This window comes from Polypterus senegalus, chromosome 1, assembly GCF_016835505.1.
Source record: "Polypterus senegalus isolate Bchr_013 chromosome 1, ASM1683550v1, whole genome shotgun sequence".
NCBI classification, from domain to species: domain Eukaryota; kingdom Metazoa; phylum Chordata; class Cladistia; order Polypteriformes; family Polypteridae; genus Polypterus; species Polypterus senegalus.
This window is the reverse complement of record NC_053154.1, coordinates 33823619-34111976: the sequence shown is the minus strand read 5'-3', so window position 1 is coordinate 34111976 and position 288358 is coordinate 33823619. Positions and strand designations below refer to the sequence as shown.

Genomic DNA, 288358 nt, shown 5'->3' with positions numbered 1-288358 from the left:
CTGTTTATCTTGGCCAGACTGGTGGTGCTAGTAATGGAATACACCATCAACAGGCTGCACTAGACAGGGCTTGAGAAAGACTTACTGTGTGCATAAGTCAAGGAGCAGCAATGTTACAAAATAAATAGGAATGTGGACAGCTACAGCTTACAGGCCAATTTACACTGTCGAGGATGAAGGTCTAAGGGATGTCATTCAAAGCCCATTAAACGACCCAATGTATGAGTTACCCTTTAGAGCCACCATACTAAGATACATTAAGCGTTTAGAAACGGGGGAACTGGGATAGCAAAAGAGTGGAAACACACAACTGTGGCTTTCACTGGAAAGTGCTGGTTGTCAGGAAGTAACCACATTTCATTAGGGTTACAGTACATTATATTAATGAACCCTGGACCTGCATTAACATATTCAGGCCATACAGAAGAGAGAAGAGAGGCAGTATGCTGAAGTGTGTGCTGAGCATTAAATGAATTTTATAAAGCACTGGAACACTGAAAAGAAAGTTTCTAGACTTACGAAAGGGCCCCCCATCAATATACTGTAGAGGACCGTCCACTAGGGTGGTGATCAGAATATGCAGGAGCACTCAGGCCGGCCTGCATTGCACATAAATGCATGGCAACATCTGCCAAATCAGGACCTTATGAGAGATTGATTTCTCTCTCTGAGAATACTGAACATAAGAAGCGAGTTGCTTTATCACCCGATAATGGCAGTCAGCTTGTTTGTCTTAGCCAACGGCTCAGGTTTACTCAGTGCTGTATAATTCTAAAGAAAAAAAAAATGGAGAGGTCTGTCAGTACTTGTTTTGGGGAAATCTTATGCTACAACAAGCAAAGTAAGACAAGATCAAAAAGGATATTATTAATTTATTCCAGTTGTGTTAATAATACAATAAAGACATCATCAAGATTTGGGGATGCCACCCATATATTGTTTTTTCTGGTTGCACAATGTGCATAGAACAGAGTCCACAACAGAACTGATTACAATAGCCCAAGATGGAGGCTTTAAAGGCCCGTAGAGCAGCGTTTCTCAACCTTTAAGTATTTGCGACCCAAGTTTTCATAACAGTTTTAATCATGCCCCCCTAACGTTTTTTTTGAAACCCTAATAAAATGTATTCCTATATTTTTTTGTGATTTTATAATAGCTACTTAACTTTTATCTACATTTATCTAACTCTATATTTATTTTTCTAGTATCAGAATGTAGTTTAAGTTAATTTGTTTTGGTTTCAATAGATGTATTTTTCATATTTTCAATTCTTGTTTTCTTTTTTTCACATCTTCGCTCTCCCTTTTTTGTAGGGGGCGTGTCCCACAGGTTGAGAACCACCGCCGTAGAGGAAATGATGTCATCAAAAGGGCCGGAACCAGAAGTGACATCAGCAAAGGGGCTGGAACCAGAAGTGACGTCAGCAAAGGGGTCAGCTTTGCAAGTGATGTCAGCAAAGGGGCCGGCTTCAGACATGATGTCAGCAAAGGGGCTGGCTTCGGAAGTGACTTCAGCAAAGGGGCCGGCTTCGGAAGTGACTTCAGCAAAGGGGCCGGCTTTGGAAGTGACTCAGCAAAGGGGCCGGCTTCTGAAGTGACATCAGCAAAGGGGCTGGCTTTGGAAGTGACTTCAGCAAAGGGGCCGGCTTCTGAAGTGACATCAGCAAAGGGGCCAGCTTTGGAAGTGATGTCTTCTGAGGCGCCAGAACTTTGCAGGATTTCCCGGGAAAGGTCTGTAGGGAACTGAGAAAGACAGCCAGCGCACTCCGCCGCCCCCGGTCGGATGTTTTATTACAATTAGTCAGACCCTTTAGCTGCCTCCTACTCGCACGTGTGTGACGCAGTATAACAAATACGTTGTAACAAAGCTTGTTTTGTCCATTCATTTGGCTATAACACAATGCAGTGCATTTTAAATGAACAAAAAAACAATCTATGGTCAAATTTGAGCAAATAAAAAATTACAATTAACCACAAGAACACCATGAGATTAAAGTGATTAATTTTTTAATTGCTTGACAACTCATAAATATAACTGTGCCATACAGTACCCATCAAATAATACAAAGAGTACACGACACGTGTTTTGCTCTAATTGGGGCTCATCAGGCGTAGGCACTTTTGCATCCCCTAATGAGAATCGAACGTCGGATGTCAACGCCTGAGGCGAAGCCTCTAATGTTGTGCCATGGTGGCTGGTTCACTTACTTGACAGAGTGAAGATTGGAGTATTACATCTATAGGTCTGATTATTGGGGTGGTTACCTGCCAGGTAACACTTGTGGATGGCTAGACAATCAGCAAACATCTGCCATGCCCTCTCAGCTGCAAAACTTTAAAAGTCCTGGCAAACCTGAAGCCACATAAGCTCATTAGAATCAATGGTGTAGCTGTTAAATTTTACAAAAGGGGTAGCAGAGGACCAACTTCAAGAAAGATCTGGGGGGCTTTCAAGCTCTCCCTGCAGACAGACACACACCATTGCCCGGGCGTCTCTGACACTGTGACAGTTACAGTAAAACCTCACTAATGAGGCCCTGAAAGTTGTAATTTAAGTCACCTGCAGTTCCTTGTCGCTGAAGGTCGCCATTTCTTTTAATACAGCCTTTATTGATTTGATAACGGATGGCTAGTTTTGTCCTGGGTATTCTTTATCACTTTTGTGCACCTTGGGCGGAATCAGTGCCTTCTAATATCTGTGGTGTGGTGCAAACTCTGACAAAACTTCATTCATTGTTAACCTTGAATACGTCCTAGTTAGCAGCATTTCAAAAACAAGTTTTCAATAGCTTCCTGACTGTTTTCAAACCTCCAGGGATTGTTTTGTATGTTGGCGTGCAAAGCTGGGCGTATGTCACCATGTCTAATTTTAGACTTTTGATTTGTAAGGTCAGAGGAACCAATACAAATAGGCAACTGAAAATGAGCGCCGAGGAGGTTCAGGCCAACCAAAGCTGTTGATCAGAGTGCACCTCCGGCTGTGTAGTAAATAAAAAGTTACAGAGCTACTCTAAAAGTCTTATCTGTTGCATATAAAATATTGAAAACCAATGTAACCTCCTTGGTGTTAACCCCGAGTGTGACACTCAGGGTGACTCTGGGGACAGTATTCCCCAAAAACTGACATGAACTGTAAGGCATAGACTTTGTCGGAAAGGTGCCATTCGAAGGTGCCCTGCTAAATCACACTTATACACAGTCATTATTTTATTCCTTCTTTTTTCAGTTCTGGGTCATGCAGGCAAAAAGCCAATCCTGACAGCACGATATGAAAAGAAGGAACCAACATTAAATGAACTTCAAGTTCATTGCAGGGACCACCCACCCACCCACACCACATTGAGACAATTTAGAATCATCATTTAGCCTAACTGGAGAACCCTGACATGAGAAGCAGGTGCAAACTCCACAAAGACATTGAACCCAGGTCTCTCTTCTGCCAGCTAACAACTCCCAAAATTTGTTCTTGTGTTGTTCAAATATGAAAGTATGGCCAAACGGATAAAAATAACACATGGCATTGTCAGTCAGTCACTGTCCAACCCGCTATATCCTAACACAGGGTCACAGGGGTCTGCTGGAGCCAATCCCAGCCAACACAGTGCGCAAGGCAGGAACAAATCCTGGGCAGGTTGCCAGCCCACCGCAGGGCACACACACACACACACCAAGCACACACTAGGGACAATTTCGAATCGCCAATCCACCTAACGTGCATGTCTTTGGACTGTGGGAGGAAATCCACGCAGACACGGGGAGAACACGCAAACTCAACGCAGGGAAGACCCGGCAAGTGAACCCAGGTCGCCTTACTGTGAGGCAGCAGCGCTAGCCACTGCGCCACCGTGCCGCCCCCATATGGCATTGTCCCTTTTATTTTTAAAGTAACAAATATACAGTGCCTTCCAAAAGCCTTTACATTCTCAGAACTTTTCACATTGCATTGTGTGACATAACATAAAGTGTTTGGTATTTTTAGGCCATTGATCAAATGAAAATGGCATACATAACAAAAAAAGGAAAAGAATAACCAGGGAGCTAAGCATGATAAAAATGTGTTATTATTCAAAATAAATCTTGAAGAAAAGCAAATCTAACTAGATAAACAACTACAATCACTAAAATATACAATATATATATATATATATATATATATATATATATATATAATAAGTGATTGGTAATATGGCGGCCTAGTACATAACTGTGCTCTCATTTAGGTTAATCAGTACTGAAATGTCAAATGTCAATGCGTTTTGAGGAATGAAACTTTATTTTTTGGGCATTACTTAAACTGAAGGAAAGATAATTACTGAAAAAAATATAACATAAGCTGTTCATAACAGATCAGGTTCAGTTGAAATGAAGACAACCATTACTAGTAAGACCTTGTCTAGATGAACTTAAAGTAAATATGACTCAAGTTCCCCTCAGTGTTTTCAAAAAAGTCTTTTGAGACTTTTGCTCTGAAATTGAACATTTATATTTACCTCCATTGTGTGACCTGGATCTTCATTTTTCAATATATATGTGCATGATTATATCTTCAGTCAGTCATTCAGTCATTTTCTAACCCGATATATCCTAACACGGAGTCATGGGTGTCTGCTGGAGTCAATCCCAGCCAACACATGGCGCAAGGCAGGAAAAAACCCGGGCAGGGTGCCAGCCCACCGCAATAATTATATCTTTTTCATGTATATTCTTGTACTTCTTTAGCCGACTCCTTTGTAGCTCAGATTCATGTGAGATACTGTATTATTATACATGAGTGGGAGTCAAGCTAAAGTTAATAAATTAGATTCATTAGAAAATGGAATGAACCTTAACATAACTGACAATGTCATTTCTCAATGTAGTCTCCACCCTTCTCAATGCACTTGCACCACCTGCCTGGCAGCGCCCCTCAGGTAATGTTGCCTAATGGATTGACAGTCTCTCTCCGGCTGCTGTCTCTACTTTTTTGAGTCAACCTTTTTATTTACCTGGAATAAATTTACATAAAAAGATCATGATAAATAGTTGGAGGAAACGAAGGTCATATTTGTAAATAAGACTCATTGAATCTATAAATTTATGAGGACAAAAAAGGGAAACACAAAGGCACGTGTCAAGGTTATGCCAAGGGTTTGTGTTTTCTTTATTTTTTTTATTGCTTTTTAAACATTATTATGTAAATGTTATTAATTTTGTTTTCATTACTTTTTAATGTTGCATGATTTGAAGAATATTAATTTGAATATTGACAATTTTGCATTTATGAATGAGGCTTATTTTGTGGTGCATTGGCTTTAAAGGATGTTTCTTGTAGTCTGAATGTTGAGCCCGGGGAGGCGGGCCCACTGTTATTTGACAAGAAGCAGCTGATAGTAGGACTGCTATGGCATCGAGGAGTTTTTCTGAAATTGTCAACTGTGCTTTTTGTTGTTATTTTTAGATATCCTGGCCTCTGACCTCCTGTTAATGAATTAAAGTACTGTACTTGCCAAATAGGCAAACCTAATTGGTTTCATTGATTTTTACTTCAGTCTTCTTTATCTTTTTAATCATTTAAAATCCTTCAATACATATTTAAATATTTGTCATCTTTATTTATGCTCCTAACCTAACCTTTATTTGCCCGCAGACATTTTATGTTTTTATTTTTCTTCTCTCTCTTTTTGATTTGTGCAAGGAGTCAGGAAGTCAGACCAGTGGAAAACTAAGAAGGGGATATTGACTAACCTCTGGTGAATCTTGGAAAGCAAACTGCTGTGATCATTTCTTCCCTTCAGATGTTAATTGGTAGGCTGCTGGAGTCTCATCGATCCACCCATGCATTCATCCAATTGTCCTCCTGAACCGCTTCAAAAATGTCACAGTACAGATGAATTTTCAAAGGTTTTAATGTTTTCTGTTTATTATTTATGTGACTAGGGGGCTCCGCCCTCTGCTCGCTTCACTCTCCCACCCCCATGTTTAGTTTACCAGATATACAATTTAAAGAGATTGTTATTTTCATGGGAATTGTTACATATGCATTATTTTCACTTTTACTTTAAAACTTTTGCAAAAATAATACTTTATTTCTGGCCCTGGGTGTGGTTACATCTCTTTCTCCTAGGACGTATTACGCTGCTCACATTGTGAAGGGGGTGCGGCTGAACGCACGCTAAGGAGATGATGTTGGATCATCTGCTGTCTTTTTGCTGCTGGCGAGCTGCTTGTTCTGCTTGTCTTTCTGCCTGATCATTTCAAAGCCTGTACAGCAGCTGTCCTTTTGCCACTTCACATGTCTGCCGCTCACATTGTAAAAGCAGGAGAAGGGAGGGGAGGCGGGTGGTTAGGGTGGCTGAACACACGCTAAGAAGAAGTGGTCGGATCATCTGCTGGCTTTCTGCTGCTGGTGAGCTGCATGTTTTGCTTGTCACTTGTCGTTGTTTTAAGAGCTAGGAGCACATGATGCACGTCTGCCAACAGCAATCCAACAACTGCTAGGTTTGATGCCCGTGGACTTGTTTTAAATGATGGCTCACTGCTTTGTCTTTCGTGATATTGTAAAACCAATACTTGCCCTTTATTTCCGGCCCCGGGCGTGGTTAAATCTCTTTCTTGCAGGATGTATAACGCTGCTCGCGCTGTGAAGGAGGGGCGGCTGAACGCACGCTAAGGAGATGCCGTCAGATCATCTGCTGTCTTTCTGTTGCTGCTGCTGCTGTCACACTGCTCATCAATCATTTTAAAGCCAGTACAGCCGCTGTTCTTTTTTGGCACTTTGTGTCTCTGCCAACCGTTAGCGTGGCTGAATGCACACAAGAAGAAGCGGTCGGATCACCTGCTGGCTTTCTACTGCTGGCGAGCTGTGTGTTTTGTCATTGTTTTAAGAGCTGGGAGCAAGTTAAAGTGTCTCTTGCAGGACTTCAAATTGTCTTCCAAGAAGATCACGTCTCGTCTCCCTAGTCTGCCTTCCCAAGATTTTTTTTTTATAATAGAGAGATGTGACTCACTGGTCACATGACTATGGTCATCACATTTGTAACATCTTCAGAACCTGTGGTGTAAATATAGCCACAGTGTGAGTCAAGATTATCCTTAGATGTTTAGATGATAAATAAACAACACTCTCTAGTAGAAGTTAGTTAGTTTTGATTCTGAGCAGGCCAAGTGCTAGGATCACTTCAGCTCCAATCTGTTCTTTGACTTTGATTTGCTTGATGGTTTGTTCCAGTGTATTTTTTGCTCAGTATGTTTTTGATCTCCCAGTTTTAACATTGCCTGCCGCAGACTGTGATTCTGGTTCTCCTGGTCATTTTGTCACTCACAGTAAAGAGTCCATAGGCTGTGTCTCATCACAAAACTCACTTCAATCAAATTCATTGTCTTGGGGGCTGGAGCCTTTACTGGTAGCACTGAGTACAAGGCAGGAACCAATGCTGGAAAAGGTCCCAGTGAACTTGTTTATTAATTGCAGCCAGTTTGAATAAAATGAAGTCTTAAATTTGCTAGAAATCTCAGACTCAGAACTGTCTTTAGTCCATCATAACACATAGTCACTTATTAGATGCAATGGTAGCGCAGCTGCCTCGCAGTAAGTAGATCATGGGTTCTCATCCCAGGTCCTCCTTGCATGGAGAGTGCTTTGAGTAGTGAGAAAAGTGCTAAATAAATGTAAAGACTTATTATTATTATTGTATGGTCCATATTGATCTAAGTAGAACATGTCACACCACCAGAATTTACAAACTGAAAGACTTTTAGCAAACACAGTGATGAAGACAGGCTAGTTAGTTAGTTAGTTTATTTTTACTGTCCACAAGTGGAAATTGGCTTTGATCCAGAATACAACATACAACAACACATTCCTACATGCATGGTATGCAAGAAGATACAAATCAGTGACAGATTTATATACTAAATGCCATGGATTGTCTCTCCTCCCTTGCCAGGAAAGGACTCTGGGGTGGAAGGACAAGAACAGAATACCATTCTGACCAGGTTGTGATTTGATCCCATGCCAGGTAAGAATAATGGAAGGACTGGGAGAGTTAGCCCTTTATGGAGTGTACACTCTCCCATACACTTCTATATTGCTGTGGTCCCAGCTACATATCGTATGGGTGCTACCAGGAATGAACTGTCCAAGCTTTTGAAACCTCTGCCTGACCTGGAAGTAGCTCCTCCAGACCTTGCTCTAACATCAGACCTACTTCCAGGGTCTGGCTTAAAAAGAGTGACACTGCTTGGCGGAAGAGGAGTAGGGAGGAAGAGGAGAAAGAGAAAAGATTCACCATCCCTGTATGTACTGTGCTGTATGGCACAGTTGTAGAGGACCTGTGAAGGTATTTGAAGAAATAAAACCATTGCATTTGAACCCATGACTATGTTTGTGTCAGTTGTGTCCAGGGTTTAGAGCTCAGTGATGCCTCAGTGATGACACCGTAAAACAGAATCTTATATATAAATGTCTACCCATGCAGTGTGTGTGTGTTTGTCTGGCCCGGAAGTGACAGGTGGTGTCGGGTTAGGAGCTTCACCTCCAAAGAGACAGAAACTTCTTTAGCCACTAATAACACAAGCAGGGTCAGCACGTTATTAAAACGAAACCTCAGAAGAAAGACAAAGTTGCTTAGCTGCTAACATCCTCCCTCTGCTAATGTACAAGTGATGCAAGCACATCGGCAAAACAAATCCTCCTAGGAGAGAGATGCCCAGAGTAGTTCCTTTCAAATACCTGACATCTCTACATTTCAAATTTTCTTCTGATGATTTCAATAGTTTCTAGGACCTCTGGCTTTTTACAGCAGGGGCTTACACGTCTAGTTTTACAATAATAGTGATAGGAGCACACACATCACTGACATTCCAGGACTTCCAAAACAGGTGCTGATGGTCTTACCTTGCACCCTTCTGCTCCCCACTCATTCGTTTACTCTTGTTTTAATGTTAGCCTTCACCCCGCTGGAAAGCTCTTTTCTCTTAGTCCCTCTCTAAGACCAATGTGAGTTTGGTAGGAAGCAGACATGAACGACGACCCTGCAGTTGTTTCTGCATTCATTTTTCTTGAGCACCCCAGCAAAATCCTTGGGGCCATCTTTGGTAGCCATGAAGCAGTTTGCTACTTGACTGCCTGACTTTACCAGTATTTAGCAGAGCCCCTTCATGCAGCTCTCAGGATTCCCTGGGGCAATCTAATTATCCATCCATCCATCCATTATCCAACCCGCTATATCCTAACTACAGGGTCACGGGGGTCTGCTGGAGCCAATCCCAGCCAATGCAGACAGGGCGCAAGGCAGGAAACAAACCCCAGGCAGGGTGCCAGCCCACCACAGTCCATCTAATTATGAGATGGAAAATTACATCTATTATTGCAGTGCCTTTGAATAATACCATTCTTGGAAACATTTGCAAGAATGACTTGTGAAGCGCATACAGGACTTTGTCATTTTTGGGTTTGCCCTGTCGTCACTTTTTAAGTTTACAATTGTTTGCTTAGCAGATGCTTTTACCCAAAGCAAGTTTCAAAAGAGGACAACATAACCGAGTAAACATCGACTACAGTCTGGGAGACAGTTTGGGAACAAGCGTTACAGGACAAGGGCACAAAACTGATCATCACAAGTGAAGTGCTCAGAACAAATTACAAACGAGTTAGGTTACAAAACTTAAATTCACCGAACAAGAGAGTCTTCAAAATGAACTCAGGATGGAGGTGGGTAGCTTGTTTCACCAGTTAGCAGCTAAAAATAAAGAAATTTTTCACTAGGATTTTTTTTTTCTTTTTTGTGAATAAGTAAACAGGATGTAAGAAATTACATGATAATGAGATAAAACACCTCACCCCACCACTGCCACCCCGCCAGTGACCAACCACTGCAACCTTGTAAGAAACAAAATAGACCAAAATAAAGAAAGTGACTAGTGGTGTCTACATGACTAATCGGAAAGGGCAGCAAGGCCATCATCATCACGAGCCATTCACCCATAAGCTTGATCCATAAAGCCACTCCGTGATGTTGGATGTTGGAACCTGATGCTCTGTTAATCTTCAGTGGCAAGAGTTCAAGACGAGTTATTAGGTCTTAGAAAAAAGATCTCCAAAAATCAAACAGAACAGGGGGATTTCCACTGAGAGGCTGGAACCAGTTTGGCAGCAATGGATCTGTTTTATCGTGGTAGAGTGATATATTATTCTACTTTCCCCTTTTTGTATTATTAATATGTAGCCTTTGTCAGAATGCCTCACATCTCACAGACTTACCACTGTTTATAAGGTATTGTACCATATAACTTCTCCCCACCTTCCCTTCTACATTTATAACCTCAGGCAATTAGGTGTAGTAAAAGACAAGCAGGCGTGAAGTTACACTTTAACTCTTAAACCACAAGAACCGGCTAAAGTTGGCTCCCAACGCAATTTTGCAGTATGCCGGAGCCAAGTATATTCGGCAAAGTACATTCGTTGAACTCCGCAACTGTCTATAGTCGCTTCCCAGAGCAATTTGCCAGCACACCGGAGCTGATCAGTCAGTCAGTATATTCGCTGAGCAGCCAGCTCATGACCACTGCAGCATCATTGTTCCTGGGATTCAGCCGCTCCACTAGACTAGCCTACAAGCATCAGCGCTTACCTCTGTGTGCTTGCGTGCAGCCAGTTCAAGCGCAGTTGGCTCAGTGATTTACTGAATTTCATCAATGGCGGCAGTTGCACCTTGTATATATAATAATTGATTGTTGCAGTAGTTTTTTTTAATAGTTTTTATAGTTCATTGGCAGTGTGTAAAATGATCAGTGTTGCAGTAATTGTGATGTTCTTTGCATGAAAAAAAATGTGGTCCATTAAAATTTCACATTTTTTTTGTAAATTGTGACATTTACTTAAAAAGTGCAGCAAAAAAGTATTTGGCGTCCAGGGGTGCATTAATCCCCAAGTATGTGGCAGTCGGGCTAAATAATATATTATTGATAATATTCATAAACAATAACTATATGCAAAGTACAAGTGAATACTGGCAACCATACAACCTGGCGTCATTTGTGGACAGCTTTCTTCAGAACAGGCCTCATTCCTGTTTCAATATGGCTGCCGAGCTGTGCTCTCCATTGTGTTGTCCTTTTCAGTTCATGGTGTGAGATGCTCCAGTTTTAAAGCAAGCAAATTTATAGGTTCTCTGTCCAAACTCTACAGCCAATAGGGTGTCATGGTACTTAATGGCTTCAGACAACTTTAGACCAATGGGGTACACAATACCTTTCACACCTGCCCCCAAAACCATTTATTCAGCTGATGCTTACCAGCTAAGCAGTCTGGCTTTCCTGTGGGGGTGACTGAGAGAGCCCTGCAGATAATCACTTGCCAAACTGGTTTGAGGCACTTCCCCCATCCCTGTCATAAAATTACAAAGAGACTCAGTCCTAAAAGGGGGTGGGGGTACTTAACCATACAAATAAAGACATACAAAATATTTATCAACTTACATGCAAAATTTCACACCACAACAGGATCCCAGAGGGACCAACCTCTGCTGGGTTGGCCAGAGAGAAAGTGTGGAAAGGTCCAGGAGAAGAAAAATTTCAGTGAAAAACCTGCGGACTTAGAACATTGAAGAGCGAGAATTCGAAACAGAAAGTGACAGTGGAACAACTCCAAAATGTGGGGTTCCAGGGACATTGAAGAAGTTGAGGTGATAAAGGGGGTCAGTGGATAAACCATAGCAAGATGTTTCCGTGGAGCAAGCTACAAGCAATGAACAAAATTAATCTGAGTATTCTGATGATTAAAGTTCCTGGAAGGCAGAGTGATAGTCTTAGAGGTGGTGTTCCATGACAAGACAACCGAGGATGGGATATTACATTGCCACACAGAATACAAGGATAAGGAGGCTTTGGGCAATACTGCAAGTAAAGTGGCAGCTGGTTTTCAGCGTGATGAGAAAAGACAAAAAGTGGATGAGAAGGAAGATGGGTAGAAAGTGATACACTACACGTCTTAAGGGCTGGCCTCAAAGAAAAAAAAGCAGAGGAGGGGACGGAGAACTTTGACCTTAATGCCGAGAATGTCCAAAGTCCTGAGAGAGAAGCTGAAGAGAGAAGTTCCAAGAGACTGTGGCCTGGATGTGAGGACTCAGTGATGATTTCCTCTGCCTGCTTCATAAAGTGGGAAGACTAACAGCAATATTCTTTTTGGCAGACCTGACTATTCATTGTAGCCTGCTCTGGTCATGGTTAGTTGCTGATCCAAACCACACTCTAATGGAAGAGCTGAGAAAAGACTTGGTGATTGCTGTGTAGAACTAAAAAAGCAACTCCAGGGATTGAGTGAACTCCCTCAGGTGTCACAGGAAGTAAATCCTCTTCTGTGCCTTGTTTCTGATTAAATCTACACTGGTCTTTGATTTCAAGTCCAATGACAATATGACATAAAAGTTTCTAAACTGACACATATGATGGACGGCACATGTGGGTGGGTGTCCAGGCCAGGATGGGCCATGGTACCTTAATTGTGCAGGAGGCCAGCCCAAGGATGCCACAAGAAACTGGGTGAAGATTGTCCTGTTCCACCCAGAAAATAGGCAGAAGATGCCAATGTGACAGTGTGAGTATGTTGGCATCCCGTGGGGTTGGACCCAGGATCAATACCCAGCTGGTAGGACAATTTAATTGAAAGACAGGGGGAGACAACTGGGTAAGACCACAGGCTGTCCCGATTCAATAGGAGGCAGCCTTCCTGGGCAGCTGTACCTGCAGATACCCGTAAGGCACACTGGATGTTATAGTCCTCAACTACAGCCTTGTCAGATTCAGTGATGGTTGCTAGGGAGCACCACAGATATTCCTCATCCCTGTTTTATGGGACTTCCGCTTGACCTGGAAGTGCTCCCGTCGTGCTTTGCCCTAGTACCAGAAGTATTCCCGGGTCCAGGATAAAAGAAACCGCTTCACCCCATCCAGGAGAGTCAGAGTTGGGTGGAAGTGACCAAAGCTTGCCTGAGAGGTGGAGAGGAGGAGAAAAGAAAAGAAAACATGAAGAGAATTGTGTTTATTATACTATTGGAACCTTTGCAGAAGGTAGCTATAAAAATAATTTTTCTTTTATAAACAGGACTTGTCTCTAAGATGTTGTGTCTGGAGTTGGTCGATCTCTGGTGCCCTCTAGTGGTCACACACATTCATATTAAGTATGGTTAGAGGAAATAATACTGGGTGGGCCTTCTTAAAGTCTACTATCATGTCCACAGGTCTGAGTGTGTTTAGCTCCAGATTGTTCTCAGCACACCAAAGAGCCAGCTACTCAACTTCCATTCTGTATGCAGACTCGTCACCCACCATTCCTGATGAGATCAATGATGGTTGCATCATCCCCATATTTGATGACTTTGACAGAGTTTGAAGATCAAATGGTTGCTTAAATATGTTGAAAAAGTCAACAATAGCCATGGGGTCCTCTTACTTTTTCACACGACTGTGCTCAGCTTTGTGCCTTTCTAAACGATGCCCAATTGATTTATTTGGCCACAGGTGGACTCCAAGCACGTTCTGGACACACTTCAAGGAGCATTAAAGCAAACAGGATGCACTGGACCACAATGTGGAGCCTCACAGCAAGGGGTCTGAATGCTTAGAGTATGTGAAAGAGAGATTTCAGTTTATGATTTTTAATACGTTTGCAAACCTTTCTGAAAACACATTTTCACTTTGTCGTTATGGGATATTGACTGCAGATTGATGGACAAATGTGTCCATTTCAAATGAAATCTACAACACAGCAAAGTGTTCACAAAGTGAAGGGGTCTGATTATTTTCTGAGTCCACTGTTTGTATACGCGTTTGCATATACTTTACTTTTTTGGAAGCGTGCTTGCCGACTCCAGATTATTAAGTTTTCCCACACTCTTATCCTTTTCTCCCCAGGATGACTCCATCATCACAAAAGGCTTAATGCTGATGTTACGCATGCCACACAAATGTGTTTAGTTTAAAAGGCGATAAACACACTTAAATGCGCAGGCATGCTTCTGGCTTTACAGAGGGGCCACCCGGTTTTCTGGCTGTCTCTTTATTGTAAAGTATGCATGCCTTTTTTTTAATAGCCTCTTGATGTGCTGATGTCTTTGATGCTCTGCTGCAGTGCGTCAGTATCTCTTTCTACAATTTGCTGTTTCACCATTAAACCGCACTAAAGTCAGATACACAGGAGCTTTTGTTGTAAAGCATTTCCCAGTTGCAGACACTGTCTTTATTTTCCTCTTGATTGCTATCTAAAGGTCACCACTCTCCACTCTGGAAACTCATCCTATTACTGTTCCTCTAAGTGGCAGTAGTTCCTTGATGAATACAGTGCAGTTATCCAGACCATTGACGTAAATGCATAAAGAACCCACTGCTTTACACACCCAACTCTTCACTTGGGCAGCACAGCCACCATTGTAAAAAAAATCTTACTGCTTCCAGTAAGCCATAAACATGTCCATTGAATTATCCCACTCTATCATACAATAATTGAAAATATTTTATTCAATTAATTTGTGATAAATTTTGTGCACATAGGATGCATTTAATAGAAATTGCTGTAATTAATAACACTCACCTTCGTCGTGAGTCTCATTAGAAAAAACAAGAATGAGCCAAAATCGGGCTGAGATGGGAGCAAAAGATCAGACAATGGACAAGCCAAACTCATAGTTAATAACCAGCAAAGATCAGAACCAAAGGTCAAAAATAAACCGAACCTCAAAGCCAGAATGTTAAGTCAAAATCAAAGTCTTAGAAGATATCAAGAGTGCAAAAATGAAAGAGTAACAGAAGAAATAGGCAGAGGTTCTCCCTTTCATGAAGTTATCCACAAACCCAGATAAAACATGGCCTCCAGTGCTAACTTTTAAACACTAGCATATTAACAATGTCAAGGGTCATAAACTTCATGACCACGCCCATGGCAACTGGGAGTAGCATCTTGACAACAGGATTCAGAAAATGGCGGCGCACGCAACAAAAACAAAACTGTGGCCAGACTTTTCAGAACAAGACATTAAATACAGTGAGGTCTCCATACTCCCGTGGGTTATGTGTCAATACCACCCATGAAAACTGAAATCTGCACTCGCAAAGACTTATCTTGCTCAACCGGAAATCAAATTCTTGATTAGAGGATCTGTACAAATCTTTTTGAGAACCTGGCCGGATCTGATAAATAACATTTTAGAATGAGTATTTAAATTGAGGAAGCAGATTCTCTCCCCTCTTTTTTATTGTATTTATTTTGATTCATTTATTTATTTACATATTTTTACTATTATTAAAAGTTTTACTCTGTTGGCCTAGCCTCTCTTTCTCATGGGTGGGGGTGGATTTGTTTCAAACCTAGTTTTGTTAAACTTGACTTGCTTATATAGAATGTTATTTGAATTTAATAAAATTAAAAAAAATGTTAACAGAAACAAAAAAAAGGAAATCTGCAGATATTATAGTTTTCAAATAAATTTGTCAATAATAAACGTTTTTAACATAAGAAATCCAACTAATGTACAGTATTTTAAAAATTAATGAGATCTTTAATATGGTGTAAAAGAGATTTAGAAATGGAATTAATAGATATGTTTGAAATTGTTCAATCCACCTTAATAAAATGATAAATGTCTGAGTGTCTTTATGTCCGTCTTGTTTCTATGCCCCTGTCATTCCAACAATTGCCGCATCACAAACATTTATAGTAATAAAATGTGTTATATATCATTCCAATAAATGGCACATCCTAAGCATTAACACTGCTTTTACAAAACCTATACCAACTGGCATATAACAGACATAAGTATTACATTTATCATTCCAACAGATTGGTCATCACAAAAAATTTATAATAATGCATTTAATGACTTCAAATGTGCATAATGCACTATCTGTTGAAATAAAAAATGCATTGAATTTTATTAATATATGCATTACTTAGATTCGGCGGCACGGTGGCGAAGTGGTAGTGCTGCAGCCTCGCAGTTAGGAGACCCGGGTTCACTTCCCCGTGTTTGCGTGGGTTTCCTCCGGGTGCTCCGGTTTCCTCCCACAGTCCAAAGACATGCAGGTTAGATGGATTGGCGATTACAAATTGGCCCTAGTGTGTGCTTGGTGTGTTTGTGTGTGTCCTGTGGTGGGTTGGCACCCTGCCCAGGATTGGTTCCTGCCTTGTGCCCTGTGTTGGCTGGGATTGGCTCCAGCAGACCCCCGTGACTCTGTGTTCGGATTCAGCGAGTTAAAAATGGATGGATGGATTACTTAGATTTCAACCTGTCTTAGACAGATAGCACAGCTAGTAGGTTTAGAAGTTTACATACTTGTGTACATTTTACAAAACAAGAATCAAAAATGCAACTTAATGCTCCTAACAATTACACATGTATAATTTAAATAAACAGAGAAAAATTATGTATCTGTTAGGATATGTGAAGGATCTCTGTTTCACCTTCCAGCCAGGGTATCAGAAACATGAGAAGATCTGTATAATTTCAGGAAAAGTCTACAATAAATAAACTTTCACTTTCTCTGCTGTAGTTTAGATGAGGTGATGGACTATTTTTCAACAAATAGCCCAGACATGCTTACTGCAATAAACCAAATAATATAATTTATTTATAACATAAGGATAATAGAAGATGGATATATGTAAGTATATATATATATATAAACACATACATTTGTATATACATATATTGTGACGTGTGAGGCACTGTCTTTCACCCCAAAACACGAGGCTGAGTCTCAGTACTTTAGTAAAATCAGCTTTATTCAGCGTGAAACAGGAACAGCATGGTTATTTATTGCAGTGGGATCTGCCACTCTCCTATACACAGACACAGGCAGGGTCGTGGCCAAGTAATACTGTTCCCTGCATTTGCAAATGTTCCTTGCATCACCCATCGATGACAGGCACTAATAGCCCGACTGCGATCGGCTCGGATTTGCTTCTGCGGTGCTCCGCTGCAGCACTGTGAGCCTGCAGTTGCCCCAGCAATGGACAAGCAGCCTTTCACAGCCATGGCAATTGTGCTTCAGGATGCACTTCGGTGTGTAATCCAATTGTGGGGGTTGGTCCCAAAACAGTTCAGAAACCTCACTATATATATATATATCTTTATAAATAATATGCTACTGTGACTGTTTGTTTGTCTGTCCAGGATTTAAAATCACCTGTAGCTCGCAAACCGTTTGACCGACTGACCTGAAATTTGGAACACATATACTATGTGATATCTACTATCTGCGTTTGGTGTGATGATTGACCTCCAAGGTTATTCCTCTTTTTATTTTTATTTTATTGTAGAATCAATTCCCGGCAGCGGCCAGCATGGCAGCCATGCGGTGCATGGGTATGGGCGCCGTTCTCATCCCTACCGCCTTCACAGTCACTTCACCTACCTCTTCATATCTTAAATCATTCTTGAGGCAGATTGAAGACTCAAGTGCCAGCTTAAGTGAAAAATTAAGGAAAAATAATTGCAACACAAACACTGACTTAATCAGTTTTAACGTGAAAAGATGCAGACGAAAGAAGAGAAGAAGCGGGCCGCTAGGGTGCAGAAAAGAAGAGCTGCTCAGGAAGCAGCAAGCACATCAACATCTGAGCAAACGAATGATAAACGTACAGAGAAAGAGAAAACTAGGAATGCTCAAGTGAAGTTTATTCACTTTAAACAACACAAAATATAAATGTATACTAGCTTAGTTACATTTTTTCTCTCCTATAGAAAAAGGCACATAACTCATGAATTCTGATCTTTCAATTCACATGGTCAAGATTGATAAGTTCTTTTGATGAGTTGGGAGGAAGGAGACGAAGCTTGTGAGGAGGGACAGGAGGTCAAGAGAGAGAGAGAGAAAGAAAGAAAAAGAAGAAGATGAAGAAGATAAAGGAAGAGAATTGGTGCTTGAAGACATTGTGGTGCTGAGAATATTAATAAAAGAAGTGTGTTTTGGGCATTCTGGTGTTGGTCTGTGAGTACGGCGATTATCTATTTAAAAAAAACTGGCCTTTTTAATCTGAGCTGTGGACCCGCTATACCACACCTTCACAAAGACAGAAAGAGAGACAGAGAGATGATTAAAAGAGGCCCGCAAGGACTTACTGTCTGCAATATTCCAATGGGAGCTCATGGCATTGTTGTTGGTGAAGCACCTCTCATCATGCTACTCTTCCTTTGTTTGTTTCATACTAAAGGGTGGACACCGGTGGAGGCTGCCTCTGAATGTTTTGTTAACATGATGCACTGTTCATAGTTTTGTATTTTTCAGGACTTCATGAGTGGTTGTCCTTGAACCCAAATGTTGACTAGGATGGCCAAAGAGATAAAAGAAAAGGGATTTTATTAAAACAAGCATGTGAGCATGGGGGCAAGGAAAGGAAGAAAACACAATAGGGGTGCAAATAAAAAATATCCTAATCCTCTAGCCCCCTCAGGCACACGCAGGATACCTAACTACCACATTAGATGGCTGGTCCACTTACCTTCTTAAACTACTTACCTACTAAACCCCCAGCTCTCTCTCTACAAACCTCTGGTCTCGCGTTCCTCATCCTAACTATTGAGCCATCAATAACAGATGCCTCCAACCTCCACGCTGAGAAAGAACATTTAAACCTATGTCCAGGAGCACTTCCACCTGACCCTTTATACTGCAATATTTTGGAAACTAGAAACACACACATACTGCACATGATCACTGTTCCTATTAGCAGCGATACGTCTATGCGCTCACAATTTTGGAGTGGTCCAGATCCACTTGTAAGCTCATAGGCATGTATGGAGACATGTTGAGTTCTTATGTTAAAATCAGTTGTAACTTTCTTATTTCTCATTGTTGGACATGTCAACATATGTATAGCCAGTTTTACAGTTTATGCGGTGTATTATTTGTAAAACTTTTGTAATTATTATCTGAAGAAAGCAGTGATGGTATGAGTCACAATAAGTAAATAATAAATAAATAAATACCTAATATGTTTTCTCCAAAGAAAAAATAAGTAAAGATGTGACTACTTTAGCATACAGAACAGGGAGATCTGATACAATGTACATATTATACATTTACATTTATTTATTTGGTCGCCACCTTTATACAAGGTGACTTACAACATTTATGATACAATTGATTACATTTCTTACAGATTTTCCTATAATAATAATAATAATAATAAGAAGAAGAAGAAGAAGAAGAAGACTTTAAGCTAGCCATACAAGTTATAAACACGAGAAACTGCAGAAAATATTTTCATAACAATGCTAACATTACAGACAACACATGCAGCTACTGCCACAAGGAACAAGAAACAATCCAACGTATCCCATCAGGTTGTAAACTACTGACACAGACAGCCACAATCAGATGAAAAACATTAGACATGTAGAATGTTATGAACTTGGGAGTCTTAAAGCATGGAAGTCCCAAACAATGACTCAGAAATGGGAGGGAAATACCGTCAGACCTCAGGTAGAATGAAGGACAATGAAGAATGTTTATAAATAAAATATGTATTTCCACAACATATTCTTTTGAACAGAAAAGCTCCATAAAGTACAGAAAGGTAAAAAGGTATTGCCTGAAACACAGAAAGCAATCCAAGGCACACCATGTTCCAATAAGAAATTCAAGGCAAAGTCAAAAACAGAGAACTAGACCAGAAAATCCAGTAAATCATAAAAAAGCACAGCAATCAACAAAACTCACCAACTCCAAAGAGCATTTAGTGAACTACAGTACAAAGGACTGTGGGTTGCCCCTGCCTTTATAAGGCTGAGGACGGTCCCTTGATAGTGATGGGCAAGTGGCCCTGTCTCTTGGAGAACAACCCATAAAACACACGGAACAAAGGACAAGATACACAGATGGTAACTGACCAACAAATGTAGCACAAACAAAGGAATCAAAAATTTGCATTTGAACCCCAGCCTTGAGCCTGGCTGAAACATAAAGAACTGGCACTACAACAAAAACTAGTAGACACATACAAACCATACTAGAAGTGCACTGCCACCACAGTACTAGAAAATCCCACCCATAAAGTTTACTGGGCCAGAACTAAACTTACAGACAAAACTATCCACTGTAACAAACGAGACATAAGCCTTGTAGACAAACAAAAGAAATTACAGCTTTTATTGACATTGCTGGACAAAACACACACAACTTAACAAGATACACACAAGTAAATAAGTACAATCAACTGACAGAAGAAATATGCTGCTTGTGGAGAATGAACGGGATGGTCAATGTGCCCAATGTTGTATCCACCACTGGTGTCATTCCATATACACTACACAAAAGCCGACGGATATTACATATACACCAACACACGGACAGAAAACTACAGAAAGCATCCAATTCAAATATATGTGAGGAAAATCTTTTACACAAACTCAGTCCCCTAACACATATATACGTGTACACACACCACACAAAACTACTCTTTTTCTTAGTCTAGGCCTGATATAGGACAAAGCAATGGGACAATCCCAGAAAATACTTTGAATAATAATAATAATAATAATAATAATAATAATAACAGGAAGCTAGGAATAATTCATGAAATAAATACTGTAACAAAAGACACAGACAAGCAGAGTTGGGGCACCAGCAGAGAAACCCTGTATAACTAAAATAAATGTGCTGTATAAATGGGTTTAAAAAGGGAAAAAACTGATCTTCACAGACAGGAGTCTCAAAGTGACTGCTCCAAGATGGAGTCAGTTAAGTACAGGCCAGGAAGGAAGAGGTGGATGGACTAGGAGGATGGACACTGGAAGTGACTTCAGAGGTGTGAGGGCTGTCAATCATCTGGTCTGTAGAGGGAAGAAAAGAAGAGCCATTAGTAAACAGTGCCACCTTGTGGAATGGCAAGCAAGTACAACCACCAGAGCCTTTAAACTGTACCTCAGGCACACATGTGTGACAATGCAGAAATTAATTAAAAAAGGCAACACCCTTCGTAATATCCTGTTTCCTCCATGTGGAGAATAATCTTAACTCAGCCACAACAATGTGCACTAAAGCACAACGTAAATTCTCTGTTTTGCAGGTGTCTGTCACTTTCTGGATTTCAAGCAACTTTATTTATGTATATGTGTTGTAAGCTGGAGGGGTGATCGCACCCCAAGAGGACACAGACGCCCCTGGGAAAACCCCTGAAACAGAGTCTACCTTCACATTGCTCCTTCCCTTCTCATTTATGCTATAACGCGTAATAAAGCCATCGCTAACTAAAATCCTTATGCAGCGCAGCATCTGTCGGTTTTTGGTATTGATTTGTTTTGCTTTCTCTCTCTCTCAGACTGCCCCTGCTCCTGACGCGTACTTCTTTGAAGAAGAAGATACACACGCTTACCTTTAATTGATAGACAAAACTGTCATCTCTGTCAAGGAGCAAGTTTGAAGAGACAAATGTTTGTTCGCAGTGTTTGAATAAAAATCCTAAAAATCCTTCTTGTTTCTACGACCTCCTGTGCCTCGGTGCAAATCTGTGACCCAAGCTTGGCAGTGTATATTTATTTGTTCATTCCATGACCCACCACTAACTTTGCAGCATGATTGTTGTTGTTGTTGTTATTTTATTTGACGTTTACCTGATTTTCAATGGGATTTCACTGTTCATACTGTACATTAACCTGTGGTAGTTTCTCGTGTACAGCTGCTTATTCATTTAGGAGGGTCAGCTAAGCTTAAAATCTAATTCATCTGAAAATCCATGGAACAGTGTCAAGTAACAGGACACATCTTACACATGCTCTTACACAATGGATTTAAATAAAAGTTCAGTATGTACCTAAGCATTAAAATATCACAGTGTCATTAAAGACCTGCTGACAAATTCAAAATGTGTTTATCTTTCTTTTGAAACTTGAGTGTTAGATTGCATGAAAGTGACACAAATTTTAGAAGTAAAGGTACAGGTTGGCGCTGTACACTGAGGGGGTAGGACAACAGGACCACTGGCATGATTATGAAATTTTTAACCTTATAAGAGCCTTAAGCTTTTTTAAGGGTACAAGTCCTGTAACCCTACCGGGTACAGTTTCCATATCCCCTGGCTGCACAACCCCACCGATAACTTGCATCTTTGTTTCCTAGGCAGTGCATAGTGGAAGGTGAAAAGAGCACAGGATGTTCAAGGGGTCAGAGTCTATCCAAGTAATACAGGCAAGGAGAAACAGGGATTACTTCCCTGTTTAGCTTGCCCACCTTCATATACGCTCAGAGGTAAATGTTGGCACACCAGCCGGGTTGCCCTATTTAATCAACAAAAAAGTCGATAGGCAAAATGTAAATACAACTAATTTGGCTCTCAGCCACAGAAATAGGGGTCATTTACAGGAGCTCAGACCAGCAGGTCGTTCTGATCGTAAAAGATGCATACCTCCTGGCAGCCAGATTTCTTATAGCTGGTGAACCGGAAAGGGCGGGGCTAAGTGCCCCCAATGGGCGATTTCTCAGTGCTGTGGTGAGAGAAGGAGAAGGGAATATTAGCAACAGCGCCCCTTTTGGACCAGTTGGTGTATTACATACTGTATGTGCAAGGAGCTCCTTCAACATGTATGCATGACAGCATATATTTGTTTTGTTACATTGTAACAGCTATTATTGAATGACATAACAATGAGCAATATTAATGTCGATTTCAAACTTCAAAGGCATGTATTTTAAATACAACTCAATCCAATCTCATAAGTTTTAATATTCTAATCAATATCATTTTTCAAATATTAAAGATAATAAGGAAATATACATGATAGCCTTAAAACTTACACAATTGTATCAAGACTTGTAAATGCAATGCTATTACTTACAGTATATCCATGCAATAAACAATAAATCTTTAATACTAGTAACAGCGCACTGCATGATAACGTGTTGTGAATACACGTGACTTTCGTCAACATCTTTTCATGTTAAAACCGATCAAGTCAGTGTTTGTGTTGCAAGTACTTAGTACATTTTTGGCACTTAAGCCTTCAATGTGCCTCAAGAATGATTTAAGATATGAAGAGGTAGGGGGATTGACGGCGAAGGTGGTAGGGAATGAGAACGGCGCCCGTACGCATGCGCTACACGGCTGCCCTACTGGCGCTGCCGAGAGTTGATTCTACAATAAAATAAAATAAAAATAAAAAGAGGAATAACCTTGGAGGTCAATTATCACCCTACAAGTGCATAGTAGACATCATGTAGTATGTGTGTACCAAATTTCAGGCCAGTAGGTCAAACAGGTTGTGAGCTACAGGTGATTTAAAATCCTGGACAGACAAACGAACAGCCACAGTAGCGTATTATATATAAAGATTTTGTCATGAATACATTTACACAAATCAAAATATTCTGTAAATACATTGCTATTATTTTGACAAAGCTAACTGCATCTGTAGGGAATACTGGTAATAGAAAATACAAATAGTAATAAAATTAAACCTTGCATTAAAGAATTATGAAAAGTGGTTCTTCCCTGTCTTGTCTCCAGGTTTCTCTTCTGTTTCCATTTGCAGGTTGCACACTTCAGAAAGATTCAATCAAAATCACAGGTACAACTGATACAACAACAACAACATTAATTTATATAGCACATTTTCATACAAAAAGTAGCTCAAAGTGCTTTACATAATGAAGAAAAGAAAAATAAAATACAAAATAAGAAATTAAAATAAGACATTAGTTAACATAGAAAAGGAGTAAGGTCAGATGGCCAGGGTGGACAGAAAAAACAAAAAAGCTCCAGACGGCTGGAGAAAAAAATAAAATCTGCAGGGATTTCAGACCATTAGACTGCCCAGTCCCCTCTGGGCATTCTACCTAACATAAATGAAATAGTCCTCTTTGTAGTCAGGGTTCTCACGGAGTCACTTGATGTTGATGGTCATACAGACTTCTGGCTTTTAATCCATCCATCATTGTTGGAGCATCACGGTGCTTTGAGTAGAAGCGCCACCACCAAAAGGACACCGGAAAAGGAAACAGAAGAAAGAGTAGGGGTTAGTACAGATTTTACAGCCACCATGAACAGTTATTATAATGAGTTGGATATACAGAGTATCACTCCTTCGTTATTTTAGCTGTGTGCTTAGGGTCATTGTCTTGTTGGAAGGTAAACCTTCGGCCCAGTCTGAGGTCCTTAGCACTCTGGAGAAGGTTTTTGTCCAGGATATCCCTGTACTTGGCCGCATTCATCTTTACCTCGATTGCAACCAGTCATCCTGTTCCTGCAGCTGAAAAACACCCCCACAGCATAATGCTGCCACCACCATGCTTCACTGTGGGGACTCTATTGGACAAGTGATGAGCAGTGCCTGGTTGTCTCCACACATACCGCTTAGAATTAAGGCCAAAAGTTCTATCTTGGTCTATATGCCAGCAACACTCATGACAATGACAACACAATAACATTGTCAATCATGTTACATTATTATTAAAATGTTTCCTTTTCTTTTTCATTACTTCTTTAACACACTACTTCTCCTCTGCAAAGCGCGGGTATTTTGCTAGTCTCTAATATAAGTTACCCAGTTTAGCTAGAAAACACTAGCTTGGAATCAGGATGGATAAGTGATTAAAGTTGACTAAAGTGAAATCTTCTAGTGAAGCTACCTGCAGCAAGCCCAACGCGACAGCCAAAAACAGCAGTTCTCCTGGGCCAGAGGAGAGTTTGCCATCGCCTTCCCATCGCATTTGTAAGCAGCAGTGATGATCGGTCAAACACACAACTTAGCGGAAACACTCCTCATTTCTCACTATGTCAGCAAGACAACACGCCTGTCCACCACATTCATTGTGACTAGAATAAGTACAAAATAGTACAGAATAAATTAAGTTAGTGAAGTCAATTTTTAGTTATTGTGTAACGTCTTTATACTCTATGCCAGGGGTGGGCAAATTCAGTCCTGGAGGGCCGCAGTGGTTGCAGGTTTTTGAACCCCTGCTCTATGCCAATATTTGGTACTAAGATGCACCAATTATTCTTAAATGTGGTACGCAGAGAGTCTGTAGATCTGAAAAAGGGGTAGGTACTGAGTCTTGAAAGTTTTGTTGAGTGTACCAAGCTGTCCCCCCAGTATTCTTACCAGTCTAAACCACAGTGTCCTCTAGTGGCCTGGGGAATATTTACAAGGCTGGCAAAAAAGATTGGAATATCAAAAAAAATTCAAAAATGTTGCAAATATGATGCACAGGTGAGGATTTTGCTATTACTATGTTTTCATTAATGTCTTATTTTTATGAATACTGCTTTATTAATAACTTGACACATTACCTGTAGAAGAGAAGTAATAGAAAAAAGTTGATATCTCTTGCCCTACATACACCTTCAGTGCCTCTCCTAAGAAGGGTCTGGCTGCAAGTTGCGTATTAATTACTTTTATGTTAACTAAACTGTGATGATTTCCGTGAAACAATGCCACAATTTAATATGCATAAGATAATTACACATTCAAATGATGTTATAATTTAAATCTTACCTCATTAAATTGGCATATTCATATTTTGTAGACATGCGTTCTAGAAAGACCAGGCAATGAAACTTAATAACAAAGGAGAAGTCACTTCCACCTCCAGTCACAGGCCCCTGAATGACATCACAGAGTCTGGAGGGGTCTGCTGCTGGAGGTCTGCAGCCAGACTCAGTTAACTCATCTTGGTGCCCTTGTGTGTCTGAACTTCTCTTGCTCAATGCTCCCTCTGCTGAACACGTTCCCACAAAGCCTGCTTTTCAGACTCTTCATTCACTCATCATTATTTTTGAGGCACATTGCTTGCCTTTTGTCCATTTTCATACTTACCGACTTTAAATGCAACTTTCAGTGCCTTTAATTGTTCTTGTGTGTCGCACTTTTGCACTTTCCTTTTCAGATCAGATTGTTAGTAGGGACTGGACACATACAAGCAGACATTAGTGCTCTATAAAACAGTAGATGATTTTCACTTAGTCTACTTGTATATTTTTCCACATACAGTGGAACCTCGGTTCATAAACGTCTCGGTACACATACACTCACACAGGCGCGCGAGAGAGGCACACTCACACACACACACAGAGGCACATGCGAGAGAGAGGCACGCACACACACACAGGCACACTCAAAAGAGAGGCACACACACACAGGAGCGTGCGAGAGAGAGAGACACACACAGGCGCTCTAGGCTCGCGAAAGAGAGAGCGAGTGAGAGAGGGAGGGCTGGACGCATAAGGTAGAAAAGGCTTGTTTTTGTTTTCAGTTCTGTTTACAGTGATCGGTTCATAGCGTGCATTCTGGCAATGTTACTTTTCTTGGTGGTTTATTAAATTATGGATTTTTCAAATGTTCATTTTTTTTTCCCTGTCCTTAAAACTCATTAAAAAAAGTGTTTTTAGCGAGCTGTTCCTAGCACTATAGCGCGAACTCTTGCAGTGTTAGTTTTCTCTGTTGTTCAAGGTTTTCTCAGTGTTATTCAATGTTTTTACATTTAGTTTACAATTACGCTGTGCATTCTATGGTTTAATTAACTATATTTGTGCTTGAAAACTAAAAAAACATATATTTACATACAGTTCATACAGTCTGGAACAGATTAATTATATTTACATACAATCCTATGGTGGAAATTGCTTCAGTTCACAACCAAATCGATTTACGACCAGAGTTTTGGAACAAATTATGGTCGTGAACTGAGGTTCCACTGTACACAAAAGTGATGTTTTTTGGCAATGATTCTAATTTCTTTGCATATGATTTGCTGTCATTGTGATTCATGTTGTCAGATTTAAAATGGAGCCACTAGGAGTCGGTACCCTGGCTTTGGATCATTTTTTATGATTAGGAAAATTATATCAGGGTTTAGAACTTTGCTTTGTATATCTTCTCGTACTCACCTAGTCTTTTGTTTTGATCTTAAGAGGATATTAGTTTCCTGCTCCTTAAATCAACTGGATCATACTCTTCCTTTAACTACATGGCATAACAGATAGGCATTTGGTGTTGAGTGTCGTCTTTCATTTTTGTCATTAGAATTTTTGTTTGAATTTAAAAACTATGTTTTTTGGTTTAGCATCTAAAAATATATCACTGCCATTAAAATGTCAGCTATTAAAAATACCAGTTTCATCAAAAGGTCTCAAGTAGCTTTTCCTTCTGGAATGGTTCCCCAGCCTGCTCTGTGATTAAGTTTCCAAGAGTGTTTCTCAGACTTGTTTTTGCACAATTCTCCTAAGGAAATTCCACAATGATCTCTAGCTTGATCCCCTTGGTAGACGCTCATGTACCTGGAGGCATGACATACAAACTTGTATAACAAATTATGACAGACAGGGTATTCACAATTCTGCCATCGCACTCCCTCTGCATGATTTGCAAACTCTCATTTTTAAACTTCACTCGGCTGTTCTGTCAAGAGAATTTTCTGGGTGAAAGCAAGTTCTCGTACTATGTAATTTTGTAAATGTCACCTCTTGCCTTATTGTTTCTGTGTGCTTGCAGACTATTTCTCAAAACGCTGTCATGGCATTAGACATCCCAGCCAACTTACTGTCAACTATCAGCTTAATTAAGACATCAAAGAAAATAAACTGAGAACAGCAATTCATACGCTGGGGATGGATATGCTTTTGGAACAACATAGACAATACAGCTACCATTCAAGGGAGGATTTTTGCTGCACAGTTATATAAATATATTCTACAGTGACATGTGTAGCTTCTAATTTTTCAACAAGAACAATTGAATGCTTTAAAAAAATCTCTCACAAATGTCAGAAAGTTTTTCATCTTACAAAGAATTATAAACACATGGAATTAATTACCAAATAGTACAATGGGGAGTAGTAACTCAGGAACCTTCAGAACATGGCTTGGTGTTATTTTGGAGAATCTTGGAGAATAGTATGAATGAGCATGTTGGGCTGAATAGCCTGTTCTCATCACAATTGTTCTATCTATCTATCTATCTATCTATCTATCTATCTATCTATCTATCTATCTATCTATCTATCTATCTATCTATCTATCTATCAATTGTAGCGTGTGGCCGGGGCTCTTGTCCGGCCAGGACGCCTCCACGCTGGAAGAACTGGGGGAGCAAAGGTGGCCAGAGCGTTACCTTCCCAGGGATGCTAGATGGCAGCCCCCCTGGGTTGCGGAGGTGCCTCGGACTCCTGCATGTCTTCATGGGAGTTGGAGTTTGGTGCAGCCCTGTTGGGATCTGTGGGCGCCACCAGGAGGTGCTGCAGCAGGATCTGCTGAGCCCTTTTGGGTAGTTCTTACACCACACCCAGAAGTGCTGCCGGAAACTAGGATTATTGTATTGTGCTGTGTTGGTGCTTTGGACTGCGCTGGAGTTGTGGGAAATGGGGAATGCATTGTGCCTTGAACTTGTGTCCCATGCTTGTCTATGTCAGGTTAAGCTGGCAGTTCCTGCCTGGCTGGTCCACACTATCTATCTATAATTATAATGCCATCATGCCCATCCACTCACTACTTTACATGTGGCAGTTTTGCTGACTGGCTCACTCTCATCTCTTCGGAATTCATCTGGGGACCGAGAAGACTTTAGAGTGGAGTAAATTCCAATTTTATTGGCCGGGAATAATCAAGGAAGCCTTCCGCTTTTGTGCTTCTTGTCCAGAGTGTCAGCTGCAGCAGATTTTTCTGAAGGACTGCGCTCCTCTAGTGCTCATCCTCTTCATTGACATTCTGTTTGAGTGAATAGGGGTTGATATTGTAGTACCCCTGGAACCCTCTGCACGCGATCGCAAACATATTTTAGTTATCATAGACTACACAACATGATACCCAGAGGCAATTCCCCTGAGACTTGCCAACTCCAAAAACATTGCATGGGAATTGGTACGGGTCTTCACACATGTTGGTATCTCTAAAGAAGTCCTCACGAACCAAGGAACACTCATCAACTTGAAAATATACAGGGAAGTTTCCGAGTTACTCCACATCGAGCACTTCAGAACCTCAGTATGCCATTCTCAAATTGATGGTTTAGTAGAGCGGTTCAATCAAATCCTCAAACAAATGCTTTGCAAGGTGGTCAGTGAGGATGGGAGAAACTGGAACCAGCTACTCCCCCTCATGCTTTTTGCTTATTGAGAGGTTCCACAAGCCTCTCCCCATATGAATAATGGTATGGGCATTAACTCCATGGGCTGTTGGACATTCTGAAAGAAGGATGAGAGGAAGAGGCCATTCCTTCCACTAATATTCTAGATTATATCTCACAATTATGTGATAGATTTAACATTATTAAACCAATACTAAAAGAAAATATGGAGGGTTTGCAATCAGCTTACGCTCGCTATTATGACCATGGTACAACACTGTAGGAATTCAACCCGTTCTAAATAATTGGCACAATTTCAAGGTCATTATGAAATTAAGGAGAGGACAGGGCTGGTCGAAACAACCAAACCTCTCCCAACTGAACAAGTTTACCATGTGACTCTGTTAAAACCATGGAAGGAGAGGGACCCTAATCCCTACTCCGGACAACCTCGTTCTTACATCACTCATAACACCGCCCTTAATTTTAGTCCCAATTTGATGCAAAAAGTAAGAGCTCAAAGCAGCTATTCTGTCCATCCTGGAAATGGTGAATGAGTAACCCGGAGGAACTTCCCTGATTGCCCACAACATCATTACAGTACCAGGGTTCATCGTTCGAGAACACCCATATCATTTCCTGGAAGCAAAAAGAGCTGAAGTGGAACTTCTCTCAAGGAGAATTAAAGCACACAGGAGGCATCTGACCACAGTTTGGAGTGTCACACCAAAGGGCCTGAATACATATATGAATGAAAGAGTTCAGTTTTGATATTTAATAAATATGTAAAGCTTTCTAAAAACATGTTTTTAGTTTGTCAATTTGGGTTATTGAGTGTAGATTTATGGGCTAAAGCATTAAATTAAATCTACAATAAAATAAAGTGTGCAGAAGGTGAAAGGGTCTGAATGCTTCCTGAATCTGATGCTGTATTTAATGGAGACTTGCAGGTATGAATGTCATTGTAATATATTCACCTGGCAATAAACTTGAATATTTTACTAATGAAACAGCCCGTATCCATCACCAAAATATTTTCACACATACACACACACACACACACACACACACACACATTTTCTTCTAGACTCTTTAGAATTATTTCTTTGAGGTCAGAGCCAATTTTAAAATACAAAAAGTTGAGGTAATTGGAGAGTCTCAAAAGCCACTGATCAGCACAGTGATGAAAAACACCGTTGGCTTTGAGGATGAAAAGCCCTCAGCATTCAGATAATAAAACTGTAATGGCTGCCTGAAACAGATTAAAACAAGGAGGCGTGAGAGTCACTTCTACTGTAAAGTAGTGCTGGATAATGCATGTATTTAAGCCATCTGTAGATCTGTTCTGGACAGGATTAAGGGGGCTGACTCTAACGGGAACATAAAACCCACTGGTGTCACTGAAGCACAGTATGTGACCACTATAAGACACATCTCTGGTAACTCAGTCAGGCTTACTTGATCTGACCCTGAGAATCTGACATTTAGAGTATGGTGGGTGTAACTGAAGCACTGTTAAAAGAATCTTACTTCTTTGTAAAGATAGTAAAAGCTTTGTAACCAAAGCCAGGCAGAGGTATTTTAGAGCCTGAGGCAAAAGTTTAAAAGATCACCCCTTTCCACTTACTCAGCAAAATAGTCCCTTTTAAGTAGGTAAGGTATTATAGAAAAAAGAAGAAAAACAAAATGATTAAAGCAATACGAACATTAGAAAGAAAAAAAAACAACAACACATCTTTGGGATCTGATAATGGAAAGCCATCTTAAATTCTGTCTGCTGGTACTTGGTTATAAACTAAGGAGTTCCAAGCGTGAAACTCCCAAAAATACCTAAAAATGCTCACTAGAGGGAGAAATGCTGTCAAACCCTGGCTATAACGAAGAGAGCAAGGAAGAATCTTTATAAATAAAAGATTTATTTATACAGAAATGCTCTTTGGCACAAAAATATGCTCAGAAGAACACAAAGCAAATTCCACAGAAGGCAACATCTTCAAACTAGGCAATCCAAATAACAAACACGGTCTCAATATGAAATCCAAAAGAGGGTCAGAATTCAGAGCACAGAGGTCAAAAATCCAGTAAACCACAAAACATGCACAAAAGGCACAAAATAATCAAAAGAGAACTCACCAGCATTACAATGGCATTCACAATGAACCGCAAGGGACTGTGGACTTTCCTTAGCTTTTATAGGGCTGACAGCAGTCCCTTAATAATGAAAAGCAGCTCTAGGGGGAGGAGAGAGAGAGAGGTTAGGAGCACATGCTGATACAACGCATTGCCACACTCACCACATGACAAACCAACTCAGGATCTGAGATTAGGACCCGAGTGCAGCCATGCGACGGGTGACACCTCAGCACCACACTAGTTCAGATGGAATGGAACCAGTATGAAGTTTTTAATGGTGGCTGGAGGTTTTTCCCTGCAGGTTGGAGGGCCTACTTGCAGGGATGGATGCAGATTAATGTCATATACATGATAGAGCAATTGCAGGTTATGGGCTTTGCTCGGGGCCTCTGGGGGGACCACCCATTAAACTCATAGAGCATAAAAACAGATACATTTGTACATACAAACGAAACAACCATCAACATTAACATAAACAAAGGAATCAAAAATCAAAAAGAACGACACAAAAATTTCATTTGAACCCCAGCCAGGGGAGGTGCCGTGGCCAAAATACCACAAATGTGACATACTGTAGGAGTTACAGGCAGTACAGCAGGGGAGCAACATGCAGATCTGTACTTTAGCATGTGTTTTTAATGTCTTTTGTGAATAATTGGGCTCTGTGGTGCACAAAACATTTTGGAATGAACTTCCTTCCTATTTGATACCCTCTCAGTCTCATGGCATTTTGCAGCTTCTTGTTGATTATTTTGGTTATTTTTATATAATGATTTTTTTTTTTGTTAAATCATGTTATTGGTCATTTTCCTATAATGTGTTTTGCCTTTCAAATTATTGTGATTCTGTTAGTCACTTTTCTTGTACTTTGTGTATACTGAACACTGCTTGCAGGAACCAGAGTGAAGCCCAAGAAGCATTGGGGTACCAACCTGGTAGTCTTGTTTAATTGTAGTAAAAGAAAAGCAAAAGGCTGACTGAGGGCACAATAAAAAAGATACTATCAAAATCAGCCTGTGTTTCTCTTTTGGTCTTGGATCTTGTAAAGGAGCTCATATGTTATTGAGTTCTGGTTGCGAATGAGATGCCACCTTCTGGGGCCATCACTTTTTATGTCGGAGTCTGCTCTGGGTATCGTGGTCAGGGTTGGGTTCCATCACTGGGTGGCAAACAGAAGATCTTGTTAGTGACAGCGTCCCCTCTCACTTCAGTCAAACCCAGTAGGCGATCCTCAGCCACACATGCATAACACTATGTAAAGACCTGAGATGCTTTAAGGTATTTCTGAGGCATTATTTTCTGCTGTTGTTTGACTCACTTCTTCTTGGATTCCCTGTGTGTTCTTGCTTATTCCAAATGCTTGATTTCCTGGTTTTTTTGGACTTTGTGCTCTGGTTTAAGGATTTCATATTGGATTTCAGATTTTGGGTTTTGTTAATTTTGAGATGCCTCATTTGGAGGGAACTTGTTATGTTTCAGTCAGGGTTCCCTCCTGGCTGGGGTTCAAATTCCTCTTTTATGTTCGTTTTGTTCATGTGCGGTTGTTCCAGATTTGTGAATATTTTTGATGATGTCTTTTCTCTGTGTCTTTGTCATGTGTTGTATGTGTGGTCACCCAAGAGACAGTGCCCTTAGCTCTATAAACAGGGAAGAAACCCCACAGCTTGCTCGAGGTGGTTGGTGAGTTCTCCTATGTTTATTGCCATTTTTGATTGCTACTGATTTTTGGACCTTTTTTCTCTGTTTTCTGACTTCTCTCTTGGATTTCGTATTGGGACAATGTTTCCTTTTGGTGTTGCCAGTTCTGAAGACATTGTCTTCTATACCTTTGAAGCTTCTTGTTACAAAGAATTTTTGTTTATAATAAATCTTTTATTTATAAAGATTCTACATTTGCCCTTGTGTGACTAGTCAAGGATTTTGACAGTCTTTCCCTCTTCTATTAGGCATTTGGAGCACCTTTACAATCATTTTGGGACTTTGTGCTGCTTTCTTTGATGCTCCTTCTATTGAAGATCCTACAGCTGACAATGTATCACCAAGCCATGAAGTTGAAGGAATTGCCTGATGAGGTTAAGGAAAGAATTTTACTGTGGCACAGAACTGGGGAATGCTACAAAAATATTGAAGGTTCCCAAGAGCTGGCCACCTGGCAATCCTGGGAGAAGGATCGTGGTAAATGAGTTCATTAAGAAACCGATGATCAATCTGGCTGAGCTCCAGAAAACCTAAATGGAGTTGGAGAAACTTCTAGGTGGAAAACCATCACTGCAACACTCCACCTATCCAGGCTTTATGCAAGAGTGGCCACACTGAAACTACTGCAAAAGACACATGGAAACGGCTTGGAGTTTATAAAAAGATACTTAAAGGACCCCAAAACTGTGAGAAACAAGATTCTTTGTTCTGATGAAGCCAAGAATAGCTCCATGTCTGGAGAAAACCATGCACTGCTCATCACCTGTGCAACATCATTCCAGTGTTGAAGGATCTTGGTGGCAGCATCATGTCCTGTTTTTTTTTTCTGCAACAGGAAGTGGGATACTAGTCAGGATTGAGGAAAAGCTCAATGAAGCAAATCATTAATATATCCTTAAGGCCATCTTAACAGGTTAACTAGAGCACTGGGGCCCCTGTTTTGATAGCAAAACAGAAACATACAGTACATAGGCATCAGATACAGCCAGTGCCCAATACGCCAATACATTAAGACGGCCCTGTTCTGGACCTCAGACTGGGCCAATGGCTCACTTCCAACAGGACAATGACTCTAAGAACAAATAAATATAACATAGGAGTGGTTTAAGGACAACTCCAGGAATGTCCCTGAGTTGCCCACCCAGAGTCTGGACTTGAATCCAATCAAACTCTCCTCTCTGGGGAGACCTGGAAATATCTGTACACCGACAATCTCCATCTCAGAGCTTGAGAGGATTTGCAGAGAAGAATGGCAAGAAACTCAAATCCAGGTTTGTTAAGCTTATTGCCTCATAGCCAAGAAGCCCAATGGGGCTTCAACTAAGTTCTGAATAAAGGGTCTGAATACTTGTGTCAATGTGACATTTCAGGTTTTTAATTTTAAAACTAAAATCTTTAGATTTGTCAAAAATGTCCATCTCTGGTTTTCGATAAATCTTGACGTTTTAGGGTCCCCTCATACCGAATACATTGCTATCTCGATGATGGGCGTGTGTCTGTCTGTGTGTTTGTGTGGCACAGTTTCTTGAGGTCGGTCTAGAGCTAAAACATCCTGATGGAAAAATACCAAACGTGAAATTTAAGCCTGTCATGAGATGACGATGTGCTGATTAGTTTTTGAGCCAAATCATGCAAGACAAAGAGGCACTCTAAAGGAAACCTCAAATGCAGTAACTCTGCAATTTACTATGAATTCTTCTTGTCATATGCTATCCTATTTTATGATCAGAAAGATCAGCATCAGAGCAGTAAATAATTACTGAAATGTTATAAAATTGGTTGGGTAACTTGGTTCCCAGGACACAAAGCCTACTGACGCTCACATCCAAATTTTCTACTATGTTCTAGGATTGCGTGCATATCAAAATATGCAGGAACATCCTGTGATTCCATAAAAGAACTTCAAAGAACAAGCTGTTACATCTTCAAGTAATATATTAAGCCAAACACTTTTTGAGTCTTAACGTTCTTGGCACTGATTCAGACCTACTTTATTTTGCTCAGTATTTAAATTTGAAGTTCAATTGTGCTGTTCAACGTTGTGGATTCTTCTGTTTGTGACTCCCACCATTTTATTTTAGGATCACATTTTTATCTTGCAACCCCCTGGCCCCATTTCCACCACTCATTTTCTATCCTACACACTCAATTTTTGTTGACCCCCTGGGTCTTTACATTTTGCAGTCTTCTGAATTCTTCATAAAGTAACACTGTCAGAAGCCCGACTATATTAAGGGGAACATGAGAGGGGTGAAAGCTAAAGACTCTCTCTATTGTTTCTTCAACTCTCATGCTACAGATCCTGTAGAAGAAGCAGAATCCTTCACCTGCCTATAAAAGGAGTAACTGCTTTGAGAGTTACAGTCTGATGACCTGTGAGGAAGAAGGAAGAGACTCCTCTTCACAAGGGAGAGAAGAGTCCTACCATCAGAAATTCACATTGTATATAGAGCAACTAAAGCACAATGTCCAAAGATGACTTGAAAGACAGTTCATTTCCCAAAACTTTCTGATTGTCTTCTGTGGGTCATTTATAAAACTACCAGTAGCTCTAATCTCCTCATGCCAATATAACACTTCTAATCACTCAATCTCAGTAGTTCTTTAAGATAGTACATAAGAGGTGGTAGAGCCCAAGTGCATGGTAAGCATGTCAGCCGGCTATGGTGTAACAGTTTTTCCAAGAGCAACAAGTCTCTGTGATGGTATGAAGTTACTGAACAACAAGAATAACTGTTTGTCATCTGCCAGAACTCATCAATGCTGCCCTTCACTTTATTTACAGATATGAAGAATTCTAGTTGGAGTGCTATAAAGATATGGATGCAGACTCCAACCACCTAAACTGAGTTACACAAGGGAAGAGGGATAAGCTAAGTGGACACAGTCTGGAGTTGGAGATTGGTTGATGCAGGCAGAAATTGGAATCCAAGGTTGGATTAAGGAAGTAGAAGGCAGAAGTGCACTTTGGATTGACGTACACCAGGCACATGCACATCTGAGATGAGATGCCTTACTCTCCAACTTGCAGGAACTCAACCCGTAATTATTTTAGGCTAGCTGTGTAAGCCTGTGCTGTGAAAAGCCCGGGGTCCTAGAAGCTATTGAAATTGTCAGAAAAAAAATTATATGTAGAGATGTCAGGTAATTGAAAGGTACTGTTCTGGGTGTCTCTCTCCTAGGAGGTTTTGTTTTGCTGACACGCTGGTCTCGCTTGTGCATTAGCGGCTTAGCGACTTTGTCTTTCTTTGGAGGTTTTGTTTGGCCGACGTTTCGCATTGCTTGTGCATTAGTGGCTAGATGACTTGTCTTTCTTCTGAGGTTTCGTTTAGCTGACGTCTCGCTTCGCTTGTGTATTAGCAGCTAAACGAGTTTCTGTTTCCTTCGGTGGTGGAGCCTTTAGCCCGACTCCACCTCTCACTTCCGGGCTGGACAGACAGACACACACTTCCACGCGTAGACGTTTATATATAAGACAACTGCTATTCTTAATTGATGTGTATAGAGTGTTTGGTCAACACTAGGGCATTGTGAGATGGGTGCCACCATCTTACCTAAGTAAAGTGAAGTGACATTATAGGGCCCTGTTGTGTCATGTGACTAACAATGCCACAACTTAGCAATTAGCTAACCAAATAAGCTTCATGTTCCCCCAATATGCTATGGGGCAGAGCTTCTGGACCAGTGTACCCACGTATACTGTATGCCCACCATGCATATTGGGAATCATAGTACAGTCATATGAAAAAGTTTGGGAACCCCTCTTAATTCTTTGGATTTTTGTTTATCATTGGCTGAGCTTTCAAAGTAGCAACTTCCTTTGAATATATGACATGCCTTATGGAAACAGTAGTATTTCAGCATTGACATTAAGTTTATTGGATTAACAGAAAATATGCAATATGCAGCATAACAAAATTAGACAGGTGAATAAATGTGGGCACCCCAACAGAGATATTACATCAATATTTAGTTGAGCCTCCTTTTGCAAGTATAACAGCCTCTAGACGCCTCCTATAGCCTTTGATGAGTGTCTGAATTCTGGATGGAGGCATTTTTGACAATTCTTCCATACAAAATCTGTCCAGTTCAGTTAAATTTGAAGGCTGCTGAGCATGGACAGCCTACTTCAAATCAACCCATAGATTTTCAATGATATTCAAGTCAGGGGACTGTGACGGCCATTCCAGAACATTGTACTTCTCCCTCTGCATGAATGCCTTTGTAGATTTCGAACTGCGTTTTAGGTCGTTGTCGTGTTGGAATGTCCAACCCCTGCGTAACTTCAACTTTGTGACGGATGCTTGAACATTATCCTGAAGAGTTTGTTGATATTGGGTTGAATTTATCTTACCCTCGACTTTAGCAAGTGCCCCAGTCCCTGAACTAGCCACACAGCCCCACAGCATGATGGAACCTCCATCAAATTTGACAGTAGGTAGCAGGTGTTTTTCTTGGAATGTGGTGTTCTTCTTCCGCCATGCAAAGTGCTTTTTGTTATGACCAAATAACTCAATTTTTGTCTTATCAGTCCAAAGCACTTTGTTCCAAAATGAATTTGGCATGTCTAAATAAGCATTTGCATACAACAAGCAACTCGGTTTGTGGCATGAGTGCAGAAAGGGCTTTGAAGTGAGTGAGTGCACTGAATTGTAGAATGATGTTCTTGCAGGTCTTTGGAGGTGATCAGTGGGTTGTCTGTAACCATTCTCACAATCCTGTGCATGTGCCGCTCCTGTATTTTTCTTGGCCTGCCAGACCTGGACTTAACAGCAACTGTGCCTGTGGCCTTCCATTTCCTGATTCCATTCCTTACAGTTGAAACTGACAGCTTAAACCTCTGAGATCGCTTTTTGTAGCCTTTCCCTAAACCATGATACTGAACAATCTTTGTTTTCAGATCTTTTGAGAGTTGCTTTGAGGATCCCATGCTGTCACTCTTCAGAGGAAGGAGGCACAACTTGCAATTGACCACCTTAAATACCTTTTCTCATGATTGGACACACCTGTCTATGAAGTTCAAGGCTTAACGAACTAATCCAACCAATTTGGTGTTGCAAGTAATCAGTATTGAGCAGTGACAGGCATTCAAATCAGCAAAATTACAAGGGGATCCACATTTGTGCACAGCCAGTTTTTCACATTTGATTTAATTTCATACAACTAAATACTGCTTCACTAAAAATCTTTGTTCAGAAAACACCCCAGTACTCAGATGTCCCTAGGAAATGAAAGACACACCACTTTTATCTTTTTTGTTGAAAGTAGACTAAATTATTATGCAGGCTGAGAGAGGTTCCCAAGCTTTTTCATATGACTGTACCTTTGGGAAGCCCCTCTAGGTGCTGCCAGGGTAAGCTCCAGGGAAGGGCCATTGCTACTTTGGTATGTAGAAGTACAAGTATAATTTACATTGTGCTGACTTTGTGGAAGTAGCATGTTTAAAGATACCGCATTTAATAAAAGAAGCCTATCTGAACCCAGACCTTCTGTGTGGTCTGTTCTAGTTGTGTCTGTGGCTTTCCTACACCCCCTACAGGTCACACTATATGTAAATTTACATGTATTTATTTGGCTGATGCCATAATCCAAGGTGACTTACAACATTCGACAGATTTCTGTTTTGCTTTTCCAACTGGAGCACAGGTAGGTGAAGTGACTTACTCCGGGTCTCACAGCATCAGTAGTGGGATATGAACCCATAACCACACATATATAATCAGACACACACACTTGGGGAGCATCTTCAGGATTCTAATGATGTCAGAATAGGGAACAGGGAAACATAACTACTGACCCCACCATTTCTACCTGTACAGAGGAACCGGAACCATCAGAAGAACAATGATGTCAATTTTATTCTGGTCCTGGAAATCCCACCTATTCCACCTCACACCATATTTAAGAAACCAGGAGACATGATGCTGGGGTTCACTTTGAAACCTGTATCTGAAGAAGGCACTTCTCCAACTTCAGGAGTGACATTTTCCTAGGTTGTTTGATTTCCAGAACCGGTTGGTCTCAAATGGACTTATTTTGTTATTTTGCCAGTGTTCATTTTTCTTTAGGCATTAAAGAGGGTGCTAAAAAGGTTCCCAATCCTCAATCTTGTTTTTTTTGTCTCATTACTGTATATACAGTACATCACATTGCAAAAACCAGAGCTACAGTAAGTGCTTTTTGTCTTGTGATAAAAGGAGAGGAGGCTGGCATTACAATGGGTGTAGCGGCCTCTGCTGTCTAAATGTAGAAGTGCATCTTTATCAAAACACTTCATGTTGTTTTTTGGGTTTATGCCACAAAGACAATTAATTTTTTACACTGACTCTCAGCAAAGTGAACAAACACAGTACAACCTGTGCCTTAAGGAAAAATGAACCTCATTTGGATAGCACTAAGACTGTGTCAGGCATAGATAGATATCCTTTCCTTTAGTAGTACGAGGCACCCCAAAGGGTGTCATTTAGGCAGCACATGTGTCACCATGCCTCCTTGGTGGCTATGAGGGCAAAGTTTGATATAACAGACACTATATGATAGATAGATAGATAGATAGATGGATAGATAGATAGATAGATAGATAGATAGATAGATAGATAGATAGATAGATAGATAGATAGATAGATAGATAGATAGATAGATATGAAAGGTGCTATATAATAGAATTTTAGGATAATGAGGGTTAGGGTTATCTTTACCTATTCTAATGTTGGGTTGAGCAAATAATATGCTTTTCTTTGTATATGTCATATTTATTTATTTATACTCTGCAGCAGTGGGTTTTACCTGCCTGTGCTCCAACTGGTAAAACAAGAAATGTAACCAATTGGATCTCAAATGTTGTCAGTCTGCTGGATAAAGGGAAATAAAATAATAATATTATTAGGTCACTGGAGCAGTTTACTCTTGAAGATGCTGTACACAGTTATCTATGAGAAAAACACTCTGTCATTAGATCAATTCCTGCTTTTCCTAGTGACTCAGCTTTTGTTGATGGTCATTACAAAATTCTTTACCAGCATGTCCGGAGAATGGGCAAGGGTAGCAGCTCCTGCAGGAGCCTCATCTGGCTCTGGTGGGAGAGGAACATCATGCGCCCGTTGAGGATCCGTTTGTGCAAGACCCCACTCCTGGTACCATGTGATGCGTGAGTCACTGTCTTGCACCCAAACAAAACAAGCACAGTCAGTGTCTTTATTCAAATGATAGCAACCACTTTAATACACACAGACACAGCAAACAAGCAGTAACGGGGCCAGGCTAGTAGCTGAGATAGACTGTTCCCCGCATCAGCTATTGGCTGACGTGTGGTTGCCTCCCTGCCTGCACTGACAGATTTTGGCACACAGCTAGGGGAGTTTCAGGGTCTCTGAAACCTCACAATATGTATATGGTTTCCCCTTCAAAGTCTACATAAGCAATGTATATATAAAAACTTTTGGAGAGCAAGGAGTGGTCGGCACCCCTGTTCAAAGCTGTGCATGTGAACGTAAACGATTGCAGAGGTTGTGGATAGGAGTCCCCTTTCAAAGTCTGTAGATGCAAATGTATATTATATTGGAGTAGCTTGTGGGGGGACCCATTTAAACTGACCCAGTCTGTCCAAGTGTATTTCTGTATTTTCAGGTATCAAAGCCACCCCCTTGTATGATTGCCCCGTGTGGTCTTATATGTCTTACATGTACATAAAATCGAGGATCAGGGAGGGGCATCCCTTTGGGGTTTCATGCACATTCATAAAATGGTGTAACAAGATGGACTGAGAAGGAGCTCATTTTATTAAGTTGCATTTTAGTCCCAATTTGCAGGAGTTCAGTTTTGTTGCAATTTAATTTTAAAGAGTTCTGCTCCATCCAGGTTTTAATTTCACTAAGGCAGGTTGTGAGCTGAGAAAGCTCTGATGAAGCTCCAATTTTAACATTGAAGTAGACTTGAGTATCATCTGCATAAAAATGATAGCCCAGTCCATAGCTACGAATAATATGGCCAAGGGGAAGCATATAAATACAGAAGAGAAGAGGGCCAAGGACAGAGCCCTGAGGAACTCTTTGTGTGACTGGCACTGAGCTGGATCTGCTGTTGCCAAGACTAACAAACTCTTGCCTATCAGTCAGATAGGACTTGAACCACTGGAGGGCAGTGCCAGAGATACCCAGCATGTTCTCCATTCTGGACAGTAGAATGTCATGTCTGACCTGAGTGTCAAATGCTGCACTGAGGTCTAACAGAATTAATATGCTGGTTTGTCCAGAGTCTGCTGCCATAAGCAAATCATTGGTTACCCATAGCAGAGCAGTTTCACAGCTGTGCTGTGCCCTAAAACCAGATTGAAAGGGTTCCAACAAGTTATTAGAGGTTAAATGGTTGGTGAGTTGGGATCTACAACACGCTCAAGAACGTTTGACAGAAAAGGTAAGTGAGAAATAGGGCGAAAAATGTTAAGAATGTCAGCATCAAGACCAGACTTTTTTAACATTGGGGTTATAGAAGCGATGTTTGCATAAAGCACGTTCTCAAGGCAGTGCAGTGCATGTATGTTAGCATAATATTAATAAATATAAACATGGGTGGGCTAATTTTCTCTTGTTTGTAACAGCACCAGATTTCAGTCAAATTAGTCAAAGCATTTTTGAGATTTTGTGGTATTTAGGTTTTATATTGTAGGTGTGGTTTACCCCAAATAATGATATATTGAAATGAGTTGACTTTGTCTTATATATAGTGTGTCTGGGACACCCTAACAATGGAAGGACAGTGGGAGAGAGCTGTTTCAGGATATTCTCTTCCCCACTGATAGAGGGCAGCCTCCTTGGCTTGCAGTGGGACCATGGGTTTAGAGCATGGAAGCTCAACCCAGCTGGGGCCCATGACCTCCAGCAGGGGGCTCCTGGACATTTGCTGGGCCCTGTTTGTCAGCACTTCCACCACACCAGGAAATGCTGCCAGAAGAAGGTTGTTGGACACCTGATGTCCTTCCAGGTATGCTATAAAAGAGGACTGGTCACCAGTATTCAATGAAGGATTGTGCTGTCATTGTGGACATTATTTGTATACTGCTGGAAATTGGCAGCTGAAGAATAATTGTGTGTGTTGTGTGGTGAGCGTGTGTCCTGCCTGTCTGGGTTGGGTTGGGGTGGCTGTACGTGCCCGGGAATCACAATAGATAGATTGAACTAATTATAGCTATCTACACCACCTAATGATTAAGATCTTCCCCAGTCAGCAGCAGGGCTCGAACATAAATCTTATTTTCTATTCTAGGTTCTTTCCCTCGTTCTACAACAATGGATGAAAAAACTCCATTATTTCGTAAGACTGACTGGTGCAATTTAACATGATAACTTTTCAGTCCAACGGAAAGGAGGAATGGCACCCTAAAGAAGTCTTAAACCACTATATGTGACAAGATTTGTGTAAGACAAAGCCTTTAACCTAATCCGAAAATTTCCAAAATCTCATTTTATTTAACCTCACCACAACCTTCCTCCTTAGCGTGGCATCCAAGCTCCAAACCTCTTGCATAGACCATACACGAGGTTCCTCCTCTTATGCTGCACTGTGCCAGCCAATGTGGCTTTTTTTCCTTAGTCATTGTAAAACAAGAAATTAAAATGACACTGACAACACTTTGCCACTCAAAAAGGAATAGAAAGAACAGCAACATTTTTAAATGACCTGTTTAAAAAAAAAAAAGAAGAAAAACAAAGCATTTCCACAGCCCAGTAGTCCAGTTTTGTGTCTTTTCTCTGCTACTTTTTTACCTCCTTAACTTTAAGCCCCAAGTTTAACCTCACCTTAAAGAGAATCAAGAATCATCAACTCATTGTCAATCAGTTTAGAAATAAAAGTGAAAGAAGAAAGCCCTTAAAAACACAAATATCAATTTCAATACGAAGGTAAATCAAAAACTAAAATGTACACAGTAGCTGCAAGAAGAAGAAGTAGAAGCTAACGAGATACGACACATTTGTGAGGGCTTATGGGTAGTTTGAACACACAGAGCGCAGTGCTCTACTGTTAGTTGAAGCCAAGGTCAAATGAACATGGGTGTTCTTCTGCTGGATTGTACCATTGTTAAACAACGTGCTGTAGTGAGATTTCATTGAGCTGAGGGAGTGAAACCTGCTGACGGATATTGATTTTTGCAGATCAGTAAGCTGTTTGGGTCATCACCAATTATGGCATGCGCAGAGCCATAGATGATATCCAGATGTGCAGTAACAGTGGTTGACTGCTGTTGATGGTTGACCTGATCAAGCTTTGTCAGTTACACTTGTTCTTCCCACTTTAAACCTGTCTACAAATTCACACACTCTTTGTTGAGTTGTGTGGTTTTCACTTCTGTACTGAGCCAACATCCTTTGGTGAATTTCAGCAGGTTTCACTTGCTCTGACCAAAGAAATCTTACTATAGCATATTGTTCAACATTGGTGCAATCCTGCAGTGGAGCATCCATGCTCATTTGACCTTGGCTTCAAGTAGACTAACAGTAGAGCACGGAGAGGTACATGTTCAGACTACCCACAAGCCATTGAGAATGTGTTATATTGCATCAGCTTCTATCCATTGTGGTTACTGTGTAATTATCAAATTGCCTTCACTTTTTGATTTACACTTGTACATAGTAATTAAATCAGTAAGAAGCAAAAATAAACCACCTGATTAAATTGAAGTAAATTCAAATCATAATTAACAAATGGCAAACCTTTATAATTTCTAAGAATTAGAATGTAGCAGGGCTAGAAAAAGAAAAAACAAAACACCTAAATTGATCAGCAGGTGACTCTACATGCTATTTAAATTGAGTTGCACTTGCAGCCACCTGATTGGCTGTTCGCATTACTGAGCAGGTGAGCCTAACGAAGTGGCCACAGAATGTACAGGCACAAATGAAAGTGGAAACACAGTAAACCTGCAGGAAAATCTTCAGTACAATTTGGGCTTAGACAACTCTCATCACATTTTCTTATTTGCTTCAGTCCAGACAACATACCTGGCACTGCCATGGAAAATTTGTATAATAGTCTGCGGTAAGAAAACAAATATTTATGTCTTTTTTAAATGCTGACCTTTTTATCTTTGCCGGATTAAATGAAAGTGTCCTTTCATTATCTGAACTATCTGCTCTATCAATGTCTTTGCTCTCATGGGCTGAGAATTTGTGCTTTTTGCATCTGATTGGATTCCATAATTGCAGTAACTCCTTGTTGGGTTAGAACCATGCAGTGTACTTTTTGTATTTCCTGATTTTGTGGTTTTACAAATAAAAGTTTAATCCCATAATAATAAACTGGATCACATCCTAACTCACATCCCAGAAGTAACCACCCACATATTGTCTCTCTTGATTCATACCACCAAGCTATCTCTATGGCTTCTGTCAAGGCTCTTATGACTCTCCTCTTTGCAGACCCCATTATCTCCTGCAACCACCCTGCAAAGCCCTAATGGTCCACCTCAGAAAGTCCTCCAACCACTAATCCAGAACTTCTCCATGAGCTCCTGGTATTTTGCTTTCTTTCTTTCATTTGCCTCTGTTTCCCCAAACACTGTAAGTTCAATTGCAATCGACTGCTTGGTGGTTTAAGAGCTGTTTGTGTGACGTGGTCTGGAAAATTAAACTGCTTACTCAGATCAACTCTAGTTAGAGGTGATGGTGAGGAAACCAATCCAAATTTTTGCTGACCGTGTGGTTTCTCTCCTGCTTTGATGAAGAAGATAATCTTTGTTGGTGAATGATGTTGTCTGTTGGTGCTGATTCCTGTGGCTACACTGTTGACACCTGCCTTCATCTCCTACTCATGGCACCAACAGTAACAGTTTTCAATAAATGCTGTTTGGCAGCTACTAAGGAGGAGTTCCTATCACCCTTACCAAGCACGATGAGGACAAGCAGCTATCTTGCTCTTCCCCCATACAGTATTTGCAGATTTGTAGGACTTGGGAAGGCATCATAAACAGCTTTGGCAAGGATGTGAATGTGATGAGGGTCTGTCTACCAGATGTTCTCTCGAGTTCTCATGCATTGGAGTGCGTCCTCCCACCCAATCCATTCTTCCTGCAGGAAGTCTCACCATCAAACGTGCTCATTTTTACTCCACAACTGCTCAGACTTTCACCCAAAGAAGGTGCTGTCTTTCATCTCCTTTGGCCTCTCTGTGAAGTAACTGTATTATTACAAGAGGCAGCATCAGTGATGGTATTCTATAATGTTATAAAGGTGATTCAAAGTTGTTTCATCCATCCATCCATTATCCAATCCGCTATATCCTAACACAGGGTCACGGGGGTCTGCTGGAGCCAGTCCCAGCCAACACAGGGCGCAAGGCAGGAACAAACACCGGGCAGGGTGCCAGCCCACCGTAGGGCACACACACACACACACACACACACACACCAAACATACACCAGGGACAATTTAGGATCGCCAAAATGCACCTAACCTGCATGTCTTTGGACTGTGGGAGGAAACCCATGCAGACACGGGGAGAACATGTAAACTCCACGCAGGGAGGACCTGGGAAGCAAACTCAGGTCTCCTTACTGCGAGGCAGCAGCGCTACCACTGTGCCACCGTGCCGTCCCAAAGTTGTTTCAGTGTTTCAGTTTATATTCAGTGTCAATATAAAATTTTACCTACAAACCGTAGAAGTTTGAAGGTACAAGCAGTGGTAACAGTAATCAGAACGTGGTCAGAAATCTTGGTGTGACTCTGAACTCATTGCTTTAATTCATATATCTTCAATGACCCAGTACTGTTGCTTCTTTCTTCCTAATTTCGAGAGGATTTGACCCTATCACAAACTTGACAAAAAGACACAAAATGGTTTGGGGCATCCATCTGTATATTGTTTTCCTGGCTGCAAAATTGGTTGAATAGTGGTAGTACAGGTTAGAGTCCAGAAGAGAACTGATTTGCTGGCACAAAGATGGCAGCTTTAAAGGAGAGCAGAGGAAGTGACATCATCACTGGGGTCAGAAACGGACGTGGAGTCACTGGGGCCGTGACCAGAAGCGACATCATCAGTAGACCCAGAAAAACAGAAGTGACGTCATCGGGGCCAGGTGGAATTTCCCATAACTGGTCTGCAGAGAAGTGAGAGAAAGAGTTAGTGCACTCTGCCACCTCTTGGTTTGGCATGGAATCACTCTCATTCAGTCCCTTTAGCTGCCTCCCATGTGCACATGTGCGACAACCCTTTCTCACCAATTATTCCATGCAATGCCCTTGTTCAGACACTTGTTCTCTGTCTTGGCTGGACTATTGCTACTTACTTTAACTGTTATCAGACCCTTCTGCTCCTCCAGAAAGCAGCTGCTCAACTAGTGTTCTTGTACTACTCCTCTGCTTCAGTCTGTCCACTGGCATCCTGTTGTTGCAAGGATCGAATTCAAAACGCTTGTCTCTTCCTGCAATCAGTTCTGCTCTTGAATATGTCCAATCCTTGGTCTCTCCGTTCATCCCTTCAAGAAGTCTCTATTCTGCCTCATCATGTCTACTGACCATCCCTCCTCTTCCCAGATGTGCCCAGACTGGACAAAGTTTCTTCATTCTTGCTCCAAAGCTGTGGAATGATCTCCCTTTATGTATTTGTACTGCAGCCAATTTACTTGAGTTTAGGCATTTTTTGAAAACATACACTTTTTAAAAAATATTTTGGATCTTTTTGGCTTCGCTCCTAACAGGATAGCTGCTGTTATCCGACAAAGAGTTTAGAATACTGATGTGAGTCATAGTGAAGGTGTAGGTATAATTACTGCATTTTCTAGTTCTCCTTTGTGTTCGTTTTTTTCATCGTGTTCATTCTTGTATTTTAATTTGTTAACTTGCTTTGTAAGTCATCTTAGGTAAAGCATCTGTTAAATAATAATAATAATACTAATAATAATTTATATTATTATTATTATTAATTTATTAATCAATTATTATTAACCAACACGCAAACCCTGGTCTCCTTACTGCAAGACGGTGCCACTGTGCCACCCTTTGTAGTAAGTCTGTAGTACTAATTTGACTATTTACACAGTTTTCTACTGATTTTGATGAATTACTGCTGGTTTAAGTTTTAATCAGGATATACACATCAGATTACAGCTAACCTTTCAGGACCCTTGATCAACAAATGCCAATATTTTTGGAAATATGCATTTGCTAGAAGTAAGGTGGCTTTGCTTTAGTAATTAAAATTGCACACCTGTTTTCCAGGAAGAGCTTGATGATAATGTCTCAGAATATAATCACAAGACAGGAATTCACACAGAGTCAGGAGCTGTTGGCTTCTGTGACTTTATTAACACATAATAAGGCTGCACTCTGTCCACAGAGAAAGCCGCTATTCCTGGGCTCAAAGACATTTTTATACACGGCTTAACATAGATAAGATAGTTTGACACTGCTGCTTATGCTAAAGGACAACTCCTGATGGCATTTTGCCACCTTTGTCCGATCACTTTCAGTGGGGCCCACTTTCCATTCGGTTATGCTTATCCATGCCCAATATTCTTTATATAAATGATCCACCCAGTGTTTGGCATCGACTTCCAGGGTGTTATTTTACATTGGTGGAGTGGTTACATGTAAGACTCCGCTCTGTGTGTGAATCACTATGTGCTTCTTAAATGGGCTTTCTCTTCCTCCGACAAGTCACAGAAGCCATTACATTTGTAATATTACAGCTCTTTTAACGTGTATAATCAGTGTCTGGTTGTCAAGTTTGAGGAGCAATAGTGCTCACTATCTATCTATCTATCTATCTATCTATCTATCTATCTATCTATCTATCTATCTATCTATCTATCTATCTATCTATCTATTACATAGTGTCATCTATCTATCTATCTATCTATCTATCTATCTATCTATCTATCTATCTATTTATCTATCTATCTATCTATCTATAGAAGTTTTGCAAATACTTCCACCTTCTTTGTTACTCTGAAATAATAATGTTTAAATCCTACTGAGAAATACAGGTATTTGTCTATAAGCTTTTTTGAGATTCCTGAGTAAAGTCCTCTTGTATAATATTCTTCATTTTATTGATATATATTTACTTCACATAATAAACATTTTAATAAGATCATATAACATTACCAAGATTAATAAACTGTTAAATGTATAGACATACTCTAATGTTGTCATTTCAAACGGAAGATATGCTTCATCTTTTGGTGCATCCCAGTTCCACCAGTGCCCCATCATTTACATGCTGGCCTAAATTACTGTTTTGTATTCAACCTAGACTCTCCCTTCTGTTTACTGTTGACAGGACTGATTAATGCTGAGAACACTTTTTTCCATACTTATGTCTGATTGTCTGAGTGCACCTTGTGCTCCGAGAACTCCAAGCATAGTAAGAGTAGGGGCGTCAAAAGCAATTTGGCCACAGTGGTCGATATTTGGTTAGTGGGCAGTGTAACAGAGATCTAGTTGGGGAAGGCTGCTGCATAAAAAGTTTCCTTTGATGTCAAAATGCCTACTTAGTCACAGGCGCTAACAAAATTCTGCATTGGCACAGCTGGCTAAATGGAAGCCAATCAGAACTGAGGGCAATACCCACATTCATTTTAATACCCTGTTTGGCTGTATTTGACCATTTTGACCCTCTTTAAAGCAGCTCGTTTTCAGTATGAAGCCGTCTGGCTCCCCTTTTGATGTTGTCCCTCCTCGACTTCTTAAGGAGGTCTTTTCTACCTTGGGTCCTTCTGTTCTTACAATAATTAATAGTAGTTTAACCTCTAGTGTGGTGCCTAAAAGTTTTAAACATGCTATTGTGCAACCACTGCTGAAAAAAATGGGTCTGGACCACTCTGTTATGTCTAACTTTAGGCCTATTTCCAAACTACCTTTTTTGTCCAAACTCTTGGAAAAAGTCATCTATACCCAACTGAAGTCCTTTCTGGACGAACATGCAATTCTGGAAGTGTTCCAGTCTGGGTTTAAAACTCACCACAGCACTGAGTCCTCTCTGTTAAGGGTTTTTAATGATATTCTTTTAACAGTGGACTCTGGTGACTGTGTACTAGTTATGCTTTTGGCTTTAACAGAAGCCTTTGACACGATAGACCATGAGAGCCTCATCTCCAGGCTGGAGCAGTGGGCGGGCATCACAGGTTCAGCTCTCCAATGGTTTAGGTCCTATAGAAGCTTCTCAGATAGAAGCTTTTGTGTCATTATTGATGATTTTACTTCCACCTCTGTTGCCCTCACCTGGGGGGTACCACAGGGCTCCACCCTGGGACCTCTTCTGTTCTCCTTATACCTTCTGCCACTTGGCGCTATTTTTCGGAAACACGGTATTTCCTTTCATCTTTATGCAGTTGATTGTCAGGTTTATTTCCCTCTGAAGCGCCATGGCCTATGTACTGTCCAGCCCCTGCTTTACTGCCTTATTGACATAAGGGGTTGGATGGAATTAAATTTTCTTAATTTTAATGAGAACAAAACAGAAGTCATGCTATTTAGATCTAATAGCACCAGCGGGACCCCCTGCATCGACCTTTCCACTGTGGATCAATTTGAGAAAACCACAATCACAAATTTAGGTGTGAAAATGGATCCAACTTTGAAACTTGATAGCCATGTGACTGCAGTGGTAAAATCTTGCTTTTTCCAGCTGAGGCGGCTGTCACAAATCAAGCCTGTCTTGTCTAAGCGCAACCTTGAAACAGTGATACATGCTTTTATAATATCTCGTCTAGATTACTGCAATGCGCTTCTTTTTGGAATTAGCCAGGCCTCCATTGCTCGCCTACAGTTGGTGCAAAATGCTGCTGCTCGATTTTTAACTGGCACAAGAAAGCATGAGCATTTTACCCCGATTTTGGCTTCCCTTCACTGGCTTCCAATTTGCGTTCGAATTCATTTTAGGATCCTTGTATTTGTTTTTAAATCCTTTAATGGTTGTGCCCCTCTTTATCTGTCGGAACTGCTGCACCCTTATGTACCGTCTCGCTCTCTCAGGTCAGCAGACCACATGCTTTTACGTGTTCCCAAGTCACGATGCAAACTCCGAGGTGAACAAGCCTTTTCAGTTGCAACCCCAAATCTCTGGAACAATTTGCCGCTGCACGTTAGGCAGGCTCCTTCGCTAGCTGCATTTAAATCATTTTTAAAAACACATTTTTACTCTCTGGCTTTTAACTGAGTGAGTATGGGATGTTGGCTAACTGTATATTTTTTATTAAGAATCTCTTCAGTTCTTATGTGCTTATTTGTGTATGTGTTTATGTGTTTCTGTTTCATTTACCCTTTGCTTTTGTGTGTCTGATATGCTGTGTTTTTATTGTACAGCACTTTGGTCAGCCTTGACGTTGTTTTTAAAGTGCTTTATAAATAAATAAATAAATAAATGAATGAATGAATGAATTAATTAATTCATTCATGGGCCACTGATATCAGCCAGTACAAATAGACCCCTGGTTGAAGCAAAGTATACTGAAAATGTAAATTCAGAACTTCTGTAGACTTACTGATGTAATACTTTATAGTCAGTAACTTGTCTCAATATGTGCGTCTTGGGAACTGCAGGTCTGACATCGTGTGCAGCAATACAGGGGCGCCGCAGGGGACTGTACTTTCTCCGGTCCTGTTCAGCCTATATACATCAGACTTCCAATATGACTCGGAGTCCTGCCACGTGCAAAAGTTCGCTGATGACACTGCTATTGTGGGCTGCATCAGGAGTGGGCAGGAGGAGGAGTACAGAAAGTTAATCAAAGACTTTGTTAAATGGTGCGACTCAAACCACTTACACCTTAACACCAGCAAGACCAAGGAGCTGGTGGTGGATTTTAGGAGGCCCAGGCCCCTCATGGACCCTGTGATCATCAGAGATGACTGTGTGCAGAGGGTGCATACCTATAAATATCTGGGAGTGCAGCTGGATGACAAATTGGACTGGACTGCCAATACTGATGCTCTATGTAAGAAAGGTCAAAGCAGAATATACTTTCTGAGAAGGTTGGCATCCTTCAACATCTGCAGTAAGATGCTGCAGATGTTCTACCAGACGGTTGTGGCGAGTGCCCTCTTCTACGCGGTGGTGTGTTGGGGTGTCAGCATAAAGATGAAAGACGCCTCACGCCTGGACAAACTTGTTAAGAAGTCAGGCTCTATTGTAGGATTAAAGTTGGACAGTTTAACATCTGTGGCAGAGCGACGGGCACTAAGCAAACTCCTGTCAATCATGAAGAATCCACTGCATCCACTGAACAGTGTCATCTCCAGACAGAGGAGTAGTTTCAGTGACAGACTTTTGTCACTGTCCTGCTCCACTGACAGACTAAAGAGATCGTTCCTCTCCCACACTATGTAACTCTTCAATTCCACCCGGGGGAGTAAATGCGAACATTAATTTTATTTTAATTCTTTTCATTTTTATTACTATTTAATTTAATATTGTTTCTTTGTATCAGTATACTGCTGCTGGATTATGTGAATTTCCCCTTGGGATTAATAAAGTATCTATCTATCTATCTATCTATCTATCTTGTCTATTAAAATGTCAAAACTCACCTCACATAAGTGTGACCAGTTCTACAGTACTGAAGACTGTTTCCTACCACTACACCCTTTTTGAATGACAAACTTGTATAGTAAGTCATAATTTCGAGATACTAACTCGAAATGAGATACTAAATCATAGTTATGAGATGTTAAGCTGGAATAATGTGATAAGTAAAAAAAATTAGATATATACGGTATATGTATTTGAATTACTTTTTTCAACAGAAACAGAAACCTCCCAGATACACCATGTAGCCAATACTTAAAGCTGGACCAACGACAACTCAGATTAAAATTTGTGCAAAAATTGGTTTGATCATTTTGTGTGATTCACAAACAAACATATAGCTTACTATTTTATTTATATAGATGTCAATGAGTGAGTAGCATGCTCAGGAGTAGTGTTAGCAGACCGTTCTTAAATATTTCTTAACCCTGGCCAATGTTGTTGAGTACCTTTCTATTACTGTGGTACTTATAAAAAATGTTTCTGCTGATTTGAGGGTAATTCTTTAAAAACATAAATAAATAGCAAAAATGATAAATATAGCACAATTATAAATAAATAGCATAAATGATAGCATAAATGGTTCAAGTGGCTAAGTAAAAGACAGTCAGCATTGAGGGCTGTTCCCACTGTTTTGGGGGATAGGCTTTAAAAATAAACAGCATAAATGATAAATATACTGTAGCCTAATGATAAAAAATAGCATGAATGATAAATACAGTACGTTGTATATTCAGTAACAGGGCACCAAAACACAGGTTTTACAAAAATAATATGCAAAAGTATACTGCATCTCTTATTTCTGCAATAATATAAAAACTGTACAACTGAACATTTTAATGCAATCTTATAAAGTTAGATTAAAAATGAATAACTGCATAAACTTACTCCAGGTTAATTCAGGCAGTGACTCAGAAGCGGTATGAAAGTATGGTAGCTGCTCTGGATTATACGAGTTAGAAAATGACACGACATGTTATAAATGACCCCTTTTTTTCATGTATTGCACTTTTACAGTATTGCACTCGAGACAAATCCCCGCTTTTCAATCCTGTGCTTGATTAGCATACAGACACGCCCCCCTCGCCAGAGCTGTGACGCTTGGTCCCGCCCCCATTCAAGGTTCCGCAATACCACAGAGTTGCTAACGCCGTTTTAAATGGATTTGCATTCTCAAAAATTTAAAACATTTATGTATCAACACTTCTAGCAAAATTCGTGGCGTGCTGCCGATTTCGGACGGACTCGGACACTTCTTTCGGCTTCTTTTGTGAGTACCTGGGGACCTTGTTTTAGAGCCCTCCTGTTTGGGAAGTCTAGGGGTTAGTTTCGCTTCCGCCTTACAACACCGGCTGGAAATTCCGAATTGTTATGCTGATGTGGGGTTCGGTCAGGGTTTAGATGATAAGACGGTAAACTTCAGGATACACGACTGACAAACTTTCCTCGCCTTGCCACTAACCTCTCCCTGGAGTCGAAAGAAAAGTCTCACAACTTTCGTAGTGTTTCGTGGCCATGCCGGGTAAGTTGTTTTTGTTTGTGTTTCGTTTTCTGTTTATTGCTCTCCTAGGAATTGGTCGTTTCATTCATTTTCGTGGAAATTCTCTGCCTATATGTGGTTTAGTCGGTCTAGTTTGAATGTGTGTATGCAAGTGTTTGTTTAGTATACAAGACGAATTTTATTAAAATCTGTTTTTCCCGACGCTTCCCAAGCGGCCAGCTCATTTTGGAGAGAGCTTTAAAACCAGCCGACGAGACTTACAAGAAACAATTAAAATAAAAAAAGCGAAAAATACTGTTAAAATCATAGTCCAAGTAGGCTAGGAACCGTATTGTAATTTTTTATGACAACGCCAGCAACGTTAGAATGTATTTATATAAAACACTTTACAGTAACGAGCGCTTAAACAGAGTTGCCAAAGAATATGAAAACTGAAGAACCGGACAGACGAAGTTGTCACAGACTATTTTGCTGCTGCTTCTTAACTTCTTATCATTAGACTTGGGCAAAGGTTAATTGCAAACTATTTATTTTATCTGGTAGTTCTGAGTCCTTGACAGGATAATCAAACACTTTTATATATTCTTTAACGAATTGTGTTTTAACAGAAAGAGTAAAGTGGTTTCTCAGTTTGGGAACATGCCAGACTAAGAGGCTAAAATTAGCGACTTATTTACAGTTTATTCCTGTTTTTTGTTGCACCTTAAATGTTGCTGCATTTTGAGTATGTAGACCGTAGGTGGTGAAAAATGCCTGTTCTTGAACATACAATATTTGGGTTAGTGGAGAATGAGCGTCAACAAGGGACAAATGCCACGGGTACACATACCCCGTAAATTAAATTTTTTATTTACCAACCTTTTTTCGTTATTGAAATCCACACACAGCAGGGCAAAATTAGCCCCCCCTAGCCGCATAATAATGTGCAAGAAAAGGCAAAAATAAGAATCACCGATAGAAGTAAAAGATTAAAGAGAATTACAAAACTGGGCAGGTGTCAAACAGCATAGGTGGAGGGCGCAGAAATTCTAACCAGGCAGATCAGGACAATGACCCAGAGTTGCAGCTGTTGAGAAACTGGGTGGAAAAAGAAGCTTGTCCAGTGTTAGATGATGTTATATTGGAGGCCACAACTATTAAAGGTCATTTGTCCCAATAGCCCAGTTTAGTGATAATTAATGGAGTGCTGAAGCAAATGTGGTGGGATCCTGTGATGGGGGAATCGAGGTAGCAGATTGTAGTTGTTAGGGAACTCATAGAGAAGGTGGTGCAGTGCCTGCATGATACTGTACTTCTGGTTGCAGATATGTAGGGGATACAGAAACGATGCCGTCACCTTGGGCCTCAAGCATAACGCTGTAGGTAGAATTCACTTTAAAACATGGCGTAAGGGCAAAAGCGGAAATGTTTGTATGCACAAAAAAATTCAGATGCATAAATCAGTTGGTTTGCCAACTTCCACGTTCTTCTGCTCCATAAATCCCGGTCAGCGTGAAAAGTAGTGCATGTGCATGCGCCTGCTGCCCCTTCCCAACTCCTCCCAGAGTTAGGCCTCTTTGAATATGCAAATCAATATAAATAGCCCTTAAGCAATGGCAAAAGCATGGGGGGGGGAAAGAAGAATTTCAGTGAATACCAAGTGGAGGCAAGGATAAACGTATTGGTTGTTGGTTTAAACAGTGGAATAAACAACAAAAGGAAGTTCATCGAGTGACATAGAGTGTTAGAGAAACTTGAAAGCTCCCGTTCAAAAAGTCACACAGTGCCTGAAATAAAAAAAAAAAGAAGCTGTCAGATATCAAAGTCGCCGTGAAAAGGCAAGTTGTAGCCCCCTGTGTGAGTGTCATATGAAAAAAAAAAAATAGGGACACAGTGGGGGGAAAAAAGCACGAAATGTCAACTTTAATCTCAAAATTTCACTTTAATCACATAGTTTATTTTGTCATTAAAGTAGAACATCAAACTTTATCATAAAATCATCTAATTTATTAGTTTCTCAAATCCCATTGTAACTAAAGTAGCACGTTAAATGCTTTGTATCTGTTCTATGTGCTCTGTGTGTGAATCACTACGTGCTTCTTAAACGGGCTTTCTCTTCCTCCGACAAGACACAGAAGCCATTACATTCATAATATTACAGCTCTGAATAATTAAAATACTGAGATGTATACTTGATATCATTTTCATAATACGAGTTAAAGCATGTTATTAAACATGGGAACACAGTGGCTCAGTGATTGTTCATGCCTCACGCTAGATGATTGCTGTGCCGTGCGCGTCCGTCGATGAAATCATTTATTGCAGTAGTATTGTCTTTTTCAAACGTACTAACCCCGAATTCCTGTCCTTGCTTTTCTTTTTCCAAATACTCAATCACCACACAATCGGCTCTGTTAAACATGTTAAGCCATCTGTAAGCTTAGAACACCGATTCTTCAAAACTTTTAAGGAACATTTAAATATCTTCGTAGTACATGTTTAACTATTCTATCCTTCCAGTGTCACACCAGCCCCAGCAAGAATACGGCGCGAGGCAGGAACAATCTGTGAACGGAGCACCAGCTTCTTGCTAGCGCTGTGACACCGTGTCCTCACATGTTTAATTATTAACAATATAGATTATTTAAATGAAGTTAAGTTTTATCTGTATAATATAATAAACATTTTGCTGCATTTCATCTTAAAAACGATATCGTCATCATATGTAAATACGCGCTTTATAAAGTGGCTCAGGTTGTGCAATATTATAACTGTATCGCAAGTTTACAGTGAGGTAATTGTACCAATAAGTACAAACAGTTCTACAAGGAGCACTTGATGGACTGATTGAGTGTGTTTATAGTTCTTGGGATGAAACTGTTTCTGAACCGCGAGGTCCCTACAGGAAAGGCTCTGAAGTGTTTGTTGTATGGGAGCAGTTCAATAGACAGCATGGCTGAGGCAGCGTGTGCTTGATTCTGTATACCGATAATTCTCTTTCCAATTAGCTGCTGTAGAGCTGGGATTCCCCACTCAGATGCAGTGATATTAATACTCTGAGTGGTGCAGTGAGAGTAATATGGAAAAAGATGATCCGCTGTGGCAACCCCTAATGGGAGCAGCTGAAAGAAGGTGCAGTGAGAGTAACAACGCTAAAGCAGCTATGGTATTTGGGATAGTTTGGCCATTCCATGTACCATTATATTGTTAAAGATTAATTACAATCGGATGCATTAAACTAATAAACAATATGCAGTTAATTTCAGTGTATTTATAAAGCCACGTCAGGGATGTGGATCTAAAAAAGAAAGGGAAACCACACTGGAACAGTAGCACTGCTTTGATGCTGGGTGCTGAGCGGAGAACTTGTGTACGCCAGGGTTTTAGCTACCGTGAAAATGTGTGTGGCTTTACGTCAAGTTTAGGTTTTATACATCATGATTTGAGCGTAGAAATGGGCTTACACAGCATTTTTGTGCGTATGCGCTGTTTATACATTAGGCCCCAGGTGTTTTACTGGGGATGGTGCTCTCAGAATGTGGAGGACTGTTGCCAGTTCTGTGCCATTGCAACAGTACCAGGTGACAGGCCCCACTGGTCCTTTTCCTAAGTCCAGGCAAGGAAGCAAATATGTCCAGGTGGCATTGGACTATTTTACAAAATGCTCTGAGGCTTAAGCATTGCCAGACCATAAGACAGTGGTGTTGACTGATGCCTTAATTCATGGTCTTATCCGCAGGTTTGGGGTGCCGACTGAGCTACATTATGATTGGGGTGGAACTTTGAGAGCCATGTGTTCCAGCGGTTATGTGAGTGGCTCAATAGAAAGAACACCAGGACTACACCCTTGCCACCCACAGTTATGGGCTTGCTAAGTGGTTTATTTGGACCCTCACCACCCAACTAACTCTAGTCACCAACCGGCATCAGAAAGACTGACACCAGCACCTAATGATGATAGTGATGGCTTTCCATTCTGCAGTGCAAGAGTCAACAGGGTGTGCTGCTGCTCTGTTAATGTTAGGACATGAAGTTAGAATTCTGCCAGACCTTGTTTTTGGGCTTCCTTCTGCTGCCCCCAACAACCATCTCGGGTCCAGAATATGCCTGCCAGCCAGGGATCAATTTCAGCCTGCAGAGAATTAACATAAATGACACTGTGATGTCTATGCCAAGGGAAGTAGGGGAATTGGGTATGCATCTATGAACAAAGAGGAGAGGAGGCTGGTGCCCAAAATTAGACAGTCCCTGCATTGGAGCTTGCCGAGTCTTTGATTGTGTGGGGGAAGTTGTTTATTGGATTCAGATGCCTTCCTTAGGCTGAAGAGTCTTTTTACATCAGGACCATACTGAGGTAATGTAGTATCTGGGCCAATGTTGTTGGGTACCTTTCTATTACTGTGGTTGATTTGGGGGTAATGCTTTAAAAACAAATGAATAGCAAAAATGATAAATATAGCACAATTATAAATAAATGGCAAAAATGGTTCAGGTGGCTAAGTAAAGGACAGTCAGGGTTGAGGGCTGTTCCCAATGTTCCCAATAAACAGCATAAATGATAAATATATTGTAGCCTAATGATAAAAAAATAGCATAAATGATAAATACAGTACGTTGTATATTCAGTAACAGGGCACCAAAACACAGGTTTTACAAAAATAATATGCAATACTATATCTGTGGACAAAGAGGAGAAGAGGCTGGTGCCCAAAATTAGACAGTCCCCGTGTTGGAGCTTGCAGAGTCTATGATTTTTTTGGGGGAAGTTGTTTATTGGTTTCAAATGCCTTAACTGGGCTGAAGAGTCTTTTTACATCGGGACCATACTGAGGTAATGCAGTATGTACCCCTGCTTCTAATTCAGAGGGAGCTATAGATTCCCCTTTCCTCATGACTGTCCATTGCTTTGCCCACCAACCAGGATCTGTTGCCCTCACTGTTCCCCTGCCCTTGCTGCTGAACCATCATCAATTACAGAAAGTCCTCTTGGCAGTTGACACTTGGCAGCTGGCAGAAGGTGATTATAGAAATTATAACTGGGTAGATACTTCCATTGCCTCCACTCATGATTACATCAATACAGGGTGGTCCAGATCGTCTTGATAGACTTTGATTTATGCGGGAACGATTCCAGTTCGGCGTGAAGACAATTCTTTATGTCGTCAGTTCGCACACTTCTCGATGGCCCCAGATTTTTCGGGTGATTTGCTATGTAATAAACTTAATAAGTTATGCATAATGAAAATTGCATAATTAGATCTGGACCACCCTATAGAGGACTTGAATAGGAACTGCTGAACAGAAATAATCTGAATGAGGTGAGATAGGAGAGCAGTAAACTGATAAGGGCAGAAAGCAGTACTTGGTGTTTGTAGCGGGGTGTTATAATTAGCAGGTCGATAGAGAGAGAGCAGGAGGACGTTGACTGAATTAGTGGAGGGAGTGAGAAACAGGAGGACATTGCCTTACTGCTATTTTAGTGGATTCTCAAGGCTGCAAGATCGGGGAGTCAGCGGTGACGCATCGGTTGCAACATGGCACAAAATTGATGGGAGAGTACAGTAACCTGAGCTGAGGCTACTTCTCACATTCTTGCATATGAGTCATTACAGTATTAACAGACTAGCACTGTATTATCCAGTCCATTGTGGGGTGAAGGTGGTCTCTGATAATGTTGTTGGCTGTGTTGTGGCAGCGTATGAGAGGGAGAATTGTCCCAATTATTTTGTCAGCTGCTCTCTCCACTCTCTGCAGGGTAATCCAGTCTAAGGCAGTACAGTCCCCATACTAGACAAAGATACAGGTGGTCAATAGGGGTGCAGCAATGGAGAGACAATTCTAAGGTTCTGTGACTGAAAGGAGGCCTCAAAAATTTAGAAAATAATTTTAGCAATTTTTAATAGCTAGATTTTAAAAATACATTTAAAAGAATAACTTGTGTGAGATTTAGAAACATGTGTGTTTTTTTTTTTGCCAACAGTAGCAGTTCATACTCCAACACCAGAATGGATCAGGCTAGTTTTCACGAACTTAAACTGGAGCTTACAATCCACATGCTTGTTAGCCAGTGTTAGGTGCGTCTTCGTTTTGCTTAATTGAAATGTCGTTTAGATTCTGTGTTCTAGAAAAAGAAAGAAAAGCTTGAATAAGAGAGCAGGGGGCGACAGTTAGTCCACCCAATTTTTTTCTCAAAGAAAGGTCAGTTTACTCACGTTAGTCCATTCTCCGTATGTGATGCAAATAAACTGTTTACCAGCTCATCCAATCAAACCAATTAACCAAAAACAAGCTAATCTGAATATTCCTTGCAGGCATATGCTTGTTATTAAGTAATCCACAAGGAATGTGCTGTTTGTCTTGATAATGATTTTAATGCTAGACAGCTTTTTACTAAGAGTCTGTTAGCTAATGCTGTTCATGAACCAGAAGACATTGTTATCTGTGAAGTAGAAAAAAGACCAGAATTGGTTAAATTATGGCTGTTCTTCATTGACTGCTGGCTCCACTCACAGAATCCAGTTGGTATTCAGTGTTACAAAATAATTGGGTTGGGGTCTCTCTACTTTTCACCAGCTACATTTTTTTTTTCTAACCGCATTCTGTCCTCCTTAAGATCAGCTTTAAAATGTTGATCTATATTCTTTATTAACTTTATATTTTCCTGGTAGACACTCAAAATCATTTTACATAATTTCGGTTGGTTTGAAAATGTCTGCTAAATAAAAATTATAATAAGGATAAAGCACTTAAAGATCATTATGATGCAATATTTATTATGTTGAGCCACTTCATTTGTGAGACAATAACACAGGCATCATCTTATTCCATTGAGTCACAGTGCCTCATTTTATATAAAAGTCATTGTCTTTTAGCCTCAAAGAGACAAAATCTGCTTAGCTGGAAAAAAATAAAATAAAAAAAGGTCTGAATTTGCATAAACTCTAATTCCGAGTGTTCATAAGAAATATAATTAACTTCAGGAGGTACAAATCCATAACAAACCAGAATAGTTATGTTAAATATCTGAAATATTAAAATGTATGCTCCAGTTTAAAGTCCAAATATTCTCAATCATGGTACAAATTTGCCATTTTTCACCCTCGGATAAATGCCTGTAGCGGGCTAGATCCTAAAAGTAACATCATGCTTGTAATCACTGACCTTGAAATGGTCTAAAACAATACCCACCATGGAAATGTTAGAAATTTGTCATTTTTAGCCTACTGGCAGTGGCTTTCTGGAGGGCTTTTAAGTGTCCCTGGGGGGGTAGGGAAACATCTGGCAGCTATGCTTGACCAAATTTTATGGCCCAGGCCAGTATGTAATCTGAGCTGTGAGGCAGCAATGCTAACCACTATGCCACTTGTGCCTCAAACAGCAAACAATACAAATGGAACAAATACCACAAACAAAGCTAGCAATAAGAAAATAAAACATATCTCATTGCGTTCACAGAGTTCCAATCTTGGGACGGCAGACTTTGGGTATGCCACGAAGTGGCTATGTGGGACTGGCTTGTTACATTGTTTGATGTCGTGGGTGTAGTGGGATCGATCGGGATTGGTTGGTGTGGCATGATAATTTTTTGCTGAAGACATCTATTGGTTTACTATTTATCACAATGGTGTATTTTTCTGTGCAAAATATGGTTTAAAAATGACTTAATAACTAGACATCACGATGTGTTGAACGGTGTATCATATGTCGGGGTTTTCTCATACTGGAGAGCCAGGAGCTGCTGGATTAAAAAAAAAAAAAAAACAAGTGATTTCACAGTGTTCATAAGTAATTCTTATGAACACAGTAGCGACTACCAATAATAATAATAATATATTTTATTTATATACTGCATTTAGTTTGTAGCAATCCTAGGTGATTCCAGTTGGGCTTCATATTTATGGAATATAGTTTGAGCTAAAATGAATTAAATAAAATGGCAATTATGAATTAATCACATGCAAAGTACAGCAATATTTATATACTAGTAGTGCTACGTGTCTAAAATGGATTGAAATCTAAGTAATCAACGTAGGTCATTAAGGTTTGCAGTGTACCATGCAGTGCTGTCTCTGTTATAATATGCCATTCGGTATGGGACTCGTTAAAGCAGTGTTAATATTTGTGATGCTCCATCAATTGGAATGACAAATGCAATGTCTTTTGAAATGATAGAGACCCAGAGACGCAGTCACTTTTCCTTTTTTTAGGCCAATGTGGTAACCTCCCTTCTACAATCAGGCAAAAGTAATTGACAGCAAAGGATTAACCAATAGCAACAGGTTCAGCCTGTTAGTTTTAATTGACAAGTGACTAAGCCATCATGGAAAGAGGTATTCTAAAATAAAGAGCACTGGCATTAAAAGAGTCATTTGGAAATGTGCCGTTCAGAAATAAGTCTTTAAAAATAGAGGGAGTGGAAGCAGGGGACGTGACATTTTTTTTTCTAGAAGAAAGCACATTGATGAGCAGCAGTGGATTAGGTGCAGAGTTCTTTCTTTTATTTTCCATATTGTACTTCAATCACAAAGAAACACCTGAGACAAACAGTTAGGACTGCCAGAATGAATGTCATGATTTGACTTTTAAATCCAAAGTCTAAAAAACCAAGTTTTTTGAAAGCAAAACTGACATTTGAATGAAACAGAATGGCTGTTTTAAATTGCACTAATTTTAATGGTGTTTTACGGATGCCTTTTGGCACACCACTTCCATTATTTCTTCTGACAGGGCCTAATTGTAGTTTTGATTGGTTAGCGTGCATCAGTTTTCATGAGAAAAATGGATAAGGTTAGCGCACCCTTCACAATGCATTTTTGGACATATTTTTCTACTCCACTTTCTGCTTTTGGTTCTAAAATTACATTAAGAATAGTTTTTTTTTTAATTATTATTATTTTTAATCACTTCTCTGGTTCCCAACAGGTACCTTTCTGCTTCTCAGTCCGGTTCATTCTTAAACCTGAGGTCCCTCATTTACTGCTACTTTATATTGCAACTGTTAAGTTGTCTATTGTAGCAAACAAAAGATGGATTTCTTTCTAGTGAAAGACAATGGAAAACCATTCTTATTTTTGATTTTTCCTTTTGTTGTAACATTTAAAATCACATTTTTTTCAGCCTTTACAATATTACTAAATCTTATTTTAGCCACCTCGAACTAACACTCACTTCCATAGCCACTCTGGATCATAGGTGAATGCTGTATTGGAAAAACAATGCATAAAACAAAGGGGGCATGGAAAATCCAATATTCAGACAATATTCAATATTATTTACATTTTTGCTGCATGTACATAGGGGGGATAAATTTAGTTTAGTTCTGTATGTTATTCAGTAGGCCAGCTACTTTATTAAATTTAATGAGTGTTCCTGTGGAGCAAAGTATCAAATTATGTCCTGCACTCCCAATCTATCTTCCACTGACAGCATATTTTTGTTTTGTTTTTGACTGTCAGAAAAGTGAGGAATTGATTAATTACTCCATTTAACATCTTTGAGCAATAATGAGTGATACTTTTCATGGTTTCTTATAAGTGTTACAGGCAGCATGAGGTGCCAGCAGATCTGCTTTCTCTTTAATTAGGTTTATGCATGCTTTTTATGAAAAGCTGAGCTTTCAAGTGTCAAATGTTTTAGTGAATATTTGAAACGCCCTTGCAACTTTGACTGGTTTTAAGGTTTGGTGACTTCAGCAAGGGTCAATGGCATTTTCAGTCCTCTTGTGATTGCTTTGATTAAAATTACTGTGCGTCTTCATGCGTTTGTGTGTGTGTGTGAGATAGCCATTGTATAAAAAGTCCCTAAATATCACTCTTTATGAGGATACAGAGATGCCAGCTAACACTGACATTTTGTTTTTTAATTAAAATTGATGCTTTTTTCACTAGCGAAGCAAATAGTACTAAACTCTGTGTTTTTCAGAGCTGTGGAGTTAGTACAAACAACCTTCAACTCTGACTCCAAATCCACAATTTATGGTGGTACTCTATTTGTAATTTAAACCAAAATACAGTATCAGCCAAAAGTTTGGGGTCACCCAGAAATTTTCATATTTCTGATAGAAATGTATGCCTTTTTCCCCAAGATACCATTAAGAAGATTTAACAATATAGTCAAGGCATTAACTAGTGTTTGTAAAGGCTATTACTGCTTAAAATGACTGATTTTTAAATTATTATTCACATATGGCTACAAAACCATTTTCAAGAGCATTCCTTCCACATCCTAATGGTCAATTCCCTTAGTTTATGCTTAATTAGTCATGGTGGTAATGCTAATTATTTATTAGAGAAACCTTTCTAATTGCATTAGCATCTCTGAAACCCATGGTCTTGTTTATTTGTTACTTTCCCGTTTACGAAGTATAGGGGAAGTATTGTAATCCTCCTAAAATTCCATTTCGAGATTTTGATGAATCTCGATGTTTTAGACCTCCCTGAGTCCAAAAATACAATTTTTGGAATTATGTCTGTGTATGTATATATTTAAACACAATAACCTGAGTATTTTTTCACTTGGGTCAAGCAAATTTTACATACAAGTATTAGGTACAAAACATAGATTTCTATTAACTTTTGGGCTATTTCTGTTAACCGTAAGTCATACATTACCTTTTATTCATGCAGCTGCAGAGTCCGATTATTAATCTTTACTTTTGTAATAATTGTTCAATATATTATTGATTTAATTTGTTGTTGATGGTTCTTTTAATGTACATAATGTAAAAATATATAATCATTGCCTTGTGGTTTAGTCCTCAAATATCCATCCCCATATCTTGAGTATATGAGAAGGTCTAGAGGAGACAACTCCCAATTTTTGTGTTATGGTACTAGCATTCCTAAAGTTCAGTTCTGAGTTCAGAAATGGCCAAAATGAATCAGTTTTCTCAAGAAACGTGTCCATCTATTGTTTTTTTGTAGAATAAAGGTTATTCCATGAGACAGATTGCCAAGAAACTGAAGATTTCATACTGTACAAAGGTGTCTATTACTGTCTTGAGGGATGAAGACAAACTGGATCTAACTAGGTAGAAAAAGAAAGGGTCGGCACAGATACACAAATGAATAAGAGGAGAAGGACATCAGAGTCTGTAGTTTAAGAAATAAATGACTTACAGGGCCTCAGTTGTCATACTCACTAAATACATGTCAGATGCCAGTGTCATCTGCAACAGAGAAAAGGTGACTGCGGGGTACTGAGCATAATATACTTTTCCAGTCATCTTCTGTCCAAGGCATTTGTTCTTTTATCCATTTTAACCATTTCCTTACTATTTGCTAGTTTCTCATATGGCTTTTTCTTTGAAACTCTGCCTCTAAGGCAGGCATCATCTTTTCCCTGTTGCAGATAACACCAGATTTTGGCACGCGATTAAAGAAGTTGTCAACTGAAGGCAACTCGGTCTTGTCACTGAGACAAGCAGATATTCTAGCCATTTCAGCTTTGATGAAGGAGTACCATCTTCATCTCAACCTGTTGAAAACTGAGCCACTTATAATTTCAGAAACTCCTTTAATTCTGCATAGCATCTCAGAAAAGCTCAGCACATTATCATCTTCATATGTGTTAATAATAATTGTGTATGTGACCGATGACCAACTAACTCTAAAATCCGTAAGGTCACACAGTATATGATGGAGTATTGAACTAAAATTCTTTTAAAGGAAGTAATAGCAATGCTACTTGAATACTGCAGCTACAGTATTTACTGGCATGTGCGCTGGCAAGTAATGTAAAGCCACAGCAGAAGAGATACACCTCCATGTGGAATTAAATCCCAATCCAGACTCTTCATGTGTAGCTCCTAGCTGGTGAAATGAGATGCCCACATTCATCTGAAAATTTTCCTAGTTGCTAATGGTTTTGATGCTTGATTCTTTTTGTAGCTGAGATAATGTTAAGTATTCTTGTGCTTAGGTTGGTTTAAGGGGTATACTTCCAAGACCTACAGTATTTTTCAAGTGGTTTGGTCAATTTTTGTAAATTAGTCTTTTAACATTTGTTTTACAATATTCTTACTTCATGTTGATTTGTTTGTTGCTTTATATAAAATTATTTGTTAAATGTTAAATTAATAAATCCAATGACAATGTTAATTTGAGCTTAATGACCATTTTTATTTCAAAGGTTTGTTGTGTGTGTTTGTGTAACAGTACTTAATTCAAAGTTTTCCTTTCTATCCATTCTTTTATTGGAAAGCAGCATGGAGGCCTGGAATGAACTTGAACTGAACCAGAAACACTTGCTTTATTTAACCTCATATCTTTGAAGGGACCATCATCTTCAACTCTTAGACGTTCACATTTCAGAGGTGAGTGACAAATTAATGCCTTAGTAAAATTGGTCAAAAGTAGTACCGGTAGTTCACTGTTATTGCTTATTCAGCTTTTATTTTGAACAATTTTGATTCCCATTTTTACAAGAATCTCAATCTTGCTATGTGAAAAAGGGTGTAAACAATGATCCTGTTATTTCTGCCAAAGGTGGCTTCCTAATACTAACCGTATGTTTGGATTATTTAGAGAATCTGTAATTCAATTTTTTTTAGTTTAGAAGTTATGGCATAGGTCTGTCTTTACTTTGAATGTATTTTTAGTGATATATTTAGTGATGTAACTGGCAAGACAAAATGTAAAAAAGTGAAGGAAACAAATGACATTAAAAATTCTTTTGTACATTAGTGGCCTTTGAGATAATTAAGCAACATTATGTGTACAGTGAGGTAAAATATTCCTGGCAATCAAGTTTCTTATTCATGCAGGTAACTAGGGCTGTGCAATGTCTTAAAGAAAATCACTTCTAAAATCATTTAGAAAAGTAAATGAAAGTTGCGTTATACATATCTAAAACATAGTTACACAATCATCTGAATAAACTAGTATTGGCATTTGTAAATATGAAAATACAATGCAGCATTTGAATTTTAATATGAAACAACAAAGTGGGGGGGGGGGGGTAAATAATGTTGGGGTGGATTTCCACACAAGTTTTATAAAGAAAAATATCATGGACTATCAGCTTTATCCTTCTGTCAACTGTGCGTCTCAACAATTTTGCATTTTTTGCTAACATGGTACATATTGTATTAATAGGGAGATTGGCTTTATGGTTCAAATCATTTAAACATTAAATTACTTTTATTTTGGTATTAAGAAATGGAGCAGCTAATTTAACCTCTGGTGTAAACAAGTCAAATACCCGCTCCATTTGGTACTACAAGCTAAACCATAACTGTGATCTGATTGGTCTCATGATTGCATTCTCAAAGCACACACTAATCTATTTTTGAACTAACTCCATTATGAGATAAAAATGCCAGTAACAAAAGCCTGTATGTGTGTGTGTGTATATATATAAAATGCCAGTAACAAAAGCCTGTATGTGTGTGTGTGTATATATATACAGTATATGTGTGTGTGTGTGTGTGTGTGTGTATATATACTAGCAAAATACCCGTGCTTAAGTACTGCCTTAAAAGTTTTATTAAGAAGAAAATTAAGCCTTTTAAAACTGTTGGAAAATATACCAATAATTATTTGTTAAGGATCTCTTTGTATTTGAGTTCGGCCCTCCGGTTGTAATATGACCAAGCTGTGTGCTGAGCTTACTCTTAAGCATGCAATGTACAGTTGGCCATGTGAAAAGCAATCTTGTCTCAAATCTCACAGCTTGGATTGCTGCTGTAATAATCGGTTTGAGTTTCATTGTTTGTTTCAATTACGACAGTATTTGTAGGACTTGTGTTGAAGTGACATTCAGCATCTGTCAAGCATTGTAAGTATACAGTACAACCAGTTTCATCGATAACTTAACATCCAGCTTTTGAGAATTTAAACATTCATAAACATCAAAGTGTCCACTACTGAAATCGTCACCTGTGAATCTAAGATGTTTAAGAGGCATTGGCGGTTGTCCAAAGGTGTAAAATATTTGGCCATTTCGGTACACTTGAAAGCGATAACCGAACAATTCAGCGACAGCCATCAACTCACATGCAGATGCATAGGTGAAGGGCTTAAGCATTTCACTCTTATAGTGCTCCTGTGTAGTATAATTATCTCCTGTACCATCAGTCCACACCTTGAACCTGTCCCAGTCATTCAATACATAAGACACAATGTTTCTCCAGATATCAAGAGTGAGCCTGATATGGCCATGCAATATGTACCAAAGAGAATGGAAAAGGTAGGTGCCATCTCCGGGCATGGAAACCACTCAGTAAGTGACAGTTGTTTGATCGATGGTGATCACCTCGATAGACATGTTAATGCGGGTACGGTTGGAATGATAAAGGAAATGGGTATCTGAACAATGTAAAGTAAGTCTAAAATACCTACACAATAACTATAATCGTAATAAATTAACAATAAAACAGTGGAGAAGCCGTGGAATAAATAAAAAGGCTGTAGTTATCAGCAGGGAGACATGAATCCCATGGAGAAGCAAGGAAGGGAATGAAGAGACTGGAGCGATGGACGTCCTTATATAGGAAGGCAGGCAACAACATGGGAGGCGTTGGGATGGGGGACCCAACACCACCTCACACGGTGACCGAGCTGCAGGCTATTGACGTATATATGTACGTAAGTAGGATTCAGTTAGCGTTGGGAACCCGCATACCAGATATCTTGAAGATGGGCCCATAAGTAATAAAGACTGTTAAAAAGTTCAATTTGGCAGCCGACAGTGGCATCATACCACGGAAATAAGTACCAAATTTCAGCCTTCTACCTACATGGGAAGTTGGAGAATTAGTGACGTTGGAAAATTCAATATGGCGGCTGACAGTGGTGTCATACCACTGAAATAAGTATGTACATTGGTTTCGGTTAGCGCAGGGAAGCCGCCTACCAAATTTCGTGAAGATGAGGCCTTGAATAAGAAAGTTCAACATGGCGGACGTTGTTGACCGTTACGCGTTGAATTTCGAAATGAAACCTGCTTATCTTTTGTAAGTAAGCTGTAAGGAATGAGCCTGCCAAATTTCAGCCTTCTACCTACACGGCAAGTTGGAAAGTCAGTCAGTCCGTCCGTCCATCGCCTTTTATTAGTATAGATAGATATATGGACAGTTCCCATAATTGCTTGCAGAAATTCTTCTGCCTCACCCACACAAAAGTTCCAGACATGACTTCTGGAGCTTTTCGTTTTTGATGTATTGATGCGATGTTGTATCATAACCACTGTGAGCCATTTTTATATGTACAGTAGTTTTTACTCACATTAATATTGTGCTTTCTGAAGTAATTCATTTGCTTGTAGTTCTGCATGAACTGCAATTTCACTTGGTACTCTTGGTGTTTTTTTTTTATTTTTTTTTTATAAAAAAAAAAAATAGTACTGTTACATTTTTGGAATTTTGGCATGGGTGCCTCAAGAGGAGCTGTGGTATTGTATAAGGAAGTTGGGAGTGGCAGAGAAGTATGTAAGAGTTGTACAGGAGATGTACGAGGGAAGTGTGACTGTGGTGAGGTCTGTGGTAGAAGTGACTGGTGCATTCAACGTGGAGGTGGGATTTCATCAGGGATCAGCTCTGAGTCCTTTCTTATTTGCAGTGGTGATGGACAGGTTGACAGATGAGATTAGACAGGAGTCCCCATGGAATATGATGTTTGCTGATAACATTGTGATCTGTAGCAAGAGTAGGGAGCAGTTTGGGGAGACCCTGGAGAGGTGGAGATATGCTCTAGAGAGGAGAATAATGAAGGTCAGTAGGAACAAGACAGAATACGTGTGTGTGAATGAGAGGGAGGTCAGTGGAATGGTGAGGATGCAAGGAGTAGAGTTGGCAAAGGTGGATGAGTTTAAATACTTGGGATCAACAGTACAGAGTAATGGGGATTATGGAAGAGAGGTGAAAAAGAGCGTGCAGGCAGAGTGGAGAAGAAGGTCAGGAGTGATTTGTGTATCAGCAAGAGTGAAAGGGAAGGTCTACAGGACGGTAGTGAGACCAGCTATGTTGTATGGGTTGGAGACGCTGGCGCTGACCAGAAATCAGGAGACAGAGCTGGAGGTGGCAGAGTTAAGGATGCTAAGATTTGCACTGGGTGTGATGAGGATGGATAGGATTAGAAATGAGTACATTAGAGGGTCAGGTTGGATGGTTGAGAGACAAAGTCAGAGAGGCGAGATTGCGTTGGTTTGGACATGTGCAGAGGAGAGATGCTGAGTATATTGGGAGAAGGATGTTAAGGATAGAGCTGCCAGGGAAGAGGAAAAGAGGAAGGCCTAAGAGAGAGTTTATGGATGTGGTGAGAGAGGACATGCAGATGATGGGTATAACAGAACAAGATGCAGAGGACAGAAAGATATGGAAAAAGATGATCCACTGTGGCAACTCCTAACTGGAGCAGCTAAATGAAGAAGGCATTGACTTGATATCAAAGTACTGAGTCTTATGACATTCCTAAACACTAGAATATAGCACACCAGTTTTTAATAGCCTGAAGGACTAGTAGGATGAAAAATGCTTATGCTAATCTTTGGACTTCCATTCATTCATTTCCATTACAGGGTGCCAAAAAGCCGGAAGCTTGTTTCTGATATTGCTGAGTTCCATTACAAATTGTATGAACAATCCAGAATCTTCTCTAAAACTGTAGCAAGAAGATGGCTCTATCCAGACGCATCCCTGATATTCCAGCCGAAGATCTGGAGATAGAAAAAAAAATTGGCTCCGGGGGCTTTGGCATGGTTTATAAAGCCCGTCATAAAAACTGGGATTTTACTGTTGCATTGAAGATACTACATACACATGGGTAAGTCAAAAGAAGTTTCAAAAACTTTCATAAAGTACTTTGTAATATGCAGTTTAGTAAACTGGCAAGAACTCTATTTTAACTTCTAAGTATCAAATACACTCACCTAAAGGATTATTAGGAACACCTGTTCAATTTCTCATTAATGCAATTATCTAATCAACCAATCACATGGCAGTTGCTTCAATGCATTTAGGGGTGTGGTCCTGGTCAAGATAATCTCCTGAACTCCAAACTGAATGTCAGAATGGGAAAGATAGGTGATTTAAGCAATTTTGAGCGTGGCATGGTTGTTGGTGCCAGATGGGCCGGTCTGAGTATTTCACAATCTGCTCAGTTACTGGGATTTTCACGCACAACCATTTCTAGGGTTTACAAAGAATGGTGTGAAAAGGGAAAAACATCCAGTATGTGGCAGTCCTGTGGGCGAAAATGCCTTGTTGATGCTAGAGGTCAGAGGAGAATGTTACAACCAAGGTATGCAGCAAAGCATTTGTGAAGCCACAACACGCACAACCTTGAGGCGGATGGGCTACAACAGCAGAAGACCCCACCGGGTACCACTCATCTCCACTACAAATAGGAAAAAGAGGCTACAATTTGCACAAGCTCACCAAAATTGGACAGTTGAAGACTGGAAAAATGTTGCCTGGTCTGATGAGTCTCGATTTCTGTTGAGACATTCAAATGGTAGAGTCAGAATTTGGCGTAAACAGAATGAGAACATGGATCCATCATGCCTTGTTACCACTGTGCAGGCTGGTGGTGGTGGTGTAATGGTGTGGGGGATGTTTTCTTGGCACACTTTAGGCCCCTTAGTGCCAATTGGGCATCGTTTAAATGCCACGGGCTACCTGAGCATTGTTTCTGACCATGTCCATCCCTTCATGACCACCATGTACCCATCCTCTGATGGCTACTTCCAGCAGGATAATGCACCATGTCACAAAGCTCGAATCATTTCAAATTGGTTTCTTGAACATGATAATGAGTTCACTGTACTAAAATGGCCCCCACAGTCACCAGATCTCAACCCAATAGAGCATCTTTGGGATGTGGTGGAACGGTAGCTTCGTGCCCTGGTTGTGCATCCCACAAATCTCCATCAACTGCAAGATGCTATCCTATCAATATTGGCCATCATTTCTAAAGAATGCTTTCAGCACCTTGTTGAATCAATGCCACGTAGAATTAAGACAGTTCTGAAGGCGAAAGGGGGTCAAACACCGTATTAGTATGGTGTTCCTAATAATCCTTTAGGTGAGTGTATATTAAAGTGTAACACTCCCTTTGTGTCATTCTTGCTTTCCCTCCAGAGCACTGTGCTCAATTTTTCAAACACACCCATCATTTTCATAGCAAATTAGAATTAGATGACAAACCTATTCCTGCTTCGACATGCCTGCCTGCTGCACCTACTCTAGTTACAGTGGGCCAGCTGCAGTGTCAATAACTGGGAACCACGGGGAGGAGAAGTTGGAGCCGTGGTTCAAGGAGAATGTCTCCCCGCCAGTATCCACAAAAGCCATTCATAAGGTCTCAACCCCCAAACTCTCTATCCTTACTCAATTATCACTACCAGTAGCTTGGTTTGTTTGGTTGTGCTACTTGTCCTGCAGCCCTTCATATTTTTACCTGGTCATGTCAGTGGGTTGAAAAAGTTGGATGGTTGCAATGCTGACAAAACCCCTGCATTCAACTTCCATTGAGTGAATGACCAGCCCCTTGGCACTCTATTGCCAGATTCAAGAGCTTTAGCCTTTTCTGCTCATGTGCCAGTGACATTTCTTTCTCTTAGGTTATGGTTAGTTCTCTGATGAGAACTTTCTTTGCAGTTTTCAAAGACACCACAATGTCCGGCCTGAGTCTGGTGGCTGTGATCACAGTTGGAAAAACAGCTCTCTGCTAGGGTCTTTTCCAATGCTTTGCAAGGGGTGAAGAGAGATATTGACTTTCTTAACGCAGACTGTTGTACATTCTCATTTGGGTTTTGCAGCATCTGATGTTTACTGTCCATATTGCTGACTGCTGATATTGGATTTTACAAGTCTTCAGTAGCCAAATCATCCATTGGTATAATGTGAGCTGGTAGAGATGGCTGTGATCGACATTATAGGCTGCACCTTTGTGTAGTGATATACAGTATATCCATGAACTACTTGTACCCTGTTGAATGACTTGGCTGACATATAGTGGATGATGCCCAATAAGATGGGAAGCAGCCAGTGCAAAATTTTAACTGCTGATGCAGTTGATAGTGGACAATCCACTAGTTCACACTTGCTTTTAAAGCTAAACTGGTCATTTGTCCATTTCAGATGTACATTGTCTTAACTTCTTAATGCTAGCATTAACTTATGGGTATTCACCATTTTTAGTTAAAGTGAGTGAAGAATCCCTTTAAAAGTTGTCAAATACTCTTAGGAAGTGAAACTGAGTATTTGTAAATGATATGTACAGTAAAACAGGGATTCAAATTTTGGTAACATTTTTCAACTCCTCCTTTGACTAATTAATAACCATTTATTGTTAAAAAGAGACCACTGCTTAATAACTCGTAAAATACAATAACTGATTTCCTGACATTCAACTGCATAGGCTGGCTGTTACCTGCCATTAGGTTGATATTCAGAGTATACTCGGGTAGCCTCATGCCTATGGGAATGTAGTTTTTGTTAAGCATTATAACTATAGATATGTTTTCGTTTTATAAGTCAATTCTACAGCACTTACCTTGGGTGGGTATATAAAGTGCAGATGAGAAGGCTCCAAACTGCTGGGCAGCTTCGCAAAGTCCTGTTCCTGGTGTAGGTACAGTTGGCCGGTCTTGCAGTTTCAGGAAGGCCTACTGAACTGCATGCATCCCAAGTGGAAAAGTACAGCATTACTCTATGGCAGCAGGAGAAAGTGTCCATTTAGTCTGCTTAAATGGTATGAATGCTGGCCTGGAGAGGGTACATTTGCCAGTTGTATATGGAAGTGTTAGTAACTTAGGGGCTCAAGAGAAGTTCAGCAATAAGTTACCTGAGAGAAGGACTCTTTCCTATGTACACACATGCAAAAGAGGGCACAAAGATATAAAAGGTTATGTGAAATGAACGTCCTGTCGTCTTAGATGGGTGTCTATGATCAACAGACTCTTGCTGGGATATACCAGGTTAAAGTTGCCCAGCCTATAAAACTAAACATCTGCCAGAAGAGGTGGACTTTTGAGCGTCTGGTGAGAAGAACGAAGGTGCAGAGCAAGTTTAGTGTAGTGACATCTGTTATGCTTTGTTGTAAACATTCATTGTTTTTTGTGTATTTTGTGGAGGATTCCTGAGTTTTGGATGTAGTATTATTGTTGTGCTTGTTTCCTTTCACTTTTTAATTGTTTTTCTGTCTATCCTTGGACAGATTTTGTTTGGTTTTCATTTTTTTTATACTATTTGATTTTGAGCCCCTGTGAATACTGTACAGAATCACTTACACTTGTTTTGGTCTGTTTTTGCATATTCCTGTGTCATTGTAGTGAACTCCATTTTAACATTTGCATGACACTAAAGTGTTATGTTTTAGGCACCGTTTTAAAAACAACACTTTTTAATTTTACTATAACATTTTTGGTTTGTGTCTTAATTCTCTTTACCACTGATCCCCAGGTGTCTGGGGTCTGGGTGTGTAAGGGTGCCAGCACATGGGGCAACACAGCAAGGTGCACGTTACACTTGTCATGGACTATGAGTTGCAGTGCATGAGCAAAACATGCTCTTGAGGTCTGGTTCATTGGGGTGGACGAATTAGCTGGCATAATATTTTGTGCGTTATCATGAAAAAATTATTTTGCTTCTTAATCTCCATGTTTTATATATTATTAAGAAATATCCTGAGTTGTCAATATAGTCCAAAAATCTAGTGGAAACTCATTCTGCATTCACATACCCTGGGATGGATGGGAAATATGAACTAGAAAATTCTTGTGAAAGGTCTTCAGAGAAATTGCTGTTAATGGGGAAAATCAAAGAAAACTCTGCACCCCAAGTTAGTATGCACTGATAAAAAAAAAAAAAGTCAGACATGGAAATTATATTTTTGTAGCCTCATTTTATTTGGAGCAATGCCATACTGCAAGCTTTCATTTAGTTTTGCTTTGTTTTCACAAAAAGTAAATTCAAATTTATTTTTATTCATTTTTCTGTAGTTTGAGTACCAAATCAATAGCATTAGTCACTTTTCTCCTAAAGCACTAATTGGTAGTTCATATGATCACAATAAAGCTGGAAGGTTAGATGTCACAAGTCAGTCTTGAGGGCTCAGACAGCATTTCTGTAATATAAAACCATTTTACAGTCCCTCCCTTTCAAAGATCCAAGAGGACATTGAGAAAAGGACCTCTCACTCGATATTTCAGAAAAGGGGTGGAAAGTAGCAATGCAGAGAATCCACTCAAGCTCCATATGTGCAAAGCATGCAATTATTCAACTGAAAATTATATATTGAGCACATCTGTCTCGCTTAAAATTATCCAAAATGTTTCCAGGGCAAGATCTAACCTGCAAACGTCGCAGTCAAGTTCCAGCCTCACTGGGCCACATGTTTTGGGCCTGCACCAAATTAATGTCATTCTGGACCAAAATCTTGAAATGCCTCTCAGACATCCTTGGTGTCACAATCCCTCCTAACCCATTAACAGCTGTGTTTGGTGGGCTTACAGAGGGGCTTAAAGTGGAGAAGGACAAACAAACTGTGATCGCCTTTACTTCACTATTGGCACGAAGACTTATTTTGCTCAACTGGAAGAATCCTAACTATCCTATTCTAAGTCGGTGGGTAACTGATGTTTTATACTATTTGAAACTGGAAAAAATCTAATTCTCACTTAGAGGATCTGTGCAGAACTTTTCCAAAACATGAAAGGATGTAATCCGTAACATTTTAGAATAAGCTTTTAAAGTACTGAGGAAGCAGATTCTCTCCCCTTTTTTCAACCCCCCCATTTATCATTATTTACTTATTAATTTATTTAACTACTTATTTTTACTAGCTTTATGTTTTACTCTGCTGGCTTAACTCTCTTTCTCGGGGGTTGGGGTTCATTTGTTTTCGATCTTATGTTTGTAGAAATTGGTTTATTTGTATGGAATGTTGTGTGATTTTAATAAAATCAATAAAATAAAAAAACAAACAAACTGGCAATTTTGAAAATTTCCATTGCACGTGAATGAATCATTACTGGCTAACTGGGTTTTTAGCTCTTGCATTATCTTGGTAAAATGTTTCATCCTTTTTTTTAATTTGGCATATGTGTTGTGTTACTCTCATATGGTAGAAATCAACATCTTAATTAAAGAAAGAAACTTACCCTCTTACAAACGTTTGAGTCGGTAATCAGGCAGGAAAAAAGCTGTTCATTGCGTCATTTATTCTTTTGAAGCACCATGCTGAAGAGGGAGCAACCTTCACAACCGTCTGTTGCAGAATAAAAGCAGAAGCTGATACTTATTGATAACTGAATTTACATAACAGTGCTGACAAATGCTTACATATCATACTCTGATTGGTTAAAAGACACAAGGTGTTTAGCAAAGACCACAACCAGCCTAAATAAAAGTATTTCTTCATCATGTCCATGTTCTTCGGTATCTCCTAGTTTAGATAGCACCCTTGAAATCTCCAAGAATGTGATAACTGTTGAGTTTTATTGTTTACAGGATATCTGCTGATCTCTTAATCATATATTTGGTGTATGACATTAACAAGCTCCTGGTACATTCTTGTCTTTGTTGCTCACTTGACTTTTATTTAGTTTCCCAATATGCCTAAACAGGTTTCTGACATTTATTACCCCTTTTATACTTCTAATATGGATGCTACATTTTAATATGGAAAGCATATCAAAACACTTTATCCTAAATGACTATGTGATCCCTAAGTCTCATTTTTTTTTCCCCACGCTCTGTTAAGATGACTCATTAGCTGCTGAAAGCCACATTGGTCTTGTGACATGTTGTGTTCTACCATGGTGTTGTAATACTTTTTTTGATTTGTCTGATGTTCACTTTCCTTGCAAGTACTGACGGTTGGGGGAGCATGCACTTATTTTTGCAGTGCATTGCTGCACCCACCACACAACAAACCACCCGGATTGGGACCCGGGTGCAGCCATGCAACAGATAATACCTCAGCACCACACTGGAACAGTGTGAGTTTTTTTTACAGTGGCTGGAGTGCCAATTCTACTACCAGCCCCAACGGAGTAGAGTCACTTCTGGTATTTACAGGATTCGAAACCGGCTACCATGGCAGGTTGCTGCAGTCCGACCTTTCAAGGGGTATGCTTGTTTTTGTACATTTTGCATTGGTACTTCAGCACCATATTGCACCCTTTCGCTTGAAATGCTCCTCAACATGCTATGTTATCATGCTTCATTTTGATGAAGGCTTTGTTTCTGTTACTAATATAAAATGATCGGATGTGTAACTTACAGTAAATAGCATAGTCATTTGGCCACTTGAAGAAACATGTCTCAAAGTAGATCTGCTTCAAGTCACTTATTTGTAAATTAATGTAAGACAATTAATAGTTAGTTGTTAACGTCATTAGTTTAAAGGCGATGAGTGGCTGGCATCATAGACCATATTCCACCTTCTCAGACTGAGTAGGGCAAGCGGTTTAGTGTTGCATTATTTTTTTGACAATTTCTGATAAATACCCTGAAGGCCAGTGTTAGAATGTTTCCCATTAATGATTTTTTTTTTAAATTAATTTTGAAACTTGCATAATATAACACATTTCTTCCACAATCCCTTGAACTTTCTACTGACCCCTTTCATCTCCCTTGTGATAACAGAAATATCCTCTTAATTTTATTTTTGTAAGATGAACAATGGCAACTGGCAACGCAAGTGTAGCTGCAGACATTCTGACACAAATCCACTGCCCATGTTTATATCATGCTTTTTAATTTATTTTGGATATCACTGTGTTAAAGTCGAGAATGAATATGGTTTTATTTGAAATGTGCAAGATTAAAGATTTGTAATTTGAAAGTAAAGAAATCTACACTACAAGTTAGGGCTGTCATACTGTGTACATACAAAATGCATGTTGCAATTTCAACTGAGTGTCTGAGGTCCACATAGTATTGTAAAATTGAATTCCTATATTTTAATATTACAAAACATAAGGAAATATTATTGCACTTGCTGCATTACTCGCCTAAGATGGGTTGAAATCCAAGTAATCGACGTAGACCATGGCATTGAAATCTGCATTCCACCATCTCTTGAAAAGTATTTTGTAATGCATGCAGTAATTAAATGCATTACTACAAATGTCTGTGATGCACCATGTGTTGGAATGACAAGTGCAATGAACTTTATTACTATAAATGTTTGAGAATCGCCATGTTTTGGAATGACAGAAGCCTTGCAACTGGGCAAACACTTATCCTTTTATTAAGGTGAATAATGTCCCAAATATTGTGGAGTTATCTGGTCCTTCTGCTCAAAGGTGCATTATATGTTTTCTTGTTGTATCTGAAGCAAAGACCTACATAAGGCTCATCCTAATAAAACCTGCTCAAGATCACACTGAAAGTCCAGTCAGGTACAGACACTATAAGCTTGATTAAGATCACACGATGTGTAAGTGATGAGATTTGATAGCAATGACCTTTCAGTGTTACATCAAGTGTTCTTTCTAATAGTGGTGTTTTAAAACAAAGTAAGCTTTCCAAAACACTGACAGTTAACCTAGTAGTAGTTAACCTACCTAGTTTTAAAGATACATTTTCCATAAATGAAGTATCATTTGGGAAGAGGCTTCCATAACTTAGTTGTTTGGTGAACAAGGACTTCTGGGCTGTTGCCACTGCCAAGTTTTGTGATTCAGAATTTCTACTGCAACTGCCTTACCACTTCTGAAAATTGTCCTTGCTAAATTCATGGTGTTGTCTAATAACAACAGCTTTTTTGAACATATGCATTTAAGTTAAAAATTGCAATGACATCTTTCTTTTTTTATTTTAACACTTAACAGGACTGACTCCTTGGAGCATGAAGCCAGCATGATGCTTAAAGGAAGCTGCCAGTATGTTTTAAGCCTGATTGGGATATACAAGAACCCAGAACGTAGTGAGCATGGTTTGGTTATGCATTTCATGGAAAATGGTTCTCTGGAAAACTTGCTTACCCGTCAAAGCCAACTTCCCTGGCCCCTCAAGTTCCAAATTATCCATCAAGTAGCGTTGGGTATGAACTTCCTACATACCCAACTTCCCAAGCCAATTCTGCATCTCGACCTGAAGCCCAGCAATGTGCTCTTGAATGAGAGCTTTACTGTGCAGGTGCAGTACATTTTAAATCACAATCCTGTAAGAATTGTAATAACATAAAATATTTAATTAAATTGTACAATCTAAAATGTGATCCGATGCTTGGTGTGGTTCCCAAAATTGGTGTTGGGTTGTATTGCTGAGTTCTCTTTACCTCATGGAAGTTTCTAAGTTTGTGACTCAATTAAGCAAGTCCAAAGCGACTTACAACATTGGAGGTATGAGGGACGTTCAAAAAGTTTCCGCACTTTTATATTTTGTTGGAAACGATGAAGGCGGGAGGAGTAGTAATTGGTCGTGTCAGAGAGTGTCATGTGACTAGTTCTGTCTGGCAAGCCAGCTGCCCTTGTAATTTAGTATAAGAGTTGTCACCCTGTGGTGAAAATGGCTGCAAAACTTATAAATTGCACCAAAGAGGATCAGCATTCTGTCATACACTTCTTGTGGGCAGAAGGTGTGCCAGGAGCACAAATTAATCTCCGCCTGTGTGCTCAGTATGGGGATAAAGTTCTCACTCCTAGAGTCGTCTATGAGTGGATTGAAATATTTGAAAATGGCTGTACTATTGTGATGGATGCAGAGTGCGCCGAACGTTCAGCTACAGCCACGACCACGAGGAATGATGTGAAAGCAGCAGTGCATCAGCGGCTACACACTCGACCAAAAACTTTTTTTTGCTGATGGCATTAAAATGTTGGCATGATACTGGGAAAATTGCATCGCAAAGGAAGGTGACTATGATGAAAAGTGATGCAATTTCTTTTTGAAATTCTTAATAAATAGTTAAAACAAACTGTGGAAACTTTTCGAATGTCCCTTGTGCAATTGGTTACATTTCTTTTGTTTTTTCCAATTGAAGCACAGGCAGGTCAGGTGACTTACTTGCTCATGGTCACACAGTGTCAGTAGTGGGGTTTGGGGAGTCCAAAGCCTCATCCCACTACACTACACTGTTGCCACATGCTTTCTTCTATATGGCTATTTTTTCATGCCATTGTTAAAATTTTCTATTAATGAATGTACTCTTTGTACGTGATAACCTCTTTAAGCCACATTTATCCTGTATACAAAAATTAAAATAGGATGGATTTTTCTCATTTATTACCAAAACAAATTGTCTTATTGCTACTAGCTATTCACATTTAAATTATCTATTGATTGAAATCTCCATAAAACTGCATTTAAAGTTACATAATCTAGACGGATCGAATGGCAGTCCATAAATAAACACACGCACAATAATAATAGTAGTAAGTCAGTTTTCAGAATTGTTAACTACTTTTTATTTATTTATTTTTGAACCTGGGCATATTACTGTTCATTATAAATAAGTTATAGCTATGTTTGTGTATTTATTAAAGAAATAGGAATTTATGTAAATCTGAATGCACTAGAACTTCTCCTAATTAATATCAGGTGAAAATGAGACCAGATAGTAAGATACAAATCACACACACACCCCAGTTCTGGGCTTGAATGAAGTCATTTGATCATTTTTAAACCCACTCAGTCCTGAACAGGGTTTCAGAATTAGGGGACGGTGAATAGTGGAGTGGGAGGAGGTTCTGCAGCCTATCCCAGCTAGAATAAGGTACAAAAAAGAAACAGTCCATCACAGGGCGAACCAAAGTCCCTGGAGGAAACCCTCATTTTAACTGGAAATATACCTATGCTTAAATTAATCTTAGACCCTTTAATTTAATGGATTTACTCCATTGCTTTAATTGGGATCATTTTTGTAAAGCACCTTCTCATCATCTCTGAAGAGATACTTTTTGTTCACAGTTGAATGCACAAGAGGCTCCAATGCAGCAATGAAAGAACTGAAACAGGTCATCCTTAATTCTCATTCCTCATGTGAAAGGTTGAAAAGGTCTGAGTTTATATAAGGTTCCAGGCTTATAGCTTCAGCCATGTGCTGGGTGTAAACCTACAACATGTAATGTGTAGGTAATTACATTCCACTCTGTTGGATGCTTTTTCAGGATTTAGGGTAACAGCACCCAAGACTTTCTGATGTAGAGACATATGCATTTAAGGATAAGTTTGTTATTTTTCAAGTCAACGTTGTTCTCTCACAAACATGCTTGCTATATGTGCATTATGCACATGAAATTGTGTTCTAAAGTTAATTGCTTTCTGTAACATTAAAGAAAATATTTTGCCTGCAAAGGTGCTTATATTGTAATCTAACTGGCATGGAGGAAAATCTTAACTTGACAAATATATCAATTTTCCAAGCGAAGACTGTTGACAAGTAATAATCCAAGTCTTTCAATTACACAAAAATTAAAAATAGTTTATACATGTCATTTCTGAAGAAAAAAACCCCAATATTATAAGATTTAGCTGTGTGCGATATTGCAGCACTCTGTCTCCCTACACAGCAACCTTTAACCCACCGGGGGGTGATTTCCTCCCAGCAGACCAAATCACAGTAGACTTTTTGTGCAATGTACCATATATACTCATGTATAAGTGGGGTCTTGAAACCCAAAAAATCGATCATAAAATCAGACCCCGATTTATTTGCCCGTTCAAAAATGCGACACTTAAATTTTTTTTTTTTAACATCCTCTTGCCTCCTCCAATCTCGCATCAGTTTCTCAGATGTTTCTCGAATTTTCTTGCAGCAGCGCAGTTACCAGTTTCTTTTGCTACTTCAACAACGTTTAATTTAAAACCAGCTTCATATTTTCTTTTGCTTGAAGGCGCCATCGTAGATATGGGACGCTCTTACGATAAAGGTGTATGAGGGTGTGAGATCCATAAAACACAAATTGGTGCAAACGTTTTGGAATATTTTGTGTATAACCGTGTGGTCACGTAGGCGAGAGAGAGATGTTAGGAGCACACGCTGATACATCGCATTTCCACGCCCCCATATAGAAAAATAAATGGCAGTGTGCTCCACTGTTATACGGTTAAATCAAGTCCTGACTTATCTGCAGGAGAACTTATCCGTGAGTGTATACGGTAGTTGTGTGTTTTTTTTTTTAATTCTGTATTTATATGAGACTTCGCACAAGAGAATAGAAAATATATCCTTCAAGAAAAATTAATACCAGGCATATGCAGTAAAACGAGAATTTTAGGTCCATTTTGCTGTCACAAATGTGTCAAACATGGAGGGAGTGGATCATCGCAGGGTGAACCGGAATACTTGGGTTGGATTATCAGAAGTGGCACATGGCTGATCTTCAATTTGGAGTGAAAATGAAGGGGGCGCATTGAGCTACAAGCCACTCGACAACTGTCTTGGCTTGAAAAATGGATGTATGGTAAGTTTTTAAGCTTTTCCTCTGTGCCCCGTACCCTCCATTGTAAAGAGCCTCAGCAGGCAATGATTTTTCTTTTTTTAATTTATAGGATTTGCCCGATTTTAGAACAGAATTTTGGATAGCAAATACATACATACCATGTTTGTGAACAGATAACTTGGACATCTTTGAAAATTGTGAATTCCACAGCTAATGTTACCGTTGACCTTAACAGTACTTTAACCTTGATATCTAAAAATGAAATGGTTAGTATTCATAGGTTAAAGGGGATTTTATTATTTTTTTTCCAAGAAAGACTGATAAAGATGTCTGATGTAGCTTTTAGGTAAGGATTCATTTTCAGTGTCTTCACGGAACAACGGATTGCAACATGGGAATAAAACCAGAGTTGATATCTATTAAAGTAGTCGTTTGCAGCATTGAAATGAAGATGAAATATTTAAATGCTAGAGCAAAAATTGAAATGGCATGCTATAATTTTATTCTGTATTTTAAGTTTGATTTATGAAGTATAGAGTTTCAGCAATGCTGAGTGTATCCAATTAAATTGGATCTTGGGATTGTAGTAGGCCTAAGTCCCTTGATGAAAAACAAGACAGCCGAGCAAAGAATTGTCAGGGCAGAGCAATACACAGTCGTATAGATGTTGATGCCGTAAATCAAATGGAACAAAACCAAAGTTGGAATTGCATACTTTAGTTTTCACATTGCCTGTAAACCTGTTTAAAATGTTACAAGTATTAGATATAAAAAACAAACAAGCACTGCAATGCTCTCTTTGTGTGGGATCATTGCCAGCATTCTGAATTAAGAACTGCTTTGTAAAGACCAGAAAATCATGCTAACTGTAAAATGGATGTTCCCATTTGCTTGTTTGCCTGTGAACTGTGTCACAAAGGTAAGGGGCAGGGAACCTCTTCTGCTGATGCCAGATGCCCTGGTTGACTTTTGTATTTTTGTGTCAGATGACTTATATAATTTCTTTTGTTAACTTTTTATTTTTTTTTTTTTATTTTTCAGCTGACTGATTTTGGATTGTCAGAAGTGGCACATAGCTGTTCCTCATTTCAGAGTGAACATGAAGGGGGCACGTTGAGTTACATGCCTCCAGAGGCTTTGGTCAGCAAAAAGTACAGACCGATGAAAGCATTTGATGTCTATAGGTTAGCTTTTAGCCTTTCTCATGCTAGGGGAAAATCCATCATTATTTTTTTTTTTATTTAATGAAAAAACTGGTATATAATCTACTAATTTTAAATTGATTCTGTAATGTCCTGGAAAAATGAAGTGCTTTATGTTCTCATGTATCTCATTTTATTATACAGTCATAAATGTCTTTTAGTGTGACATGCATTTCAATTAGTTGTTGTTCTTATTCTTGTCCATTTGGACAAAGTCAAGTAAATAATTTGTGATTTGCTGTGGATTAGTATAGCTAAAGCCTTTAATATTTTTATGTTTTCTGTTTTTTAATGGTTACTTTATGATGAACACAGTAGAAAATTTAATATTCTGTTGGTGTCCTCCTTTGTGCTTCATCGATAAATGGCCTGATTAAAAAAAGTAAAAGGTCTTAAAGTCTCAAATAAGCAAACTGAAATAAACCTAAAAGACAGACTTGGTTCTTATAACTGTTAACTCTGACAGTAGTAAGCATCTTCTGAACACACTGACATTTTCCTCAGACTGCAGGTTGTCTAATTTGGGAAAAAAAGAAAAAAGTTTAATCAAAAGAAGTTAAAACTATTTTTTGAAACTGCTTGGGACAAAATTCAGCAGCCACTCAAGCCCTCTAATAACTGAGACTGAATCCTTTGATACACTGTAGATAAATAGTATTTATTTTTACACTGTATATGAAATGTGCTTATTTTTTTATCCTGATTTCCATTTCAGTTTTGCAATTCTTATGTCTTTTGTCATTACTGGGAGCACACCATACAAAGGTAAGTCTGTCAACTATCAGCAATGAAGTTGATTTTGTAGATATCTGATAGTGATCTGTAATCAGAATTACATTTGTGGTGTTATTGTATGTCTCTTTGCTTTTTTTTTTTTTAACTGTTGTACCTTTCTAGTAGGTTTTTAAGTAGGTGTGTCCACTATAAGAAAAAATTGATGTAAAATGACCATCTAGTCCTCAGGTTTATATTTGGAATGTCGGTTATACTTTGGCCTTATATTTGCATATTCACAAATGACAGTTTACTTATTATTACTGTTTATGCTTTAAAAACATAGTTTATAGTCTATGCTAGGGATGTTGCCATTCCAGAATTTCTGTATTTGATACCAAAGCCAGTGAAAATTGTCAATATTGAATGCCTTTCTGTGCCATGGCAAAAGCAGAAATCCCACTCAGTGGCTTTTTATTAAAATACCTTTGTTAATAAAGTAAAACAAAATATTTTCCTTTTTTATTTAATACAATATTAAAATATATAAATATAGTAAAACTCCTTTAATATGCTGGTGTACCCATCAATTAGACTTCCAACTGTTTAAGTAAACAAGTATTGGCATTCATAACTACAGTACATACAATGTCAGACTTTAAAAGTATAGCAGAGATGGACACCCCCCAGTGTAACAACTAATTTCAGCATAGGCTTTAAAAAAATCTTATCATAGAGTAACAGGTTTATCTTACAATGTGCACATTTTAAATTTGTTCTGTGACATTTTTCTCTAGTAACTGAAAAATACTGCTTAAAATCAATTTTAAAAATAAAAAGTCTATTATATCGGTACTATTGAATTATTTTTTATTATTTTATTATTTCAAAATAAATTCTTATTTAAACAAGCACTTTAAAGCTGTATTTGTAACAGCAAATGTTTAAAATCTGCCTTGTCAAAGAATCTGTTATTTTTGTAACATTTGGATTTGAAAGAATTGTGTTTTCATTATTAGGTTAAAAACGTGCTATAAAAGTGGTATTTAACAGATGAGTCAAACTTGATTAAAATTTCAATTGTCACAATCCCCTGGTACGTTCATTTTCCAAATTTCTCCCTCTCATTTTTTCCTTCATTCTCCTTTAAAGCTTCATGTGTGAAATCAAAGTTATCAGTTTTCCATTAACCTATTTTAGAACTCCTGTAAAGCAGCCTTTGTTTTGCTGTTTCGAAGGTTTCTTAAATGAGTGGTCAGACTTTGTTATTGCTTATGCCTGTGTACAAATCCATAACTAGAAAACATACTGGACTATTGTTTCTTCTTCTTCTTTCAGCTGCTCCCGTTAGGGGTAGCCACAGCGGATCATCTTCTTCCATATCTTTCTGTCCTCTGCATATAACATAGCTGGTCTCACTACCGTCCTGTAGACCTTCCCTTTCACTCTTGCTGATACCCGTCTGTCACAAATTACTCCTGACACTCTTCTCCACCCATTCTACCCTGCCTGCACTCTCTTTTTCTCTTCTCTTACTCAGTCCCTGTTACTCTGAATTGTTGACCCCAAGTATTTAAACTCATCCACCTTAACCAACTGTACTCCCTGCATCCTCACCATTCCACTGACCTCCCTCTCATTCACACACATGTATTCTGTCTTGTTCCAACTGACCTTCATTCCTCTCGTCTCTAGAGCATATCCCCACCTCCCTACTTTTGCTACAGATCACAATGTCATCAGCAAACATAGTCCACGGGGACTGCTGCCTAATCTCATCTGTCAATCTGTCCATCATTATTGCAAATAACAAAGGGCTCAGAGCCCTAGAACTATTGTTACATGTAGCCAATGAATTTACAACTGTGAGGCAGCATTACATTCTCCAACATACCTTTTAAATATATGTGTACTTTCACTTATGGTTTATACTATTGGACATTGGTTTGCTTTGACCATAGAAACCACTTGTGCTTTCCTTCTTATATTATTTTGGATCAGTAAACATATTTTAAAACTCTTGTGAACTTGTGTTGCAACGTCTTTGGGTATTCATAAAGTACAAGAGACATAAGACAAGCTGGCAAAGTAGCACGTCAGAAGGATAATGCCTTTAGGTAGTAGATCAAGTCTAAGATCCAAAAAAAAAAACATAAGTTAGCCTAGGTTCCTTTCATTTACTTTCTGATTATTCATTGTTTCATTGGAAAAATATACTTTTTTTTATATCATGCAGACTAAATTGAAATTTCTGCTCTATTAACCTTGCCAGCTTCAGTATCATGCATTGTATTTTTGTTTGAAGTTTATCTTACTGCAAACCTCTCAAAAGATTTCCAAGTAAAGGGAGAACAGACCCAAGTTTCAGGTTTGCTTTTTCTGTACAATGTTTTGAAAGATGTAAAATAAAACCCAAATATCAAACAGGAGATTTTATTATTTATTTATTTATTTTTTAATCAATCTTAATGCTACAAACTTGATTAAAAATCTTCAAATTAATTGGAGCACTGCTGGTGGAATTTGTATTCAACTTAGATTAGGATTTTAGAGATTTACAGTATGACAACTGAACAGAATTGTAATGACGATAGTATAGTAACATGGGGGTTATGCTGTTTATAACCTTTGGCATGGGCTACGACTTTTCCTGTAGTATTTTTAGTTTTCTGTAATCTGTATAGTGGTAGATTTGTTAAGAGTACAAGGCTAGAGTATGAACATCATATGTTTGCTATTACAGTGGAACCTCTAGATACGATCACCTCTGTATATGAGAAATTCAAGATAAGAGGAAAGTATGAGCGAAAAATTCGGCTCTAAATACGAGCATAGGCTCTCGTAACGAGCCACGAGCCAGGCTGTGGTTATGCGTGATGCGTTTCCCAATCCGCCTGGACTCGGGGATTCACCCAAGCTGACCCTGCCAGTCCGTCAGCTCACTCAGTGTTCCTTGTTCTCCCGTAGCGTGAGGATCTACGCGTTTGTGTGCTTGTGATTTCATTGTTTTGCTGTAGCAGTTCGCCGTATAAGCGTATCCAAGAATATTGCGGACATGCAGATGGAGAATAGTAGACGATTGCCCTCAAGAGGAGTACTAGGGTGTTGTACCGTGTTACCCATTATGAATGTAGAGAAAAGCCAAGCAAAATGACACCTTTTATTGGCTAACTAAAAAGATTACAATATGCCAGCTTGGATTACATCTTGCTTGAATAACTGGCCTGAGTTGCCTCGAAAGCTTGCATATTGTAATCTTTTTAGTTAGCCAATAAAAGGTGTCATTTTGCTTGGCTTTTCTCTACCCGAGAGAGAGAGAGACGGACGCGCACGAGAGAAAAGAACCATCAGCTCAGTTATGATCACATGACGCTCAGCAGACAAAGTGTATCCACACTTATTTAGCAGTGTTATTTGTTAGGAAAATTGATTTTTATGTTGATATTTTTGGGAGTGTGGAACGGATTAACTAGATTTCCATTATTTTCAATGGGGAAGTTTAGTTCTAGATACAAGAAATTCCATATACAAGCTCAGTGCTGGAACGAATTAAACTCGTATCTAGAGGTTCCACTCTATTTAGAAAATGCTCAACAAGATATATGAAATCTATCTGTTTTTATACTGCAGATGCATTTTCAACGATAGTGAAGTTTCGTATTCCGAGAGGGGATCGCCCAGATATTTCTGGGGTAAATCCATCTGATGCAGAAGGATTGAAAGACATGTTGGAGCTTATGCAGAATTGTTGGCATAAGGATTCAGAGCAGAGGCCTGAATTTAAAGGTTAGTTATGAATATGATTATACAGTGTCATCTTATAATGTGGGATCAATTCATGTTCAGGGGTAAGATTTGTAGTATGGATTAGGCCTTAAGCCTTTTGCACATTACATGACTTCTAGTTCGGATAGTATGACAGACTTGATAGCTCATTGCCTGAGGATGTCAGATTACACAACTGCATAGACTACTTTTGGTTTCACATTTCCAAAGTATTGTGAGCTTTTTCTGACAGCCAATAATGTGCTGTCTGATAGCTTTGGTGCTGGATCGCTCATAGCTGCATTATATAAATTGTACTTTTAGTTGAGTGCTCATTTGCTTTCAATTCTCACACAAACAGAGCTCGCCCCTACTGTATACCATAAGGCAAAATCAGCCAGGCAGAATTGGAATTTATGTTCTAGTTCTAGTTTTTTAGTCACAGTAGACATAGGCATATATTTGCATGACATATTAGAAACATTAATAAGTATATTCTAACAATTATGCCTGTCCTAAATGAGAAATTCATTATAGTCCACTGTCTTGTACAGGAGTGGAAAGTGTTCACCACATATCCCTGTAACAGATAAACACTGCTTTATTTTTCAGTTTAACATATAACTACAATAATATTACACTTCCCAAACAAACACACACTCCTTCTACTTTTACAAAATAGAACCTTAAATAACGACACTATGTACACTACAGAAACAAACAGTGAATGGATAAACACCGACTACAAAATGGTTAATGGAAAAAAATGCAGTCATTTGGAGAGAAGATCACCATATGCCAAAAAAGAGTTCTTGGTCACCCAATTATTGTGGATTCTTCTTGGTCTAAGTGTCACCTACTTTTACAGTCCCTTGTTTCAGACAAGCATGGTCCAATGTGAGCAAGAAAATGTGAAACCAAAGGAGCGACCTCAACATTTGTAATCCACAGCTAAATGTATATATGGCTGTGCAGATTGTTTTTCCAAAGTCTCTGTTTTTGGGGCTGGGTAGTGTGGATGAAAACATAAATGGAGAGTAATGCCCGTATTTATAAACAAAAACTTAGTAGTGTGGGCATAGTCTAAAATGAAACTAAAAAAGCTGGTTAACTCAATCTTTGTATATTGATTTCCACTGTGAATATTTTACCTGCCATTACTTTCTTCTCAGTGCTTACATATTTGACACAGTTGTTTCAAACCTAACTTGTTAGCTACAAGGCCAAACTAAAAGCAGGGTGTAAAGTTTGCAAGACATAGAACAAAATAATTCATACAAAAGATATATAATAAATATATCTCTAAAACTGTAATCTTTATTTATCCCTTTTTGATTGAGAAACGTTGTCTTCTCTTTTTTCTCCAAGTATGTTTCTGCCCTCTCATTTCAGATTGTATCCCTGTGACCAAAAAAGTTTTCAATATTCACAAATCGGGAGTTTCAGAAGCCATTCACAGATTGCAGCATATTTTGGTAATTATGTTTTTTTGATTCCTACTATTGCATATAATATCTATTAGACCAAGTAGACATGATATCACATGGAAAAGAATAAGATCATGGATGAAGATTAGGAATCCAATGTACAACTGTGCTAGAGGGATTTGAGCAGTGGCAGACCTACAGACCCTTGAAGCTTGAACTGTTATGGGGGATCCCTTTACAAAAGGCAGTGAAGCCTGGATAACCACTGTTCATAAAAACAACAGTCAAACACTGCTTCATCTTTATTACTTACCTTACTTTTCTAAATATAACATTTATTTTTTAGTAGAGGTAATTAAAATATTGTACCCTTGTGAACACTTTTATATAAAAAAAAAAAGCTATCACGAGTGCCATCACGTTGAATAGATAATCACAATAGTGACATCATTCATTTTATTATTGTGACTGCATTTTCAATGGCTCCCCACTTATTTATTTATTTATTTTTGTTATGAAAAGTCATCTACTGTTTATCTACCCAAGAAGATATTTTTTATTACCTTTTAATTTTTTACTGTATTTTAATTGTATATAGGTAAAATTGTTTTTAATGGTATATAGGTTTTATAGGATTATTTGTGTAAATAAAAAGTTATCAAAATATTGTCTTTGAAAATGATTGCAAGCAATGAACTGTACCGTACTTTTATTTTTTCAGTTACAGCTAGCCTAAGATAAATAATTTTAATGATTTTAATTTCTGCCATAAATATTAATATTGTTTTTAAATTATTATACTAAATATATTTCAAAGCGAAACACCCATAATTTGAACATTTTTTTAGTTTATGGATGGCCTATATAATACTTTAATAACCTTTTAATTTTTATTTTAACTATTATTTTGTATTGAATTACAGAATATTTTTTTTTAAACCCTTCTCATGCATTAGACACCCAACATGTTTAAGCAATATGGAACAAAGTCACTCTTGTGGTCCCTCTGGGATTAGGAACCCTGAAACTTAAGCTTCATAGGAGATCGGCCCCTGAATTTGAGGTGTATAAAATTAAAGAATTTAAAATGAACAGACTGAGTTACAACATTGTGAGGACAAAATTAAATTCTTAGACCTTTGGTGGCTGATTCCATTTGTTGTTGTTCCATTTTTTGTTATAAAATTTTGGGGCATGTCCTCTTATAACTCTTTACAAAGTAGTTAGAAGTGAAACGACAACACTGCCTTGTGTTCATCCCTGGTTCACTTGTTGTGTTTTTTTATTTTACAGAGTCGAATGGTATCTGGTGAGACCTGTGAAGATTTACACTCAGAGTTAAAAAATATAAGTATTGAAAGCTCTCCAGGTACTGGTATCTCTCCTGACAAAACCTAAAAGCAAAGTTTTAATTTAATTTTCATGCCTAAATAAAAGTGCTTGCTTTTCTTTAAAGCCAAACCACTGGATGAACATAAACCTCAGGTACCAGTCTCTACAGGACCACCACCACAGCAGGTGATACTTTCTTTTTTTGAACATTTCAATATTAGACCTTTATTATGTATATTTTCGGTCTAATGGTTCTCAGCTCTATTTATAATTCTCTCAAGTACCATTGTGATGTAATATGTTAACGTTAAATCTGGTGTAGCTAAACGCACTCAGAGATGTCACAATGTAAAGAATCAATTTTTGTTTTGAGTAACAGAATGCCTAGAGGGGGCTGGGCGGTCTCATGGCCTGGAACCCCTGCAGATTTTTTTTTTCTCCAGCCGTCTGGAGTTTTTTTTTTGCTTTTTCTGTCCTCCCTGGCCGTCGGATCTTACTTTTATTCTATGTTAATTAGTGTTCCCTTTTTTTAATTATTTATTTTGTCTTTTTTCTCTTTCTTCATCATGTAAAGCACTTTGAGCTACATTGTTTGTATGAAAATGTGCTATAGAAATAAATGTTGTTGTAGTGTTATTCATAGTTTGTGCTGTGTTGTATGTGCTATACAATCTTTTAAATAATAGACAATGTAGATACAGTGGTGTGAAAAACTATTTGCCCCCTTCCTGATTTCTTATTCTTTTGCATGTTTGTCACACAAAATGTTTCTGATCATCAAACACATTTAACCATTAGTCAAATATAACACAAGTAAACACAAAATGCAGTTTTTAAATGATGGTTTTTATTATTTAGGGAGAAAAAAAATCCAAACCTACATGGCCCAGCAATAACTGCAATCAAGCGTTTGCGATAACTTGCATTGAGTCTTTTTCAGCGCTCTGGAGGAATTTTGGCCCACTCATCTTTGCAGAATTGTTGTAATTCAGCTTTATTTGAGGGTTTTCTAGCATGAACCACCTTTTTAAGGTCATGCCATAGCATCTCAATTGGATTCAGGTCAGGACTTTGACTAGGCCACTCCAAAGTCTTCATTTTGTTTTTCTTCAGCCATTCAGAGGTGGATTTGCTGGTGTGTTTTGGGTCATTGTCCTGTTGCAGCACCCAAGATCGCTTCAGCTTGAGTTGATGAACAGATGGCCGGACATTCTCCTTCAGGATTCTTTGGTAGACAGTAGAATTCATGGTTCCATCTATCACAGCAAGCCTTCCAGGTCCTGAAGCAGCAAAACAACCCCAGAACATCACACTACCACCACCATATTTTACTGTTGGTATGATGTTCTTTTTCTGAAATGCTGTGTTCCTTTTACGCCAGATGTAACGGGACATTTGCCTTCCAAAAGTTCAACTTTTGTCTCATCAGTCCACAAGGTATTTTCCCAAAAGTCTTGGCAATCATTGAGATGTTTCTTAGCAAAATTGAGATGAGCCCTAATGTTCTTTTTGCTTAACAGTGGTTTGCGTCTTGGAAATCTGCCATGCAGGCCGTTTTTGCCCAGTCTCTTTCTTATGGTGGAGTCGTGAACACTGACCTTAATTGAGGCAAGTGAGGCCTGCAGTTCTTTAGACGTTGTCCTGGGGTCTTTTGTGACCTCTCGGATGAGTCGTCTCTGCGCTCTTGGGGTAATTTTGGTCGGCCGGCCACTCCTGGGAAGGTTCACCACTGTCCCATGTTTTTGCCATTTGTGGATAATGGCTCTCACTGTGGTTCGCTGGAGTCCCAAAGCTTTAGAAATGGCTTTATAACCTTTACCAGACTGATAGATCTCAATTACTTCTGTTCTCATTTGTTCCTGAATTTCTTTGGATCTTGGCATGATGTCTAGCTTTTGAGGTGCTTTTGGTCTACTTCTCTGTGTCAGGCAGCTCCTATTTAAGTGATTTCTTGATTGAAACAGGTGTGGCAGTAATCAGGCCTGGGGTGGCTATGGAAATTGAACTCAGGTGTGATACACCACAGTGGGGTTATTTTTTAACAAGGGGGCAATTACTTTTTCACACAGGGCCATGTAGGTTTGGATTTTTTTTCTCCCTAAATAATAAAAACCATCATTTAAAAACTGCATTTTGTGTTTACTTGTGTTATATTTGACTAATGACTAAATGTGTTTGGTGATCAGAAACATTTTGTGTGACAAACATGCAAAAGAATAAGAAATCAGGAAGGGGGCAAATAGTTTTTCACACCACTGTATACAGGTAACTGAAATGTGGTGTCCCAAGCTGTTTTATTAATAGTCTTTTCTCGGTTGTGACTATGTTGCTTCAATCAAGTCTTTTCATGCTTTTGCACTTGCTACAGAAATGTTATTGTTTAATTATTTTTTTTTTTTAATAGGAAATATCGGAACATCTTAAGCCTCCAGTTATGGACACAGGTAAGAAATATGTTTCTTTAGTTTGACTGTTGAAGTGTTAAACATAGGAGCTTGTAAGTTAAGAAGTAGTTAACAGTCCTGGAAGTAAATCACCCGAAAAACATGTCTAAATTTATATATTTTTATTTAACCACCTGATACTTTGCAGTCCAGTTCTAATTCTATTGAATCATTTTATTTTTCATGCACTCTTTGCATCTTTTTCCTTGTAGCTGCATGTCTCATTTTCCTAATTTGTCCTTCAGCTTCATTTGGTATATGGATGATTGTTTAAACTTTTGTCCATAATTCATTTTTGTAGTGCGCTAGAAATGGCTGTGCCTCCTCCCCCTTTACTTAATAATGGTAGGTCCAGATTTTTGTGGGGATATCTGCACCACTTATGTGTTCCTAGGGGAAGAGGGTCCTTTGCATCTCTTTTTTCCAGCTTTCTTGCTGGGCCCAAAACATCATGGAAACTGGGGCGGGCTTTAAGGCAGATTTCCAGTATCCACCTTTCTACACTGCCAGACCTATTCTGAACGTTAGCATGTCTTAACATCAAAACCTTGCTTATATCCGTCCATTTAGAGCGGCGTCTAGTGTTCGCTGGCATCAGTAGCCCTGTTTATACTGTCATTATAAGTGTTGTAAAGAATGAGACGATAAGCTTCGGAAATTTCACAGATGTTCTGATGATTTTATTTTTGTCCTAGAACTTCAACATTTAATGAGCAAAACTCCAGTGTCCACATCCAGTAACTTATTTGTTCCTCAACAGGTAATGTAACTTGATGTTTTTTCGGGAGTTTTTTCTTGTTGTCTTAGTTGGACAGGTTGGGCATATATCAAAAAACAGGTCCTTTTAATTGCTATTTTTGATGTGAGACGGTGGCAATTTGTGGGTATTTTGAAACTGCCACTTTTTCCTTTCAAAACATCTTTCTTGGCAGCATAATCTCATTGCTGCAGACTGGCATACTGCCATTTTTTACTACAGCTCGGGCTAATTTAATTTCAAATACTCCACATACAGAGGAACAGCTACTAGTGTTACTTTTCAGTGGGGAGAGGGTGACACATTTTTAATTAATCATACTTTTCAGGTTGCTCTGGTGGATGTGTCACTTTTGCTGCCTTTTCAGGATTTGTTGATTTTAATCATTAATTGTAGTTGTATTCCACGCTTTTTGATAACAAACTTCCAATAAGTTTATTAATAGTTTCCAAAATGTGCGGCTGCTGTTCTTGTTTTCACCATGTTGTTAAATGGAGATTTCAATTTCCTGAACGCTTTAGCAGTTAAGAAAACTAAGAGAGCCCAGTCTGCTTAGATTTGATTTGTGACACATACTGTACATATTAAATGGCATGCACAAAATTCTTGCTATGTTATACACTTCATACAGTTTTTAATATCCATTAACACTCCTGTAAAGTGTAGTTTTTTGCCAAGTGGCCCTAAGTTGTGCATTGTTTTTTTTTTTTTTGTTTTTTTCAGCATAAAGAACAGCACACATAAATTTTTGGGCAAGTAAATAAATATGTAATATCAGGCAAAGTATCAAATCAACCTTTCAAAATCGCAGGCAAGGGGTAATGGCTCACTAAACCCCCAGTTTCTTGTCCCCCACAAACCTTTCCACTGGCTGTCAGTTTCTCCAATTAGTGTTTACATTGCCACTTGTCTGCTGTCAAGTAAGTTATCTACAGTTATTGCCTTTATTTGCTATATCAGATTTTCAGTAGGTTAAAAGTTTATGTACACCAAGATAAATTTTTAAACAACCTGGAAGATTACAGAAACTGATGCCTTGACTTTACCATTGATTGGCAAATTGCCTCAATGGAATTAATTTGTAGTGCACCTGTGGCTATGCTTAAGGGTCTATCTTTAGAGGGAGTGCCTTGTTGGCATTCAGAAAATTCAGAAAAAAAAATAGTCTACCTCCTCAAGTCCACTTCTACTTTTGGAGAAAGGTCCAAATAACTGAAGGCACCAAAAGCTTCTTTATAAAAAACTATAAACAAATGTAAATATTTAGGGACCACACAGATACTTCATTGTTCAGGAAGGAGGCACAAACTAATTCCTGAAGATACATGCATTTTGTTGCAAAAGGTTCAACTGAACCCCAGAACAACATCGAAGCAACTAGCGAAGAACTTGGAGACACCAGCTACCAAAGTATCTACATCCACCATTAAAAGAGTCCTCCTTCACCATGGCCTGAAAAGCTGTTACTGAAAAAAGAAGCCCTTTCTCCAGGAAGAACATAAAAAAGCTATAATGAAGTTTGTAGGTGGTCACCAAGACAAAGACCTGGCATTTAAAGAGAGTGTTCTGTAGTCAGATGAATAAAAAATACAACTGTTTGGCCATAATGATCACTGCATTGTATGGCAGAAGAAGGGTGAGGCTTTTATGCCAAAGAGCACTCTACCAAGTGTGAAGCATGGCTGTGACAACATCATATTGTCGGGGAGTTTTGCTGGTGACGGAACTAGGACACATCATGAGGAAGGAGGATTATCTAGAAATTCTGAAGCAACATCTCGACATCAGCCAGAAAGTTAAATCTTGGTCAAAATTTGTCTTCCAGCCGTACAATGATACTTGGCATGCTTCCAAAGTAGTAATACAAAAGGTTAAAGATTATAAGGCGAAGGTATAAGTTCGATATGATAATAACTGGCAGAGTTTGTTTCTTTGCACAACATTCTTCACAAACACTTGTAACACACTCCCAATTCTAATATTTTAGTCATTTCTAATGTTTATTTTACAATCAGGCTTGGCCTTTTTTTGTCCATGGTGTGTTGATTAGAAAAATAAATGAAATTTGTGTTTTGCTGTTCTATGGAATGATTTGTATGCTTGGATACACCTGACGTTTACAGCATGAGTCTTGAAGTACATACATGCTGATATATAAAACCAGACGATTATAGGGAGATACAGCAAGAAAAAAACAGGCAGGTACCAATATAGAAAAAGTACAGTTAAAATCGAAATTCCATTAAATTGACATCAATTAAAGGTAACATTTGTTAAATTGTTGTTTATATCTTCTTGTTCTAAAAAAGATAACATTTAAGAATGAAGATTTTTCTTCTTGAACACTTTTGGGTGTATCTTATGGATGTTAGCCTCCTGACCACAAAAATCTCCTTTACATTTTCTTATCATGTACCGTTTTATTACATTCATCTATTTTTGTGATTTTTCTTCTCTTATTGTAAGTAGACATATACAGTCCAACTACAGCTGGTACATCTGTGGTGGTCTAAAAGTACTGGCACTGCTACTAGGAGTGAAGCTCAGGTAGACCAAGTCCTGTGAATGGGACAGCCATGCTGAAGTTTCATTACATTAAACAGAACTGGCCACTCCGTAATCAGAAAGGTGTGACACATAAACCACTTGTTGACCCAACAAAGACTTTTTTTTACCTCCTCTTCATATAAAATGTATGCTGATGAAACGTTTTGTGCAAGTAGTGAACAAGGAAGGTAAGGAAGTGGTTGAGACAGATGTTTTCATGAATAACTGATGCCAAGACTAAAGAAGGCATGTTTGTTTGTCCACAAACCAAACACGTCATTAATGAGAGCGCTTTGAAGATCTGTTTGTGGGACTAGAGGAAGACGATTGGAAGACATTCAGGGGTATTTTTGAGAATGTTCTTGGCAATTACAGACCACCAAACTATGTCCATCTGGTTGACAACATGCTTCAAACATTCAAAACCATGAACATGTTGCTGAAGATTTATTTTCCTACGTCACATTTAGACTTCTTCCCCTGCTAAACTTGTTAAAGTCAATGGCACACATGGTGAAAGTTTCACTAGAACATTGTAACAACAGTGGTATCCAGATAAGTGCAGTCTAACAGTGCTGCTATTGTTGGACACTGAACCCATCAGTTGCTGATCATATATGAAAATCCTCTTTAGCTCAACTGAAGTGATGCAATGTGTCGGCTTCATTAAGTGATTAAACACACTAAAGTCAATAAAAGTTAATTTTCTTTTCCTATGTTATAGAATCAATCTGAAATTACAGTATATTTGTGTTTAACTAGATGTGTGTCATAATCATACAATAACATTTCCAGAAAGAAAAACCTTTGGGGTGGGGGGGAAATGTGTTGTCCAGCATAATTGATGCTAAATATTTAAAAAACAAATGTAAAACCATGCAGAGAGATGTTTGTATATTTAGGATATAAATGTTAACTTTAGGGTATGGTTGCTTGTTAAATTTGTTTTGCCTAATCATCACACAACGGTAGCAAAGCAGAGCTGAGTATTCGGTCATTTGTGGTTGTGGTTTTGTCTGGCAGGTATTTTGAAGTTAAAGCTACACATTAGTGGCACATTTGACAGAGTTGGTCAGCACTGCTGCAGTTCCGTCTATAAAACGTCTTTTTAGCTTAAGAATAATTTCGCCTCCTTCTGTAATTTCACTTTCTCTTCCCATGTTGCAGGCAAGCCCAGGTCCTACACATATTGGAATTGCCCCTCCAGAGTACAGAAGAGTAAACGTGCAATATCCAGGTGAGTAACAATACTTATCTGAAAATCAATACAGGTATTGCTAGTAATATTAATATTTAATAGCAGTGGTAGTTTATATTGTCACATATAGATAGATAGATACTTTATTAATCCCAATGAAGAGCATAATAAAATTCTTAATTCCAATATGAACAATTACCACTCTCTGAGACCAATAATGCATTAAAAATACTTTTAACTGTGTGAATAAAGGAAAATGGAGGACGATAAAGGATTAGGGACCAGCCAGGTGCCACATTTAATTCGAAGAACTGAAATGGAAACAAAAATTAAGGTTCAAAGAAATAGACGTCTTACATTCTGTGTGCTTTCCATATGGAGAAACAGTTTTCTCTTATCATGGAGTTCCTTTGGCTATGCAAATGTGATCTAAATGGACACCAATTTCTGGTGATTTTGCTCTTTAAATGGCTCCAACGGTGGAAGAGCCAAGATATCCAGGGCTGTACTGTGATTGAAAATGATTGACGCATTTAAGTTGAACAAGCTGATAAATTGGTTTTTAGAGGAGTCAGAGTTGTTCAGTACACCTTTTCATGAGATTTGGGTGGGGTGTGGGGTTGCACATTAAGGTGGGGATCTGGCAGACGCCTCATAACAAGGACAAAAAGAAACGAGAAGATAGCAGAGAGACTACTAGGCACTTTAAGTACCGATTTGAGTTGAAAAGGGTAGGACAAAAGACATGGAATGTTTGAAGCCCCGCAGTCATGTTAGATGTCACCAACTGTTGAAACTCGCAGTACAGTCGACCCTTGATATACGACCGGCCTGACATGTGAACAACTTGATTTACGACCAAAATTTTTGTTTTCATTTACGACCAACATCTGGCTTAAGGCTCAAAGCTGATGCAGAACTGTGTGCCACTGAACTATTTTGTTTTAATTCAAAAGTAATTTTTAAACTGGTTTGTTGCTTTTTCTATTATTTCCACAAATAAACAACTTGCCAAGAGTCACTTACGGAGCTTTCTGGTTTATAGTCTTGTCTTCTCTGTTACCATAATCCATGTTTCTGCTCGTGCAGCAGCGGTCAAGTGTATTGGCAATGGGGACTGTAGATGATAAAATCAGAAATAACGCAAAAGAAGCAGGCAGCTTTGACTCATGACAGCTAAGTGTAACCTGTTCAAGTCGGCCAACGTCTGTAAATGACAATGGAAGAAATGTTTGAGGGGTCCTGTAGCTGGGGAGATGATCCTTTTGAGATGTGATTCAGAAATGTAAACAAAAGGATGAGGCATCAAAAATAAAGGGAAGAAAGTCCACAGGAACAGCATGACTGTGCTTAACAGCTGGCACTTGCAAATGAAAAAAAATCCTCTTTTACAAGCATTAAAGCTGTTGCATTGTTGAACAATTTCAAGTTGAAACACTGCATATTCTGTAAAGTCGTTTAAAAGGCTGAGACCAAAGCAAAACTGAAATGGTGTAACAGTGCCAAATTAGGGTGGCATGTAGCTTTGGAGTTACCACACACACTAACGTTGGCCAGAGAGAAGAGCCAACAGCCAGCTTGCTCTGTCAGCTTGGACAGAGACAAAAGTTTAGGCAGATGGTCTGACGCCCGCTGGTGTCAATGGATCAGTGCGTTGTTCTCAAAGCCTTGTTGACTTTCACGTTTGCTCTGTCAATTTGAAATCTGCTTCAGTTGATGTGGGGTTCTGCTAAGTTCTTCAGGAATGTCAATGGACAGAATAGGGCATCTGTTGGAGAACAGGCAGACTGCGGGTGGAGGGGCCGGTATTTTCATCACAGCAAATCTGCTGGTTGGAATTTAATGTTGCCATTTCTTCACTCTTTCAAAAATAAAGGAGTCCAATTATTCTTGTGATGGTCAGTTATAGTCAAATCCCACCTCCCCTGCATTGATTTTTAAGTGGAGTAAGCTTGCCATCAAGAAGGGGCGGAAGCCAGTTTAGTCGTCTGAGGTGAACTTGCGAAGGGTGGGTTCCTCCACACTCTGCCCAGATGGTGACATTTTGTATGAGTTAAAGTTTAGGTCAGACCTCTTCTTACAGATTTTCTTCAAATAATTAAATATGTGAGGCGATGACACTGTGTAACTGACAGTGTTTTGTGCCCATCATTTGCCCAATTTAAAATCATATATAGTGAATCCAGAAAGTATTCACAGGGCATCACTTTTTCCACATTTTGTTATGTTACAGCCTTATTCCAAAATGGATTAAATTCATTTTTTTTCCTCAGAATTCTACACACAACACCCCATAATGACAACGTGAAAAAAGTTTACTTGAGGGTGTGTCAAGCTTGTGGCATCATATTCAAAAAGACTTGAGGCTGTAATTGCTGCCAAAGGTGCATCGACAAAGTATTGAGCAAAGGCTGTGAATACTTATGTACATGTGATTTCTCTATTTTTTTATTTTTAATAAATTTGCAAAAACCTCAAGTAAACTTTTATCAAGTTGTCATTATGGGGTGTTGTGTGTAGAATTCTGAGGAAAAAAATGAATTTAATCCATTTTGGAATAAGGCTGTAACATAACAAAATGTGGAAAAAGTGATGCGCTGTGAATACTTTCCGGATGCACTGTATACTAGGGGGCTTTGTCCCCTACTCGTTTTGTTCGACCACCACCCATTCCCATGGACCCGCTTCATGCTCGCCACTTCACGTCTCTGCCGCTCGCATTGTGAATGGGGGCTGAACACGTGCTAAGGAGATGCGGACGGATCAACTGCTGCTGCAGTGCTGCGTGTTCTGTATGTCACGCTGCTCGTCGATTAATTAAAAGCCTGTACAGCAGCTGTCCTTTTGTCTCACTACCTTGTCTTGTGGGACGTTAGTGTCTCCGAGAAATTGTTTGTAAGTAGGGTGACACGTGCAAGTCTTGCAGAACTTCAAAGTGTCTCTCTGAAATGATCATTCATAATATACATCCAGCCCCACCTGACGGTCACTACGCATGGTTCACATCACAGAAGTGTTACCCATGAATTGGAACAGATTGGCCAGCATGGTTTTAATTTTATTTGGTCTCTGAAAAATCATTTCTTTAAATAGTTTATCACTGCAGCAGAAATGCAGGTAGGTTTCAAAATTGTTTCTCAAAGGGTGGGGTCCCAATTTCTAATATTGTGCTAGACCAGAACGATCTCAACCACAACACAAAACACCAACCCAGTGCAGGACTAGCTCAACATGGTGGAGGATCAGTTAGGCAGGGCATATTGTAGCAGACTCCAGGGCAGAGAACAGCCACCGCAGAGGTTCACGTAATACGGCAAAGAAGTCAAAATGCAAGTCTTTGAATGTCCCCACCACTGCCACCTTACACAACATTGGTGTTGTCCCCCACTGCCCCGACTCCCTCCTATTTACGTATGTTTGTATGTATTCAGTTTGGAGTAATTTGCCTTTTTCTGCTTTTTCATTAGGTATCAGCATTCATGCTTCTTACATCAATGGACTTCAAATTGGAAACAACAGCCAAATGATAATCACAAAATCACCAGGAAGAAAAACTATCAAGAAGTGAAGTTCAAGTCCTGCTTTGAAGACTCTTCCTTGCTTCAGTTGGAATGCCAGTACCTCAGCAATCGCCATTCCCGTTTACCAGAGGGGCTAAGTGGGGTGTGTGTTTGTGTTTATCTGTGTCCTGTGGACTTCTGTCTTCACCTCAGTGTTAGCTGTCCATCATGTGGCCTGAATGGTGCCAGCCTGATCCAAAGCCCTGTTCACTCATTCAGTCTTTTACTGAAGCATTTCTAGTAGAGACACTTCATTGAGTTTCAGGGGGTACAATGGCTGACAGATACGGATGTGATTTATCCTGGTGCCAGTACCAGCAAGTCATGTGCCAAGGATAAACCAGTGGGAAAGCTGACAAAGAACACCAGGGTGACATCTCGCCTGCATGTCTCAAAGATGTGCTGGCTGCACAGAGACAAATGAGTAGCGTTTCTGTGAATTTGGGAGGACATTCATGGACCCCCTGAAGCACAGGGCTGGATTTTGCCAGATCAATGTGGTTCACATCTCCAAGGTTTACTTTTTGTTTTGTCAGGCACGTTAAGGTCATCTGTTGTGGACTAATCTGATCTTGGTGGGTTTATACAAGTTTCAAAGACCCCTCTCCATGTCTCCGTTCTGCCTCATTAACTACTTCAAACAGTTGGAGATTTTTAAAAATGAAAGTCTTTATAAAAAAACTTTCACCTTTGTTAGAAGAACATTAGAAACCATTAAGCCTGTTTGTTTAGCTCATAGCCCAGCTGTTCTGATATCTTATCCTGATTCTTCTTCAAGCTTGTCAAAGTTTCTTCTTCAGCTCCGTGCCTAGTTTGTTTCCTGTTCCCACAACTTTCTATGTGTAAAGAAGTGTTTCCTGGCTTCAACCGTCCATGCACTTCCTCTTCGTTTCCACGGATATCCTCCAGTGTGGGACTCGCTGTTCGGTTGAAATTCTGCTGAATCTTCTTCCTCTGTGCCTGTGAGGAGTTTGCAGACCTGCAGCTGAGTTCTCTGACATGGCAGGGTCTGAAACGAGGCATCTGCAAGTCTGAGTGCTCTACCACGAGTGAGTCAAGGAAAATGTGGGCAAAGGGGGTGCCAACGGACCATAGTTTTGCTTTTCGTACCATTTTATTTTGCGATTTTACGCTTTGTAGTTTGGTATTCATAAATAATCCAAGTCTATTGAGGTTTTTTTTTTTTTTGGGTACAGTGAATGAAGCAGAGGCTGCCATGGCTGCCTCAGAGCATTCTGGGTTTGAATTCTGTGCCTGGTGTCTGGCCCCACATCAATGCCCATTTCCTACATTGTGCCCTGTACTGTCAACAGTGGCTCCAGACCCCCAGCCCAATGAACCTGAATTGATTTAAGCAGGATCCAGGATTATGTTACAATTTAACAGAGGGTCTCAAATTCCGGGGAAAGCTTTTAAACGTCTTTGGTCAGCATTGTGTCTCAAATGAAATGAGTCACTCAGGGGTCCTTTATGGAGTCATTTCTGGAGGAAGATCTGATGAGGGTTTGCACATTCAGGGGAGTGATAATTACTGCTGCCATCATGCTTGACAGTTGTGTTGCTGGATCTTTGCTGATGCTGCCTCTTGTAACTGCTGTTGTGGAAACGGTGTCAGAAATATGTTAAAAAATGAAAACAAAAGTATTTTTTTTACGGAATTCTTGTGTTTTTTTTTTCTTCTCCAATGTGTTTGTGCACACCGGACCACCTCGCCCAGCGTGATCTGTAATGGGATGGACTGAATCCGCCTGACCAGATCAGGGGCAGCTGCAATAAATATAGTGGTGTTTTATTTAATTAAAAATACATCAATTTACACATTTCAACAATTATACAGCAATTCACACTAAAGTACAGCTTTCTTTTAAAACTGCTTGTAAAAATGAAGATCATCACAGTTTTACAAAAGTGTAAGAACATGTCAGGTTTTCATCGAAGTCTGCTATTCATTTTGAATAATGTCGTCCCAGCACAAAATACAAACCCTACAGTTGCAACGTGCCGATTTACACTGAAAACGTGCGCCCGCCCTGCCTGTGAATCGAAATTTCAGAAAACAGGAGAAATGTAAAGCCGGTGACTTTCTATTCACACATCTTCATCTCGAGGAGGACCTTGAAGTTCTTCCCTTTATCAGCTGTCATCGGTGACAAGGAGCTGACATTTGTCACTGAAGGCCACTGGCACTTGTGGATGTGCCACTAATGACAGCTAAAGGACGGCTGACCTTGTGTGTTGTAATCGGCACTGGAGTTATCAGGTGACTTTGCAGCTTCTTTTGCTAAAACGCCTGCATTGTGGCACAAAGACACGACGAACGTCTTGCTTTCTCAAATGAGATTCAGCCGTTTCTACTACTTGTGGATGCCTGGAAGTTCAGGATCATTTCCGACAGCTTGTTAATGTCATTGAGAGTGGGGTTGCAGTTCAGTACAATGTCCAGCATGTCCTCCTGGTCTTGGAAAATCTCCAGCAACTGTGACTTCAAGGCCCCGGTCTGCTGGGGGGTCCGGTGTTCTTCCCCCTTTTCCCTTTTGAAGACCTGCTGCTTTTTGTGGTGCTGACCGAATCCTTGAGGGCCAAGTCCAGATGGCGGATGGCGGCTTTGAGGCTGATAAACTTCAGTGTGTGATCTCCGTTGACTCGGCTGGTGTGGAGATGGCCGTCCAGCAAATGAGTGACTGCTGATAATTGCTTTCCTAAAATAAAAGAGAAAAGGACATGAAAAAGGGAATAGAAAGACTAGGGCACCATCGATGTGTAAATGCAAGTTCTGGGCCGTATTTATCAGAAGGGGCTGCACTAAAAGTCGCTCTAGGATAAGACGGGTATTTACGACGCATCTTCGTCTCGGCCCCAGCTAACAGCAGTAATTAATGTCCGAGAATGAATGACGATGTGATTTTCTGTCAAATTGACACGTTTTGTAGTTTTCTGATACGAATGCTGAAGCTCCACCACAAAGATGATGATAATGAAGATCAAATAAAAAGAGAAAAATGTGATAAGGTAGGCTACTGCACTTATCTGCAATTTAACTGTTGTCAACATCATGAATAACACCGAGATGGAAAGAGCGCACGAGTGCAACGTCTGATAAATGGGCCTGTTTGTTTAGAGTTAGTGACTCACATACAGCATGTGTGCCCATCCACACGTGGGGGCGATGATCTTTACCTGCGTGCCGATTTGCATGAATGCAGCTTGCTGTAACGCAAACTAATGTGGAATGCTGGGTAAATGTATACATCTTCGTTATTTCCACCCACGTTGTAAGGGTGTTTATAAAGTTTCGAGAAATGTTTGTGACATACTCAAATCACTGATATCGCAAAGCCACATTTTACATGTTATGTTCCACTGCCATGTTGGCTGACAGCACTTGGCTTCTCCATGTAGATGGCGCGATCTCATGAAATACAATAATGTGATAATGTTATGACTATCACTCCATCACTGTCAAACTGATATCCTTTTACGAGTTCATGGTGGTCCAACATTTCCAACACATTTAGCCTTTTCTGGGACACCAACACCATCATCTGGCAGCTCCTACCACGCTCTCCTAAATCGTGCCGAGGTCAGGAGTCGTTCCCTAAAATAGAATGTTTTTACTTTTACTTCTATCACTCTTCCTAAGAGTGTACCCAAATGGCATCTGGTTAGGACACTTCTCCTACTCTTAATACGGTTGATAAATATGGGCCCTTAAAGCAAGTCCGCCGGTAGCATCTGGGCACATCTCTGAAAGTCAATACAATGTCATGGCATGTAGGACCGGACGACCAAAGGCCTGAACTAGAAAAACACAAAGCTCTGCATTCAGATCTACACTGACCACCTGAGTGACCTCAAGGGTGTCAAGTCTGGACAGAACTCTGCTCTTTGGGTGCGTGGAGGACAGAATCTTCTCCCAAGAACATGCAGTTTGGGGCCTACAGATACTCCTGCTGGCCCCAGAGAGGTGGCGTATGAGTGTGATGGCTTTACTCTGAATCCACTAGTCGGAGTTTGTGTCGAGCAGGTCCAAGTGACAGCATGCAACTGAGAGAGGTGATCCGCCCGAATGAAATTCTTGTGTCACAAATACAAAGATTAAATGAACGGACATACTGACGTGTGTCATGTTAAACTGCTGTCACACTGAATGAATTCTAGTCCGAGGGGGATATCAGATTGACGACTGCAGTTGCTGATGTTGTCGCCAGTGCATGGCAGTTTACACGAATCATAGGATACATCACGTTAGATGACTGCACTGACTTTCCAGCACAGTTTCATATTTCCAAAGTATCGTAAGCTCACCCCTTTTTTTTGACAGCCTGGTAAAGAAGATGTCCATGTGAAGGCTTTACTGGTATTGTGACTTCAGCTGTAATCCCTGCCCTTTGTTCATTTTTTACCCCCAATCAGTTGTACAGCAGTACATAAAACACAAGTTATGACGTCCAAAACACCCACCTTCCTTATTCCTCGTTGCCTCATTATATGCATCACACTTTTGGGTGAGCTCTCATTGGTTGTCAGCTCTCATATGCAGACAAACCCACCAACACGACTAAAGACAAAACCAAAACCTGGCTGGACGGAGTCACTGGGTATGTCGGACTACATGACTGAGTATGACAGAGCGCGCCATCACTGCCGTGACTCACAAGCAAGTTAAATCTACAACCGAAAATTACAGGAAAAGTTGGATCAAGTAACACGACTTTAAGGAGCAGAAAAGGTGACCAGCGAGTGACCAGTGGAGTGGACACCACAGCAAATGACACCAAATTAAGTTACTGAGATACTGTATCTCATTGTACACTTGTTTGAAAATTCAGAAACTCCCATTTAAAAAAAAAAAAAAACTTGCAAAAACATTCTGTGCACATTCAGTTACTGATTAGATAGATATAGATATTATCTATCTAACTTTATTAACCCCAAGGGGGAAATTCACATTAATTAATGAAGGTGGGAGCAGAGGATGCCATCATTTATATGCTACACTGATTCCCCCCCCCACTTGGACAGAGGCAGTGGTGCTGTAAGAATTATGTTTCTGGACTTCTCTAGCGCCTTCAACACCATCCAGCCTCTGCTCCTTAGGGACAAGCTGACAGAGATGGGAGTAGATTCATACCTGGTGGCATGGACCGTGGACTCTATTACAGACAGACCTCAGTATGTGCGTCTCGGGAACTGCAGGTCTGACATTGTGGTCTCCGGTCCTGTTTAGCCTATATACATCAGACATCCAATACAATTTGGAGTCCTGCCACGTGCAAAAGTTCACTGACGGCACTGCTATCGTGGGCTGCATCAGGAGTGGGCAGGAGGAGGAGTATAGGAACCTAATCAATTTGTTAAATGGTGCAACTCAAACCACCTACACCTGAACACCAGCAAAACCAAGGAGCTGGTGGTGGATTTTAGGAGGTCCAGGCCCCTCATGGACCCTGTGATCATCAGAGGTGACTGCGTGCAGAGGGTGCAGGCCTATAAATACCTGGGAGTGCAGCTGGATCATAAATGGGACTGGACTGCCAATGCTGATACCTGTGCAAGAGAGGACAGAGCCGACTATACTTCCTTAGAAGGCTGATATCCTTCAACATCTGCAATAAGATGGTGCAGATGTTCTATCAGACAGTTGTGGCGAGTGGAATGAGCTACGAAGTAGTGTGGTAGACTGTTAGACATTTAGGGACTTTGAAAACTAGATTTGTTTTGGAAGAATTGGATGGACAGGACCAGCGAGCTTTGTCGGGCTGAATGGCCTGTTCTCATCGAGATTGCCAGCAGAGTCGGGAGGGAACTCATACAGGCACATCAGCTTCTTACATACACACAATTGAACATTCACTTAAACTCTCCATCAGTTGCTACTTTCAAACATGTGATGGTTATAACGGAAGAAACATGAACTATAAGTTGCTTTGACCCCTCAGAGTACACAAATTGACCGAATTTTCACCTCACTTGAGTCAGAATCTTCCGTTTGTGAAAGCAGATTCAGCCAGCACAGGCCTACCACAGCTCCATTTCTAATCACGATTTTACAAAATAACTTTAGAAACATTTTACATACTCTTTTAATACACGTTACTACATTTCATTTTTCCTGTTATGCGTGGCATGGTGAAACAGTGGTAGTACTGCTGCCTCACAGTAAGGAGACCAGGGTTTGCGTCTCAGGTCTCCCCAATGTCTGCGTGGGTTTCCTCTCATAGTCCAAAGAGGTTCAGTGGATTGGCAACACTAATTTGGATCTAGGGTGTGGGGTGGGTGTATGTGTGTTCCCCTGTGATGGACTGGCATCCTATCCAGGTATTGTTCCTGCCTTTGTGCCCTACACATTTACTCTTATTTGCCTGGCAGACACTTTTATCCAAAGCACCACACAAAAGAGGTGAACATCAAGCAACATTAGGCTGCGGCCTGTTCGTTCAAGCTTGCTGGGATTGGCTCTTGCACCCCACAGCCCTGCTCAGGATTGGTGCGGTATTACTGTTATTTTATGTTGAATAAGTAAAGTGTGAGATTTACTTCTCTGATAAAGTAGGTGAGCACAACAGGGTCATTCCTGGACATGTGGTGTAACCCTTACGTTGTCTTACCAGTTTATTTCCAGGACAAACCAATAATTCATGGTGGAGATTCAGTGAGTGGAGTCAAAATGTAAGAAGCAGAAATGTCAAGTGGCTCTGTCTGGAAAGCTGTAGTCTGTGCATTGGCTGCTTGGTACCCCTTACAGAACCCTAGAGCGGCCCACTTCGGCTTCTGTGATTTACTGCTGCACACGTTATTTACATGCAGGCCGCCTGTGTGAATGTGTGATTTAGCACACAGCGCTGTCTCGGTAAATCGTTTACCATAAGCTTCTTAAATCTCATTTTTAAGGGCTGCTTGTACCTATTTGTCAGTGTGGTGTCTACACCTCCTGTTCAAATGTCACAATCTCTGAATTTTTCAGAACTGACATCCATTTTCTGTGTGTAATGAGCCTCAACATTGTTTTATTATTTCTGAAGTTTACTCACAAAATGTTAATTTTTCCCAAATGTTTATACTATACATAATTATATACAAGAACTGTAAATACTAGACATAATTTGACACTCAACACTTCACACCTTGCACATAGGAAAAACAAACACACATTTAATTGGCATAAACAGTTAGTTAAACATTTAAACTTATCAACGTGACTTACTCAAGCTTCCGACTGACGCGCATTTGATATTTTCGAGAAAACCTGACACTCTTCATATGCAGTGTGGAGTCACTTCACGTGGCAAAGGCGCATACACACTTGTGTATTTGTGCAAGTCTGAGCAGAGAACCGCCTACAAGTTACAAGTTTATTTAGTGTATTAGGCACAGCAGTGCACTTAAAATGTCGACTTGGATGCCACCTCACATAACAAGAAAAAAAAAATGTATTTGTTGAAATCACAGCAATAAACAAGACCTTTACTGAGACTTTGGAAAAGCACCAGATTATCACCTTGTTTCCCTGGATGAAGGCATCAGCCAAATATTCAATAATTATGTGAGATGATTTAATCCATGATGCCGTGTACCTAAATGGAAGGCAACCTTGGTATTGTTATTAATAAAAAAACAATTAATCGCTCCGAGGATGTTGATGGAGAAGGATAGAGAAGGCCAGAAGGAGTTTGTGGACCTGGAGAAAGCATATGACCGGGTGCCTCGAGAGGAGCTGTGGTATTGTATGAGGAAGTTGGGAGTGGCAGAGAAGTATGTAAGAGTTGTACAGGATATGTATGAGGGAAGTGTGACCGTGGTGAGGTCTGTGGTAGGAGTGATGGATGCATTCAAGGTGGAGGTGGGATTACATCAGGGATCGGCTCTGAGCCCTTTCTTATTTGTAATGGTGATGGACAGGCTGACAGACGAGATTAGACAGGAGTCCCCGTGGACTATGATGTTGGCTGATGACATTGTGATCTGTAGCGATAGTAGGGAGCAGGTTGAGGAGACCCTGGAGAGGTGGAGATATGCTGTAGAGAGGAGAGGAATGAAGGTCAATAGGAACAAGACAGAATACATGTGTGTGAAAGAGAGGGAAGTCAGTGGAATGGTGAGGATGCAGGGAGTAGAGTTGGCGAAGGTGGATGAGTTTAAATACTTGGGATCAACATTACAGAGTAACACAGAGGGTGGAAGAGAGGTGAAAAAGAGAGTGGAGGCAGGGTGGAATGGGTGGAGAAGAATGTCAGGAGTAATTTGTGACAGACGGGTATCAGTAAGAGTGAAAGGGAAGGTCTACAGGACGGTAGTAGGACCAGCTTTGTTATATGGTTGGAGACAGTGGCACTGACCAGAAAGCAGGAGACAGAGCTGGAGGTGGTAAAGTTAAAGGTGCTAAGGGTGTGACGAGGATGGACTGGATTAGAAATGAGTACATTAGAGGGTCAGCTCAAGATGTACAGTTGGGAGACAAAATCAGAGAGGCGAGATTGTGTTGGTTTGGACATGTGCAGAGGAGAGATGCTGGGTACATTGGGAGAAGGATGTTAAGGATAGAGCTGCCAGGGAGAGGAAAAGAGGAAGGCCTAAGAGAAGGTTTATGGATGTGGTGAGAGAGGACATGCAGGTGATGGGTGTGACAGAACAAGACGCAGAGGACAGAAAGATATGGAAGAAGATGATCTGCTATGGCGACCCCTAACAGGAGCAGCCAAAAGAAGAAGAATCAAAACCTTGTGACTTAGGTAAAAAAAAAAAAAAATTCTGCGTTGGGGCCTTTTGCTGCTCTGCTAGAGAACAATGCACTGGAATACACAATGGGGGTCAGAAACACGAAAGGTCTGCTTATTAGAAGGACATACGTATCATAGTGGACTTGACACCGTTTTACTCCAGGCAGTGTTCAGAAGCCATTAAGGAGGATAACAGAATATTCAGTTATATAGCAGCCTGATGTGTGGAGTACAAGTCACAGGAGGCTCTGCTCAAGCTTTATAACACACTGGTGAAGCCTCTTCTGGAGTACTGTGTGCAGTTTTAGGTACAAAAAAAGAAAAAGTCCAGAGAAGGCTGATTATTCCAAGACCGCAAGGGGGAAGACTGAAGGAGTGAAGCAAATGGAGATTAAGAGGATACATGACTGAAGTGTTTAAAAATTATAAGAACACGGGGACACAGTTGGAAACTTGTTAAGGGTTCATTTCACATGGAGAACCACAGACACATAGAACAAGTGACCACATAGTGTGGTAGGTCGTAGGACATTTTAGAGATCTTAGAAGAACTTCAGCTGTTCAGATGAATGGCCTGTTCTCACCAACAGGTTTCTAATATTCTAATGTATGAAATGATTGTGGCCCTTGGCAAAATTTCCTTGCTTCCTGCAGCAGAATGCTGTAAAAACAATAAGGACAGCCGTCTTAAATCTTTTCCAAGACAACGATCCTGCCTGTCAGTGGAGAGTAGCAGGTTCTCATGAATAACTAACAAGTTGTAAAGCAGGAGTATTTGTGGGCTTTCTTAATGACTGCACTTCCAACATAATATGCTGAGGCTCTGAAAAGCCCTCAATTACGTACTGCAACCATTATTTATCCTCATGTTGTTTTCACAGATAAAGTCATCTGTCAAATATACAATAAAATAAATTACTTTTATTACGGCATATAATTAAATCATTGATGCCCTTTGAGTCTTCACAAGGTGAAAAATTAATGCTTTTCATGTAATAGACTAGAATATTACTGTCAAATAAGAGGAGCAGAAATTGAACAGGACGGTGCCATTTAGACATTGTGACAAGTCAAGAATACACCAACACACTGCCTCTCGTCTCTGTTTCCTGGAGAAGCCTTCTGCCTCATGTGATAAAAATATATTTGGTTAAAAGGCCCAGACAGGGAATGTATGTCTGGACACCCCAATATCTCAATGAATCAAAGACACAGTGGTCCCTCATATTCCACTGCTGGACTAACTTTCACATGAATTCCATGACTTTCTTAATAAGAAGTGGACGATTGTCGAGAGTTATCCCAGGTAGTAGGCCGCAGTCTCCACAGCTTTTGAAGGCCTCTTTTTCTGTGCTCATTGTCATTGTCCATACAAGTCAGGTGAACAGCAAACATGGAAGGACAGTCCTAATAGAGTCAAGGTAATACAATTTAGGCCACATTTAATATAATGTCAAAACTTTCCTGTCCTGTGATATTAGTGCAGGAGACAGCAGGGCAAAGAGCATGAACTACAACAGGTCCACACGTAAAATGACATAAAACCAAGAAGCAAAGTGTGACATGATCCCTGTCTGGTGCCATGAGAACATCTCAGACAGTTTGATAAGAGTATTCTTCTTGAAACGTGTAAACATTTAATATTTTTTAAAGATGCTCTGGAATTGTATTTCTCAACCACAGGGGTGTGTGTGGGCTGTCAGCTCTGGAGGTGAGAGTGGGTCGTGGTCAGGTAGCTAAACCAGTGACTCTAAGCATTCAGTCATCAGGACCCTCTGTGGCAGGAGGTTTTTGACACAATCAATTTCTTCTCATAATTGGACTCATAACTTAAATAATCTGTTATTTTACAGTTTCTATGCTTTTTACAATCATCTGTGTTTCACGAAAGGCACCTTAGCCTCTACGGTTCTTTTTAGATCTGTGAACAAGTTAATATTGGAAATACCAAAACGATTATCCTTGATTTAATGTACACTCCACATTACGTACCTACAGTATATGACATCCACACACATCTCAAACACACAAGCGATATGATGTGGCCAGGGCTGGTGGCCTTAGCTTCAAAACCAGACAAGAAAGAACTCCTTGTCAGGGGCGCAGGGGTCACTGCCACTTGGGTACCCCACCTGAAAGGACTACACTTTAGAATACCTTAGCAAAGACCAGGGGCCACCACAGCTACTCCTGTCGGCTACACAAACTAACAGAAGCCAAGGGCTAATCACCTCCCTGACAGCACAGAGCCTAAATGGACACAGTTGGCTTCATTGACAGTCCGTCAGTCAGTCATCGGTCATTGCTAAATGACCGTAAACAACAGGACAACTTCAGCAAAGCAATACCTGAAACCATTTCAGTCACCACTTGTGTGGATTGGAAGCAGGAACAGGGAGTGAATATTAAATATGAAAGCATTCAACCTGAATGATTCAAGTCAGGGTCTCACAGTAACCTTCATATCAGGTGGCAGTAACTTTAGTTATCGCAGTCTTTGTGTTTTTATAGTTCTTAGAGTGGAGAGGGCGGTTTGTAGATGGTGATATCTGACCAAGTTGTCTTCTCTCTGGTAGTTGTTTCTCTCCCCCAAGTGCTTTGTAACATCCTTTTAATTTAAGAGCGTCTTGCCGACTGCCATCTGTAGGATATTACATCAGTCAAAAAAACTGGGCCAACTGATAAGTAAGTTCCCAATGGTCTGGTTGAGCGCTCATTAACGTATTTTTGACACGTTCATTTGAGAGTCCCAAGACTCCATTTCAAACAGACACACACTGGTGACTTTATCTAAGCCTAAACATACACACTCTATTAAACAATGACTCTTTAACAATGTTTTACTGATTTCCCAGAATTCCTGCCCATATCCATTTTGCACACATCCCAGAGTTTTCTCTTTATGAATGTTCACAATCTAATGAGGTCATTTGCACATTCCTGCTACTTCAGTTTCAGAACATTTCGATTACAGAAATGGCACCTTTCCCATATCAGCTCTGAGCCCACAAGTTAAGAGCCATTATCTAAATAATTCTAGAGCAAAAATATGATAAAATAAAATATATGAACTATTACAAGTTATACTTAGCATACCGTAAAAGCACTGCAGTATTTTTAACAACATTACAAACTGGTTAGGCTGCGTTTTTATGGAATGAAGCAGGAATTTGTGTTACATGAGTAAGTATTCGTTCTTTTTTCCTTTTAATTTATTTAAATTATTTTTTAATGTTATAAGTATTTGCTAACAAGTAGAAAAGTGGCTAACACTGAAGTTGCTGCTTCTTTCAAAGACATTTGTGCAGATCATTTTTCATGAACTGTCTGTATTCAGATACAATTAAGAAAACAAACTCCACAGACAACACCAACTAAACAAATTAAATATCTCCGGCCCAGCCCAGTACAATTCTACAAAGCCAGAACTGAAAGTGTGCTCACATTCTCCATTGTTGGCCGGTTTGGTTCACCAACCGTCCACATCAAAAATAAACGACAGCGTGTTGTGTGGTTTGCCGAGAAAATAACTGGCTGTGCTCTTCCATCTGTAGCAGAACTGCAGGCACCTGGTGGTCTTAAACCAGGTCTAAAGAATCATCACTGCCTCATGTCACCCAGGTCATCACGTGTTCCACAACCTCCTCTCTGGTTAACACTTTAGGTCAATTAAAACTAAAAACTAATAAGACGTCGAAACGGTTTCTTTCCCGAAGCCATAGCCCCGACAAACCGGTAATTGAGCCCCTCTTCCTCTCTTGTACACTGTGTGACGGTGTGTGTACTCAATGTGCGGTATATGGGCGTGTGTGTGCATATTCACTATTGATACACACACTTTCACTCTACACGGCCTCAACCACCTCTCAAAACCCGCTGACGCAGAACTTTACACATGTGAGCGACTGTCCTGCAAAGACGAGTGCGCAGGTAGAAGAGAACTGAAAATCTCATACTGACCTTCAGGGATTTTACACTCTGCACTTTGACATCCTTCTGCTGTGAAACATTCTGACCTGTCACTGTTTACACGTCTTAAACATCTACTATCATACACTGATCATTTCTGTATTATCTATATCTTTTATTTAGTTGTTTATTCTATTACATATCTATCGACTATATTTATGTATGTAGATTGCACAATAATACCATACACTGCATCAATGTCCATACTGCTAACTACACGTCAATATTGCTGCTATTTCTTTGTCTGGTCTGGTCTGTGTTTTTATTTCAATTCTATTTTTAATGTATTATTTGCACTTCATGTTGTATACACTGTATATGATTGAGATGACCAAGTTTGCTTTGACATTTATATTATTGCACTATTCTGCAGCTACTTGCTATCCGGATGTTGTATAACTTCTCTCATTTATGTTATTTGTATGTGATGTTGTGTAATGTTACAAGCAGCTCCAAAGCTCGCCACTTAAATTCCTTTACATTAACTACTGGTGAGAAAAAGTGATTTCGAATAAGATTCCGAATTTAAAAAAATAAAAAAAGAGTACCCATTTAAAAATAAGACAAAAAATATAAATGTTTCAATTTCCTGACAATACCACACGTTTCTAAATACAAAATAAAAAAAAGAAACAGGTCAGTTATTTAAACAATGACATCAATTAAAGGTAACAGTGACAGACTGACTGAGAAACTGGTTGGAACAAAACCCTGCAGCCACAGGGGTCTCTGAGGACTGAACGTTGAGAGCCACTGGCCTAAGTGATTGTTAGCGCCACTTGGTATTTATGCCCATTTGTCTCGGATCGTCTCAAATGGGATCCCCCAGGCACCGTTTAAACAGGCCCACTTGATTCACCCAGGGGGCTCTGACATTCACTCTCATTTCACCAAGGGGTTGTTCAAGTGTGCTAAATTCACCAAGGATGATTCCAACCCTCATTTTAAAGGCTGAGAAACACCAAGTTGTGTTTGTCTTTAGCATTTCATTCCAGAAAGTTTTTAAAAAAAAACCACACACGCCTTATTTCCACAGGTTCAGTGCTTCATATCTAAGACCGTGGCTTCTAAGGGTGTACTCACACTAGGCCCATTTGTTCCGTACTGTACCAAAGTGCGATTAATGTCGCGTCCCCCCCTCCCTACTCCCCTGCACTCACACTGTGCTTACGTTCTGGGCCTGGGCAGGCTTTCGTCATGACCACGTGACTCTGTGCAAAGGCAAAACCAGTTCTGAACACAGTCTGACAACATGCATGTCAAAACGGTTTTACTTATTTTGTGGTTGTGTTGGAATCATGTAGGGCAGGACAACGCTCTACCCTCTTACAGGCTTACTGAGTGGCCAACGCAGTGTTTTGCTGTTAATCGTGCTGCACGTCCAAGAAGATCTTCAAGGTGACAAATTATGTTAAAGGAGGGGAATATGCAACTTTCCTTGACTACTACAATTCACACTTATATGTAAGCAGGTGAGAATAAAAACCTGCTTTTAACCAAAAGTGGGCCAGGGCATGGAGCAACCACACTAGTCAAACGAACTAGACTTTGAGGGGACAAACGTTTTGGGCACGGAACGAATTGCCACTGTGAGAGGACCTAAAGGGTTTCTGGATCAAGGAAACACGAGTTTAAACCAGGAGTATAAACCCTTCTAAAAAGTGAGGCTGGTAAAACACAACCAGATTGTACAGAATATTTTGATAAAGGTCTGTTAAAATGGGTTTCTGTTATTAGTTTACAGGATGAAGATAACATATTTTTGATTTTGGGTCAACTTCTGTTTAAGCTTTTTATAAGAAAGGTATAATTTTGTGACTGCTGCGCAAAAGGGAATTTCGGCATCATTACCAGTCAGGACGTCATGATCGTGTCCCGTCTACTCGTGTGATTACAACATGGGGGTGCAATTTTGAAGAAACGGGTTTAGCCTTAAAAAAAAAAAAAAAGAAGTCCTCAGGTGGACCCACTTGGTGTACTGCCCGACAATCGATGGCAGCAATTCAACGATTGTTTGGAAGGTGCGTCCTTTCACGTAATGGTGACATTCCATGGCCTCCCCACAACTTACTGTATATGATTTTTTTTTCTGTGAGGATATCTTAAAAGCCAAGTGTACCGCACAAAAAAGGAGGATTGAAGAGGAAATTGCTGGCATTCATCTTGACATGTTAAGTCGAATAATGGAGAATTTCCACAACAGGTTGTCAGAATGTGTACGGAGAAATGGACAACACCTTCATGATGTGTTCTTCAAAACATAAAATGAATATTGATTACCATCATTAATTGCGTATCCTGTACAATACATTTCATCATTAAATGTATTTTGTAATGTGTTGATTTGTGCATTGAATGTCAACTGAAAATTTCCCGTTTCCCTGTGCCACTCTGAATAACGTTGAGATACATACATTTTTCACCCGTGTCTTACAGGAACAGTCTTATTATATTATTTTTCTTATTTTTTTTAGGCGGAGTGGTGGCTCTGAGGCGAGGGATCTGCACTGGCATTCGGAAGGTTTTCAGATCAAATCCCGTAAATGCCAAAAGGGACTCTGCTCTGTTGGGCCCTTAACATGCAATCGCTGAGCGCTTTGAGTAGTGAGAAAAGTGCTATATAAATGCAAAGAATTATTATTTTCTCAGTTCTCTTACTGATCTAACGCTAGCTCCCCCATTTTAAATTCAGACATAACTACCGTGCAGCTTATGGACATGTGACCTAAGATGGAGCTGCTATGTGGAAAACTTGAACTTGAACAGCCACAAGTTGTAACCAAAATGTTTTGGTGGCAGGTCTGTATATTTTACATTTGGTTGTGTTGTAAAACAGCAGTGATCATTTTGTCTGATTGACAGCATATTCTTTAAGTTATGGCTTTTCATGTAGAAAAAGAACTTTAATTTTAATTTAGTTTAATTTTAGTTTAACTTTAATTAGAATTTTCATTTTTGCTGACACTCATCAGGCCTGAAAAATATGTTGGTTATTCTTACTTGTCCAATCCTGTCGGTGCTAACAGTCCCTTTTAACTAGTCGCTCAGAAAGAAACAACATCCTCGAGCTGAGGACAAAATGATACTCGTTAAAGTGATGCGGTGTGTTTACTGTGAAATGACAACTTATCGATGATGAAGGAACATTAACTTTTAAATGGGATTTCAAGACAGCCCACTCAACTTCAACACCAGCTTGCCACCGGGTTTGCACGCTTGCTGTCAGAAACATTAGAGGCTATTCAGGAGATACAATCTATTTCAAGGAGCCATGCACCATTTATTTAAACAATGTTCAGCTCAACATACAGTATACAGTGTGAGTCTGACTTAACTGTTACATCAATCAAATGTAATTACATCTGTTTCACTTGTCACCTAATGAGGCAAACAAGATGTGTTCTGTTAGGCAGAAGAATGACTGGTGTGCGAGGATATGCAGTGGCACCTGAACATGGAAAGGACTCCTGTTTTGACAGTGTCACACGTACAGTCCATGCCGTTATGTGTGTTTATATTGTAATATATAAGAAACATATGACTTACTGAATAACTTAATATGAGGGTAAATCAAAAAAGTAAAGACAATTTGAAAATGATGGCGTAAGTGCAACACACAGAAGCTGATGCAAAACAACACGTTTGCGATGGCTTATAGGTGGTCTGCCATTAGTCTTGTTGAACCCAAGGTCAAATGAACTTTGATTTTCCTCTCCAGGATTGTTCCATTGCTGTACAATGAACCACAGTGAGATTTCATTTGGCAGAGGGAGTGAAACCTGCACTGGTCACTACCGCTACTCCTTCACTCAGCGGGAGCGACCACTAATACAACTCCTGGGTGTCGGCCTAACACCCAGGCTTCCGTACAGCTGCCTGCGAGCATACTCAGTCTCTCTCTCACGCGTCCTGCTTTCTTTCCTTGTTCTACCCCTTTTTCCTAGGCGGCTCGCACTTCTATATAGGTCGAGAGGCCATAGCAGCTGCGACAAATTAGCAGCCCCAGGAACAATCACAGATGCGGTCAGTCTCTGACCTGTGAGAAACGCCCACATCGCAAATCGCCCTGAGAACTGCTGCAGCCACAACCACCATGTCCCCTCGCTAAGCCACGAGCGTGGTGATTATTTATTTAAAACGGGCTTTTGCCGAGAGCTGTGGAGCTGCTATACCACAGATGGACTTTGGAAGGTTTACACTTGTTCTTTGCGTTTGAAACCTTTCCATCAAACCTTTTGTTGTGTCGTGCGATCTTCACTCCTGTACTGAGCCACCAGACTGTACTTCAGTGAATTTCAGCAGGTTTCACTCCCTCTGCCCAAAGAAATTCCACTACATTGTGTTGTTCAACAATAGTGCAATCCTGCAGCGGAGTGTCCATGTTCATTTGACTTTGGCTTCAACTAGACTAACGGCAGAGTGCTGTGCTGGTAAGTGTTCGATTTACCCATAAGCCATCTTAAACTTGTTGAACTGCATCAGCTTCTCTCTGTTGTGCTTGCCGTGTAACTTTTCAAATTGCCTTTACTTTTGAGTTACCCTTGTAGATGGCATAATGATAAACAATATCGAACACCACTGTACAATAATATCAAGTAACTCATTATGTATATTAAAATGTTATGTAAGCAAGCTGCTCACCCGTTTATAGTAATAAGAAAATCTTGAGCTTTTGTAATATCCGATGATGGAGCTCATTTCCTCCAGGGACATGTAGACAATAAGTGTAATGTGAAAACATGTAAACAGGTTAAAAGTAAGAGGAGGATATGACAGATTTGCCAATGTGTGAATGTTTAGCTTGCATATGCAACAAGTCTTTGGTTGGCAGTTTACTGTGCAACTTGCTTTGTCTTAACATAAACAGCAGTCACAGGCAATACATGGACTACGTTCCTAAAAAGTAAATATGACCACAACAGTCTTTTTGTTATTTCTTTCAAACTCAAGAGTATATTTTCTTGTATCCACTTCTGCAAAGTCTGCCCCTTTCATTAAAAACTATATAAAACAAAACAACCAACTGAGCTAGTAGCAGGACTGGAAAATGGCTTAAATTAAAGTATTAACCACCTTTTATAGCTAAAGATCAAGAAATAATGCATCCTCTTCGAAGGGTCTTTCTGCCATGTAGTATTAACTACACTATAAATCTTTGGCAGTAATCTTTAAATCCATATTGAACAACAAATGAGTCTGGCCATATAACATTTAGAAGAATGTTACCCAGATTTAAAAATGACTTGCTTCTCTGTCACTAACATGATAATGCGAGGTGATAAAATGTGTTTTAAAGTGCGCTCTCGTTGTTGATGTGGCTGTGCTATCTGAGAGCTAATGTATGCTCTATGCTGGTTAAATTTAATCAGCACAGAGAGTACATTACTGGCAATGGCTGCTTGTATCTTATTGTATTAATCGCAGAGCCAGCGATCATGCTAAGCAGATGACAGAGGGCTGTCCACCTTCCTGCAGTGCCAACATGTTGATGTGGATTCAGCACCAGCCTCCTGCCTGGGTTGATTATGAAATATTCAGCAGAGGGAAAAGGAAAAAAAAAAAAAAAAAAAACAGAGGCCATAATGATGAAATCAGCAGTAAAAGATTAAAACACAACAGTTCTCTTCAAAAGATGGCATAAATCAAAGTAGTGAAAGCAAAATCAGTTTTTGTTTTTTTTCTGACAACACAAAAGATAACAGTCATAAAAAGCTGGCTTACTAGACCATGCCAGAGAGGAGGAAAAAAATGATATTTAACTCTTAAGATCAATACAAACAGTAAAATGTTCTGAAGAAACGTACAGAACAGCACACACATTTTTACGAGTCCCAAGTTGTTTTCTTCTTTAAAACAAATCTTGAAGATTTTTGTACTCAACTAATGTTGTATAAAGAGATCATTCTTCCATTTACTGTGGACTCCTGTTTATTATTAGTTCAAATCGTTTAAATATGTAATGAAGCTTCTTTAAAAAACTGTGTTGCTGCCACGTTGGCTCATACAAACCAACAGTGCTCTACAATATGCCCTGCTACCACAAAATCTAAGAGATGTGTTCATTTTTAAGAGATTAGGATTTAATACGGAATTTTGAAATCATGTTTTAAACAGAAAGACTGCCAGAAAATACACCGATTTAACCATTTCCTTCTTTCGTTTACATAGAGGGTGATGTTACAAATGTATTTCAGTATTGTGGCTGAAACCTCGCCTGAGTATCGATGTTATCTGCTCGAATATTCTATCATCTTTTATCATGCATCTTCTCACGTTTGCTTCCTGATCTTGTCTCATGACGAACTCCTGCACTAAAGACATAACTTCTCTGTTTAATTCCTGGTCTTCATCTGTTTTGATAGCCTTTTTAAGGATACTGCTTGTTATTTGAGCATATTTCAAGAAGGTGCTGTCTTTCCAATCCAAAACTATGCTGAAAACTTGAATAAATACTATCACGAAGATGGCAGGCCTTGTCCTTACCATACCATTAAACGGGTTGCTGAGACGTAAGGTAAGGTATTATCAAACAGCCTACGATAAGAGAGGTTTGTAGCGAAGTTATACAGATAACTTATTAAAGAAATTAGGGTTTCAGAGGTATAGGTGTGTCTTGTTAATATGGTGGAGCAGCTCTGGAACTATTAATATGGGTGATCGACTGGTCATGCATTCACAGCCAGGTCTGTGTAGTTCAGTCGATTGCCTCATTAATGATCCGAGGTCCATCATCAGCACACATGAAGTCTGAACAGGAAATGGGGAGGGACTGATGGAGAAGTGAAAGATGGAGGTTAAAAGGAGAGAGAAAATTAAAGTGAAGGGCAACAGTAAGCCAGAGCCGGTATCAGTTTAGAGGGAAGGCAAGCAGTCATGAAGAGAAGCGCGTGGCCAAAGCTCAATGAGGGAGTCGAGGTCGTTCCCGTTGAGCGTAATAGGGGCAGGAGTGACACCGCTATAAGACGTTGCCCAGCTTCAGACCGAAGATGGGAGTGAGGCTTGTGTGGTCCCTACAGGTACCGAGGGAAGGCAGCAAGGTACATGGCTTGGGTTCGGGGCACCCAGGTGCTGACCGGCTGGGATGGTTGGGGTGCAAGCACGTGTGTTGGTTGACTGTGCTTTTCTGAGGGCATATCAAGTTACTGAGAAGATCTGTTTCAGGTGAGGGGCAGAGGCACAGTTTTTAGAGAGAAGCACCAAGACTTGTGGTTTTGAATGGAAGGAATCTGCCCATGATTTTCACATTATATTTTTATGGATATATTTAATCATTTTAACTTTTTTTTGTTTGTATTTATCTATATATTCATTCTACAAAGATAATGCTCTGCATTTTTTTAACTTTGGTATTGTTGTTGCTTTAAATGCAGGATTTGTTAACAAACCACTTCATGTTGACTGTGTGTGTCCTCGTTTGCCCAGATCATCCTCGGATACGTTATAGTCAGTTCCGGGTTCAAGTGGCTGCCAGAAGCTGACAATAAGTGTGGGACCAACACATAGCTTGGATCAAGAAGGTGAGATATGCTTTTAGGATGGTTCATCTAACAGCCCAGCTGATTGTTCGGTTAATAAGGGTCTCTTATACAATGCAGCTCCTTATTGCTCGTGTCAGTTTTACCCTCTTAGGTAGTTTTGATAGAAGAGGAGAAATAATTTGTTTCTTGACTGGATAAAGAATGATTTAACTAATCCTAGACTTCTTTTGTATCTAGCCTCCTGTTAAGGAGTGGATAATCATCATTTTGGAGCTGCAGGCACTATATTTAAAACAGAATGTAATTTGTTTCATTTACAAATTTACACAGACTGTAATGGTCTATACAAGAACTCAGTGCAATAAAATTCTGTGAAGATCAATGCTGGGAGCGGCACTGTAAAAGACACTTGTAATTACAGCAGGACTCCAATTATCTAAGGTAATGTAGACCAGAGCTACCTCAGAAAAGGATGGCTGCGCCCATTTTGGATCGAAAAGTATGGATTTAAAGATTTTGCCAGTGTATATGGTACAGTTTGGATTTTAAGCAGTGAATTTAATATTCCTCGTTTCTTTGACACATTTTTCCTCAGTCACCTCAGTATCTCTATATTTGCAAGTGTAGTGTCTTTCCGCTATTTAATATAAAAAAGTGCTGTTTTGACATCATTTAGACCGTCTCTATGAGAAATCTTTGAGATTTTCTGTGTAGTCCTAATCATCGTATACACATAAAAATGGTAAGTAAACAAAACAGTACAGCATGTGCACACAGTCAATGCTTGCAACACACTGACAAGAGCCGAGGGGTACAGTCTTTTGTGCGAGTCCACGACTGCTGAAGGCCTGTGCGCTGGAGCTGGGGAGTCCTCTACAGCACATCTTCAACCTGAGATTGGAACAGGGGAGAGTCCAGAGGCTTTGGAAAACATCTTGCATCACCCCAGTCCCAAAGGTATCACGTCCTAGTGAGCCGAATGACTTCCGGCCTGTCGCTCTGACGTCACATATGATGAAGACCATGGAACGGCTGCTGCTTCACTACCTGAGGCCACAGGTTCACCAGGCCCTCGACCCTCTGCAGTTCGCATACCAGGAGAAGGTGGGAGCGGAGGATGCCATCATCTATATGCTACACCGATCCCTCTCCCACATGGACAGAGGCAGTGGTGCTGTAAGAATTATGTTTCTGGACTTCTCTAGTGCCTTCAACACCATGCAACCTCTGCTCCTTAGAGACAAGCTGACTGAGATGGGAGTAGACTCACACCTGGTGGCATGGATCGTGGACTATCTTACAGACAGACCTCAATATGTGCGTCTCGGGAACTGCAGGTCCGACATTGTGGTCAGCAATATAGGAGCGCCGCAGGAGACTGTACTTTCTTTGGTCCTGTTCAATCTATATACATCAGACTTCATATATGACTCGGAGTCCTGCCACATGCAAACGTTTGCAGACAACACTGCTATTGTGGGCTGCATCAGGAGTGGGCAGGAGGAGGAGTACAGGAAGCTACTCAAAGACTTTGTTAAATGGTGTGACTCAAACCACCTACACCTGAACACCAGCAAAACCAAGGAGCTGGTGGTGGATTTTAGGAGACCCAGGCCCCTCCTGGACCCCATGATCATCAGAGGTGACTGTGTGCAGAGGGTGCAGACCTATAAATACCTGGGAGTGCAGCTGGAGGATAAATTGGACTGGACTGCCAATATTGATGCTCTATGTAAGAAAGGTCAGAGCAGACTAGATCTATCTATCTACATTTCCACAGTCACCAGCTCCTCGACCATTTACTTGGTACAATTGAGGTTAATACTATAATATTTACATGTTCAGTATAGTATTCACAGCAAAGCAGTTATGAATTAAATTAAGAATGATTATTCAGGGTGTGGATAACTGGGGTTCTACTTTATTTATTTTGTATATTGTCCTTTTAAAGTTAATGCACATTTTCTTTCATTATTATCTATATTATAATCTGAGATTGGAACAGACAGATATTCCATAACTCAAATATTAAATGGTAGAAATTGTATTCCCTAGGGAGCTGGGCCAAAAAAAAAAAAACAACGGACAAAACACCCTTGACAAGATAGTTTGTAATCAAATTGTTTAGGCAGATCTGGCCATCACTACAGCAGGTAGCACTATTTGGTGCACTTTGTTGAGAAGCAATGACAGAATATGAATTTACAGCACCTTCGTGTTTTTACTTCATATGTTTCTGCTTTGTATTTTATCTTGATGACTTATACTGCTCTGGCTATTGCATACACCAACTAATAACACCAAGTGTATTGTAAATACTAAAACAAGCCTGTCCTTCAATAGTTAGGGTAAAGAATAAAATATACCTGGTCTTCTTTGAAAGAAAGTCTGCTAAATGAGGTCCTTCACGACCCAGAGGATCATCTGGCACCATGAAGTGGTCACCAGCAAATGTATATGGGAGAAGTCTGTAGGAAACACAATTCAGACCTGAATACTCAATCAAACAATACACACGTCAATGCAACAATAAAAACAAAGCTGTGTTTAACTAATGTGGAAGAAAAATGAGATTGAGAGGTCACATAGTCATTCAAGGGTAATATAGTTATTGAGCATAATGTGTTTTGGTATGCTTTCCACATTAATATAGAATCTATTTTAGAACTAGCATAAAGGGTTAATAAATATAGTCTAAGCTAATTCAAGAATATCAGGAAAGCAGAGAACGATCAAGTGAACAACAAGGAAGAACTAGATGATGCTTTGAAGAAGTGGCTGACTATCAGGAACCCAGTAAGACTTGGCAATTATTCTTTTATAGAATTTCTGTGTATGTGACAAGTGTTGAACTCAAGAAGTACTGGAAAGTATGTGCAAAAACTAGTACAAATAAACATATTCCTGTCAGACTTGACTTATGTACTGTAACATTAATATACTCTGTGTGTGTATATAATTTATTTCTCAAAACACCACGAGCCAAAATTGCAAAATATGCTTATTTTGGAATGAATTAAATCAAAATTTACATACTTATTACTGAAGCACTCCAAATAATATACTGGATCAAGTAGTCTTAATGGGAGATTTTAATGTTCATGTTGTTGCAAAAATGCACACCAGTAGCAAACATTATCTATACTTGCACGATTCTGCTAATTTGTAAGATTTCCGTTTTTTCACAATCATATGTCAATTATATATTTTAGTATTTATATTAAAAGTCTCCCCCCAAGTTAAATAATTTTGATATTCTCTTCACAGCTTACACCAGCCACAAAAAAAAGATTTTTTTTATTGGCTGAAGATTTTGGAGAATGTCATGTAATGTCATTATCTACCTCGGTTAATCCAGACCAGGGCTGCAGGGAGGCTGCAGCCTATCCAGCCAACATAGGGCACACGGCAGGGGCAAACCCTGGGCAGAGTGGCAGTGTGTTGGAAGGCGAACACACACACACACACACACACACACACACACACACACCACATACCAAGCAAACACTACGGCCAATTTAGCATTGCAAATTCAGCCAACCTGCATCTCCTTGTACATTTGGAGGAAATCCATACAGACATGGGGAGAGCGTACTAACTCCACGCAGGTAAGCCTCAGCATGGAAAGCCTGGTTTCCTTACTACAAGGCAGCAGCTCTACCACTGTAACACCATGCCAGAAAGCATAATGATACTCTCAAATTATAAGTCAATATGGCCTGAAATGTTCTGCAGAATCGGTGCACAGTTCTAGTGTTGCTATCACAGTTGCTTGTCCTTTAGTACTCACGGGCTTCTTTTTTCCCCAATAATGAAAAATGAATGCATGCATTTATTTTGAAGACAAACTACTACAACACTGTAATAACCAATATATAATTAATAAAGAATTAGAACCATATAACTGTTTTTGTTATGTCTTTATTTATACAGTAATTAGGCTTAATGTTAAGTTCAAACTTTTTTTTCTTTTACAAAATTGTAAGCGTCAATCTTTACCTACATGAATATATATTAATAGATAAATATACCTAGTGTAAGAGTTGAGGCATTTAGTTACAAGGACTCTGACCTTTAGAATGGTCTTCATGTTAGTGGAAGAGATCAGCTTCATCAGTGTGGAACTCAGAGCCGCATTTACTCTGAGAAAGTTCTCTCCCCTGTTCTCTCCCCGCTTCACTGGTTACCGGTTCCATCAAGGATTAAATTCAAGATTCTGCTTCTCACCTTCAATGCCCTACATAACCTTGCCCCCCTCTACCTCACTCAGTCCTTGAGCAGTAATCTCCTTACTGTCCCACGCACCAGACTCTCCACCTTAAGAGGCAGGTCCTTCAGTGTTATGGCACCTCAACTCTGGAACTCTCTTCCTCAGTCTCTCCGTGATTGCTCCTCTTTCTGCACCTTTAAATCTCAGCTGGAAACTTTCCTCTTCTACGAACTTTTGTCATCTGTGTAACTTTTTTTTTTTTACTCTGTATGTAAAGCGACCCTGAGTTTGTGAAAGTCGCTCAATAAATATAACTTCATATTATTATTGAGAGAACTCGGGCGGCACAGTGGTAGCGCTGCTGCCTCACAGTACAGAGACTCAGGTTCGCTTCCCGGGTCCTCCCTGCGTGGAGTTTGCTTGTTCTCCCCGTGTCTGCGTGAGTTTCCTCCGAAAGTCCAAAGACATGCAGGTTAGGTGGATTCTAAATTGACTCTGGTGTGTGCTTGGTGTGTGTGTGTGTGCCCTGCGGTAAGCTAGCGCCCTGCCCGGGGTTCGATTCCTGCCTTGCACCCTGTGATTGGCTGGGCTTGGCTCTAGCAGACCTCCGTGGCCCTGTAGTTAGGATATAGCGGCTTGGATAATGGATGAAGTTACTAAAATGGAGACATTTTTCCTCCTCTTGTAACAGAAATTACACTAGAAGATCCAGCTCTTGCATTTTAGCCAAAATGATCTGAAGTCATTCAAACTAGTTTTTTTTTTTTTAGAAAAGTGTGGGTTTGCACTCATAAATGTAACTGTTTTTGCTTAGGCTTAGCGCTTTGTATTTTCAGCACTATGGAAGCACTTTATGTATTTAATGAAGACTACTAAACAAGAATACAATTAATAGAATTTGAATACATCTTAATTTTAGGTAGAAGTTTTAGATACCTGTCTTTTATAATGCTGATCCACTCAGGTGATTCATCCATGAAATCACGGAAGTTGTCATTGGTAACGATAACTCCATTCTTCTCCTGAGCTAGCTGTAACATAAATCTGAGATGGAAACAAAAGGAATGAAAATAAAACAGTCTTATTATATATAATCTTTTGACTTCAAAGCAAAATTTGACAGAAAAATGATTGAATGGTTAGAACAAACAGAGAACAAGATGATAATAAACAAAGAAATTTTCTTGACGTACCTGTCATCATAGGAACTGATCCGCTTGCCTTCTATCTCCCGGGAAGGAGTGTAAGACAGTAACCCAAGTTTATGTAACTCTGTGAGAAATTTCTGTTCTGCAAATAAATAATGTTTATATTCCAACCAACACTTAGGGAAAAGTAATACAGTACAATGTATCTGTCCGATAGTTTGTTAGAGACACTCCAATATTTACAGTTCTTACCTTTTACTTTAGCGTCCTTTTTTTGTCTATGCTGGGGTACAAATACTGTCACGTCCCTATGTCCTCGGTCCCAGAAGTACTGCACAGCTAATGCAATTCCTCGGCAAGAGAAGTACTGTCCCAGGCCATGCCTACATATAAAGAGAGAAGACATTACGCAACACAAACACCAAAGGAGGAAAGAAAAATGAATCCTATCAGAATTACTAAATGTTATCAAACCAGTAATTTCAGTGTTATGTTTAAAACAAAAGAGCTTCTAAGACTAAGGGTGCAGTATACCCAGTGCACAGGCAAACCCCACTAAAGATTTGCCTGTTAATTCCAGTTATTAAAGGAATAAAAAAATATTTACATTATTTCTCATGCACACTTTCTATACTCTGTCTAAACTGCCATTTTATCATTAACAGTACAGTGGAACCTTGGGTCACAACCATAATTCATTCCAAAACTCTGGTCGTAAGCTGACCTTGTCGTGACCCAAAGCAGTTTTCCCCACAGGATTGTATGTAAATACAATTAATCCGTTCCAGACAGTACAAACTGTATGTAAATATATATATATTTTTAAAGATTTTTAAGCACAAATATAATTAATTAAACCATTGAATGCACAGCATAATAGTAAACTAAATGTAAAAACATTGACTAACACTGAGAAAACCTTGAACAACAGAGAAAACTAACACTGCAAGAGTTTGCCCTATACCACTACGATCTGCTCGCTAAAAACACTTTTTTTTTTTTTTAATGACTTTTAAGCACAGGGAAAAAAATGAACATTTGAAAAATCCGTAATTTAATAAAATGTAATAAACAAGAAAAGTAACATTGCAACAATGCACGCTACGAACTGATCTCTATAAAAAGAAGTGAAGTGGAGGTTAAAATCCAATAGAAAAAGTCTTCATTAAATTCGAGGTTAAAACAATGCTCGAATCGGTCTCTTTAAAAACAAGCCCGGTGCATTCTTTAACTGCCTTCTCTGCCTTATGCGGCCAGTCCTCTCTCTCTCTCTCTCTCTCTCTCTCTCGTGTGTGTGTGTGTCTCTCACTCTCTCGCTGCACAGGGAATGCAAGGAGAGACTGAACACGTGCGGAAATCATCGGCGCGCACAAACTGAAAGGGAAACTGGCTTGTTCGTATACCGAGTGTGTGGTCGTGAACAGATGCAAAAGTTTGGCAAACTTTTTGGTCGTAAACCGATCTGTACATGTTCAGAGACGTTCGTGAACCGAGGTTCCACTGTATATTTTTATTTCTTCTTGCCTTGTCAGTTTAGTGCGTCAAGGTTTCATCTGTAGTTCCAGCTGTTGGGAGACCAAACCATACATCCATTTTCCAAACTTGTTTATCCAGAGCAGGGAACAAGGAAGAAAGCAGAAACAAGCCCTGGACACGGCACCAGCCCAACACAATTTGAGTCCACACATTCGGTCTAAATGAGCCTTGACAACTTTGCTAAGCTGCATGTCTTTGGACTGTGAGGAGAAACTGTAGCACCCAGAGAAACCTCCTGCAGACACTGGGAGAACATGCAAACTCCACACAGGGAGCACCGAGGACTTTAGCCCTGTGCTATCACTGTACCACCATGCCACTCTGGAGGGCTAGCCATCTTGGTTATTTTAAATTACAGGCAGACGGAGTAGAATCTAACAAATGCCCACACTGAAAAATTCAATCCATTATTCTATTTTCTTTTACCACATTTCATATTCTGTGCTTTTGGGAACAGGAGATCTTAATCCAGGTCCAAATAAATGCAAGATACAAATTCTTCAGTGAACACAAGTAAACACAGCCATATATTCCCAGACCCAAACACAAGGGTATTTCAGAGTCATCACTCTGACGACATATTTTTAAATTTTTAGAGGAAACTGGAGTTTCCAGAAGAAACCCAGACAATCTCAAGGAGAAGGTGGAAATTCCATATAGGACGCTCCCCTACTTCAAAAACTCATGTGTAGTGAAAAAGTCCTAATAACAGAAAGCCACAACGCATTCAACCGTTCATCTTTAAATGTAAAAAATAAATAAATAATACTATAAGTTATGAATGGGACATTTTAGCTGAAGCAAATTTCAGGAACACTGCAGGACTCTCTTGTCTATAACCCAAAGTTTGAAACAAATTCAAATAAGCAAGGCAATACTTTCAGTTGCTCAAAAAGGCTTTCATTTCAAACATATCAATAAAGTGCTGCTCTCTTTAGCAGACGTTTGCTTATAGTGGCACTGGCAGTTTGTGTTAATCTCACTCAGTTGCACACTTCCTGGAAAAGTATGGACAAATGAACAGTCAAAGCAGCAAAATATGAGCAGATCTACCGAATCCTCACACTTCGAGTAGTTCCAGTCCTGTGGAGACCCAAGTCTATGTAAAAATACCCCGGAGACAAACACTACAAACCAACAGATATTTTCACACACATCTAGATGTAACCATGTCATCCTGATGATCTCGCTGTATCAGTGCATGGACACTGACCAGTTGACCACAAATCTGTATTATCATAAAGCATATCAAATACAATTTCTTAAATTCTTATAATATGAATTCAAAAATATTTTAACATTAATTGTCACACGGGCAAGTAAAAATATCATATTACGGTCACAACGCTAAATATGCTTATGAACTAAAATTTAAAGTACACAAAGATACTAAAAACAGGTGTGCAAAGTTGGCTGTGCGCTTGGTAGTCAAAGTCAATAGAAAATTACAGTAACAGGTTAACGTGCAATTCACCATACGTACACCATTTAAAACTTTAATGATATTAGACAATAGAATACTGTATGTAAAAATCACCAATATGAATTAGACACTTAATGTGAGGTAAATAAAATGTAATATATAAATGTCAGATACTATATATAAAGCAATTCTAGTAAAATAAAACAATTACATGTTTGTATTTGGCCACTGTACACAAACTAAAGAATGACAAGCTGATAAAAGTTCCAATAGAATAAAAAATACTTCAATAAATATGTACTGTAGTTGGGTGACAAGGTGTACTAGTAAAGGACTTGGCTAATAAGACAACTACTGGACCTCACACCGGCTGCAGCATTTGCACCTCAAACATTTACGCAGTTTACAGGCAAGGCCTCCATTTCCCAACACACACAAAAATCCTTGTCTGTCATTGTCTCTTGGGCCGTTATTTTAACAAATTAGCAGCGATGTAAATGTTTCCATCTAAAAAAAGTATAAATAATTTTATTTTAAGAGCAACTGTTAAGATTTCAAGCTTTCTGTTTCCGCACATGATTTTATTTTGTTTTCCAATTCCAGCTGACGTGAAAACACACACAGATAAAAGAAAACCAACCAAGTTTAATGTCGAAAATTTACTATAAAATAAAATGTTTTTACTATCAATGAAAATAAAATGCCAAGTTTGTAAGGTGTCAATACCATGGAGTGTAATTTGGGAAGCAAAGCATTACATTTACCAGCCTATACTTTCAAGTAGATCTTTTTGACAAAGATACATTCATAAACAGGAGTGTCACTAACAGATACTCAAATTGTCAGATGTGGAACTGGGAAGTCATTAAGAACAATGGGCAGCCAGCAAAATCCTGTACAGCAACTGAAAGATTTGAGCTTAAATCTCAGTTTGCATCTCTGTATAATTTAACTGACTGAATAAGTGAATAATGTTCATAAAACATACTATTTATTAAACTCTAACTCTGACTCCACACAAAACACAGATATTTGTCCCAAGAAGAAATGTACCTTTTTACAGCAGTTTATGAAATATTATAACAAGCACCACCACTACTCTCAACAGGTTTACAAAAAAAGAATAAATAAATAAAAAAACCTTGCAATTTTACTAAATATAAGAGAGTAGCCCAGAGAGGTATTACACCTGAACACGATGGTGGATTTTAGGAGGCCCAAGCCCCTCATGGACCCCGTGATCATCAGAGGTGACTGTGCAGAGGGTGCAGACCTATAAATACCTGGAAGTGCAGCTGGAGGATAACTTGGACTGGTCTGCCAATACTGATGGTCTATGTAAGAGAGGACAGAGCCGACTATACTTCCTTAGAAAACTGGCATCCAAAATCTGCAATAAGATGCTGCAGATGTTCTATCAGACGGTTGTGGCGAGTGCCCTCTTCTACGCGGTGGTGTGCTGGGGAGGCAACAGAAAGAAGATGGACGCCTCACACCTGAACAAACTGGTGAGGAAGGCAGGCTCTATTGTAGTCATGGAGCTGGGCAGTTTGACATTCGTGGCAGAGTGACGGGCACTGAGCAGGCTTCTGTCAATCATGGAGACTCCACTGAACCGGATCATCTCCAGACAGAAGAGTAGCTTCAGCGACAGACTGCTGTCACCGTTCCTGCTTCACTGACAGACTGAGGAGATCGTTCCTCCCCCACACTATGCGACTCTTCAATTCCACCCAAGGCGATAAACATTAATATTATATAAAGTGAATTGTCTGTTATACCTGCATTTTTATCACTCTTTAATTTAATACAATATTGTTTTTTTATCAGTATGCTGCTTCTGGAGTATGTGAATTTCCCCTTGGGATTAATAAAGTATCTATCTATCTAGAGGTGCATGCCAAAGGTATAAAGCAGCCCTAAGAAACATTTCTTGGCATACTTCTGCTGAATGGTATGTTGGCTAAAAGCACTTAATGCTAGTGCATCAGACGGAGGATGTGGAGCTATGTTCATAATCACCATCGGTTTTGTCTTCACTGTCTCCTCCGCCACTACCTTACCTCTCAATTAGCTCTTTGATTTGATTGATAATACTGGCTCAGCACACTACAGTGTAGACTATCACTACCCATATCACAATCTTCTAAAGTCTGCTATGCCCATTCTTATATATTTCCCCTGTGTTTCTAGACCCGCCAGCCTATCATTGATGTGGACCCCATCTACATTCACTCCTTGAATAGTGACCGGGCGCACAGGCACTCTTTGGTGCAGCAAAACTCAATAACCAGTTCCTTGGATTTGGTGATGTTAAGTTGTAGCCAATTCTCTGCACCAAGAAACAAAGTTCACCACCTGACCCCCGTACTCTGTCTTATCTCCACCTTACCAAATCACCCCAGGAGTGTAGAATCATCAGGATTTCTGCAAGTGACATGACCTGCTGTTCCGTTTATAGTCAGAGGTTTACAGAGTGAACAGAAAAGGAGACAGGACTGTTCTTTATGATGCTCCAGTGTTGCTCACATCCACATCAGAGACAAATTCCTTGAGCCTCATAGTTTTTTTTTTGGGCAGAACTTTGTTAGCCAGAAGAAAAACGGCCTTAACATTCAGTACACACAGGCAGTGAACAGAGGTTTCAGGCTTTAACTGATAGTTTAAGAAAATAAAAACCCTGTTTCTTTGTTTTTATGCTTTCAATTTACTTTATACAAAAAAAACAAAAAAAAAAAAAATCAGATTTGCCTCGGGGATTTAAAACAAATATATATTGACTTAAAGCACAGGATGTTGTGAGGAGTGTATGGTGTATCTAATAAATTAATTGATTAGTTATTGGAGTTGCTTTTTGGCAAAGCCAGTAACAACAGAGGCTTTCTGTAAGACTCGAGTTTGACTTTTCCTTAACTTTCTTTGTCATTGACTATTGCCAGCTGAAAGAGGTCCGATAACTGCTTTTCTATTTTATTTATATTGTGTACACACACACACACACACACACACACACACACACACACACGTGCATCTTACAGTGCAGTCAGATTATCATCAGACCCATTCACTTTTTTCTCATTTTTAGTATGTTGTTCTGCAGCCTTGGGCAAAAATAATTTAAAATTCATTTCCCCCCCCACATCAAGCAACACACAATGCCCAGAAATTTACAAAGCAAAAACAAGATTTTAGACTTTATTGCAAATTTATTAAAAACAAAAAGCTGAAATATTACATTGGCACATTTATTCAGACCCTTTACTCAGTACTTCGTTGAAACCTCTTTGGCAGTGATTACATTCCAGAGTCGCCGTCGATAAAACACGACAAACATCGCACACCTAGGTTTGGAGATTTTTCTGCCATTCTTCTCTGGAGATCCTCTCAGACTCTGTCAGGTTGGATGGAGACCATCAGGGACAACTACTTTCAGGTCTCTCCAGAGAACTTTAGCACAGCCTATGATCCAGAGCTCTCGGGAACAAGTTTTCAGTTTCTTCTCATCCCTGTCTAGTCTCCACGCCTCCGTTGCTGAAGAATAGCTCCAAAGCATGTGCTGCCACCACCATGCTTCATGTTTGGAATGGTATTGCACAGGTGATGAGCGTTTCCACATGACATGACACTTTGAACTGAAGCCTCACTTTTCAATCTTGATTTTATCAGACCACAGAAATTTGTTTCAGAGAGTCCTTTAGGTGTCTTTTTGCAAACTGCATGCAGGATTTTCATGTGTGTTTTCCTGAGGAAAGCTTCCATCTGGCCACTCTGCCATAAAGCCCAAATGACAGGAGTGGTGCAGTGATGGTTGCCCTTCTGAAAGTTTCTTCCATTTCTACATAGGTTCCCTGGAGGTCTGTCAGAGTGGCCATTGAGCTCGTGGTCGCCTCTCTTACCAAGAACCTTTTCTTTTGATTGCTTAGTTTGGCCTGGTAGCCAGCTATGGGAAGATGTGTGGTTGCTCCAAATTTCTTCCATTTCAGAATTATGAAGGCTCTTGGGAACTTTCAATGATGCAAACATTTTTTGCAGCCTTTCTCAGATTTGTGCCTCACCACAATTCTGTCTTTAAACACAGTAGACAATTCCTTCAGCCTCATGGCCAATCAATTGAATTTACCATGAGTGGACTCCAAACAAGGTGTAGAAACACCTCAGTGATGATCAACAGAATGTGATGCACCTGAGCTAAATTTCAAATGTCATAGCAAAGACTCTGAATACTTGTGTCAGTGTGAGGTTTTACTTTTTAATTTGAACAAATTTGCAAAAATTTCCAATATCCAGTTTTTGCTTTGTCATTCTAGGGTAACGGAGTGTTAGGTGATGTGAGGAAAAAATTAAGTAAAAGGCTGCAACATAAATTTTGAAAAACATGGAGTCTTAATACTTTCTAAATGCACTGTACATACGCACACACACTACCATGACAACATATTTGCACCTCTTTCCTGATTCCATGTATTATTGTACATTTTTCAGACTTAATGTGTTCAGTTCTCCAAAATCCAACATTAAACAATCTTAATAAAGGTGGACAAATAAGACATGGTTCAACTGGTTTATGTAACGAACAAAGTTATTCAACTCCAGACAATGTCTGAAAAACAGCTCCTCAGTTAAATCAAGCCCATTAAAAGGGATAATTAGGATTGATCCATGCCCCCAAAGTCAAGTTTCAAAAAGCAAAAAGATTCAACAAGCAAATAACACCATAACCAGGATAGGATAGGATAGGATATATTACAGATTTTTAGATATCAAAAAGTTGTTCTGATCTCATGGAAGGACTAAAACAATTCTAGGCTTCAAGAACTCTACTGAACCACAGAGTCAATCTCCAAACAGTAAAAATTTAGAACAATAGTACATTTTCCTTAGGAAATGCCAGCCTGATAAAATTACATCATACACAATCATGTCTAGTCTGAGCAATTTTGGACAATCAAAGTCACTGGAAGAAATGGGTGTCACTGGAAAGCAGCAAGGCAGAAACCAGCTGTAATGATGCACTTGGATGACCCTTAAACCACCTGAGAGAACGACTTATGGACAACAAAGGCAAATGGGGGATTTTTGTTTTTTTTGTTCTGGAATTAAAAAAAAACAAAAAAAAAAAACAACACAATTCCACAGTAAAGGCTTCACACTAACAGTTAAACCAGCCAGTGAGAGCAATGATGGTGTATTTTCTGCCTCAGGTCCTGAATAACTTTCCACAATTGAGGGAATCAAGAATTGTCTTCTGTATTCGAAAATTCTCCAGTCATTAGTCTGTGAGCTAAAGCAAGCTGAGACACAAAACACAAAAATAAATCCACATCAGAAAAACTGAAATAAAATCAAACTGATGCGTTGAACTGGGCCATTTAAAGCCCAGGGCCACACCCAATAGTGATGCTGTGGCACACACAGATTGAAAAGCTGCAACAGTGTCTGAATTAAAATATTTCTGCTTGCAAGAGTGTGCTAGAACCTCGCCACAGTAATGTGACAGAGTGATACTGAATGAAGAGTATTGCAGGTAAAGGAGGCACATCCTGTTATTTTAGTATACTTAACTTTTCACACTGTGCCAGCTGTTGCTAGATAACTTTTTATATTCAATAAATAGCACATGTAAAAAATAAATAAATATGCTATTTGCTAATTCAGGTCCCCTTTATCTACTATTAGGGTTTGGTTAAAGAAATCAAAACATCAAGTGTCAAAATTTGAGGTAATGGAGGAAATTGGGAAGAAGGGGGTTACTTTTTCATGTCACTATACAAAATATGTACACAAAAACACATACAAATGTACAGGTATATGTATAGAGAATAAACAGCAGCTGAAGACCTTCATCTCTTAGCAGAGATAAAACTCTACAGGAATACAAGATACTACTACTGTATTCAGTGTTTATTATTTAAGTTGGACAGCCTGGTGTTGATGTTGCTGCCTTACAGTTTCAGGACCAAAGTGAAATATCTGCTCAGGCCCTTCTTGTATGGAGTTCTCACGATCTGTACAACATCAGATATTTATCAGATATACTGTAAATGAGAAAACACCTGCTCAGTGCTGACAGCCATTGTATAGTTTTACAACCTGTAAATAACTTCTTGAATCTACTTGTGCAACCTGTAATGGTTCTGTACTATTTGCCAGAATGGAGGAGGTAGAAAAGAGACCCTGTAGGATATCTGAGGACTTTAATAATACAGTTTTCCTTTTCAAGAAAAGGTGTGGTTGGCATTTCTGGACAGGGAAGATCTGGAGTGATATTCAAACTGAACTAAATAAATAACTAAAAAAAAAAATTAAAAAAAATTCCATGGCAATGGTTTTGTGTACAGTAAACCCTCGTTTATCGTGGATAATCCGTTCCAGACTCTACTGCAATAAATGAATTTCCGCGAAGTAGGATTCTTTATTTATAAATCTAATATTTTCACAGTTAGAGCATAGAAAACCTGTTTACGACCTTCTAAATGTTTTTTAACATTATTAAAGCCCTCTAGACATGACATAACACCCTTTAGTGAAAAGTTTAAACTGTGCTCCATGACGAGACAGAGATGGCAGTTCTTTCTCACAATTAAAAGAATGCAAACATATCTTCCTCATCAAAGAATGCGTGTCAGGAGCAGAGAATGTCAGAGAGAGAGAGAAAAGTAAACAATCAAAAATCAATAGGGCTGTTGGGCTTTTAAGTGGAAGCACCGCGATAAAGCAGCCGCAAGCAAGGGATCAATGTGAAGGTAGTCTTTCAGCATTTTTTGGAGGAGCGTCCGTATCTTCTAAGCAAACAGCCACTGTGCAAACAGCCCCTCTGCTCACGTCCCCTCCATCAGGAGCAGAGAATGTCAGAGAGAGTGAGAGACAGAGAAAAGCAAACAATCAAAAATCAATACGTGCTGTTAGAGCTTTTAAGTGTGCGAAGAACACCGCGAGGGAAGCATATCGTATATCATTGAGGAGTTTTATTTAATACGTAATACGTGCTCTGATTGGGTAGCTTCTCAGCCACCCGCAAATAGCGTCCCTTGTATGAAATCAACTGGGCAAACAAACTGAGGAAGCATGTACCATAAATTAAAAGACCCATTGTCCGCAGAAATCCGCGAACCAGCAAAAAATCCATGATATATATTTAGATATGCTTACATATAAATTCTGCGATGGAGTGAAGCCGCGAAAGTCGAAGCGCGATATAACGAGGGATCACTGTACTTCACTTTAAGCAGAATTGCAGAAAGAAAGCAAGCATGCATCTGGGGATGTCACAATAGCACAATTTTTGTATTCGATACCAATACCAATGAAATTTCATGGTGGTCAATACGTACTCAATACAAAGGCAAAACAAACTTCCTTTTCACCAACTTTAAAATAAAAAGCACTTTATTCATTCAAGAGGACAATATTTTGCCTTTTTTGAAACAGAATATAAAATATATAAATATTAACAGGAACAGCAAATTTAAAATAGTGGAAAAATAAAATATCAATCAAGTAGTTGCCCACCTGTAAATTTAGGTCAACCAGTATTGGCATTTATCAAATTACAATGAAACACTTTAATTTGGGATAGACATGGGGAATTCCTCCAATGTAACAGCACATTGAGAGGATGTTATAATCTGGGGTTTGGAATTCATCCCGGATATCATCATTTGCAAGACATTTTATTACACAGGTTTGTCAGGAGAGGTGTATAGCCCAGCTGCACTGCACGGCAGGAACAAACCTTGAAAGATGCACCAGGCTCTTATGCATCTACACTTGTCCATTTAAAAAACTTAGAGGGCAAAGGAAAATATTATGAATTATGTACATCAATTATATGAAATCTGGTTGATTTTAAGCAGTATGTATTTTTCAGTTACTTGCCAGGAAATGGAACTGAATAAATTTAGCATGATAACATGGTAAGTCACCCAAATCAATCCTCCTCCAAAAAAATTGTTGTTACATCAGGGAAAATACCCCTCTCTACCACAGTACCACAAATTAAATTTAAACCTGCCTATGATATTTATTATGTGTAAAGCAAACTGCTATCTAATATAAGGTAAAATAAGACATTTACTAAGTATACCTAATGAGTAAAGGACAATGCTAACCACTGCATTACAGCGTACAGGTGCCGGTCATAAAATTAGAATATCATGACAAAGTTGATTTATTTCAGTAATTCCATTCAAAAAGTGAAACTTGTATATTAGATTCATTCATTACATACAGACTGATGTATTTCAAATGTTTATTTCTTTTAATTTTGATGATTATAACTGACAACTAATGAAAGTCCCAAATTCAGTATCTCGGAAAATTAGAGTATCAATTAAGACCAATGCAAAAAAAGGATTTTTAGAAATGTTGGCCAACTGAAAGGTATGAACATGAAAAGTATGAGCATGTACAGCACTCAATATTTAGTTGGGGCTCCTTTGGCCTGGATTACTGCAGCAATGTGGCGTGACATGGAGTCGATCAGTCTGTGGCACTGCTCAGGTGTTAGGAGAGCCCATGTTGCTCTGATAGTGACCTTCAGCTCTTCTAAATTGTTGGGTCTGGTGTATTGCATCTTCCTCTTCACAATACCCCGTAGATTTTCTATGGGGTTAAGGTCAGGCGAGTTTGCTGGCCAATCAAGAACAGGGATACCATGGTCCTTAAACCAGGTACTGGTAGTTTTGGCACTTAGTGCAGGTGCCAGGTCCTGTTAGAAAATGAAATCTGCATCTCCATAAAGTTCATCAGCAGCAGGAAGCATGAAGTGCTCTAAAACTTCATGGTAGATGGCTGTGTTGACCTTGGACCTCAGAAAACACAATGAACCAACACCAGCAGATGACATGGCACCCCAAACCATCACTGACTGTGGAAACTTTACACTGGACCTCAAGCAACGTGGATTCTGTGCCTCTCCTCTCTTTCTCCAGACTCTGGGACCTTGATTTCCAAAGAAAATGCAGAATTTACTTTCATCAGAAAACATAACTTTGGACCACTCAGCAGTTTTGTCTTTAGCCCAGGCGAGATGCTTCTGACGCTGTCTCTTGTTCAAGAGTGGCTTGACACAAGGAATGCGACAGCTGAAACCCATGTCTTGCATACGTCTGTGCGTGGTGGTTCTTGAAGCACTGACTCCAGCTGCAGTCCACTCTTTGTGAATCTCCCCCACAGTTTTGAAAGGGTTTTGTTTCACAATCCTCTCCAGGGTGCGGTTATCCCTATTGCTTGTACACTTTTTTCTACCACATCTTGTCCTTCCCTTCGCCTCTCTATTAATGTACTTGGACACAGAACTCTGTGAACAGCCAGCCTCTTTAGCAATGGCCTTTTGTGTCTTGGCCTCCTTGTGCAAGGTGTCAATGGTCGTCTTATGGACAACTGTCACGTCAGCAGTCTTCCCCATGATTGTGTAGCCTACAGAACTCGACTGAGAGACCATTTAAAGGCTTTTGCAGGTGTTTTGAGTTAATTATCTGATTAGAGTGTGGCACCAGGTGTCTTCAATATTGAACCTTCTCACAATATTCTAATTTTCCGAGATACTGAATTTGGGACTTTCATTAGTTGTCAGTTATAATCATCAAAATTAAAAGAAATAAACATTTGAAATACATCAGTCTGTGTGTAATGAATGAATCTAATATTAGAAGTTTCACTTTTTGAATGGAATTACTGAAATAAATCAACTTTGTCATGATATTCTAATTTTATGACCGGCACCTGTATATTACATTTAAAACACGGTTTTCATTTCATGGAGCACCTCTTTGGCTAGGTGTTGTATTGGAACATAAGCCTAGTGTTTCTCCTGCATAGACAATTTAAAATTACATAAGTAATGAAAATGATGTCCTGTTTAGTGTTTAATGATTTAAATTACATCATGGCTTCGTGTTTTGACAGCAACACAACTGAAACTTTGCCATGGTATGTGGTTTCATCAAGCAATTCAAAAATTGCAACTATACCATTTTAAGTTGCTGCTAACATTCTTTTCACACAACTTCAGGTTTACAGCCTACTGTGTTTTTTCTTTTTTTAAACAGAACCCCAAGCAACTTTATTTCATTGTTTCATCCAAACATTGCTCCTGCGATGCCTACTAAACAGGCAGGAATATACTCATTGTACATGACCTGTGTTCATAAGAAAGAAAGAAAAAAAACAAAACACTGCTACAGTATTTTATTAAACTAACTTACATCGCATAGGCTTTTCAGTCTTTCAGCTTTATTAAAATAAATTTAAAGAGTATACCTTGGGTTTACAAATCTGCTCACCTGCAAAAAAATAAAAATGAATGCTTTTTGAAAAATGCAGCTACATTTAGCTGTTACTCGACTCTTGAGCATCTTCATAGCTACAATTTTAATTTGAAAAACTTTTTTTTTATTGTAAATGAGTTTTTTGGCTTTACTGTAATGCATCACCTTTTAAGTTATTTATTTTATTAAATTGTGTTTTCTTAATGTTACAAATTGATAGAGTTTAGATTATAATGGAAACAAACAGTCATGTGAGAAATATTTTCCAACAGAACTCACTAGAATATTAATTTGTAAGGAATCATGTTCAAATACAGATATTGCATCCGTGGTCGTATAAGGTTATAACAGAGTTCAGAAATCCCATTTGGAGAACTAGACGTAGCAAACGTAACCAGACACAGCGAATGCAACAGCTTTCTGCACGCTACATACTGTATGTATGACTCTTGTATACACAGCGATTGTGCTGCCAGGTGTATAATGGCACAGTACATACATAACATATAATACAATAGAGAGAATATAAGTACTATTTCTACACTATGCCCCTCTATTACAAAATGTTCCTTCTTAGGTGATTTGAGGACATGTTGGGAAAGGAAATCAGCCACTGGCAAGATAAACTTTTCATCAATCTGCACAAAGCAATTCAGGTATAAACCGCCCACAGCGGGCATGTGGCTAGTAGTTTATCTAAAATGTACCCAAATCAAGAATCTAATTGTCAACAGGCATCTGTCTCACTCGGCCTCATGTTTTACAACTATAACACACTCAGAACATACTGGGGGAAACATCTTTTGGAACCACTATTACACCCACCCGACACAATCCACTTTCAGCACTGTTACTAAATAGGATAATAATGTATGGTGAAAAAGTCTGATGTGATACCTTACACTGTACAGCTTTATTATCGCCTCGCCTTAGTCAACTGGAAAAATCCCAAACTACACAATTATAACTTAGTAGGAATGAATGTCATGGTCTGTGTAAAAATTGAAAAAAAAAAAAAATCAAATTGTCCATTTGAGGAACTGACCAGTACTTCTTTAGAATCTGGCCAGAGTCTTTAAACAAGCATCATGAGAGTTAATTTAACCTTGTAGATGCTTAAATATCTTTCAGCAAAAATCACATAATGGGTTATCCAGTTTTACAGTGAGATGGATATAGGCTTGAAGCGGATTATAAATTTGATATGAAATACTAGATCACCTTTTATATGGTCACTTGTTCTGTATCATAAATATGGTGATGTATTGGTATAAAACAAATAAAAGAGAAACATTAAAAAGAACAAACAATCCATCTTAACTGAGAGGCAAGTAAAGCATCAGGTGAAAAGGAAGAAGCTTTTCTACAAGTGTAAATATGCAATGAAGATTTCTGACAGGATGTCACTAAACTCAGCACTGGATGAGCAGTGTAGCACGCGCTGATGTTGCTGCCACTGCATGTCTTCACAAGTGTCTTAAGGAGGCTATAGGAATCCCTGCATTGATCATTGTCTACTTGGACAACTTGGAAAGCAGCTCTGTGCATGTAACCCCTACAAACTTATTTGCAACATTTCAAAAACACATTTGATGCTAACAAACACTTAAAATAAAGATGATGGATCCTGGAGGCCATTACACAGATTAATTTAACCTAAGGCATGAGAGACTTAAATAATTGAGGAACAGACTTGAGTTCTGTTTTTACTTGGTGGTTTTTAACGATTCACATTGTTTTGTGCCCACACAGTTATTTCTACCACATATTATTTGCAAGCTATTCTGCAGAATTCTAAAGAAAAAAAAAATGCCACATCATATGTCTCAGGGGCAACGGTAAATATTACTTGTCTGCCTGACAGTTTCAAGAATTTGGTAGACAGAAAACCCTTACACGCCCAACAAACCCTTACACTTCAAGAGTTTCGACTCACTCATCCAAATCACCAGGAAATAAGACAGTTTCCCGTTACCCATTTCTAAAAACCTGTACTTTCTACAGCTACGCTTGACATTACTCAAAAGGAAAGAGTCAAAGGGGGCTTTACAGGTTAACTTGGGTGCTTCTCTGCAGGTGGTGGTGGAAACACAGGGAAGGGGATTCCACAAGGCAGACTAATAGAAGAGTTGTGAATATGTTCCCTTATGCTTACAACAAGCACATAAATTAATACCAAACTATTCAAAATGTCTGTTAAAAATATGACCACGTAGTAGTGAAACAGGACAAGCTTTAAAAATCAATCAAAAAAATGTACTTTGTATTAAGAAGAATTTATATTGATATTTTGTAATCAGAAGGCCTCTTGATTTACAATATTTTTTGGTTTTGCTATCGGGGTAAAGACATATAGGTTTCTTGAGGAACTAACCCGGGAGAAAGCAATGTAAAGCTGACCTTGCAAGAACCATGGCGAGCTAAGATGAACCCTCGCCAACTTGAGTGTCTGTCCCTGGGCCTTGTTAATTAACATTGCAAAGTGAATCTTCACCGGGAATTGTAATCTCTTGAATTGAAAGAGCATGTCCATCGCGATTAGAGGAATGCACTTCACTGGCTCCCTGTGTCTTACAGAATAGAATATAGAATCCTACTAATAACCTACAAAGCCTTAAATAACCTTGCGCCAAACTACATCAGTGCCCTTCTCCATCACTATGTGCCTGTCCGCCCACTAAGGCCCTCTGATTCTGGCAATCTTGTTGTGCCCCACACTAATCTACACTCCATGGGTGACAGGGCTTCAGCTGTATAGCGCCCAGACTCTGGAATGACATACCGAAATTAATCAGGTCAGCCGACTCCAAAAAAACAACTCAAAACTCATCTGTTCAGGAAGGCTTTTAGCTCTACTTGACTTTATTACCCTTCTCTCAGTTTACCTCTCGTCAAGATGCTTATGTAACCTGTGCGCGTGTGTTAGACCATAAATTATGTTGTCTGTTAGGCTCTTTTTTTTTCTTCTCTGAATTCACTGTCGTAATCTTCTTTATTTATTAATGTGGTTCGTACAATGCTATATACTGTATACCCTACCTTTCTTATATTCTGTAAGTGCCTGGAGCATGGGAAAGGCGCTATATAAATAAAATGTATTATTATTATCATCAAAACCCTCCCACCAATGCCACATCAGACCGACTCGAACAGAAGCTGGCGCATTAGTGAGGAAGATCCCATCTGCTTCGCCCTCCTCTTGGCCCGCAGCCTCTTTCTTGGATTTGTGTGAATAAATCTCTGTCGCAAGCAAACTATGATACTTCTTGCGATGAGAGAAGTCACAAAATCAACCGGAATGTTCAAGCAAATTATAGAAAACAACTTCATCTAAATCCATTAAGCAGTTCTCTCGTTAAAAGCGGACAGACAGACAGACGTTGGACTTTATACAGTATATAGAGAGACTGTACAAAGTTAAATGCATACATTTGAAAGGTACTAATTATGATGTAAGACAAATAGCAGGGTGTTATACCAAGTTAGCCATTATAGATGCAAAGAGAAGTCAAGCAAAATGACACCTTTTGTTGGCTAACTGAACAGAATACAATATGCAAGCTTTCGAGGCACCTCAGGCCCCTTCTTCAGGCAGGCTGTAACACAGAAAGTGGAGTTCCCTGTGTTTTGTATATACACACTAGGGCAGTGAGAGCATTGGAAAACCTTTAAGTGGCTCATCTTCAATGTAAACATTTAACAGACCTCCCTAAGATTAATTTAGCAGGAGAGGAGGACAATGCACAGTCAAGATCTTTTGATACGATATCTGTCTAACTGGTAGGTTCCAAACTCTTTGGAGGATATTTTATTGGTGGTTGTTATGATACATGAGACTTATTATTGTTACCCTTCAAAAATGGTTGACCAGTGTTTATATATTATAAAAAATAAAAATAAGAAACAAACATGCACTTAAATGTTTCATCTTTGAATGGCAAAACTAAAACCCACCTTTAACAAGTGATAAATCTGCAGTTTCACTTTGAGCCTTGGTGTGAACTTACAGTCACACTAATACAAAAAACAGGAAGGTATGCTCAGTTTGCTGTGTAAAAAATATAAGTGGAGCAATTGTGCTATATGCAAAAATGCACAGAGCCCTATCATGTACCTTTGTCAAAGCAAAGAGGGAAAGCCCCATAAAAATCCAGAGATTCAAAAAAGAAAACAAAACACAAATAGTGCAACAGCCAGAATTCTGTATGTGCTCTCTGGTGTTGCATGCAGGAAAGTCAGGCTGGGCATCTGTTCATGCAAAAATCAATCTAATTAATTATCTTAATTTGTATTCTTTCACACACTGGAGGCAGAAGAGTTTCTACCAATAGTACAGCTCTGCTAGAAAAAAAATTAGTACCATCTCATAAATTCTTTACTGTTGTGATTTTTGCATCATGTCCCTTAAAATTTTATTAAATAACTGGACAATGGGAGCTCTTGTCCCATTGACTGGATGCACTTCTTTATCAACGTAATTCACCCTGACATCAATTTTTCATAAAAAAACCATTGCTTGAAATGTTTCTGTGGCAAGTCTGTGTATCTCCTTCTGTCCCCTCATTAGCTGAGTGAATGTTTTTGTTTGTTTTGTGTTTTTTTTTTTTTTTTTCAAAAGAGGAAGAAATTTAAAAAGAAAGGACAACTTATAAAAATCAGCCACATCATTAAAACCATTGACAGATGAACTGAGTAACATTAATTATACTGTTGCAATGGTACCTGTCAAGGGGTGGAATATATTAGGCAGCAAGTGAAGGTGACATGTTGGAAGTAGGAAAAATGGGCAAGTGTAAGGAACTATGTGACTTAAGAAAAGGTCCAAATTATGACGGCTAGATGACTGGGGAAACAGGGTTATGGGTGTTCAAGGCTAACCGATGCATGCAGGGGGCAAAGGCTAGCTCATCCGATAAGAGCCCACAAAAGATCTACTGTAGCACAAACTGCCAAAAAAAATAATGCTGGCCATGAGAGAAAGGAGTCCGAACACACAGTGCATTATAGCTTGCTGCCTAATGGGCTACGCAGCAGCAGACTCATTAGAGTGCCAATGCTGAACCCTGTTCACTGGCGAATGTTCACATAATGAGCATATGACCATCCACACTGGACCATGAAGCCATGGAAAAAGGTTGCCTCGTCTGATGAATCACATTTTCTTTTAGATTATGTGCATTGCAAAGTGCATGTGTGGAGTTTTAAGATGTTTAACTGGGAAACACTGAACATTCTGGTTGATTTTGTGACTTCTCCCATCACACTAAGCATTATAGTTCGGTTGCAGCACCGTTTTTTTTTTGCGCAAATGCGAGAGACAGGCTGTGGGCTGAGGGGAGGGGGTGGCTGGACCTCAGGAGTAGGCAGCTGGGCAGGGCCACCCTCACTCACATGCCAGCCTCCGTTCGAGTCGCTCTAACTCTTGCCACAGTGGGCTTAAAAGTGGAGAAGGACAAACAAACTGTGACTGCCTTCACTACACTATTGGCACGCAGACTTATTTTGCTAAACTGGAAGAATCCGAACTCTTCTCTTTTAAGTCAGTGGGTAACTGATGTTCTACAGTATATTATTTGAAATTGGAAAAAATCAAATTCTCACTTAGAGGATCTGTGCAGAACTTTTTCAAAACCTGGCAGGATCTAATCAATAATATTTTAGAATAAGCTCTTAAAGCACTGAGGAAGTAGATTCTCTTCCCATTTCTTTTTCTTCTCCATTTATCTGTATCCAACTAATAAACACATCAATTTATTCATTTTTACTATTTTTAAGGTTTAGTCCGTTGGCCACGCTCTCTTTCTCAGGGGTGGGGGTTAATTTGTTTTCAATCCTATTTTTTTGTAAAAAAAATTATCTATTTGTATGGAATGATTACAATAAAATAAATAGAATTTGGAAAAAAAAAAAACCTCTTGCCATAGTGTTCGAGCATACCTTGCCGCCGCTTAGCTCGTGATACTCGTTTGTTCAGCAGACATTATTATCTAGAGACTGATAAAGAGTAACGTCTAACTGAGGGCAACCGTAGGCTCCCAGCTCTGTAGCGGCTTGCAGCAAAAGCAAATCCAAGCTGATCGCATTTGCACTATAAGTGCCTGTCGTCAATGGGTAATGCAAGAAACATTATAAATGTAGGGAAGAATATTACTTGGCCATGACCCTGCCAGGTGGCTGTGTCTATGTATAGAAGAATGGTAGATCCCACTACAATAAATAACCGTGCAGTTCCTGTGTCAAGCTGAATAAAGCTGGTTTTGCTAAAGTACCGAGACTCAGCCTCGTGTTTTGGGGTGCAAGACAGGGACTCGCATGCCACTAATAAATATTTAATTATTTAATATAATTGCTGTGGCAAAACAGGAGAAGCGGTGCATTTGAATGTCCCTCTCACTAAACCATTAACAACGACAAATATCAAAGAAAAAAAAAAGTATGTTGGCTAATTTTCATTTTTCAATAACATCACCAAATTTCAAACAAATCCATAAAGGCATTTTTGAGAAAATAAGTATGGTATTGTGGCTGAGGTCGCCAGTGATTTGCAGTATCTAACAGAAGCGGCGCAAGGACAGTTGGTTTGCTGCGTCTGGTAAATAGCAAACCAAGGTAAAAGTAATTGATTGTCCTCTACAGGTGAAGGCTAACCATGTAACATTGTTGTCGCACAATGCTTACAACATTTAACATCGAGCTTTGACCTGCTCTTCCTCAAACTCTCCTGATCTCTCCTCTCTAGAACACATCAGCCACAGCAGTGATTGATTCCAATCTGCTAGTGTTCTTCTAATCTAAAAATGGGAGCTAATGCAGGATGCTTGGCCATTGCGGCGGCTCCTATTTCGTGTGCTGAGTGCTCATATTTTGAATGAAGTCTTCAGACTGTACCTGCCTTCTCTAATAAAGTACCTATATTTTCCTTGAAAACCTGGACTCAAGTTCCTGTTTGACACGCAACTCTGTGACCCAAGCTTGACAATACCTGTATATAATAATAATAAAAAAAGTGCTTCTTAAAGTGCAAAAAATCTTTTATTTGTAAATGAGACGCTAGATGTAACTTTTTTGCTTAATAGAAATACAGGTATGATAATACAGAATGAAAACAAAATGTTAGATGTTATTTTTAATGTTATGTTATGTTTTTAAATAGAAACACAGGTATGAACACAGAATAATAATGAGATGTTAGATGTAACTTTTTAAAATAGAAATAAAGGTGTGAATACAGAATGAAAATGAGACGTGAGAAATACAGGTATGAAAATACAGAATGAAAACAAGATGTTAGACGAAGGCACGATTCCGAATGCTTTTGCCATGTTATTTTTCTTCAATTCAGAATCAACTTTTTAGTCTTTGCATTATTTGACAGTAAAACTTTGGAACATTCTATGATCTGCTTCTCGCAACTGAAAGAGGGCAATGTGGCTGATGTTTGCCGATTTGCAGACCAACCACAAGCGTTACCTGGTAGGTAACCACCTATACAATCAGACTGTGATTCGGATTACGAATGCCATGAATGTAATTACCCCGATCTACATGCTGTCAAATAAACGAACCACACGCCATGGCGCAACGTAAGAGGCTACGCCTCTGACGTCCGAGGTTTGATTCCTAAGAGGGGGTGCAGTGAGTGTGTACGCCTGATGAGCCCAGAATTAGGGCGAAACACGTGTTGCGTACTCTTATTATTATTTGATAGGTAAACTTTACAATTATATATATATATTATATATATACACACACACACACACACACACATATATATATATATAGTCACACACGTGCACATGGGAGACAGCTAAAGGGCTTGAGTAAGGGCAATTCAGAGTCATACCGGGATGTGGCAGAGTGCACTGACCCTTCTTCTCCCTTTCCTGTAGACCATTCACGGGAGATCCAACCTGGCCTTCTTGACATCACTTCCGGGACCGAGCCTATAGAAGGAGACCTTGCCAGCTCCGGCCCCTGTAATATCAGGTCCGGGCTCGAACCTATGGCTGAAGACCTTCCTGAGCCCGGCCCCTTTGATCTCACTTCCTGTCTCCCCCTTTTTCTTATTCCCTCAGTTCTGTTTTGGACTCGGTTTTATGCACATCAGTGCTGTATTCATTTGAGCAACTTTGCACCCCAAACCTTTCTATGAGTCGGAGTCAAGTTTGCCATAATCTATATATGGCAATTGCCTGTGGCCCCCATCTGCAAATCCATATCCTTTTTTGGGGGTTGGCTTGCTCATAGCTCTCCGGTGTACATGTTGTCACTTTCATTTCACCAAATCAAGTGAAGTTGATTCACAATCACTTAGGCTTATTAAAATGGACAGACTGACCTGGTGTTAGACTGTTGATTAAGTGAACCCTTAATTTGAGCAGTGTTTCTCAAAAAAAACGAAAATTAATTTGCTGTCCCAGGTTTCAAAGCTTTGACAGCCGTTATAAAAATAAAAAAACCTGCTAACAGCAGCTCAATTGACAAACCTACTTAAACAAGATAGGCTTAGGGAGACTTAAGGCTATTCAAGCAACATCAAATGTAAGGCAGAAGTAACCGTGGATCAGGTACCAGTCCATCAACATGGCACTCTCAAAGAAACACTAACACCCACATTGTTTCCATTTAAGCTCAATGGCATGTCTTTAAGGGTGTAGGAGGAAAACACACATGTATACACAGGGTGAAAATGCAATCTCCACACAAAGGCTAGGCGCAGGGTTCACGAGGCAGCAGCACTAACCATATTACCAAGTACCCTATGTAAGAACATATTTTATTATTTGTTCCCATATTACTAATTTTATACACTAAATGTATTAACATATTCTAATGTATCATGTGATCATTAAACTATAGCCCCAGTTAAGCAAATCTGAAAGTACCGTATTTGTATATTTTGTTTGTTTAATTTGTACTTTTTTTCATGTGATTGTTTTTAATTTTTGTGGTAAAAATGAAACTTTTTTGAATCAACTTTTTACATTAAATTGTGATGGTATGATACTGTTAGACAACATGATGAACAGAGCATAACAAAAATGTCCATTTACCCTAGTATAGAATTGCTACTTGTGTCTATGATGTTTCTAGGTTGGAAGCATTATTTTTGTAAATCACTTACATTTCTTAATGATGTACTTTATTACATTGTATTATATTTTGGCAGCCAATTCAATTATAAAAAAAAATCTTATTTCTTTAAATTTACATTTAATATTTCAGTTTACATAAACAAAAATCAGAGAAACTGACCTCCATAGCATATTGTTTATTAATTTTTTTAATTTCATTTCTTTCCCAAATATCTCATGTAGTTTGAATAAATAACAGTGTATTTATCATCACTATTTTCAGTGCAAGCAATAAACAAACAAAGGAAAATATACTCACGTCATTGCCACATTGCTGCCATCAATAATGATGTGTCGAAGGTCAGGAATTCCCGGAGAATTTGTCAGCTGAAGTTCAAATGGGGTCTGAATAAACTCAAGGTACCTTTGCTGACCAGTCACCACTGCAGTCTCCCTCTGGCTCATGGTCTCTTTGGTATCCTCCCTCTTCCTGTCCTTGCGTTTCACAGAGTTATTGGAAGGGCTTTTCCCATGAATGCTTGGAAACTCCTGTTCTATATGCGGGAACAGCCTGGGACTATTTTTTTCTGAAGCACTTTTAGTGGGTGAAGAATGGTACACATTTTGGGGGGGTCCTTTGATAGTGGGAGCCAAAGCAAGGCAATTTGCTTTCTGTAAATCTAACCTAGATTTGTAAGCAAAAGAGTCATTTTGTGTCCAGGTCCCAAAATTATCCCCTGGCACAAGATTATATTGGAGTACCTGCTGTTCCTGGGTAGCTTCATTCAGGCTATGCTTTCTTGTCAAAGAGTTTGTGATGCGATTTCCAGAATTTAAATCATAAAATATTTGTTGATCATCTGGAACTTCTTCTGCATTACCGTATGGCTTGGTTAGAGGGAGTTCAGAGTATGTCACCTTTCCACGAGTAACTTGATTAGTGTTTTCATAAAACATCTTGCTATTGTAATCGGTCCATTCTCTAGTTCTTTCAGGAATAACCCCTTTGGAGTGTATCATTCCAGAAGTCAAAGAGTCGCAAGTATTAAAAACCAGTGGTTTTTGTACAGGCACCTGATAACAAGTACCTGGAGATGGATTGGTTAAGAGCATGTGCTCTGTAGTTTTGGATGAAGGACTTTCTTTTCCTTTATCTGCATGCAGCAGTACAAGCAACTCATTAGTGGATTTTCCTTTTCCATAGACTTCTAAAAGCTCTTGTTCAGAGTAGCCACAGCTCTTAGCCGCAGTCTTAATAACACTTAGAATGAAGTCCTCACTGACAGATGTGCAAGAGTTCGGTACATTTAAACTGCTTTCAGATGAATTCTCTCTTTCTAATGCTAAATTTTCAACATTTTCTGAAGAAATCCCCAGGTCAGAATTTTTATCTTGTTCTTGTTGGATCATGTCTAAAATTTGTGAGACCTCCAGTTTACTAGCTCTGGATAAAACCTTTCCTACTACTTCTTCTTGGTAACCCATGGTTGTAAAGAAAGTTAAAAGAATTTTTGTCTCATTGTCACTTCCTGATGATGGATGGCTATCTTTATTGTCATGGATCTTTTCTGGACTTTTCTGAGGTGTGGAATAAGCAACAGTATCTTTTAAACCTGTCAAACAAGGGTACACATTTGTTATGGGATTTGACTTATGTTGTACATTTTCGGAAGAATGTGAAAAATCTTTAGCTGCTCCTGCACATGGGAAACACATGGGGTCAATACTTTCAGTAGGAATACGATCATTAGACATTTCAGAATTATTTACATTTTTATCAAGAGTCAAGTGTGCAAAGTGGTCTAGATTTGCATGTTGAATAAACTCCACAGTACCCCGATTTTCACATGGCAAGTCCTCTACATTTGACTGACGATATTTTGGTGCAGATGCACGATTACAAAGAATCTGGATTGACGACTCTTTCAGATTTGACATCTGATTTGCTGCTTCCTCGTGTATCTTGTAAAATCTTTCAACCAGCTCAAGAAGATCTTCCTTTACTGAACTGGGAAGCAAAAGAAGATCAATGGAGTGTTTGTCATCATATTTTTCTATCAAGGTTTTAAACTTCTTTTTAATAAGTATCTCACGATCATCTGGTAGACGCTGATTTTGACTATACTTTTCTTTAAGGCTTGTAATCCAACTCCGAGCCATCACCACTGGTTCTATTAGGCCAGAAACCAAGAGGCATCCATGAGACCCAACCTAAAGCATCAAACAGAGAATATTTTAATGTTTAGAACTTCATGAAAACAGCATGTAACATCAGCACCTTTTTGCTTTGATGCCCAGCTCTGAACTGTGGTAGATTTTAATAAACTCATAGTTGTGAGACTGGCAATTGACACACTATGGGACCATGTCACTTTTGGGCTTTTTTTTTTCTATCATGTGCTTACAACCCAGTGAGATGAGAAGTGTGATACAGTTTCATTTGATCTGGGGATGGTGTGGAGTCCTCATGTGAAACTTTCAGAGGTGCAGGTACAGCATAACGGTACTCGCCATTACATTAGGAAATGTTGCTGGTACTCGAAGTTAAAATGGAAAGTGCACTGCTCAGGAAACTAACACAGGTAGAATGTGCAGCAGGTGGTGTCCCGGTGTGGTAATAGAACCTATGGAGCTTGAACAGATTCACTTGTCTATGAAACACTACTAGCCTCAGCATATACTTGTGCAAACTGCATATTTTGTTTATGAAAGAGAGCTGACAACATGGAAACATATGATTTATTTGAAAGAGACACTCTTCCGTAAGTAAAAATACCATTACTGCTTTTGATTGACTTATTGGGCTTATTTGCAACACACACAAACAACTTTAAAATATGTGCATAAGTGGCTAAACTGGATGCAAGTCTTTCTTCCTTTGAAGTTTCACATCCCAGCAATTTGGTAAACACAGCCCTTCTGAAGTAGGACCTAAGCATGGAGCTGTTAGAAAGTGACAATTAAATGATCAACTGAGTGGGTTTGCGAGACAGAAAAAGAGGATAAACTGCTACTTCAGCCATGAACACTCACCACTAGACTGCATTAAACTGCTGTCCAGACATGAGCATTGCAGTTTTCATGTAGTCTCAGCCACAGTGCCCCACAGCTGTAACGGCCAACTAATGTCACTCCTTCATATCACAAATATGAAGAGTAAAGATCCAGCAACCTGAAATGCAAAGGTCATCTGCGGTGCAGACAGTTTGTATAAAATTGATTCAAATGTGGAGGCGAAGTTAAATTTGCATTGAGGGTACTTCCCATGTTGTCTGCCCTGTACCATGCAGAATTTAGATTTTTCTGCTGAAATTAGAAATAGTTTTGTCTAATCAAAAATGATTGATTAATTGGCAAGAAAGAGACAATCACTAAAAGAGTTCAGTAGCTATTAGTTACAACATAAAATTAATCTGTTTAAATAATTTGCCCACTTCTGATTTAGCCCAAGTCTTTCCATGCATGGCCAAAATGAACAACCTATTTCAAAATACAAGGCATTTTTGCAACAGTAAAACAGAGAAAAAAGTCAAACGTTTGACCCTCAGCACTCAGGCCATCAGTTCAAACTCAGAACAGATATTACGTACTTGACAGACAGACAGATAGACAGCACTTTTACTGGTCCTCAAGGGGAAATCCAGCTTTTTAATAAAGTTCAACAAATAAATAAATGAATGAGATTATATTATGACAAACAACTCATACATACTAGAATGAAAGAAAGGAAAAAAATAAAAGCTTCAGACTTTGCTAATGATATAAACAGCAGTCACTATCACAGTGAGGCATTATAAAGACATATTGCCATAGCCATAAAAAAGTCCCAGTAAAGCTTTTTGACATATTTTCTGAATTGTTCACTGTCTGAAAGTCCTCAGCGCCAGTGTGGGGGAGATAGGATGCAAAACATTTTCATAATAGCACTTCCTTTTGTTTTAAATCTCTCCTTCGCTACTACCTCCATGAGGTTAGGAGTACTTAGCAGCACATTTATTGATACCAATATAATAAATAAAGTGTTTATCATTAACGATTCTTAAGTGCAAAATGATATTCTTAGCAATCTTTTATAAAAGGTAGAAAAACTACATCAATATGCGCTCTAGGAAAAAGAAAATATTAGAAGGTGTGCCTAGTTTCTTACCAAGATTATATAGAGATGATGAAGTCCGTAATTGACTGTTTTTTCTTAACAGCTGGACAATGACTTGGTGTGCAAGGAAAATCATAGTCTTCCAAAATGATTGGAGTGTTTTTTAGGGAAAGGACATCCATACTGTAGAGGTTCTTACATTGTATCCCAAAATATAGCAGCAACATTACTTGGCAGACCGATTAAAGCACCATCTAGAATGTAGCCCTGTGATTTTAGATTGCAGGTTGTATTTTTTTTTCACCTTTAGCATTTCAATGGATTCTACCCAAACTCTCTGCATTGGTACTTTTCATAAATTGATTTCTATAACTTAAGCCAAATAAACTATGAATAAAAATAAAAGCTAACCTATAACACACATAATCAGACATAGAATTAAAATTGGGTCCTCCTCCAGAGTCTACTAGCAACTCACCTTACACTTCATAAATGTAAAACCAAGTCCAGAAACATAACTGCAGTTTAAACATGCTGTTTGCTACAAATTCTCTCATTTGAAAATAAAGTTGTTTATTATACTTAGTATGTCAGTTCTTCTTCTTTCGGCTGCTCCTGTTAGGGGTCGCCACAACAGATCATCTTCTTCCATATCTTTCTGTCCTCTACATATTCCTCTGTTATACCCACCACCTGCATGTCCTCTCTCACCACATCCATAAACCTTCTCTTAGGCCTTCCTTTATTCCTCTTGCCTGGCAGCTCTATCATTAACATCCTTTTACCAATATACCCAACATCTCTCCTCTGCACATGTCCAAACCAACGTAATCTTGCCTCTCTGACTTTGTCTCCCAACCGTCCAACTTGTCCCTCTGATGTCCTCATTTCTAATCCTGTCCATCCTTGTCTCACCCAGTGCAAATCTTAACATCTTTAACTCTGCCACCTCCAGTTCGGTCTTCTGCTTTCTGGTCAGTGCCACCGTCTCCAACCCATATAACATAGCTGGTCTCGCTACCATCCTGTAGACCTTCCCTTTCACTCTTGCCGATACCCGTCTGTCACAAATTATTCCTGACACTCTTCTCCACCCATTTCACCCTGCCTGCACTCTCTTTTTTACCTCTCTTCCACAATCCCTGTTATTCTGAATTGTTGACCCCAAGGATTTTAAACTCATCCACCTTCGCCAACTCTACTCCCTGCATCCTCACGATTCCACTGACCTCCCTCTCATTCACACACATATATTCTGTCTTGTTCCTTCTAACCTTCATTCCTCTCTTCTCTAGAGCAAACCTCCAACTCTCCAGGGTCTCCTCGACCTGCTCCCTACTATTGCTACAGATCACAATGTCATCAAACACGTTAGTCCACGGGGACTCCTGTCTAATCTCGTCTGTCAACCTGTCCATTACCATTGCAAATAAGAAAGGGCTCATAGCCGATCCAGAACATAAATACCACTTTCTTAGACAAGACTATTCCAGATGATTTTATCTTCTTCCAAATCATTACAATTCAAATGATTTTCTATGATAAATTATAGGACTTCAAAAATGTAGATGATTAATACTTTTATGAGGTAATATTAAATAATACACTACTCCAACACAGTAGGTGTAATAGAAGGCTCTCAAATAACTGCAGCCCAATTGACAACAACACACAATAGCTGTAATTGCCAATTAGTTTTCATTTTTACAGTCAGGAAACGTAATAGAAAGTAAAGGACTAGGACAAATTTACAAATATAAGGGGAAAAAAAAAAAAACATTTTTTTTTTTTGGTTTGATATACTTTATTAATCCCTGAGGGGAAATTGTCTTTTTGCATGACTTTAGTGGGTCAGAATCCGGAATAAGGGAGGCTAGGAAAACAAAAATTCAATAAAAATGCAAAAAAGAGGTGCAACACACAGCATAGATTTCAACACCATTTTATCATAATTATCTATTAAATTCAGATATTACTTATGTTTTCAATATCAACAACACAAATACCACTGCATTAAATTAAACTTTTTCATATTACCACCAGGCTATATCTGCTTTTCTGAAAACTGTCAACCCAGTCATAGCTTAAAACGACAAAAGGCAAATACGTAGATCACAGGTTTGCAAAACTGTGGGTGGCCAAAGTGTGCTGCTGGTAAAGTTGAAGTTCTTCCAAAAAAAAAAAAAAAAAAAAAAAAAAAACAGAAATTGTCTTTAAATTGTATCCCATAGCTTTTAATTTAACATAGTTCAAAATGTTCTGTAATCATCGCATAAAAGTTGACCAGGTCACAATATCATCAACTACATGCAACTGCCTATCGTACCACATGAGTCACCTTTGTGTTTTTCTTGCGGATTCTTAAATGAGTCAACAATAAATTGTCCAGTCTGGATGGAATTTCACAGCACATTTTAAACTCTGTAATGACCAATTAGCTGGTGTTTTTACATATTTCACAGAAAGAATGTGTGTTAACTACCTGACATCTACGGGCACTGTGCAAGCAGCAGCCTTTTATAAAAGCTCTGTATTCCTCACTGTTTTTGTTTCTGAACTTATTTACTAGATAATAGTCTTATGATTGGAATTGATCTGGTTTCTGGCTTGTCACTGACAGTAGCCACTAGAAATTGGATAAATTATTTTCCCCCCCATTTATTGACGAATTGCAATGTATGAAAATTTAGGCGCAGATTCTTCTCAACTGAACTTCAAATGGGCTGCGAACTTGGATGGAGTTGAAGAGGACCCAAAGGCTGCCTTATGTCTGCAACACCTGGAAATGTAAGAGACACTGAGAAAATAAAACCTGGGTGTATTCAATAATCCTGCAATCTTCTACTTGGACTGCGATCACAAGTGCCCATGTAGCTCAGTTTTACTTTACCACAGGGGCAGTTTATCCACAGACGGAGAGAGCGATGCACGAGCAGAAAACTAAAAGCAAGGCAAAAAGGCTTTAGAGCTGGTCAACCATCTATTGTAATACGAAATGTTCAATCACTGTCAAGTAAGATGGATAAACTGCTCTTACAGAGCATCATGGTGCATACAAGGACAGTGGCATTTTGCATTTTACGGAGAGCTGGCTTAAACCCAAACTATACTTGACACTGCTTTAATGCCGGATGTATTTCAAATTATTCGAGCAGTGAGAGACCCAGTGCGGTGTGGAAAAAAAGACAGGAGGGGGACTGGTCATCTATGTGAATGAAGAATGATGTAAAAGGGAACATATTACAATTAAAACTACAGTTTGTAATTCAGACATTAAAATTCTGGCTGTCTATTTTATCCACATTATTTGCACGGGGAGATTAATTGCATCATCCCTATTAATGTTTATATTCCTCACTTGGCAAATGCCGATGTAGCAACGGAAATTATTCACTCTATTACCAGTACTTTAATGATGACTCATTCTGACCCTGCAGTTATAATATACGGTGACTTCAACCATGTGACTTTGGAAGAAACAGTGACAAATTTCTATAAAATTCAAGGAAATAAAAATCTGGACCTGCTCTATAAACTACTTGCACCTTTGCACAGATCTGACCACATCCCGATTCATCTTATTACCAGCTACAAAGCCTGTTAACAGACAGCAACATGTTTCTACCAGGATGTTTAGCTTAGAGGCTAAAATGGTTCTGAATTAAGGTTTCCAAATGGCAGACTGGGAAATGATTTACAAGTCACATGGGAATGATATAGAGGGAGTCAGTCACTACATCACAGACCATATTAACTTTTGTGGCCACATTGTGGTACCCACAAAGACCATGTGTTGCTTTCCAAAGAACTAGCACTGGATTAATAATGAACAAAGAGGTCTCCTGAATGAGAAAGAAAGTGCGTTCAAATCAGGTGATTAAGAGGCTCTAAAGGACACAAAGCACACTAGCCCACACAATTAAGCTATTAACATACATATTAAAATTTCTACCCCACCACCACAAAGTTTACTTCCTGTTCTTTGGAATTGTTTCCCATCACTAGTCTAGTGCCACCAAATGTCTCACACATTTTCATTTTAGAAACATATTCATTATTTAAAAAAAAAAAAAAAACACTTGCTAGGTGGGCTACCCAAAATCTGATTGTCCAGCAGTCCCCCACAAGCTACTCTACTGTAATATACATTCACCTCGGCAGACTTTGGAATGGAACCCCACCATGGCTTCTGACAATCGTTTATATTTACATGTGCATCTGCTTACTTTGAACAGGGATGCCCAAAATCCTTCCACGCTTGAAAATTCTTTACATATCATTTGTTTAACACTAGAATTGCCAGAGCCTACGAGAAAACTCGTAAACCCAGCCCACCTTAAATCCATTCACACCTCTCCATCAGTGTCTTTTGTCCTGTAAATGTGCTGATTAAGACAAGCAGCATGCTATTCCATCCCCCCACCGTCGCAGAACGTTCACAAAATTCTCCCAGCTCATGCCTTGTTTGATTATCTGGGAGTGAAGTGCTGGAGTTTTAGAGTGGAAATAATAGATCAGTATTTGGAACAAATGCATTTCCGTTTCTACAGTAATCTGTGTAAACACATTGTTAAAACAGAAACTTTTTCATATTTTAGTAATAAATGTTACAAAATGTAGGCATAAACTATAGAATGTGTGAAGCCTGAAGTCCAAAAATCAAATAAACACTTGGTTCAAGGATGATACAACAGCTTCCGTGGCGTAGCGATAAGATTTGCTGACTTATAATCAAGAGTCCCTGACTCGATCCTGACTGTCTCCTATGTTTACCATTTTCAGTAGTGAGCTGCTCTTATTGTTAATATTATACAGTACACACATACATTTGGTTTGCGTCTGTAACAGAACATATACATTTATAGTACTGTAGTAAAAGTTACCGTTTTTTTTTTTTCACTTTTATTCTCTCAGTCACGATCACGATACATACTACCGCCCTAGGAATCTGACGCTGTTAGTTTTTATTTGAAACTGGGAGCAACTGTAGATGTGAGTAGTAACACACAAACACTGGTGAATCTGCCTTCTTCGTATCTCACCGTCACTTTATTTTTTTTTTTTATTCAGTTTTATTGCGTGTTCCTGCTCACGCAGAATTAGTATGCACCTTATGGTTTATGATGTCAAAAAAAAAGCAGAGACATAGGTACAGTGAACCCTCGTTTATCACGGTTAATCCGTTCCAGACTCTACCGTGATAAATGAATTTTCGAGAAGTAGGATTCTTTATTTATAAATCGAATATTTTCGCAGTTAAGAGTATAGAAAACCGGTTTACGGCCTTCTAAATATGTTTTTTAACATTATTAGGGTCCTCTAGACATGAAATAACACCCTTTAGTCACCATTACACTCGTATTACCCAATATATTAGACAAAATAAGAGAAGACATATTAGACGTTACAAATATCATATTACTAGGCGCACTCGCCTTTTAAGGCGACCGACTTTTATCCTCAATGTCAGCCCGAATCTGTACCGCTAAAGACGGAGTTTCATGCACTAAATAAGCTATAGATGAGAATAAACAAGCACCATCTCCCTGATATTTACTACGCGGTGAGGCATTTGTACTCCATCAACATTAATTATTTCCAGAGGCATAATTTTGTCTATTTTTCCAGCGCATCGCACACAAAAGCAAAGGAACGATGACAGCACTAGAACTCTGCTCACATCGCGTTGCTTCGTACATCAAGCCGCAAGTAGTAAGTCTGTAATAAGCAGACAATCCCGAATGCGCTTTTATATAGTAGATTATTGTACTGTACATTTAATTGCACACAACCACTAACCTATGAAGGCACGACCTCAGTAGGAGAGTCTTCAGAGGTGGTGCAGTATCTTCAGCAGGTGCGTTGTTTTCTTCAGTGAAGAAGTACTAGGAGTAGGCAGTGGGTGTCTGGGTGCGCGGCTGAAGAACATCTTGATAGGCAGTTGCTGGCGCTGTCTTTTCATATGCGTGAGGAGGCTTTTGTAGGGTATTGCCATCTTTAATCATACCCAAGAGTTTCACCTTCTCCTGGATAGTAAGCATCTTCTCCGGCGCTTAGTTTTATTGTCAGAAGGCTTAGAAAAAGCAGCATGTTTAGGAGCCATCGTAGGGCTTAGATAAAAGTTCTCAGAAAGTGCATGCGTAGTGACGTAAGCGTGTAGGAGAAAAAAATCGCGATAGAGTGAAGCCACGAAAGTCGAAGTGTGATATAGCGAGGGATCACTGTATATATATTTGGAATTATTCATTTTATGACCTTTTATGAGGTCAGTTCAGTGATGTATGCAATCATCAAATTTAAATGTTAACAGTTCACATACACGCAAGGACAGTCCTTCCTACATTTATGACATGTGTACCTGATGCAATGCGCACACTTCTGTCTATGCTGTGGTTTCTATTACACACCTGAATGAAAGAGACAATATATGTGACATTTTGAAGAAATCATTTTATGACCTGAATATTACCAATCAGAAAACAACATTGCACTGATGCAATATTATTTGAAAACGAACAGCGTCAGATCGGGTGTGAATTTACACTGGCCCTGTTAGTGTTAAGAAGCCTCCAAAACACAGTACCAGCAGTTATTTTGTTCCACTTCAAGCACTAGAAAAACCAACATCAAAAGTAGGGATGCTCTCATCAGGTTTTTATAAGGCCGATACCAATCACTGAATTCAGGTTACTTGATCAGATACCATTTCTTTTCCCTTCCTTTGTTCCTTTAAAAAACTTTTTACTCTAAGCTCCTGCATAATCAGATACATAGAAGCCTTATGTCATATATTAAAGTGTATTTTTATTATTAAACAATAAACCACAGGTGTTTACAGTTTATTTTTTATTAACAAAATTAAATTATGTAAGCTTATTGTTCAGTGACCATAAAAATTCTAAAATAAGCTTTCCTTAAAATATATACTTTAATAAAATCTGTTCAAAAATATGTACCCATAGTACATACGCCATAAAAGAAAATAAAGTTCTTCTCAATAATTACATGCTGTCATATGGTTTCATTTTTTTTTCCTGTAAAGTACCTACCTGAAGCAAAGCTTAACTTCCAAAAAAAAAAAAAAAAAAGTAGTTTTCACAATTTCTCTCCCTATATATTTTTTCACACAATCAATTAATTAATTGGCCTTGGCAATTAAGCACTGCTTAAATGTAAATATATATGCACTTATAGATTTTAATCATTTTAAATCGCTAATTACACTACAGCTTTTTGCTGTTAAAATATAATTTACTATATTTATACAGGTGTATCAGCAAAACATTAATTCTTGAGGTGTTATTATAAATATGGATTACCAGTTTAATTATGTAGTACTTGTTTCTTACCAAAAAAGCCTATGTTGTATGACACACAGCAACAAATAAACACAGTACAACTCTTTACAAAAGCCATAAATGTATCAAATGTTCATAAGTTGTTTATCAAAAAGACACTAAGCTAACATGCTTAACAGGCTTATAAGTAAATGATATAGTTGTTGTTAAGCTAACAACCCTTTTGTTTACTAAGCAGCAGTTTCAATTTATTTATTTGTATTCTCACCTTACACATGAATGCGAATTGTAGTTGAAAACCTGAAAATTCCTCCCTTAACATTATTTGTCGCTGTAAAATCCTCTCTGATGTGCAGCATTATTAACAGTGAGATGCTGCGCTGCACACTCAATAAATCTGTAAGAAGGAACAGCGTTATCCTGCCCTACTCAAATCCAAAACCACCACAAAATAAGTAAAATCATTTTGACATGCATGCTGTTTGGATCTTGTTTCGGATTTACATGAAGTCATGACAAGTGTGCCAGGGCCCAGAACGTTAGGCACAGTGTGAGTGCAGGCCAGCCGGGAAGTAAGGAGCGGGACAATCTCGCTTGGGCATGGTACGGAACAAACGTGTCTAGTGTGAGTACACCATTAGTTTCACATGTCATTGTAAACAAATATCTAAACTGAAAGTTGGCAATAGCAATAAGACAGATGAGTTAGTGGTTACAAGGTTATTATTTAATTTTTCTATACATAATTTAAAGTTCTCCTCCATCCCAATTTTCATTTTGGCTTTTAAAACTAAATAATCAGGAGTGCGCTGCCCTAGACTTTCTAGTATACTGAGATAGAGGAAAAGGTCATCAAAACCACTACCAGTTGTGCAATATTTCTAAAATATCATATCTCTATGTTTCTCATCATAACTAACTGATATCAATACGCAATCATTTATCTCTATTTACAATGAAACTTTAAAATATTTTCGCACTTAGGAAAGCCGAAAACAGTGGTGGAATTTTTTCATGATTACATATGCATTACCTAGATTACTTGCAAAGTAGAAAGAGTTACAGTCACTTAAACAGAAAAAGTGTTAGTATTATATAATACTAGCTGAAATATCCAGCGTTGCCTGGGAGGAAAATAAGGTGCTTTTTTTTTTTTCTTAAATTGAGAAAAATATAATTAAAAAAAACTTTAAAAATAAAAAAATTAACAAACAATGGAGACTCACTAATGTGTTTGTCTTGCGGTTTTGTATGTATGCTATCATCTAGTTGACGCTCAGAACCAGCCAACTCTATTTAACACTAGAATTACCAGAGCCTACGAAAAAACTCGTAATTCCGTCCCACCTTAAACTGCTTCTTAAATCCCTTCACACCTCTCCGCCAGCGCCCTTTGTCTTCTAAATGTGCTGATAAAGAGAAGCCGGCTATTCCATCCCCCCACCAATTTAGAACGTGCACGAACTTCTCTCAGCTCATGCCTTGATTGAGTATCTGGGAGTGAAGTGGAGTTTTAGAGTGAAATAATAGATCGTTGTTTGGAACACACGCATTTCATGTCTGTTCCGTTTCTACAGTAATCTGTGTCAACACATTGTTAAAACAGAAACTTTTTTATATTCTAGTAGTAGATGACAAAATGTAGGCATAAACTATATAATGTATGAAGCCTGAAGTCCAAATAGCAAAGAAACATTTTCACAAGAATAAAACAGTGGCACTTTTATTCAAACATATAACTGCAGAAACAAAAAGCCGCCTTAACATGCGACATTGACACCAGTTTACTGTAACTGACTCCGTAGCTCAATAGACTCAGCCCCCGCTTGAGAATCAAGGGGTCGCGGGTTCGATCCTGCGCCCCTCCGTTTTGAGAAATAAACTGCTCTTGTCTTACTGTTTTAGAATAAAAGCATACTTTTGATTTCAGTCTGTAACAGCCGGTGCAGTTTATGATCCTTGTAAAGGTTAGCTTTTTTTTTTTATTCACTTTTCACTCTCTCAGTCGCGTTCAGAATCAATCCATACAACCCCATCTGACACGGCTGTTTTCACTAAAGACGCTATAGCTCTGCAGTGTACCACGATGCATACTAACGCACAATCACCCCCCCTACCCGGGTTCTGACACACAAACGCTGGCGAAGCTGCCTTCTTCGTATCTCACCGTCACTTGCTTTTCGTTTTATTGAGTGTTCCTGCCAGTCCCGCATGTTGCTGTATGCTTTTCTTTTGTACTACAGGACATGCAGAGGAAAGAATGGTAAAGACCAGTAACCGGCTATATGCAATCATCAGACACTCCCCATCTGCCCGTTGTTTTGTTATACTTTTCAATACTTTTTATACTGCTCAAACTGGCATGCTCAAAAAATACACGTGTAATGCCACGAAAAGTGCACGCAGACACTTCATTTCGCAAACAAAACAAGTGCACTTTTATTCAAAACTACCTGTATAACCGAAGAAAAAAGAAAGCAAGTTACAGTAGGCGATTGATACGACACCTTGCATGGTGCAATGCTAAGAAGTGCTGATTTTCATTCCGTGCTATATGAAATCATCACATTCAAATATTAACAGTTTCCCACACACCCAAGGACCGTACTTCCTACATTTACGACACGTGTACTTGTTGCAGTGTACACACCTCTCTGTGCTATGGTTTCTATTACACTGAATGAGCACCTGACACTGTACTTTCTTCCCTGGGGAAGGTCCGCATCAGAGAATTTCCAGTTCCTGCATAAATTCACACCCGATCTGGCGCTGTTCGTTTCAAATAATATTGCATTAGTGCGATTATATTTTCACATATATTGTCTCTTTCTTTCAGGTGTGTAATAGAAACCACAGCATAGAGAGAAGTGTGTACACTGCTTCTTACAGGAAAAGGCGATGGAAAAAGTGCACTTGAATAAAAGTGCACTTTTGTTATACTTTACACTAATATATGTTCCTGTGCTTGAGCGACACGGGCAGATGGGGAGTGTCTGATGATTGCATATAGCGCCGAACTTACTGCTCTTTACTATTCTCTCCTCTGCGTGCCCTCGAGTACAAAAGAAACAGAATACAGACGCGCTATACTGTAGCTCTGCGTTGTATCACGATGCATACTAACGCCCCCACCTGGTTCTGACACACAGACGCTGGCGAAGCTGCCTTCTTCGTATCTCACCGTCACTTGATTTTCTTTTTATTCATTTTTATTGAGTTTTCCTGCCAGTCCCCGCATGTTGCTGTATGCTGGATAGAGAGAAGTGTGTACACTGCTTCTTACAGGAAAAGGCGATGGAAAAAGTGCACTTTTGTTATACTTTTACACCAATATATGTTCCTGTGCTTGAACGACATGGGCAGATGGGGAGTGTCTGATGATTGCATATAGCGCCGAAGTTACAGGTCTTTACCATTCTTTCCTCTGAATGTCCTGTAGTACAAAAGAAAAAGCATACAGCAACATGCGGGGACTGGCAGGAACACTCAATAAAACGAAAAGCAAGTGACGGTGAGATCTGAAGAAGGCAGCCGCCAGCGTTTGTGTGTCAGAACCTTGGGGTGATTGTGCGTTAGTATGCATCGTGGTACACTGCAGAGCTATAGCGCGTCTTTAGTGAAAACAGCCGTGTCAGATGGGGTTGTATGGATTGATTCTGAACGCGACTGAGAGAGTGAAAAGTGAATAAAAAAAAAAGCTAACCTTTACAAGGATCATAAACTGCACCGGCTGTTACAGACTGAAATCAAAAGTATGCTTTTATTCTAAAACAGTAAGACAAGAGCAGTTTATTTCTCAAAACGGAGGGGCGCAGGATCGAACCCGCGACCCCTTGATTCCAAGCGGGGGCTGAGTCTATTGAGCCACGGAGTCAGTTACAGTAAACTGGTGTCAATGTCGCATGTTAAGGCGGCTTTTTGTTTCTGCAGTTATATGTTTGAATAAAAGTGCAATTGTGTTATTCTTGTGAAAATGTTTCTTTGCTATTTGGACTTCAGGCTTCATACATTATATAGTTTATGCCTACATTTTGTCATCTACTACTAGAATATAAAAAAGTTTCTGTTTTAACAATGTGTTGACACAGATTACTGTAGAAACGGAACAGACATGAAATGCGTGTGTTCCAAACAACGATCTATTATTTCCGCTCTAAAACTCCACTTCACTCCCAGATACTCAATCAAGGCATGAGCTGAGAGAAGTTCGTGCACGTTCTAAATTGGTGGGGGGATGGAATAGCCGGCTTCTCTTTATCAGCACATTTAGAAGACAAAGGGCGCTGGCGGAGAGGTGTGAAGGGATTTAAGAAGCAGTTTAAGGTGGGACGGAATTACGAGTTTTTTCGTAGGCTCTGGTAATTCTAGTGTTAATTTCAAGAGCAACAGGGCTGCGGTGCTGCTCAAACAAAGAATGCTGGTGGTCACCTCCAGTTTGCCCTCTGGTGGTCGTTCTGAGTGTCAACTGGATGATAACATGCATACAAGACCGCAAGATCACCCCCTAACTCAAACTTTAGGACTTATTTCACCCTACAGTATTTTTAGTCGACCAATAAGGAACATGTGTACCAAGGTTACCAGTCGTTCGGTGTGATGCAGGAACATACATACATACATACATACATACATACACACATTGACTTTTATATACAGTATATATATTTGTTGCTATAAATTGCTAAAGGTATTCAATATAACATATTCTTTCAATAATTACTATTCATTTTATTTTAATTTATACATCAGTTTAACAGTAACATGTACACATTTAACATGCCCTGTAAATATAAAGACAGGTAAAACTGCATTTAGCTAATTTAATTATAATAATGACGGAGGAAATAGAAAGAAAAAAAATAATAAATGTATTACCAGGAACATGTCTTTATATTTACAGGGCATGTTAAATGTTTACATGTTACTGTTAAACTGATATATAAATTAAAATAAAATTAATAATTATTGAAAGAATGTTATGTTGAATACAGTTTTTAATATCGTGTACACATTTATATTTCCATGTTACACAAAATATGGATGGTTGTTTAAATAAAATGCTACTTCTGGTTGAGTAATTTTGCTCAAATTTCATATCTGTTCACTTATTATTATAAATATCTACAAAAAATATGAATCATCAATCTGTAATTATAACCACAGTTTACTTGGAAATTCCTTATTTTTGATAAAAAAACAGGTGTACAAAATCTCATTGACCTAGGTCAAAGCGTTGGAGTTATCATGTTTACATGCAGACAGACAATTTCAAAAATGGTATTTTCGGACTCAGGAAAGTCTAAAATATCAATATTCATCAAAGTCTCGAAATGGAATTTTTTCATAATTCCTATACTTTATACATGGTATTTTCAGATTCAAGAAGGTCTAAAAATGTCAAGATTCATCAAAATCTCGAGGTCGAATTATTTCACGACTCCTGCACTTTCTCTATACTATGTATACAAGAAAGAAAAATGATGTTTAAAATGTAAAAACTTGACCAAATTTTTTTGTCTTTGCAAAAGTAATTTTTCTTCGCCTAAAATTTTAATCAAACATTCCATACACTTTCTGTTGTTTAATCCAGTGAGCTGGAGCTGTGCTGCAGATGAGCTACTGTGCAACCAACTTGAAACATAAATCCATCTCCACAGATTAATGTTTGAACAATCAAATCACTTTTGTTGTATGAAAACACTCTTGTGATTTAAAAGTATTTCACCTTAACAAGCCATCTCAATAAACAGACAGAAGCATGAATGTGTACAAGCAAGTCCAAACAGGTATAAGGGCTCGTTTTATTTATTTTCTTTTCATGGTTTAATTGCCACTCCCCAAAGTGTGTTAATGAACATCTGCCCCCATGTTTTCTGATGGCCATCTCCTCACAGAACATTCTTATACGCACACATAAGCTGATAAGCTTTTCATTCCAAAATCAAGAAGGGAAGTACCACCAATACAGTGTCCGAAAGAGAGTTTGGAGGCATAGTGGGCTTGTCACTATCTACATTCAGAGAGCATAGAAAAGTGATGAGGAAGGCTAATACGATGTTAGAATATAATGCAACGTGTAGAGAACAAGTCAAGGGAGGCTATGCTTCAGCAATATGATCCACTAGTGAGGCCTCATCTCATACTCATTTGATCTCATATTACAAAAAAGGTAAAGCAATGCTAGAGAACGTCCAGGGAAGAGCGATTAGGCCGATTCTGGAAATGAGAGATATAAGCTATGAGGAAAGACTAAATGAGATTAAGATTTTTGGTTTAAGGAAAAGGAGAGTAAGAAAACAATAAAGGAAATTGGTACAGTAGATCCCTGCTTTTATTTTTAAAATAATGTATACGGAGAATAAGATGAAAACTTGTTAAAGGCAAAATTAACAAAATGTTAAAAAGTTTACTCACACAAAAGATAATAGACATATGGCATACATTACAAAGTGTAGACAGTAGGCCTTTATAGGCCCTTCAAGTCTTAACTTGATGTTATTTTGGAAAAACTTGCTGAACAGGATTAGTGAGCTTAATGTAGTACTGAATGCTTGACTTCTAAAAACTGATCTAATGCATGCATAGTAAATTAATTCAATATTCCATTCACCTTAATCTGACTCAAGGTTAAATACAAGTGACCTTTAGATTTTAAATTTGAATCCTGGCATATTCATTTTGTTTTACCTCTGAATGTCTCATTTCGCATTCAGATATTTAAGAACGTAAAAGGAACATTGGTTGAAATGGTATGGACATGTAATGAGAGACTATGAATATGTGAACAAAAGAATGGTTCAAATAGTAGGGCAGGGGAAGAGAAAGCAAAAGTGAATGGATAAAGTAAAGGAAGATCTAAAAGAAAAGGATCTGACTGGGAAGGAGATGCACGACAGATCTGTTTGAAGATGGCTGATAAGACAAATCAACCCCATGCAGAAATGGGAAGAGATGATGGGCATATTAATTTTACTTTTTTGCAATATTCTTTTACATAACAAATGACCATTAATGTATATATCAAAGTTCCAGAGTCTGTGGTTCAAATTCTAGTCTAAGCACTGTCTATGCAGAGATTATATACGGCCTGTACATCTGTGAGAGACTCCTCTGGAAAAAGTGTTTTACCCCAATTTGAAAAAAGTGTTAAGTTAGGTTGATAGTTGCTCAAAACTGGCCTTGTATGAGTGACTGACAGTGCATGTCTGTAAACTATGTACCCTTTCTTTGGCTTGCATCCCATTCAGAGTTTCTGCTTACCTTACTAGAATAGGCTCCAGCTCCCTTTGACACCGATACGGAAATAAACGTATTCATGAAATAAATAAATTAATTAAACCTTTATAAAACAAAGTGCACCCTCCTCCATACAATTCAGAGACACAGGGAACTAGAGTCTATTCTGGCAGTATTAGGTAGAAGGCAGCATTCAACCCTGGACAGGGCTTAGTCCATCACAGAGACCAATCACACTTACACATAACCACATTCACACTGCACTTATTTAGAATTGCAAAATAGCATAATTCACACCTGTCTGGGATGTGGATTTAATTGAGAATGACCAGAAAGAAAAGGCACACAGGCACGTAGCAAGCAAACCCCAGAGAACGTTTGAATACTAACTATGACTCAACCGTGCCACCCCATTCTCATTAATACAGTAGCACCCAATTAGGTGGGTTTTACAAAATGAGGATAGATCACCAATAGTTTGGGAAGGTACTGTATTGTTTTAATTACATTTTAACCATATACATATACATATACACACACACACAGTGGGATGCAAACGTTTGGGCAACCTTGTTAATAGTCATTATTTTCCTGTATAAATCGTTGGTTGTTACAATAAAAAATGTCAGTTAAATATATCATATAGAAGACACACACAGTGATATTTGAGAAGTGAAATGAAGTTTATTGGATTTACAGAAAGTGTGCAATAATTGTTCAAACAAAATCAGGCAGGTGCATAAATTTGGGCACCACAAAAAGAAATTAAATCAATATTTAGTAGATGCGCCTTTTGCAGAAATTACAGCCTCTAAACGCTTCCTGTAGGTTCCAATGAGAGTCTGGATTGTGGTTGAAGGTATTTTGGGCCATTCCTCTTTACAAAACATCTCGAGTTCATTCAGGTTTGATGGCTTCCGAGCATGGACAGCTCACTTTAACTCACACCACAGATTTTCAATTATATTCAGGTCTGGGGACTGAGATGGCCATTCCAGAACGTTGTACTTGTTCCTCTGCATGAATGCCTTAGTGGATTTTGAGCAGTGTTTCGGGTCGTTGTCTTGTTGAAAGATCCAGCCCCGGCGCAGCTTCAGCTTTGTCACGGATTCCTGGACATTGGTCTCCAGAATCTGCTGATACTGGGTGGAATCCATGCGTCCCTCAACTTTGAGCCGGTGGTCTTCCATTTCCTCAATATGTTCCTAACTGTGGAAACAGACAGCTTAAATCTCTGGGACAGCTTTCTGTATCCTTCCCTGGCCTAAACCATGATGGTGAACAATCTTTGTCTTCAGGTCATTTGACAGTTGTTTTGTGACCCCCATGTTGCTACTCTTCAGAGAAAATCAGAGGAGGGAAACTTATAATTGACCCCCTTAAATACTCTTTCTCATTATAGGATTCACCTGTGTATGTAGGTCAGGGGTCACAGAGCTTACCAAGCCAATTTGAGTTCCAATAATTAGTTCTAAAAGTTTTGGAATCAATAAAATGACAACGGTGCCCAAATTTATGCACCGGCCCCAATTTTGTTTGAACAATTATTGCACACTTTCTGTAAATCCAATAAACTTCATTTCGCTTCTCAAATATCACTGTGTGTGTCTCCTATATGATATATTTAACTGACATTTTTTATTGTAACAACCAACGATTTATACAGGAAAATAATGACTATTAACAAGGTTGCCCAAACTTTTGCATCCCACTGTGTGTGTGTGTGTATATATATATATATATATATATATATATATATATATATATATTTATTTTCTGGTATTATAACATGGGGACCTGGGGATTATTTTTATTTTTTTTTATTTTATTGCAATCATTCCATACAAATCAATTAATTTTTACAAAAAGTAAAATTGAGTTAAAAACAAGTAGATTCCCATCCCTGAGAGAGAGAGCAAGGCAAACAGCGTAAAACTTAAGGCTTGTAAACATACCTAATTTAATAAGTTTGATAAGCCAATAGAGATGAATGCAGAAGACAAAGAAATAAAGAAATAATTGCTACCTCTGTGCTTTAAGAGCTTATTTTAAAATATTACTAATTAGATCCTGCCATGTTTTGAAAAAACAAGGCTGGCTGAAAGGTAATTAATAATTTTGGTCCAGAATAATGTTAATTTGGTGCAGGCCCAGAACATGTGACCCAGTGAGGCTGGGACTTGGTTGCAGCATTCGCAGGATGGATCTTGCCCTGGAAACATTTTGGAGAGTTTTAGACAAGACAGATGTGCTCGATATATAATTTTGAGTTGTATAATTGTATGCTTTGCGCATATGGAGCTCGAGTGAATTCTCTGCATTGCTACTTTCCACTCCTTTTCTGATATATTAATTGAGAGATCTTTTTCCCAGTGTCCTCTTGGATCTTTGAAAGGAAGGGATTGTAAAATGATTTTATATATTGTAGAGATGGTGTCTGAGTCCTTGAGATTGAGCAATATTTTTTCCAGCATGGATGAGGGTGCAAGATGAGGAAAATCAGGAAGGTTCTGTTTAACAAAGTTCCTAATTTGAACATAATGAAAGAAATGTGTAGCTGGAATGTTAAATTTGGAATGTAATTGTTCATAGGATGCAAAGACGTCTATATAAAGATCTCTAAGCAAGTTAATCCCAAATTTTTTCCAGATATTAAAAACTGCATATGTTCGCGAAGGTTGAAAGAGGTGGTTCTCTTGCAGAGGTGCCACAGATAAAAGCTTCTCCGTCTTAAAATGCTTTCTACATTGGTTCCATATTCTAAGTGAGTGAAGCACAATTGGGTTATTAGTATATTGCTGATAACTTGCGTTTATTGGGGCACAGAGCAGGGGATATAAAGAAGTACTGCAGGATTTTACTTCTGTTGCGGACCAAGCCTGTGTATGTTCTTCTATTTGTGTCCAGGTTTTTATCGATTGTATATTTGCTGCCCAGTAATAAACCTGGAAGTTAGGTAGACCCATGCCGCCTTCTGCCTTTTGTCTTTGTAGGGTCGCTCTTTAGATACGTGGATGTTTTGAGTTCCAAATAAATGAGGTTATTGTTGAATCTAATTGTTTAAAAATGATTTATTGATGTATATTGGGATGTTTTGAAATAAAAAAGGAGCTTAGGAAGAATATTCATCTTAACAGTGTTAATTCTTTCAGCTAGAGTGAGATGAGGGGTTGACCATCAATGCAAGTCTTGCTTAATATTTTCCATGCAGAAGGTGAAATTTTGTTGATAAAGAGCTTTGTTTTTACTTATGATGTTTACCCCTAGGTATTTAAACTGTTCTGCAATGATAAAAGGTAGGGTATCTAATCTAATATTATATACTTGAGAATTCACTGGAAAGAGTACACTTTTATTCAGTTTAATTCTGAGACCAGAGATCTTTTGAAATTCTGTGAGTGCTGTTAAGACTGCAGGCACAGAATTTTGTGGGTCTGATATACAGTGGTGTGAAAAACTATTTGCCCCCTTCCTGATTTCTTATTCTTTTGCATGTTTATTATTTAGGGAGAAAAAAAACCTACATGGCCCTGTGTGAAAAAGTAATTGCCCCCGGAACCTAATAACTGGTTGGGCCACCCTTAGCAGCAATAACTGCAATCAAGCGTTTGCGATAACTTGCAATGAGTCTTTTACAGCGCTCTGGAGGAATTTTGGCCCACTCATCTTTGCAGAATTGTTGTAATTCAGCTTTATTTGAGGGTTTTCTAGCATGAACCGCCTTTTTAAGGTCATGCCATAGCATCTCAATTAGATTCAGGTCAGGACTTTGACTAGGCCACTCCAAAGTCTTCATTTTGTTTTTCTTCAGCCATTCACAGGTGGATTTGCTGGTGTGTTTTGGGTCATTATCCTGTTGCAGCACCCAAGATTGCTTCAGCTTGAGTTGACGAACAGATGGCCGGACATTCTCCTTCAGGATTTTTTGGTAGACAGTAGAATTCATGGTTCCATCTATCACAGCAAGTCTTCCAGGTCCTAAAGCAGCAAAACAACCCCAGACCATCACACTACCACCACCATATTTTACTGTTGGTATGATGTTCTTTTTCTGAAATGCTATGTTCCTTTTACACCAGATGTAACGGGACATTTGCCTTCCAAAAAGTTCAACTTTTGTCTCATCAGTCCACAAGGTATTTTCCCAAAAGTCTTGGCATTGAGATATTTCTTAGCAAAATTGAGACGAGCCCTAATGTTCTTTTTGCTTAACAGTGGTTTGCGTCTTGGAAATCTGCCATGCAGGCCGTTTTTGCCCAGTCTCTTTCTTATGGTGGAGTCGTGAACACTGACCTTAATTGAGGCAAGTGAGGCCTGCAGTTCTTTAGACGTTGTCCTGGGGTCTTTTGTGACCTCTCGGATGAGTCGTCTCTGTGCTCTTGGGGTAATTTTGGTCGGCCGGCCACTCTTGGGAAGGTTCACCACTGTTCCATGTTTTTGCCATTTGTGGATAATGGCTCTCACTGTGGTTCGCTGGAGTCCCAAAGCTTTAGAAATGGCTTTATAACCTTTACCAGACTGAGAGATCTCAATTACTTCTGTTCTCATTTGTTCCTGAATTTCTTTGGATCTTGGCATGATGTCTAGCTTTTGAGGTGCTTTTGGTCTACTTCTCTGTGTCAGGCAGCTCCTATTTAAGGGATTTCTTGATTGAAACAGCTGTGGCAGTAATCAGGCCTGGGGGTGGCTATGGAAATTGAACTCAGGTGTGATACACCACAGTTAGGTTATTTTTAACAAGAGGGGAATTACTTTTTCACACAGGGCCATGTAGGTTTGGATTTTTTTCTCCCTAAATAATAAAAATCATCATTTAAAAACTGCATTTTGTGTTTACTTGTGTTATATTTGACTAATGGTTAAATGTGTTTGATGATCAGAAACATTTTGTGTGACAAACATGCAAAAGAATAAGAAATCAGGAAGGGGTCAAATAGTTATTCACACCACTGTATACAGTACCATGTCATCTGCATATAGAGAAATTTTCTGTTCTAGTCCTTCTCTGATAATCCCCTTTATCTGATCAGTATTTCGACAGTGTATTGCTAGTGGTTCAATGGCGATTGCAAACAGTAGCAGTGACAAGGGGCATCCTTGTCTAGTTTAAAGTAGTCTGAACAATTGTTGTTGATACAAACTGAAGCTTCTGGATTGGTTACAGTAATCAGATCCATGCACAAATGTTCGGGTCAAACCCAAATTTCTCCAATGTAGTAAAAAGGTATTTCCATTCAATCATGTCAAATGCTTTTCTGCATCCAATGATAATAATATTTCTGGGGTGTTTGATTTAGTTGGTGAGTATATTACATTAAACAGGCGTCGAAGATTTGAAGATAAGTGTCGGCCCCTGATAAATCCAGTTTGATCTTGTGATATTACCGAGGGGAGCACTTTCTCCATCCTTCTAGCTATGATTTTGGAGAGTATTTTAACGTCATTATTCAGAAGTGAAATTGGTCTGTATGATGCACATTGTAATAAGTCCTTATTTTGTTTTGGAAAAACGGTGATTAGTGCTTGGCGAAAAGTTTGAGGAAGAGTTTGGTTGTCTCTGGCTTCTGTAAATGTTGCTAATAGGAGGGGAGCTAGCTGAGCAGAGAATTTCTTATAAAATTCTGCAGGGTAGCCATCAGGGCCTGCTGCTTTCCCACCTTGAAGTGACTTTATAGCATCTAGTAATTCTGATAACGCCAGAGGTTTATCGAGTTCCTCCGCACTAAAAGTGTCTATTTGTGGTATCTGTAATGTATCCAGAAATGCATTAGATTGTGTATTGTCTTCTTTAAACTCAGTAGTATATAGGGATTTATAGTAGTCTCTGAAAGTGTGCATTATATTTTTGTGTTCGATGATTTTGTCTCCGTTCGTGTTGGTGATTACTGAGATTGTGTTGCACTTCTTGCTTGTGAATTTGTTGAGCTAAAAGCTTATTAGCTTTCTCTCCATGTTCATAGTAATGATGTCTGGATTTATAAATTAGTTGTTCAGTTTCTTTAGTTGTCAAGAGGTTTAGTTCTGAATGCAGAGCCTGCCTTTTCCTATGTAGAGCCTTGCTTGGTAGTCTGGCATGTTCTTCATCTATTCTAGTAATTTCGCTTTTTATCTCTGCTACTTTCTTGGTTTCTAATTTATTTCTGTGGGAAAGATATGAGATAATCTGTCCTCTTAAGAAGGCCTTAAGAGTTTCCCCAGAGTATTCCTGCAGAAATCTCTGAGGATGTATTTGTCTCTAGAAAGAAACTGATTTGTTTGGATATAAATTCTGTACAATCCTCTTCTGCTAATAGAAGCAGGTTGAGATGCCATCTGCAAGGTGAGTTTGTGGGGCATAGTAACTTTAGCTCCAAGATCAGTGGTGCATGGTCAGAAATAACAATAGCATCGTATTTGCAAGATTTAATCATAGGCAAGAAGTTATTATCTATAAAGAAATAACCAGTATTTGAGTAGCAATGATGTACTGGTAGTAGAAAGAATATATTCTTGAGATTGGGTTTAAAAACCTCCAAGGGTCTGATAAGTTGTGATCAGTTATAAACTTTGTAATTATCTTTGCGGTGTTAGATGTTGTTCCCCCTGTGGTAGAAGTCCTATCTAAGAGTGGATTTAAAACACAATTAAAGTCTCCAGCCATTATAATTTTATGAGTATTCAGATTGGGAATGAATGCAAATAAATTTTGTATAAATTCCTTATCATCAACATTAGGTGCATAAGCATTTATCAAAATAATTTTTCAGTTAGATAAGTCACCCATGACCATTACATATCTCCCTTAAAATTTAATCATTAACAAACAGTGCACTTAGAATATATATAATCTTCAGCAATCGTAGTGTATTAAGATAATGGTGTTAGAAAGTGGTCCAGAATAAGCATAATAGACCTGGGGATTAAAATAAGGTTTTTGTCCCTAATGAAAGGCAAGATTCCTGGGGTAACAGGCTGTTTGGAACATACAGGTGTCGTCACTCAGCTCACCCGCGTAGCCTGGGAGACAAAGTGAGATCTGGCCATTTTGTGGTTGGATCTGACTAATGCCTACGGTTCCATACCACACAGCTTAGTGGAAGTCACCCTGCAGAGACACCATGTGCTCATTAACCCTGGATTACTATAACATCTACAGGATGAGAGTTGCTTCTGGGACCGAAACATCAAACTGCTATCAGCTAGAAAAGGGAATTATAGCAGGGTGTACCATTTCCTTTACCCTTTTCGCCCTGGCTATGAATATGGTTGCTAAATCAGAAGAGGTTGAATATCGAGGCCTAAAGACAAAACCTGGCATGAGACAACCCTCTATCAGGGCTTTCATGGATGATCTTTCGATTACCACATCCTTGGTGCCAGGAACCAGTGGATTCTTCAAGGTCTAGAAAACCTCATTGCATGAGCAAGGATGAGCTTCAAGAAGAAGGGGTGTGTAGTGAACAAGTTCTGCTTTTCACTAGCTGGGGTCACCATACCGTCCATTACTGAGCTGCCAGTGAGGAGTTTGAGGAAGATCTTTGATGTCAGCCTTAAGGGCACTAATTCTATCAAAAAAGACCACCAAAAACCTCGAAGAGTGGCTTAGAAAGGCAGACAAATAAGGTCTACGAGGGAGATTTCAGGGCCTGGATTTACCAGCATGCCATCCTGTCCAGGATCCTGTGGCCACTGCTGGTCTACGAGGTCCCAATGACAACGGTAGAGTCAATGGAGAGGCTAATCAGCAGCTATCTTTGCAGGTGGCTTGGCCTTCCACGCATCCTCAGCAGCGCAGCTCTATATGGAAGTAGTACCATCTTGCAACTCCCTTTTAGTGATTTAAAAGAAGAGTTCATAGTGTCAAGGACAAGGAAAACACTCTTGTACAGGGACTCAAGGGATCCAAAGGTGTCAGCAGCGGTAACTGAGGTCAGACCAAGGAGGAAATGGAAAGCAAGTGAGGCACTGGAGGTGGCGGAGGCCCAGCTGTGGCAGAGGGAGATTGTGGGGAACGTGGCTAGAGGTCACGCTGTTCTTGGTTACTTTCCTGTGACCCAGCTTTGCAGACCAACAGGTAAAAAGCCGTGTTCTTCTCCAGGAGGAGGTACGAACAGGCATGGAGGAAGAAAAAGAGTAAGCAGGACGGTGTGTCAAAGACAGTAGGGAGCATGAGTAGGTCTACGATGGCCTACCAAGCCCGGCAAATCTCCACATCTGGGGCAAGACTGAAACATCATCTTATGCTCTGTGCTCCAGTAGGCGAACCCTTGAGCACATCCTTAGCAGCTGTCCAAAGGCACTTGCAGACAGCCGCTACCGCTGGTGGCATAACCAAGTGCTCAAGGCAGTCGCTGAGAGAGTAGCCTTGGCAATGGCAACCAGCAAGCAATGCCACCCAAAGAAGATAAACTTTGTTAAGCCTGGAGAGAAACACACCCCAGAACTAAGAGTAATCGGCCTCTGAGCCTCAGCAGCTGATATTTGATCTGGGCAAGCAGTTGCACTTTCCAGAGCAAATCGCCTCAACAACACTGCATCTAGACAAGGTCATCTTTTACAATTCTACCAAATGGACGATTATGGTGGAACTCCCGGTAACCTGAGAAGAACGCTTTGAAGAAGTTGAAGAGTGGAAATGTGCCAGGTACCAGGAGTTGACAGAGGAGTGCAGGAGGCTGAGCTGGATCACCCACTGTGGGCCAATAGAGGTGGAATGTCGGGTCTTTGCAGGCCAGACTATTTGTAGAGTCTTGATGAAGCTGGGAATAGTGGGTTTAGCTAAAAAGAGGGCTGTCAAATCAATTTGTGATGCTGCAGAGAGAGCCACAGGTGGCTCCGGTTGAAGGGGGAGGCACAGTGGTCAATTGCTGCTGGGATGCAAACTGGGGTCTGATCACCCCCCGCTGGGTTACCTGGGTGAGGGTGTATGAGGTTTTAACAGATACCCGTTGACCCCAGGATACATCACTGATGATGCACCCCAGCGCTTCTGGGGAATTCCTTTTGAAAGCAGTGTTCTCCTTAGCGTCTTTTAGCTGGGCGCTCTACCCGGCTAATTAAGTTGAGCACCCGGCTGTCATCTCGCATGACATTGCGAGATCAGCAATCAGTAGGCAGCGATCGCCGCATAGAGAACATTCACTTAATGATATTCCTGCTCTATGAACATTTAGAATGCTAAGCTAAATACTTCATTTTCATGATGAAATGCATTAAAGCACAAATATTAAACATGCCCGGTGGTGTGACGGTAGTGCTGTTCCCTTGCAGTAAGTGGTCCCCAGGTGAACGTTCAGTGTAGAGACCTTTATGGCAGGCGTGACAAGGCTCCAAAAAACTGGATGTATGAATGGGTATCGTATCGCACAGGTTTAACTTAAATATTGTGTAAATGTTGGGTTTGTAATCTGGTGGTCAGAGACACGAACACAGAATTTAATGGATGTTCTTCTGTGCAGGCTTTCTTTATTGCATACGTGCTGTCTCTACCAGACGTACCAACACCCCAGTTCATATCCTTCCTTTTTCCTTCTCCACATAACCAATCACCACACGATAAACGTCTTTGTGAAATTTAAACTAGTTATAAACTTAGACCACGCTTCGTTGTACATTTTTAATTATGCCATCCATTCACGGTTGTGCCTATCCCAGAAAGCATCGTGTGTGAGGCAGGAACAAATCCTGAATGGGGAGCCAGCTCATCGCAGGGTGAATACGAGTACACACATACGCACTAGCAGGGTCAATATAGCATAACAAAACCCCACATCCTACATGACTTTGAAAGGAAACTGAAGCACGCCAAGTAAATCCAAAAGAAAAACATGCAAAGTCAAGGCTGGGAACACCCGGGACCCCCTTTGCAGTAGGCAGCAGTACAAACTTCACGCCACCGTGCCTACCACATGATTAGTACATGCTATAATGGATTTCATCATGAAAATTATATCAAGTATTTATCTTAAAATTGTAAATGTTCAGGGAGAAGGAATATCATGAAATTAATGTATTCTGTGTGGTGATCGCTGCCTGCGCCTCCTCTTGGTGCAAGAGAAAGTCAGTTTAAGAAGCACGTAGCGATTAACATAGGTCAAGGGAATACTTAAAACAAAGCATTTCATGCGCTACATAACTTATGACGGGGTGTGGCAGTTGGGGGCACTATCGCTCCTTGAACTCTCAGGTACCATGCCAAACACCAGGTAAAAATACACTAATTATTATTTATTATAATAATAAAGTGCACAAAGCACCACCACTCCACTATTCTCAATAAACAATACTCGATCAATAAATCACAATCCTCCACTGCCCTCCTATCACCCAGCTCAGCTCGCCGTCTGGGAGCTCCCACAGTCCTTTTATAGTACACGACCCGGAAGTGCTCCTTAACCTGCAGTCCATGTGACTTCCTAGCACTTCCGGGTCAAATCAAAGTTCTTCTTTCTTCTTCAGCCCGGAAGCACTCTGTGCCTCCCTGCCGCATCCCCTGTCAGCCCCGACATTATCCAGCAGGGCTGTGTATTACAACTCCAAAGTCCATGATGCCCTGCTGGAATTCGGGGCATCTCCACATTGCAGACAGGGCTCCATCTGGCGGCTTGGGGGTCTTGGCCGGGATAAACTGCCGGGCACAGTCCACAGGGGTTTGAGAAAATCAAGTAAATTAAATATTCATTTTAAGATGAAGTTTAGTTTACGATGTTCTACTTTAATGACAAACTACGAGAATAAAGTCAACATGTCGACTTTAATCTCAAGATAAATGTCAAGAATAAAGTGGAAATGTTGAGAATAAAGTGGAAATGTTGACTTTATTCTCGACATAATTTTTTCCAAACGTTTTACCAACATGAGCAAAAATAGTGTTCAGAAAACAACACTGCTCAGTTATTTCAGAAAAGAGATGCTACAAACTAACGAAGGTGTGGCGTCAACTCCTGATGTGGCAATTTTAGACAAAGACATTGCAGAGGCTGGTCCGTCAGGGGAAATCTCTTCAGCACACACGCTGCCAATTGATAAACCTATGCACCGCTTATCTGGCATAAACAAACAATGGCTTAAAGATTATAATTGGCTAATGGTCAAAGAAAATGGTATGTGGTGCTTATTGTGCATGAAATATTCAAACACACCCCAAGGAGGGCGTTACCTTGGGTAAACGTGCCATACACAAAAATTCGAAAAGAAAGCTTGCTGGACCATAAAAAAAGTAACATTAAGTCTTCTGCTGACCTTTTAGGAAAGCGTGTACTAGAGCAAACTGGAATCGGTCAAATGGAAAGATCTGTATTTGTGTTAAATAACTTACAGAGAGATGCCTTTGTGGGAGCTTTAAGATCCAAGCATTGGTTGACAAAAAATGAGTTGCCACATACAACGTTGTTTGAAAATCTGTTGGAACACTGTAAAGAAATGGGTTGTTCCTTTTTACATCTCAATGTTTGTAAAAATGCACATTACACCTCTGGAAGAATAATGCAAGAGCTGCTGGATGTCTTAGTATCAGAAATAAAATCTAACATACTGAAAAATATAAAACACAGAAATTTTTTTCAGTATTCTATATGATGAAACCACAGACATCTCAGTTGTAAAACAATTATTTACATTAAATATTTTTGCCAGGTCACTACAGAGGTCAGAATTAGTTTTGTATCAATCCGCAATATGATCGATGGCAAAGTGGAGACAATAACCAACACACTGAGTGAGACTATGGACACTCTAGGCTTGAAAACTGCTAATCTGGTTGGACTAGGGTCAGATGGAGCGGCTGTTATGATTGGGAAACAAAAAAGTCTGGCAAAACTGCTTAAAGGTAAAACATCTGGACTCTTGGTCAACTGCCACTGTGTAAACCACTGATTGCCCCTTGCAAGTGCCCAAGCAGCAGCTGCTGTACCTTATTTAACAAAACTGAATGACATCTTAAGGCAGCTGTTCTAATCATCTATCCATTATCCAACCCACTATATCCCACCTACAGGGTCACAGAGGTCTGCTGGAGCCAATCCCAACCAACACAGGACACAAGGCAGGAAACAAACTCCAGTCAGGGTGCCAGCCCACCGCAGGCAGCTGTTCTATATCTTCCAAAATTCTTCAGTTAGGAGGCTGATTTAACGGAAATCCAAAATATTCTGAACATCCCCCAGATTAAGCTGAAAATGGCCAGTGACACTAGATGGCTGTCTCATGACTTTGCAGTACAATCACTACAACAGTGTATGATAAGTGTCATAACTGCTCTGGAAAGAGAGGCCACTGAACGAAATGACATCACAGCTGAAGGATTAAGCAGATGTACTAAAACATACAATTTTATTTCCTCTCTGATGATGCTTTCAGACGTATTACCTTTGTTGTCCAACTCATCTAAGGCTTGGCAAAGGGAAGATGTCAATCTTACCGAAATTGAGCCAATTTTGCTCGCCACCAAATTGTCCATGGAGATGAAAGACACTCCTGGGAGATATTTTCAAAGCCTTCATCATTATCTGACAGAAGAATGGTCAGGTCTCCGCATTGTTTATACACAGAGTGATGTAATGTCATTCAAAACTGCAATATACTGTATGATAAATACCTAGAGACAGTTGTCAAGCACCTAGATGCAAGATTCCCTGACATGCCAATTATTTCCAGCTTTTCAAAAGTTTTTAATGCACAAACTCACGATTCAAGTGAGTCTGCTGAAATTCTTTTCAATCACTACTCCTAAAATGGCAGGCCTCCAATTTTAAAATATGAAAGTAGCAGGCAAGAATGGACAGTTGCGTCAAAAATGATCAGAAGTCAATCATACAAAGACTTCAGTCCAAAACAGATTTTTACTAAAAATGGCAATGACATCAGAGTCGTTTCCAAATTTAGCCAGACTACCTCATATTGGGCTAGTGATCCCAGTGAGCACTGCTGAATGTGAAAGGGGGTTTTCTGCCCATAAAAGGATCAAGACATGTTTGAGAAATCGTATGAATCAAAGCACCCTAAATAATCTCATGCTGATCTCCTTGGAGGGCGCAGATCCTGGGGACTTTGATTATGGGAACGCTGCAGACAACTGGGCTTCTTGGAAGAAATGAAGAATAAATATTTAATTGAAGGCACCTTCTGCATAAGCAAGCTGGCGTTGAAGAATATTTTTAAATTTTTCTTCATTTGGTTTCCCATACTTTTTTTCATTGTTTTCACTTTTATTCCCGACAGCAACAATACTTGTGCCTCTTGGTTTATGTCATAACAATTGTTATGTAAAATTAGGGTTAGGGTTGCAGGATCCTGAATTGGATACTTCTAAAATTTAATAAAAAATATTCTGGCACAAGTGTCAAACCTTAAAAAAGGAAGTCATATTGAGCATCATGTTAATAATAATTAACTAATAAAAATAGTGCACATTTAATTCCCTCTCCGCCAAACACCCCCCTCAACCCTAAATCTGAAGTCTGATTGCAAGAAATTATTCTTAGGAAAAAAGACCGAGGCTGCTGTCTGACACAGCAGGTCGGACTTCTTTCTAAATCATTTGCGATAATAAACAATGAGTTAGGGCTGCCACGATTCAATAATTTTACTACTTCATTTTGAAAATGTTATTCACACAGTTTATGTTCTTAAAGCTAAGTACTCCAGACCATGTAAACTCAAATGTGACAATAGATTTGACAACAGACTTAGAAAAGTCTCATTACAGTTTTGTCCTCTTCAAAAAAAAAAAACAAAAAAAAAAACACAACATGTGTTTCCTCAAAAATAATACAGATTTGTTCCGTATAAACATCAAAGGCTAGCCTATTATCAGTGATTGTTCCTAGACATTTGTATTGTTCTACCATGTGCCCCTATCTGTGATGGTTTCAGCAAAAGTTGCAGAAGAGATCACATAAAAGATGTCATGGTGTGAAGGGTTGCTTTCAGACAGCAAGTGCAACTTTTGTTTGCAGAAAATATGCGAGTGGCTGCCAAGCACAGACAAGGAAAATACTAATTTACATGTTAGCAATGGAGTTGTTTTGGAAAAAGTAGGTAGGTTACACTATTTAGGTGACGTATTAAGTAATGATAGAGATGAAGGACAGCAGCGATAGCCAGGGTGAACGAGGCCAAGAGAAAAGGCCAAAGAATGCACAGGATCAGAATTTGGGAGGAACTGGTTAACATTGGTAAACCTAGAAAATTTCAGTGATGATGATAATAATTATAAGATCTGAACCTTTATTAAGGCTATGGACTACTGCAGCATTGCATAATATTTCAAACAGCATTTCAAATAAAAAAACACTGTCAGACATATAAACAGAAAAAATACATACTGAAAAAGTCAGTCAGTCAGTCAGACAGTCATTTTCTAACCCGCTATAACCTAACACAGGGTCACGAGGGTCTGCTGGATCCAATCCCAGCCAACACAGGGCACAAGGCAGGAAAAAATCCCGGGCTGGGCGCCAGCCCACCACAGATATTGGAAAAGGGTATTTTGTAAATGTTATCATGTTTTCCACCACTATACAACCTGAATACCTAAATGAGATGCATATTTTTACCTGTTGTTTAATTGTACTCTATATATCCTTTCCCCACAAACTGTGTTATGTTTTAATTTTATGGAGAATTTCACTTACCATGATAAAAGCAGATGTTGCCCTAATCAAACAGTTCATAAATAAACTCTGAGCACCAATAAATACACAATGAAGATCTCTGGGGTAGTTGACTTCTTCTTGCAGCTCTGTAGTACACAGACCCTTGATGAATCCCTAAGGAAAAAGAAAAAAAAAGTTATGAAGTAGTTAAAAGAATAATGGGCTCCTACAACAATGCTAAAGCTAAAAAAAAGGCAGTGTACTTTAAATCTGCAAGACTCTAGTATTAATGGCTCCCTAGTAACTACTCATGCATTGTAAACTTTCAAGATATTCATTCCTACCTAATAAAGTGTTTCAGGCTTTTAACTTTTGCGATCTTATTAATATTTTACATAAACCATATATTCTATTCTGCTGAAAACACTTTTAGATGATTAAAAATCAAACCTAAAAAAAAACTATCACATATTTACCTTGTTAAGCATTTGTCAGTCTTGTCACCCAGACTGCTGCAATTGCCTCATGATCAGGTCTTAAAATTCATTACTTCAAGAACCATACTGTTGTTAGCTACTTTAATTTCACAAAAGTGTACTAGTTATAATTAAATACTAGAAATTCACAGGTATGCTTATGACAGGACTGTTCCACTGATTCTCCGACATGTTCTAGAAGTCTTAACCGTACGTTACTATTGTTTCCCTCCACCCGCAACTCAAAAGGGTATCTTAATTAGATGTCCATTCCTTCATTTAATGATGTGCTCAATTAGATTACCTTCTTCTACTGTATACAGTAGGCCTGCACAAAATATTGTTTTAGCATTGTCATTGTGATGTGTACATGTACGATAGTTGCACCACAGGATGTGCAATGTTATTTATTTATTGCAAAGTCAGTTCACAACAATAACTTGTACGAACAAGTGACACATAAATTACAAAATGCTTAGTGGATTAGATATATAAACAGAACTGAATGAATAAAAGGTACACCACATACATATACTTATATCAGGATGTGTGTTATCAAGTAAAGCAATATTAAATAAAAAATAAAAAAAAAATAAAAAAATCAGGTTATAGCCTTTTTTCATTGCTTAGGTGCTACCCTGGTTCAAAACCCCATACACTGTAATTATATAATGACAAGTTAACAGTTTATTTAAACAAAAGACAGCCAAAAGAAACTCGTTCCAAAATGTAGAATAATGTAATATTTAGTGCTTACAAAGCATTTTATGAATTGATCATTTTGAGAGGAAAATGAATAAGTGCTTTGGCAGATTGAGTAAATCTCCCCACAGCATCAAACAGGATGGGATGGGGCAACAAACTTCAAGCTGCTCATATCTAATTATGCCAACACAGTTAATGGCACATGGGCAAGTCTGAAATCCTAATCCCACCCATTGTATGTACTCGCCCATCTGAGCTCTGTCTCTGCCCCATCCTGCATCCCACAGTTAGGACCTTCTCATCACAATTGTTCTCTAAGCAAAAGCAGGCCCCGCTAGTCATTGATCACAATTCATAAAAGGACCGGAACTTAAATGATGAAGAGAAGAAAAACATTGGAAAGGGAGATTTGGTTGCAAAATCAAATGCAACGTCCGTATACGGAATTATTTTGGCTACAGAAACGATTATGTAGACCAAAAATAGGTACTTTGTTGACCGTGCCTTGCAATTGTTGCCACAACATGAGACAACACAAAAGTGTGCAGTCACACTAGAAATTTGTTCCATGCCTCAGCACAACTGTCCGCATGTAACCCCAAAGTCTAGTTTGTTTTACTAGTGTAGTCATACTGTACCATGCCCTGCTTGGAAGGTGTGTGCCTGGGCATGGTTCAGTAGGATTCGGATCGCCAAAACGTGCTTAAGCCTAGAAAACAGACATAAGGTCAATGATGTGACAAATCAATTCTTATTTCATTCGATACCATCCAAGTTTAAAAAAAAAAACATTTTTTATTTTCACCTTACAGATGGACGTGAAATGTAGTTGGCAAGAAAAGCTGCAAATCTGTCCCTTAACATAATATATCTCTGTAAAAATCTTTTCATACGTGCAGAACGTTTAACAGCTAAACACTTTGCTGCACACTTGTCAAGTCAAGTTGGGGAGCATGAACTGGTATAGTGTATTGCCGCACCCACTACACGACGAAACAACTCGTTTGCAACCCCCCAGGCAGACACGCGGTCCAGTCCCACCCTCCGGAAATGACCATGTGCCTGCCGATGCCAGGCGTTATGTAGGCGACCCCTTGGCCTGGTCCAGCCACTCGGGTCCCCAACAATGAGGATCTTACGTGCAGGATCACCCTCGGGGAAACGCGCCACATGGCCGTAGTAATGTGCCTCATTCGGGACTGCATAAGTAACAGCTCATTCGACACAAATTCGAACCAACAGTGCCCAAGGATTTTTCGGAGAGATACAGTACCAAAGGAGTCCAGTCTTCGCCTCAGGTCACTGGTTAGTGTCTGTGTCTCTCAACCATATAGCAAGACAAGAAGCACCAGGAATCTAAAGACTTGGACCTTTGTCCTTTTGCATAGATATCAGGAGCGCCACACACCACTTTCCAGCGACCTCATGACCCCCCATGCTCTCCCAATCCATCTACTGACTTCACAGGAGTCACCAGAGACATGAATGTCACTGCCAAGGTAAGTACACCTCTCGACAAGGTCGACACTCTCTCCGCAGACACAATGCTAATGGCAGTGCCCAAGAGGTCATTAAAGGCCTGGATCTTGGTTTTTATTCAGGACACTCACAAACCCAGGCACTCAGAGTCCTCGCTCAGTCTCTCGAGCACCCCGATCAAAACTTCCATTGACACCGCGAAGATCACAGCATCGTCAGCAAAGTCAAGATCCGTGAATCCTTCTTCATCAACAGATGCCCCATAGCCGCTGGACCCCATGACCTTGTCCAAAACCCAGTCCATACAAACATTGAACAGAGTAGGAGCATGAACACACTCCTGACAACCCCGCAAATCAACTGGGAAAAACGCAGAGGTCTTGCCTCCACTCTGCACAGCACTCACAGTACCAGTGTACAGGCCGGCCATGATATCCAGCAACCTGAAAACCCTTAAAATGTCCCACAGGAAAGTTCGATCAACTGTGTCAAAAGCTTTGCGAATATCGACAAAGGCTGCAAAGAAACTCTGCCGATATTCGCATTTGCGGTCCAGGAGGACCCTCAGTGCTAGGATGCGGTCGATAGTAGACTTAGGCATAAAACCAGACTCTTCCAGTCACTGGTTGGCGAGTAAGAGATCAAGGATCCTACTGAGGACGACCATAGCAAGGACCTTACCCGGCACTGAGAGCAGTGTTATCCCCTTTAGTTGCTGTAATCCAGGCAATCGCCCTTCCTTTTCCAGTCAGTTGGAATGATGCCAGTCTCCCAAATGGAAGAAAAGATTGCAATGCAAGGATGACAGCCATAGCATCAGCCTGGAAAAGATCACCCCGGATACCACAGATTCCTGTAGCCTAACAACCACCCCCAAGCTGGTTCACCACCTGTGCAATCTCAGTGAGATTGGGTGGTTCACAACTGATTGGAGGATCATCTTCAAGAACTGTGGACCCAGAGATATCCAACATCCTAGCGGGAGGATCAGCTTTGAACAACTGCTCAGAGTAGCCACTTGCACACTCAATAAATCTATAACAGGGTAGAGCGTTATCCTGCCATACTCAACTACCAAAAAAAAATAAATATATGTTTATTGTATATATATTAAGCGCAGTGTGTATGCAGACCAGCGGGGAGGTACAGAGGGAGGAAGTTCGTGCTCGGGCATGGTAAAGAACAAAAGTGCTTTGTATGAGTACACCCTAATTTGTTTGATCATTTAAATCGCACCAAAGAACCAGGTATGATGAGTGAAAAGCCAGATCAGAATGCTGTTCAAAGCAAAACTATTATGGGCACATTTGCCAGCGTTACACCATACGAGAGGTGTTCCAAAAATCTTCTTGATGAAGAGATACAAAGAGGTTCTCACTGATGCAAGAACATTTCACCTCACTGAAGAAATGGTACCAATTAGCACAGTTAAAGAAAGCTTTAAAACAATCCATTTGCTTCACAAGAGGTATATTAAACCATCACAGAATTATTTTTCTCATGTCCCTATCCCAGAGTTGTATGTGAATTGCAAGGCACACATTCAATCAGAGTTATCCAAAGTGGAATATTTTGCAACAACAACAAATCTGTGGTCCAGCCAGACAGTGGAGCCCCAAATAAGTCCGACGTCCACTTTATTAATGAGGACTTCCATGTAAAACGTCGCTATCTCCAAAAAGCATTTTTCCTGCAGGATCTCACAAGCAAAACAAAGCAACAGGTTTAGAGAAGCATTGGCTGCTTGGGGTGAAAAGAAATACATTTAATCTGCATAACAACATTCAACGCAGCGAGCACGGTGAAAGTTGCATCCATTAACAAGCAGACCAGGCTGCAGTGCTTTGGCCACAGACTGACTCTCACACTTGGTAAGTATGTTACTAAGCTGTTCTACTAAGTCACTGGTCCTAAAATTAAACAAAGTAAAATTGTTGTATCATACCACTATTGTTATAACATTCATATATGTACAGTATTATGATTCAACTACTGCTAATTGTGCATATTCCTTATCTAACCCATATTGTCCAAACTGTGGAAAAAAAAAAAAAAAGGAAAAAAAAAAAACAATATTTTTTCACAATGCCACCGTCTTCTACCTTAATGTTTAATAGTTAGATTATTTTAATATAACTCCCCTTTTTGTTAGTCCTCTCTTTTAATTAACACAATCTGGGGATAGTCTGACTTGCATTTCACTGCATGTTCCATCTGTAAGTCTGTGGATGAAAATTTTTTAGCCTTGAACTTGAAACTTATTTTCATGAAAATGTTTAAATACGCATTCAACTGACACTGGAGAGCACACCAGTAATGTAAAACTCATAAGACAGTAATATTGCTTGACAGTGATTGGGTTTTCATAGATTTTTAAAACATGTAAAGAAAGCAGGCAGAAACTATACTCAGCAAAAAAAGAAATGTCCCTTTTTCAGGACTGTGTATTTCAACAATAATGTTTTAAAAATCCAAATAACTTTACAGATCTTCATTGTAAAGGGTTTAAACAATGTTTTCCTTGCATGTTCAATTAACCATAATCAATTAATTAACATGCACCTGTGGAATGCGTCGTTAAGACCTTAACAGCTTACAGAAAGTAGGCATTTAAGGTTACAGTTCTAAAAACGCAGGGAGACAGGAAGGACAGCTGATCATCCTCGCAGTGGAAGACCACGTGTAACAACACCTGCACAGGATCAGTACATCCGAATATCACACCTGCATGACAGGTACAGGATGGCCAAAACAACTGCCCGAGTCACACCAGGAACACACAATCCCTCCATCAGTGCTCAGACTGTCCGCAATAGGCTGAGAGAGGCTGGACTGAGTGCTTGTAGGCCTGTCGTAAGGCAGGTCCTTACCAGACATCACCAGCAACAACGCCGCCTATGGGCACAAACCCACCTTCGCTGGACCAGACAGGAGTGGCAAAAAGTGCTCTTCACTGATGAGTCACGGTTTTGTCTCACCAGGGGTGATGGACGGATTCGTGTTTATCGTCGAAGGAATTGAGCACGTCTGGGACCAGTTGGATCGCAGGGCGAGGGCTAGGGCCATTCCCCCCAGAAATGTCCAGGAACTTGCAGGTGCCTTGGTGGAAGAGTGGGGTAACATCTCACAGCAAGAACTGACAAATCTGGTCCAGTCCATGAGGAGGAGAAGCAGCTGGTGGCCACACCAGATACTGACTGGTACTTTTGATTTTGAGCCTCCCTTCATTCAGGGACACATTGTGAAACATTTTTAGTTTATGTCTTATGGTGTTGACTCTTTTAGTGTTCATACAAATATTTACACATTAAGTTTACTGAAAGTAAAAACAGTTGAAAGTCAGAGGACGTTTCTTTTTTTGCTGAGTATATATGTTTCATCTTTTAATAGACCTGTAAATATTCAATTGCAGGAATAGTTTTTGTACATATAAGCACTTTATTATTTAAATTGTGAAATTTGACTTTTTATTTCCTTGGAAAATGCACTGAAAAAGGATTAAGGCACCAAATGTGTAACTGGGGTCTGCAAGAAGCTGGTGGGTCACTTCTCTTACAGAAGGCCAGAATTTCTTTGGCCCAGATGGAACTCAATCTACCATTGCATTCCCTCATATTAGAATGCCAGACAGATGATGATCAGCAGGATATTAGAGCAACAGAAAGCATTAACTCAGGTCCTGCCTGCAGACAAGAAGGAGTGACGTCTAATTCCAACCTGGCAAGATATAGATGTCTTGGAGTCTATCAACAAGTCACTAGGTCTACTTTCATGAGACGACTATGTTAAGGTCACCTATGTGAAGCCAGTTCTTCACCTCTTAAACACTTCAATGGTACTGATGCAATAGGAAGTCACATACCTGACCAAGAAGTTGAATAGCAACATGTTGGGCTACCATAACGAGAAATATAAAGATAAAGTTACTCGGGAGCTGCTAGACATGGCATCTTGTTTGAACCCCTGGTTCAAAATGGATATCATCAGTTCAGACAGCAAGATCAAAGTCAAGGTCAGACTGACATCAGAAATGACTGAATGCTTAGAGACCTCAAGCTGCAGCACTGAAATTGAGCCCAGAGTTGCTGACACATCCCAGGCAAAGAAAGCCAAGAGGTCCATGGGATATTTCTTTAAACAACACAGAGCAAGCAAACGGCGACTCCCTCTGACCCTTAGGGAAGCCGTGGAGGCTGAATTACATTACACAACTTCCTACTAACACCTTCCACAGAAAAAGAAGGTGGTCCACTTTCATGGTGAAAGTCACACAAGGTGAAGTTTCCACAACTTGCCTACAAGTATCTTAGTATTCAGGATACAAGCTCACCATCAGAAAGGATCTTCGGTGCAAGTGGCCATATTACAAATTGTCAACTTTCTTGTCTTAAGCCAGCAATGATAGATAGACTGGTATTCTTGGCTAGAAACCTCTACGCTGAACGGTCTGTTAAGAAAGAAACCAGTTGTTTTACAATTGAGAACTTTCCTTTTATCCTGTTTAGCCATGATGACCAACACTTTATTTACGCTGGCACTGTTGCCAACAGAAGTGTTGAAATTGTTTGTATGAGAAAATGGTTCAGTGTTAATGTGTGTTATTTAGTACAAATTCATATTTATTAGTTCAGTTTAATCTTTTAAAAATTCTATTTAAGTTGCAGTTTTGAAAATGGCTCAGGGTATAGCTGCTATTGTATTTTTATAATTTTGTTTAAATATGTTTACCATTTTGATGCTTGACAAAAACGAGGCTTAATTTTGAAAGAAAATGTTTTAATGGCATATTTTGATGCTCATATTAATTTGCTATGTGAAAATAAAGCTTCCTTACTCCTTAGTTTAATGCTCTGTTTTAACCAGGAGTACAGATATACAGCCTCCTGTAAATCTTCTTTATTCCTTCTAGACAACATCCTGCTTCATTGACAGATGGGTAGTGATGGGCAAATGAAGCTTCATGAAGCATTTGCTGTATTTTCTGACTCCACTAAAAATATACAGGTCAAATAGCATTAGAGATAAAGACTGGTAGGACACACACTCAAAAGGTTATAAGAGTTGATTTTCATTTTTTAAAATTCTTTTTATTTTCTATACAGCAGATGCACTCACCGTCTAAGATCACTACAAACACTCTAGAATGATTTATTCTTTGAAAATTAAGCTATTCAGGTCATCTGGTAAAAATTCCCAGATTTTTTAATATCACAATATATATCACAGAAAAGGGAATATTGCAATGTCAGTTTTTCTAATATAGTGCAGCCCTAGTGCGCAGTCTTCATAAAGTAAAATGTAACAAACTTTTTTCACTACTTTTTTGTTTTCATATTTCTGTTTCATAATGACCACTTACATGTGCAAACTAGGACTGCAACAAATGATTAATTTTGGTAGTCGACTAATCATTCAATTTATTTTTCGATTAGTCACGATTGTTTCATGCCTGACTATTTTGATGCCTGCGACCTGTGGTTGCACATCCTGTTCTGGGCTCCAGTGCATGTCTTACCTAATATCTGCTCATGTCTATCAACCTGTGAATGTCACCCTGAGGTCTCTGCATTGACACGATTAAAATTAATAATAATCAAATTAAAATAACCAGTGAAACATATGAATTTGAAAATAATCAGATGTTTTTATATTAGTGTGACCATCACAATGAAAAAGAAATACATTAAACAACAATACAAACTAAAGTACACGCAGTCTTTAAACAAAAAAGTGCACTTAACTTAACCAATAAACACATTGTTTAAACTGAAACCTTTTTCATATTTTAGTAATAAATGACAAAATGTAGACAAACTATATAATGTGTAAAACCTGAAGTGCAAAGATCAAATAAACACTTTCACAAAAGGTTCAAGGATGATACAATAGCTTCCATGGTGCAGCGATAGGAATTGCTGACTTATAATCAAGAGTCCCCCAGTTCAATCCTGACTGCCTTGTATATTTACCGTTTTGAGCAGCAAGTTGCTCTTATTGTTAATATTATACGTACAATTAACACATACATTTGATTTGCGTCTGTAACAGCAAGTGTATTAAATGTATAGTACTTATAAAAGTTACCGTTTTTTTTTCCACTTTTATTCTGTCAGTCATGATCACGATACATACTACCGCCCCCAGGGATCTGACGCTGTTACTTTTTATCTGAAACTGGGAATAACGGTAGATGTGAGTGGTGTTTTGAGACTCTGATCTGGATGGATAAAAGCTGACACACAAACGCTGGCAAATCTGCCTTATTTGTATCTCATTGTCACTTGATTTTGTTTTATTCAATTTTATTGAGTGTTTGTGCTTAGGCTGAATTAGTATGCGCCTTAAGGCCCGTGATGTCAAAGCCACACTGACAAAAAACAGACACACAGGTATATATGATATTTGGAATTATTCATTTTATGACCTTATAATACATTTCGGAAAACGTTGTGGCACGGATGCAACGTTATTCATATTCATTCGCGTACCTTCTTGTGGTTGTAATCAATGGCCACGTTTCCCCCCCATGCCCCACTGATCTTGCCCAGTCTGCACAAGATTCATGGACATGCAGAGGAAAAAATATTCCTCTGCAAAGTGTGCCATGAACGCTCTTCCTTTCTCAGTGGACCGCGTACATGCCTTGCACAGTACATGTGCTTTGATTGCCACCAGGTCAACTTGTTATAACACAAGCAACCGGCCACCTCCATGGTGCTGCTAGCACTGAATAAGCTCACGACTTCTGGTGTCAGCACGCAGCACTGGGGGAAGGAAAAAAAAAAAGAAACAGACAAATATATATGTGACATTTTGAAGAAATAATTGTATGACCTGAATAGTACCAATCAGAAAACATCATCGCACTAATGCAATATTATTTGAAAACGAACAAATCGGGTGTAAATTTGTTACTTGTAGAAGTTTTTTTTTTAACTTTTATTTTCTCAGTCTCATTCACACTCTCCCTCCCCTCCTGATCTGACCCTAACTAACAAACAGCATACGTTCTCAAGAGACAGCGGCATCACAGCTCCAGGATGCTTGCGTTTCAAATGCGCATGCATTGCACTGGTGCTGCCGTGAAAAGAAAGTTCCGCTTTACATAATCTGCATTCTACTTTTTTTTTCTTTTTCGATGAAGTGCTCCTTCACTTTAGAAAGTTTCTGTCTCAGTTCCCCCCACCCCATCTCCTTCCCCCTTCTCTATCCCAACACGCCATTGCAACCAAGTTTATTTTCCTTTACATTCTTCTTCTCCTCAGACGTTCTTCATTGTTGGTAGGACTGTGTGCAGTCTTGACAAACAATAACAGGCGATACTGCCCCCAGACGTTCATGTAGTGCATTGCAGTTACAAAAACCAATGTGGTTCTTTGTGACTGGAGCCTCTATTTAAGGTTCTGTTCATGATGCGTCGACAATAAAAAATTCGTGTTGACAAATTTTTGTAGTTGACAATTATGGCGACTAATCGTTGCAGCCCCAGTGCCAGCTACATTAAACTAATCGGCATACTGCCATCACTATTGTTATTTAAATCCATGCCTTGTAATTTGTAATTTGCTAAAAAATAAAAAAAAAATCAAACTTCACACATTAATCAAACATTTAAGTATGGGAGGTCTTAAAGCAAGTAAAAGAAAATGTAAAACAAATAAATTAAATAAACCACTCTGATAAGTAGAAAGAAATGGCCACTATTCATTAAAATTTACAGACATCAAAATAAAAAACAAGCAAAATTTAAAAGCCTAACAATGTGAAATCCTAAATGAACATAACAGATGGCGAGTTCCATACTATCACTAAAGTACAAATGTGAAGATGTCTGTATAAATGTGAAACTGCTAATTTTTAATGTAGATACATTAAATTTAAATCAATAACAAATATACTAACAATTATTTACATTTTTCTAAAACTGGAGTAAAATGCCACGGACACCAGGGTACGCTGCTTGTAAATTTAGGGAAAAAAAATAAAATAATATACAGCTAGCACTCAGTCAGCTTAGCGTGCAACACAGTAGCAAAGCACGTAATGCTACCAGCTTACGGAGTTTAGGTCTCCAGTTTAACTGCAGGCTGGGCAGTGCATGTGTAGTTTTTATGATTTGCCACTCTTCACACAGGATTTTGCTAAACACTACAATCAACTATCAGAAGTGCTCACGGATTCAGTTTTGGGTCCAGTGTTGCTCACAATCAGTATTGATGATATTGTTTCATTAGTAACAATCTGCACAGTACATCTGTATGTGGATGACACTACTCTTTACTGTTCAACTTGCTCTGTACTATTTGCTGTTGAAAACCTACAGCATTCCATTGGTGTTTTTACAGTTGCTATGGGTAATCATAATCATAAATATACTCTGAAAGCTGATGGAAACAAAATTAATTGATGTATACACAACCTTGCTTTATTGACTATGCTATTGCATTTTTTTCGCCATAACAAAGAACCCAGCATTGAAAGAGGCATTTAGCTTGATGAGAACTGTACTTTTAAATCTTGTGTCAGTACTCTGCTAAAGAAACCGAGTCAAAACTTTGTTTCCTCTACAGAAGCAGAACTTGCTTCCCTATGTGTAGTAAGATAAAAATTGCTAAAGGGACATTTGTTTTAGTTTAAAGGGATGCGTTGTATAAGCCTGCTTTAGGTACCACCCTTAAGCCTGTGAACTCAGTCCATCACTATGCCATTAGATTTATAATATTCATGACCATTATAGTACCCATCATTGTATGCTGTATGGTAAAGTTGCATGACCCTCTCTATTTGGAAGACATAAACAATGCCTTTTCTTTATTTCTAAGGTCCTTATTGGTCGTTGTGATAAGTGGTCCATGGAGTTGAACAGGTTGGCAAATAAATAATGAAGTCGTGCAGGCATCGTGTGTGCATGATGAAGTTGCTCTGGGATTGACTGTGGTGTTTGGCTGATCACCCTGTCACATGCACATGCGAGTGGATCAGGCAGGTGCTACATGGTCACATCTGTGCCCAATCAAACCAATATAAGAGGAGCCTGCACAGCGGAGAGGGACAGAGAGAAAGAGACAAGGAACAAAAGAAAAGAGCAAAAGGAACAAAGTCGGAGGTTAACAAGGGAAAAAGATTATGGAGACAGCAGGAACAGAAGCCACCTGGGTGTGGATGAAAGGTGGCAGGCAGCCTGGACAAGAGCCCCTAGAAGCAGAGTAGAGCCAGTGATCAAGGGGGCTGAAGATGGTCACTCCAGATGAACATTTCTTGGGATGCTTGCTCCTACCTAAGGCAGAGGAGTGGCAGTAGAAGTTGAAGGAGCAAGGAAAGGCTTGGCGCAAGCACACTGCTGGGGGCCCAGGGTGACAGCAGTGACCCAAGCCTGTGAAAGAAGGTTAGCTGTGACTGTCGGGAGGACATTTCCTCTGGCTGCAGGATCCCGTTCAGGGTAAGCAGAGGAAACATCGGTTTTAGAAAGGATGCACAGAGGACCGCGTTTTTAGAAACGTTTCCTGTCTTGGAATGTTAACCTCATTTTTTTAAAGGATATTTATTTATGGATTGGTTTAAGTTTTTTTATAGATAGATTTATTGGATTATTTATTTATGTAGTCCATGACTACTGACAGTTTCAGCTGGAAAGGCTCCTGGTAGCAACAAGGGAGTGTGGAGCTGACCCGGACCATCCCAGTCGTATGATATCAAACTCTATCCAGTGACTGGATAATGCGTCATGTTGCACATATTTTTACTGAATTTAGAAAACCTGCTTTTAGTTGTTATGCACAGGTAACTTGGAATCATCTATGTGAGGCTTTAATGCTCCGCTATACTGTATGAACTTAAATTTAAATGTATAATTTCAAATAACAAAACTCTACTCTGCCTGAGAAACATTCTTCCTATTGCATGGCACTATGCCAGTTTACTGCGACTACGCACAATCATTACAACTCTATGTGCTATTTCAAATGAATGATGGACAGCGCAATCTATAAAGAAAGTTCTTGGATTTTAACGTGGATTACATTGAGAGACAACGTAAAATATTGGATAAGACTTTGAAATTTAAAAGAGAAGGTGGCTAGTACTACTCCAAACTCGATGCTACTCTGAGCAAAAACACTTCTCAGTGCTACAAATGTAAAATAATAATTGCTGTACAATTGTAAAGCAATGTGCTAAAAGAAATGTGTAAATGGCAAAACACCTCTCTTACATAAACACATATGAACACCATGTAAAAGAAATTGTAATCTTAATGGGAAATCACTTTGAGATATACAGCATGTAAGCAGCTTTTACTTAACCAGTAGGCATAACAAAAATAATTTATCAATCTCAGAATTAATTAAAAAAAAAAAACAGCAAAACTTTAGTTCACATTGCCAAAAGCTACCACAAGGGTAGATTGGGTCCTTTCACATATGAGACTACAGATGGCAAAGCCTCTCTATATGAAGAATAAAAATCTGACCTTGGCAGAGTCTACATCAGCTCTTTCTCCTTGCAGCTGCAGCCAGATTGGCTCTCTGCTTTTTCTGTAAGGACTGGAGGGCATGACACCCACCAACTGCTCCTCCTCTGGATCCTCATCAACAGTTTGTCTTTGGTGGATGTTCAAAGTGACCGAGAAGACCGACTCCACCTGAGGCTTGTAAGTGAAGATGGTCTGCTGGGATGCAGCGGGAGCTGTAAAATCATCAGTGATGCATTGCAGCCTCGGATCAGGTGTAAATCGATCCGGGTTTTGTAAAAAGTTGTTGCCATCCTGGTTAAAATATTCGTTCATTATTCCAAAAGTATTTCCAGCCGTCAACAGCAAGGCTTAGGGCAGATACATCCATATAGTGCAGCGCACAGTTCAATAGAGGCGGATATGAAAGTGAACTGCATCCATTTGAAATGTTTAAATACTGTCAGGTTCAGCCGTATTTATGAAACTGAAGGCACATGGGCATCAAAGCCTACATGAGCGTAAATTAGAATAAAGATGTCCGGTAAATCCTCACCAAAATTATAAATCCATCCAGGGCTGAAGTTTTAATCCGGTTCGTATGACGAGACAAGCAAAACTGAAAACCTTGATGAGGAAACGAGTTCCGATTTAAGAAACCAGACGGAAGCATAAAGGTTAAAAGGTAAAAAGATCAGGTTTAAAACAACTACAACCAATTATTTAAAACTGTGTTTAAAACACCGTTAAGAACTTAGTGAGTTTTTACTACACACAGAACATGAAAACACACTTCAATGCACAGGGAAAACTGAAAAAAGCGGCAGGTTGGGCTAAGCTTATCCGAGGGTCGCGGGTCGTTCAAAGTGCGCACCTGGTTGGCGAGTGAGGCCGCCGAGAGGCGCCAGTCACGCAGGCTCTTCCCTTAGCCGTTCAGCGACGAACAGAGCCTTGGAAGATAACCGGAATTAAGAATAACAAAACGAATTAAAAAGTGATTCCTATAAAGTAACTTACAAATACTAAGTGTGGACCACGATACCGAAAGAAAGAAGCGTCCTGAACGTGCATGTGCTGCCGAGTTCAACAGAACTGAAATACAGCCAGACAGAGCTTACCTTTTCGGTTACGGCCAGAATACGGAAAGGGTTAGCGCGCTGCAAATGGACTTTAAAGACGCTCAAAACGGGGCCAATAAACTTAATTCGTCAATTACATAAAAGGCATAAAACGAAAAAGAAAGCGAGTCGGAGGCGAGCACTGGCCCTTTGCACTGCAGTGCCCTGTGCGATCCCTCGGTTACAATGGAAGCACCCAGTCCTCGAAGCGACTTCGCATTGTGTTTGTTGTTCTTATCGTAACCAATGCAGCCAGCACAGCTATACGCCAGTGTACTCCTTCTACAGTACGTTTCCTTACGGAGTAGACGCCACCGAAAGTAAATAAAGCTCCTTGAAACGAGTCCAACTCTGGCCCTCTTGTTTTCGTTTTTTCTTTCTCGTTTACTTAAGAATACGCGGAAACTTGCAGCCCCTGACTTAACCATTCGCGTTAGTCACTTTGAGGGGAATTCCAGTGACGTCACGGTGAGGGCAGGGTTGGAAGTTCCTGACTCTCGAAATGTTGTTGCTGCCGCCGAGCTAACCACAGAGCTTGCCACACTTCTCGAGCAGCCGCAGTAGTACGAGTGATATCAATCACATTTTGGCCGTCACGTACTCCTGTGAGTGCTTTTGGCATCGGAGCTTCTGTATCACTATGACATTTTATTGTAAGCAATGTAGCGAAAGTACTTTACTCGATGAGTGGGCCCATCATGTGGTGAGGGGAGTTTGATCTCATGGAATGTGAACATTCTGAACAGAAGGCCATAACGATACATACTGTAGTTTCCATGTATGCCCTTTAAATTATAATTTAAGCTTTCTTTCTAGATTTCATCCAATCTTTTAATTGAGTGCTTTTTCATTATATAGTTGTGAGGAACTGAAGACAGTCTTAGATGATATTCCTGCCTTGCAAGATGCACATTATAGCTAGGCCATCAAAATATACACTCACTCACATTCGATCAGTCTAGCTCCACCAATCATGCTGATATCTTTCCTCAGAGATGAAACCTGAGTAAACCCATATTAACATGGAGAGCATGCACACCTCACAGAGACGGTACTTGAGTTGTCATTTAAACCCAGGACCCTGGAGCTGTGAGTAGTGCCGGTGCTCGGTTATTAGTGTGCCAACCGATTGTCAGGTAGTTAACCTGTGCAGCCGGGTCCTCCCACCTTATACCCTAGATCAGGGGTGTCAAACTCCAGTCCTGGAGGGCCGCAATGGCTGCAGGTTTTCATTCTAACCATCTTCTTAATTAGTGACCAGTTTTTGCTGCTAATTACTTCTTTTAATTAACTTGACTCAGGCCCTTTAGTTGTTTCTTTTTCCTTAATTAGCAGCCAAACAATAATGAGACACAAAACAACCTGCCACATCACACAACATCTGAAAATAAAGAAAGGGGAAGGTCTCAATAAGGTTGATCTCTCAACTCACCAAAACACTTTGATGATGTTCTTATGAAAAACAGAAAATGAACAGTTTTGGAAATGTCAGCTATGGCAGAATGAGAGCAACAAGAAGCCGCAGAATCGAATAACAAGTTTAGTTAATGGCAAGAATTGACTTCTCATTAAGAAACTGGTTGGAGTTTGAAGCCCCAGTTTAGCTGGTCATCTGTTGGCTCGTTTCACGTCTCATTTTAATGAGGAAACGAATCATTTCAGAGGACTGAACCCTTAAAAACCGGGCTATTAAAATGTGAATTAGCAGTGAAAACAGGTCACTGATTAGGAAAAAGGTTGGAATGAAAACCTGTAGCCTCTGTGGCCCTCCAGGCCTGGAGTTTGACACCCATGCCCTAGATCAGGGGTTCTCAAACTCGGTCCTGGGCGACCCGTGTGGCTGCAGGTTTTTGTTCCAACCAGCCCTGTTTTTAATTTGACTCCTATGCTAATTAAGTGAACTGTTGTTTCCCAGATTCCCTGTTTTGGGAATAATATACAAATTAGAAAACTAAGTTTGTTTAAAAAAAAAAAAGGTATTAAAATGTACTAAACAGTTATATGTATTTTTTTCTTTTTAACAGTATTTTCATCTTGTCATTCTACTTTTCTAGGTGTTCTAATTGTTTAATTAATCTGTTATTTACTACTTTGTGGGGCTGACGCTAAAGTAGTTGCAGCCTTTCACGATTTAGTGTTGTTTGCTTGGGTTTCTGCTCTGCTTGTTTTTAATTGTCATTGTTAAGATTCAATGAAGGAAGCAAACTGCACAGAAAAAGGGCGAAATGTAATAAAAAGAGAGTTAAGCATTTAAATCCATAGCAAAAACAGAAATATTTCTTGTAAATGTAAAAATCATGCTGCTCTGGTTTTCTGAATGTAGAATAAAAAATAAATAATACCCGCTAATTAAATGAGATCAGTGCTATCAGGTGTTGTCACTGATTAGGAATCTGGTTGGAACAAAAACCTGCAGCCACAGTGGGCCCCCAGGACCGAGCTTGAGAACCCCTGCCCTACTGTAGATGAATGCCTAATTCACCATAATGGTGGTGGTGCCAGCCCTGGGTGTGAATGTGAGTAACCTAATGTATACCCCCGGGGTGACAAGCTCCAATCTTGGAGGGCCACGGTAGCTGCAGGTTTTTCTTCCTGCAACTTTATTAATCATTCACCAGTTTCTGCTATTAATTGACTTGTTTTCCTTTCATTTTAACTACCTTGTTTTTCAGCACACAGTTCTCTGAATTCTTTTTTTCTTAAAAGGTAGGTAAAAAATTGAGACGTGAAGTGAGCTAGCAGGAGACCAGTTAAGTCAGGGTCTCAAACTCTAAGCAGTTTCACTCCAACCTGGTTCTTAATTGGAATCTGATTCTTGTTGTTCATTAAACCCGTTATTTAATTCCATGGCTTGTTGGTGCTCTCACTGTCACAGCAGACATTTCCAAAACTGTTCATTTTCTTTTTCAAAATGTTTTATGGACCTTGGCAGATCATTACTGAGATGTTTACCTTTCTTTATTTTTACATATTGTGTGATGGGCCCACAGAGGTTACCTGGTCTTGTGTTGGCCCATTTTATATCTCATTGTTTGGCTGCCAGGGAAAATGATTTAATTAGCAGAAAATAATTATCTCTAATTAAGAAAATGGTTGGAATGAAAACTTACAGACACTTCGGCCCATCAGAATCGAAGTTAGCTACATCAGCACAGCCCATTTAAGGTATCAGACATTATTTTTTCAAAAGAGGAACATCACTCATCCTCCTGAAACCATAAAGTGTCACCATACTATGTCCGAGTTTCACTTAAATAATGTCGGGCTTTTCACTAGACTTGGCTATTGTAAATCAGTACTACAGAGTGTCTGCGCCTATCACAGCAGCACTGGGCACTGGCACATCCATCATTCCATTTTCAAACACATGTAATCAAATTCAGGGTCACAGGTTACACATGCACAGTGATTCATGATGGATAATTTTAGATTCTCCACTTATCCTAACATAAACATCTTTGGAATTCAGAGAATCAAGAGAAAAAATGTATATAGATACAAGGAAATTATATAACATATAGACAGACAGGTACTTGATTTCCAAAAACTGAAATTGGTTGACTGAATTGGTTTGCCTCCCTGTGGGACAAAGACTGAGTCCCCATTCTTTACTTCAGTAAATTATTTTTATTCTTTTATGTTAAAAATTACTTTTAGATATATTTTCCGAAGTCCCTTGGAAATGGAGGGTGATACATAAGGAGAGGTATGGACTAGGCAGAGCCTGGAGTTCAGAAGGGAGTCCACACTGGCAGGAATATATTACATCATACTAGCATGGAAGTGTAGGGGGGCACTGAGAGAAGCAGAAAGTCGCACTAGGGCCGTGGAAATAATGGAATGGTATTGAGGGACTGTTGTGGATTCAATGTAAATACATTTTCTGAAGTCACTCATCAAATAATTCATTGCTTATATTTTTATTTATTCAGCAATTCTATTGAAACGCAGGCAAGTGAACTCTCCAGTTTACCACTCTAACTAGGCCAAAAGATTCTTAGGCATATATAGACATAGATAAGAAAGACAGTTAACAAGTAGTAAATCATCCTGTAGACTGTGGAATAATACCGGAAGAGTTATTCAAGATATGCTATGCTTTAAGACTAAAGGAAATCCTTTGTTCTATTAATAGTTGAATGGATTTGAAATAAAGCAATCATTATGTAACTGAAGTGTAGACTTTAAGCTTTAATTTAAATGGTTTACCAAAAATATCGTATGAACTGTTTAGGAAAGACAGCCACTTTCATACATTGTCCCCCTATTTTTAGGGGCTCAAAAGTATTTGAACATTTGACTAACAAGGTGCTCCATAGCCAGGTGGGAGCAGGTCCCTTATTATTTTATTAACTATTAAGCAGGTAAAAGGTTTGGAATTGATTCCAAGTGTGGAATTTGCATTTGGAAGCTGTCACCGTGAACTCTTAATATGAGGTCCAAAAAGCTGTCCATGCAAGTTAAAAACAGTCCATCTTTAGGCAGACAAGAAAAAACAAACCTTTGACAGAGACAGCAGAAAATCCAGCAATGGTCAAATCAACCATTTGTTACATTCTTAAAATGTAACACACTGGTGAACTCGGCAACACCAGCAGGTCTAGAAAACCTCATAAGACAGCTGTTCTGGATGATTGCAGAATTCTATCCTTGGAGAAGAAGAAAGGTGCCATCCACTGGTAAACTTCAAGCACAGGAAGTGCAGATTAGGCCTTGCCAAAAACATTTTTTTAAAGCCTGTCAATTTATGGAGCTATTTTCTTTGGACCAAGGAAAATAAGATCAATTTATATCAGAATGTTGGAAGGAGAAGAATATGAAGAACAGAAGGAATGGCTCATGATCTAATGAATACTGCATCATCTGTGAAGCATGCTGGAGGCAGTTTTATGACTTGTCTGACTTGACCATGCATGACTGCCAAGGAAAGTATGTCACTGGTGTTTATTGATGATATGACTGCTGATAGAAGTAGCAGGGTGAATTCTGAAGTGTACAGAGCTATACTATGCTGCAAAACTGAATGGATGATGCTTCACAATACAGATGGACAATGAGCCAAATATACTGCAAAAGCAAACCAAGTGCTTTTCAATGCAAAGTAGTGGAATATTCTTCAAAGACCAAGTCAATCAACTGACTTCAACCCAATTGGACTAGCATTTCACTTGCTGAAGACAAAACTGATGGCAAAAAGTCCAATGAACAAGCAGCAATAGAAGACAGCTGCAGTAAAGGCCAGGCAAAGCATCAATACCGTGGAAACACAGCATTTAAAGATGGCCATGGATTCCAGTCTTCAGGCAGTCATTGACTGTAAAGGATTTTCAACCAAATATCGAAAATGTATATTATATGTATGATTATGTTAGATTCTCAAAATACTTTTGAGCCCCTGGAAATAGGGGGATTTGCAGAAAAATGCCTGTCATTCCTGAATGGCTAATACAATATTTTTGGTAAATCCCTTAAATTAAAGCTAAAAGTCTACACTTCAATCATATATTGGTTGCTTTATTTCAAATACATTGTTGTGATGTACAGAGCTAAAATTATGAACATTTTGTCACTTTCCAAATACTTATGGACCGGACTATATACATACAGTATATACATATATATATATATATATATATATCAAAAGGTTTACAACACCTCAGTTTTACCAGGTTTTCTTCCAATTTAATCAGTTAACATGCAATGAATTATCTGTGTAAGAACAGGAACGGAAAACGGTGAGAAAGGAATTCAGTATAACAAAGGCTTAGGAAACCACCGTCGCAGTATAATGAAAATAGCAAGGAGCGAAACCAATGCCAATGGTCGAGAGAGTACCTTCCTGTAGCAGGCTACGGAAAACATAGACATATATAGATATACGCCGCAGTCACTGTGTTGCCCAGTTGACACGATAAGTCAGCGCGTCCGCCCTATTGTGAGTGGTAAAAGTGCCATTTAAACTAATACAGGTAGAAGTGGAAACCGGGTTTTCTGATGAAAAAACGATAATGTTTTAAACAGTATTGTTTACATACAACAGACTTTGGCGAATCTTTTACATTATATACTAAATGCGTGCGTTTCCCATGGTCTTAGAGTTGGCGGGCAGGGCTCTGTGAGTTGGCGATTGTGGCTCTCTGTCTTGCGTGTGGTGTAAAGTGAACGTGGCTCATAGGTGCATATGGACTTTTGCACAGACAAAAGCGACTGAGGCTGTGTTTGGTGAGTTGTTGCGTTCCTCGAGAGCGACGCTGGACTTGGGAGGACGGTTACAGTTGGCGTATGTGGCTCTGTCGTGCGTATCCCATGACGCGGTAAGACGGTTAGAGTTTGCGGGCGGGGCTCTGTCTTGCTTGCGCTCACTGTCTTGCGTGCCCTCAGTGTCTTGTGTGCCCTTAGTGAATTATATATATAGATGGTGAAAAGGTAAACAGTAAATTGACAGAGGTTTAAATGTTGCTAAAAAGTTTAGGCTTGCAAAAACTGAAACAGGAAATATAAGAATGCTAGCTGCATATGGTGTTCAGGACAAAAAACAACTCAAACACTTCCTAGCAGTTTTACTATATTGATGAACTTGTAGGGGCATCAGCTAAGTGGGTGGGGACAGGTATCTTCTCCGAGACGGACGTGTATTCGAGTGCAGCTGTGGCACAAACTGAATGGGACAGGCTGGTATCTGTCTCAGGCAAACATATAGGAAAAAATTTAAGTCACACTTGTATAAGCTTCTGCTTCTTCCGTAGATTTCACACCAGCTCCCATGCCTGTGGTTGAGCGTGAGCATAGCAGACTGCTCCATACACAAACGTCTTTCGTAGTGAAAATTGAGATGCGTGCAAGTGCCGAAAAAATGTAAAAGTGCATACTTGCGCCATCTAGTGGCTGTGGTTGAGTGTGAGCAGAATGTACTGCTCAATGCACACATACAGGTATTTCATTTATATATGTCTAACTACAAATGGGCCTTCTTCAGGGAACAACTAATAGGTTTTAATTTACAGATGTTCTGCAGCAATTAAAGTAAATTAAGCCTTGCAAGTTGAAGCCAACAATTTGCACAGGTGCCCCAACTTCTGTTGATTACTTAAAAACCCTCTGTCCATCTTAAAGCAGAGTGGGAACAGACTGTGTTACTATACCCTCTACACCTTACAAAGTTGTAAATTTCAGTGATAATCGCATGAAACTGGCAAATAGCAAATAAAATGAGACAGAGCATTATTATTACCCTTAGAAGTGTGGGCCTTTCATTTAGAGAAGTTGCAAAAAAAAAAACCAAAGTGTCAGTGAGTACAGTGGTGTCCTAACCAATCCAAAGGAAACTGGAAAAAACTCTGATAGGAAGAAATCCGGCTGACCCCTTGTCACAACCCAGTCAGAAGACAAGTTTCTGAAGGTCACCACCTGATCACAGGTGCCTCTCAGCACAGCTTAACAGTGGTCAACAAAAGCAAGTCTCAGTTTCAACTGTGAAGAGGAGACATTGTCCAGTCTGCAGTAGTGTCTGAGCTAGTATTTCAAGACCCTATTTTGTCCTTTAAGCAATGACTTTCTTTCTTCCACTCACCCTGTCAAACCTGCATTACAATGTTTGTAATTTAGAAACAGTTTTACTTTTAATTCAATGCACTGTTTAATTATATGGTGTGTTAGAGCTGTCATTTTGCCACCTAAGCCATTCGGAATATTGTACTTTTTGTGACAATATCATCTAAACATTTTGGGAACCGGAGTACACGTAGATAGTTACTTCTCATGACTTCTCTTTTTTTCTTATTATTTTTTCAATGTATCTTATTGAAACAAATTCTTAATGATGAGCATATATGGATGAGAATGGGCCAAATAATTCCAAATACTGACAAGCAAATGTATTGAATAAATTCTCCATTTGCCAAAATTTTGCAGTATTTAACTTAAATTTAGGAAAAAAACAAGCAAAAAAGTGAAGTAGCTTCATATTGTGAATTTCCCCTTGGGATTAATAAAGTATCTATCTATCTATCTATCTATCTATCTATCTATCTATCTATCTATCTATCTATCTATCTATCTATCTATTGGTTTGGTTTAATAAAAAATGCAATCCTACAAACTGTTGAAAGACCACATAAGAAATAATAAACTTGATAGTAAGGGTAACTAAATTATTGGAAATATTTTAATATGTTCACAATGCAGAACTGTTTAATGTGTTTCGGGTTATACAACATCAGCTGGATTAATGACAACTTTTAAGAGTGAAAGTTTGTATAAAATATAATTGTGTACTGTTTGCACCACATTAGACATATATAAACGAAAGACCTGTGTGTGTTTGGAGCAGTCAATGCTGCTCACACTCAACCACAGCTACTAGGTGGTGCATGCATGCACCTCACTTCTCACTACGAAAGACCTATGTATAGCAAACGCGGCCACACAACAACGACATCATGCTAATGACGCAGATGAAGAGACATAATGTAGAAAGGAAGCAAACGCTGCGGCTCATCAGTGTTCAAGTGAAACACCTCAGCAACAGAGGGCAAAGCTTGATGTTTTCACTAAAAACAATGCCTATCTGGAGGTATTTTCTCAAGGCAAAGATTAAAAGGACTCATGTGCCAGTGATACGGCTAAGATATGGTATCGCCAGTGTCTTCTTACAAAAGCCAGTGCGGCAGCAAGAACAGGTGGGTCCATGTCCTCTGCACTGGGTAATTCTTAAGAGTTAGCTGACACCTCTCCAAGTTTATGAATATATTAAAACTGCTAAGGAGTCTTTGGGTTGTTTTTTCCCGAAGACCACATGCAGCTAGTAAATTTATATCTTGTTTTACTTACCAGACATTTTCTCAACTGAATTGAATTTTTTTTTTCACTTCTTTTAGTGTTCAGGTCCTTTCCCCTAGAGTTGCATTTACAATTTATTTAAAAGAGGCTTTACAATTTGCATCGGTTATATTAGTATAATCAAACAATATTGTCTGCATAACTTCTGAGCAAAAAAAAATAAATGTACAAGTGACTCTGCAGTACTGCAGAAGTTGTTGTTCAGACCACAGACTTAGCCTTACAAGCCCATCTTTAAAATGTGAGGGAAACAAACGGAGTGCCTGGAGAACACCCACACAGACACATTTATTTATCTGCCAGTTATCTGTTTATTGCGGACTTTATACTGTGCTTTCATGAATGAATGTGGATGTTTGCATTAGTGTGTGCTGTGACATATGACATATTGCTTTTTATTTTTAATGCCTGCCTTATTCCCAGTACTACTCATGCTGTATAGTGCTGGCTTTGCAAGATCGTGTACTGTATAGTAAATGAATTGATGCATTAATCAACAATTACAACTAAGAAACTTCAAGGCTCTTAACGTTACACTTAACTTGCCCTTAGTTGTAAGTTTATGTACAAATATCATTTAATTGTTTTTTTCTCATTTGGCAATTTCAAATGTCTTCAACATAGATAGATAGATAGATAGATACTTAATTAATCCCAAGGGGAAATTCACATATTCCAGCAGCAACATACTGATAAAAAACAATATTAATTAAAGAGTGATAAAAATGCTGGTATGACAGACAATAACTTTGTATAATATTAACGTTTAAAGGGGTGGAACAGAAAAGTCGCATAGTGTGGAGGAGGAACGACCTCCTCAGTCTGTTCCTGAAGCTGCTCCTCTGTCTGGAGATGATCCTGTTTAGTGGATGCAGTGGATTCTCCATGATTGACAGGAGCCTGCTCAGTGTCCATCGCTCCGCCACGGATGTCAAACTGTCCAGCTCCTGCCTTCCTCACCAGTTTGTCCAGGCGCTTGCCACAACCGTCTGATAGAACATCTGCAGCATCTTATTGCAGATGTTGAAGGACGCCAGCCTTCTAAGGAAGTATAGTCGGCTCTGTCCTCTCCTGCACAGAGCATCAGTATTGGCAGTCCAGTCCAATTTATCATCCAGCTGCACTCCCAGGTGTTTATAGCTCTGTACCCTCTGCACACAGTCACCTCTGATGATCACGGGGTCGAGGAGGGGCCTGGATCTCCTGAAATCCACCACCAGCTCCTTGGTTTTGCTGGTGTTCAGTTGTAGGTGGTTTGAGGCACACCATTTAACAAAGTCCTTGATTAGGTTCTTATACTCCTCCTCCTGCCCACTCCTGATGCAGCCCACAATAGCAGTGTCGTCAGCAAACTTTTGCACGTGGCAGGATGTGAGCAACAATATGAAAAGTAAGCAATACTTCAAAAAAGAGAAGTTAAAACACTTTACATAAGAGGCAGCAAAATAAAAATAAGAAATTTTGTCTTCCAAGGCTCATGGAAGCCTTCAAGAACTTGTGCAGGCGCCGTAATCACATCTTCCTCATGCCCAGCGTGCACTCTAGAACAGTGTGTTTGATTTGGTGTGTGGTGTTCTACCTCTTCTCAGCCTCAGTTTGTGGATTCAACCCTGGAGTTATTAGGTGTTTACTAAGAGGACACCCACTGTCCCCCAGTAACCAGCCAGCAGCAAATGCACCATCCATTGCCATCTGACACACTCGAGAGTTGAAACAGTTATAAGCATCATGTATACTCCTAGGCCACTTGGCCAAAATGTCTAAAAAAACCCTGAAGGGTGGTTACATATCACCTGGACATTTAGCATCGAGATTCCTGTACTGGTGTAGATGGAATTCAAAAGGCTGGGAGCATCAAGAGGGATGAATGTTCTATCCACTGCACCTACTATGCCAGGTACGCCTGCAATGGTATTAAATCTAAATTAGTGTCATGCAAGCCATTGTATTATTATTATTATTATTATTATTTACTTATTTGGCTGACACCTTTATGAAAGGTGACTTATAATATTTGAGATACATTTGGTTGCATTTCTTTTGTTTTTCCAATTGGAGCAGAGGCAGGTGAAGTGACTTGCTCATGGTTATACTGTGTTAGCAGCAGAATATGATCCTACAACCTCAGGGTTTATTTCATGTACAGTATTGCGTATTATTAATGTGGACACTCCATGAACAGATTTAGACACAGCAGACTTAATGAGGCCTTGTGCGTCACCGACAGGCAGCAGGACATCCAGTGGTGGTGTAGAAATGGAGAGCTGTCAGCAGCTGCACAATGAGACCGTTTGCCAAATTCCAGTGTGTTCTTCTTTCCCATTCTTCCTGCACCAGATCATGAAGGGTTATTATTTCACCCCTGAGCAGCCATTACTTCCCTTTTCGTTGATGAATACTGAGATGTTCCTAGGAATTCAATTTCCCCCCTGAAAAAAAAGCATTTAGACCAGTGACTTGACTTCTTCGACAGCACTCTCTCAAAAGGTGTCTCAGGGTCAGGTGCAAAATTCATTGGATGGCTGCCATTGTCATGACCTATACTAAGAGGTAAATCACCTTCTGAATTGTGAAGGATGTGACTTGATGAGTTAGCGAGTTTGATTAGTTAACTCATGATGTTCTCAAATTGTCTATAGGTGTTAAAGTTGTAAAGAGCCCATTTTGCACTAATCTATATTTATATTGCAATTATATTATATTATTGTTATTGTTGTTTCTGTTATTATTACATTGTCCAGATAAGAGAAACACTGTGGTTTTGTGATCTGTTTAAGGCAATCACTGTAACAGAATCACAGGCAAATAAAAAACATCACTGCAAATAATGAATGGGTCAGTTCAGATGACTTTAAGTACTTACTTCAGTTATAAAGGGTTTTGGGACATACTCAGTAGCAAACAAACAATCTTAAGCACAAGATAATGAACTACTTAATGTCCAAATCATTAAAAAGCTTTTGGGAAACACACCCCTGATCGACAATAGCTTACCAGCTTACCAATAGCTCATGCTTTGGCATCACCTTTTTCTTCTATTTGCACCAATATTTTGTGTCTTGTTGTCCTTTGGCATCTTAAAATTGGTTTATGGCAACAGTGCCCATTGCTTACCCAAGTCATAGAAGTCACAAGACATTAATCTGCAACTATAAAACATGCCAGCTCCCGCATGAAAGAATCTAAACTTTGACTAATCCTCAAAGGAAATCCTAGCACTGGGAAGGGCTAGAAGAGTTTCTAAGCACTCATTTATCAAGTAGGATTTGGGTTTGACTTGCTTTGTTCCTTTCTTTGTATTTTATAATTTTTTTGGTTTAATATTTCTGACCCTTGTTACTGACCCTTATTTGTTTGCCTTTTCAAAACCATTTTCTCTTATCAGTTTTTTAGAATCCTTGACACTCAAGATAAAAATTCTGTTCTTGACACCTAGCTTTAGTATCCTACAGTACATGACTTGTTCCAGTCTTGCACTGGATAATTAGAGACAGGGTTAATAAGCAGATTCAGGGAAAAGATGAATATTTGTATCCAGCTGTTGTGTTTTCTGCGTCTCGAGCCACAAGAGACTGTGAACTGGTGGCCACAGCACCCAGCAACTGATATTTTAGGTTGATTTATGTGTGAGATCCTTGCTTTGGGTGCTTTTCGGAAAGCTGCATGTTTTAGAAAAAATATTCAGCCCTCAAAGAGTTAATAAACAATATATATTAGTGGTAGCAATAGTAATAGTGGTAGTAGTATGGTAACAAGTGCAAAGTACAGTGAAATTCTTACTTGCTTGTCTGACCAGAATGCAACATGCTGCCACCATCTGACAGTAATTAAAATCCAGATCTTCATTTAAAATAGCAGAAAGCACAAATCAACTTACCTGATAGACTCCTTACTAGTGATGCACCAAAAGGAAAATTCTTAACTGAAGTAAGGCTTCTTCTACTAGGTTGGGTTCAGTCATTGGCACAATGGATCTTAGAGCTTTGTGACCCCCTAGGCCACTCAGAAGGATTCCAGAGTATGTCCTGCTCAAAGGCTTTTGGAGTGTGACATACAGGCCTAGTGAGGGTGGAAAGAGAAAAGGGGAGAGACAGGTGGGTTCATTTTTACATTAAAATTCACTTCCAGGTATAGTATTGGTCAAAGCCTGTTCACAAGTGCCTGAATGTACATACCAGAGAAACTTATTAAGGGTACATTTCGCACAAACATTAAGAAGTTTTTCTTTACACAAAGAACACGGGGACTCGGTTGGAAACGCGTTAAGGGTACATTTCTTACAAAAATAGGACATTTTTCTTTCCACAGACAATCGTAGACACATTAAATAAGCTACCAAGTAGTGTGATAGAGAGTAAGACTTTAGGGACTTTCAAAACTCGACTTGATGTTGTTTTGGAAGAAATAAGAGGTGATAGGACTGGCGAGCTTTGTTGGGCTGAATCCCCTGTTCTCATCTAGATTGTGCTAATGTTCAGAGTAGTCAGGAGTTTATTTTGGGATTACAAAGATTAAGATTAAAGTCCATCTAGGTACTACTTGTTATGTCAGATTTTGCAGAGTTGTCACCTGGTTAATTCAGTTCAACTCAGATGTTAGTTCAACTCAGCAACTCCAGTGCTGTAACTGTCCTGCTAAAATGAAAAAGGATGACTGGTTTTCTGCTACAACAGGACCAGCATTTCCATCTTTCTTAACTCTAATTTAAGGGTTAGAAGGCCACTGAAGGATTTGCAAAAAATGCCTTTATCTTAAAATGAATATGTGCATCACTGCACACAAATGTAGTGTGTGAATATCATCTTGTTGAAGTAGCTGAGCCCTTCATTGATGTGGGAACTTGTGTGACTACCAAAAGCAAAGATGAAAGGCTCCTCCTCAAATATTGAGTGATACACCATGGAGAATACTTTGGAAGGAATAACATTCTGTAAAAACAAATATCTGGTACCTGTCTGTTACAACTGTGGAACATTAAGACACCTTGACTTCATTACCTTCTTTGTATACCCGTCTACCTGTCAGTGGTCTGAGCAAATGATGGATAGGTTTGGCTTCCCTATAATATTGTCCACACTTTTGGAATGCAGAGTCGACATGTGTTTGTCTGACTGTTGTCACTGCCATTATTAGAAAGTTAGTTTTAATGAAACCCATTTTGACTACACAATAGAAGTGCTTTATAATCGCCAAGAGAGCATACCAGTTTCAACTTTCAGTGCTCTGCCCCATTACATTTGACATGCTTACATATAAAAGTTTTTCTGTAATGTAGTATCCATCTAAAGCTGCACATAATTCAATACCAGTGGCTGTTCTGATAGGGCAAGTACCTGCGTAGCAACTGGTCAAATGAACCGCACTGAACCCCTCATCTGCCAGTGGTAGTGTTTGTTTATGGTACTTTTAAGTGACTACTCTCTAGGTCAATGTCCTCTTCATGTTTTAGGCTTGTCAAAGAAATCTACAATTTAATGGTTTCTTTTTTTTTTAAAAGTAGGCAGATTAAAGAGTGCTGTGATGGCCTGTTTGGGTACAATAGAATATACAGTGTATGCTACACACAGTGAGTCAGTTGATCTATCTTTAGGTTCACAATCCTGACATCAAACTCCAAAACTCCACCCATCACTTTTTGGTAGAGATCAGCTGTGGAGCAAGCAATTTGTCTGGTTGTACTTAAGGAGATTTTTTTAGCCTTGTGCAGCTAGCATAGCAGTTGTCTGCAGGGATGGTTTGCCTGTTGAACAGAGCTTGTTGGTAGCAGAGGAACACAGAATTAAAACTATCTTGGGACAGCCATGTGTCCAGCTTAAACTGGGTATAATGCACACGGTCATCAAAACTTTCATCACACACATTTGTCTATCTATCCATCCATGTTTCTCACCTTTGCTGCATTGTGGCATTCCATCTGAAATACCCATTTGACAAGAAAATACTGTAAATAAATTGGCACTGAGTATACTGAGTTTGTGTGGTCTCCTGTGATGGGCTTGTTCCCCATCTGGAGTTGATTGCTGACTTGCGCTCAGGCCAGAAAAGGGGGGTATTGTATCCCCCAAACACGTTATTCGACTAAGCGGGTCCAATTCTGTGTTATAAATAATGACAATACCATTGTATTTTATGATTTAAATTGTGTTATGTATTGTTATGGAGTGTATAATCATCACTATGGGACTGCAAGCATAAGATTTCAAAGCAAACTGCAATCTGCCTTATCTGCGGGGTGCTCAGGCATGCTGTGTATTTAAACTTGCATTTTTACTTTGCTATTTTTACAGGCAGAATATTTTACTCATTAAGTACTGCTCAGCATACTTCTTGATTTATACATTGGCATGCATGTATATCAGGGGATCACCTTCTGGGTACGCAATGCCACACTGGGACAACAGGGGGCACTGTCACTAACAGTCCAGTCTACTTTTGTTTACCTCACAGCGCTCAACGAAGTTAATTGTAACAGAGAAGCTCCACCCCTTGTGGCCCAGACTGTAGAGCCACGACCTATAAGGAGCTCCCCCAAAGCCTGACTAAACATTTAAAGAGCTGCTTCCAGGCTGATTCCGAGTTGATTACCTATATTTCAGTTCTGAACACAGTTTTGGCTCTGAAAACTATTTTTTTTATTGTGCACTAAACAGGGCAGCCTGGTTGGCACCCCAACTTTTCTTTGGGATTCAGTCAGAACTGTCCGACAGCCGATAATATGCATCATACTGACCAGTTTAGTCTATAATCATGAGCCAGAGAAGATGCAGGTATGCCTCAAAAGAATTTGAAGTGTAAGAACAAGGCGGCGCCAGAGAGCCCAAAACCCCAGACGCAGCAGTACACCACACATTAACAGAATAAAATAAAGGATTTTTATTCTTCTCCCAGGTACTTTCCACAATCCTCCCCAAAAAACAAGCCACAATTACACAATAATATATATATTTCTCATGTGGTTCGTCCTGCTTCCTCTTCAGAACCGGTCCCGCCCACACACAGCCCACACGGCATTTCTCGATTCCTATTCGTCCTTTTCCAAACCCTTCCCCATGCTGCCTGCCGCCTCACATACACCCCCATGCCACTTTTGCCTTTGTTATAAAATGAACGACAGTATCTTCTCTGTCAACGGGTTTTTGTAAAACGTCATCTGTATTCCGGGATCCGGCAACTGCCTGTTCCTATCACCGAGTTATTTCTTGACACAAACGGTTGACGAAGGCAATGCACTCTCACTACGACATAGGGCAGTAGATTTCGTTGCATCAAATTGGGACAGATTTGGAGACGTTCTTCCTGTTGTTCTTTCCAACGCAAGTTGAGTTATCACAACAAGTCAGGAGTACTATCAATACATGCCAACATCTGAAGTTGGTGATGGTGAAGCTAAAATTCAAGTTCTTTCTGAGATTCTCCATGCTACCATTGTCATGTACATCAAACACAACCCCAACATCCCGCCTTGCATTACGTTAACAATGATTTGCGTTAATCTACAACAACCAGTCTTCAGCCACGGCCAGTTGTACGTTGCTTTTTCTACGGTTAGATCTTTCGACTCATTATCTGTCATCTCCAGCAAAGCACCTATTCACAACTGCGTCTTTCAAGAATTATTTCTTCTTGATTTCTGAATTCCTTTCTCACCGTTTTCCGTTCCTATTCTTACCCCGCCATATGCTGTGGCGGGCGTCGGCTAGTTACACAATAAATGATTAATAACCAACAATTCTTCCTCCTTCTCCACTGCCGCTGAGTTTTACCTGCTGCCTCCCGACTTTGACTTTCCATGTTTGGCAGCAGGTTTCCTTTTAGAATGGACCCATGAGTGCTTCAGGGATCATGCCATGTCTTCCGGGATGCACTTCTGGGCAATAAAGAAAGTAGGTAGATTCCCCCTGACAGCCCCGACAGGGCTGCACTTTTGGACTCCAATTGCCACGTACCCCTGCGGTGTCCCAAATGGGTTGCCATATGTTGACCACTGCCACCTGGAGTATGGAGAATGGAACCTCTCCCGGATCTTAGCCGCTCATAAAGTTATTTCATTGTCCAGCTGGCCATCCCATTTGTCCTTCCATTTTGGCCTCCTGTCCGGGTAATAACCCATCTTCATTCTGTTCTTCTCTTACAGAGGACATAAATAGATTTTGTGACTGACAAGAATAAGACACATTATGCAAAATCATTTTTTTAGCAAAGTTATTAGTCATTATAAAGATTAGCCAAATATCACTAAGTAACAGAGCAACATCACGGGTCTGAAACCTCCTGTGGGCATATTGGCATAAAAGACAGATGTTGATGGGTGATATTTTGTAAGTGCTATGAAGACCACAAGAAGCCTTTGTTGAGGTCTTGTTACATAAGAGTAAATAAGTAATAGATGCATTTTTGCAGTAACTACACCAAAGTGTTCCAAATAAGATAACAGAATGAACAGCTAACACACTTTGCTCACTGGCAATCTGTTCATAACATCTGATTGATGGGTTGCTGGAATTTGTGAAGCTGTCTGTCCTTTGGGTCTTTTCTTCTGACTTAGTCAAGTAAACTGAGAAGACAATAAAAGAGCCTGCATTTTCATTATTACTGTTGTAGCAGATGATGTGCTCTCTTTTTGTGTATTAGCAGCTGTTTGATTGAAAAATGTACGCAGAATTAAAAGCCAATCTCAGTGCTTTTTTCTCAGATATTTGGGTATTTTGCTCTTCTCTGCCAATGTCAAGCTTGCCATACTGAGTCTGGACTTCTGCTTGTGCTAGAGAATATTGCTTTTTTAGGTTTTAATAAAAACTATAGGAGAACGAACGAAAAATAATTATTGTGCTTGATGTGATTGTGTATGTTGGCTTTAGGCCTTCGTAGGGATAGGCCCCCTCATACAAGGAATGCTAATTGTTTGGCGTGCGCTTCAAAATGAGGCCTTTTATATCATAGTTTGTGCATTTGTCTACGGCCTTGAGCCTGGCTCTCCTTTTCTTTGCATAGCATGTTGTTTGTTTTGTCTTTCTGGCCATGAAATTTGTTTTTGGAATCAAACCTTTTTCCAGCTTATCCGGTACTTAATCTATGCTCTCAAGAGAAAAATAAAATAAGCAGTTTATAAAGAATAAACAAATTGTTTTGCTACAAATTAAGTCTGCAAAATTTTTTAACAAATAATAAAAAATTTAACTAATTGTCAGGAGTACCGGTGAAGTTGTTTTCAAAAACTGATCAGCTGAAAGTAAAGTTAAAAATGTATTAATCCTGGCATATGAACTGGGCAAACACACCCTTATACAGTGTAGGGAGAAGCTGAGTGATGTTGTCCACAATTTGACAGTATAACCACAGTAACTGCGCACATTAGAATCTTTCTGTCAAAAAAAGATAAAGAGAGCACTTCTTCTTTGTGGTGACTGGCACGTAGGCTATGGCTATCAGAGGTTTTAACATAAGCAGATGTCACTACACCAAAAGATGAACGAGCAACACCAAAACTAAAGGACAAATCACACTCAGAGTCAGCAGGCAAGCAGAGAAACAAATCTTCTCCCCTGATGAGTCTTTCCTTTTATTACGATGCCCACCAAGACCACATTACATCTTAACATGCACACAGGCCTTTTGATGAGGAGCATCATAGCAACTAAGCGTCCAATCAATGATACTTGATGACATTGTAACTGTGCAACTCTACAAAAAGAAAAACAACAACAACAAAATAATAGTAATTTTCCTTTTAATTCCAGAAAAGAGGTGCAATCAGAAAATGACATAAGAGTGTGCAGAAACTGTTTCATTCAAACAACTACAATGGATGATTTTACATGGCTAATATTCACAAAACTTCAATTAGGAATATGAGGAACGTAATGACGGCTGCATGGTGGCTGACAGGCACTTCATTAAATCTTTAGTTCATTAAATAGATTTGACCTGGGGCAAAATTCTTGCAGACCAGATAAGTTTTGGTCCAGACACCACTGTGAACACACACATACACACACATATACACATATCACACATTTTAACAGACAAAATTCTTCATCCTCTGCTGGCCACTGTACTCCATTTCCCTTTTCATTCTTATCACATACATGTTAAGTCAGTGTTGTCAAATACTTGCCATACTTGTCAAATTAATATCTATGTGAGATCAGGAATCTTCAAGTGTTTGTTGCACTGAAATTGGTCTCGATGTTATTGTTGCATTCATTTAAATTATTATTGTGTATGAAAATCCACAATGGTTGTACCAAATCGTGTAACATTTTTGGAGTGGCTAGTAAGTGATATTCAGAATTCACATTGCAACTTAACTAACTTCAGCTAGCAAATGTCTGTCAGAAATTCTTAAGAGGAGTATGAATACCAGAAATCATCATTTCAGTGATGAATGGACAGAAAAGTTTATCTTTCTATTGTCATCACTTGGAAATGCTCACCTGGCCTGTCTCATCTGCAATGAAACAATCACCAGCATAAAAGAGCACAACGTGAGGTGCCGCTATCCTCAGAAGCATGGCACTTTCAATAAAACTTATACACAACATTGAGGACCGACACAGGGCTAAACTTCATTTTTGTGTGTGATGGGGCTGTTTCACCCAATGTAACAACAAATGGAGGTATTGTATTGGTAAGAACATTAGAACAATCTAGCAGTGAACAGGCCATTCAGCCCAAAAAAAGCTTGCCAGTCCTATCTACTTAATTCTTCTAGAAAACATCAAGTCTAGTTTTGAAAGTCCCCAAAGTCCTACTGTCTACCACAATACTTGGCAGCTTATTTCATGTGCCTAAAATTGTGTGTGTAAAGAAAAAGTCCTATTTTTGTGAGAAAGTTACCCTTAGCAAGTTTCCAACTGTGTCCCCGTGTTCTTGATGAACTAATTTTAAAGTAACAGTCTTGATCCACTGGACTAATTCACTTCATCATTTTAAACACTTCAATCAGGTCTCCTCTTAATCTTCTTTTGCTTAAACTGAAAAGGCTCAACTCTTTTTATCTTTCCATATAATTCATCCACTGTAGCCCTGGACTCAGCCTAGTCACTCTTCTCTGGAACTTTTCTAGTGCTGCTATGTCATTTTCGTAGCCTGGAGACCAAAACTGCACCCAGTACTCCAGATGAGGCATAACCAGAGTGCTAAAAAGCTTGAGCAGAACCTCCTTGGACTTGTACTCCACACATCAGGGTGCTTTATAACCTAACATTCTGTTAGCCTTCTTAATGGCTTCTGAACACTGTCAGAGATTGATAGTGATGAGTCCACTATGACTCCTAAATACTTCTTGTAAGGTGTACTTTTGATTTTCAGACCTCCCATTGTGTATTCGAACCTGACATTTTTACTTCCTTTGTGTAATACTTTACATTTACTGACATTAAATTCCATCTGACACAAATCTGTCCAAGCATGTATGCTGCCCAAGTCCCTCTGTGATGACTCAATGGATTACAGATTATCTGATAATCCACCTACTTCTTGTTATTTGTATTCTTATCCAAATCATTCATATTTATTAAAAATAATGATGGCCCCAGGACTGACCCCTGCTGGACACCACTCTTAACGTTAGTTAATTCTGATCAGGTTCCTTACACCTTAACCCTCTGCTTCTTGTGTCTGAGCCAGTTTTGCACCCATTTACTCACCACACCATGAACTCAAACTTCTTTTAGTTTGATGCCAACCTCTCATGTGGGAACCTGTCAAATGCTTTCTGAAAGTCAGGGGGATATCTAGGGTGGATCTAGTCAGGAGGAAACTTAGGGGGATATCTGCATAGCATTTAATAAATGATACAATTATCATAGACCACATTACCTTACCATGTGCAGGTATTAAATTTATTCACTGGTATTTTCTGTTAAGTAACCAAAAAAAATTAAAATACATCTAGGATGCAAAAGTTTGGGCAACCTTGTTAATAGTCATTATTTTCCTGTATAAATCATTGGTTGTTACGATAAAAAATGTCAGTTAAATATATCATATAGGAGACACACACAGTGATAATTTGAGAAGTGAAATGAAGTTTATTGGATTTACAGAAAGTGTGCAATAATTGTTCAAACAAAATCAGGCAGGTGCATAAATTTGGGCACCGTTGTCATTTTATTGATTCCAAAACTTTTAGAACTAATTATTGGAACTCAAATTGGCTTGGTAAGCTCAGTGACCTCTGACCTACATACACAGGTGAATCCTATAATGAGAAAGAGTATTTAAGGGGGTCAATTGTAAGTTTCCCTCCTCCTTTAATTTTCTCTGAAGAGTAGCAACATGGTGGTCACAAAACAACTCTCAAATGACCTGAAGACAAAGATTGTTCACCATCATGGTTTAGGGGAAGGATACAGAAAGCTGTCCCAGAGATTTAAGCTGTCTGTTTCCACAGTTAGGAACATATTGAGGAAATGGAAGACCACAGGCTCAGTTCAAGTTAAAGCTCGAAGTGGCAGACCAAGAAAGATTTCGGATAGACAGAAGTGACGAATGGTGAGAACAGTCAGAGTCAACCCACAGACCAGCACCAAAGACCTACAACATCATCTTGCAGCAGATGGAGTCACTGTGCATCGTTCAACCATTCGGTGCACTTTACACAAGGAGATGCTGTATACGAGAGTGATGCAGAGGAAGCCTTTTCTCCACCCACAGCACAAACAGAGCCGCTTGAGGTATGCTCAAGCACATTTGGACAAGCCAGCTTCATTTTGGAATAAGGTGCTGTGGACTGATGAAACTAAAATTGAGTTATTTGGGCATAACACGGGGTGTTATGCATGGAGGAAAAAGAACACAGCATTCCAAGAAAAACACCTGCTACCTACAGTAAAATATGGTGGTGGTTCCATCATGCTGTGGGGCTGTGTGGCCAGTGCAGGGACTGGGAATCTTGTCAAAGTTGAGGGACGCATGGATTCCACTCAGTATCAGCAGATTCTGGAGACCAATGTCCAGGAATCAGTGACAAAGCTAAAGCTGCGTCGGGGCTGGATCTTTCAACAAGACAACGACCCGAAACACTGCTCAAAATCCACTAAGGCATTCATGTAGACGAACAAGTACAGTGTTCTGGAATGGCCATCTCAGTCCCCAGACCTGAATATAATTGAAAATCTGTAGTGTGAGTTAAAGAGAGCTGTCCATGCTTGGAAGCCATCAAACCTGAATGAATTAGAGATGTTTTGTAAAGAGGAATGGTCCAAAATACCTTCAGCCACAATCCAGACTCTCATTGGAACCTACAGGAAGCGTTTAGAGGCTGTAATTTCCGCAAAAGGCAGATCTACTAAATATTGATTTCATTTTTTTTGTGGTGCCCAAATTTATGCACCTGCCTAATTTTGTTTGAACAATTATTGCACACTTTCTGTAAATCCAATAAACTTCATTTCACTTCTCAAATATCACTGTGTGTGTCTCCTATATGATATATTTAACTGACATTTTTTATCGTAACAACCAACGATTTATACAGGAAAATAATGACTATTAACAAGTTTGCCCAAACTTTTGCATCCCACTGTATTTATCACATAAATTCACGAAAACAAATTTATTAAATATTTCATATATTTTCAATTGCACAGACTCTTTAGAGGTGCTTTTGCAACCAATCAATTCTGTGAGACAATCACGTTATCAGATTTGTGACATTTCTTGAAGTGAGATTTATGATTGTTTCAGTTTATGGAAGAGAGTTTACTTGCTCAACAATTCCCACTAATGTTATCCCACTAAAGGATAACTTTGGTATTTTTCAGGTTGAAGTTATTTCTTCACAAATATGCTATGTATGTATTTACCATGAGAAACTGTGTTCCAAAATTAATTGCTTTCTACAAATTTTAAAATTGGCACTTTACATTGTAGTCTATGGGGCACCGATGAAAAGCTTAAAAACTGTCTTGGCTTGAAAAATTTACATATTTGGTAAGTTTTTAAGCTTTTCCTCCATGCCCGATGCCCTCCAATGTAAAGCACCAGAGAGGGCAAGATGTTTTTTTAGAACTATAAATTTATATAGAACACAATTATGAGTGGCAAATACATATGAGGTGAGGCACAAAAATAACCGGATTGTAAAAAAATATATATTTATTGACGAATTACAGCATTCTAAACATTGTCACCTTCTATACACTCCCCCTCCTAATCTCTACACCGGTCCATATGTATCTTCCATTGATTGAAACAGTACTGGAAGTCTTCTTGCTTGAGGATCTTCAACAGGCTTGACACTTCTGTCTTCACTTTATCCATTGAAGAAAAATGTGTTCCCTTCAGGTCACTTTTGATTTTCGAGAACAAGTAAAAATCACAGGGACTAAATCGGGTGAATAGGGAAATAGGGATCAAGGACAGGAATGTTTTTGTCAGTCAAAAACTGCTTTACGGAAAAAGCATTGCATGCGGGAGCATTGTACTGTCTTGTCTCGCTGTTCAATTTTTTTCTCCCAACATTGTCACGCCAACTCGTGTAGTGATTGTTGTGCAAATACTGAATGGGCTCTTCACAGGATATACCTAGATGGTCAGCGTTTTGAGAGGGCATGTAGGAGGGAATAGAGTTCTATGATTCATGTCCGGCTGACCTCCAGATGGTTTTCCAGGAAAGCCCCAAACTCAAGCCGGTTATTTTTGTGTCTCACCTCATATACACCATATTTCTGAAGAAACAATTTCAACATGGCAAATATCAAACATATCCATTGATATTTAATGGACAAGTTCAATTATTTCATGTTTTAAATGCCACAAACTCCTGATGTTTTTATATTGCAAATCTCCCCTTTACATTTGTTCCAAACTCAAGGCTATTTCTGTTAATTTGGACTTCTCAGTTAAAACAGAATATGTTATTTCTAAATGCCTTTGTTGTGCTGCTTTCAAGGTTCTACACATAAGCGATCACACTTTGTTATTGCTTTGCCATTGGACTGGACTGATAATATCTCTGTTTATTACTCATAGCTGGAGATAATACCCCATCTCTCCCATACTAATATAAATATGTGTTTTGCAATCATGTGCTTTCACTACATTTGTCACATTTTAATTGTTATACTAATGAACATGCATTTTTCTTCAAAAACCCATCAAACAATACAAATTTAGTGTTTGCTGATTGATGTATATTATTTTAACAACACTGCAAATTTCACATGCCAGCAATTATGTGTTTCGTTCGACATTGAAGATCACATCATCAGAGTGGTCTGCCTTGTGCTTTAAAGCTTTCTGTGAAAACACATTACTTTAACATGGCTTTCTCATAATTTTACTGTAATCAAAATCCTGATACTCTGTATCTCCAACTCATTATAATAACTATTCATGGTGGTTCTAAAATCTGTACTAACCCCCTACTCTCTTTTCTGTTTCCTTTTCCGGTATCCTTTTGGTGGTGGCTTGCACCACCACCATCTACTCAAAGCACTGTGATGTTCCAACAATGATGGATGGATTAAAAGCCAGAAGTCTGTATGACCATCAACATCAAGTGATTCCATGAGAACCGTACCTACAAAGAGGACTGTTTCATTTTTGTGAGGTAGAATGCCCAGAGGGGACTGGGTGGTCCCGTGGCCTGGTACCCCTGCAGATTTTTTTTTCTCCAGCCGTCTGGAGTTTTTTTGTTTTTTCTGTCCACCCTGGCCATCGGACCTTACTCCTTTTTCTATGTTAACTAATGTTGTCTTATTTTAATTTGTTATTTTGTCTTTTATTTTTCTTTTCTTTAGTATGTAAAGCACTTTGAGCTACTTTTTGTATGAAAATGTGCTATATAAATAAATGTTGTTGTCGTCGTTGTTGTTGTTCTAAGCTGAGCCACGTGAATGTCTGCCCAGTAGGTGTGATGTTTTGAAACAATAAATTAATATATTTATTTTGGAATGAGCATATGAAGCCTATCATTTCATCACTTTTGCCAGAGCCACAGAGAAGTCAGTTAGAAAATGGGTGGATACTCGAATGGTCAAGTGTAGCATGTCCATTAAATTGAAATGAATGCAAAGCCACCATTCCTACATTTGGCTATGCATAATTCAAAACCAATTCATTAAGCTGTCATTTGTAACTCATTCATTCAAATGTGTTACACAAGTTAAAGTGATTACAATTCTAATCGCTCACAAACTCCCCTCATCATGCAATCAAAGCAAATTCAAATTATGTAATTTTAGTTACAAACAAATTTATAATGCAATAAATGTGGCCAAAACAAAAACATATTTACTTTGAAACAGCAGTATGATTTTAACTTTATTTAGTTAAACCTAAGTGGTGTTTTGGTTTTGCATTCACTGAACTCAAGTTGCTTTCCCAGAAGACCACCACATAGAAAAACACGCTGGCAACAACAACTGGCAAAACACTTCCAGCAGTTTACTGCACACATTAAAAGACCTGAGTCTCCGCAGGAAGTACAGTCTACTCAGACCCTTCTTATTGTGTTTTCAGACAAGTCCAGTTTGCTGTTCATATGGACCCGCTACATACTTGTAGCTTAACACCACCTCCACTTCCTCAAACTGGATGGTAAATATTTTTAAGTGCCCTATAACACTCCATAAAACCACTTACAACTCTTTTGTCTTGTTGATTTAGTTCTGCAGGGGGTTTTCCCAGGACCACAAAACAAAGTCCTCCCTCAGCATCTTGTACGCTGACTCATCAACATTATCAGTACAACATATGATGGAGGAGTCATCTAAGAACTTCTGTAGACGGCAACAGCTAGCTTTATACAGGAAGTCCAATGTGTAGAGGGTAAACAGAAAGGGAGACAGGAGAGTTCCTTAAGATGCCTTAGTATTATACACCAATATCTCTGACACACAGCCCTTAAATCTGACAAACTGTCATCTGTTCAGCTAACATCACATTATAATGTGACCTTGAGAGATGCTCTGGACACAGTGCCCCCCCCCCCTTAAAACAAAAGTGATCAAAGCACATAGAAACTCTCCCTGGTTTAATGAAAACGAGCTCTCAAATTATAGTGTCAAAAACTGGAGTGCAGATGAAGAACAACAAAGCTACATGTGTTTCAAATTGCATGGCCACAGAGTGTTAATAAATATAAAAAAGCCAGCTTTTAAAGCTTGCTCATAATACTATTCTACACTAATAGATAGCAATAATAAAAATCCTTGGGTACTTTTTAGAACAGTGGCTAAATTAATGGAAATTCAGATCAACAGTGCAAAATACCAACAGATATTAGCAGTACAGACTTTATGAACTTCTTCAATGAGAAAATTAAAAATATAAGATCCCAGATCTCAGCATCACAGTACAAACCAAATACTAGCTTAGCAGACCCTGTCTCACATTGCATTCAGCACTTTAATAATTTTAATCCTGTAACTGAGCAGGAAGTCTTAACTTTAATTACTAAAATGAAGCCCACTACTTGTTTCCTAGATCCAGTTCCAACAAAACTAGTAAAAAGTGCAATGGATGTTCTTGCAGCGCTATTGTAAACATTATCAAATAGTTCATTATTGCATGGCACAGTACCTGATGCACTAAAAGTGTCAGTCATTAAACCATTACTTAAAAAGTCAGACCTAGACCCACACATACTAAATAATTATAGGCCTATTTCAAATTTACCTTTCTCTCTAAAATACTAGAAAAAGTAGTCACCAGTCAGCTTCAGTCACACCTTACGCATTACAATTTATTTGAGAAATTCCAGTCTGGTTTTCGCACTGGTCATAGTACAGAAACGGCACTAACACGGGTTGTAAATGACATTCTGATATCCTCTGATGAAGGAAACTCCACTGTAATTATGTTGTTGGACTTAAGTGCAGCATTTGACACCATTGACCATTCTATTTTACTGCACAGGCTAGAAAATGATGTTGGGCTTACAGGCCACGTGCTCTCTTGGTTTAGTTCTTATTTATCAAATCGATTCCAATATGTACAGAAATGTGCTGACAGTATTCCATCATTATACACAGAAGTTCAATATGGTGTCCCGCAGGGCTCAGTACTGGGACCTTTACTGTTTAGATGCTTCCACTGGGATCTCTCATTAGGAAACATAATGTTAATTTTCACTCGTATGCAGATGACACCCAGTTATACCTTTCATTTAAATCAAATGAAGTTTCTCCGATGTTGTCTTTAATTAGTTGTGTTAGTGAATTAAAGGAGTGGATGAATGAGAACTACTTGTCTTTAAATACAGATAAAACAGAGATGTTAATTGTTGAGGGAATGACGCTGATCACAGCAATATTTTGTCATCATTTAACTCAGTTGGAATCCCAATTAATTTTACTGAATCAGCCCAATCTAGGAGTTATCTTTGACTCTAGCATGTCATTTAAAGCATATTACAAAGTTGTCCAAAACATGTTTCTTCCATCTTAAAAATGTTAGGAAATTAAGGCGCTTTCTAAATAAACAGGATTCTGAGAAATTAATTCATGCATTTATCTCTAGTAGGATTGACTACTGCAATGCGGTGTTCACTGGCTGTTCAAACTGTTTCTATACAGCCTCCAGTTAATCCAAAATGTGCTGCAAGAATTATTACAAGAACAAGAAAATATGAACACATAACTCCAGTTCTTAAATCCTTACACTGGCTCCTGGTTAAGTTTAGGGCAGATTTCAAAATCCTCCTTTTAACATATAAAGCATTAAATGGCCAAGGTCCGGCTTACTTGTCTGAACTTATCATGACTTACAAACCTGAGCACATTAAGATCTCAAGATGCGGTCTGCTTATGATTCCAAGGATTAATAAAATAACAGTGGGAGGTCGAGCTTTTAGTTACAGGGCCCCTAAACTGTGGAATGGTCTTCCTGCTTCTATAAGAGATGCCCCTTCAGTCTCAGCCTTTAAATCCCGGCTGAAGACTCACTACTTCAGTTTAGCATATCCTGACTAGAGCTGCTGATTAACTGTACAGACTGCATCTCTGTTGTTAGTCATTAGCACTAAAACATAAGTAACATGATAGTTATAATTTGAATACTAACCTCACCTATTCTGTTTCTTCTCGGTACTCAAATGTGGCATTGGTGCCACGCCCACCTGCCACGTTGTTTGCCTGCCTATGGTAAAGTCATCCCTGATGGAGGATCACAGGAATCATGGGAAAGAGGGGTCCTTTCAATGAATTGGCTGGCCCAGCACTGTTTTAGCCATGGAATGGCCAAATGGGGGAGGCAGCTTGATGGATCTAAAAATATCCAAATCTTATTATGTGATATCATCTACTGTTAAATTCTGCTCCGTACTTCCAAAATTTTAATTTTTATACTGTATTGAGGATTTGTTCTGTTCTGTGTATTGTATTGTATTGTATTGACTTCCTTCTTTTGACACCCACTGCACGCCCAACCTACCTGGAAAGGGGTCTCTCTTTGAACTTCCTTTCCAAGGTTTCTTCCATTTTCCCTACAAGGTTTTTTGGGAGTTTTTCCTTGTCTTCTTAGAGAGTCAAGGCTGGGGGGCTGTCAAGAGGCAGGGCCTGTTAAAGCCCATTGCGGCACTTCCTGTGTGATTTTGGGCTATGCAAAAATAAACTGTATTGTATTGTATTGTATTGTATTGTTGGTCAAAGAGTCCATGAACCAGGAGACTGTGGGGTTATCAAGATTCATAGCTCTTAGTGTGTTCCCTAGTCTGTGAGGCAAGAAGGTGTCAAAGGTGCTGGAGTTATCAAAGAACATGATCCTGGCTGTGGTGCTAGCTTGTCCATGTTGAGCGTATAAATCAGAGCTGTAGAGGATCAAGATGGTACAACCAGGGCTTGGAGCTGTTTCAGGACCAGTCTCTCAAAGGTTTTCATAATGTATGAAGTGAGAGCAACTGGGGGCTGTCTGCAGTGTCCCTTCGTTGGTACTGGGAACACATACAGTAAGTAGGGGAATCTTCTGCAAATGCAGGGAACAGGTACTGAAAAACCCCACAGAGAGTCTGGCACCCTCGGGGTGATTTCATCCCAAAACAAAATATTATTTTTGGCTTTTGTTAAGTAGAATTTTTAATGATTAATTGAACAATACGAAAACACTGGACATAATTATATTAATGAACTAGTATGTGTAAAAAGTGTAAATTAGCCACATTACATAGAGGTGTGTGTTGTGCTCTAAATGGTCCCAGTGCAGACGTGTGAGTATACACTGATAGGTACTGGTGCTCTGTCTAAGGCTGGGATCAAGAATAGGCATTTTCATCTGCCACCCTAAACTGGAAAAGCCAGGCACAATATGAGAGAATAAATTTAAGTCCTCATCATCTTTTATTTGTGTTTCTCACTTACTCCTTCTGGCCTTGTTAGGTTCTTTAGCTTTTTTCCTATGAGCTTTTACAGATAGAAGTGAAGAAAAGAATGAAAACAAATCCCACATCCTATATCTGACAATCGAGCATTAAGGACTTTCAGCCAATGAATTATTCAGCAGAAGTGTGTCAAGAAATAACAACAGGGCTCCTTCATACCTACTGCAGTACCGGTGCATGATGTCTCAGTGCAATTGTAACGGCCATGTTCAATATTTTCTTCATTTTTCTTTATATTTAGTTATCCTGGTGTATATTTGAGAGGGGTTTGTTCTTTGCCATAATGTAATAGCATTATTTATTTATTGAGCTTCTGTAAAAGGACAGATTTCACCTAAGTCCTTCCTATCTATCTATCTATCTATCTATCTATCTATCTATCTATCTATCTATCTATCTATCTATCTATCTATCTATCTAAAACCTGCATCTTATCTAAATAATCCTAAACTCATATATTAACATATCACACAGATTAATTATAGCTCTTACTACCGCATAATGTATAAAGCATTGTTTTAACCCCAATAGAGCTTGTTAGTGCTTTGAATGGTAATTTCTTATATTGTACACTTTTATTTTCTGAAAACAACATTCAAAATATTTGCATTTTGGTTCAAATTAGCAATTCTCAATTCTTCACATTTTCTCTTCCATTTCCCTCCAGATAGTTTACTAACACACATTCTTCATGACAAACACACATACTGCTGTAATAAGGATAAAGTGAAATAATGAGCTCTTGTATAATGCTGTGCATAGAATTCACACTAAAACATGGCATACAGACAAAAGCATAAATGTGCGTATGCACAAAAAAGTCAGATGCATAAAACTGCGTAAGCAAAGTTATGCACAATTCCCTTTTATAAATCTTAATCAACGTGAATTTTAATGCACATGCACACGCCTACAGCCCCACCTCGTCTTCGCCCAGAATTTTTCACATTTGGATATGCAAATTAATATAAATAACCCCTTCCATTCAATGTTTTATTAAAAAAAATAGTAAAAACACATGAAGAATTTCAAAAAAGAAATGGTCAGATGTCAAAGTTGGCATGAAAAGGCAAATGTCCGAGTGTCATACAGAAGCATATTAGGGTCACAGAGAGGAAAACAAAAATAGGGACAACTGTGAAGAAAAAAAGGTGTTTGTCGAGAATAAAGTCGAAATGTCGAATTTAATCTAGAAATTTTCTCTTTAATCTGATATTTTATTTTGCCATTAAAGTAGAACGTCATAAACTTCATCTTAAAATTGATGCTTAATTTACTAGAGTTTCTCAAACCCCATTGTAAATAAAGTAGCACATTACATGCTTCGTATTCTAAAAGTTCCCCAACCCAGTCATTAATTGTTGCGTGCATCTTAAACAGGCTTTCTCTTACACTGACAGGAACGTGCAGGCATTGATCACCACACAGAATACATTACATTTATGATATTACAGCTCTCTGAAAATTTTAAAAGACTAAGATGCATACTTGATTTCTATTGTTTTCATGAAGAAATGCATTAAAACATGTATTAAAAATGTGGGGGCACAGTAGCACAGAGGTAGCGATGAGCTGGAGCCCCATTCCTGCCCCCTATACATTATTTAGATAAAGTAAACAATTTATTTGTAAAATGTAATACACATACTTTGCCTTTCATCATAAAAATGATATCAAGTATACATCCTAGTATTCTAACAGCACACAGCTCCAAGAGGACAAAAAATCTAAATTGACTAAGAAGCCAGTCATCATCATCTGTAAATATTTGCTCCCTTCTATTGAATTGAATTGAATTGAATTTCTTTATTGTCATTGTATGGTACAATGAGATTCAATATGCAACTTCTCCATACACTTATTTTCGTTTAAAATGATAAAATATTATTATTACTATTATCCATCATCCAACCCGCTATATCCTAACTGCAGGGTCACAGGAGCCAATCTCAGGGCGCAAGGCAGGAAACAAACCCCAAGCAGGGCGCCAGCACACCGCAGGGCACACACACACAAACGAGGATAGCCAATGAACCCAACCTGCATGTCTTTGGACGGAAACCGGAGTACCCCCATGCAGACCCGGGGAGAACATGCAAACTCCATGCAGGGAGGACCCGGGAAGTGAACCTGGGTCTCCTAACTGCGAGGCAGCAGCGCTACCCACTGTGCCACCGTGCTGCCCTATTATTGTTATTATTAATAATGCAAAATGAAAGCATAAGTACAATAAACATGTAAATACAGTGTGAATAGTGCAAATGGTTCATAAAGTGGCTGAGGTTGTGCAATATTATAGTTGTACTGCATGTTTACAGTGAGGTAATTGTAATTCTAGGTACAATCAGTTCTACCAGGAGCACTTGATAGGACTGAGTGAGGCGTTTATAGCTCTTGGGATGATGCCCTTTCTGAGCCTCGACGTCCATGCAGGAAAAGCTCAGAAACGTTTGCTGGATGGGAGAAGTTCAAATAGTCTGGCATGGCTGAGTGGAATCCATGCAGATGCTGGCGGCTTTCCTGAGGCATTGTGTTCTATAAATGTCCTACAGGGCTGAAAGCTGTATCCGCTGCTGTAAACTGTAATCCTCAGTGCTCTCGACACAACCTGTGCAGCTGTGATACCACACACAGATACAATAAACAGGTTTAAATACTCTCCGACAACTATGGCTATGGTATTTGGAACAGTTTGGCCATTCTGTGCACCATCATATTGTTACAGAATGATTACAATCAAGTGCCTTAAATTTGTACATGACATGCAGTTCATTTTGGTGTATTTGATACAGCCTACATCATGGATGTCAATCTTAAAAAGAAAGGGAGACCACAGAAGCAGTACACTGAGTGCTGCCAGTTTGTAAAACCAAGCAGAAATGTGCGTACACATGGTGTGAGGCTGCCATGGAAATGTGGGTGACTTTATGCCAAGTTTAGTTTTTACACATCTTGAAGTGAACATGAAAAAGTGTGTACACAACTTTTTTGTGCATATACACTGTTAATACATGAGGTCCCTAGTGTCGTTGTTATCTGCACCTCATTTTTAATTGACATTCGGTTAGTACTGATGTCACATTATACAACTTTTTGTCTTGGGGTATGTCAGATTTGCTAACTACAGTCATTAATATCATCATCTCTTTATTTCAGATAACACAAATGAAAGTCACAGTTCATGACACATTTATCAAATGTGAGCTGAACTTCCAGCAGTGTCATATTCACCCCTTTATCCGATGGCTAATGACATGCTAGCTGGTGAGTGCAAGCCGCTGTGAATTCAGCTGTAAACTTTCTCAAAAGACACATTAATTTAGCAGTTTGCTCAGTTTTGGTCTTGTAGCTCTAGAAAGGTGAAGTGAGACCTTATGGGTTTGTCCATAAAGCTTAGATGTGTTCTCCATTGCCCTTTTCTTGAACAAAATATTCAGCCCTGGGATAAAAGGAAAAAAAAATAATTAGTCCTAAAACAGTTAAAGATAGATCTGCAAAATAATAAAGTGTACAGAAAGTGAAGATGCCTGAATGATTTCTAATGCTGTGAAGGTTGTCATGCATGCACATTTGAGGACCTCCTTGCAGGATTAGTTGAGGTATGTAATAACCCACCAAGACAAAAGGGGGCACTGCTGCTAACCATGTCATCTCTCTTTTTCCCCTCAGTGCTGAGACGCTGCCCAGTGAAAGCATTTAGCCCCGCCCATTCCAGTCTCGTCACCATAAAATCCCGGGTGTCCTGGACAAGATGCGGCACTTTTGGCCTGAGCAACCTGTAAAACTGAACTCTGTTAAAGACAGATGGAACTTTTTTATGATCCTTTCTTTAAATTTCCACACAAGGGACACATGCGACCAAGTTGTTTTCAGTTCTTTTTTCTTTATTTCTTTGTCTTCAGACAAATAAAAGGGACGACCCAGTTGGCTCCCCAAAATTTCTTGCTGCTGTCCTAAGCTGTCATTAACTCACCCAGCCACAAGGTGTAGAACTAACCATTGCATCACTGTATGCCCAGGCTTTTCAAATCCATTATTATGTTTTCAGCTGAACCCTGGCACTGCCAGGTTGGGACCAAATACAGAGAAACAGCTCAAAAAAGAGTTTAAAAGTTAGCAGGCATCCCTCATGATGACCATAAGTGAAAAGAGACCAAGCAGTATCCAGGTCGGAATAAAGACTGAGCTGTTTTGGGTTTAAGTTTAAAAAGAAATACTCCTTTTTTTCTGATTTAAGGTGTTGCTTTTAAAATATGTGAATTTAATGCCAGTCTCTAGTCCTCACAATTTTTCTTTGTTCCTAAACTCAGTAACACTCTCATTATGACAGAAGGTCACAGCCCCAGCGCCTGTGAAAACTCACAGACTGAGTCTGTCACGTCACTCAGAGCTGAGCTGTCAGAGAGAAGGATTTAACAAAATAGTGGATGTGTAATGGTGCGAGCAGCATCATTAGGAATAATTCTCACTTTGAGCTGTGGTCTATCTTACAATTACACCCTGGCAAAAGATAATCTCAGTCCCTGCAGTATGCCTGTTAAGAGTGGATCGAGGTGAGCAAAAACAAGGGCCAAACAAATATGGAGTCAGCAGGCAGGAATCGATGAACAGCAAGAAAGACTAAATGGGGATCCAAAAATCAAAGTAAGGAAGGAATACTATAAAGTTAAAAATACGTTTTAGCAAAAACACACACATAGTCACGAAAATGAGCTGGGAACTTAGGCTCAAATTAAAGCAAGTCAAGTCAAGACAGAGTTTATTTATAAAGCACACTTGTAACAGCTGAAACTGATCCAAAGTACTGTACAAGAAAGGGTAAAAGAGGCAGTAAAAAACAAAAAAATATATGTAATGGAAGGACCAGGGAGAGCACAAGCACAGGGCATTATTTCCTCCAGAAACTTAGATGGCAGCCCCCCTGGGTTACAGTGGTGCCTCAGACTCACACAGGGCAACATGGGAGTTGAAGTTCTACACATCCCTGTTGGGTTCTGTGGGCACTGCCAGGGGGTGCAGCAGAGACTGTGGAGTTGTACTTCATTGGGCTTCCGCCACACCTGGAAGTGCTTCCGGACCACACTAACAGGCCATTGGAGGTACTCCCTGGCGCAGGCTAAAAGAAGCCCACTGCCACAACTCCAGGAGCCAGAGTCAGGAGAAGGTGGACAAGGCTTGCTGGAGGAGGAGTGGAGGTGGATGAAGAAGAGAGAAGAAAAGGACATTGATTGTGAATATTGGACTGTGCTTTGTGCTGAGCAGGTGGGAAACAACAGAAAAAGGCTTTTCACAAGAAAAATAAAAATGTGTGCTGCTGAACTTGAGTCCTGCATCTGCTTGTGTTGGGTTTGGGGAGCTGAGTACCCCCCGCTGGCCGCAATATACAGTATGAATATATGTATTGTGAAAGACCAGCCCGGACACAGACAGACACTGAGGCTGCCAGAAGTCCAAAGACACACGTTTATTTTTACAGCACAACACAGCCACAATAAATTCACAGGGTTCTGTCATTTTCCTTCTCTTCTCTTCTGCCTCCTCCACTCCTCTCCTCTCCTCTCTACTCTTCTCCTCTCCTCTCCTCGCCTCTCCTCTCCTCTCCTGCAAGCTTTGTCCACTACCGCCCGTCTCTGTCTCCCTGAATGGAGTGAGGCGGCCCCTTTTATAATGCACCCGGATGTGCTCCAGGTGCTCCCCGATGATCTCCCTGCAGCACTTCCTGGTGTGGCGGAAGTGCTGCATGGGCACCCAGAAGCACTCCGGATGTACCTGCTTCCTGGTTCAGCAGCACTTCAGCAGCACAACCAGACGTTGAAAAGTAGTTGGTGCCCTGTTCAAACCAAAAGTAAGGACCCTGTATTGCCAATGTCCACTGGGTGTACTAAAAGCGTTTTTTTCTTTAGCGGAATCCGTTAAGGGAATTTGCCAATACCCTTTTGTCATGTCAAGAGTAGTTAGGAATTAAGCGTTCCCCAGCCGATCGAGTAAATCATCCACTCGAGGCATGGGATACACATCAAATTTAGAGACCTGATTAAGTTGACAAAAGTCATTACAGAACCTCCATGACCCATAAGGTTTAGAAACTAAGACAATTAGACTAGACCAAGGGCTATAACTCTCTTCAATAATCCCTAATTCTAGCATTCATCTAATCTCTGACTTTATTTCTGCTTTCTTTGCTTCCGGGAGCCTATAGGGTCTCTCTCTGACAATCACCCCAGGGTCAGTAATGATATCATGAACAATCAGTGCAGTTCGTCCTGGTACTTCATCCACAACTTTGGGTACAGACAAGATAGCCATTTTGAAAACTTGTCATTGTTCATATGTCAAATTAGGACCAAAATTAAGATGGGCACATGACTAGCGAACTAGGCTGTCCGGAGGAGGGATCAAGATCTCTTTCCTTCCAAGGTTTAATATGATAAACTCATTCACTCGGTCAACGATTAGGTTGTTTAACCAAATAGTCAATGTGTCCTTTCCTTTCCTTAATTTCATAAGGGCCTTGTCAATATGCTAACAACTTTGAATGAGAAGTTGGGACTAATACCATAACACGATCACCCTGGACAAACTCCCGAATGGTGGTATTTCTATTGTAATAACATGACTGTGCTGCTTGTGCTTTCTCCAAATTCTCTTTTAGAATGGGTCTAATTTTCTCCAATCTATCACGTAATTGCGTGATATATTCAAGAATGTTTGAAGTAGGGAGGACCTCCTCTTCCCATCCTTCTTTTAGCATATCCAAAAGCCCTCTGGGTTGTCTTACATACAACAATTCAAAAGGAGAAAACCCCATTGAGGTCTGAGGAACTTCCCAATAAGCAAACAAAACGAGAGGAAGCAACAGATCCAAGTTTCTTCCATCCTTGTTAATTACTTTGCGTAACTCTGTTTTAACATTTGATTAAAACGTTCTACCAGCCCATCAGTTTGAGGATGGTAGACAGACATTTTCAGATGTTTTATTCTGAGTAATTTGGCAATTTCCCTGAATGTTTCCAAAGTGAAGGGAGTCCCTTGGTCCGTTAAAACCTCTTTGGGGATCCCAACATGAGCGAATATCACTACTAACTCCTGTGTGATATTTCTAGTATTAGCTGAGCGCAAAGGAACAGCTTCAGGGAAGCAAGTGGCATAGTCCACTAGGACTAAAGTATATTTAAAGTCTTTTAACGAGGGTTCTAGGGGTCCTACGAGATAAATTCCTACTCGCTCAAAAGGGATATCAATAAGGGGAAGAGGAACAAGAGGAGCTCTAGTCCTTCTTGGAATCTGGTGAAGTTGGCACTCGGAACAGGAAGTGAAAAATCGCCGGACCTCCTCATTAACTCCCGGCCAATAAAATCGGAGCTTTATTCTCTCTAATGTTTTATCAGAGCCTGAATGGGCTCCTAGAAGGTGAGCATGTGCCAATTCACACACTTTTCGCTGAAAAGTGCATGGAATCAGCAGTAACACTTGCACTTTACCCCCGTGATCTGCCACTTTATATAATACATTCATTTTTAATTACAAAGAACGGCATCGGTTGCATGGGATCTAGATTTATATAATCCTCGGTAGATACTACTGCATTCCTAGCAAATTTTAAGGAGTCATCGTTCCATTGCTCTCCTTTAAAAGATGATAGTGTTAATAGGAATTGGGCAGTTATATCTTGAATAGGGTCTCGTTAAACCTCAATGGGAGGGGCTTCTGCCTCCACGTCCTCCACGTTAGCTGTACTAGCTCCTGCAGAGGACAATGGGACATCGATTTCTTTGCATTGGGTACCCGTATTGGTCCGTGCTACTGTGGGACACGGCGTGGAGTCAGTCGGAGCAGTATTCTCCATTACTAAGCCCAGATGCTTCTTAGGTACAGTTACGTTGTTACTGCTGGTTATTTTATTCCAATCTCTTCGTAAAATTACTTGTTAAATTCTGATTCACCGTCACCACACATCTGGCTGTTTTATAATAACGGATATCCCCATGAATACATTTTAGACTAGTTTTAATTTTAGTCCACTGTTGCGGTAAAATGAAACGGGCAGCAAAAATAGAAATGTTGCTCCTGGAATCAAACATTGCCCTTACCGTCCTGCCATTTATAATAACTGCACCTGTATATGGAAGAGACAAAGGGTTAGTCACTGTGGCACAATACCTTTCTCCCCTTACTAATGAACAATCCATGGGTTCGTAGGTACAGATGGGAGACAGATGTCCGATCTCCACACACTTGAAACAACAGGGAAGACTGGCTGGTCTGTCTCTTTTACGGAAGGCGGGTTTGAGAGTTTGCCTCGGCTTCCGCTAGTTGGGTCTGCGTTTAGCCCATCTTTATTTTCAAGGTGCGGTGATCGCCCATAATAGTATTCAAGACTGTGTTGAGGTCCTGTTCTTCTGACATCTTTTATATGTTGAAAAAACAATCCTGCTGACTACGCCAATTGTGAGAAATCAATCTGGAAGAAAATAACTCCAAACAAAACAGATAAAGATTTGGGAATCATCCCCGTATATTGTCGCCCAGACAATAATAAAGAAACAGATTCTAAAGATCTTTTCAGTACATAGAATGTTTTACTGAAGACAAAATATTGTTTTTATAGTACAAGGAATGATGGGACAGGAAATGGTTGGCAGGAAGTGACGATTGGAGACAGGAGGCGGAATCAATATCATCAGAAGTCGACAGAAGTGAAAGATTGTGGAATCGGAAGTGACGTCATCATAATTGACTGGATGTGACGTCATTGCGACCATTTTGAACCTGGAAAAGGAGATCTTTACTTTTCTTCTGATTTTCTGTAGAGGTAAAGAGATTCAGGTAAGTACCACTTGATGATCCTCTGTCTCGTGATAATTCACTCACCTTTAGGCTCTTGGTGCAGATCTAATATAAGAAGGCAAGCCATTCCAAAGAAAAGGAGCAGCCACCACAAAAGCCCAATCTCCCCTCAGTGCTTCGGCCTCAGCCTCGGCACAACTAAGAGCATCTGGCTAGAAGACTGCAGTGCTCTTGTTGGCACACACAAGTGATGAAGTTCTGAGAGGTTGGACAGAACTGTTCCATTCAAACATTTAAAGTCAAGTAATAGAATTTTAAAATTAATTTTGAAGCAGACTGGAAGCCAAAGGAACAAGGTCAGTATTGGTGAAATATGATTACAGTTAATACGTTAGCAGCAGCATTCTTGATTAATTGTAGGTGTCATAACAAGGCCTGATTGACACCTACATACAAAGAATAGCAAAAATGAGGTGCTATAAAAGTATGGATGGCATTTTCAAGATCAATAAAAGAAAGAAAAGCCTTTCTGTTAGCTAAAAGTCTCTGTTGGAAGAAGCTGCATGTATTTGTTGAGTTTGAATGAACTGCCAGAATCACGCCTAAGTTCCAAGAGCAGTATTAGGGACACTCAAGGTTTCTGAGCTTTTGAACATCACAATTTCAGTTTTATTACCATTTAGTTTAAGAAAATTCATTGCCATCCAGGTTTTAATATAATTAAAGGATGCATGGAGGGTCTGTATTGTCACGCTCAACTTTGATTTTAGTGGCAAATAGATTGGAGTATCATCAGTATAGCAGTGAAAGGAGAAGCCAAACTTCTTGAAAATCAAGCCTAAAGGTAACATGTATAACAAATAGAGAACTGGTCCAAGGATAGAACCCTGCAGAACCTCATAAGTAAGAGGGGCCACAGAGGATGAGAAAAACTCCTATTACTTGGATAAGATTTAAACAATTTAAGGCCATTTAAAGCAACACCTTGGTTTGGTGCACTTCCTTTTTTCCCATTGGTATCATCAGAAATGATCAGGACCTAACATTGGTAGCAGTACAGAAACAGCAGTTCAATTCTGATGGTACCTGAGAAGAAGTTTGGTCTTCCACTGTTATATTTTACAATATTAATAAAAAAGCAGCATATTTTTTTTACTTACAGTCATTTGATAAAATAAGTACATCTCACGACATGTTTTTTTGTGCTTTAACATATGTGGACATATCAAGATTTGGTCTTTATTTAAACAGTGTCCTTAAATAAAGGTGACGCAACATAACAAGCATCATGCAACATTTACTTTTTCTAATCCATTGTTTAACTTAAACAAACAAAAATGTAACATGTGGAAAAAGTAAGTCCACCCCAATATTTATCACTAAATCAAACACTTAAGATTACAATTGGGTGTACCTGATCAGATGCAAATAATAAGAACATTAGAGAGCGTTTGGTCTGATCCTATCTCATTTAAGCCTCACACATTTAGTTTGGTTTGCTCTTTGTTGCTACTAAAAATACTAAAAATATCACACGGGAGTTACAACAAAGGCCCTCAGAAAGGAGATCTCCAAACAATTGGAAATCAATCATTCCACTGTCTCAGGTGACCACTTAAAATCATAACTTGTCCATGCCAGGCAACCCCAGAAAATTCAGCCTGAAAGAAGAACGCTAGATGCTAAAAGAAGTCTCCAAGAACCCTAGGATTTCATTGCATGACCTACAGGTAGCCTTTTGGTAATGTTGATGTAAAAGTACAGCAGTTTACCGTTTGAAAGACTCTGCACATTGTCAATGCCAGACTATAAAGGAGTCAAGAAAAAAAAAGGTTTGTGGCAGCCACTCGTATAATATTCCTGGCTGCAAATGGATGAATTAGTTGTACAGATGTGTACAGCTTCGAGTCCAACACAGAACTGATTTGAGATTGTCAAGATGGAGGTTTTAAAGACAAGTAGAGGAAGTGATGTCATCAGTGGGGACAGAAAAAAAATGGAAGTGCCAGGTGGAATTTCCCATAACCGGTCTGTAGAGAAGTGAGATAAAGAGTCAGTGTACTCTGCCATTCTCTGGTCTGGAGTGTAATTACTCTCGTTCAGTCCCTTTAACTGCCTCCCATGTTCACATGTGTGACAACATATTAGACCTACATGAGTGATGTGTCATGAGGAAACCTTTTCCTTCTAGAATGAACATTAGGGCAAGTCTAATTTGCCCATGAACAAATAGCAAAATCTAGGGTTGCTCTGATGCATCTTGCCCTTGGTCGCTCACCATCATAGAATTCCACTATGAATCCTTCATTGCAGCAGAGGGTGCTTGAGGAAAATGTGAGAACATCTGTCATCTGACCAAAGCTCAACCAAAAACAGACTTTACAGGATGACAATGACCCTGACAATGACCCTACACATACTAGTAAATCCACAAAGGAATTGCTAAAAGGAAAGAATTGGAAGGTTTTTGAATGTCCAAGTCAAAGCCCAGATCTGAATCCCATCGAGAAGTTGTGAGGGGATTTGGAACGAGCTGCACACACAAGTCACCACTCAAAACACCACAATTCAGTATGTAGGAGTGGAAAAACAGTTGCTCGATAGTTATAGGAAACACCTACTTGAGGTTGTTTCTACCAAAGGGTGCAATACCAGCTATTAGTATTGCCAGGGGTGGACTTACTTTATCTGACACCTGTTTATCTCCCTTTGAATAAATTATTACAAAATTGAAATCTTCATTTTTTTTTATTACATCACCTTTACCTAAAAATACAGTTTAAATGGAGATCAAGCAAGAAAGAAACATTTCCTGGGGTGCACTTTTTCACATGACTTTATTTGTTTTCGCACTTCGCTTCTTCATTTATCTGTACAACATTTACACTTTCCAGTCTGTGTTTTGAACTTAGCTTGTTTGATATGCTTGTGTCTTTACTATCATCAAGGGACCAAGCAAACTGACAAAGTTATTTCATTCAATTGATTTAATGAATTTTGGCTCCTGTGGAAGATAATTAGTGCCCATTTCCAACAAAGACAGTAAACCAACAGTATAGTTTTATTACAGAAAAACAATAACAGGGTGAGATGAATGCATGGAGTAAGCACATTACAACACTTTGGACCTTTCTGAGCTTAACTAACCAATGAGCCCTGCTGTCTACTCGCCGACCCTTTACCCACATCAGTATTATACCAAACACTCCCATCAGTACCTATGAATCTTTCTTCCTCTAAATCCAGTCTTCTTCTACCTCCCACCAGTCAAGGCTTTGCCCTGACTAACCTCCAGACTCCACTCTCCCTAGAGGTCTAGTTGGAAAGAGCTGTTTAAGCCCTAGCCAGAGATTGACTTCTGGGGTGAATTCCCAACTCACTTCCTGGGTCAGACCAGGCTCATGAAACCCTGCTAACCCAGTTATCATTTAAAAGGGCACAAAACCAAATTATTCAGCAAATATAATATGAAAAGCCCTCTTGTTACCCTGTTAGCCATAACTAGACGGCCGATCCCTGTCACTATTGCATCCTTTACTCTGGTATGGCAATAAGCACTAATGTTGTCAGTGTCTAATTTTTACTTATTATCATGCTCTCTTGTGGCGGTCTCTTTATCCTACATTTCCAGTCAATAGTTACCCATGCATCATTGACTATTGTAATGAAATGTGCCAGTCTCTAAAATAGCTGCATTAATGGCTTGAATGATTAATATTCAGTTTGGTAGAATGCTCATTCATTCATTCATATTCCACCGCTTATTCCAAGACCAACAATCTTAGCAGCAAGGTCCACATGTCCCTTTCCCCAACCACATTTGCCAACTCATACTGTGGGATCCCAAGCCTTTCCCAGCCATCTAAGAGATATAATCTTCCCAGTGTACCCTGGGTTTTCCCTGGGGTCTCCTCCCAGCTAGTTAAACCTTCTCAGGGAGGCATCTGGGAGGCATGCCCGAAACACCTTAGTTGGCTCCTCTCAATGTGGAGGGTTAACGACTCTAATCCAAGCCTCTCCCAGATGTCCTGTCTCTAAGGGAGAGCCCTGCCACCATGTGGCTGCTTGCATCCACAATCTCATTTTTTCAGTCATTACACAAAATTCACGACCATAGGTGAGGGTAAGGACATACTAAGGACATACTGTAAATTACAACTAGTAAATTGAGAGCTTCACCTTCTGACTCAGTAGCTTATTCACCACTACATACCAGTACAGCACATTACTGCGCTCGCCATTCCTATCCATCAGTTGATCTCACCATTCCTTTTCCACTCACTCATGAGCAAAACCATAAAGTCCAACACCTCAGGCAGTAACTCACCTTCCACTCAAAAAGGAGACTCCAACTTTTTCCTACAAAGGACCATGTCCTCCGATTTGGAGTTGCTGATTCTCATCCCTGCTGCTTTATACTTGATTGCACACTGTTTGCAATGCATGCTGGAGTTCTCAGCCCAATGAAGCCAACAGGACCATATCATCTTATCTTATTAACAATGTTAATAGCAAGGTGGAAAATGTTTATGCTAAGGTAAGAGCTTCAGCTGACATAGCTGCTCCTGAAAAGGCAGTTAAGAAATCCTCTAGTATTATTATAACATCGAAAACCCAGATTGTCTGATTTATGGAGAATATGTCGGAGAGCTAAGTGTAAATGGAGAAAAACTAAATTGATAGTCCATTATGAAATATTGAAAGTTGAAATAACTGAATATAACAACACAATCCACCTTGAGAGGCAGTCCTATTTCTCTAAAATTATAAATGAGAATACTGGTAATCCAAGAGTTTTATTCTCAACTATTAATCACCTTTTAAACTCAACTCACTCAATGTAATGCCTCCTAAAAACTACTAGCGAGGTAAATTATTTTACCAGAATAGATCAACCTGAACTACGTTGAATAATTTCTCAAATGAAACCCTCCACCCGCGTCCTTGACCGAATACCAGTAGGCTTTTTCAGAGAAGTCTCTGATGTCCTTACTTCTTGTATACTTGATACCGTGAACTTAACGTTAGATATGGGGGTCTACTCTGACTGTCTTAAGACTGTAGTTGTCAAACCCCTTCTTAAGAAAAATAATCTCAAATCCTAAATCTATTTTTTGACAATTTTATACTAATATCTAACCTGCATGCTTCCATTAGGTAAGATTATCTGAAAGCACAAGGTGAGCAACCACAGTTATGCAGGTGACACACAGTCGTATTTATGGATAGCGCCTCATGATCCTGATGCTCTTGGCTCCCTGATGCTGTGTCTTTCTTGTATTGCCAAATGGGTGAGCAGTAAGTTTCTCAAACTAAATAAGGAGAAAACAGAAATCTTAGTTGTTGGCAAAAATGGATATAATGAGCATTACGCACATCTGAATCTGTTCCTCGGAGAGTCGCAGTCAGGGCAGCTGATTGAATGGTCCTTACGGATGACACCGTAGTTGTGACCCACTGAGCTGGCTACTTTGAGCAGCTGTTCAAAGCTGATCCTCCGGCTAGGACGTTGGATATCTCTTGGTCCACGGTTCTTGAGGTTGATCCTACAATTAGCTGTGAAGCTCCTACTCTCACTGAGATTGTACAGGTGGTGAACCAGCTGAGGGCGGAAAGGCTGCAGGGATCTGTGTTATCCGGGGTGAACTTCTCCAGGCTGGTGGTAAGGCTGTCCTCCTGGCATTGCAAGCAATCTTAAACTCCATATGGGAGACTGGCCTAATCCCAACTGACTGGAAAATGGGAGTTGTCATCCCTATCTGGAAAGTGAAGGGTGTTCGCCTGGATTTCAGCAACTACAGGGGGATAACACTGCTCTCGATGCTGGGTAAGGTCCTTGCTAGGGTCGTCCTCAATAGGATCCATGATCACTTGCTCACCTGCCAGCGACCGGAAGAGTCGGTTTTACGTGTAACAAGTCTACCATCGACCACATCATGGCACTGAGGGTTCTCATGGAGTGCAAACGCGAATATCGGCAGTTTCTTTGTAGCCTTTGTCAATTTTCACAAAGCGTTCGACTCAGTTGATCGAGATGCCCTGTGGGACATCCTGAGGGTTTGCAGGATTCCCTCGAGTTTGCTGGTTATCATGGCTGACCTGTACACTGGTACTGTGAATGCTGTGCAGAGTGGAGGCAGAATCTCTGCGTTTTTCCCAGATTCTGGTGTTTGTCAGGGGTGTGTTCTGCTTCTTCTCTGTTCAATGCTTCTGTGGACTGGGTGTTGGGCAACGTCGTGGGGATCAGCGGCTGTGGAGCATCTGTTGGTGAAGAAAGATTCACAGATCTTGACTTTGCTGACGATGCTGTGATCTTCGCGGAGTCAATGGAGGCTCTGATCGGGGCGCTCGAGAGACTGAGTGAGGAGTCTGAGTGTCTGGGCTTGTGAGTGTCCTGAATAAAAACCAAGATCCAGGCCTTTAATGACCTCTTGGGCACAGCCATTAGCAGTGTGTCTGTTTGTGAAGAGAGTGTCAACCTCATCGAGAGGTTCACTTACATTGGCAGTGACATTCATGTCTCTGGTGACTCTTCCTCGTGAAGTCAGTAGATGGATTGGGAGAGCATGGGGGGTCATGAGGTTGCTGGAAAGAGGTGTGTGGCGCTCCCGATATCTATGCAAAAGGACGAAGGTCCAAATCTTTAGAGTCCTGGTGCTTCCTGTCTTGCTATATGGTTGTGAGACATGGACGCTATCCAGTGACCTCAGATGAAGAATGGACTCCTTTGGAATTATGTCTCGCCAGAAAAATCCTTGGGTACCGTTGGTTTGACATTGCGTCGAATGAGCGGTTGCTCATGGAGTCCCGAATGAGGCACATTACCTGCATTGTGAGGGAGCGTCAGTTACGGCACTACGGCCATGTGGTGCATTTCCCCGAGGGTGATCCAGCTCATAAGATCCTCATTGTTGGGGACCCGAGTGGCTGGACCAGGCCAAGGGGTCACCCACGTTAACACCTGGCTGTGGCAGATAGAGGGTCATTTCCGGAGGGTAGGACTGGTCTGTCTGGGGGGTTGCCAACTGAGATCCCGAGTTGTTTCGCCGTGTAGTGGGTGCGGCAACGCACTGTACCAGTGCATGCTCCCCAACTTGACTTGATTAGAAATAAACTTGATCCATTAGGATTAAAAGTCAAATCAGTAAAGAATTTAGGAATAACTATTGACTTTGACCTAAATTTTAAATCACATATTAATCAGATTACTAGGACTGCATTTTTTCACTTAAGGAATATAGCAAAAGTTAGACCTGTCATAACTTTACAAGATGCTAAAAAATTAATTCACGCTTTTGTTTCCAGTTAACTAGATTACTGTAATGCACTCCTTACAGGAATACCTAAGAAAGATGTCAATCACTTACAGCTAGTGCGGAAGGCAGCAGCAAGAATCTTAACTAGGAAAAGAAAATCCCAGCACATCTCACCAGTTCTGATGTCATTACATTGGTTACATGTGTCATTCAGAATTGACTTTAAAATACTGCTAATGGTTTACAAAGCCTTAAATAATCTCGCCCCGTCCTCTGTTTTGGAATGTCTGCCCCCTTACATTCCAGATCATAACCTCAGATCTTCAAATGAAGGTCTGTTTATCATCTTAAGAGCCAACCTGAAAAGAAGTGGTGAGGCAGCCTTTTGCCATTATGCACCTAAAATTTGGAATAGCTTACCATTAGAAATTCACCAGGCTTATACTCTAGAGCAGGGATTCCCAAACTTGGTCCTGGGGACCCCCTGTGACTTGTGGGCTTTTGTTCCAACCAGCTTCAGTTTTTAATTGGACTTCTGGTCTAACTAAGTGAACTGTTATTTACCAGATTCTGTGTTTTGGGAACAATATAGAAATTAGAAAACTAAGTTTGGTAAAAAAAAAATATATACAGGTATATAATAAAATGTAGGCTCTTGTTCAGAAAGCAGATGCCACTTTGCCAAAAGTGGATGCCACTTGTTTTTTAAGATTAGGAACCTTACACTATTTTAAGATTAGGCACCTACTCTAAATGTTTAAGATTAGGGACCCTGGTGTACCTGGCCTTACTCCTACAAACCTTAAGTTCAGGGTTTGTAGTAGTGGTAGGTCGGTCTAAAACAAATAACAAGAAGGAGATGGTGTCCACTTTCTGAAGAAGACCCAAAATGTACTATGGAGTTATACGGGAATAATGTATTTTTATTCTTTTCAACAATATCTTGATTTTCATTCAAATTTTCCGGGTGTTCTAATTGTTTAATGAATCCATTATTTTCTAATTAGTGGGTCTAACACTAAAGTAGTTGCAGCCTTCCATGATTCAGTGTTGTTCGCCAGCATGTTTGCTCTGCTTGTTTTTAAATTGTCATTATTAAGACACAATGAAGGGAGCAAACTACACAAAGAAAGGGAGAAATTTAATGAAAGCAACAAAAGTGAGCTAAGCATTTAAATCTATAGCAAAAGTGGAAATATTCCTAAATGTCTTATAAATGTAAAAAAAAATGTCTCTGTGCTTTCTTAATATGGAATAAGAGAAGAGAAAAAAACATCTAAGAGATGAGATCAGTGTTATCAGTTGTCACTGATTATGAATCTGCGTGGAGCAAAAACCTAAAGGCACAGTGGGCTCCCAGGACCAACAGTGAGAACCCCTGGATTAGTACATTTTATATATATATATATATATATATATATATATATATATACAGTTGTGCTTGAAAGTTTGTGAACCCTTTAGAATTTTCTATATTTCTGCGTAAATATGACTAAAACATCATCAGATTTTCACTCAAGTCCTAAAAGTAGATAAAGAGAAACCAGTTAAACAAATGAGACAAAAATATTATACTTGGTCATTTATTTATTGAGGAAAGTGATCGAATATTACATATTTGTGATATGATGGCTGACCCAAACCTTTTCGTGTTGTCTTGTCAAGTTTGTGACAATAGATAGATAGATTCATTTGTCCTCATATTATGTAATGGAAGTGGATATGCTATAGTAGGAATTGCAATTCATTTGTAAGTGAAAATGCAATTGTTGTGAGCTTTGAATAAGAAAAAGTTGCTTTGTGCATTTTATTTTGTACTGTGTAAATGAAAAGGTATATGGTGTCTAATTAAGATAATCTGCACCTCTTGTGGGATTTGGAATAAAGACTGGAATACTTTGGAAAAACCCACACAGACAGAAGAACATGCAAACTCCAAATAAGAAGTGTTAAGTGAGGATTTAAATGGACTTATGCAGAGTTAACCGCTGTGCCACTGTGCTGCCCAAAAATATTCCAGCTACTGCTTATTAGTTCACAAATTGAATATGAGAATACAAAAAAAGCACTTGTTTCAAATTTCAGAAACTGGAAAATGCAAGTGTTGATACAAATGATAAGTACAGCAGAGCTCAGAGACAAGAATAATAAAGACTTCATTGTGTCGCTCCTGAACTTGTACTTAAAATATAATTCTCAAGGACTTGTACTTATTTTGCCCACAAATCTTTTGACGCCAGAAAAATGTTTCATTAGATAAGCTGACTGCAGCTGCGTTCCATGATGATTTGTAACCGCTTCAAAAATTGTTGCTATTCTATAAATTCAATTCAGTTCAACACAATGTTTTCTTTTATTGTTCTGCTCACCTCAGACAGGAATAGAAGAACACTGTGCCATTTAGAAAGATAAAATGTTTAAAATGAAGCACGAAGCCTCAGGCAAAATAGAAATACAAAACCATTGCACATATTGTGGTAGGGACACGTGTGATAGTAGGGGACTCTCGTTTCAGCCCCCTTTGCCCAGCATAGAGAGAAAAATGAACAAAATGGTGAATTTATTAAACAAAATAAAGTCAAGGAGGATAAATGCACAAAAACAACTAAGCAACTTCAAGTATGTTGTTCTCCTGTCTGTCTGGAGGGATGTCATATCTCAGCCAGGGTTCCTTCTCTGGCTGGAGTTCAGGTACATGTTTTATGTCTCTTTTGTTCATGTTTGATTCTTTCATTGGTTATGTGTATCATTCTTTATTTGTGGTTTTGTCTATGTACAGTATATAAGCAGCCTGTGTTGTGTTCCATGTGTTTTGTTGGTGGTGCCTCAAGAGGCAGGGCCACCTGCCAATCACCTGTCTTATAAATTCGGAGGGTCTTCCACAGATCTTGGTAGTCCATTGTGAATGTGCTCTGGAGTCTGTGCTTTTCTGTTCTTTTGCTCTTTGTATATTTTGAAATTTGACCTTCTCGCTCTGTGTTGAACTACGTTTGTGGACTACGTACTGTATTGGGACTTTGCATTGGATTGCCTTAATGTTTTTGGGCAATTCCTTTGCTTTTTGTGCTCCACAGAGCTTCACTGCTATTAAAGAGTATTTTGTGAGAATAAACGTTTTATTTTATAAAGATTCGGCACGTGCCCTTATTACTAGCTGGGGTTTGAGAGTGATATCTCTCCTCTAGTGGGCATATTGGGAAGTGCTTGGGACGCCTAGTTAATGACATGGGGGAGCTCATCCCCTTGCTCACCACTTCAGTTACGCTGACTTGCTCTAATTCCATTTCTCTGTGTCTCACTCTTCCTTCCAATGAAGTTCTCCATAGGGCTCAGCCAGCCATTTCCTTACAGCATTCACAGGCTCTGGCTCCCCACAACCTTGTCATGAAAATAACGGGTTCTAGTCCTGTGTGTGTGTTTATATACTGTATATGTATATATACTGATATGTACAGTGTGATAATAATGCAACACAGACATTATAAAGATTTGGGGTTGCCAGCCATATATTGTTTTCCCGGCTGAAAAAATTAAGTTTATGAAGCATGATGTGCATAGAACAGAGTCCAAAACAGAACTGATAATTACAGACAAAGATGGAGGCTTTAAAGGCCCATAACGGAAGTGATATCATCAAAAGGGCCGGAATCAGAAATGATGTCTTCTGGTCCAGAAGTGACGTCAGCAAAGGAGCCGGCACCGGAAGTGATGTCTTCTGGTCCAGAAGTGATGTCAGCAAAGGGGCCGGCACCGGGAGTGATGTCTTCTGGTCCAAAAGTGACATCAGCAAAAGGGCCGGCACTGGAAGTGATGTCTTCTGAGACACCGGAACTTTGCAGGATTTCCTGGAAAAGGTCTGTAGGGAACGGAGAAAGACAGTCAGTGCACTCCACCGCCCACTGGTTGGATGTTTTATTACAATTACTCAGGCCCTTTAACTGCCTCCTACTCGCACGTGAGTGACAAGGCCCCCCCCCACGAGAGGTCATGGGCACGAGAGAGGGCATCATTGTTAGCATGGAGAGAACCCTTACGATGAATAAGCAAAAACTTGTATGGTTGGAGGTCAAGAAACCACCTAGCGACCCGAGGATTCAAGTCTTTGTGAAGGGCCATCCACTGAAGGGGAGCATAATCCATCAACAGAGTGAACTCCTGGCCCAAGAGGTAGTACCTCAACTGCGTAATCGCTCATTTAATCTCAAGGACTTCCCTTTCCACCACTGCATACCTGGTCTCCCGATCCAACAGTTTCCGGCTCAGGTACATGACGGGGTGTTCAACACCAGCGACGCTTTGGCTCAGCATGGCCCCCAGGCCTGTGTCCGAAGCATCCGTCTGGAGAATAAAAGGGAGAGAAAAATTAGGAACTTTTAATATTGATGCTGAAGTAAGAGCCTGTTTTAAGTCACAGAATGGAGTGTCAGTCATATCATTCCATACCACATGATTAGGGGCCCTCTTCTTTGTCAGGTCAGTCAAGGGCGCCGCTCACTCTGAAAACCGTGGTACGAACAGGCAGTAGTACCCGGCCAATCCGAGAAATGCCTGGACCTGCCGCTTGGTTCGCAGATGGGGTCATTTTAAAATGCCATCTATTTTTGAACACTGTGGTTTCATGGTACCCCGACCCACCAGGTAGCCCAAATATTTAGCCTCTTTTAGTCCAAAGAAACATTTCTTTGGATTGATACGAAGCCCAGCTTCTCCTAGTGCCTGCAATACTACTGTGACCTGCTGTATGTGTTCCTTCCATGTGCTGGAATAGATGACGATGTCATCCAGATAGGCAGCACTATACACATTATGGGGTCAAAGCACTTTGTCCACCAGATGCTGGAAGGTCGTAGGAGCCCCGTGTAACCAGAATGGAAGGACACGATACTGCCAGTGTTCGCTAGGGATGCTAAACGCCGTCTTGACCTTCTCGGAGTCCGTTAAAGAAATCTGTCACTACCCCTTTGTCATGTCAAGTGTGCTCAAAAATTCTGCTTGGCCAAGCCTCTCGAGGAGGTCATCCACGAGGCTTGGGATAAGCATCAAATAGGGAGTCCTGGTTAAGCCGACGGAAGACATTGAAAAACCTCCAACTGCCATCAGGCTTACTAACCAATATGATTGGGCTGGACCAGGGACTATAACTTTCCTCTATCACTCCTAGTTCCAGCATTCGCTTGATTTCCAGCTCCACTTCTGCTTTCTTTGCCTCAGAAAGTCTATTGGGGCACTCTCGGACGTTAACCCCTGGTTCAGTCACTATGTTGTGCACAATCAGAAAGGTCCTTCTGGGTTTTTCACTCACCACCTCAGAGACGGACAGGATAGCTGATTCCAGCTCCCGTCTTTGTCTATAAGTTAATTCCTCACCGAAATTAAGGGTGTCTAGGTGAGCAAAGAATGAGGGGGCTGAGCGGAGGAGGAATCTGGTTCCCTCTCCTTCCACGGCTTCAGCAAGTTCACATAATAAACCCGTTCGCTTGGTCTACGATTGGGTTGTTTCACCGAATAGTCGACTAATCCTTTTCTCTCTCCTTAATTTCATAAGGGCCTTGCTAAAGGGCGAGTAATTTAGAATGGGAGGTAGGAACTAATACCATGATATGATCCCCTGGACGGAATTCTCGGACTGTCGTGCCATGGTCATAAGGGGCCTGTGCTGCTTGTGCCTCATCCATATGAATTTTTAGAATAGGTCGGATTTTGCCAAATCTATTCCGTAATTGCGCGATATATTCCAAAATATTTGTAGAAGGAAGAGCCTTTCCTTCCCAGCCTTCTTTTAAAAATATCCAATATATTCGTCCATATAATAATTCAAAAGGTGAGAACCCTGTAGAGGCTTGTAGGACTTCCCGATAGGCAAAGAGAACGAGGGGGAGGAGTTGAGTCCAACTCCTCCCATGACCACCTTGAGAAGCATCTGCTTGAGAGTCTAATTAAACCTCTCCACTAGACTGTCGGTTTGAGGATGATACACCGCGGGCTTTAACTGCTTTATTTTCAGTAACTTGAAGAAGCACGGCCCCTCCTAGGAATCTGCTGTAACTGACATTTCGGACAAGAAATACAAAAATGGCGAACCTTCTCGTTAATTCCCAGCCAATAAAATCTGAGCTTGATCTGCTCTAAAGTTTTTTCGGAGCATAAATGGCCTCCAAGGAGGTGGTCGTGTGCTAATTCACAAACCTGCCGTTGGTAGGTTTGTGGGATTAACAACAGTTTCCAGACCTCCTCCCCATGTTCTGCGACCCGATATAATAGATAATTTTCTATTAAAAAGTGAAGTCAATTGTGGCATGGGCTGGTGTGTGTGTTGGCTGTTGACAAGGACTACTGCATTTTTTGCAAATTTTAGGGGGTCATCATTCCACTGCTCCCTTTTAAAAGAAGCCGGTGTTTTTCTAATTTGAACGTGTATATCGGAGAGAGGGTCCGGTCTGACCTGAACGGGTGGGGATTCCTCCCGACTTGTTGAGGCGCGGGTGGATGATGTATTTGCCTGTGACGATCCAGGAATCTCCCTGTCCTTCTAGTGGGCTTCCGTATCTCTCTCCGCCGGCTGTGTACATGACGTGGAGACAGCTTGAGACGAGTTATCCCCATCTATAACGAGGTCTAGGTTTTTATTGGGAGTAGTCAATAGTTTACTGCATTTATTTTCACACCAGTCCTGCCCCAGAATCGCTGGAAAAGGTGGATTAGGGTGGATAGCCATGGGGAATTTTTTAAGCGATCCTCCCTGACTCATGAAACATAGGGCAGTATTGTACATATGGATGTCTCTGTGAATACATTTAATACTGGTCGTTTTGTTAAATTCTTTGGTAAGGCATATCGGCAATCAACAATGGAAATGTTGCTGCCAGAATCAAATAAAGCATCAAGTTTGTAACCATTAATGACTATGGGTCCTGTATTCGATAATGTCAAGGGGTTGGCAATAGCACACAAACCGTCTCCTCCCCTCCACCTACATCACGCCTCGTTCCCAGGTAGGTCACATGCCTGGCAGCCAGGGAAATCAGAAACAGGCTCCAATTTATGTGGAAGAGACTTATTTTGTAGGACGTAATCTCTAGGAAATCCACTAGAGGACTGTTCTGCTCTCCCACATTTCAAGACCAGCATGGGTGATTTTATGAGCTTTATAAGCTCTTCCATAGAATGGAAATCTCCCCAGTCCGGCTGGGCAAAATTTTTGGGAAGGCTCTTTAGAAAAATAAAGCAGGCTACCTGCTGCACTATTTGGCAGGTGGTCAGTTCAAATGGCCTTAGCCATAAAGCCACCTGCTCCCAGAGGGTCATAGCCTGCCCCTGGATTGATCTCTCTGGATCAAATTCCCAATTCTTGCCTGTTCGACTGGGGATAGCCCATATTTAACTGGGACCTCAGCCTCAATGGGCGGCTCAGCTCTCTTCTCCGAGAGAGCATAATAAGCCCTATTTGTTTCATCCCCGGAAACCAGCCTACGTCTGTGTGTCCCTTTCACACTCTCCATTTGGTAAGTTACAAAATGTGGGTCCCCTTGTAATTTTGCTGATTTGAATGCATGTAACTTCTCAATACTGATTACTTGCAACACCAAATTGGATGGATTACCTCGCTAAGCCTTGAACTTCATAGACAGGTGTGTCCAATCATGAGAAAAGGTATTTAAGGTGGTCAGTTTCAAGTTGTGCTACCCTTTGACTGTCCTCTGAAGAGTAACAGCATGGGATCCTCAAAGCAACTCTCAAAAGATCTGAAAACAAAGATTGTTAAGTCTCATGGTTTAGGGGAAGGATACAAAAAGCTCTCTCAGAGGTTTAAACTGTCAGTTTCAACTGTAAGGAATGGAATCAGGAAAAGCCACAGGCGCAGTTGGCTGTTAAACCCAGCAGGTCTGGCAGGCCAAGAAAAATACAGGAGTGGCATATGCGCAGGATTGTGAGAATGGTTACAGACAACCCACAGATCACCTGCAAAAACATCTTGCTGCAGATGGTGTATCTGTACATCGTTCTACAATTCAGCGCAATTTGCACAAAGAACATCTGTATGGCAGGGTGATGAGAAAGAAGCCCTTTCTGCACTCACGCCACAAACAGTCGCTTGTTGTATGCAAATGCTCATTTAGACAAGCCAGATTCATTTTGGAACAAAGTGCTTTGGACTGATGAGACAAAAATTGAGTTATTTGGTCATAACAAAAAGTGCTTTGCATGGAGGAAGAGGAACACCACATTACAAGAAAAACACCTGCTACCTACTGTCAAATTTGGTGGAGGTTCCATCATGCTATGAGGCTGTGTGGCTAGTTCAGGGACTGGGGCCCTTGTTAAAGTCGAGGGTCGGATGAATTCAACCCAATATGAACAAATTCTTCAGGATAATGTTCAAGCATCAGTCACATATATACCCTACCTGGACCATCACTTCTGGGTGCAACTCTTTCTGTCACATTTTCTGCATTTTTATTTTTTATAATGGCAGGCCAGAGTTAATAAGAGCATTGTGGGATTGACAGTAAACAAGCATGGGGCCAAGTAAGGAAAAACTTTGAGAAAGGTGGTGACAGGGGACAATGTGAGTTGTACTGTTAGCAGTGGTTGAAGGGTATCTTTCAAGGGGCCGGCATGGCAGTAGCAGGAGAAGGAGAACACTGCAGAGCCATGCAATTCTCCCCCAGGATGCTAGTGGGCAGAAAGCCCGGCTGCTGGCAGGAAAGCCTGACTCTCTCCTTAAAGAAAATCCAAGAAAGAAATGCCAAAAGCTGACATTGACCTCTGGTTGCTAGAGCACACGGTTTTCGAAGAGAAGTTGTCAGATAACTCAGGTAACTGGGGTGCAGCCCTGGAAACCTGGTCCTTTATAGTAGGCTCAGGGATTCAAGGAGAATTAAATGGGGAATGCTTCTTTAACTAAATGTGTATCCTGTCAAGTTAAAACAGTGGTACCATTAGTACAAATAGAAGCTGTCATGGGTCAAGTGTTCTTGAGATTTGAGTGAATTGACAGTGTGTGCTGTCTTAATCGCTGTACATTTTATTCCATCTGTTTTGCCGTTCTGACCGGTTTCTTCTGCCATAATGCTGAAAGAACCATTTACATTAGTGACGATATGCTTGTCCAGCCACTTTGGACATGTCTAATTTCTCACACAGTTTATGACTTAACACTTTCAGCCTAGTATGAGACAAATATTGGGTTATATTAGAAAGCAGAATTAATTATGTTACAATCTGTTATAGTCTGTATGTGCCTGTCTAAACAGTAATGTGATAGTAGCAACTTACTCAACCTTTACCTGTTAACAGAGGGGCAGCTTGGCTCACTTTCCTACCTTTCAGAGTCACCGTTCATCCTCCTCTGTCTCTAGGTTGCTAGATTAGAAAATTAGAAATACGGGCCACTCTTAAAATCTCTCTCTATATTACTGTATATATAAATTTATACATGCCCCCTACACACCTAGATCAATATCTATATATATAAAATTCTTTTCGCGTTTGAAACGGAAATTACGTATGACCACACGAAACGGATATTACATATGACCACAGAACATATAATACAGGATTTATATCATCTTTATGAATTGTTATTATTTGTGTGAGAGTTACTTTACTAATATTGAAAAGAAGTAAACACAAACACGCTGATCTATCCCATAGAAGTGCGCCCCGCATTGCCCTCTCCCAGCCCTCCTCTCTGGACTCCAACGCCGAGCCGTTCGCCGCCATGCACATTCTGACAGAGAAGTTTGATTTATTCATCCACATGACTGTCACGGAAACTGACACATTATAACCTTTTTTTAATTGGCAGTACTTGATAGTAGAAGAGATGAGGAAAACAGCTTTGCATCTTTGTACTTTTTAACTGTACTGAGCTGTAAACAATGTGTAGACGACACTGCCTTCAGTGGTGAGGGGTCGTGAGAACAAAGTGGACGCTCAGAGGCACGGAATGTCGGGCTGCTCCGCCAGGTCAAGTGCTTCACAGTTTCAGGCAGCGTCCTCTCTTCTCGCACAGTTTTTGACACTTCGAGTGCCCCGTCGGCTCCTGGGAGAGTGGAAATCATTGTGAATGAGTGTGATCGGCGCCATCGAAGCAAGACTTTCTTTGTAAATTGCGCTTCACAACTACTTACTGTCCCTTAAGGCGAGTTCAGGTCACTAAAACCCTGCAACATTCAAGGTTGCTTTTGTGATTAATTCTTTTAAGAAGATGGAGGGTTTTCATCTAAGAAGATGTACCGACCTCTTCAAGTTAAGTTTTGGACTTGGGAATTGTTTGGACCTTCCGCCTGTTAAGCACGGAAAGGCAGCGTCCACATTTCTCAGAATAATATTTCTCTTAAATCACAGGCACGTAGTGCAAGGTTGTCAGGCAGAAATTTGCAGGATTGCATAGAAAATGTAATTTCTATACCACAGCGGTTGTGTAGAGCCTTTCACAAGGGATCTGCTACAGAGAGATGATCCAAATACATTTAAGCTGCTGTGAGTGCTACTTACCTGTTGTGTTATAGTGCCTTTAAAATGTACTTTACCCAAAAGCACTCCAGTACTGCTCAGTGTATCTTTACTTCTTGCATGTTAATGTTTAACTGTTTAATAATTTATGTACTACATTTTATTTTTTTCCCTTGCACTCAGTGAGCGAAGCCACTGGGTAATCAGCTAGTATTATATAAAAGTAGAGACATAATTTAAAAACATAAAGCAAGGATTTTAATGGGTTATGAGGAAAATAAAAGTAAAATCATTTTAAAATTATTCAATACAAGCTAAAAAAAATTCTGTAAAAGTGAAATCATTTGAAAATATTTATTTAATACAGGCAACAGAGAAATATTTTTATTTGATACAGACAGTTAGAAAAAAAGTGGGCCGTGGCAAGTAGTAAGAGCACACTTTGTTGACAGTCACTGTATGTTGCAATGCTGATACAGAACTGCGCAGCTGGAGAGCAAAACGGTAAGAGTGTCACTGTCCTCAGCCAACCATAGCAACTGAACAAGTTACAAACAGGCGGCAAACACTAGTTTCCTCGTTACATTTGGGTTATTTTCATCAAGAGAATCTGAGAAAAGAAAGTATAATCTATACTAATAAAAAGCAAAGCCCTCACTCACTCACTCACTCACTCACTCACTCACTCACTCATCACTAATTCTCCAACTTCCCGTGTGGGTGGAAGGCTGAAATTTGGCAGGTTCATTCCTTACAGCTTCCTTACAAAAGTTGGGCAGGTTTCATTTCGAAATTCTACGCGTAATGGTCATAACTGGAAGCTGTTTTCTCCCTTTACTGTAATGGAGATGAGCTTGAACGCCGTGGGGGCGGAGTTTCGTGTGACATCATCACGCCTCCCACGTAATCACGCAGTACATAGAAAACCAGGAAGACCTCCAAAAAGCGCTGAAGAAAACATGCATTATATAATTGAGAAGGCAGCGAAACAATAAGAAGCGAGCGAGTGACATATACAACCATATTCATGAGTTCTGCTACTTCGGAAACAAAGCAGGATTTAAACCTCCACTTTAAATTAAGTTCATAGACAGGCTGCCGCTGGCGTTTGTAATTTAGTGCCTGCCCATATAAGGCCGTCCGTCAGTGGCAATCCAATAGCAAACTCCCACTAAATATTCACGGGTGAAGGACTGTGCTTATGGAGAGGAAGATGAGATGGTCAGGGTGGTGTTTGACACAAACTCAGCGAAACTGCGAGAGAAAGTTTTAAGTGCCAGGACTAAGGTAACATTAAATACAGCCATGGACATAGCACGAGATGGCACCAGCACAGCTGGGAACCTTCGATGCATGTACACCGAGCGGCTCACGTGAACTGACGCGGTGCACAGATAAAAAGCAACAGTTCCAAAGAGCTGAACAAAACCGAATTACACAATTGAAAAGGCAGCAAAAATATGAAGCGTCTGATACATACAAGCATATTCATAAATCCAACTACTGCGGAAACAAAGCACACGTTGGAAAAAGTCAATGTCCCGCTAAAGGAAGACAGTGTAAAAAACCCGTGCATGCAGTGTGTCAGGTCTCAGATAAAGAAGAAGACGAGCTGTTTATTGATGCAGTAAGAAACGAATCGATGAATGAAACCTGTCATCTTTACAACGATTGACAAACACGGAATGTAACTTGAACACAACACATCCTACAAATACGAACCTGATTGAAAGAAATAATGATAATCAAATCCTTGATGACAGCAACACTCAGTAACACTCACAAAACAAATACTGTATATTGACAGTCATGTTACGTTATTTTTAAAATGTTCCCTTTTCTTTTTCTAGCTTTTTTAACACACTACTTCTCCGCTGCGATACGCGGGTATATATATATATCCCGATCTACATACTCGAATAATGGATACTTTATTCGCCATCAATGATTGTTTTGGTAAAGCCATACTCAGTGTATTCATTAGATGAACGGTAAAAAGTAAGGGCAAGGGGAGGATGACTTATTGAGGCATGCAGGCTGTAGTGCGTCAACTCTATCTGAATTGCGATCACATTTGAAAAAATATATCTTTTCAAGTTCTATTTAGTCCATATGTGTCAAACTCAAGGGCAGGGCCACATCCGCCCGGCGTAATTATATCCGCCCGAGATCATTTTATATACTGTATTATTGTTATTAAAGCCCGGGTATATGAAGCGCTGGTAACACAATAAACTACAGATCCCATAATGCAGCGCTTCAGCTGCCTTGCCGAACACTTACCGCGTTAATCAAGTCTAGCTTATGATGCTGCAAGTTATTGCGAAGCTAGCTCACACGATGCTGAAGAGAAAAGTTGATTCTGAAAATAGAGCCTTTAAAAACCGATGGGAGGCTGAGTATATGTTTACTGAACCCGTGTGTCTCATTTGTGGAGCTAATGTGGCTGTAATTACAGAATTTAATCTAAGACGGCACTATGAGACAAAACATCAGGGTAACCTGAATGCAATGCAGAAGATACAGAAAGCAGAAGAATTAAATAAGAATCTGACACTTCAGCGGACGTTTTTACCCGTGCACAATCACAAAGTGATTTCAAGTGAAGCTGCTTTTATGGGAGACACAAATGCACCAGTGCACCTTGCCCCACTTTCCTGTTGCCAAGTAATGTTAAACCAAGTCGTCACTACGGTGTTCCCAAATCGCACTTTGCTGATAAACTGAGCGCACTGAGTTTGCACGGCGCTTTGGTGACTTTGAAGAACAAAAAGTCCGTCTACATGCGGCTCGAACCTTGTGCATGTTTGGTAGCACATATCTGTGTGAGAAGCTCTTCTCAGTGATAAAGACTAACAAAACAGCACACAGGAGTCGCCTCACTGATGAGCACCTGCAATCCATCCTGAGAATCTCCACAACACAGAACCTCACACCAAACAGAAACGAACCTGTGCCAAAAAGATGCCAGGCGTCCAGCTCTAAAATGACATATGAGCAAAGACAACTGAATGATTTGATTTGTTATTGCTGAAAGGAACACATTTTATTTATATTTCCAGGTTTTGTTATGCAGCATGTTCATATTTGAATTTGTATAATTTTGACAGGATATATTTTTATGGAGAGCAAAATCTTTTGGGATATTTAAAATCTAAGTTTATTTTTTATATAAAATTACATAAGAGTAAAGAAATTTGAATGTTTGTTCTTTTAACGTTTACTTTATTTCTAACTTGTATAATTTAGACAGGATATATTTTTATGGAGAGCAAAATATTATAAGTTGTTTAAGGTTTGAGTTGATTTATTCAGGAATAATATTCCTGTCTGTTTTACCATTCCTACCAAAGATATTTCTGTCAACTAAATAAAAATTCCTTCTATTTAAAATTTAAATAGAACTTGAACAAATACGATAGTTCATAATATCCACGCAGACTTGCACGTAAGAGCAACAGCGTATTACACTGATACGAAATAGCTGTGTGTGTATATATGTAGATATGTATGTATATATATATATATGTTTATATATGTGTGTGTGTATGTATGTATATATATATATGTATGTATGTGTATATATGTATAGATATGTATATATATGTTTATGTGTGTGTGTGTAAATATATATATATATATATATATATATATATATATATATATATATGACAGCAACACTCATCTCTCACAACAGTGACAAAACAATTACATTGACAATCATGTTACGTTATTTTCAAAATGTTTCCTTTTCTTTTTCATTGCTTCTTTAACACACTACTTCTCCGCTGCGAAGCGCGGGTATTTTACTAGTTACTTATAAAGTTACAACTAATTACCATAAGAAAGCAGTAAAAATATATTTTTATTACGAAATTAGAAAATGAACTAAATACGGGACATTTGGGTGTCCCTTAAAGGTCAGTACAGGACGAGGGACAAAATGATCAAATATGGGACATGTCCCATATATAAGGGACGTCTGGCAACCCTATCTGTCTCAATAATCCAATCTCTCTTTCTTTTTCTCTTTCTTCTGTCAAGTATGCCCCTGCTCTTTGTTCCTTACAGAAAGTTCAGTGAACCTTTGGGTTTGAGGAAACTTTAAACTCTATCTCATGGACCCTTCCAGCTAAGACCCAGGTTCAGGTACAATTCATATTGTTGTTTTTAAGCCATTTCTGTGTAGGTTTAAGGGGTTATTGTCTTCCTCCCAGTACTGGTGTTACAAACATCTCAGAACTCAGCCCTAAGACTTTCCAGTAAGTCCTAATCATGCAAATAAAACACAAGAGTGGAACTCCTACTAGCAGTTCCACCTGAAAGATTTCATGTTTTTTTAAAGGTAGCTTTCTTGGTATTAAAAGAGAATTGTGGTGACCCCATTTGAGACCATGAACCTTAAGGTCTTCAATCCTCATGATGTTCCTCATGATGTTCCTCTGTGTCTAACAGGAGGGTCAGGCATTCCTGCCATTGGGTCGGCTACCCTTCCATTACATTTCATTCTTCTCTGAAGCCTTTGGTGCCCTTGTTAAAAGTGCTTTCAAGGCATGCAGTGTGGTCACTGGACTTACTGGCCATGGGTGGAATCTGGCTTACCTCTCCAGCATGACTTCATACATTGTCACTGCAAGCTGCCTCTTGACTTGGTACATTCTGGACCCTTCATCTGTCCTGCATGATCCTTTCCTATATTTAATCCTCCTCTTTACTGTGCCACATATATCAATGGAAGGTTGGATGGGATGTATACAGTGCCCATAAAAAGTATTCACCCACTTGAAAGTTTTAATGTTTTATTGTTATATAACATTGAATGAAAGTGGATTTAATTTGGCTTTTCTGACTATGACAAACAGAAAAAGTCTGCCTAATGTCGAAGTGAGAACAAGTCTCTGGAAAGTGAGCGATGACTTATGATTCCATTAAGTATTCAAGTCACTCGATGAACCTTTGGCAACAATTCCAGCCTGGAGTCTGTGTGCACAGATCTCGATTAGCTTTGTACATCTGGACACTGAAACTTTTCCCCCCATTCTTCTTTAATAAAATGTTCAGGATCTGTCAGGTTGCATGGAGAATTGTGAATGAACAACCTTTTGAAGTCCAAGCGCAAATTCTCCATTAAGATCTAGACTCTAGTTTGGCCAATCCAAAACATTCAAATTGTTATTTTTAAACCATTTCTGTGTAGCTCTGGTTTCAGGGGTGGTTGTCTTCCTCCCAGTACTGGTGCTGCATTCCAGATCTCAGAACTCACCCACAAAGCTTTCCATTAACTCCATTAATAATTAAATGCCCAGCAAGTTCATTTTAGGAGTCTGTGGCACTCAATGCTTTTGCTAACTCGGACTGTTGAAGTTCTCCTCATCCCACCACTGACAGTGCTGATTGCCAATGGATTCTCACTCTTTACTTTGCTCTTTTGGGAAGCTTGGTGTCCTTAAAAGGGCAGTTTGCCATGGCTTCACTAGATGTAATTCTGATACGACTCTTCAGACTTGCTGTTTTGCTTGTCTTCCCTGCAGCCAGCTCTGAAGCTGCTCATTTACATGATGGAATGCCAGCTCATATTGGTGGGAAATTATACCCAGGCTAATGCAACCTGCTTGTGCCATAACAATATGTTAACCAAAAAGTCACTTATTTCATATCTTCTTAGAGGCACACATACTAGTTATTTTATCTGAGCATAAAGCTTGTATTAACCTAATGATCATGGTACTATGTACTTTTAGGTCCATAAGCATTTGGGCAGTGATACACTTTTCATAATTTTGGCTCTGTGTGCCACCACAATGGATTTGAAATGAAGTAATCAAGATGTGAGTGAAGTGTAGAATTGTAGTTTTAAATTAAAACATTTAACAAAAACTTTGTATGAGCCATTTATGAAAGACAGCCATTTTTATACATGGTCCCTAATTTTCAGGGGATCAGTATTTGGAGAAACTAACATAATCAGAAATATAATGATAATTTTGAATAGTTGGTTGAAACTCCTTCACAGTCAATGACTGCCTGAAGTCTGAACCCATGGCATTCTCCAAGTGTTGGTTTTACACCCTAGTGATGCTTTGCCAGGCCTTTACTGCAGCTGTCTTCTGTTGCTTCTTGTTTGCTAGACTTTCTGCCTTCAGCTTTGTCTTCAGCAAGTCGAATGCAAGTATAATTGGGTTGAAGTCAGTTGATTGACTTGGCCATTGAAGAATAGTCCACTTGGTTACGTTGGTTTACTTTTGCAGTATGTTTTGGCTCATTGTTCACCTGTATGGTTAAGCGTTGTCCTATTAGTTTTGCAGCATTTGGCTGAATCTGAGCAGACAGTATAGCTCTGTACACTTCAGAAATCATTTACTAGCAGTCATATCATCAATAAACACCAGTGACCCATTTCCATTGGCAGTCATGCATGCCCATGCCACAACACTGCCTCCACCATGTTTCACAGATGATGTGATCATAAGCAGTTCCTTCTCTTCTCCATATTCTTCTCTGTCCATCATTTTGGTATATATTGATCTTAATTTCATTTGTCCAAAGAAAACTGTTCCAAAACCGGACTTTTATCTTCTTGCAAAGTGTGATCAGCCCTTCCTATGCAGTCTAATCTATCCTGCCTATGGTTTGCACTTTGCGATAAACTCACTGTCTTTACTTTCATGAAGTCTTCTCCTGATTGTAGACTTTGGCAATGACTGGCCTACCTCCCAGAGGGTGTTCTTGGTTTGACTAAATGTCATGCATTGTTTTTTCTTTACCAAGGAAAGAATTCTGCGATCATCCAGCACACTTGTCTTCCATGGTTGTCCAGGCCTTCTGGTGTTGCTGAGCTCACCAGTGTGTTCCTTCTCTTTAAGGATTCACCAGATGGTTGATTTGATCACTCCGGGTGTTTCTGTGAGCTCTCTGATGGGTTTGTTTTGTTTTCTCTGCCTTATGGTGGCCTATTTTTACTTGCATAGACCGCTCTTTGGACCTCATATTGAGAGTTCACAGCGACAGCTTCAAAATGCAAATTCCACACTTGGAATCAACTGCAGATTTCTACCTGCTAACAGTTAATGAAATAATGAGAGACCTTCTCCTGCCTGGCTATCGAACAGCTTGTCAATTAATTGTTCTATTACTTACAGAAAATGGGACACCATATATAAAAATGTCTGTCATTCCTAAACGGCTTATGTGATATTTCTGGTAAACCCTTTGAATGAATGCTGAAAGCCTACACTTCATTCACTTCATTTCAAATCCATTGTTGTAGCATACAGAGAAAAAAATATGAAAATTGTGCCACTGTCCAAATACTTATGGACCTAACTATATGTATTTACTTTTATTTTTGCATATACCGTATCTACTCGCGTATAAGTCGGGTCTTGAAACCTGAAAAATTGATCATAAAATCAGACCCCAACGTGTACACCCGTTCAAAAATAAGGTTTTTTTTTTTTTTACATCTTCTTGCCTCCTCCAATCTCGCACCAGTTTCTCAGACACATCAAATTTTGTTGCAGCAGCGCAGTTACCAATTTCTTTTGCCACTTCAACAACTTTTAATTTAAAACCAGTTTCATATTTTTTTCTGATCAAACGATCCAACATATTTAAGGGATGCTCTTATGATAAAGGTGTATGAGGGTGTGAGATACAAAAACAAAAAAACAGTGCAAACGTTGCTTCGGAATAGTTTGGGTGTTACCATGTGGTCACGTAGGCACAATACATGGAAAAAAAAGGTAGTGTGCTCTGTGGTTACTCTCACAGTTGCGCGTTAGCATATCATAATCTCTTGGACCAATAGCGTAAGTTTTCTGCATTCAACTTATATGACTAACATCATACAATCCCGGAAATTGTACGGTAAAATCAAGCCCCGACTTATCCTCGGGAGAATTTAAATTTGAGTATATACGGTATCCCATCAATCCTCTGTCATTTAAATTAATATACTAAATAAATATCCTACCTAAAAATGCTCTTTCCCAGTCCATTTCTGTCAAACTCTTGTTAAATACACAATTAATACAATATTTCCTATTCTTATGAGTTCTACGTTCTAGTCTATGTATTTTATGCACTAAAAAACTGAATCTTCTCTAAATAATCCTATATTCTTATATAAACACACCTCACAAATTTAAGTATTATCAGTCTCGCTTACCAAACTCCCCAGTTGTGGATGGCTTCTATCTTGCTTTTGATGGAAGACGCAAACCTGAAATGAGATTGAAAATAGATGAGTGGATGGTATTGTGGGGAAACAGAGGACATTTGTCACAGTGACGTGTCAGTGATCAGGCCGAGAATATGACGAAATATGTAGGAGCCATCTTTAGCTGTTATTGCAACTCTGACTCACCAACATATTACAATAAAATGCAATTTATGTTTGTATAGCCCAAAAAGTGCCGCAATGGGCATTAACAGGCCTTGCCTCTTAACAGCCCCCCAGCCTTGACTCTCTAAGAAGACAAGAAAAAACTCCCAAAAAACCCTTGTAGGGAAAAAATGGAAGAAACCTTGGGAAAGGCTATTCAAAGAGACCCAGGTAGGTTTGGTGTGCAATGTGTGTCAAAAAGACGGGGGTCAATACAATACAATACACAGAACAGAACAAATCCTCAATACAGTATAAAAAATTAAAAGTTTAGAAGTACGGAGTAGAATTTGACAGTAGATGATATCATATAATATGATTTGGATTTGTTTAGAGTCCTGGAAACCTCATCCCTCAAGCTGCCTCTCCCATTTGGCCATTCCACAGCTGAAATAGCGCTAATCCGATGATAGGACCCCTCTTTCCCATGATTCCTGCAATCCTCCATCAGGGATGACTTTACCATAGGCAGGCAAAACAACTTGGCAGGTGGGCCGCGGCACCAAGTGCCACATTTGAGTACCGAGAAGAGAAACAGAATAGGTGAAGGTTAGTATCCAATTGTAACTATCATGTTACTTATGTTTTAGTGCTAATGACTAACAACAGAGATGCAGTCTGTACAGTTAATCAGCAGCTCTAGTCAGGATATGCTAAACTGAAGTAGTGAGTCTTCAGCTGGGATTTAATAGCTGAGACTGAAGGAGCATCTCTTATAGTAGCAGGCAGACCATTCCACAGTTTAGGGGCCCTGTAACTAAAAGTTTGACCTACCCAGTGGCGTAGCATGGGTGTCAGCTGCCTGTGGCGGAGGAAAATTTCGCCGCCCTCTTATTTAGGATATTTAAATTTTAATAAATCTAATTTAATATCTATCTAAAAGACTAAAATATACAGTAATTCTAAAGAATTTTTTGCCATGAACAATCATCATTATTGTGTATTGTACAGGTTACAAATAAAAAGTCATGTATATATGTTTTACTGTACTGAGTACAGACGGTGTTGCCAGTTGCTACAATGACCAAGATGTCATTATTATACATTCATTTAAAGAAAGGGGATTCCACAGTTTCGTCACAGAATAAGTAATGAAAAATTCCGTGCTCATTTCAATCGGTCCGAATCGTAGGAGCTACAAAAATCTGAAATGAAATGGTTCAAATTTTTACAAGATATTATTATTATTATTTATTGTGAAATTTTGCCGCCCCCTAAAAGTGCCGCCCAGGGTGGGCCGCCCCTGCCGCCCCCACTACGCTACGCCACTGGACCTCCCACTGTTATTTTATTAATCCTTGGAATCATAAGCAGGCCAGCATCATGAGATCTTAATATGCGCTCTGGTTTGTAAGTTATGATAAGTTCAGACAAGTAAGCCGGACCTTGGCCATTTAATGCTTTATATGTTAAAAGGAGGATTTTGAAATCTGCCCTAAACTGAACTGGGAGCCATTGTAAGGATTTAAGAACTGGAGTTATGTGTTCATATTTTCTTGTTCTTGTAATAATTCTTGCAGTAGCATTTTGGATTAACTGGAGGCTGTATAAAGAACAGTTTGAATATCCAGTGAGCACTGCATTGCAGTAGTCAATCCTACTAGAAATAAATGCATGAATTAATTTCTCACAATCCTGTTTATTTAGAAAGCACCTTAATTTCCCAACATTTTTAAGTTGGAAGAAACATGATTTGAGCAACTTTGTAATATGTGCTTTAAATGACACGCTAGAGTCAAAGACCCAGTACTGAGCCCTGCGGGACACCATATTGAACTTCTGTGTATAATGATGGAGTACTGTCAGCACATTTCTGTACATATTGGAATCGATTTGATAAATAAGAATTAAACCAAGAGAGCACGTGGCCTGTAAGGCCAACATCATTTTCTAGCCTGTGCAGTAAAATAGAATGGTCAATGGTGTCAAACGCTGCACTTAAGTCCAACAACATAATTACAGTGGAGTTTCCTTCATCAGAGGATATCAGAATGTCGTTTACAACATGTGTTAGTGCCATATCTGTACTATGACCAGTGTGGAACCCTGACTGGGATTTCTCAAATAAATTGTAATGCGTAAGATGTGACTGAAGTTGATTGGTGACTACTTGTTCTAGTATTTTAGAGAGAAAGGGTAAATTTGAAATAGGCCTATAATTATTTAGTATGTGTGGGTCTAGGTCTGACTTTTTAACATGTGAATGAGCTGGATGTTCCGAGCTCAGTTATCTCAGCTTACTGTAGTTGGAGTGGACATCAGGACCACCTGTGAACCAGTCAAATGAATTATAAATTACACTTCGGTAGGTAACAGTCCAATTATCCTCTTCAGCTCTACCTGGAAGGCTCTTCAGAATTATCTTCAGATGGTTCTCAGTATTGTAGCCAAGGAGACTAAAAAGCTATCTGCAAGAGAAGCAGGTACTGTTTCTTTTGACACAGTCGATTAAGAATATAAAATGACCAAGTGCTTTGTGTTCCATCGCCTTGCCTTTGCTGCAATAAGTTTTAATGATGGTTAAAGGGAACTCGGAATGTCTTTGCAAAATGCCTGAGTTATAATGTCATGTCAGAAACTGCACAATACTCCCCGAATGCTCTCTTTGATGAAAGCCCTGTGGATCACGCTGAACTGACACTCCCTTAACTAAAGCTAGCAGGCACCCAGCAGTGACCAACCCAGAACTGACTTTCGTAATTCTTGACCAGTTACACTCATAGGAAATGGACATCGATCTGTTCATACCCTCCTTACAACTCCATGCAGTGTGATTAGAATAAAACAAAGAGTAAAAGAGTTACAAAAAAGAGATTCCTCCATGAACCACTGGGCTTTGAGCTGGGCTAGGTGGAAGACAAGCACACAAAGCTTAGGTGCTGTATGTTTGGCTATAGGTGTGAACTGGGAACACTGAATGCTAATGGTGTTGATAGGAGCAGTGAGATTACACAACCAGAGAGAAGAAAGTGAGTGTGTCCATGCCATATAAGAATCAAGGTGATCTTCTGTTGAAGTCCCCAAAGTTATCTGTAAGTCACAGCTGTGAGCTCCAAAAAGCAGTTAGAAAAAGGCAAAATGTGCATGTGGAATTGTGCCATAGCAGCTCTCCTGGGGCCTCATGTATAACGCCGTGCGTAGAACTCGCACTATAACATGGCGTAAGCACAAAAGCCGAAATGTGCTTACGCACAGAAAAATCCAGATGCAGGAATCTGTGGGTACTCCAACTTCCACGTTCTTCCGCTACATAAATCCCGATCAGCGTGAAAACTAACGCCGTGCACGCTTTATGTAACGCCCAAATCCTCCCAGAATTACGCCTCTTTGAATATGCAAATCAATATAAATCGCCCTTAAGCGCAGCCTTCTGTGAAAAGACAATAGGAAAAGCACGGGGGAAAATATAAGAATTTCAGCGAATACCAAGTGGAGGCAAAGGAAAAGCATACTATTTGTTCAAATAAACCGTAGTATAATCAACAAAAGAAAGTTGATCGAGTGACTTAGCGTGTTGGAGAAAGTTGAAAGCTCACATTCACAAAATCGCACAGTGCCAGAAATAAAAAAGAAGTCACATATCAAAGTTGCTGTGAAAAGTCGAGTTGTAGCCCACTGTCTGAGTGTCATATGAAAGCTTATTAGGGTACAGAGAAAAAAGGCACACAGTGGGGAAAAAGCACGAAATGTCAACTTCAATCTCGACATTTCCACTTTAATCACGTAGTTTATTTTGTCATTAAAGTAGAACATCATAAACTTCATCTTAAAATCGTTTAATTAACCAGTTTCTCAAATCACATCGTAATTAAAGTAGCACGTTAAATGCTTTGTTTTGTATTTGATCTTCTATGTGCCTATGTGTGGGAATCACTACTTGCTTCTTAAACCGGCTCTCTTCCTCCAACTGGACACAGAATCCATGACATTCGTGATATTACAGCTCTCTGAATAACTCAAACACTGAGATGTATACGTGATATCATTTTCATGATGATAGGAGTTAAAGCACGTTATTAAACATGTGTTTCACTTCGATGAAATAATTTATTGCAGCAGTACTCAGGGGCGGCTCTAGGCTTGTGGTGGCACTGGGCAGAGAAAGAATCGGTGGCTCCTTCGCCCGCCCGTCAGTAAGGTAGCTTATGCACGGTGGATGGCCTCGTCCGTTGCAGACACTGCTTAGCCGCCTCGTGCTCATGACACAAGCATTTAACTTTTGCCGAAATTTGTCGCTGTGTTTTTAGCTGTGTTGTTATTTTCTCTTTCTGATTTATATTCAATATATATTGGCGTAGCCGTCACTGCAGTCAGTGCTTTTCTTTCCCCAAGTAACCGATCGCCATACAATCAGCTCTGTAATAGAGGTTAAGCCATCTGTAAGCTTAGTGCCGATTCTTCAAAACGTGTAAAGAACATTAAAATATCTTCGTAGTACATGTTTAATTATTCTATCCTTCACAACACTCCCAGTGAAGAATATAGATTATTTAAATGAAGTTAAAGTTTTATCTGTATAATTTAATAAACATATTTTGCTGCATTTCATCTTAAAAATGATATCGTCATCATATGTAAATACGCGCTTTATAAAGTGGCTCAGGTTGTGCGATATTATAATTAGTGCAAGTTTACAGTGGGGTGATTGTATTTATAAGTACAAACAGTTCTACAAGGTGCAATTGATTGAGTGCATTTAAAGTTCTTGGGATGAAACTGTTTCTGAACCGCGAGGTCTGTACAGGAATTGCTTTAAAACGTTTTGCAGTGGCTGAGACAGCGTGTCCTTGAAGCTGTATACCGATAATTCTCTTTCCGATCAGCTGCTGCTGTGATTCACACTCAGATACAGTGATATAAATACTCCGAGTGGTGCAGTGAGAGTAATATGGAAAAAGATGATCAGCTGTGGCAACTCCTAACGGGAGGAGCTGAAAGAAGAAGAAGAAAAATAAGAAGAGGAAGGTGCAGTGAGAGTAACAACGCTAAAGCAGTTATGGTATTTGGAATACTATGGCTGTTCCCTGGACCATTATATTGTTACATGTTAATTACAATCAGATGCGTTACACTAATAAACAATATGCAGTTAGTTTCGGTGTATTTATAAAGCCGCGTCAGGAAAATATGGAGTAAACTCACAGGAACAGTAGCATTGCTTTGACGCTGGGTGCCGCCAGTCTGCAAAACCGAGTGGAGAACTTGCGTACGACAAGGCATGAGGTACCGTGGAAAAGTGCGCGGCTTTACACCAAGTGTAGGTTTTATACATCGCGATTTGAACGTGGAAAAGTTCTTACGCAACATTTCTGAGCGTACGCACCGTTTATACATGAGGCCCCTGCTCCTGAAAACTTGAAACAGAGGATTAGACCCACAAGAGAATGGCAGAGACCAGAAGAATGATCAGAATCTTTAGTATATAAGCTGTGTACATAAATAATGAATGAATCAGTAAATTTGACTGCATTGGTAACAAGTAGGATACAGGTGTGCTGTACAAGAGCTGGGACAGAATTAGGCAGATCTTTAGGGAGAGAGTTATACAGTGGGCTCAGGACGAGTGACTGTTGTGGACTACTTTTATATAAATGTTATGAAGTCACTTTGCAAAAGGTTCAGTTTATACCTATTTTAGTTATTTTACTTCAGCAGATCTATTGGAGGGCAGCAAGTGAACTCTTCATTTACTTTCATCAGTCTAATGAGACAAAGAGATTCCTAAGCTTAGATAAACATATATAAGAAAGACAGCTAACAAGCAGTAAATCATCCAGCCGACTCTGGAGAAGAAAGTTAGAAAACTAAAGTACACAACTTATCACATGATTCAAGCTGTGTCATGAGGCTAAAAGAAATACTTCATTCTTTTAGTGCACAATCTATGAGTAATGGACTGGCGTCATGTCCAAGGATTGTTCCTGCCCTTTTGGGATAGAATCCAACTCCATCTGGCCCTGCTCAGGATTAAGTGGGCTAAGAGTATAGTATGGTATGAGTATACAGGTAGATCAATAGATAGATAGATAGATAGATAGATAGATAGATAGATAGATAGATAGATAGATAGATAGATAGATAGGAAAGGCACTATATGATAGATAGATTTTTCAGGACATTGTGAGCATACGATTAGATGGCTTGACTTGTGGATTATGTGACTTGAGATTTTAACAGGCAAATTTCTGATTTGTTTGCTGTTGTCCAGTGTTGGTCACAATATAAGCTTATTATATCAGAAATGGTGTTTTCTGGCATTTTGCACACAAAAATGAAATTAAAATTTGTACTTTTTTAACATTTTTGAGTGGAGTATTTCTTTAAATTGTCTTGCCAACCTGTAATTGTTTCATTTTTCCTTGACAATAATGAGATAAAAAGCAAGCCAAACTAACTCAGGGGTCTCATTCTCACTTCTTGGAGGGTCACCTTTTTTAATCCATGCACTTTCTTAATCAGAAGTTAATTCTTGCTGTTAACAAACAGATGCTTAGATTTAGTGTCCTCATAGAGCTCTGATTCCACCACACCAGACATTTCCGAAACTGTTAGCTCACTTTTTGTCTTTTTATTGTTCAACATCTGGTTAAGAAAAAAGAAGCAATGCTTATGAATCTTAAAATATCATTTCAATTAAAATGAAGACAAAGAAATCAGCGCTGTTGACAGCAGAAACTGATAAAGATGATGTCTGGAATGAAACCCTTCAGCCAGCGTGGTCCTCCAAGATCTGAGTTTGACTCCTGGCTTCAGATAGAGAGAACTGTCCATGACAGCCATTCCTTGTCTACTAATCAGAGGGTTTGCTTAAAGTAACATGGGCTGTGGCTGCAAAATCTCACTGTGTCTGTGATGTGAAAAGGGAAGAAATACGATTTTATTAACTCTGGAAAACATCAAGACTGTTTGCAGAAAAGCACGTAAACAGAAAGACTTTTTGCCAGTTTTGCAAAACGAAAAGCCATGGCCGAATTAAGACCTTTAGAGGTCCTATGCCAGGGGTCCTCAATTATGGTGGCTGCAGGCGTTCCTTCCAGATAGTTTTCTAATTAGAAGACAGTTCTTCCCGATAATGAAACTTGATGTTTAACTATGTGGCGTGTTAATGCTTTCAATCATCTGAGACAAATTTGAATTGCACCTCATTATGTAAAGGAGTCATCTACAATTTAACTGCTCAAAACAAGATTAAAGACTCGTTTCTATTCATTTGCTTTCCATGACCTTCAGTAATACTGATGGTTTCCTCATTGTGATTAAGTAATCTTCATCCATCCATTATCCAACCCGCTATATCCTAACTACAGGGTCATGGGGGTCTGCTGGAGCTAATCCCAGCCAACACAGGGCGCAAGGCAGGAAACAAACCCTGGGTAGGGTGCCAGCCCACCACAGGGCACACACACTAGGGACAATTTAGAATCGCCAGTCTACCTAACCTGCATGTCTTTGGACTGTGGGAGGAAACCCACACAGACACGGGGAGAACATGTAAGCTCCACACAGGGGGGACCCAGGAAACGAACCCGAGTCTCCTAACTGCGAGGCAGCAGCGCTACCCACTGCACCACCGTGCCGCCCAATTAAGTAATCTTACTTCTATTTATTATTTCTTTTATTTATGTTCATTTATTTTATTTCTATTTATGTCATTTATGTTAATTGTATGTTTTTCTTTAATTCTATTATTGTAAAGCACTTTGGCCACAGCATTCCCATGTTGTTTTAAATGTGCTATATAAATAATTTGACATTGACATCGACATTGACATTGCACTGTTGAGTTTCCTTCTCTGAGGACATTATCCAAGCGTTTTGTGGACCAGAACAGATTTAAACTTAACGGTCCTTCCAATTCCCCTCTCATTTACTTCTAGATATTTCTTAACAAAGATACTTCATGGTGCATATGCACAGGTTTAAAAGGAAGTATGTTAGCTGGAGAGCTGCTGGCTTATTGATTATCTGCATTTCATTATTAACTAATGTCTGGTTAAGAAAACAGGCAACAATGAAAACTTAAATGCAGCTGCTAAAAACTAAAGCAGGCAATTAAGGGTTCTGAATGGCAACAGGCAAGAGAATTAAAATTAGGCCCAGAAACAGATTGTTTTAGCAGTAAATAAATGGGCTCTAATTAAGAAATTGGTTGAAGTGAAAACCTGCAGCCACTGCGGCCCTCCAGGACTGGAGTTGGACACCCCTGGCTTAGAGTTCAATAACAAGGACTGAGTCTTAATTAGGAAACTGGCTGGAATGAAACGCTACAATATAGCCACTGAAGCCCTCCAGGACGTTGACTGAGGACCCCTGCCCTAAGCACTTAAAAGATTCTGGTGCCTCAAAATGTGTACAATAATTGTATGCAACTTGTAAGAGCCAATCTTAGAAAGTTCAAGTTTTGAGTTAAACTCATATTGATGTTTGCTTAATTTGAATAGAATATTAATGTCTTTCATAGTCATAGCTTATGGTATAGTCTTTTCCCCCTATAGTTAACAAGAGAGAGAACCTTCTTACTATAACTGAGTAACAGTGTGATAATAAGCTCAGTTTGTTTGGAACAAGTCCCAGTAAAGAGGGACTTGAAAGACCCATTTAAGCTTAGAAATGGGATAAGGATACAGTTTTCTGACCGTTTTGAAATGGTTCAGAAATGTTAAGTAAGAAGTAACGATTTGAGATGTAACAAGATTAAGCTTAGACCTAAACTTTTCTTAACATTAACTTTTCCTTTTTTGTTATTTTAATTTTCCTTTTTTGTGTGAACTGTTTTACTTCAAAACTTAACCAAACTTTCAAAAACCAAGATATTTTGTCTGTGGAATCATTTCTACGCGTCAGGCTTTTGTTGAATCCCATTTTTTTTTGAGTTGAAACTGCAGAACTTTGGTAATTTTGGGAAAACGCAGCTACACAACTAATATCGTACATGCTATAATATCGTACATGTACGGTGATTATTGTATGTGTGACAACGCAGCACTGCACTCACTCTCAATGGACTACTGAACGGGACAGACGACATGACTGTAGTTAAACCCCTACTTAAGAAACATAATCTTGACCCCTCGGCTCTTGAAAATTTTAGACCCATCTCTAACTTGCCCTTCTTAAGTAAAGTTCTAGAGAAGGCAGTCATTATGCAGTTAAATGACCACCTAAATAAACATGCTATTCTTGATAAATTTCAGTCAGGTTTTAGAACAAATCACAGCACAGAAACTGCACTCGTTAAAGTAATAAATGACTTGCGGGTAAATGCAGACAGAGGCCATTTATCTGTTCTCATCCTCCTAGATCTGAGTGCTGCATTTGACACCATTGATCACAACATTCTTAGAAATCGCCTTAGTCAATGGGTGGGCCTCTCTGGCAGTGTCTTAAATTGGTTTGAATCCTACCTGACAGGGAGAAAATATTTTGTTAGTTGTGGGAATTACAACTCGAAGACACATGATATCCAATATGGTGTTCCACAAGGCTCTATCCTGGGTCCGCTGTTATTCTCAATCTACATGCTTCCGTTAGGTCAGATTATCTCAGGGCACAACGTGAGCTACCACAGCTATGCTGATGACACACAGCTGTACTTATCAATAGCACCTGATGACCCCGATTCTATTGATTCACTAACACAATGTCTGACTAGTATCTCAGAATGGATGAATAGTAATTTTCTCAAGTTAAATAAAGAGAAAACTGAAATTTTAGTGATCAGCAATAATGGATACAATGAGGCTATTAGAAATAAACTGGATACATTAGGATTAAAAATCAAGACGGAGGTAAAAAGCTTAGGGGTGATTGTTGACTGTAATCTGAATTTTAAATCACATATTAATCAGATCATTAGGACAGCATTTTTCACTTAAGAAACATAAGTAAAGTTAGACCTCTTATGTCACTGAAAGATGCTGAGAAATTAGTTCACGCGTTGTTTTCAGTCGACTAGATTACTGTAACGCACTCCTCTCAGGACTACCCAAAAAGATATAAATCGTTTGCAACTAGTGCAGAATGCAGCTGCTAGAATCCTAACTAGGAAAAGAAAATCAGAACATATTACTCCAGTTTTAATGTCACTACACTGGTTACCTGTGTCATTCAGGATTGACTTTAAAATTCTGCTTATGGTTTATAAAGCCTTAAATAATCTCCCCCATCTTATATATCGGAATGTCTGACACCTTATATTCCAAATCGTAACCTCAGATCCTCAAATGAGTGTCTCCTTAGAATTCCAAGAACAAAACTTAAAAGAAGTGGTGAGGCGGCCTTCTGCTGTTATGCACCTAAAATCTGGAATAGCCTGCCAATAGGAATTCGCCAGGCTGATACAGTAGAGCACTTTAAAACACTGCTGAAAACACATTACTTTAACATGGCCTTTTTATAACTTCATTTTAATCGTAATTTAACTTAATCCTGATACTCTGTATGTTCAATTCATCATAACAACTATTCATGGTGGCTCTAAAATCGGTACTGACCCCTACTCTCTTTTCTGTTTCTTTTTCCGGTTTCTTTGTGGTGGCGGCCTGCGCCACCTCCACCTACTCAAAGCTTCATGATGCTCCAACAATGATGGACGGATTAAAAGGCAGAAGTCTACGTGACCATCATCATCATCAAGCCCTTCCGTGAGAATCCTAAATCCAAAGAGGACTGTTTCATTTATGTTAGGTAGAATGCCCAGAGGGGACTGGGCGGTATCATGGTCTGGAATCCCTACAGATTTTATTTTTTCTCCAGCCGTCTGGAGTTTTTTGTTTTTCTGTCCCCTGGCCATTGAACCTTACTCTTATTCGATGTTAATGTTGATTTATTTTTTATAATTATGTCTTTCATTTTTCTATTCTTTAATATGTAAAGCACTTTGAGCTACTGTTTGTATGAAAATGTGCTATATAAATAAATGTTGTTGTTGTTGTTGATGACCAAGACGAGAACGATCACGTGAGCCTCGCTTGTAATTTTGTTGCATTCCCAAGATTAATACATATCATTAACCTCTAACATTACTATTTTATTATTATTTTTATTACATATATATGTGTATCTAAGTTTTTTCATTTAATGTGGAACCTGGTTAAGCTGCACCACGTGCAGTTTTGCATCCCTTGATGCCCTAAGCATATTATTTCACTTAATTATTTAAATTATTTGTAATTTTATTAATTAATTATTTATTGGGCAGCACGGTGGCGCAGTGGTGGTGGCGCAGTGGTAGCGCTGCTGCCTCGCAGTTAGGAGACCCGGGTCCTCCCTGTGTGGAGTTTGCATGTTTCCTCCGGGCGCTCCGGTTTCCTCCCACAATCCAAAGACATGCAGGTTAGGTGGATTGGCGATTCTAAGTTGGCCCTAGTGTGTGCTTGGTGTGTTTGTGTGTGTCCAGCGGTGGGTTGGCACCCTGCCCAGGATTGGTTCCTGTGTTGTCTGGGATTGGCTCCGGCAGACCCCCGTGACCCTGTATTTGGATTCAGCGGGTAAGAAAATGGATGGATAATTATTTATTGCTTAATTATTTTAATTAATTAATTACTAACTTATTAATTAAGCTTATTTCTTTTAATGGCTAATCCAGCCCTGCCAAAGGCACAATGGCAACATTTCTAATATCAAATTCTGCAATGAAAATGATCTTTGATTGACTCCTTAGATCATTGCAATATTTAGGCTTTGTGTAAACTATACACAATTAGAAATTTACATATTCGCAGTAGAGTTGTTTTGGAAGTATTAGTGAATTTCTGCTCCTTAATTGGTAAGCTGTGTGTTGATGGAGGTGCAGGCATGGCAGTGATAGCGAGGGTGGGAGGTTCACAGAGGAATTTTCGAGAGCTGCCTCCCTTTCTGACTTCTAAAGAAGCCTCTCTAGCAAATGAAGGGGAATATTTATGAAAGCTGTGTGGAGGAGTAGTGTGCTGTAAGGGAGTGAGACTTGGCCCAAGAGAGGGGAACATGAAGCAAGGCTGGAAGAACAAAGATGAGAATGATCAAGTGAATCAGAGGAAAGTCACAGGGTGAGAGGAAGGTGAATACCGAGTTAAGAAAACACGTGTTGTGGTGTTGATAGGTGTTGGTGCTGAGGAGTGAAGGGCGTGCGGAGAATCATTTTCATTTTATTTTACTTTCCATCCTGCTTAATCCAGACCAGGGTCACAGGGGGCCCAGCCAGCACCGGGCCTAAGGCAGGAACCAACGCTGGATATGGTGCCAATCCATTACAGGGTGAATACACTTACACCCGCACACCAAACACACACTAGGGTCAATTCACATAACATGCACATCTTTGGAAACTGGAGCACATGGAGGAAACTCACACTGACACACGGAAGAACATGCAAACACCACACAGGAAGGACCCATGACAGGAATTCTGGTCTCCTTACTGCGAGGCTGCTGTGCCACCATGCTGCCCATGTGGAGAATCAGGTGGAGGATAATTGTTGAAGAGCTGCACCAAAATGGAGGTGGAGAGAATAAGGCCAAGTTGGGAGATCAAAGATGGTGTGGGGACATTTGAAGATGATAGGAAAAGAATGGATCTCACGCCAAAGGATGCCCAGAACCACAGAAAGTAAGTGAAAAAATATTTGGGGGAAGCCAGCAAACCCTGGTAAACCAAAAAAAATGTCAATTAAACTGGTAATGATGATGATGATGATGATTTTGCTTCCTAATTCACATGTGTCCCCTTTGACAAAAACTAGATGAAGCCAATGGTGGTGGACCGGCAGAAGGTGTCACTTGACTAAGAAACTGTTCCAGAATCAGACCAAGTAAATGATTCATTGGTCCAGGATAGGGCTACACGTCAAGGTCTTTGGTCCTTCCATGTTTAGCTGTAAAAGGTAGCATTGTGTCAGAGCTCACAGTTATTTAGTGGCAACTGATGGCACATCCAGCCAAGCATTGTGTAACTGCCCCTCCCGGTAGGCGACGACTTCCACTGGGGCATGAAGTGGACAGATCTTGTCATCTCAGGCTTTCTCATTAGAGGCCTGTAGGCCATTAAGCCAAATAAGGACATGCTTAGAACTCCAAGGAATTTGGGGGGCACCACAGAGTTTTTTTTCAATAGTTGTATAGTGTAATAGCGATACAACTAAAATGTAGCTACGAAAAAGCCATTTTAAAATAATGGGTTTTTAGCAGTTTTTTCAATTGTTACAGTATTAGCCTGGCAAATTTCAATTGGTAAAGTATTCCAGATTTTAAGTGCTGTCACACATGTGCACATGGGAGAGAGCTAGAGGGACCAATCCAAGGTAATTCCATGCCAGGCCAGGAGGTGGCGGGGTGCACTAATCTTTCCTCTGATATTCCTGCAGATCAAATACGGGAAATTCTACCCAAGTCCGATGACATCACTTCCGGTTTCTGGCCCTGAAGACGTCACTTTCAGTTCCAGCCCTGAAGACTTCACTTGTGGTTCCAGGCCCATGACATGAATTTTGGTTCTGGGCACAAGAACGTCACTTCCACTTCTGGTCCCCAGATGACATCACTTCTGCCGACCTTTTTTCAAAAGCAAGACAAGTCCCACTTGTCTTCAGTTCTGTTTTGGACTCAACCTGCTTGTACCTTTGCATGTATTTACCCTTTTGCAGCCAGGGATTAAGAATACGGGTGGCCGTCCCAAACCTTGTTCTGTGTGTCAATGCTGATTATTTTCACAGTGCATAACAGAAAAAAGCTGACTCACTTCTTTTATGTTTAGCTCTTGGAATTATAAGCTGACACTCATTTAAAGATCTGAGGATATGACTTGGAGTGTAAGGGGACAGGCATTCCAAAATACAGGATGGTGTGAGATTACTTAAGGTTTTGTAAACCATTACTAGCATTTTAAAGTCAAGTCTAAATGACACGGGTAACCAATGTAACGACACTAAAACTGGGGAGATGTGCTCAGATTTTCTGCTGCATTCTGCACTAACTGTAACCAATTGATGTCTTTCTTAGGTAGTCCTGTAAGGAGTGCATTACAGTAATCTAGTCGACTAAAAACAAAAGTGTGAATTCATTTTTCAGTGCCTTGCAAAGTTATGAGAGGTCTAACTTTTGCTATATTCCTTAGGTGAAAAAATGCAGTCCCACTAATCTGATTAGCATACGATTTAAAGTTTAGGTCACAGTCAATAGTTATCCATAAATTCCTTACATCCGACTTGACTTTTCGACCTAAGGGATCAAGTTTATTTCTAATGCCCTCACTAGATCCGGTTTCCCAATCACTAAGATTTCTGTTTTCTCTTTATTTAGTTAGATCTCATCCATTTGGAAAGACACGTAAGACAAAGGATCAGAGAGCTAAGAGCGTCAGGGTCATCAGGCGCTATCCATAAATACAGCAGTCCTGGCAAAAGGCAACAAGTTGATCGACCTGACTGTTCAAGATATGGTGCTGACATTAAAAAGGCATTCCTAGAGATGGTATTAATGTGTATTGATTAATTTTCTTTGCAAAGAGTTATACAGTGGGTGGCAGGATCTCCTTGATGTATTGTCACAATGTCAAACTGCCCCAAAAGCATCAACAATAGGCACACAGTGACTCCCTCATTTTTCCTTTGAGTGGTTGTCAGCACCTGGGGACACAGATTCATCGCTGAAGGTCACCTGTAGCTAGTTTCCAACAGTGCAGGCCCCATACACCTAACATCAGCCCCACCAAGATTTTGTAAGGGATTCTGAAACTACTTGTAAACATTGAACTGTGTTAAAGTAGGCCTGTCACCCTCAGATCCTCTTGGCCTGTATATCACAGATCTTTCCTATCGGCTTGAGAGCTATTCTGGTGCCACCATCACCAGTGTCATACCATTTTTACATCCAAGTAGTCAACATATGGCTTGATGAATTGGACTAACTGCCTAACCTTAAAAAAATGAATAATTAGGCCATGTTGAAAATGAAGTGTAAAGTGAATTCTCCTTCCACATTTGTCAATGCATTGTTGGAGAGTTGTAGCAGCTGTATGCGGTGAATTAAGAAAGCATCCAGACCTTTTCACTTTCTGTACATTTGATTGTGTTATACTGGAGAGTTATTTTTTAACAGATACATTTGCTATTGTTCACCCATCAAGCTGCACTCAATATCCCATAATGACAAAGTGAAAAATGTTTTCTGAAAGGTATACAAAATTATTAAAAATCAAAAGTGGAATTCTCTCATTCATAGAAGTATTCAAAGTCATAATTCAGCATTTTGTAGAAGCCCCTTTGGCTTTGTGTCTTTTTTGGGGTAGAGACACCTACATTTGGGCAATTGATTCCATTCTTCCTGGAAGATCCTCCCAAACTCTGGTAGATTGAATGGGAAGGGTCTGAAAACTGCCATCTTCAGGTCATCCTATAGATGTTCTGTGGGGTTTAAGTCTGGACTTTAGCTGAGCCATTCAAGTTGTCCCAAAAGCCACTGCAGCATTGACTTGGCTGTATGCTTCAGGTCTTTGACATGCTGAAAGCTGAATCGTCACCCCAGTCATGAAGTCATTTTTTTTTACAAGGAATTGTCTGTATTTCTCTACATTCAATCTTTCGTCAATTCTGACCAGTCTCCCTGTCCCTTCCGCTGTCATGCTTCAATGTAGGGACAGTGTCAGGCAGGTGAGGAGCAGTGCTTGGTCTTTATCAAAGATAGTACTTAAGTTCAATTTTTGTCTTATCAGACAACAAAGTTTCTTTCCTCATGTTTTCAGAGTTCGTTTAAGCTCCGTTTGACAAACTCAAAGTGGGCTGCCATACATCTTTTACTCAAGAGCGGCTACCATCTAGCCATGCTACTATAGATGCCTGATTGATGGAGTTCTCCTGAGATGGTCGTCCTTCTCACATGCTCTCCTATCTTAGAAGACAACTTCTAAAACTCTGTTGGAGTGACCAATGGGTTGTTGTTCACCTCCCTGATGGATTGCAAACTCCATCCTGGTTGTTCCAAACTTCTTCCACATCACAAATTATTGACACCGCTGTACTCCTGGGAATACTCAAAGCTTTAGGAATTGGTTTTGTACTCTTTCCCTGTTCTTTGCATCACCACAGTTTCATCACAGAGGTCTACAGAGAGTTCCCTGGACTTCCCTAGTTCTTGTCCTGATATGCAGTGTGAATTGTTAGATTTTATTTATACACACACAACTGTGTGCTTTTGCAAATGATGTCAAATCAGTTCAGTTTGTACAGAAGGATTCAAATCACATTCTGGACACATGTGAATGAGAATTAAAGCAAACAGGTGGCACCTGACCACAACCTGGAGTGCCACAGCAAAGCAGCTGAATACTTCTGTAAAAGAGAGATTTCACTTTTTGATTTTTAATGCGTTTGCAAATCTTTCTGAAAACATGTTTTCACTTTGTCATTATGGGTTTTTGAGCATGCGATGATAGTCAAAAAATGGAAAATGTATTCATTTAAAATGAAATCCCTCTCTTTATAAATTCCAACGTCTGTTTGTCCGCTTTTCACGAGAGAACTACTTCAGGTTGATTTTGCGATTTCTCTCATCGCACTAAGTATCATATTTCACTTGTGCGAATCCGAGAGACACGCAGTGGGCTAAGGGGAAGTGGGGGGGGGCCCTCCTCACTCACGCCAAGCCTCGGGGAGTATCTTACATCTGTTTAGCTAGTGAATGAGAGAACTACTTAACAGATTTAGATCGTTTTTTTCTAGAATTTCTTTGAACATTCAGGCTGATTTTGCGAAGTTCACTTGCGGTACTAATTTATTTGCGCGAATCTGAGAGACACACTGCAGGTCAAGGTGGGGGGACCCTCCTCACTCAAGCCCCAGCCTCAGGGTGTATCTTACATCTGTTTAACTAGTGAATGAGAGAGGTACTTAACTGATTTAGATCAGGTTTTTTTCTTTTGCTTGAACATTGAGGTTGATTTTGCGATTTCTCTCATCGTGCTAAGAATCATAGTTCGCTTGCAGGAGCGATACATTCACACTAATCCGAGACAGAGGTTTCGGGCCAACTGGAGGAGGAAGCGTGACGTCAGGAGTGGGGAGTCAGTCTACCTCTGTGTTTGGGAGCATAAATTGCCTTCGCATAGTTAGCGATACCTTTTTGTTTATTGATTTTTAAAGTTTGCCCTGTTTCGTTATTACACGGTGTAAAATAAACACAGAACACAGCGTAAAGAGTTGGGGTTTCCGGCCCCGTATACTGTAAACAAACCAAGGTCAAGGTTACAAACAAAAATATTGTTCATGCGCGCGACGCCTTCACATGCGCCGGCGGCCATTTTTATATAGGAGGAGCCGGAAGTGGAGGAATGCTGGGAAGGAGGCGTGAGGGATGACGGGATTCGTGACGTCAGGGAAGATGGCGGAGGAAGGGCGGAAGTGGACGTGGTGCGGTCAGGTTATGATGGCGGAGCGTCTTTTTTTTTTCTGAAAGAGAGAGCAGAAAGGTTAGTACCCCGCCATTCCCTACCGACAAACGTCCTTCGAAGCGATTTCGGGTCCGCCCGCGGCCTCCTACTCGCGCATGCGTGACAACGGACAGAACCGAGGGAACAGCTAGTCTACAATATAAGTGTACAGAAAGTGAAGGGGTCTGAATACTTTCTGAATCCACTGCAAGTGTCCTGAGGTCACCTTAATCAGACCCACCATTTAATGGAAAGCAAAATGCACTGCTGTCTAGTGATGGTCTTAAATATGGCGCATGCTGCATACCAGCCTAATCATTTGCTCTGGAGACCAGCACAGGCTAGCATACTTTAGGTTTTTTCTTTGTCTTCTACTCGGAGCTGTATTTGTGTGTCTTGAAGTATGGCTTGTAATTAAATTGCCTTTCCCAAGATTTCTTACATTTTGGGGGAGTGGGGTGTTTCTTGCCTTTTTAGGGAGTCAAGGCTGGGGGCTTTCGAAAAACAGGGCCTGTAAAAGCACATTGTGGCATTCCTTGTATGATTTTGGGCTAAATCAATCAATCAATCAACATTTATTTATATAGCACATATTCATACAAAAAAAATGTAGCTCAAAGTGCTTTACAAAATGAATAGAGAAACAGAAGACACAATAAAAAATAAACATAAGTCAACATTAATTAACATAGAATAAGAGTAAGGTCCGATGGCCAGGGTGGACAGAAAAAACAAAAAACTCCAAAGGCTGGAGAAAAAATAAAATCTGTAGGGGTTCCAGACCAAGAGACCGCCCAGTCCCCTCTGGGCATTCTACCTAACATAAATGAAACAGTCCTCTTTGTATTAAGGGTTTTCATGGAAGGACCTGATGATGATGGTCACGTAGACTTCTGGCTTTCAGTCCATCAATGTTGGAGCATCATGATGCTTTGAGTAGGTGGTGGTGGCGGAGGCAAGAAGTAAACAAGAAGTAAATTGTTGTTGTCGTTGATGTAATAATCTTACATGGATTTAGTTGTGTAAAACTGATAGGTGTGTAGCGAGGCAGCTCTTTCACATCTTTTTCCCATTTTCCAATCTATCCATCCATCCATTTTTTATATCTTTGTTCGAAGTAGTGCCAACATCAGGAAGCTGTAAATGCCACATGGGTTGGACGGGCATCCTGACCAAAAGAGGGAATGGTTCCTTACCCGGATGGCAGGCAAGCAAGCATCCTGGTCAGGGGAGAGAATGTTTCCAGACCCAGAAGTAATGGCTAGAGGGGATGGATGGACAACCCACTGAAGGAAGAAAATGTCGCCGGGGACACTTTATTACCCAGGATGCTAGATGGTAGCGGCCCCGGATATCAGTGCCCAGTGCAGAACTATTAAGGCATGTTGGGAGATATAGTCTGTGAACTCAGCCCTGCTGGGGTCCGTGGGTGCCACAAGGGGGGGCTGCAGGGAAAGGTTCTCCCCGATATGTGGGAACTTCCGTATGACCCAGAAGTGCAGCCATCGGGCAATTGCCCTGGTACTGTAAGTACTCCCTCATCCTCAATAAAATGGACCACACTCCCTTATCCAGGCAAGTGGAAGGAGGGTAGTGCAGTGGTGAAAGGAGAGGTATTGTGGATTGAATTGTGGAAGAGAGAGAGAACTTTGTGCTTGTTAACTTTTGGAAGTTTTGGTTAATACCCCATCCTTTATTTGAACCCAGGACTGCCTTTGTGTGATTGTGTTTTGATATGGGGCTCTCTGATACCCCAAATCCATCACAAAGCATATGATGCAAGGCAGGAATAATCTCTGCACAGTATGCTAACCTATTAAAGGGTGAACACACACACACACACACACACACACACAAGCACACACACAAGCACACACACACCCACTCCAGGGATAATTTAGCAATACCAATCCACCTAACCTCCATATCTTTGGACTTCGGGAAGAAACTGGAGTACCAGGAGGAGACCCATCCAGTGATGGGGAGAACATGCAAACTCCACGCAGGGCCTAGGAAGCAGTGAGGAACGAGGATGTGAGCCCAGGCCTTCTTGTTACCAGCTAGCAGCGGTACTACTGTGCCACCGTTCTGCCCCCATTTCCAAATCCTGATTTTTAATTGTGTTTTTAGTCGAGTGGTTCACTTTTTTTTACTTTTCCTGCACCCTAGATGGGGAGGATACACAACTTTGCTAATGCTGTGGCATAAGAGCCTTCTCAGTGTGGATGTTCGACTGCCAATCATGCGGGAGAAGGCTCCTGTAACCCCTGGGATTAAAAACAATACAATTTATTGATATAGTCCCTTTCCAATGCTCATTGCACTTAATTCACCACAAATTTGAATCTGTACATGGATAGTAGGCTTAGGCAATATCCCAGAGAGAAATTTTGGCTCAAATTAAAGGATGCTAATCAGCAGTCCTTTTACAGGATTTGAACTTTAATGAGTGCAAAGTGTCTGAAGCAGTAGAGAAAGCCTAACATATTCAAGTCTAGGTTATAAGAGCAGCTGTGGGAGCAGTCAGCCAACTTGTCAGTAATTCTAATAACAATGTTGGCCACAGCCATTATAATTCATGCTGTGTTGATGAGCCAGGGTGTGGCTATCTATTATCTGCTTTGAGCTTGCAGCTTGTGACCATGTTTGTGTTGGCAGGATGATCCATCAAGGCATTTCCTTTACTGATGAAACGAAACTTAAGGTCAAGTATTTTCTTTCACTTTCCCAACTTTGTTTACTGGAACCAACATTTGCTCAACATAACTATTCATGGTGGCTCTAAAATCCGTACTGACCCCTACTCTCTCTTGTTTCTTTTTCCGGTTTCTCTGTGGTGGTGGCCTGTGCCACCACCAACCTACTCAAAGCACCATGATGCCCCAGCATTGATGGACTAAAAGCCAAAAGTCCACGTGATCATCATCATCATCATCAAGTCCTTCCGTGAAAACCATAAATACAAGGAGGACTGTTTCATTTATGTTAGGTAGAATGCCCAGAGGGGACTGGGCGGTCTCATGGCCTGGAATCCCTGCAGATTTTATTTTTTTTCTCCAGCCGTCTGGAGTTTTTTTTTTGTTTTATCTGTCCCCCCTGGCCATTGGACCTTACTCTTATTCTATGTTAATTAATGTTGACTTGTTTTATTTTCTTACTGTGTCTCTTATTTTTCTATTCTTCATTATGTAAAGCACTTTGAGCTACATTTTTTGTATGAAAATATGCTATATAAATAAATGTTGTTGTTGATGTTGTTGTTGACATCTTCAGAAAACCAACGTCATCTTCTTCTTCTTCTTCTTCACCTGTTTACACAAGTGAATTGACACAAACTTTGCTGTCAATTAGTTTTGAGGGAAGTTTTGATTTGCATTGTATCTAGCAGGGGGTGCCTGCTCCCTGGGATTGTGTTTTTTCTTGAATGCCGGACATACATGAGCTTTATACCCATCTCTTTCATAACAAAGGTGGACATAATCAGATGAGAACAAAGTGGTACAAAAAGAGATATATGTGTTTAACTTGCTTTAAAATGTAGCTTCCACTCCAAATTGCAATGTGTCATAATTATTTATACATACAGGCCTGAGAGAAGCCAAATGGAACGTTCAGTCGCCATCCAGTGCTTCAGTGGGGAATGCTTGACGACTCTACATGTCCAGTCGAGGCAGGGTGGGGGCAGCAATGGCTTTGTGATGGGTCCTCGCCAGTGTAAATACTCACAGATTTGCAAATTCGTAGAATTTTTATGACCCTTGCCAGGTATGAGAGGCTGCCATCTGAGCTGTCTCTGTTATTTCTGGGCTGGGCCGAAATAACACCTTGCCCTGTCATTAATGGCTTCTGCAGACTGTGGCCCTTGGCTATATAAGGACCAGCTAAGGCAACTGAGTCATCTTCCATGTGTTTATGCTCATCTTTCTGTTAGGGTCTCTCTGTCAGATTTTTTGCGTGGTTTTAACTATTGTGGCGAGTGGCTGGGGGTGGTACCCAGCTGGGATGCCAAGGAGGACCAGAGGAGAGCTTACACCTCCTCCAGACCACGAGGGGGCGACCGCCCTGGTGGCTTTGGGGACCATATGAACAAAGCTTAGAAACTCAACCCTATAGGGGCCCGTGGTCACCGCCAGATGGTACCCCAATGTCTGAGGAGCCCTGGCCCTCAGCACTTCCACCACACCCGAAGTGCTGGGGGAAGCAAATCGGGAGGCACCTGGAGCACGTCCGGGTGTGTATAAAAGGGGCCAACTCCCTCCATTCGATGGCTTGATTTGGGAGGAAGCAAGATGGAACTCGGGAGGAGAGGAGTGGAGGTGGACCAGAGAAAGAGAGGCATTGTGAGGCATGGACTTTGGGGGGAGTTTTGGGGTTGTGTGTGCACTTATATATAGAATATTGTAAATAAACGTGTGTTGTGGTGCTTAACATGATGTCTGCCTGTCTGTGACCGGGCCAGTCTCCACACTATAAAATAACAGGTTTGAAATAAACTTCACAGATTACAGTGGCATATTTCAGTTCTATTACTACTACAGCATACAGGTTTGTAAAAAGGACACTATAATTCAGTTTGTAGACGATTTTGTAATTGAAAAATGTGAAACTCACTAAAGAGGTTTTTTGGGGTTTTAAAAAATGTTGGCCTATGGAAAACATTGCATAATCTTTATATACAATATGCTACCATGGCTGTTAAATCACCTGTAGCTTGTAAACCGTTTGAACTATTGACCTGAAATTTGGTACACATATACTATGTGACGTCTACTATCTGCTTTTAGGGTGATGATTGACCTATTTTTGTTTTATTTTATTTTATTTTATTGTAGAATCAACTCTCAGCTGCGGGCAGCAGGGCGGCTGTGTAGCACATACGTATGGGCGCCGTTCTCATCCCTACCACCTTTGCCGTCACATCCCATACCTCTTTATATCTTAAATCATTCTTGAGGCAGATTGAAGACTTAAGTGATAACAAGTGAAAAATGAAAGTAAATGTACTAAGTAATTGCAACACAAACACTGACTTAATCAGTTTTAACGCGAAACTATGCCGACGAAAGAAGAGAAGAAGCAGGCCGCTAAGGTAAAGAAAAGAAGAGCTGCTCAGAAAGCAGCAAGCGCATCAACCTCTGAGCAAATAAATGATAAACGTACAGAGAAAGAGGATGAAAACTAGGAATGCTCAAGTCAAGTGTATTCAGTGCACGTTATCGTTCAGTGCGCCGTTACTGGTACTCTATAAAACAGTGTTTCTCTACCTCTGTGTCCTCTGGACACAGTTCCACCTTTTTGACTTCACTGTAGCCCCACAAGCAGCATGTAAACACTGATGAAGGGGTGGACGCTCCCTACTCGGAGAGACAAGCTCAATTCCAAGTGCCGCAACATGAATGGGAGAAGGGTCGCGGGGTCCACACAGTACTCACGCCCCACAAGTGGCAAAGTGGTTGACTACTACATCCACATTACCACATTTTACATGAAAACAATTTCTGTCCACACAGGCATTGTCGCCTCATTTACAAAACAATCCCTGGCCATGCGGACACGCCCGAAAAATGATGACAATGACCCTCACCTACACTGAGCATGAGCAGATCGGCGGCAAACCCATGGAAGGAACAGTGCATGGAAAAGTTCAGAGTCTCGTGAAAATCAAATGCCAGTGTGCTTTACGTGCATTCAAAGCTATCAGCACTCGTAACATTGTGATAGCACATTCACAGCATAGAAAAATAAAGCCATTTGGCCCCATGTCACGTTAATATGCTGATGGCAGTTGAAAGTAACAGTCTTCAGAATTGCATGACGGTGGTCATTTTGTCACTGAATAAAAACAAAACATGTTAAAGTGACACTTGGAAAAAGCTCTATATTCCTTTGCAAAATGACTGATTATAAGTAGTTCACAGCAATAAGTGTACCTTTTACTAAACAAAATTTGCAAAACTAACTGAAATAATAAATAAATAAATAAATCTCTCTATTGTATAAAAAAATCTTGGGACAAGATGGGACTTTTACAGAGAGATGAGACGAAACTTTTTCAGAGATAATTTTATATCCCGCGAGACGAGACTTTGTGCCAAGAGATGAATTTGAAAACCTAACGGGTCCAAGTGGAGGGCAGAAATAAAAGACAAACAGTAGAAGAAAAAAAGACAAAGATTAGACGTTAAAGTAGAACATCATAAAGAGGTTCAAAAACGGCGGCGCAATACACATGCAGAGCAGGTTAGAGATTATGAAATTACTAAAATTCGAAATTCTCAAAAAACTGATAGTAAAGATTGCATTAGCACAAACAAATGGAAATGATTACTCTGTGAAATAATGGAACAGCTAAAAGAGATCGAATATATGGACATAGCTGATGTGACAGAGCTACTACAAGTTTAATTTCAAAGAAACCACAATTTGATCAGGTTTATATTTATGATCATGGAGAAACGATGCAACATAGAATCGAAAGAGTGAAATGATCGGAAGCATTAGAAATTCTACAGCCAATAATGGATACAAATCCATATGTCCAAAAGTATTGCAAAATTTATCTGAAAAAGATAAAAGTTTTCTTGGATTTTTATATGAATCCGAAAGATCGCTCTAGCATATATAATAAACCAACATGTGACGAATTGTCAGCGATAATAGTTTCAAAAGACGGAGATATCAAACACAGAGTTGATATTCGTGTTTATCCAAAAGAACAGCACGATTTGTTGCACGCGGCAGATCCGGGAAATGACTAGTGCGTGGGGCTTGGGGGTTGGCGAGTGAAGCGAGCAGGTGGCAGAGCCCCTTAGTAAATAAATAAATAAATAAGTGCGTCTATATAGTCGCTTTACTGCATTGCACTCAGCTGCTTTCTACGCCGTCCACTTCCTTAAGCGCCTTCTCCTTTCTGATTTTGCTGCAGACTGCGTTCCTCCTTGCTGGACAGGTTACATTTAGGTAATAAACTTTGACTACATCATGCCAACTGGGATATTAATGGTTTGATTTTAATGGGGTTCTGCATTTTTCCCTACAATGGCCACGGTATTACAATACAATACAATTTATTTTTGTATATCCCAAAATCACACAAGAAGTGCCACAATGGGCTTTAACAGGCCCTGCCTCTTGACAGCCCTCCAGCTTTGACTCCCTAAGGAAAAACTCCCAAAGAAAAACTTTTGTAGGGAAAAAACGGAAGAAACCTTGGGAAAGACATTTCAAAGAGAGACCCCTTTCCAGGTAGGTTGGGTGTGCAGTGGGTGTCAAAAAGAAGGGGGTCAATACAATACAGTACAATACATAGAACAGAACAAATCCTCAATACAGTATAAAAATAAAACAGTTTACACCCTAGTACTACAAGTATGGAGCAGAATTTAACAGTAGATGATATCACATAATATGATTTGCATTTGTTCAAAGTTCTGGAGACCTCAGCCATCAAGCTGCCTCCCCCTATTGGCCATTCCACAGCTGAAACAGCGCTGGACCAGCCAATCCAATGAAAGGACCCCTCTACCTGACAATTCATGCGATACTCCATCAGAGATGACTTTACCATAGGCAGGCAAAACAACTTGGCAGGTGGGCCGTGGCACCAAGTGCCACATTTGAGTACCGAGAAGAGAAACAGAATAGGTGAGGGTTAGTAACAAAAGTTAATATTCATTGCAGTACTGTAGCGACCGGTAAAACATTTGCTTTTTATGCATGTGCACTGCATTCAGACTTGACAAAATGCAATTTAGACGCATACAGGAGAGCAGCACAACAAGCGCCATTCAAAGCAGTTGCTGTGTTTGCTATGTTTGAAAATGCTTCTCTTCCCTGAAGGAGGACCAGTCAAAATGAGCCATTGTAATGAGTATGATCCAATCAGAAAAGGGTCACAAAATAAGAAGAAACCAATCAGAGAACAATTACAGATATTATTTTCAGAAAACTTTGTTTTTGCTCATTCACACCAAAACACTGATGGTACATTTTCAGAAGTATTTGGCTCTGGAGAGCATTTTAAAAGTTTAAATTTTTCCGGGGTCGACAACAACAGTATAGTGTGGACAAAAGCAAAATTTTAGACACGTCTCTTTTTAAAGGAAAATGCATCAGTGTGGACATCGCCCAAGAAGCTCTGCTCTAAAGCTTTGTTCCCATTTCCATGTTCTCTTTTACGGCTGTGTAAAGTACAGTACCTAATCCATACCACACTGATGAATCAGTTCTCTTTATGGCTCTCATTCACTCTTTTACTATGGCTCTCAGAGCAGCATAGTATGTTTTTTCAAATTTGTGAAAGGCTGCAGATTTCCCACACAAAGATACGCTAAAACACACCATCATGCATGTTACAGTGTTTTTCCACAAATAATCTCAATACAGAGAAAGCTGCTGCTGTCCAGTTGTACTCCCACTGTTAGCTAGCAATGGCCTTATCTTAGTTGACAATATGCAAACTTCTGGTGGTTATTTTTTCCCACTTGAGATCTTTATTTAAATACTTAATGGGTGAAAACACTTCCAGACAGAAACTAAACAGCTCCCCCCTTATGCAACTGACGAGAATTTGACTGGAAACAAAATGCAACTTATTTTGTGAAACACTAGGCTTTGCTGCTAATTCAATTTCATGTAAATTGTTTCACTCCTCATTACGGTCTTTATAAAAAGTCAGGTTCAAATGATGCTGGGAGAGAATGTCTGTGCAGGCAGTAAGTCCTGAGAAGTGAGCCGAGTGCCCTCCAGGTTGAGGAGGCTCGTCCTGTCTGGGTCCTTCATTCCATGTGATGTCGAGACTTGTCAGTGATGAACTGTGGAGTACTGGGGTGTGCATCCTCTTGGTAGGCATCCCAGCAGACACTTGAGTAGTCTCCTTGCTTGCCCAACTTCTTTCATTTTTATTCCATTGTAATCAACACGGGGCGCCACAGAGACCCAAACTCCAAACATGAAAGCACAAACTCATCCATCCATCCATTTTCTAACCCGCTGAGTCCGAATACAGGGTCACGGGGGTCTGCTGGAGCCAATCCCAGCCAACACAGGGCACAAGGCAGGAACCAATCCTGGGCAGGGTGCCAACCCACCGCAGGACACACACAAACACCAAGCACACACTAGGGCCAATTTAGAATCGCCAATCCACCTAACCTGCATGTCTTTGGATTGTGGGAGGAAACCCACGCAGACACGGGGAGAACATGCAAACTCCACGCAGGGAGGACCCAGGAAGCGAACCTGGGTCTCCTAACTGTGAGGCAGCAGCACTACCACTGCACCACCGCGCCGCCCAACACAAACTGAGCCTGGGTTAAAAATTTCAACTTTTATTGGACAAAATACCTCCGCACAGCAATATACTTCTCTCTTCTTCTTCCTTCTACTTAAACCTACCAAAGCCTAGGGATGCTGCCATCTAGTGGGTCGGAGGAAAGTACAGCCTTGATAAAGAGACTCCCCAATCTCTGCATTGTATTGATCTCCTGTACAGTTAAGGCAGTGAGGCCAATAACAGCAGGGATGCCAGCCCAGGTTTGCCATTCATTACACCATGTTACTTGGCCCAAATATTCAACACAATGCCTTTATTAGGCTCTTCTATAAATGACAAATTTATAATGCATCTGTTTTCTTATTTCTACCGTTTGAGTTCTAGCAGGTACAAAACTGCATTGAACTCACAGTCTTGTGACTTCCAGTCTCTTGTCTTAGTCACTAGGCCAGCATGCCAATAACTGCATGAACTTTAATCCTATTCCTTGATAATGGGCACACAACATGATAATTTATGGCTACTGATCACAGGGCACTGGTCACACCCCATTAGTCAAGTATTCTCAAAAAGAAAGTGATAAGCGGAGTTACATTTAGCAGAATTACAAACATCACACTTCTTTATCATCTGATTGTTTGCCTTCTTTAAAGGAGTGCAGCTCTCCTATTTTCTCCCAAAGATATATTGTCACAGTACAAACTATATTACAGTACAGAATTACTTTATATACGTCGTATAATACATTGTAATTTAAGAGCATAACAACCTAACATTTAAAATGTCTGTAAAATGGGAAGTGACTGTTCAGCCTATCAGGCTTATGTAGTCAGCTAATAACTACCTGTTCCTAATATCCAAATCCACTTTTTTCTATTTAGATGACATATTGGGACAGCAATTGAGAAAATAAAAACACCCAGACATGAACTGGCCTGCTTAGATCAAATGACTCGACTCTGCCTTCTCCAGTCTGATGTGCTGTAACAGCCTGTGCTGAGCGTCAGCTAATTGTTATGTGTAAGTCAGGTTCCCACCCAGCTTAAGTTTGAATTCTTTTTTACACCTTTAGTTCTTTCATTATTGTTGATTATGTTATTATTGTTATTTATATTTATTTTTGATAATTATGCATTTTTTGTCACTTTAGTTAATTAGTTTCTATGAGTGGATCGATTTTCTGCAATGCCCTCTATGTTTAGTGGGTGGTTCCCAAGAAGCTGGCCCACCTGTCAATCTTAAGGGTCTTCTCCCAGCCTTATGAAGGATCATGGGAATTGCAGTCCCACTGCAGGCAAGAAGTAACAAGAAGGGGGGAAGTAGATATGCACATTACCGATGGTAACAGAGAAATGAAAAGCATTATACAAAAAACTGAAATTTGGAGGAGGCAGCGGGGCGAAGAGAAAACAGAGAGTGGGATGGTTGGGAACTGCAGGGAAGAACAGAATGTTATCAAGATTAAGGTTTGGGCACACAAGGTTGAATAATAATTTGTATTTAATGAAGATGCATATTGATGGGAGGCATGCGCATTCTCAGCCAGAAACAGTCAAACAAGAACTAGAAGGGTGTTCAAAATGTAATCAAGAGAGAGAACAGTGGCCTTAAGAGATAGAAAAGAACAAATTACAATTTCATATTGGCAATATTCTTCATAAACGCTCTCAGGGTCATGACTTTAAATACAATTTCTCAAGAATACAGGTCTTTTTTTAATAGAATATGATACATATTAATTATGGTGTTTCAGGAATTGTGTGTGTGATATCGTGATTCACACTCCAGTTCAGGTGGTGATGGTAATGCACTTGTCATGATCAGGGCTGACGTTTGGGGTCTTATAGTGTTTTTCTATAGTAGATATCATTTTGTATTACTGTCGCTAGGGTTGCATTCTGTGTTTCTAGGGGTGTGGTCTCTGGGGCTGTGACCGCAAGTTCATTAGCACAAAAGGATAAAAGGTCAAGAGTTGCACCAAGCTGCAGATAAATTAAACTTTAATAGAAATTCTCTCTTTGTTATTGATTTTTGTGTCGTGCCTGGTTTTCAACTTCTTGCCTTTTGTCTAGGTTTTGGTCTCTTTGTTTATTTTTCATTTGTTTGCTTTGCCTTCATGCATCTCCTGGTTTGACTCAAAAAAATGATCTGTTTCCTGCTGAGCCAGGACAGGACCTGATAGTTTTGCTTGCCAACCACCGTAAAAGTCCCCCTGCATATGTATTTGCCGGTTGGTGGGTTTGTCACCTTTTTGCTAAT

At 39.6% G+C, this 288358-nt stretch overlaps 2 protein-coding genes across 4 annotated transcripts; one reads left to right on the top strand and one right to left on the bottom strand.

Annotated features, from left to right (window-relative positions):
• The first annotated feature begins 52497 nt into the window (after positions 1-52497).
• ripk3 (receptor-interacting serine-threonine kinase 3) lies at positions 52498-101789 on the top strand. 3 transcript variants are annotated; one of them, XM_039745846.1, is made up of 14 exons: positions 52498-52640; positions 65055-65163; positions 69366-69610; positions 77631-77937; positions 82227-82369; positions 83103-83152; positions 86732-86887; positions 88259-88341; positions 89587-89662; positions 89750-89811; positions 92030-92069; positions 92765-92829; positions 96541-96610; positions 100039-101789. In XM_039745846.1, exons 3-14 carry the CDS (start codon positions 69462-69464, stop codon positions 100137-100139), a joined length of 1302 nt encoding a protein of 433 aa, XP_039601780.1. In that variant the 5' UTR covers positions 52498-52640; positions 65055-65163; positions 69366-69461; the 3' UTR covers positions 100140-101789. The 3 variants fall into 3 exon arrangements, with proteins under 3 accessions (XP_039601780.1, XP_039601771.1, XP_039601788.1); XM_039745837.1 differs by lacking the exon at positions 52498-52640 and adding an exon at positions 52653-52892; XM_039745854.1 differs by lacking the exon at positions 52498-52640 and adding an exon at positions 52653-52892 and having other exon boundaries at positions 65052-65163.
• Positions 101790-101899: 110 nt separating this feature from the next.
• Positions 101900-195908, bottom strand: khnyn (KH and NYN domain containing). Its single transcript, XM_039745825.1, has 8 exons — positions 194286-195908; positions 181197-181331; positions 148274-150165; positions 125906-126036; positions 125699-125795; positions 125442-125549; positions 122662-122763; positions 101900-102830 (listed from the first exon to the last, which is right to left on the bottom strand). Exons 1-8 carry the CDS (start codon positions 194598-194600, stop codon positions 102473-102475), a joined length of 3138 nt encoding a protein of 1045 aa, XP_039601759.1. The 5' UTR covers positions 194601-195908; the 3' UTR covers positions 101900-102472.
• Positions 195909-288358: the final 92450 nt, after the last annotated feature.

What these genes read in the sequence shown, in the direction of transcription:
- ripk3 (XM_039745846.1), top strand. Translation starts at nt 69,462, where the DNA reads ATGGCTCTATCCAGACGCATCCCTGATATTCCAGCCGAAGATCTGGAG. An exon ending in TGGGAGCACACCATACAAAG is followed by an intron (nt 83,153 to 86,731) that starts GTAAGTCTGTCA and finishes TTTATACTGCAG; the next exon opens with ATGCATTTTCAACGATAGTG. An exon ending in CAGGACCACCACCACAGCAG is followed by an intron (nt 89,812 to 92,029) that starts GTGATACTTTCT and finishes TTTTTTTAATAG; the next exon opens with GAAATATCGGAACATCTTAA.
- khnyn (XM_039745825.1), bottom strand. Translation starts at nt 194,600, where the DNA reads ATGAACGAATATTTTAACCAGGATGGCAACAACTTTTTACAAAACCCG. An exon ending in CAACATCTGCTTTTATCATG is followed by an intron (nt 150,166 to 181,196) that starts GTAAGTGAAATT and finishes TTGATGCTTTAG; the next exon opens with GTTGGGTCTCATGGATGCCT. An exon ending in TTTCTTTCAAAGAAGACCAG is followed by an intron (nt 102,831 to 122,661) that starts GTATATTTTATT and finishes CTTTTATTTTAG; the next exon opens with GAAAGCAATTATCAGCAGTC.